At 39.9% G+C, this 222922-nt stretch overlaps 2 protein-coding genes across 4 annotated transcripts; one reads left to right on the forward strand and one right to left on the reverse strand.

Annotated features, from left to right (window-relative positions):
* Positions 1-77225: 77225 nt before the first annotated feature.
* Positions 77226-201727, forward strand: ralgapa2 (Ral GTPase activating protein catalytic subunit alpha 2). 3 transcript variants are annotated; one of them, XM_041812393.1, is made up of 41 exons: positions 77227-77745; positions 98600-98710; positions 99076-99125; positions 110908-110965; positions 112310-112353; positions 112546-112726; positions 112849-112964; positions 114895-115033; positions 115685-115893; positions 121576-121815; positions 122015-122197; positions 122646-122780; positions 122950-123098; positions 123246-123357; positions 124465-124702; positions 126528-126707; positions 133670-133792; positions 134179-134264; positions 134357-134447; positions 134645-134806; positions 137150-137317; positions 138309-138502; positions 138816-138914; positions 140566-140721; positions 144410-144538; positions 145851-145979; positions 146242-146300; positions 146650-146758; positions 151298-151408; positions 151676-151744; positions 152004-152141; positions 155308-155485; positions 159608-160442; positions 161051-161122; positions 161731-161854; positions 163662-163817; positions 166553-166711; positions 168903-169030; positions 191514-191635; positions 197254-197295; positions 199184-199320. In XM_041812393.1, the coding sequence occupies exons 1-40, from the start codon at positions 77640-77642 to the stop codon at positions 197256-197258; spliced, it is 5853 nt and encodes a 1950-aa protein (XP_041668327.1). In that variant the 5' UTR covers positions 77227-77639; the 3' UTR covers positions 197259-197295; positions 199184-199320. The 3 variants fall into 3 exon arrangements, with proteins under 3 accessions (XP_041668328.1, XP_041668327.1, XP_041668326.1); XM_041812392.1 differs by lacking the exon at positions 197254-197295 and having other exon boundaries at positions 199184-201727; XM_041812394.1 differs by lacking the exons at positions 161731-161854; positions 163662-163817; positions 166553-166711; ... (2 more) ...; positions 197254-197295; positions 199184-199320 and adding an exon at positions 161317-161701 and having other exon boundaries at positions 77226-77745.
* Positions 201728-205295: 3568 nt separating this feature from the next.
* insm1b (insulinoma-associated 1b) lies at positions 205296-207393 on the reverse strand. The gene has a single exon (XM_041813313.1). The coding sequence runs from the start codon at positions 207391-207393 to the stop codon at positions 205927-205929; it is 1467 nt and encodes a 488-aa protein (XP_041669247.1). The 3' UTR covers positions 205296-205926.
* Positions 207394-222922: the final 15529 nt, after the last annotated feature.

Raw genomic sequence — 222922 nt, forward strand, 5'->3', positions numbered from 1 at the left:
ACAGATTGTTCTTTGAAGTGAATTCTATTCTTGATGCGAATATCAAAATAATATGAGTATTATATTTAATTTACCCATGCTTATTAATAGTTGTTCAATGCAACTTCACTCATTTTGGATGCAATAATTAGTGCCTATAATGTGGTATTTAAGAGAACAGGAGCTGACATTTTTTAACAGAATTTAAAGGATTTTTTTTGTATTTTTCTTTCCCTCTCCCTCTCTCTCTCTCGCTCTTGAACAGGATGTCTGCAGCAACAGTTGTTTTGAGAGAGTTTTACTGCATCTGGTGAAATAAGGGTGCCGGTGTGCGGCGGTGTAATTTGCAGCCTTGCAGGAGGATCCCATTTTCTTGTGCATGGTCACTGGGCACTGGCTGCTGTTCATCAGCATGGAAGTCTATGAGGTGAGGAAAAATTGTAATGATGGACACTGAGCGCTGGGAATCAGCTGCTCAATAACCCCCCCTAATTGCTTAGCAACAGTGTTCCAGGGTCTCTCATTTGAGATCAAGAGTTTAGTGGACTGAAGACTCCGCTTTGGAGAAATAGAGCTTGTGCCATTCGATAAGGCGGAGGAGAAATGGGCTCTATCTTCTACTTCCTTTGTGCCCCCCTCCCATTCCTCCACCCCCCTCTTCTCTCTCTCTCCTCCTCTTTCTCTCTCTGTATCTCTCCCACTGACCCCCACCCCACCACCCCCCACCACCACACAACCCTTTTCTACCAGGATGATTATGTTACTTTCAACTGCATGATGTATTCAGTTCACTAGATTATTTTCTGTCATCTCAGTTAATTGAATTCTGTCCATCACATATAGATGTTTTCACATTTGCATAAAGGTTAGAGTGGTGAAGAGTGTCAAACTTCAATTTAGACAATGTCACTCAAATAAATATACTGGCCTCTTTCTACGTCTTTCCCCCTCTCCTGGATCTCCGGAGGTGGGTATTTACGGATTCTGTCTGAATTTAAATAGATCTGTATTCCTGGGATGCACTGCTTCTCATATACATGTAAATATGAATATGAAAATGACCGGATGGCTCTCTGATATGGCTTGCATGACTATGTGAGGCTGTGAATCTTTTCAATAATCTGCATGTTGGTGCATGCCTGATTTGACGTGTTTGTATCCGTCCACATGGTCACTCTTATGGCAGGTTTGTGACACAGACAGTATGTGGGCAACGCTCTCCTCTCCAGAGGCTCACAGTGAGCACTTACTCCTACTCCCCTACTCATTGTCAAGAGCCTCTAACATCCAACCTACAACTGTCATGTGAAAACGTAGGACAATGACGGGAGGATTTCAAAAGGACCTACCAGTGTGTAATGTCTGAATCTTACATATAAGCACATGTACATAAAAGCATGTGGTTAGGCACGCACATTCAGTTTACAAACACACTCCACAGAGATTTTAAAGTAGTTTCTCCGTGGCAAGCAATCTGTAAAATGGCTACGACTGACAGAGGGAAATGGAGCATAATAACATGTCACACAAGGAAACATAGCAAAGAGGGGGGAGAGAAGCAGACTCCTGTGACAGACAAGAAGACCAGCACCAATTCACATTTAATAAGTGTCCCGGAATATCCAATTATGTTTGCTTTTGAAAATTGATTCATGTGTCTTTAGCAGCAATTTTCATATTAGCCTCTTTCAAATAAACATCTATTAGGTTTATGTATCATATTGGCGTGTGGCGACAGCAGCAGCCAGAGCTAAAATAAGACTGTGTCAGTTAGTCAATAAATGGAAGACGACGGACAGATTAGAGTGCTTATCTCTTTTCATCAACTCTGAATGCTGACTGAATTGAAGGTCAATATCTGAGGATTCTCCAAGCCGTGCGAGCGTCTGGAGAGTATGGATTGGCTAGTGCTTGCAGCGCCTCTGTCTGTCTTTGTGGGCCAGCCAGGACCAATTTCAAATGTGTCACAGCCATATTAGAGCCAACAGTTACCTGGACAAAAACACTATACATTATCCTACATTCCTCCTCTTTCCCCCCACCGCTCTCCTCTCCATTCTTTTTTTTTTTTCTTCCTCAGAGTTCTCCTGGTGGTCTAGATATGTCATACTCCAGGCTTTGTCACGCTTTGTGACACATGGTGTGAGTTATCTATAGAGACTTGTAAAACGTCTGCTGAGAGACAAGCAAACGCAGGTTATAATTTATGATAACATGAAACACAATTGTGTGCTGGTATTGACTGAGAGATTAGCAATCTTTTTACAGGAACAGATGCTGCGAGCAAAGAAGAAACTTCTTTTTTATTGTAAACTAAAAAACACAAATGTCAGAAGGTGAAAAAATTTCTTTTCAATGTGCCATCTGTTTGCAGCTATTTTCAAGGTTGTCCATTATTGATTATATCGCTTTCTTTTTCCTAAGACAGTCAAAAACAGTGCAGGTAAAGAACTATTTAAAAACTTATTCAAGCAGTGTTCAACTGTATCTTGCTTCCTTTCTCCCCCCCCGGTTTGCAGTGAATGCAGAGGTTTTCTTCTTGGAAATGGACAGTGAAAGCCTGATAGGCCATGAACAGGGCAGATGGCGCTCTGCTCTCGCCTCCAGCTCCCAATGTTTGTGTTTGAGCTTAGCTCTAAAATCACACAAAAAACAGATAAAACAACATCGGCACTCATGCGGTGCCACACATGCGCATATGCAGAATGCGTGTGCGTGTTGTTAGTGTTGGTTATGAGGCTGTGGAGGTGGCGCTTGTATATTGAAGGGTCTTGTCCAGTGTGTCAGAGGGCCCTTTCGGCTACTCTCTTCTCAGACAAAGCTTTGGTGAAGGGGCTCACTCCAACAGGACATGGCTGCTGGGGGGAGAGAGCAGCAGCAGCACTCCAGACCTACTCGCCTGCAGGAGGAGGCTATCTCAGCCACCTCGTCCACTCCTCAGGCTGGCCAATCCCCACCACCACCACCACCACCCACAGGGAAGGCCATATCTGACCTTATCTCAGTATGCGCACAGATGTCTTGCAGCACACACTGGTGGACCCACAGAAACAACCTCTCTCTGAGAAATCATCAAATTGTCAGCACTTAAATATCTGCACGGCCTACCAGGCTTCAACAGAGTGAGAAAAGTGTAGAAGCCTATCATTCGTCAGAAAAGTCAGTACTTTCATTGAGCATGAACAAAAATTTTTTGAGGTTTTTTGTAAACTGAATTTATATAATTTGCTGCACTTAATAAGCAAAGTGCTACAAGGAGCTGAATGGCTGGCTTTATTTATGTACGCATCTGTAATGTTATTGTGGGCCTTTTCATTCATGAAAGCAAGTTGTGAGCTCACCCTTGGCTTTTATTTACATGGTAGTCTTTCGTCCGCTCGACGGGAGAGCCTAGCTAGCTGTAGATAGGTCTTTTCAGATTCTTACAAAGGGCGCTTCAGCTGCTTTTTGTTGCAGTAACTACCTCTTTCTTCCTCACATTTCAAATATCTTTGGTTCAAACCTGGTGGCCTTGATGAACAAGGTCTATGGAATCAATCAACTGCTTCTCTCAGAAGATCTTAACATGGTTTAATGTTGGCCTTGCCACATTGTCCTTTTGAGATATAAACCTCATCCAACTTACGCTTGAGATCCAAGTTTCTTTTCTGAGGGGTCTTTTTGTGTAGAGTGGATTTCAGAGAGGCCTCAGTATGAGGGAAAAAAAAACAACCAGAGAGAGACAAGCAAGGCTGAGGCATATTGTTATCACTAATAATGAATGACAGTATTTTTTGTGATGTGGTTTTTCACTACAGTCAAAAAAAACGACTTGAGACTAGTTGATTCATAATCGGGTTGCATGAAATCAGTACTCAAAATGTATGCTTTGCATACAATATTTTGTATATTGGGTCACAACAATTTGCAATTATTTTTGATGATTTTTTGGGGGCCTTGATTTGATAGGACAGCGAAAGAGAGACAGTAAATGTGAGGTGAGAGAAAAGGGAAGACATGCACCAAACATGCACAGAGACCGGGAATCGATCCCACAACCAGTGCGTCAAGAACTATAGCCTCTTGCTTATTGGCGCTCGACAGTTTCCAATCTTAATATGTCATAGACTTGGGGTTATCAAAGTGTGGGAGTTTGAGCCTCCTCTAGAACAGTGGTTCTCAACCTTGGGGTCGGGACCCCCTTGAGAGTCGCAAGACACTGAGAGGGGGTCACCAGATGCTTTTAAAAAAAACTAAGAATAGTATTTAAATTACACTGTTGCCACTTTACCCCTATTTTACCAAATGTCAACCCCTTTTCATCACTTTTTAACACCAATTTTGCCAATTTTAGAATTTTTTGCCACTTAAAACCCATTTTTGTCCACTTTAAACCCTCTCCATCACTTTTTTCAGCCTGTTTTTGCCACTTCTAAAACAATTCTTGCCACTTTCTGCCTATTGTTGCCTCTGTTGACCCATTGTTGCCACTTTTCACAACCCTTTTTTAACCATTTTAACCACAGTTAACCCATTTTTGACAGTTTATATCAAATTTTCATCCCATTCCACCCATTTTCCACCAATTTTTTGCACTTAAAAACCATTTTAGCCACTTTGTAATTCTCTCTTACCACTTTTGTGCCCATTTTTGCTACTTTAACCCAAATATATTCTTTAGAAATGTAATTTCACCACCTTTTAGCAATTTTAGCTGTTTTTAACCCATTTTAGTTATTTTCATTTTAAGAAGGTTATTTTCTACACAAATGAATGAATAAAGATATTTTTTTCTTTGATAAGAGAGGTTATTATTCAGGTCAAATATAATATGGTTTCACTTCTTGACTTGGTTGGGTCCCAGAGATCTCCACCTTTATCCTCCCTTATAGACAGCCTTGTCTGCACTGTTCTTGAATATGCATGGTTGTTTTCAGCCAACTCCAGGTAAAGTGGGGATCCCGGTCTCTGGCGCCTTTAGTTTGGGGGTCGCGGGCTGAAAAGTTTGAGAACCACTGCTCTAGAAGAACAAATTTATTTTGTGGCCCCCTACCCACATGAAATAATATGATTAAAAATATGCAGCAACACTATTTTCAGATATCTACTGTATGTCTCTTCTTTAAAGAATTAGTCAGATTTTTAATGTCTTTGTTGCATATTTATTTGAAGCATTCATTTTTCTGTCATTAGCTTGCACCTCTTAAAAAAATCACTCACTGTGGCTGTGGAGCATCTCCAATACAGGAAAATTTTAAACTTTGAATAACCATGGTCATACTTCCTGTATTCTGCTTGCTCCAGAATCTGTCTCCCCTCTCTTTAATTACAACAAATCTCTCAATTTTGCCCCATGCGTTACAAAGTTAACTGAACAAAATTACATTTTTTTTGGTTTATGGTTCCGTGCCTCCCCTTAAGTCCTCTGGCGCCCCCTAAAGGAGGCTCACCTCACTCTTTGAAAACCAAAGTCATAGATCATTTTATTTCTAGTGATTTTTTTTTTTATAATAAACAAGAAATACTTAAATGAAGGAGTAACTTACAATAGTATTTTCTGTATAGGGATCAATCTGTAAGTAACACAACCTGTTAGTTTTTTTTTTGTCAGATTCAGCAGGAAGTGTTGTAAGTGGAACAACACTTCCTGCTGACAGCAATTCATGCTGGACATATGTGCAAAGCACCATCAGTGTCTACAACCTCTCCCAGCTTCAGTAAAACAGCAACATCTGCCTACAGTTTTTATTGCTCACAACATATGTCCCTTCGTTGTGACAAAGCTGTGTAAGGCTCTCATGCTGTTCCTGTCCCCTAGTCCAAACATACATCTTTAGATACCTGTCAGCCTTTATTATTCTGTCCTCTGTTCCTGCAGATAAGGGAAGTTAAAGTTTAATGAAATGCAGCCCAGCTACAGAGGCCCAGCTTTTATAATTTGTCACAGGCTGGGTGCTGGGAGCCCACTGCTATGTAAACATGGAGGCAGTGGTCACGGCCATTACTTCTAAATGACGGAACATGGACGAAGTGGCAGAAAATGTCACTCTGCAACAGCCATTTTCCTGTTGTTGCCTTGCTGGGCTGTGCTCTCCCTATAAACCAAGATGGAGACATTAAAATCTGAAAAACACAAATTCTAATAAAGCCGGCTGTAATGTTTTCACAGCAAATTACCCACAGAAAGTATCCAAATGCAGTCATTTCCCGTCTGTATTTTCACATAAAATTGATAGCCAGCATGTTTCTCAGGCTGTGTTGTGGGTAGCCTCAGTAAGAACAAATGTGGTCGTAAGTGTGATGGCTGTCGAGGCCCTGCAGCAGTGCTCTCAGTGACTATGGCTCTCATACTGCACTTTACCCGGGGTAGGAAAAACAACCTCACACTATAGGGCTACAGCACTACTTACACTGCTTCCACCTACATAACCCTAATCATAATCAAAGATAGACTCAGGAAGCCTGCAGCTATGTTGGTCAAGGAGCTCTGATGCACTTTATATCACACAACTGAAGAGTCCTATGTGAGAAGAAATGTTTTCTGCCCATTCGGTTCTTAACGTGTTAGCTTCCTGAACCTAAATGATTACAGAAAAATAGACACCGTTTTTATTGTAATAACCCTTTATTTCAAATTAGTGGTTGTGCATTTCATTCACGCCCAGTGAGACTGAGAGACGAGGACCATCCCGCCTCACTGGTTTGTTCAGCACTAGAAGGAACTCTAGGAAACAGCTTATTCTGCCACTTCCATTTTGAGCTCTGTATTAGCCAGGTCTGCAGTCTAGCTGAGAGCACGGCTCCACACACTGGAGCACACACCGAGCACACACTCACAATTCAGCCACAGTTGATGTCTTAATACAGGCGGGATCTAATTTAGCTGATCCTCTGACATTTATCCTTTAGGTAAACTCTAGCCCTCCCCTCTTAGTCCCAATGGTACCCGTGCCAACAAAACCGGCGCAGGCATATTTTAGAGCATCCGCTTCAGACCTCAGAGTGCCCTCAGGGATACTCAGTGGCTCCTCTAGTGAAAAACTCCACATTTGATGTTATTTCTTGGAACCTTCATGATCAGGTAGGAAGTTAACCAGGAGCACACTTGATGAAAAGTGGGGGGCTTTTATTTACTCTTGGATGCAGCCATTTTCCGGTAGTGGGAGTACACAATAGCATATGCTCTCACTTATGGCAAGGCACACCAAACAGACATGCATAAATACGCATATGTAGGCTGTGCGTGTATGTGTGGATGTCTTTGTGTGTGTCCGGACCGGTAGGGGCTACAATCAGTAGCTCTGTGACAAGGGAGGGAGGTGGTGGCTAGCAGGAGGGACAGAGGGACAGGAGTGATAACAGATTGAGCGACTCTGATAAACTCTCCTCTAATGGTTCTGCCGGTCCCTCTCCCTCTCTTTCACTGGCGGCGGATTAGAAACCTGGATAAGGGGAAGCAAACACTGGCAGCTTCTCTGAGTAAGCAACAGAGAGAGAGGGGTGCAGAGGAAGATAGAGAGAATGAGGGAGAGAGATGGGAGGAGGAGAGACATGAGGAGAATGAAGGACAGAGGGAGAGAGGCAGAGTGGGAAGGGAGCCGGAGAGGATATTCAAGGAGTGGCACTTACCCGCGGCCATCCATCGTTTCTCCTTCCACCACTACACACCTTCCCCCCAATCCCCTTATAGCTTCCTGCTTTATTTTTGCCTTCTCGGCCCTCAACAATGCAGTTGCTGCTTATGGAGCACTGGAACTGCTCTTTGAGCCTGAAGTCAATGATGGGTTCAAGTGGCGGGATGCAGGAGGTGTCAAACACGGCCTAATTCTGTGTGGTTAACGGCTAGGCGTGACACGTGCAGGACAGTGTAAACATGGATTAGGTTGATGTCTCAATCACAGCATGGCAGACTGACAGACAGGCTGCTGACTGAGGTAGCAACATAGGCCAGCTGCATCCTGCTCATACAGTGCTATGTAGCATATATACAGTCCCCACTGAAACAATTTATCACCTCCTGATTTTAGTTTCTAGTTTTCAGCCTTAGTCCTTTGAATTCCTCTACTTGTATTTTAGGAAAGCTTAGACCCCCAGGAGCTTGATAAAGGAAAACAGATTGATTTCTGTTGGTAGGTTGTTTTTTATTTGAACTTTAGAGGTGTGTCTTTCAAATACTAATTAGTCTGAACTTTTTCCTCAATAAATTCTACTCCAAATGGAAAGTTCTTCAATGCTCGATAAATCTGCCATTTTAAAAATGGATTAAATTGAAGAAAAATTGCTGTACAGTGCCTTTATTTACCCCCTTGGATTTTTACCCATTTATTGATTGTATAAATCAAACATATGTCCATAGAATCTGGCTTTTTTTTTTTTTTTTTTTTACAAAATTTTAAAAACAGATTTCTACAATTTTATGTCAATTAAACAAAAATATGTAATGTAAAATAAGTGATTGCATAAATATTTACCCCCTTTAAAGTTACTGAGCTAACTCAACGGAGATCCAGCCAGTTGATGCTTGTAGTCTCTCAATTAGTGAAATGGGGATCACCTGCAGTGAATGTGTCTGAAGTGATTGTAGTATAAAGACACCTGTGTCTGGAAGGTCCAGTCACTGGTTAATCAGTATTCCTGGCTACCATAACACCATGAAGACAAAAGAACACTCCGAACAACTCAGAGAAAAGATTAGGGCACTTAAGTAAATCTGCCTAGATCAGGCCATCCTCACAAACTGAGTGACAGTGCAAGAAAGAGACTAGTGAGAGAGATCACCAAGACACCTATGATTATGCTGAGAAGCAAAGAGAAAGCCACTGTTGAAGAAAGCTCATATTTAATCTCAACTAAAGTTCACCAAAAGGCATTTTGGAGACTCCATGGTCAAGTGGAAGAAAGTTCTTTGGCCTGACGAGACCATCAGACAAGATGCTATGTTTGGCAGACACCAAACACTGCACATCACCACAAACAAAACATCCTCACTGTGAAGCATGGTGGTGGTAGCATCATACTGTGGGGATGCTGCTCGGCAGCCGGCCCTGGAAGGCTTGTAAATGTAGAAGGTAAAGTGAATGCGGCAAAATGTTGGAAGATCTTGTAGGACAATCTTATTTAGTCTGCAAGAGAATTACGGCTTGGGAGAACATTTATTTTCTGGCAAGATAATGACTCATTTAATACAGCAGAAGCTACACAGAAATGGTTCAAAGACAGCAAGGCGAATGTTCTTGAGTGGCTGAGTCAAAGCACAGACCTTAATCCAATAGAGAATGTGTTGCTGGATTTGAAAAGGGCTATTCATTCCAAATTTCCTTGCAACCTGACAGATCTTGAGCATTTTTGCAAAGAAGAACTGAGCAAAATTGCAGTGTCCAGATAAGCAAGCCTGACCTAAAGGTGCATCTACTAAATACTGACTTGAAGATTTTGAGTTAGATATTTCTATTTGATTGACATTACTTTGTCAAAATCTTTTTTCTTTATGATATTAAAGAGGTTTTGTTTGTACTTTTAGTCAAAATAGCCAAATTATATTGACCATGGTTTATTAATAAATTCAATAAAAGGGTAAAAAAAATCCAAGGGGGTGAATACTTCTTATAGGTACTGTATCTAAGGAGCAATATGGTTCATAACAGAAGTCCATACAGGCATACATAATACATGATAGAATATACACATACATACACATAGTACATTACTCATGGTGATAGACTGCAATGAGAATTGGGCTTAAATTTAAAAAAGAATGTTACCCGATAAAAGTTGAAAACTGAATCACCTTTTTGTCAACAATTACAAAAGTTATTCACAACATGTACGAGGTAGTTTCTATAATCCCATTTGCTGCACAGCCTTTAACCAGTCAGCCTTTTCAGCTGCCTTTTCACTCCAACTTTTAAATGAAGGACAAAAATCAGAAGATTAAATTAAATAAAATTTCTATTTCATAGAAAAGCCACTTCCCTGAATGTCCCTCCTAAATAAATGATTTATGGACCAAAGAAAGTGTTTAACAAAGTTTAAATGAAAGGACGGTGGCTTCTAGATTGACAGCAGTGACCACAGCAGTGACCACAGAGATCCACTGTAAATAACTAGATATTTATGAAGTAGATGCCGTGTTCATTGACTAGACTATGGGATGGCTAAAACCTCTTATTGGCTACCATTCAAGTAAGAGAGGGCTCAAAATAGAGAGGGATAATGTAACCATGCAAAGTGAAAAGCAAATAATTATATGCAGCTTTAAAGCCTCTATTAGAGCAATACTGTACGAACAAATGGAAAATTGCACACTTAGTAATTTGTCCATTTGATTATGGCTGCTGAGGATGTGTGATTAAAATAGTGTAATTATATCTACTATATTGCATTCATGCCCTGAGCAAGACATTGAAAATCTGACTACTGTATAACTGCAGCGATAGTGATTGACTCTAGACAATACCATATACTGCAGTAAATTACCAGACATTACATTTTCTAAATTGATCCATGAAAAGGATTCACCCAGAGGAGCTAAAAGTGCTAACTGCACACAGCTTTCACAGCGCAGCAGAGGTTAAACTATTTTAAAGACAACCATTGACTTCTACCTCAATGTACCTTTTCATATTGTACAAATGTGAAACAATAAAGCACCACTCCAGGTACAGTAGGCAAAACACAAGCTTTAGTGAAAGTCTTATTGCAATGTCAAAGAAGAAATAAAAAAAGTGCACTGGTGGCAATTATACTGAGTTGCATCGTCATCGACATGATCATCTCTCTGCACAGATGACAACGTCTCACTTCTGAGGGCCAGCAAACTTGACACAAGACGTGAGGTTTCCCTTTCTAGCATCAAGTGCTGCAAACAATATGCACTCACAGCAAGCACTGCTCAACGCTGGAGATGACGTGCTCCAATGATTGGGCCTTTGCCACAACTGACAAAGGCCTGTGTAACTCACCACTGGCTTTACCTCACGATCTGGTATCTTCGTATATCTCTGAGGAAGGGCAAACAAAGGAGCAGTAAATAACTCACTCACTCTGTCCCTGCAGGCTGTCAATCAAATGGACAAGTGTACACTATGCTGTGTTAGGAAGCTCAGGGCTGAACTAATCCAGTAAATACAACAAAAGCCCCAACCTGAAAAAAATCCTCTCTGAAGATCCAGTCTCAAACCACAGGAGGAAAGCTGTGAACACAGAAATCTAATGACTCCAAAGCAGGCATGAAGTGTGAAATCCCACTGTTTCCCAGGAACAGCTGAGCCTGCATGTGACACAAAGCTAGTAAAAATTGTTGCAATGATAGATAATCATATTTATTGATTCACTGAGTGGAGTCCTTAGCTAGTTAATAAGTTGCTAGTGGAAATATTAGCCATTATCATGGAAAGCCGCGTTTAAAGAACATCACTTGAAATTCATAACAGCCAAATTAATGTAACTATTGTTGGGTATTGAAGTCATTCAGTAGCTGTCTGCCATCACAACACTCATCATGCAATACAGTAAACAAAAGAGCTAAAGACTAATTATTGGGAGATCCACACAAACTGGTGAGCTAGCAAAATATTCTACACTAGCCAAATTCCCAATCTTACTCCATTAATTAAGCCATTTAATCATCCACCACACTAATTGTATAATTAAATCACTGCCTCCTGGGTGCTACTGATGTGCTCTGGGTAATCTGGTGCAAAAATACGGCTCATCAACAGCGTTGGTTGGTTGATAATAATAGTGGATTGATAGGAACACAGTAACTCACAGAAGCTTCTGTACACAGATCGTTATGGTCAGTTTTTAAATCCAGTATTGCAGAGAAAGTAAGGTGGAATATAAAACTAGCACAAAAAGTAATGAAATTTGTGTTTGGTTGATTATTTCTTTGGTGAAATTCTTCTTGGCAGTAAATCTTATACCTTTGGAAAGCCTGTTTATTCCCATTTTAAATGGTGCCCCATTTGTAAGGAACATGCATTTGTGGGATGAGGAGCAGAGGTGAGAATGTGGGTTGTACATATAAAAAAACTACCAATCTTCTCTGCCAATGCCAACAGCTAATTCTGCCATTGCTATTGTCTCTTAATTTAAGAGTCGTGTTGAAGCTTGTCATCATTGGAAGCAATCTCAATGCAGAGAGATGTTGAGATGAGATTCTGCAATCAGATGCAACCTCATATCTCCACAGCCTGAGACCAAACTCTGTCCTCCAAGATGACATTGCTCAGCCCCACAGAGCGGGGTTTATCAGAGACTACCTCAAGAATTTGGGATTGGAGAGGATGGAATGGCCTGCTAGCAGTCCTGACCTCAACCCCATTGAACACTTGTGCAGATCAGCTTAGTCCGTGCCAGAGTGACCAACACAGCCACATTGGCTGACATGTGACAAATGCTGGTTGAAGAATGGGATGCCATCCAGCAGTGTGTGGCCAGGCAGGTGACCAGCATTCGGAGGCGGTGCCGGGGTGTTGTGGATATGGTTGTGGATGATACTGTCAATTTAAAAATTTAGGGGCCAATCAGGAGCCAATCAGGAGCCAATCAGGAGCCTCAGTAGCATGTGGAAGAACCATACACAGCCACATCATGCTCCACTGTTGATGCACTATGGCAGAGTTTGCCTGTCAAGCTGCCGTTTTTCCTGGAGCTGCGCATGCGTGCAACCTAATCCTGTCTTGTCGCCCTGATTGGCCCGTTATGAATGTGGCAGACAGAACGTTTGTCCAATCACCTGCTGAGAATGTTTTTGAAAAGTCCTGCTTTTCCCAAACGTTCTCTATGGTAGCTGTCCCAGATGAATGTGAAATATGAATCAGTCTATTTGGCAGGTCAGGTTAGTCCAAATAATTACTTTTGAAAAGTTCAAAAAGTGCAGAGTTGCTTGTGGAATTCCTTTAGGTTTACAGGAAAATTCCCAGACAATAGTACTAAAATATCTGTGAAAATGCCCACAGAAACTGCCCTTTTACTTTGAGTATTAAAAAAAAAAAAGTTTACAGGGAAAATTATTTAAAGATTTCAGATAAAATCTGAGGAAAATTCCACAAGTTTTTTGGTTTCCTTTCAAAACTCATGCACTTCTTAATAGTTTTTTTCTGCCCACTTTCACAACCCACTGTAAACAGCTTCGTGACTCACTTTTGGGCCCTCACCCACCAGTTGAGAACCACTGGTCTAAAGTAAAATAAAAATTGTATTAGAAGAAATTCATTTCTACAAATAAAAGCAGCCAGATTCATTGGAAACCCATTAATACACAAAAGATACAGCCCCTTATCCAAATACAGCAGCATGCTGCAGCTCTCCAGTTTAGAACAATTGTGGTCAGTCGACATGAGTGTGACCAGCACAAACACCTTGTGTGTTGGCATCGGCGGGTCTGCTCGTCTCAGCACAAGACCCAGCAGCTCCAGCCAAGTGTTTAAATTCCTGAAGAGCCTCCAGAAGAAATTAGTATGTAATGGCTACACTCTGCAAGAAGAAAGACCCATTATGGCTTTCCACTGACTGTACTTGGCTTTCATTTGTGAGCTAAATGGATGCGCGTGAAGGTGAGAGTTCACTAGCCATTCAAGTATTTGGCTTTAACTGGCTCCAGCACTCTTGCTTTAATTCAAGCAGAAGGACAAGTATGAATAATCGGTCTGGATAAGACTCATCGTAACCACCGGCATGAACCCCCCCCCCCAGCACACACACACATACAAGCAATCACCACCAACCCCCTGCCCTCAAAATGGCTGCTGAAGCTTAATGACAAAATACCATTTACATCATGCCTTTTAATTTGCAATTTGCCAGCTTTTGTTGCTGCTATCTGATTTTGGTTTGTTAGCTTCACACTGTATTATTTTGATGCAAATTTCCACAGCTCATCTCAACTGGTTCTAATTTCATGTTTGTTTATCAGAGCTAGAGAAAATAGCTAGGGAGAAATGGGTAACTCTAATCAATGTAAAATAGAACACAAAATATCCAATGATTACAAATCTGAGAAGGCTGGCAGACTGTGCAGGGAACCAAGGCTGTAGGATGAATGTGGGACAAAGAGACCACACCCAGCTGACACTATGAGGATGAGTATAAAAAAATAAGGGTTTGAAAGAAAATGTCTGTCATCAGGCCTGTAACGAAGGAGTGACGGGTTTATTCAAATACACGAGAGTGTACAGCCAAAACTGCTAATATGAGGCCCCAAGGGTGTTCATCACATGTAATATATGCACAGGCTAATTTATTGCACCAGGACTAATTTCCATTGCTTGTGCTTGGAGTTGCCTTGCTAATTATGGAATGTTTTTTTCTTTTAACCATTTTTTCTCTGCCTGATTCATAATTGCACATGCACATTCAGGGGCAGTGTCTTTGCAAATGAGATGAGGCCTTGCCATTTGGCATTCATGGCCCCCCACACCCAGGTGAGCCCACAGCCCACACAGGGCACAGGCAACGCTCCATTTCCCTCCAAAAAAAAACACCCACCCTCCCAATCACCACGGCTTGGATCTTTGATGGGCTCTGCCCCCAGAACTGCTATGGCCATCTCACAAATATCAGATAGGCTGGTGTGTAATTAGACTTGGGACTTTAATTAGGAAAAGTTAACTGTTAGATGAAAGCTGTCACATCTGTGATACGTACTGCTGGTTCAGTGGAGGGATCCCAGGGGGTCTGCATCAAAAGGCCCTTCCCTGCTGAGCGGGCCCACTCTAGCATGTTCTCATGCGCCAAATCAGGCCCTCTGAGTGGCAGCGGATGTGAGGGGATAGAAAAACAGAGGCACAGAGACACAAGTTAACTGCAAAGGAGAGACGAAGAGGAGGAGGAAGAAAAAGGGATGAAGGAAAAAGAAAAGAATGACAGAGAAGAAAGGGAAAATATAGCGAGCTGCCTGGCTTTTTTCGTGTCTCGTTAAATGGTGAACACAGCACAGACACAAAGGGATCTGAGGGAAAACAATGTCGCTTAACAAGACATCACTGGCTCATCATTAGCAATTTGTTAAGGGCATAATTTTCCCCTGCCCCTTGCATAATAGGTGCCCTGGGATATTGCCGATGCTTTTGTGTGGCCTCATTTGGCTATTTATTTACTTGGCTCATGTCACAAAAGAGATCTGGCCACCTCGAGCTAGAGCCAAGCTAACACTGTTATGGCTCCACATCACAGCCCTATTAAGATGGAGCTCCTTTAATTGACTCCCTTAGCTCATTGCCTGACCTGGAGTCTCACTGATCCCACCCAACCAATAACAGGCCCGGTCTCACAAGGCAAAGCTCACAGCAGTGATATTTTTGTTGGCCTGGTTTGATTGATGTGTCAGATTGCCTTGTTATTGGGTCACTTGTTTGTTTTCATGCATCATGTTTTGAGTTAGGGTGCTCATGACTGTATTTGGTTGACTTTCTCTGCTTTCTTTCTTCATACAGGAAGAACACAACAGCTGCAAACTGCTATAGCAGCGTTAAATATGTTGAAACGGCTTGACGGATATCACTGCCATTCATCACAAAAGCAAGCGAGAGCGCTGTATAATTTCATTGTGTGCGTTTCCTGTTTACCCATCACCACAGATGGTACTGCCAGCGCTCCACAGAGAAGCTCTCGCACTGTTGTTCCATCGCCTCCGCTTTCTGTGGCCCCTTTTGTAACAGTGTAGACATTGAGTTGTCATTTACATTCATCAGACACGTACACTGGGAATAGATGGATGGTCCAATGGATAGATGACCAGAGTCATGGCAACAACGCAGCTATTTGGAAAAACAGTGCAGTTTTTCTGGAAATGGAAAGAAATTGATGATGCTAGCTTGGTGCAGCGCTGACAGATTGCAATGAGCATAATGATGTGCATACACAATCAGCGGACCTCCAGACTTCCTGTGACTTGCCCCTTTTTTCCAGCCATCCTTCTTTTTGAATGACAGCATTCATTTTAGTATAACTGTGACACGATTGTGTGTGCTGTTGAGGAAATGAAAATCAAGTATTTGACCTTGGAACTTACAAGTGGCTTTGTCTTGTGCCGTGGTGGCCCTCAGACTGTTGATGCAGTGGCACCCTCGAAAGAATTTCCTCTTTATCTTTTTCATAATTGTTAAGCCTTCACATCAAGACTAAACAGCTTTATTGTATTCTGTCCATAGCATAGCTGGAATTTGCATGAATTTATCAGGCTTTACTTCAGGCTGCCTGCTCTTAGTCCTTCATTGCAAGAAATGTACGCACATGCACACAGCAGACCCGTGTCTGCCGCTTTGACATAAAACTGTGCTTTGGCAAAGCCAATTGAGTAGATACTGAAATCGATTTCCACATTGTATTTCACACCCTTTCATCAGGCCCAGCCCTCGTGGCTGGAACGCCTGTGATTTCAAAAGCACTTAACATACGCCAGCCCCTTTGTTCAAGAAGCAAACTACTTCTGAAGCGACATCAATGCAAATAAAACCAACTAGCTGAGGGAAGAGAAACTCGAGCTGAAGAACAACCAAATTACCCGTAGTTAATACGTCTTCATTACAATTTCTCTCTCTCCTTCTCTCACTAGCATACCAAAGATTCTCAGTGCTAATGATTTTCTGGGTATTAAAGAGGCACCCACTGCTGTCACTCTGGATATGAAACAAGAAAACAGATTATTGTCGAGATCGACCGCTGTGAACACCCAAATGATACTTAAAAAATAATGATGTTCTTAACCATACTCATTAACAGCACAGTGCAGGAAAGAACAATACTCTCCTCCAGGAAAGCCAAACAGATTTCAAATTAGAGCATAAAGCAGAGAGGCAATCAGTTTGGAAAAAACACTGAGGATAGAAACAAAGCAGACGGTGTGGTGATATTCTGCTCCTACGCACAAGGATTTGTGTACACTAACTGTGGTTTAAAGTGACTGAACATTTGGGCTTGGTTATTGGTATGAATGCATCTTTTGTGTTTTTTAACCATAGTTAACACATGAAAGGTAATTATAAGAATAAGTTGTAACAAATGTTGAATACAATCTGTGAGAAGAGCCTGTTTCAGCTAAATCATATTGATAGTTAATGTTCCTCCACTGATCTTTACTTCAAACATTCACATCATATATTAATACACATCTGTTGTGTTTCCCTGCTAAAGTAATTGGCACCAAAATGTAGGGAAAACAGAAAAGAAGCTTTTCTTTTGAGTACAGGGTGGCATGTAGCTGAATTTTTTTTTTCATTTGGCTAATTTGAAACTGTAAGTTTAGTGCTCACAGCTTGACGGGAAGTCCATCTCAACAAGTTGCCAGTGAATACCCAGAGCCTCATTTCCATCACATAGGAGAACGATTCAAATGTTGGCCTATAAACAGACAGTAAAGGAAGTCCAATGTTCCATAACTCAACCCTTGTAATGGCGTACTTTCCTGAATAGGACAACTAGGGACACAGTGGGATTGTTCAGTTCTCGCCAAGCCAAAACGATTCTTTGTCAGCCAGGCATAAATAACATAGTGTTGATTGTTCTGTCAAAGTTAATCTGACAGCTCGGGGAAGCAGTCATTTATCTAATGACAGAGTTTCTATGACGACAATCGATCCTCCTGCAGACTTGGGTGTGCGTTTGTGTAAATGTGTGTGGAAGAGAGGATGGGTACGAAACACTTGGAATTGGCTGTTAGTGGAAGACAGTAAAACATGATGAGGAGCGAGAGACAGAGATTCCTCGTGGTGATGGGGAGCTTTGGCTGAAAAAAGTAATGTTTTAAAATATCCTTAAGCCACTACAAAGTTCCTGTTCACATTCGTTGTGCTAATTAAACAACAACAAAAAAAATCAATATTAGACAGGGCTGCAGAAGTTATACTTTTTCAATTGATGTCATAGCTTTTCACAATTTTGCCCTCTAATACTGAATTCTACCGGGTCACCTGGGGTTCATTAACTATTGTCTGTTTTTAGTAGTGAAAATATGCACTTTATACCAAGTAATGTAAGAGTAAGAATTTGCTTTGCACAGAAAATAGTAAAAGCATACTTTGAAATTATTTGTGACAACATTGACGGTTAAAATCTGAACAAAAAGGAGGAAAAAAACACATTTAGACATTTACAGAGTTCTAGTAATTTTTTACATTTACAAGTAATTTGATAACACATTTGTTAATAATCAAAATATTTAAAGTAATTAATTGTGTTTAAAGTAGGCTAATACTAAATAAATGATAATAAGTCCTGCATCCCTCCAAAGTCTTTTGCTTTTAAAGTGTAAGACTCCCAATGTGAAATAATTAGAGCTGTCATTGCCACCACATTAGTTATGGTGATTAAGGGCTAAGTTAGCATATTACATTTTTAAAATTACATTCATCACATGCTGTTTTATTGTTTAGCCACACCATGGTTAAGCTACTGTAGCCAACAGTAATAAAACACCACTGTGCCTTCAAATGTCTCATTTCAGTTTAAAAAATTCTCATGTGCAGTGGACGAGTCAATTGCAATCTGTACCTCATGGCCTCAAGCATTTCCGTCTTTTATTATGCCGTTAGCTATTTTCAGTTATTTTTCCACATTAGTATTATTGTTACTTCCAATCTATCAGAAGTTCTTTAATTTCTTTTAAAATAAAAGCAGGTCTTTTTCCAAACAGGAAGTAAAGTACCCTTTGCTATGTGCAGTACAAATTACAAAGTAAAAGTAGAAAAAAGAACTGTTCCTTCATAAATGGTGTTATCTTTATTTCTAACCTTAAAGGGGAAGTATTTTACCCTTTTAAGATAAGATTATATTGGTCTCAGAGGTCCCCGAAACATGCCTGTGAAGACTGTTGCTGAAAAACACTCCAGTATCAGATTTGTTATGTCTAAAAAAACCCTCTTTTTCAGCCCTACTCAGAACGAGCTGTTTCTGTGTCTGTGGCTTTAAATGTCACTGAGCTGTCTGACTCCGCCCCTCTCAGGAAATAGATGTGGCTCTCCTGAGCCTCCTCTGAGCTGGCAGCTGGGAGGAGGGCGGAAGTTTCTTCCATGTGGGGAGGGCCAAAGTGGGGGGGGCAAGGGAGGGTTCTGGTACTTGAGGGGTTTTGGGCAGGCCAGGGGCACATATTTTTGTTAGAAAAACCTGAAAAAAGTGATTTTGCATAATCAGTCCCCTTTTAAAAACAACTAGACTGGAATATCTGAAAAGTGCAACTGCTGTTTCATTAAAGAGGGGGTATTATACTTTTCCGATTTTTTAAACATAAATGTAAAGTCACAATGTTGGGTGTCCATACTTCATGTCTGCAAATTTTCAAACTGCAAGATAAATGTATGTGGCAGTAATCTTGGAATTAGAGTGTAAACTGATGAAAACTGTTCATGGGAATCTCTCCGAGATCTGTCCGAGATTTCGATGAGTGAACTGATGAGGTCATCGCAATAGGATCTCCTGACTGGTTCGTCCGTGCTGCCGGCAAAGCGGAACAGACCGCCCCCACAAGATGAACAGAGATGAATAAATACACCGCTAAGTGCAGCAAGGGAATAGTCCATCATTATTAAAAGCCATTTAGTAACACAGTAATTAAACACTTACCAAACAGATACATCCTGCTCTATCCTTCGCTGCTGCTGGTTTTCTTCCCCCTCTCTCCTCAAACTATCAGGGTCAGACTCCGGGTCTAACATGTACGGACGTATATCAAAATTCGCCATATTTTTCTCAGTCAGACCGGTTCATTCAAAGTTTACAAGTATTAGCGTAACAACATAGCCACATTGAAGGGGGCGGGCACAAAACATTGAGTCCTGCCGCCGGCCAGCCTCCGGAAAATCAGCGTTTCAGACGGAGGTTAAAATAAGGGTTTTTCAGGACGACAGTGTGAGAAACATGAGGAGTTTTTTGAGCTGTAAACCATGCTAAGCTACTACGTGGGTATCAGAGAGATGGTGTAAAGCTTTGAAAAAAAGCATAATACCCCCACATTAACCATGGCTAATGGACTCCAGTGAGTCATTTTGTACATGCACTCCTGCTTGAGCCTTTATATATTACAATGTTTAAACTGTATTTTCCAGAAAAAGCACTTAAAAATGCTGGCTCCTACCTTTAAGTCATGGTTTGGTTTGGTCATGATAAAAGAATCATTTCTTTGTGCTATTTGATTCTCAAATTAAAACTCTGGTAAGAATTACTTCACATTGTCAATAAAGACTTAGAAATTGTTTTTGTATGCAACATAATGTTATTCATATGTTTATAATCACTTGAAGATTCTGTGATTTATCCATGTATGTTTTTTTTATGTATGTTTTGTGTCAGTTTTATGTGGGACAACAGATGGAAATTAGCGACTCACAAATTCTGATGCAACCATGTTTTCATTTGCTTTGTAAGAATGATCAGTGTCATTGCACACTGTCCTTTGATAAATAAATTAACTAAACTAAGTTGGATTTGAAAAACGAAACATTTGAAAGCCCTTGGAATACAATAATCTTTGCAGTAGGACCCTTACCCATTTTGACTCTTCACTTGACTTTTTTAGTCATAACTAATGAACTTAAATCTTTCATTATGAATAAAGGACTGATAAGACAGAAATTATAGGTTTCATTTTGGTACTCAGAGAATATTGAGCAGCTCAGATCATGTCTGTACTTTGAGTCTGGAATACCTTGACACTTGGACTCTCAAAAGCACTTAGCTAGAATATAACCAGCACATTCTTGTTGCACCAAACAGGTCACTGCAATGGCGGTCGAGTGACCTTGATGAGCCCTAACAATGGTTGTGTAGTTGAAGATAGTTGAGAACCAGCAAGGAATTGACTGGAGTGTTCTTGGAAAGGTGTCCTTGGATGCCTCTTTTTATCGGAGTATTGCTGTGTAATTTGGTTCTTTTCTTTTCCTTCTTGGACTGGCTGCGTCCCTAGAGAGAATTAATGACAACTTAAGGAAGCACCTTTATGATGCTATACATCCCTCATAATGAAATGCATTAATATTGTGAGAATGCTGAACATTGTCAAATGTATTTGGGATTAAAACAGGTTGAAGGACATTGTGGAGCACTGAATGACCCACAAGCTCAGGGTGATAGCCAGCAGCAGAGAAATTAAAATATGTGGTTTGCAAAACTCTGGTCGCATCTGCTTAGCACTGTCAGTACTTTTAACATCCCATTATTCTAAAGAACATCCAATGCAGTGTCCATTTAAATACAGAAATTGCACTGTTGTTGCAACTTGTTTTGCTGCTTTATGAAATGAGAAATTATAAGGCAGACTTGCAATCTGTGTCTGCTTTAGCTAATGTCTAAGTGTTCTGACACCTTGACAGCACGTTTCAAATAGGCTACGTGCTAAAAGAGGAAGAGAGTTGGAAAAAAGACAAAGACTGAACCTTGACAAATATCATCCATAACATTAAAATGGCCCCTATTGTCATTACGGACAGAGAGATTAAATTCATCTCATCAGACGTAAGTATGACTGGTGCCTCAATAGGCTGATGCCAAGCAGCAAGCCAAGAAGATTAGCAGGGCACTGATATCATTATTTCCGCCTATCAGGGATTTAGCAGGGAGGCAATTGTAATTTCTAGGCTTATTAGTTCACACTCGGAGGAGAGAAAGCCCAGTGATAAAGCTGACTGTGACAGCCGGGCATTCCAGCAGCAAGTGCTGTCACTGTGACACTGACCAAATGCCAGTGTGCCTCTGTCCCTGTAATCCTGCCTAATGGAGGTTAACACACAATACAAAGAGGTTCTCATCAATGATCACAACAAGCCACACATTTGCATTTTTAAGTTATAAGAGCGGTCACAGAGAAAATAAAAATTAGGGAAGCTGTGACTGCTGAAAATGAAGAGGAGTCGTAAGGAGGGAGAGGGATTTGATTGGGCACACATAGAGATGCAAGCACGCACAGGCGCATGGAGTGTATTTTAAAGTTGTGTGGAGAAGTGGAGCAGCAATCTTGAGGGTGGCAGGCAGGCAGATCCTCTTGGCAATTTGAGACATCTGCCTCTTCTGCCTGGGCAGCCTGTGCCAACGCTGGCCCCCGGAGAGAGCCCTGTTCCCAGCACACTAAAGCCCAGAAGTGTTTGTCTAGCCTAATAAATATTGCACAGCGCTTCCGCTTAATCTCATTAATGTTTGTGCATGTCTGTTGGTGGCTGTAGATATAAACAAGGGATGAGCATTAAGCCCTTAAAAAAAAAAAAAACACGGCTGTCATCAACACCGCTAGCATCCTCCCTGGATATATAACTTTGGTCGGCTTCTTTTAAGCCAGCAAGGCTGAAAGACTTAAAACATACATTATTATCTGCTCCCTAACACCTGAGTTCATGCACGGTTCTATCAACGTCTGCAAATCCAGGCATAGGATTTGGGTGCTGTCATATTTAGGCCAGATGAAGATATCTGAGGCTCTGTTTGGCAACATGTCTCCTTAATTATGCCTAATTTGTAGACCAAATAGCAGCTTATCACTCGCACTGTCTGTGACAGCTTAATAATCTTCAACCTCAGTGTGTAAGAGAGAGCGTGACCAGGACCTTAATATGATTTGTGTATTTTGGTGTCATGGTTTAACAGTTTTATAAGGCAGCCTGGTGATAAGTATCATGTTATTAGGGAGTTACATATTTGACTTTATTTTCCACAAAGGAGGCCACATTCGTATTACAATAATGGCATTAATCAGGGTCTCTTGGGAGGAGCAGGGAGGTGATTTGCATTGCAGCAGCTGACTGTCTCTGTTATATGTTCATAGACTCCCAGTGTCTGAAAGGGTTGAGAAAGCAACCTAAAGAATTTCCTGAAGCCATTAAACGCCATTGTAGTGATTATTGATGACGAATAGTTGTAGGGGCTGGTGATTGCGTTTAAATCAGGGACTCTGTTTTTCCTCTCTTTATACATTCTTTTTCTCTCCACCGTTTCTAGTGTGAATGTGCGTGTCTGTGTTTGCGTGTGTAACATAAGGAGGGGGTATGGGAATGGAAGTAGAGGTGGGCGAGAGGGCCCTGATGGCCCTGCAATGAAATCTGCCTGAGCTTGCCTCTACCAGCTGCAATTATCATTAAGCCTCCAATGGAACGGGTCCACTCCAGAGACACCTAAAAGCCGTCGTAGACCCACACATAATATTGTATTAAATGGGACCAAAAAAATCAATACACAATGCAAATGAAAAGCAGGGGAGTAGGATCCACTCAGTATGCATATTTCCTGTCAAGTACACTTTCTGACCCGCTGAACGCCGTTCGTGCCGGAACTCAGTACTTTTGAAAATTACTGATGATCTCTTGTTATGAGCCCCTATCTGCCTGCCTGGCACTATTTGTGATACGCTTGTCTAGCCGCATGTGCTGAAAACCTGCTCGCTTCCTCGCTGAATTAAAAGAGTTTGTCCATGAACTGAGGAGAATGTGCTGCTTATGTCCTTTTTGTACACAGTAAATGGAAATGTTGATAAATACCTCCTCCCATGAAGCACTTGTTTTGTGGCGGCTCTATGCGGCGCACAACGGCACAAGAGAGCTAATTATGAGAAGGATGAGCCAGGGTGACAAGCGGGGTGGGCAGCTACTTATTTTGCTGCCTTTCTCCCCATTGTATGGAGATATTATTTCTGGGATGTAAACATTTGTGCTGTGTGTGTGTGTACATGTGTGCAGCACTGGAGGGTGCGTACAGTACATGGACGAGATGCTCCAGCAGGAAGGGAAGAAGCTTTCGAATGCACGTTAGTGCAAACAGATAAGTGCTTATCATATACCTGTAGCCAGGAGGTCATATCCAATATAGCCGAGCAATTCCTCCGAGCTCACTTCCCCAGGTTGAATATGCAATCCTAACTGGAAGGGTGGTCCCTTCTATTGTGAACAGGGCGCACACTGGGTTGTCAAACTATTCTCTCAGAGGCCCACATTCACTCTGCCCCACAGAAGCTATTTATTCTCTCCCTTTCTCTCTCTTATTCTCACACACACCTGCAGAAACACAACATATTGAAATTAATTTCAGATGTGATTTGAAATTTGTGAGATTTGTGTGTCTCCTAAATTTAACATCAGTTTTTCCTGTTCTTGACTTTATGCTGTCAGACTCACAAAACTCATACTAGCAGCCATAAATTGAAATTTGTTTGAAAATTGGTTAAAGAATCAGTATTTACTTTAAAAATTTTAACCTTTCATGAACAGCTGTGCAATTAATGTGTCAATGCTTATTTTGTTATCCAACTCAACTCAACTTAATTTGAATGACACCTTTCATACATAAAAACATTCAGCCCAAAGTGCCTCAGAAAGAACAGAGGCATAAAAAAATCAATAAATGCAGAAAAGACAGTTAGACGAGGTTAAGAAAAAGATAGAAAATCAATACAATAGAGAGACTAAATATAAAAAGTCATTAATATACATACAGTTAAAACCAATTTAAACCCAAATATAGAATAATGATAAAACAAAGGTAAAAATATTAAACAGGCCAAAGTGAAATCCAAAGTTTGGGGTAGGCTGTCAAGAATAATGGAGTTAATCATGATTAATTAAAATCCACAATTAGTACTCCAATTTTTTTTTCATCATGATTAACCTCATGCTTTATGGATCCTTTCAACCATGTCAGAGACTCCCTGCAGCCATAGTAAATGTAGTAAATTGTAGAGCTGTGAAAAAATATCGATACAGCAATATATCGCGATACTTTGACATCCGATACAATATCGATACTTCAACTCTTAATATCCATTTTTGGTAAAAAATAAAAATTCATATTTTAGCCGAGTTGTTAGTAAAATATGACTTGCTCACACGTTTGTGTGAGCACAAACAGCGAGTTAAAGAAAGGAAATGCCGTTTGCAAGCTCTGTCTTGCTGCCGTGAAATATAGCGGGAACACTACCAACGTATTGTGTGATTTACATATACATCATCTCTATATTTTTCTTAGTTAACTGTGTAGAATATCACAATATATCACAATATCATGATATATCGGGATACTATCGTATCGTGACCCAAGTATTGTGATGCGTATTGTATTGTGAGGTTCTTGCCAATATTCACCCCTAGTAAATTGTCAACCAATGCTCCTTAAAGTCCCTGTAAAGTGAAACCCAAACTTTGTGTCTTAACACTCTAGATATGTCTGAATAAGGTTCCTGTGAACATGTGAAAACACTGGGATCTATGTGCAACCTTAGAAAGTTTTTCACCTCTTGGCATTATCTGGGCAACACACAAATATCTGAGCCCAAGACATTACCAGTCTTGATGGGGAATGACCCCACCCTTAACGCTAAAATGATATACTGTAAAATCACTGAGCAGTTCATCCCAGTACAATCTGTTGTATGCCAGCTACACGCTGTTTTTTTGTTCCTTGTGAGGTAAGTCTCCCAAATCTATCAGCCACAATGGCATACATATTAATAAAAGGATCAAAACAGAGATATTTGTGCCAGAAAACAGTAAATTTAATCCAAAACTTCCATCTCTCTGCTCTAGCACAGAGCCAGGCAGCTGCCATCTGATCAGAAGCATTTTTTGTTCATTTTAAAGGATCATATTTCTTGTGAGAGGGCGTGGCTTCAGCTTATCCAACCCACACCATCCTTCAACAGATATTACTGCTTCATTTTTCATGATTTTGAAGCTTAATTTTATAAACTTAGAGATGTTTTCAATTATTGAAATTTGGCCTTTGGTTCATAACACAGTGGTCTGTCATACAACAAACCTAAAATACAAATTTTCCCCACGTTTTACCGGGACTTTCTTGTCTCATTTCACTTACAAAAATAACTCAGACAGCTCAGTGGACAAGTCAAAAATCCTCTCTACCCGAACCTTGTGTTATCAAACATTTGCCTTTGTTTTTTTTGTTTTTGTTTTTTTTTTTTTTTACTGCCCCTTTATTTCTTTTCAATCCATAACAAGTTCATTTTTCCATGGTTGAGTTCATGCCATAAAAGCCGGTCTGTATCCAAACAGGAAGTCAATTACCCTTAGTTTAAGACAACAGAAGAATCACAAACAACTGCTCACTGTGTTCATTTACTTTGATATGGTTGCTTTAACTATTTAGTTGTTGTTCTGTAAAGATGTTTTCTTCCACTATACCTTACAGTGAATAAAAATATACACACACACTTACACACACAGTGCCATTCACCAGTGGTGGAATGTAACAGAGTACAGATGGTCAAGTGCTGTCCTTAAGTTCAATTCGAGGTGCTTGTGCCATACTCCTGCCTTTTTTTTCTATGCTACTTTCTACATGAACACCTTCACAATACAAAGGGGACATTCTACTTTTACTGGTCTCTAGTACCTTTACAAATTAATGTGCCATTCAGAACTTACTAGAAGCTTTTCAATAGGGATGCACGATGTATGATTTCTGCTATTATCTGATATGTTGATATTTCCAAACTGCTTGTAGCTGATCTGATATACAGACACCTTTTGTTATCGTTGAAATCTCCTGGTGTCTCCAGTGCAAAGGGAGGCTGGGTCAGTCTGGTAGCTGTTTTACATTTGGGGCTAAATGCTCTGGGCTCATGATGGTCCTCCTTGAATGTAGCACCCCTTCCCTTGATGGTGCACTTGCATGGTTTGAGGCTGGTTTTATGCATTCTAAGCAACATATTATCAGCACTGGTAGAGGTTGCTTTGGCGAATTGGCCATCAGTAATAATTGATGCTACACACATTTACATGCCACCAGCACATTGAAATTTTACTGCAGGATCAGGGGATCAAACCTACAACCTTCCAATTACAAGATGACCCATGCTACCTCAGAGTCAAAAACTGGATAGATAGGCTGGTGGGAAATTTTCTGCCAATGTCTGCAGCCGATAGGAGAGAGTGCAGTAAGATGAACCAATCTAACTTGTGTAATTCTCAAGGTCAGGAAAAATGAGACAGAAATAGAATAAAAACATGAAACTTTATTTAAAAATCTTTTCTGTCAAATGAAATTATCAGCGTGAATTTATAACAAAGCTGTCTGAAAACATGACCTCCCAAATAAAAGTGCTACTGTGGCTTAACTTGCCCCAGTAAAGAGGTACAGTAAGTGGATCCGAATCATTCATCAGAGTAAGATGAACCGTCATGGGGGGAACTGAACACCTGAGTTTTAGCTTACACCTTAGCATCAATGCATGAAAGAATAGTTCATGCATTTATGATCAGGTTTAGATAGTTCAAACAGATTCAGCTTTGGTTAAATTAAAAATTAGATTTTTGGAAGTCATAGCCAAGAAATCCTTGGCACACAAAGCAGAAGACAGGTCAAACACCACTGCTGATTTTAGCTGCATAAAAAACTTAATGTCTGCATTATACTAGTAGTCAATATCCTATTTGTTTTGCTTCCAGATCTGATCAATCCAATCAAATAACGATTTAGAAAAAAAAATAGGAAAATACTTTCCATGTAGAGACAGAAATTTGTCTTTGATTTGCTTGGGGTAAAAACTCAGATTTTAGAAGTATATTTCTCTTATTCAAGAAAGAAAGACCTCAATACATGCAAGATATGCCACATACATTGGACAAGTCCAGATATGCTTCTAATTTCAAGATATAAATGCCTGATTTGTTCATAAAAAGTACAGAAATGCCTGCACATGTGCTGATAAAATGATTTACTTGTGAAGTGTATTAAATGACAAGACTGAGGCGCCAATTATTGCTATTAAATGCTTGAATGGGAGCTTCCTGGTATGTTTACCTTTTTCCTTTTTTTTCTTCTTTTTCTTTGATCGAGCACCCATTTACAAATGTGTGTGTTTTACCTGATTATTCTTCCAGTTCAGTGGATTGAAATTAGTGATCTGTACCTTTTCACTCTAAAGAGACGTATGGTGATGGCTCAGCTGACGCCATGGCCCTTTGGCTAACTCTGCCCCATAGCTGCCTTTTTGGAAAATAATGCCGAGTTCAACAATTCCGCCTAAACTCTAGCAGAGTGATTTACATGGGTGAGTTAGTGCGGTTTTCCCATCATACCCTTGGGCAGACTGTTTATTCTGTTTAATGGATGTTTTGGTGTTGGTTTTTGTACAGTGATCACTAGTGGGACTCCTTTGCTAATGTTTCTGGTGGATTAGTCACTTCCCACCTGTTGAGCTGTCCGTGAACTTTGTCCATGCCAGTGGACACCATACCTTGACACAGGTGCCAAAGTCAACAAAGTATGAAAAGTGCCATGTAACATCTTAATTATAAACGCCACAAATACTTGAATTAATGCTTGAACCAAAGGAACTGTTACATTATGGTGAACACTATTAAGAGAGTTAAAATAATACTTTCCACAGTGTAAATTGAATTCGGAACCTGTGAGAAAATTAAAACTCAAGGTTAGTCTTAAATTCAACAATATGGAAGTTAAATAAACCTTGACTTTTTTGCAGTGTTGGGTATTGCAGCCATCATCCTAAAGTTCAGGAGTAAAAGATGATATCAGCATCAAACAGCTGCAGAAAAGATGTTAAATTGGCAATGCAAGAAGATGAATTTCCTATTTAACATGCAACTCTTCAAATAATGCATATATGGTCACCTCTTTTGTGCATGAATGGTGATCATAAATGGATTAAGAAAAAAAAAACAAGGATTTTAAAAACAAAGGTCGACAAATATACTTGGGTGGCTGTAACTATATGACTGGAGTATCATCTAAATGTGAGTGACACTGTGTTTTTCAGTGAAACACATTAAGACAGCAGTTGGTGAATTCATCGTTTCTCACTTCAGTTACAGTGTTATTGGCAATGTGGTGGTGGTTAAGGTAAAAAGTTTTCCAGCATGAGGCATCACTATTTAGATCTACAAATCCACACTCAGCCTGTGGGACTCTTCTTGAGAGAAAGCCGTCACCATCCCTGTCCCTTTACAGAATTCAGACTGCAAAGGATCTCATACTTCAAAGTATTTCAACTTCACCTCACTGACCCAAAGTACTATAGAAGCATTCATATTGATAATAAACAGATAAAATCAGATCAAAAACCTGTTAAGGCCTAATTTAGTGACTGAGGGACACAAAGAGGTAAGAGTTTGTTGTTATGTTGTCAAGATTCTGGCAACAGGCCTGGGAAACAGCTTTACACTTTAATAATCTATTTTCAAGGACCATGGATGGTGCTGAAAAGTCTTTTTTTAAAATGGATCAACCCAGAAATGAAAAATATGTGTTTGCAATTTCAAAAATATTAAAGTGACTGAATCTGATCCAAATCTAGATAATTATGTACATAATTTTGTCTTTTATACATTTCGTGGATAATTAAATATTTATCCATTTCATTGTTTTATCTTTTTGAGTAGCATGAACACACATCATTAGATTTGGGAGACTTTGTTCACCCTTTTCTTTATGCTGAGTTAGGAGCCTAAATTTTTTGCTTTTGTAATTCCAAATAAAATTTGTAAGTTCCATTTTTAAAGCTGCTGTAGATTTTACATAATCTGTAAAATCTGAAATAAAAACAAAAACAGTGGGAGAATCATAATTTTCACAGTTTCTACTGCATTCAGTATAAAGCTCTGGAAAAAATATTGCCTCATTTTAGTGACCCATATTTCATAGCTATATGGTGTCTATACAGGGGAGTTGCTAAGGATTTTGGGCCCTCAGAAAGAATATTACACAGGGCCCTCCTTAACAGGCTAGCCAAGCAACAAATTTTGTGTCATTTTTACAAATATCTATGCATTTTAATGTATTTTTGAATTATAATTTCCCCATTTATAAATGACTACAAAAATATTCACTCTGTTCAAGTCAGTATTGAGTAGATCCACCTTTGGCTGCAGTCACAGCTCTGAGTCTTTGTGGAGGTCTCAATCAGGCTTGTAAATCTGGACTCTGCAATTTTGCTCCATTCTTGTTAGAAAAACTGCTCAAGCTCTGCTTGAATGACTATTGGGTGTGAACAGCCCTTTTCCATTCCAGCCACAAATTCTCCATCAGATTGAGATCTGAGCTTTGACTCGGCCACTGCAGAACATTCACCTTGATGTCTTTAAACCATTTCTGTGTAGCTTTTGCTTTATGCTTTGGGTTATTGTCTCATTGGAAAATAAATTTTCTCCAAAGCTGTAGTTCCTTACAGACTGCAAAAGATTGTCCTCCAGGATTTTCCTAGATTTTACAGCATTCATTTACCCTTTAGCCTTTAAAAGTCTTCAAGGGTAGACTGCTGAGAAGCATCCCCAAAGCATGATGCTGCCACCACCATGCTTCATGGTGGGGATGATGTGTTTGTGGTGATGTGCAGTGTTTGGTGTCTGCTAAATATAGTGTCTTGTCTGAAAGCCTAAAAGCACCATTTTGGTCTCATCAGACCAAATAACTTACTTCCACTTGAGCATGAAGTCTCCAACATGCCTTTTGGTGAACTCTAGTTAAGAATTAACAAGTTTTCTTCAACATGCCACTCTCCCATAAAGCTTTTACTGGTGAAGAACTCAGGCAGCAGTTGTTGTATGTAGTCTTACTCATCTCAGTTGCTGGAGATGGTAACTTCTCTTCAGAGTAGTCATAGATGTCTTGGCAGCCTCTCTCACTAGACTTGTCAGATTTACACATGTACCATATTCCTTCCACTGATCGATAATGGCTTCAGCTGAGCTCCCAGGGACATTCAATGGCTTGGAAATTGTTTTATATCTATCCCCTAATTTATACTTTTCAACAACTATTTGTTGCTTGGAGTGTTCTTTTGTCTTCATGGCGTTACGGTAGCCAGGAATAGTGATTAACCAATGACTGGACCTTCCAGACACAGGTGTCTTTTTGGACTACAATCACTTGTAGACAGACAAGTTGACACTCAGACCAGGAACATGGATAGTGTTTATCTAAAGACAGCTCACTAAAATCAAAGATACTGAATTATTTTGGGTTTCCTCAAACAGCAGATAGTCAGGAGTTGGACACGACTTGCGCAAGGTAAACACTACAGAAACACAAATCTTCACAAATCACCACCGTAAAAGCGGTGCTAATAGCGGCTTCAGGTAGCTCACTCATCCGTTCACTAAAGAAACACGCAAGTTTGTGCAGAAGTAAAGCAAAAAATCATTGTTACAAATTAAAGTGAAACCAAAATATTAAATGTAAAGAAGGAAAAACAACAGCAAAGGGAAAACAGAGGTGGACTTTTGAAGTTTAAAGTGTTAAATATTACTGTATTTGAATTTATGAACAGCGAAGTGATTATAAATTGATTGTTTTAATATACTTGGATCTCTGGGGATCTGAATTTGACTTTTTTAAATTATAAAAACCTTTACACTATACCTCTTCTGTTATCCTCTACAATAAAGAACCACTACTGTAGTGAATTCAGTGTAGGATATGTTTATTACATCATGCTAGGACCCCAAGTCAACGTGTATCGCAAGACGTTACATATTGTGAAGCTGGAAGAAATACCAAGCCCTACTTGAAACCCATTTTTGCCACATTTAAACAATTTTGGCTACTTTATCCCCCACTTTGCACCACCATTTCCATTCATTCTTACCAGATGTAACCACTTTTTACACATTTTTGTCAATTTGTAACACATTTTCACCACCTTTTAAGCCCAATTTGTCACTTTTAAACCATAATTGCCCCTTTTTGTCCATGTTGCCTCTTTCCACAGTTATGTAATTATTTTCCATTTAAGTTGTCTCAGTGTCCTCTAGTTTCTGCAGTTCTGACATTTGTGCATGTTATTACCTAGCTATGAATTATTTTCCTAATGGTTTAGTTCAGTACGCCCATCCACGTTGTTAACATAAAAATGTAATTCTGTTTAAAGTAAATGAATTTACATTTTGAAAATGGCTATGTTGTACAACAGCTTAAATTAATTAATTAATAAATGCTTTCTTGTTTTGATAAGATGGGGTTTTAATTAGGAAAAAAATAGATAGTTATCACAGCTAAACTTTACAATGGATCATGATTTTTGCTGTCCATGGGCTCCTGATTTGGCTTGGCCCCAGAAAACTCTGCCCTTTTGGGTGGCCTTGCCTTTTTGCAATATAAATTTTATTTGGACAGTTTGGAAAATGTACCATTAACTTTTACCCTGGACATTAGATTCTGAGACATTCCTTAAAACCAGTGGTTCTCAACTGGTCCACCCATAGGACCCACCACCACCACTTCTGTTATGTAAACTGCAACTCAATTTTTTTTTTTAAATTGCTATAATGAAAAATGTTGCCCTGTATTAAAAAACATATGACTGAACAAAGAGACAGGCCAAAACTTTAGGGTGACATGCAATCAAACATTTCATTTCAGTCTGTTGTGCTTTTATAATGTAGATGCTGGTGATTTTAATTCCTCAAAAATATATATATAATCATTATACATTATAAAAATCATATATTATATCATTATAAAATAAACTTTCTGGAAGATATTTTCATCCAAAATAACAAGATACTTAAGACAAGATCTCAACAGATCAACCAAAATGTACTTCCTGTCCAACCAAACAGACTAGAATAAAATAGGGACACATGCTGACCTAAGCATTGTAGATATTTTGGTTTTTATTTCCAGGAACCAGTTCATGACCCACTGAAAACAGCCCCGTGTCCCACTTTTGGGTCCTGACCCACCAGTTGAGCACCGCTGCTCAAAGCCATTTAATGAACTTTTCGTGAAACCCCAAGATACTAGTTATCTTATATTATCTGTTTGCAACCTACAAGGAATGAACCTGCACTGATTGTTGTTTATGATGTCAGGCACAATATCCTTGAATCTATTTACTGAGATTGAAGATGATATTTTCTGATCAGTATTTAGTCGTGAAATTGGCCTATATGAAGAACATTCTGTAGAATCTTTACCTTCTTTATGAATCACTGTTATTATAGATAAATTCAGTGTAGTTGGCCATGCACTTGTTTGTAATGCAAAGTTATACACCTGTTGAAGTAATGAAGTCAAATGTATAAATGCCTTATAGAATTCATCTAGATTTTAGCTTGAAGATTTTCAACTGAAAAACTAAAATTCTTCTGGACTTTGAGCTGTAATCTTTATAGAGTGAAAAAAGTACTGAAATAAAGAATCCAAATACCACTGGAGCCAACATTTGACTTGATTTGTAATGATTGACTTTATTGATAGTAATTGGTCAAAAACCAATAATTTTCAGCAAAAGGCTGCATTTGAAATACATTGTTCTTGAAGAATCTATGAAAATAATCCTCAAAAATATTTTTATACTTGTTTATAAATGCTATGATGATGAATTGCTCAAAGTACTCAGCAAAGAAAACAATGCAATGAATGTCAGCGTGATTATCACGTCCATTTTATCACTGCAGACCAGAGATGAGCTGTTATCTAAGTAGCCCCGAGCTAACAAGCTTTCAAAATAGAGCATAAGAAAAATGTATGTCCACTAACAGTTCTCTGTCTTTCAGTGACATGTCATCATTGGGGGAGATTTGTGAATTTGTCTTAGGTCAATGGTTTTAATGTGAACTCATTAAAGTAAAGGTCAGAGCCATACATAAATGTATACTAGGCTAGCGTGAGCATGGCCCATCTCAGAGAAGGATCTCAGGATACTTAAAGGACTTCGCCCCAGGAAGAGAGAAGGGCAGACCTCACAGGAGGTTCACAGGAGCCCACTGTCTGTCTCAACCAGGCAGCCAATCCCGTGCCTCACTTCACTCATTATGCACACTTTCCAGACCACAGTGGATATACTCCACAGGGAAAGAGGCAAAGAAGCACGGTTTTGTACGTCGTCGTGTCTAAATAATGATGCCGCAGCAATGAACAGGGGTGCCTGCTATTCCCCTTGGACTTTTGGTTCATGGCCTGTCGCCTCTCTGGTTAGGGCTCCTGTCTCTAATGACCCATGTCAAAGAATACCCTGCACTGCTATAATGATATATCATATCTCATCACTTAGAACCCACACTGACAATTATAATCATATATATAGCTTTTTGCTGCCGTATCAGGCCGCTATTATGACAAATTGATATGGTGATGAGAGACACGGCGGTAGAAGAAGGAGCAAGAGCAGGGGAATATGTCCAAGCACAGAGCCCAGCAATGACTGAAGACACCTAGTGAGGAATTGCAGTATCAGTGTTCCATTCTTAATACATGTTATTGTTCATTCACCCCCTCGCCCCTTAAAGAGTCATATCCTGCCCTGTTTGGCTAAAGAACACTCTCTGTCTGTATGGGCCCTGTCACTCCCCTCTTGTTTTGTACAATGGGGGGTTTTAAGCTGCCACACTAGATGTGTAAAACCCTTCCCTTCCTGATGAGGCGAGGGCAAGGACCACCAGCACACTTGGCCCCTCTGCCCCACGATGCACCCAAAACAAAAGTGCATTGAGAGCTTCCCCGGTTTTTGTTCCTCGACCTCGAGGTACCAACACCCACAAGGCACAGGACTCACTTCCTGTGCTGCACTTTGCTGTACATTTATCACTCTGTACCGCCAATAGCACATACTTCAAGCTCCAAGATGGATGTTTGCTGAATGAGTTAACCTTGTGTATATTTGACAGTGGCGATTGGTGGTCCCTTTTTTTGAGGCTGACTCGGCACAAAGAGACTATTTGTTCATGATTTTTCTGTGTCTTCCTTGTGTTCTTGCTGTTCTTTGTTTCCTGCTTCCCCATCCTATCCTTTAAAAAAAGAAGTACCCCTAAGGGCCAGGCTTTCAATTTTTTTTATTTCTTATGCAGTGCAAGGTCCACAATCTCTCCCTCCTAGCCCCTAGTTTTTCTGTCCTCAGCCCAGCCTCCCTGCCCAACCCTGCCTGTCCTGCAGCAGATTTAGCTTTTGTTGGCTAGTGTTAATAGGATTAAAATGGGTTACTAGCTCAATCACAGAGAGCTTCAAACCATCCCTAAATGTAAGTGTCTCATGGGGGTCGAGGGGCATTGTGGTTCTGTCTTTCCCCCCTCTGGCAACCCTCCTGATCGTAGGAGAAACCCCAGGCCTGATGGGGGTGGCAAAGGTTTGGCCTCCAGGAAAATCCGCAGGATTATGTCAGTACTCATTACAATGTACACAAAGACCACAGGATCAGTAGGAGCACAAACGGAGCAGTTAAGTCAAATAGGGTGGGCCAGGGGATTCTCTGCTTCCACCCTGACATTGATTAGCCTTTGTGCTCCATGACTTCCCAGATTCAGGCGCAGCCACAGGGTTAGTGATTGGCTAAATCTAAAGTTAGTGCTGCACAAGCTTTGCTTGAATCTGAATTTTGGAGCCCCCGGTCTTACATTGCAGAAAAAAAACATTATTGAGCCTGACGTTTCAGCCAAAGTCGCAGATTTTTAGCAGACAGAAACAGCCAGCCATGATAAAAATTAATTCAGCTTTGGCAAGGTAGATATTGTGGGTATAGTGCACCGTGCCCAGCACCCATACATAATTAGACAGGGGATGAGAATAGTAGGGGATCTATTGTGATAATGTGAGGTCACATCGCTCTTGAACATCCATGATAATGACCATATCCAATGAAGTTGTATCCATTAGGCATGCTGAAGTGTCCAGCACTGCATTCACACAACCCTGAGACTCACACATACACATGCATATACCTCATTTGCATAGCGCTTAAACACAAGTGAAAACACATAATTAAAAAAAATAAAGCGCAATAAACAGGCATACAGGATTAATATTCTGCTCCTCATTAAAACACTACAAATGCATCCCGGGTGTTGCATGTGCGTGACTACCACAGTGTCACTCTCCAAGGCTGTGAACATGAGGGGCTGGCCTGAGATGGATGTTTGTGTTCATCTGAATAGGCACTCAGGGCCAGCGTGTCCCACCCCTACGTTTAGCACGCATTTTCACATGCACAGACACACAATCAAACACTGATATTGTGTTTTTGCACACGGACAAAATGCTTTTGTCTATCAGTGTGGGCACTCGTGTTAAGCTATGCAAAACGGCCACATTCACTTGTGCTTTTGCATGCTAAAAAGGGCTGACATGTCAACAGTGTGTGGCCAACATGGAGGCAGTGATGCTACAAAACATGCACCGAGGCTTAATCTGCGAAGAACATGGATTCAGTTTACTGACCAGAAAATATAACACCATTCTCCCATGTTCAAGCCATTTCACAGATGTTGCATTTCCTTAACAACAGGAGGGGAATGAAGGGATTTTGTTTCCATTTCTGCTGCATCAGGTTAGAAAACAATGCACTTGGTTTGCACATAGAGTTCACAGTGATTTCTGTTAAAGTAGCTTCTCAGTGAGGTCCTTTAGGAATATTACAGCCATATGGGTTTTTCCTCCACACATATCTGTTTATTTATTTACCTAGATTAGATCATAAAATCATGAAATTACCCTAAAATTGCTTTTTTGAGGCTGCACACAGCATATATATTTATATATATATTTTTGCCCCTATCCCCTCCTGTCAGCGTATTCATAAATGTTGCTGGAAAATTTCTTATTCTAGCAATCCTCCAGATAGCCAGAGCCCATTTCCATAGCTTTAAATAATGTCAATCTGGGCAAACCCTGGATTGAAGCCCCTGAGCCGGAAGGCACAATTTCTCCTTTGCCTACAGTCTGATAATTTCGGAGCTATTGGCAACTTGGGAATTTTGCAGCCTTATCACTTGGGCTCAGCGAAGTTCACTGCCACTAATCGGTGCAGGGATCACTCATTCAAGGATTGCATGATCATGTTTTTTTTCCCGGGCAGTGACAGCTGTCTACACGGGGGGCATTAGCAATGCAAATGAAGCAGCCTAATAGGTTAATGCGTAACACACGAAAATTAGGTTTAATCCCCTGGCGAAATAATCTAACATTTTCAAATTCCTTGATGTGGGAATAGAGACATTGACTGTGACTCAATTAGGTGCAATGCAGATCAAAGCAAATTTACCTAGAGCATGTGCCCTGGATCCCCAGCACGCAGGCACAGTTGTTTGTGTGCATGTGACAGTGAGGGATATGGCAGCGTGCCTGTCCTCATAATGCTGCAGGCAAACCCAGGGCGGCAATAACATCATCATGACAGGACCTCTGCCTGCTTATTTATTCCCTTTACTTACCTCACTGCTCAAATAATGTCAATGCACACATGCACGCGGACATACAAACTCACACATTTGAAAATGAATAGCCTCAGCCGTGGAACCTGCAGAGCAGTGATAACTGAGACGGTGTGAGCAGCCTCCGTCACAGCGGCAGTGTTTTCAGCCTAATTGGAACTAAGTACCAGACACATGTGGGAACAAATATATGTGGCGATTCATATGCATGTGGTCAGGTTGGGATATATTTCTTATTCAAATCTAAATTGAATGGGGGTTGGCTGAATCTATTCCAAATGTAGCGCTAATGTTGGACTCTATCCTGCATCCTGCCCCATGATTACTATTAATAAGCTCCTGCCATGTGTACATCGGGAGACCCTATACAGTGCCCTGTAATAGAAATGAAACATCAGGGTTTATATGTGTGGCACATACGTGTGTATCATTAGCAGGGTGCAGCTGGCCATTAGGGTCCCAGGGTGGGTGTTGTTTTGCTCCTCTCCTGACTGGATTTGTGTCTGTTATTCTCTAATGTGTTACTCTGACCACCGGCACTTTGTTAAAGGACAAAACATTTCCTCATTGCTTCTCACACAAGAGTGTGTGAGTGAGGTCGAGACTGATTTCTCAAAGCAGGTAGCGAGTAATGAAAGACACACTCTAAGCCTTCACGAATTGGCAATCGAGAGAGGAGAGACGACTTCAGAAATAAGCACTGTTTGGGGTGGGAAGCGTCAAAACACACCAATTACCATCCCCAGACAGTTACCCCTCCAAAAAAAAAAAAAAAATGCACACAGTGAAATCAATGAGGACACAAACTGAACAATCAGCTGCAACTAGCTATCAACAATGGAGTGGAATATGCAAAAATGCCAATTAAATGTGTTAGCATACGCACAGGGTTTTTTTGTATGATATCCCAACATCTGTGGCATTAGCCATGCCTCTCTTTATGTAAAATAGAGACAGGGAAATGAATACGCAATCTACCACTGTGTTTTCATCATTAGTGCGCTCCAACTCACGGCTCTGCTGCCTCCCAAGCTGCCTGAGTGGGGAGCGAGAGGAACATTTGTGTGCCCTCGCTTGCCAAATTAATTCTTGTCTTGACATCTTAATTCTCAGTTCTTGTGTGTGGTCAAATCAGCCTACTATAGAAAAGCAATCAAGCAATTATTCCCAAATTATATTTGCCCAACACACACTGATTGGTTATTCTTTTCTTATTGAGTAAGCTCATTAATTCTGAGCAGCTTGCTTGTTATGCCTCTGCCATTACTCCTTTCCCCTCTCATCCCCTCTCTCTCTCCTTCTCGCTCAGGCTCTCTCACCCCCTGCTCTTCATCATGCACACTCACTCCCAGCTCTCACTCCCACTTCCCCCTCACACACTTTCCTTCTCTCTCCAACAGATGCACCCTATCTTCCAGCCCCAGCCTGCTGATGTTTTGGAGATGACATACACTATAAAAGCCCCATGATCTGTGGCATTGTCTAGTCGGCCAATTACTATTCCCATCTCTGATTAACTTTGATGTGGAACCTAATGAGATAAGGCAGCTTATCAAGGCAGCAGCTGATAGTGGTCTCATTTATTCCTGTGGCTGGCACTGCAGCAAGTGACAAAAACTAATGAGGAGGAGTTTGTATGTAAGCTCAGGTCTAAGAGAAGTGTGAAATTTTTCATCTGTAGTTCAACAGCTCCCGCCTGAAATGGCCTCGGCGTCGTCAGAGCGCAGCGCCAGGGCTCTCCACATAACAGCACAGTGGCTCGCACTAGAACAAGAGCCTCAGAGTTTCTCTGTTTTTAACCTACTCTCCCTCCTCCTCTTTCTCCAGCATCTTTCTCTTAACAGCTCATTTTCCCTTCTCCAGGCTCTAATGGTGCAGCTAATTGCTCAGGTTGTTTATTGTGAGAAGTGGAGGAGTGTTGGAGGCTGTTTTCTTTGCCTGATCTCCAAGAGAAAAACACTTAATTTTACACTTCTGCTGCCTGTGTGTATTTTTATTTTGCTTTTTTAGCCTATTTGTGTAAATTATTTTTTTCCATTTGGATTTTTTAATATAATTTATTCAACAAATAGGCTAGGCAGTTAATTTGATTTTATTTAAAATATTAATTTTGTAGGATTTTTTTTATTGATATGCATTCGGTTTAGATTAGTCATATATTTTTTTTAATTTCCAGGAATAGAAATATACATTTTAATGCTACTTAAATTGTATTGAATGTTATCAGTTGTCTTCATTCTAGTGTCTCCTGCTTCCTTACCAAGGCAGTGTAATAATTTCTTCTTTTAAGCATTTTTTAATAATTTTATATCAACAAAACCCCTACAGTATAACAAAACAGGGCTTTTAAATAATACTTTTACTGTGAAGCAGCACATTCTTATAATGCAGTTGACGAAGGAGGGGAAAAAAATACCCTGAAGTGAATTGAACTGTGAATTCTCCTGCACGGACTGTGTGTAGAGAGGCAGGAAGTGTGCGCCTTTTGATTTGAAGTATAAAAGTAAATAATATTTGTACATCTAACACATACTCGAAGTGAATGAGCAGCCCCTGAATGTGTTTCTATGAGCAAGTGGAGAGCTCTACAGACTTTAAAGCCGGAGCCCAATTAAGCCTCGCCTCATCGGGAGAGGGAGAGGAGCTGAAAGCTGAATACATAAGATAATGCAGCCGCACTAAAGCAGCCAGCGCGCTCAGTGTAAAATTAGAGAGGGAAGAAAAAATCTTGATAAAGAGAGAAGAAAAAGCAGGGACAGACAGTAGGGGGAAGGAGAGGAAAAGAAGTTCCTTTGGGCCAATTTCCTTTGAAACTGGTTAACCAAATACAGCTATTCATATTCAACACAATTAATAGTGTCTCTTTCTTGTTCAGACGGCACATCATAACGGGCAGAGGGGAAGAGAGAGAAGAGGATTTCTTTCTCCCTCCAAATTGTAGCCAATTTAAGGACAAAGCGCTACCCTCTAGTTCCCCAGAATAGGAGTCGCCCGCATAAAAGAAGACTGACATCCAAATCTCATTCAAGGACGCAATTTCCAAATGCTAATCATAATCTGCAGATGTTGGCCACTGATACATCCGTTTATTTATTTATTTTGGAAGCATGTCTGTGCCCATTTGGACGGCCTGTGAAATTTGAAACAAAGAGGGAAAATCCCTTCTTTTTGAGGCATGTTGAACAGTGTATGAGACCAGCCACAGTGTGGACATCTGCACCATCCTCAGATGGTGTGTGAGCAAACACACAAAAACAGCCATTCAAACACGCACAGATGCACAGAGGGAAACTCACAGACAACACTCGCTCACATACACACCCATCAGTTCCTCTTTTTTTTTTTTTTTTTTTTTACTCTTCTAGCTCTCCCTTTCTCTCCGGGTCGTTTTAGAGTACCTCAGATGTGTCATCAGACATTGGTTTCCATCTGAACCTGAGGGAAAAAAGAAATACTTGACAGAAAGGTATATAAAAAGAGGACACTCTGAATTTTTGACATTCTTTGCACAGCTGCTTCAAAATGAGGAGGATGGAGAGGCAAGGAAAAGCAACTCCAAGACGCGTTTTTGTTTATTTGCTGCCTTTTCTCCCTTCCCTCTTTCAGGGAGATGGAGGCTAGCACAAGGCCACAACTCACTCATCCTTGTATAGAGGGACTCAGTGCAGGGCCGTGAAAGAGAAATAGGCATGGCTAAATTAATTCTGGGATCTGTTCTATTCAGCCAGACTCAAAAAGGGTAACCCCTTTTTTCCATTTAGATACCAAGTGCAAGGTGAAACTCAGCTCAACTTGTCAGTTAGGTGGCATTAAATATGCTGCTTCTGTTGATAGGTAAATAGATACTGAAATAACTGCTGAGGCTGACAAGTAATTAGATTTATTCAAATTATAGCTTGACTTGAATCTGTTGTGTGTGTGGATGGTGAAGATTCAAAATCATATTCTTCGCATTTTTTAATTATTTTGTCATAATATGTTTTTTTTTTTGTTTTTGTAAATATGCTGACAAATGTCCTTGATAGATAATGTGTTAAAACACCTATTTTTATTAGTGATGCACGATTTGATAACCCATTAACCCATTAGAACTGATATTTTTTTAAGTGGTCAAATCTGACATTTCATTTAACTGAACAAGAATTCAGCTGATATGTCTGACCAGACAGGTTTCTCTATTCACAAACAGGTCATTTCAAGTAGAGTTTATTCCTTGATTAAAGATCAAGGAGCTAAAAGCATGCTGCAAATTACTTTACAGATAAAACACAGAAATTATATCAGACTGACATGATTAATAAATGTGGAGGTTTGCGGGACAGTTGGGTTATTTTTACTGCACAAGTCAGAACAAAAGAGGGCTGATGTTTTTCATAAAGATTCGAAACATGAACTGGAAAAAGTTGTTTCAGAGATAGGTAAAAAAAAAAAGTTAGGTACACCTTTAAACCAAAATACTGGTGTTGTCAGTGGTTAAACTTCTGTTCCTCATGTTTTTGATCAGATTGAATGAAACCACATCAAACAGAGCAGGCAGGGATGGATCAGGAGTCTGTGGGACTGATTTTGTCTTTAATAGATTTGTCTTTTTGGCTGTTTCTGGTCAGCTTTCTGCAGTTTCAAATGCCTGCTGAATCAGCACTCTGTCTGGCATGAGCCTTTGGCTTTGGCCTAATGCTAGCGGCTAATGCTAGCGGCTGCTGTCGCTTTGTGCTAACAGTACGGCGTTAAGGTGACAACTCTTAAAATGACTTATAAAATATGTTGTGTTAAAACTTGAAGACTGTTTTTTTTCCACTCTTAGGGTTCTTTGTGGGGCATGTTTTACAAATCCTGTCGCTGAGTAACCCCACAAGTCATGCTGTGTTATGGGCTCTATGCACAGCAGGGGGTGGCGTATTTCCAGGGGAAAATAAGACCGTTTCACAACTTCCGCCCAACAGTATATGCTAAGCCAAAACAGAATCTAAACCCTCCTATACTGCCTTAATTTGTCCGTTTTGTTGGGGTTTTTTTGTTTCGATTGTTGTTTGTGTTTACTCTATCATCATCACTTGGCATCCAAACATGCTAAAATGATGTTTCAAAACCAGGTTAAAAGCACTTCTGGACATCGTTGCTGCGTGCTGCAGTTTAAATCTTCAGCTAAATTTAATTCGTCATTGACAGTCAGCTCAGGTAACTCATGAAAACAGAAAGTAAACCGCAACGAATTTGCCATCATACGCCTTTCTCTTCTCCCGACTGGAAGTGTGGGAGCGGTCTAATGCCAAATGCGGAAGCAGTTCGTGCATAGAGCCCGTTGGATGTGCTGTAGCTCAGAGGCTTCTTCTTCTCTAGGCTTAATGATAGGTCACATACTGTGGCGCCACCTACTGTTTTGGAATGTGTAGTCTTGTGCAGTGTTAATTTTGACTGCTCTTTTGAGTTTTATTCTTAGTCTTTTGATCACGTCTTTTAGTTTTAGTCACATTTTAGTCATTTCTGCCTTGTTTTGTTTTAGTCTAGTTTTAGTCGACAAAAACTCAAAAACATTTTGGTCTAGTTTGAGTCCATATAAAGTCCTAAGATTTTAGTCTTTACTTTATTTCAAGTGTTTATTCTCCTGCCTAAATCTGGTACCAAATCATGGTAGTGTCTTCTGTGCACCCTGCAAAGCCTGGGGTCCCTGCTTTCTACCGCTAAGAGGAAGAAGAGAAACAGATGCATTGTTTTTTGACAGATTTACCTGAAAGTGGAGCAATATTATGTGTTTTGAATGTCCAACAAAAACTCAATTACATTTTAGTCAGTTTTTGTCATCACAGATCTGTCTTTGGCTAGTCTTAGTCTAGTTTTTGTCATGGAAAAAAATACTGTCAACAAACATTTTTAATCATAGTGTAAGTTGACGTAATTAACACCTGTCTTGTGAGAAAGAAAACAGACGTCTTTGGTATCAATGAATTTAATTATGATATTTCATTTCCAGAGTAATACAAATGTTTAAAATATATGCATTATCGACCGATAAATTATCAGTACCAATACTTATCGTGCACCTCTATTTTTATTGCCACGCACTATCATAAAGTTTTTGAGAAACCAGAAAACAAACATTGTGCACAAGTGCTCCAAGAGCACGGAGAACCTACGACCGCAGCCATGATTGATAACATCAGCTTATGTAATGATTAATATTCATACTGTCAGGCATGCGATCCTTCCTGAATCCATTCTGGCTCAGTGGGGTTAATACTTGACTACAAAAGCCATTGATTGAGGTGCCACTAGAGAGATGAGTATTCTGTTGCTATTTGTCATATTTCATGGGAGCTTGGACACACTGTATAGATGCTTGTTTCCTTTGAAGACTCTCCTGGACGTTTCCAGAGCCACCGTTGGCTCCTGGCTCCTTTTGTTGACTTTGTCCCGCCACCCTCCCCCAATAAACAATCCTCCCAGCTGATAGCATGCCAGGTTCTGTTCGAAACAATCAGTACTCATGCCCCTCTCAAGCATGCCAGGCCAATCAAAAGGCAGAAGAAGACAAACAGAGCTGTGCAGCTGTCCTCTGAACAAAATAAAGCACTTCCGGGCCAGCGAGGAGGACCGGGGATCTGGGTGCAGCCTAAATGAACCATTGTACTCTTCCTGAAAAACCTTTAGGATCAAACAGCACCCAATTGTGGACGACTGACACTCCTCCACACCCACCCACTCCCATCCTCATCTATAAATCACACATTTACCTTCACTGCCAGCTCAAATTTGTTTCTTCATTCACCGATCCCTTTCTCTCCTTGGTTTATTTTCAGGGAGAAAGAAGAGTCTTCCTGCTACAAATGACTCCCCACCCACCCTTTCTCTAGTCAGCAGCAGGCTCTGAGAGGCAGACACTGCATGTCCAGCCGCCAAAACACTCAACATGCCACAGCAGTCTGACTGGGTGCTGAAAGCACGTCTGCATTTTAATATTCAGTGCACCAATTCATTAACATTCTTGGAGCCTACAATAGAGACTGGAGAGGCTCTGACCCTGCAGTTCCCCGATCAAGGTCAGTAACTAAGAAAATAAAATCTGAATTGCATCCTGGCACACAATTGGATCCTCCAGCCCTGCCATATCCTCGCTTAAGAAAATAAAATTACCCCCCTCCCCCTTAAATACAAACGCATCAAACGCATTCACCATGCTCTCAATAGGGGCACTTTGGATTGAAAAGACTGTGCTTCAAAAGTAAAAATTGTTATTTTAATAATATAAATGGTAAATTCTTGTTCAGGACAAGCATTTGCAAGTACTCCTGTCATCACTATTACCCTTGCAAATTATGGATTTGTTAAGGGTGAAGTTTTGTGTTAGGCTTTTCACATAAATCCACACATAGACACATAAAAGCATGCGTTTTGTAGATCACCCCAGCAGTTTTACAAGCCATGCCAACTATGCAGTCTGTAAAAAGTCAGTCTTACTGTTTACATCCCTGCACATATGGACGTTGAGTCAAAAGAATAAATCTAGCCAATCAGTCGATTATGTCATTGGGTGTTTGACAAAGGGTGAGCATGTTGCTAACACGTTCCCTGTCAGTAGAGGGGCTATATGTGGGCAGACACAAAGCCTCATTAAAATACATACAGAGCCAGTGCTGCTCCAGTGGGTGGGAAAGATGCTCCATCAAGATGTCGTTACAACAAGGCTATCTCCACCCACTGGCATGTATCTCCCTCACACTGTCCTCCCCCATGCCTGGACAGCACAATGGCGGGCTCCTTTATAGCCGATGTGGGCCATTCCCTCCATTCCCTGTGAGGTCAGGGCCTAATCCTCAGGGAGTTCTCACATTGTGTTTTAGCGAACCGGGGTCAAACTGTTTGAAATGAGGGGGTTTAGTTAAACATCTATTAGGCAGGCCTAGTGTGTTGGGGTGCGCTTGATTTATGTGCAAAGCTGTTGTGTTCAGCTGTCGAGATACTCGGCAGCGTATTGGGCTGCATGTTTCACAAGTCCTGTATGTGTCACAGCAAACAAAAAAGTCCCACGGCATACGTCGCCTTAAATAAAACGCCCTGACCCGACGTTCACCTTAACACATGTCCACCTACATGCACAATGTAGATAGAGTAAATATGTTTTGGAATGTGTCTGTCATCTCCTTTGCCATAGAGAGGCGCTGTGCCGGGAGAAAAAGGAGAAAAAAATTAAAGAATAAAAGTTGAAAGTGTAGCTGTGTTGTCAGCAGTGCCGTGTAGGCCAACTGCCCTGTTAGTGAGGCTGACATTCAAAGAGAGTTGGGATGCCGACAACAATCCCACAACCTCCTGCTGCGAGAAGACATTTCGCATGGTGGCCGAGTGCTTTGATACAGCTCTTGTGATCCTCGTTGGCGTGGCTTTGAGAAAGCACATACACACAAACACAGCACAGAACCTAGGCCACCACCATTACATACCATTTGAACACGGTGCTTTTTATATATTCCAGATTTTTCCCTTATTATTGTCGTGAAATCACTCTCTCCCTGCTGGGCATTAAACATGTTTGTATGGAAATTTTGATTATCTGTTCCACTTTGTTGCTGCTTTCATTCAGTCAACTCTTTCTGAGATATATTACACTACAACTATATAGGAATATGGTAACACTCTGTGTTACTGGAGCACATTGAAAGCAGCCTCTTATCATAACCAAATAGAGAACAATTAAAACATAGCTCTGTCCTCATGCTGCCCACTAATAGCAAGGCTGTGTGGATAAAAGCAAAGGCAGTAATGCAGGTTAGTGAATATAGAACCCACTTTCAAGACTAAAGGCAAATAAGCTCCAATAATTACTATGGAGTCATTTTGTGAGCTGGGGTTACTGAATGGTTGCCTATTACTTCACTCTCCTTGCACCAAATGCTTAAGATAATGACCAGTTACTAATTGGTGCTTATACCTTGTATCAGTTTGTGCAGAATATAATTGCAGCTATTATGGCACTAAATAATCATCGAAATTAGCATCTTTTAGCAAAAACTGTGCTAAATAGAAGTATGGGGCATTTTCCAGGAAGAGGTCTTAGTGTCGATGCACCACCGGTTGATTCATCATTAACTAGAGGGTTCAGGGCAGAGCAAATGCCTTTCCAATCATTTTGTGATGTCAGTGAATCTTCTGCATCTGCTAATGGAGGCACTGATAGCAGATCCACATCTGTGTGTAGTCTTGTTTGTGAGCATCTTCCCAGGCATGTTTATGAGCATAACGCGCTTGTGCATGCTCAAAACGGATTGCATGAGCTAAAGGAAGGACGGGAGGTCTATATTCTATGCAGATCACGCTCCCCATGCTTCAGCAGCTCTTCCTTTGTGTTGGCCCTTCCGTCAGCTGTTGACTTCCTAAGTGTCTCAGACAGCCATGTTTCTGTCTGCGCCTCTGTCCACTGCCTTGTCCCGCTCACATTTCTGAAGTCCACTGACTGCTAATGGCCATGTCCAGACAAAGAGCCCACTCTGTGGCCACTCTTCGGAGGCCAGGCTGGGGGCCATGGACCACCAGGAGGGGGGGGTGAGGTGGGGGGGGTGCCTAGGGAGGAGGAGACACAGGGGGGCTAGGTTTGGGGAAAGGGAGGGTTAAAGCTGGAAGAGCACCCGGCACTGCCTGCCTCTCTACACTCATGTCACGCTTGTGTGACAACCACTCCTCTGTGCTTGTTTGAACTGTCCTTCCCAATTAGCACTAATAAGTCACTCTGTAAGGATGAGCAAGCATAGTGTGCCCAATCGCCTCCTAATTTACATACACATAAACAGATTTATACACAAAACACAAACACACATTCTCTCTGCCCCGCAAGCTTAGAAGCTCATGAAAATCCCAGGAGCCCAACCCCACTAATAGACAGAGAAAGCCCAAAAGGCATCTCGTTCCCTGCAAACAAGTGCCAGTAAAGAGGCAAATTAATGGCAAGTCGTTTGAAGGGTTTGCCTAAGAATAATTTTACTCTGGCGTCTCACCACCACTGAAGAATTGATTAGATCCCTGCTCAATCAAAGTGCCTGAATCAATAAAGAGCAGAGCGGGCATGCTCCAGTCCAATTTATTCTCAGCATCACTCTAACATAAGTGTCACGGAGATACAGAGAGAGGGGGACAGCATCACTGACAGGTGATAATGTCAAGGCCAAGCTAAAACTACAAGGCAGGTTTGCCTCAATTCATGTTGATGCTCATTACCCCGATTAGCAAAATGCAGCTTGTCTCACTAAGTCACCTAAAGTTAAGAAAGCCGTTGTAACCTTGAGGAAATAATTGTTGCTATTTAGTTAGAAGAGACAACATTCATTTATACGTGCAGACGTTCTGCACAGGGAAGAAAGAACTCAGGAGTAATGACTTCACTTGTGTTTTCTCAAAGTACAGACTGGAGGTCTTAGTCAAGCTCTGCTGTGCTCGCCTGTTTATTGTTGCCTGCTTGTTTATTGTCATGCAGAAAGCAGAGGAGGTATTAAAGGCAGATTCCGCCCTTATTTTAAAATGTGGTGCTGAAGATTAGAGCGCTTGCCAAACACTGTGGAAACACTTAATTGATTTCCTTTGGACTGTTTACCTCTACTGTGGCCCTCCTAGAGCCCAGCACTCGCTCGCATACATGCGCGCACAAACACACACACCAACGTAGAGTACAACCCTGGCCCCATTGACGCCAACACAGGCCTGCCAAGAGCCTCATTAGTATTCACAGCAGTGGCATTTGCCAGCCCGAGCGTTGCCGTGGTGATGCTGCCCACACAAGTGATGATAAATGGTGCTTTCAGCTTCTCTGCCTTCCATAGAGCAGAGCAGGGAGCTGAGGAGTTGCTGGCTAGGACCCAGCTACAGCCGCGGCTAGCAAGGCCTCATCCCCAACGCCGGGCAAACTGACGCATGACTACACAAGCCCGGGGCTGCTCTACGGCTTTGGGCTCAGGGGAGTGGTGGGTAAGAGGGGGACGGTGCCCAATGGGTGGTGTGCGTGGATATGGTGGAAGGAGATTTAAGTTCCCGCCAGTGTGAATGTGTGTGCTTGGGAAGGGGGAGGAGGAGGAAGCATGATGGGAAGAAGTGTGTGCTTGAACTTGTTATTGTTGGCTTAAAAAGTAATGTCAGCTGCAGTGCTTCTCAAGTCTGTTTGTACCCACTATTTCTCACTTCAAGTGATCATCTGAACTTAAGTGAGTGACATTAAAATCTATACAGGTGAAATAAAAATGTATATCGTTGGCGATACAGTGTAAAATAAAATATAGAAAAAAATAGTAGTTAGGCTACATTTACACATGTATGTATGCATATATGTATGCATGTGTATTAGTATGTATATGTATGTATTAGGCCTGTTAGAATATTTACAAAATTAATTGCAATTAACCTTACTTCTGTAGTTAATCGTGATTAATCACACCCTTTTTTGTTGCATTTTAAAATTCCAATATTTTGTGTCATTTCTGATTTTTCTTCTGCCTTGAACTTACGGTTATTAACTTCCTGTTTGGTACAGACCTACTTTAGAGGTAGATTGAAGACTTAAACTTAACTAATATAAATACTATTAATAAAAAAAGAAAAAAATAGATTTAAAAAAATTAGTCAAGTTAATCACATCACTATGCTGTGATTAATCATGATTAATCACAGCATTTTTTAAAAATAGTTTTGGTATTTTTTTATACATTTTATTTTTTTTTAACTTCCTTATTGTCAAGTGTTTTATTTTCATTCTCTTAATTCTATGTACAGCACTTTGAAAGTGCTTTATAAAAAACATTATTTTTTATAAATTATACCTATTAAATACCATCATTTACTTTGTATACTTTGTATACTTTGTAATTTTGTTTCAGATAAAAGATGTACAAGTATTGTGTTTGAATAAATAAATATTCAACAAAGTAAAGTTTTTAAACTTTAACATCTCAGCTTAGTTGTAGCTTAGTTGCAGACGAGCCCAGCAGACAAACACATCAGGTACAAAATAACTTCTGCTGTAAAGTGAATGATCAGGTGTGCTGTTACCCTGAGGTAGCTGTGTTTGCTGACTGATGTCTAGTGGTCTCCTGTTAGTATAATAAATGTAGCTCAGAGCCAGCTGCTCCACTTTCGCTGCCTTTTCGCTGCTGCACAGTCCACCGATTCTTGTAACTAGTTCTACTCGTTGGTGTTCTGTGGTAGGGGCCATCTAAGGCGATCTGGCGATCTCGAAGCTCCTTGTCGTCAACGATGTTGATGGTCTGCGGTCCAGCCACATAGCGATCGCAATAATTAGTTTAGACGTTGTTGTTTTGTGGACAAATCCAGGTCTGCTGGACTCCGCCGGTGAAGCTTGACTACCGTGGCTTGATCCTGTGTTGTTGTTAGCATCTTTGCTAACATTAGCAAAGATGCACTTCGCCCAAAGGTGATTCTTCAGACTCCTTGTGCTTCAGTGTAAAGACAGTTCATCACTGCAGTATGTACACACAGCTTTGCTTTTATCTCAACTTTTATTCACCGGAGTTAAAAAAAAAAAAAAAAAAAATTGCTGTTAAGCAGACCTGGGTCTGTCTCTTCACCCACCACTGCTGGCTGTCACCTCTTCACTCTCAGGCACGTAAACATCTGTGCTGGAAGACTACGGGAGGAAGTTGTGGTCAAACTTAGTCATATGATTAAAATGCGTTATTTTTTTTACGCGTTAAGTTTTCAAGATTAATCACAAGCATTAATGCATTTCCATGAACAGCCCTAATAAATATATATTTTTATATAATTAATACACTAAACCACGAAAAAAAAAATGTGCAGATGACTCCTGACTTGTCCACCAAGCTTTAAAGGACAATTATTGATATCAGGAGTTATTCAAATTTCCATGAACACTAAAAAGTTTTAGGCTAGACCAGCAGACCAGTGTCAGTTGAGGTCTTTTTTTTTTTTGTTAATCCTCATTCCTTAAACTTGAAAGTGTGTCTTAAGGACTTAAATTTGTTTCTTTGATCATCCTTTAACTTTAAAGTGTGTTTAAATAACTGAAGTTTTAGGTGTAAAAATTCAATTTACTTAAAATATCAGTACAGTACCAGTATTGATATTGGCTGAAATGCATCTGAAAATATCAGCATATCTGATATTGGCAAAAACCTAATATCATGCATTCCTAATTTAAATCAATGTAGTTACTGTACCTATTAAATATGCCTGTTATTTTTGGCTGGAACTACAATATGGAATATGGAACTGTGAGACCCCTATCTTTGTTTACCGCTCATTTGTCCCTTTTTTTTTTTTTTAATTTTCATCTTTTTTGGATTTTTCTTATATAACTTTCTTGGTATAATTTTTCACTCTTGAAAAAAAAATAAAGTATAGGAAATAAAAATAAATTAATAAAAAATGTTAAATAAATAAATAAATACATTTACACATATTCATAAGATTTGAGTATTTTTTCATGACTAAGCCATGGAGAAATCCACTTGTTCTGTGTAAAAGTGTTTTTAATTTACTCATGGCATTAAAATATAAATAATAGTGCTCCCAAAAAATTCAATTAAAAAATATCAAACACGCTTTCTCAATAAACAGACATATTTTATATTCAGAAATCATCTTTTGCAATTAATGTGCAAAAAACACAATCATCACATTAAAACTGCTTTAAAATAAAGGGTCCTATATATGAACTTTATTTGTATTAACTTGAATGACATTACTGTGTGATTTGAAAAACTGTTTTATTAGAGAATTACTGCAAAGAGTAATTTAGTCTAATCTTTGGATGGATGGAAACAACTTTCTCTCTAATACAGGTAAACTGTTTCTTTTGGCAGATAATGTGTTTGTCATCAACATGCACTATCGTTGTAAATCTGTGTGAATAATTGCTTGATAAACTAACTACTAAGTAGAACAAATTCAGCGACAAATGACTGCCAGAGCCACTACGGGCTGAGACGGTCCCCCTCCTGTTTGTTTTACAGCAGGTGTCGGTGTGAAGGCTGTTTGAGCCTTAAATCAGCGTAGACAAACAGAGGGTTAAGGTATCCAGCTACACTTGCCTTCCCCAGAGCCCACACATACAGATGTGTGAGCGATGAGGACGAGCAGGCTGGAATGAAATCCTCCTGATCCTAGTTAAACAGAGGAAGACGCTGTTATTCCCACATTATGGTGCAGCGATACAAAGCGCATTAAGGGCCCTGGTTGATTTGAAATCATTGGATCTTATTAGAAAAAATTTGACAACAGATATTTAGCGATGCTTTTATTTTATTATGTGTCTTTTTTATAGTAAGTATTTTTTTTCTGTGTTCTAAAATGAAAAGAGTTGATTTAAAAAATAGCATAGGCATACTTCCCTGAATAATGAAGAAATGTCGGCAGGAGTTTCAAAATTAATTAAATAATATTTGGAATACTTGCTGATCTAAATATCTCACAATGTCTCAATAACCCTGTCCAAGATGCTTTAATCATTTAGTCTGCCAGCATAGAGATGAATACAAAATAACAACTCCCATCATACAAACTTCTACAACCAAGATGCTTTCTGCATCGACATTTAGCAGCCTATCTGGATTCAGAAATTTGGCAGTGAACACTTCTGATGAAATTACAGTAATTCTCACACAGTCCATGAGCGCAGCCCTGCTTTTCTGGTCAAACTTGAGGATGACCGCCCCTTCAAAGATGGATTGACCCTTCCAAAATCAAGCCTGATTACCCATCTCTAGGACACTAAGAAGCGCCCAACTTCAAAAGGAGCAGAGACAATCACGGGTGGGAGGGGGTTGGCGGGTCAGGGCAGCGCTCAGAAACCTCAGCCCTGCGCGGTGGCAGTGTGGGCCAGACTGAACAGTCTCAACCAGGGGGCCGGGGCTATTAAAAGATAAATGTATTTCTCTCTTCCATTATTCATGATGCGAGGAGGTGGGGAGGGAGCAGGGAGCCAGAGGCTTAGCACAGCGGTGGATCCCCTCCTCGGCCTTGTCAGGGCCAAGGCCCCCTCTGCACCCGCTGCACCCACACCCTGATGCAAGAGAGGGTGAGTGGGGCGGGGGAGTGTGGGCGACAGCTGTGAGATGACAGAGGGAGATTGAGAGATAATGCAAAAGTAAATATTCCAGCACACATATTTAGAGACATAATTAAATATAATTCAGAACAAGATACGTTTCTTATACATTTGTCATCCAATGGCATCCACATCTTAGATTTCTGTTTAGAATATAATTGGTTTGTGCTGCTTTAACTTTATTTCACATGAATGTTGTGCATACACCAGAAACATGAAAGCAGCTTCTGCCTGAATAACCTCTCAGCCGCTGATTAAGTAAAGTGTTTGGGCAAATACTTCGACGACATCTTCTACTTGTACAACAGAGTGAATGGAAAAAGTGAGCTTTTGTCCTACACATCTCTGATCTGCAAGAAAAGCAGATTAAGATGACCTTTGTGTCACTCATTTGGAGATGAGTGTGTTCAGAAGAAGCCAAACACATGAAGAGAAAGTCAAACAGCAAAAACAGCTTAACTTGTTGCTTTTATATTTATGCTTCTATTCATGTTTTCTCTCTTGTCTAACCTTAGCAAAACAGTCTTTTGTAATTGTTACTGTGGAAAATATAATTTTTCCTCATTGACACGAGACAGAATACAGAAATGTTACTCCTAGTATTCTTTTTCAAGATATAAATCTTAACCTTATTCCATATTAGTGCAAAATATTGTTACCTAGTTATTTTTGAGATTAAGGGGGAAAATGGGTTTCATTGTGTTAAACAAAAACATCTATCTTGCATGCCTCATGATGGGAGAAACTACCTGTTCATGTTTTAATCAAATCCTTTCCAAATTGTTTCATAATTACCTATAATTGAACGCACACTGTGCAATTTTGCTGCTTCATGCCAGTGTCTATTTTCTTTACTTGGTAAAGTCATGCTGGCTTCAGAAATCAGCAATCACTGCTATCTCTGCTGTTCATTTTCAAGCATGCTTCCTCAAATAACTCACACATGAAACAGTAGATCTTGTATTTATTTATACAAAAGTTGACCAGTCAATTAAAATTTCATCTGTTGAAAAGAGGCGTTCACACTAGGTAGAACAATGTAGTTGTCATGTCCATTAAAAAGTGATTTTTCCCTCGGCACAAGTGGTCCCCTTTGCCTTTATTTACAAATTTGAGATACATTATACGGGCATAAAATGCACACCAGTGCTTGAGAGAAAAGACGGGCTCTATGACAGAGTGGAGGGTGGTCTTAGCACATCAGTACTCATGACTCCGTGCTGGGATCATTTGTTTGCAGACAAGAGGGCACAAGGGTGGGAAAAAAGAATATAAGGCAGCCAGGGAGATGTGGGAAGGGTGGTTAGGGGTGGGAGTTGGTGGTGTTTGTGTATTTGTGTGCACTTGGACAGATGAGTGTGTTTTATCTGTCTCTGTGTACTGTGTTAATGTGGATCACCATTCTTGCTTCGCCACTTTCTGGCTTGAATTAGACACAAGAGACAAAAGGCTTCATATTTGTGCTTGCATGTCAAGGATTACTTGTTCCATTGAATGTGTCCCCCTATTATCTGCTTATCACTCTCTGTGCTCTTTAATCTCTTTCTTGTCTCTGCTCAATGGCTTCCTCTCACTGTCTCCACATCACAAATGTAGCCTTTCTCCCCGTCTATTTTTTAACACTTACAAAACTGAAAAGGCCTGGCCTGGTCTGGGCCACCTGGAAGCACCAGTGAAGCTTTCTCCCAGGCCTGGCTCCCTGCCACTAGCCAGCTGTAGCATTGTGAGTGGCCCATCTCAATTAATTCCATGCATTGCAATTGTTGCCGGGCACTGTTTACAGCCACCTCCTACTCCGCCTGGGTAGCCTCTCCGATTGTCCCGGGGCCTCCCTTGTTTAATACTGTTTTGCAAGTTATTAAGCCCTGGAAGTCCATTAATCACAGTTCACGGGCTGTGTAAGCCCACACAAGGCAGGCAGAGGTGGGGGATGGGGAGGCACACTCGCTGCCCTCAATGGGCTTAGACGGTGGTCCATTCAGATCCCTAACGAGATCATTACCACTAACTAAATACAAACCTGACCCCATGACCCGCTGGGAAATTACGTAGGAGCTCCCTGGTGCAAGACATTAATATACACCCCCCTCTATCTCCACCCTTCCCGTTTTGCTGCAACAGTGCGTAAACGCCCACCCCCAAAGTCTCCCAATGCAACCTAACCCCACTCCCCCACCCTTCCCTCTTGTCCATTCTCACTTTCTTGCCAATGGACAGAAAACTAAACCTGTCATCAAAAGGGGCCTAATCACTGCTGTGGTTGTGGTAAACCAAGCCTGACAGACATTTCACTGAGGCCTCAATGGCCACATCAGTGCCACCTCCCTAGCCAGCCCCCCCTCTTTCTCTCGCTTTCTTTCGGTCCCTCGCTCTCTCTTTTACCAGGCCTCTGGCCAATGAGCAACAAACACCCGGGGCTTTTCAGATTACTTGACACACTGTGTCCACTTTTGGGAGGGAGACCACCTGGTAAGCTCATTTTAATACAAAACCAGTTCAGTCTTCTCTCCCTTTTTCCCCACTCCGCTAATTCCGCCTCTCAAGCCAAGCTACCACCATGAATTCTGTCTAATCCAGTGACCCCCACAGAACATTCCTGGTTTTACACTCCTCGGAAGAGGCTGGATTTGGGCGGATTACATGCTTCCAGTTCTGTTTGGAGGCACCTGTGACTGGAAGTGGAAGGAAGTACAGACGGTGATGGTGAAACATAGAAAGAGAAGACAGGAAGAGAAATTCCTCCTTTAGTCACAACTTTTTCAACTTTTATTTTTACTCTTTTTGAATCACAGGTTGTTCCATTTCAGTTATCTCTCCACTTTTCCAAAGAAAATGCAGGCTGGATGCTGAAGCATGCATACATGGTTAGTGTATAGGGATAAAAGGTTGGTGAAAGGGATGTCAGAGCATGGGTGAAGGATGTGGGTGGAAAGAGAGGTAGGTTCGGGGTTTGCACTGACTTTCACTTTAGCCCCTCAGCTTATGTTAAGATGTTGTCACTTTCACCATCTCAAGTGTTTCCACTTCAGATGCCGGAGCTTAGCTCTTGCAATGGGCCTGGGGGGAGATTGAGGAGGGAGCGAGGGCAAGAGGGAGGAAGTCTGGGAAGATTTCCATTTTAAACAAGCACAACTTTGTCACTCTGTCACCTGACTACCATGGCACCCACTTTGCAATGTTCCCCAGCTTCCTGTCTCGTCTTTGCTCCTTTTGCGCCTCCTTCTCTTCTGCTGCCTCCCTTCATCTTTCTCAAGAACTCTTTAAGACAGGGTTTCCGCCCTGAATTCCTCTGCCAATGTGATGAATTGTATCTCACAGCCTTTTGAGAATTTTGCGCCAGGCACTTAATTGTACCGCTCTTCCTTTTTTTTCACTATATCATGGCGGATGCTTAAGCTGTGCGTGCAGTTGTAGATGTGCATATTTTAAATTAGGTGTAATATCCCCCACTTTAATCCATGATAAGATCTCAATTGTTCCATGATGTGAAATGGAGATGCAGCGACAACCAGGGTCTGAATTAAATCGAAATCTTAATTTACCTGGATATTATCCTCCAGTGAAATATAATCACTGACTGAATAACCGGGCACATCAGCAAATTCTTAATTGACTCTTAATGAGTGTCATGGAACATATGCTTCAGTGCAGATGCAGAGATTAAGGAAAAGCAGTTCAGTAGGCTTAGCAAAAAGAGAAAATAGGAGCCTAAATATAAGCATGACCACATACAAACATACACACATAAAAACACTCATATTTTCAAATTATCCACTCTGGAAAGCACAACTATAAATATATAAATACAAAATTACCAACAAAGTCTCTCACCATAGGCTGGTTGTTGAGTGCCTACCTGGCGCTGCATTGATTGTCCCTCAACACTGACCAATTGTAAGCTCATAATGATGATCTCTGGCACAACAAGTGATTTTAACCTGCCTGTGGGCCGCCCCCGCAGCGAGTCACAGATCAGCTGCCCCACGTAAACAAAAACATTAGGAGAGCGTTCCACATTTAAGAGCATGCTAATTACAGTCATTCCCATCTGAAGTACTTTCTGCTGCAATTTGCTCAGATCACCAAACCTCCAATCCCTCTCATGTAAACAAATAAACTCTCACGCAACAAAGAGATAAAGCAAATAATAAAATAGACACTGGTGCTATCGTAACTCGCTGGGGGCACTGTGTTTGAAGTAGGCTTCAAATAGTATCATACTACTCTACAGTGTGGAGTCCTAGTGTTTTGCACATCCCCAGTGAGGAATAATTACAAGGGTTGTTGCTGATGTGCTCAGGAAAACAAATCATTTACTTTGTAATGGCAGGAATTATGAATGCAATCCAAATGGATGACAAATAATTTCATATTATAAAAGAAAAAGCAAAAACAAAAAATAACAGTATCGATACACTTTTAGTTGTCAGATACAGCACCTATATTAAGTTTTCACCTCCTTGGATGTTTTATTGGTTTTATAAAACAATCATGGTCAATATAATTTGGCTTTTTCTACAAAAAAAAGCAAAAACATCATTCAAAATATGTAATGTTATATAAGTGACTGCATAGATATTCAACCCCATCAAGTCAGTATTTAGCAGATGCACCTTTAGCTGTTATCGCAGCACTGAGTCTGTGTGGATAAGTATCAGTCAGGCTTGTACATCTAGACACTGAAATTTTACTCCATTTTTCTTTGCAAAACTGCTCAAGCTCTGGTAGGTTGCGTGGGGAATGGGCATGAACAGCCCTTTTCAACTCCGGCCACAAATTCTTGCTTGTTGTCTTTAAACCATTTCTGTGTATGCTTTGGGTCATTGTCTTGCTGGAGAGAAAATATTCCCCCAAACTGTAGTTCTCTTGTCCTATATTTTACTGCATTCATTTTACTCTCTGCCTTTACAAGCCTTCCAGCTGCTGAGAAGCAGCCCAACAGCATGATGCTGCCACCACTGTGCTTTACTGTGGGAATAGAGAGATAGAGAGATTGTGGTGATGTGCAGTTTTTGGTGTCCGCTAAACTTAGCGTCTAATGCCCAAAAAGCACCATCTTGGTATCAGTAGCCAAAAGAACTTTCTTCCACTTGACCATGGAGTCTCTCACATGCCTTTTGGCTTTGACTAGCAAAGAACCTGGGCGACAGTTGTTGTATGCAGAGTCTCTCTCATCTCAGCTGCTGAAGCTTGTAACTCCTTGAGAGTAGTCATAAGTGACTTGGTGGCCTCTCTCACTAGTCTCCTTCTTGCACGGTCACTCAGTTTGTGAGGACGGCCTGATCTAGGCAGATTTGCACATGTGACATATATCCTTCCATTTCTGAACTCTGGGCCATGTTCAGTGCCTTGGAAAGTGGGTTTTTTTTGTATCCATTTCCTGACTTCTACTTTTCAATAACCTCTTCTCTGAGTTGCTTGGAGTGTCCCTTTATCGTCATGTTGTAATGATAGCCAGGAATACTGATTAACCAGTGACTGGACCTTAAAGACACAGGTGTCTTTATACTACAATCACTTGAGATGTATTCACTGCACTCAGGTGATCCCCATTTCAGTAATTGTAGCACCAACTAGCTGGACCTCTGTTGAACTAGGTCAATCACTTGAAAGGGGGTGAATGCTTATTTTACATTATAGATTTTTATATAATTGTAATTACTTCTTGGAAATCTGTTCTCACTTTGACATGGAAGATTTTTTTGTCATGAAGCCAAATTATATTAACCATGGTTGATTTATAAAATCAATGAATGGGTAAAACATCCAAGGGGGTGAATATATAGGCACGGCACATTTTACACACTTCATAACCAGGCCATAAAACTACTGGTGTCTTCAAAGTGTTGGATTTAAGACTATTTAGTTCAGCTAACAGGTTCTTAATGGTTTAGTTTGCCAGTTCATTTTCTATTAAGCCACAATTACTAAATTAGCAGTTGCTTCCCCCAGCATCCCTTCATTCTTATTTGGTTGCAACTTCTCACCTAGGCCCATAGGCACCAGGGCTGTTCCATAGCAACAGATAGGGGAGTGAATGTCACTGCAGCCCTCTCAAACCCTCCAGGTAAGTGTGTTTCTCCAGTGGTGGAGGAAATGAAGCAAAAATGATGGAGTGTTTGTTTTCTGACATTTTGTCTCTCTGCGGCCTCATCAGGGCTGAGCCCCGCAGACGTCAAGTGTTAATTTAGGGTTCCTGCCGAGCGTGAGCCTGTCAGCGGTTGAGGCTTGGAGGAGGGAGGTGTGCTCTTGCAGAAAATGACCCTTCTGGTCTGATTGTCTTCTGGCCCGCAGACTGGCACTGAGAGGAAAAACAAAGACTCGGGGAGAGGGAGAGAGAGAGGTGGCTGAGTGCTAATGCACCTCGCAGCAATTAGAGAGGCTTACCTGACTGTGTGAGCACAGCACGCAAACACACACATCTAAAGGTACACTCAGTAAAGTAACCCTCCCTCTCCCTCTAAAAATACACAGACTGCACACTCAGGTAAAAACATAAACATCAGCTGATGTCAGCTTATGCACTGGCAAAATAGAAGATGGACTTCCTTTGAGGATATCTGCTAAACCAAACTCACACAAACACAAGTAGGCTCTCACTTTCACCATGGCTCATTCTCAGTGGATGGCTTCCTGCCATCTTAACACGTAGTGATTAATTGGCCTGAGTTTATGATAGTCCAACCCTTTATCCTGTGAAACTTAAACAAAAAAGGCAAGCCTCTCTAAAGATTACAGCAGCACATTAACCACAGAGTGAACCATGAAATTGCTTTTTCCCCTCCTGCAGTGTTGTGACTCTATAGTGGTCATTGCCAGTCAGGGGGAAGTTTCACGGGCATTAGTGTTACATCACTGAAAGAAAACAAAACAAGCTAAGCTGACCAATATAGATCACCTGACCAGCTTGGACCAATGAAAAAAAAAGGAAGGCAGAAAGGAAATCACCATTGTGGAGATGACAGGTAACACTATTTTATTCGTCAAGAGTCAAGTTTTTTCAGAGAGAGTCCAGTACATCAAATTCACTGTGATAAAGAGGGTTTAGGGGGCTGTCACATTGGAAGGAAAGGTTAATTCTGTAATTATTTCAGTGTGAAAAATAAATAATGTACACTTTGCTGCTTCCATCATTTCCTAATTCGCTTGGAAATTCATTTTCTTTTTCTTTTTTTTTCACTCCACCTAGCCCAATTCAATCACTTGAGTTCATCTGTCTGTGTTATGCAAATCTGAGCGGCTGAGATTGAACCCATTTGAATACCTGGTTCAACTCGTGAGCGGCAGGGCTGATAGAAAAGATGAATTCTTCCGTTTCAATGTGCCTCCCTTTTGCACCCAGTCGCGCAGTATCAAGGCTACCTTTTTACACGGTGCTCTCATTTATTTTAGCCCATTGCACAATGCTGCTCTGGCAGTCAAATGTATGAATAAGACGAGAGAGACAATCTCTCCCTCTCTCTTTCTCTTTCAGTCTAATCCTCTACACAGAGGGGTAGTCTGTATATAAGATCATGGACACTAGCTGTGTTTATTTTGGATTGCCCAGACATTCTACATATCAGGGTTTTTAAAGATACTTTTTCACATCCTTAAGAAGTGGTCAGGTTTTTGATTGACAGCCTGTCCTGGGCCTGAGGTTGGCTCAGGCTTGTGTCGTGGAGGCATGCAGACATAACACTATTATTCCAACTTATCCCTAGGAATAAGTCCAGGCATCCTGGCACACAGCTGGTGGTTAATAGACTAGCACAGAGGAGGCCCCCTGAAGCTAGATGCATTGTGTCAGGGCCTTGTCTACTTCACGCACATTAAGGATCACATGCCACAATTTCACAGTACAGCAGGGGGACCAGCCCCTACCACAGCCCCTGATTGGCCGGTGATGGATGGTGTTGACAGTTACAAGCCGAGTACCAAGTGGCGGAACACAAAGGTCAAGGTTGAAGCTGCCAGTGTGGTCTGGTTAACAATGGAAGGTCTCCATAGTAGAAAAAAGCTGTTTATACTAAACACTAGCTATGCTCTGTGTTGTATAGGCACAAAAGGCTTTAGCCATTTGAAGCCTTGGATGTTGTTTTAAAGTCGTATTAAACATTTATATATGCTGATCAGGAAAGTTTTATTTTGGAAGAAAATAACTCCTATTATATCAAACATTGCATTTGTATGACATCACTCTGAGTAGATGTGAATAAAACCGTTTTCCCCACTGCAGTGTCCTGCAGGAGTGAATTTTTTTCAATATAGCACTTCAGGTTGAAGACATTTCTCCGGTCATTTTCCTCCAGTACTTCAGTGTAATTCTTTTTTTTTTTTCTCTCCCCTCCATTTTTTCCCCGGCGACTGCAGTATGTGGCAGTCTGAATTGTGTGTTATTACCCAGCAGGAGACAATATCATTACCACATATTTGCTGTCAAGGGTCTGCAAAGAATGGTGCTGTCTTGGGCCTCAGTGATCTAACAACCTCACACAGGGCTCCAGAATTACCCACTCCTAGCTGGGGGAAGTCAAACACTACCAGTTAGAGAGGGGAGTGAACAAAAGAGAGGTACCTTCTCTCTCCCTCTCGCTCGCTCTCCCTCTCTCTCGTGAAGATAGAAGGAGACACACCTCCTCTGCGCCAAACGGAGGATGCTATTCTCCTGCGACTTGATAGAATATATGTTTGGTTCAAGTGCTGAATGATATGAGACTGCAAGGAAATGGAATGCATGTATGCCAGAAAAGGGACGTATTATGATCCTTGCGATATGCTATCATTGTTTGGCATAATTGCCAGCACTTTTATCAAGTTTTTGCTTGATATTATCTGAGAATTGTCCTCTGTGTATTAGGAAAGCATGTCAAACTGTGTACTGGAATAACAAGAGTTTTTGCATGTAAAAAAAGTCATGTTTCTCTTCTGCCTTCCTCTTAACATATCACATTGTGACAGCTTTTGAAAGGGTTCATGGGGATATGTCATATAATGTCTGACGAAAATAACTTCAGAATGGACAAACAATCCCTTTCATGAAAACTGCTATTCAGACTTTGTAACAATGTCTTTCTCATAAGACAAATAGAATTGCTATCATTTCTGTTGACAGCGTACAACAAACAGACCAACAGTTTATGCATACTGAGTGACAAAGCCATCTATTTTCTTTCCGGAAAAACAGGCAATACACACTCTGGCAATTGAACCACAAATGAGGAGTGAAAAATTCAAACTTCCTCTCCCATCCACCATCATTTATACAAGCCATAGAAATATTTGATTGCTCTTGCATATCTCCTCACGCTTAAGGAGGCAGCCAACAAATCCGCATCCCTGTAAACAAAGTCTGGGACTCTATATGAGCCTATCATTTAAGAATCCAAGCGAATCAAGCTTGGAAACAATCAGGAGGGAGCGGAAAAGAAACTCTGTGAGAGCTGCTTCTTTCACTGCTTTGTAGGTGTAAACAGAGACTCTTATTTAAGGTAAGATGTTGCTGTGCATCCTTGATACACCTCTACACTGAAACAAGGCAAGAGTCCTTGATTTTTTTTCACAACAATAGAGGTTCAGCTCTTGAGAAGACATTCATATTCATGTATTCAGGATCTATAGTGGTAAATTCGGAACGTACATCTCTGGCGCTCTTCTGTTTGAAACCAGCAAATCATGTTAGCAAAAACAGTAGAAATTCATGTTATTTCCCAAAAAATAATATATTTCTTATGTTTATTTCTAGAGAGAATGCTTTGGTTTCAGGATTTCTAATGAGTCAAATCTGATTAAATATAGTACCCTCAAGGAAAATTAAGATTAGAGAAATCAAGGCACAAGATAAACAAAGCAACAGACCAGGCTATGGACTGTCACAGTGGGTGGAGGGATTTTATCTGCAGTACTGTAACATCTATTTTGTTCAAAGGGGGACTACTTTGCTTTCTACAATTAAGAATTTAATCAAAGTCCCTGTAAAGTGAAATCCAAAATTTGTGTCTTAGCACACTAAATATTTTGGAGTAAGGTTGCTGTAAACACATGAAAACCGTGAGATCTATGTGTGACTGAATTTTGGATTGAGAACAGGGGTGTCAAACTCAGCCACAGCAGGGTCAGATTCTAACCTGAGAGCCTACCAGGGTCAACGCGTAACCATAAACTGTTAACCTAGTTTTCACCAGTAATGAATTATGGAAAAAACTTGAGGAAAAAATGATAAGTTTAAAGGCTCAAAATCTGACATAAATTGCCGTATTAAGTAGTTTAAAGGTCACAACACAAAATTGAAAGTCAAAATATTTTTTTTAAAAAGCAAATATATTAAATAAAAGTTGGAATTGTGAGTTTTGAGATAAAGTTTAAAATCATGAGTTTTGAAGGTCAAAATATGAGTTCAAAATTTAAATTGTGGGCTTAAAAATTCGACATATGTGATTAAAAATTAGAGTCAAAGTGTTGACAAGGTCAAAATGTGAGATAAAATTCAAAATCACGAGTTTAAAAGATCAAAATATGTCTTAAATTACAGTTGTGAATCCAAAAGGTCATTAACATGAGATGCACAATTGAAAATATGAGATAAAAACACAATTCCTGACTATTTTTCTGAACTCAATAAGATATCTTGGGTCATCATGGTTAAGTTTACATATGGACGAAATCTGCAGACCTCATACCAGAGGGCCAGTTATAATGAAAATCTGATGTGATCTATGCAGGTATAACTATAACAGGCTGGATTTGGCCTTGAGTTTGACACCTCTGATTTAGCACTGTTATAAAGTTATTTTCTTTCCTAGCTTGATTTAATTAAGGCAGGGCAAATATATGTCCCATGACATCACTAGTCTTGATAGGAAATTACCCCCCTAACACTACAAAGACATAAAATTACTAGAGCAGTTCATCTCAGTACAGTCTGTTGTTAGCTGATGTCACTGCCTTCATTGAAAGTTAACAGCCACTTACATGCTGTGTTTTTGTTCATTGTGAGGTAAATTTCCCAAATATATCAGCCACAGCGGCCCAGGGGTCATTAAAAGTATCATAGAAGAGAGATTTGTACCAGAAAACAGTAAGTGGGTGTGGCTTAAGCTCTTTCAACTGACACACCCACACCATCCTAGAGCAGATTTCCCTGCCTCATTTTTCATGATTTTGTAGTTTAGTTTTCTAAACGTAGAGAAAGTTTTTTATGACTGAAATTTGTCCCAGTGGTTCACAGCGGAGTGGCCTGTCATACAACAAACCTAAAATAAAGATTTTTTTAATCACTTTATAGGGACTTTAATGCGGTGTTCCTGCATTCGCTATGGTGGGCTGGAATGTTTGAAACTAGCAAATCATGTTAGTAAAAACATTAGGAAATCATGTAATTTCCCAAAAATAATTTCTAGAGTGAACGCTTTGGTTGGATGTCAAATGAATCAAATTGGATTAAATGCATCAGGTCAGGGTAAGTACTGTTGTATGACAGTCATTAGCCTGGAGGAATTCTGTTGTAGTGGGCGGAAGGATTTCATCTGCAGTATCGTAACATTTATTTTGTTCAAAGATGGACTACTTTGCTTCCCACAATTAAGAATTTAATTAATGCAGTCTTCCTGCGTTCACTATCCTGCAAGTGATATCCAAGATCATGCATCAGTCAGATACGATATCTGACATGATATTAAATTTGAACACCTACACCTTCCAAACAGAGAGCACTCAAAGACATCAGCTGATTGGACGACGTGATAGCATTTTGAAATTGTTGCCACTAAATTAACCTGATTCTAATAGGATTGGAGGTAGATAACACGGAAAATTACTGTTTTTCTTTTCAAGGCGATATACAAAATGGAAGCGCCACAAATTGATTCCCATTTCCTCCCTCGATGCCCTCCCCCCTACGCACATTTTCATAATTTGAGATGAGACGATACGGCATTAATATTCTCTATCTTATCTTGTCACATCCTGAAATTGTTGGAGAGGATATGATTAGCTGAACAATAGCATGAGAAATGCACTTTATGAAGGCTATCCAGGTTTTTATGACAAAGAGAGTGGAGAGGTGGAGAATGGGCCAGGAAGCAGACACGAGGCAGTCAAATGCCCTCATTTCTGGATCTTGAGTTGTCACAGCAGGCATTCAGAAGGGGTTCACTATACATGCGTGCCCACCGGTGTTGGCCATTCACAAATAATTAGCATTTTATTATTGTTTATAGGCCATTTAGGAAGCAGGAAGACAAGTCTGAGCCAATGGTGCAAGGAGGGCTCCAAAGCACAGTGTTTTGGACTGGTTAAATGCACCATTAAGCCTTTTAAAATGAGCTCCACCCGTCAGAGAGTAAAAACAAACGTGGCTTTCTGGCTATCAATGGGCACCACTTAGAGGAAACAATGCCCTGTTGAGGCCCAGCAGTTTCCTCATCAATGAACATCAAAGATGAATGAGCCCTGGCTGACAGCTTTGTTTTGACTCTGATACCCACAAAGCCCTGCTCAATATCATCCTGGTCCTGCTCCTCTGGGCTGCACTAACAGGTGCGACCGCTCCTCTCAATGCATCGTTTGACAAGACTGCGGATGGGCAGGGGTGGTTGGGGGGGCTTTGGTCCACATCCGCCTTAATCCATTCTACTATAAAAACACTTTGAAAAACAAACGTTTGTTTGGCCAAAGTCAAAGCCCTGGAGCCTGGGGGCTCATCCGTCTGTCTGCCCAGGCTTTCCCCCCTTTATTCCTGGTTTTGTCAGAGCTTCTACTCTGCCCTGCTCATTTGGACAGGACATTAAACGAGACCCGAGAGGATCTGATTCCTAGCCATTTCCCACAAGAGGAATACACACAGTTACAACAGCCAATTGTTTGGATTACGATAACAGCGCCACGAGAAAAGGTGGGGGCCGAACACTTTGTAAAGGAAAACAACCTCTAGCATCAAAAAACAGATCAAACCTGATTACCATTTAAGTTTCTCTTTAGATAGGAGCATTTTAAGCCGGTTAATTTCTCAGTTCCCCCTTTTCTGCAGAGAGAACTGAGCATTTTTCTGCCAGTGATAGGCTCCCACTACTTCATGGGGAGATTAGAGCTCCTCCACTCAGGGATATAGAAAGGCCTTCAGCCTGGCAGAGAGAGAGAGGGAGCGGGAGAGCCAATGTTGAGCATTTTAATCTAGAGTCACAAAGATAAGATGCAATGGCAGATCAATATGTGCTCTATGGTGGCAGCTCCCTGAGAACTTGTCTCTCTCTGGCTGTGTAGTGAGAAGCCTTTACCCTGTGTGCCCCATGGCTTCATTTCTCCAGAGACTGGCTATCTGTAGTAACTGTCTCGCAGTGACATCTCTCGCCAGGGCATAGTTAAACCCAGCCTCCACGCAAAGCAGAATGAATATCTAAATAGGATCGCCTGTGAAATTTGCCATGATAAATCTCTCCAGGAATCACCCAGTTTGAATATTCGATATCTCTCCTTGGCTTCCTCAGGGGGCGAGGCAGGTGTGATAAGGGATATTCAGAGGGCTGATTAGATAAAGGAAAGCTAAATTCTTTCTCTTTTGATTGTATGAGATGCATAGTAATGGTATTTGCACTTTGCCATGTCTGTGTGACTGAAGTAAAGTGTATAGGTGGCATTTCAGGATGCCATGTCTACTTAATTTGCTCTCCTCTGCATCAGTGCGGCATTCCATCATTGCAGCATCATCATCAGATGCCCTGTCAGTGCTGAGGCATCACACACCAGATAAAATAAAAATTCTTCTGTGCTCTGGAGGATCCTCACACTTAAAAATGAGACACCTTGAACTCCTTTAATTTTCAGCCAGATAAACCGCTCCCACAGCTTGTCATTATGTTTTAAGTAGACAAAAAAAATCACTCATACAGACGTCGTTAGCAAACACAAGTGGGTTATGACTTGTCTCTTTCATGTCAGTCTCCAGCAGCCCATATCCTCCTGTGTTTAACTCATCCTTCGCATTTCAGCAACCTGCCTCCGGTGATGATTTCGACATTGACTGTGTCCCAAACAGAAACAGATCATTAAAGGAGAAAAGGCAAGGTGTTGTCATGTTTGTTTGATTTAGCCTGGGCAACAGTTCAGATACAGAGAAGGCTCAGAGCCAAACTCTGCTCTGACAATTCAAACTGAATTGAACTGAATCTGCATTCGTGAGCACAATACATGCAAGTGTAAAAGACAACTGCAGTGCTTAAGGCGAAGGGTGGAAGTTGTTTGTGTGTGCGTTTTTTTTTTCAAAGAGGCACGTGCATGTGTGAGTGTTTGTAAGCCTGTGTGACAGCAGACCTCGCTGAGGAGGACTAGCAATCACTCCATTCAGCATCTGCTGCCACACAGCTCATATTGTCATTCCCCAGTTTAAAGGAACCTTGAGCGGCTTCAAAGATCTTTTCAAAGCCTTAATCCTAATAGGTCGCAGTTTGTTCTGTCACATCAAAAGGGGGAGAGAGGAGGTAGGGGGAATAATGCATCGGGGGCTGGCAGAGATTCTTAAGGGCGGAAGATTGGCAGAGGATTTGCTGTGCGGGGAGGACTGAAATCTGAAATATCGGACACAGAATGCCTGCTGTAATAGATATGAAATAGGTCTTCTCAAAAGCATGAAAGGCTGACATTTCTAGAAAGTTTGTCATAAGAAGGCCCTTTTATTCCCCTTCGTCTATCTGCGTTTGTACTGCCACCTTGTCCACAGTGGAAATACGCAAGTGTCACTCTAACAGGTTACAGAATAAGATTGGACATTTTAGATTTTTTTCTTAACCCAACTCTTCCCTTTTTTATTGAATGTTTAGAATTTCCAGTGAGAGACCAATTGAGTTCTGACTTCAGCACGACACTCAACTAAAGAAATTCTATATTCAGCACTTGTGTCCTGACCCTGTTATGGCCAGGTGGATGAGATCTCAATGTCAGACCTTTAGCTCTATATGAAATAAAAATATATGCTATCATTAGGGATATATTTGAGATTAAAGGTTGTGTTAGGTAAGCATTTATTGCCCTCAGTGTGAAATAAAGTTCAAATCATGGCTGCTGCGGCTATTGTGAGTGTGAGACATGCTCCGCTGTAAGTGTCACTTATGTGTTTACACTCCTCACCTCTCTGACACTTTATCAGCTCTGAAGGTGTCTTTCATGCATTTCACCTGATCGACTAGGCAGACAAAGAGATCCGGTCCGTGATTCAACAGTGCACAAGTGTCCAGCTAATTAGGTGCTCATGGGAAACTGGGTATTGATTTTCTGTCAGCAGGTCTACCCCCCAAAAAGAAACTGTGCTGTTTGTCTTTTCCTAATGATGCACCATGTCCCATTGATAACAGCGATAAAACAGAGCTGGGATGTCGCATAAGCAAACCTGGACACACTATACCCGTGGGAACCCATATATAACGCTGCTTTTAATTATACAGGCTTTTAGGAGATAGGTAGTGGGAAGTAAACAAAGTTTGTCTGGGATGGAAATAGACTAAGTTGTCTGACAAAAACATACCTTTTCAGCTCTGTAAAGGCGTGAAATCCCTCTTGTGCTTGTTATTTCACACTCCTGTGGCTCCAACTTGGGCCAGCAGTGTCACAGTAAACAAACAAACACATGTGAATTCACACAAACCACACACCCACACAGTGTGCTAAAGAGAGGGAATTTTGGCAGAGAAGTCACTAATGACCTCATGTTTTCAGGATCCTCACTCACACAGAATATGAATCCAAGAATCACGCACAACATTTCTGCAAATTATTCCAAAACATTGCATCTCTAGCATACATTTACTCTATTTTTCTAGAAGGGGATTGTGTACCCTCCATACTCTTTCTGTGAGGCTTTGCTGAGCGCAGAGAGCTATGTATAAATAATGGTTTCAGTATCAGGCTGGACAGTGTGCCAGCCACCTGCTGATCCAACCACACACAGGTAGAGCCAGCCGGGCTGACACAGGGCTGCAGACATGGGCATTCAATCTGCCAGCAAACTAATCAGTGAAAGGGATGAACTCCAAGCTTATCAGAGGGGGTCATGGATGTAGGTGGAGGAGGCTGGGAGGTTTTTGCACAGCCACAGCAGGGTGACACTGGACCTAGAATGGGAAAATTCAAAAACGAGGTGTAGGAGGTTGGGAGAGCACAACCCTCGAGGAGGTGAAGGCAGCTTTGCTGCCTACCACCCACACATTACCTGAACGTGTCAGACTCTGAACACCTTCAGCTTAACTATGATATCATGAATGCCTGCTTCACTTGAGTTGCAATGGATATCTAGCAGACACTGTATTATTGGCATTTTTGGTCTAAATACAGCGTCATGAGGAAGCACAATGTTAAATTTTGATGATAATGTTTTAACGGAATTGTTAGGAGATGCTTCAGATCCATTTAGAGTATGCTTAAGTACTGTATTGTCTCTTAAGCACTATCGTGTTAAAAACAAACCATTCATTTCACTGGATAAATGTCTGTCTTTGAAACAGAAGGCACCAGGTTGAACAGTTTTCCTTTAAACTCATGAATGTTCCTTTTGCCTCTGCAGAGTGATGCACCGCTGAAACGAGGCATTATTTCAGCTTCTTAACTGATCACTGCTGGAAACCACCCTGTATCAGCATTTAAAGGTACAAGACTGTAATTCAGGAGGTAATTTCACATCTTAACAGAATCCAATTAAAAGTGTGGACGTTTCAATTAAACGTCCCCCCGGCTGGTCGCTACAGTGTCACACCACAAGTGAAATTGAAATCAGATTACGGTGAGAACCTGAAGAAGTATTTTTCACTGCAATAAGGATCACGCATTCCAGATAGAGACCCCTGTCATGCATACTGCAGGGAAAAATAGCCTTTCTTTGCCAACATTAGTCATTTAATTCTCCCTCCTTATTAATTTCACAGCAGATTACCGAAGAAGATACAAAATGCTGTCAGCAAAGAGTTTTAATTAAGTGTGGGGTATATTGCTATGAGTACCTTATGTGAAACTGCTGCCTTATAATGCTCTTGTTTTAATTACTTCAGAGTGCCCCCTCATTAACCTGTATGGAGATGTGCTCCAAACTACAGTGTGCATTACAAACACAAGATTCCAAAATTGCTTATATCCATATGCATATTTGTAGAGCTAAGAAAAAAGGCATGGCAAGAATTGAGTGCAGGACCAATAACTGTATTTTTAATTATTTCACTTATTTTTCTTGATTTTATAAAATAAAACAAATAGGCTGCACAGCTGCTAATTCTGTGCTTTGAACTTGTTAATTGTGAGATAACCTTGGCGGTTAAGGGCACTATGACGACCCCTGGTGGGAGCTGTGATCTCAAATATAAGACCATTTTTGTGTCTGATTTTTTAAAAACCTCCCGTTAAAAAAAAAAATCCTCATCAGCCGTATTTCACTTCTATACTACAGTACAACAGTTAGCCTAAAATGTGTTATATTAATAAAACATATTTTTCTAAAATCTATCATTTTAAAGAATCCATAAATATAAAGGTACAATATGTGTACCAAAATTAAAAAATGGCGAGGTCTTCATATTATAAACTGTTTTTGTGAGCAGGTCTGACTCACACAAACTGGTTTTGTTTCATCATTTCATTTCTCCATGTCTGTGGGTGGTCTCACTGCCAGAAAATCAGCAACCACTGTGGACGTTTAGCTTTTGATCATTTTCATCCTGGAGTTTCTGAATGGTCAAAGACGGATTTAAAAAAAAATGCTCCAAAAGAGAGCTCCTATTCACAATACGAGGAAGGATAACTGAGCCACTGTCCAGTCCAACACCTTAATGTGGTTTAACAGGATGCATTAGCTTTTAATGGCACTTAATTGTACAAAAAGGAAATCCATAACCACATAAGGAGAAAAGTCAAGTATTTCCAAGCTCTTTATAAGAACAATTTAGAGCAGACAAGTGCTTTTCAAACCTTGGATTGGAATCAGACCGACAGCCTGGCCATGAGAAGGTGGTTTTTATTTCTAAGGCTACAGTGCCACCATTTGGCCAAGGGGAAATCTTCATTTAACTCCTAGGCTCATGCAATTCTAGGCCTGTATGAAAAAGAATAAATCATAATGGTTTATACTCCAGGATCCCATTTTGAAATAAATGATCTCATTCAGAAATATTGTCACAGTTGGTACTGTAATTGTCTAATTCAAACTATCTTTGAGGGAACAGTGTGTGGCTCTCCAGACAGACTATAAAGTTGAATTGTCTTAGCCTATGGTATATTTTTCAGAAAAAGCTGGACCCAAAATACCTCCAGGTGCAGGATTAGAGAGAGAGGAAAGCACCCAGTCCCATTGTTATTGTTGATAGATTATTGTGGGTCCATGCCATCTTAGATAATGAGCAATAACCTACACTTCAAGAACAGAGGAGGTTTGCCAAGAAGGAATGGTGATTACAATCAATTAAGACTGGTGACAAAGCACCAACAATAACCCCGTGTGTGTGTGTTGAGCCTGTGTTTTATTCACGCATCCTCCTAAACTACCCTGTTTTGTGTAATCAACATCTGTTGTGACAGGCAACCTCCTCCTTTCTTCGAATGGCCCACTTCAGATAATGAGTGTCATACCAAACTGCGGGGCAAAGGCTGATTTTACTCTTCTTTCTAATCCTCCTCCATGGCCACAGCTCTAACTAGCCTCTGTTCCCTCTCCTATCATTCTAGACATTCATTGTGGAGAACCTTGAAAAAGAGAGAGAGACTCTCAAATCATTGTCAGTGCTCAGTTTGTGTGGGTGGGAGATGAAATAAAAATGCAGTTTTGCCTTCTTTATTGAGAGTACAGGATCTTTCAAAGACAACTCTGAACACTTGTCAATGGCTTGGCGAATGCCTTTATTTAACTTTTAGAACTGAGTTACTGTGGCAAAAAAAACCATACTCTTTACGAGGCTCTTCTTTCGTTTTCTTTGGTCAAAGTTTCAGCTGCCTTTGACATATGGATAATTAATCTCCATTTTTGTAAGAATACTTTTGTATTTGCAGTCCATGTGTAGAGCATGTGTGATATTTATTTCCTGGAAACAAACAGAAACATGATTAGATGGGCAGCTTGCATTGGTATGGCATCACCTTAGATCACCAATGATTCAGGCGCCATCTACTGGTGAATTTAGTCACCCCAGAAATTTACTTGTGAAGTTGTTGTGAGTTTGAAGAATTGAAAATTTGTTTACATTTTAGTTGAGTTTACTTTATGTTATGTTATGTTATTAAATATGTAAATGAGAGGAGACAGCTGCTTAGTTATGTAAGCAATATCACATGAGAGAGAATGATAATGGAAGAGGATTAAATGTGATGCACTTTGAGATTACAAGAGGAATAATGACATAAAGTTGAAATGTTGAGAATAAATTTGAAATACAATTTTGAGGAAAAAGTCAACATTTTTAGATTAAAATCAAACATTATTAGACCATAACAAACAACCGTATATCAGTAAACTTGTGAAACTTCAGAATTTGATTAACAATAAAGAGATTATTTCTGTTTTTACTCATAAGAACAGCATAGTTGTTCAAGATCCATTCTTTTTCTTAGTCTTATATGGTTTACTTAATTGTCAAAACTTCAACTTTTCTCTTAAAATTGTATTTCAACTTTTTCCTCAACATTTTGACTTAAGTTTTAAAATGCAAAACATTATTCATCCCTCCCCTCTGGTCTTAATCTACTTCAATAGAATATTGGCACAGCTGTGATTCATTTATTGTTATAGAGTGTGGATATTCAGTACAGAATCACAACCTTAAATGTGATATTGCTTTTAAAGTCATTTCTACAAGCAGCATACAGTGAAGTAGTATTATGTGGTTACTTTATTCTGCATTTGGTTCCACTGATAGAACTTGCTCCAAAAGTTGACTAGACTTTTGCATGCAACACAAACATTTTTCCATTGCTACCTTATGTGTCTATCGGGGTCAGAGCTAGATGTGTTATCCTGGGCTAAGCCTAAACAAAGGATGGTCCAAGGGGGGAGTGCTTCTCTAGACATTTTTAGCTTATTGGATAGTTTTATGCATTATATTTTTAAGCAATTTTAAATAAAAGTGTAACTTTAAAATGACAACAAATCTTTGCATCACAGAGGCAAAAAGGATCCTGTTCAAACTGAAGAAATACTTGATGGCTAACATCATTTTTTTCTTAGTCTAACTGCGCTAAAAATGTCATTGTTATTCTAAAATCATAATACACCAATTTGAAGTTCAATAATTTTCCCTCCTGCTCCCTAAAAAAATAGGGTTGGGTATTGTTTTTTTTTTTTTGTTTTGTTTTTGTTTTTGTTGTTGTTGTTGTTGTTGTTGTTTTCCTGATACCGGTGCTAAATTGATACAGTTTTAAAGGTTCTGGTCCCTAAAGACAATAATAATAAAAACATTATTTGTCTAGCACCTTTGAAAACAGAGGTTTACAAAGTGCTTTGGCAATAAGCACAAACTCAAATAAGGCGAAGCATCATAACACAACACAAGCATAAGAAAACAAGAAAGACAAAATCCCAACAACAGAATAACCCATGAAAAATTCAGCCTGCATCGTAACCCAGATATCATCATAACCCAGCAGACTCATTATAAAAACCAGAAAAATCCAGAATGAAAATGAAAATAAAAATTACAAACCCAAAATAAAAACCCAGAATAACGAGACGAATTCAGGCAACTCAAAGAAAAAAGAGAAAGAGAATAAAAGTTCTTCAAAAGCTGTCTCTGTATCGTAAATGATCAAAAAATAAAATGCCAATAGAACATATAAGAAAAGGAAACAGGTTTAACGTCTTCACATTATGTGTTTTGTGCCTTATTTTTGAAGTGGTGGGCTGGCGAGGTACCAAAATGAAGCACCAAAATCTATCTTGTAATTCGGTATGGTTGGTATCAGATATGTTGGTACCAGTACTATGTTGATGCCAGATTTCAATAGTCCCCCCTACTAAAAATATTTGAAGTTTAATTTTTAAGTTAAATTGTATAGGTAGGGTAGGGATTTCATGAAAAAGTTTACATTTGAACCAATGCATTTTCAAACAAAAAACATAAAAGCAGCAATTAGGGTCAGAGATTTTGATTTATGCATGTATTTTTAGAACAATGTTTAATGTAATTTGTACACTGCAGTGAATGCATAAGTACAGAAGATGATTAGTGCCATTGGAAAAACAAAACATTTCATTTTGAGAAAAAAGTAAGAATTCTGAGTTTGAAGTTTGAATTCTGACTTTAGATCTCATAATTGTGACATTGAAAAAATGCAGGCCTATTTTTTTTTTCAGTGGCCCAAACCCTCTTCTGTACATAATTTCTGAAAGGTTAATAAAAGGTCTGATTTTTTAAAATTAAGTTTGGCTTTAAAAAATGAATTTCCATGTTGTGATCACTAACAGGCCCAAATGTTGCTTGCTTATTTCTGTTTTTGCATGTATTTATCATAACACTCATAAGCAACTCACTTATCACCAACTTTGAAGCTTCGGGGCTTTAAAGAAAACATTTGGGGCTGATGCCCAATAAGCCACCCCTTACTCCTCCTATGGTGTCTACAAATGAAAACAGATTGGCTAATTTGTTGCATTATATCATACATATTATCTGTACATTTTAATTTATAATGTGATCATGTTTTTGTGGCATGGGTGACTCTGCAACATTAGCCAAATCATTTCAAACAAAGATCCTCTCCTTCAATGTTAAATCAATTCATTCAGAACACCTGACAGATGCAGAATTATAAATATATGTTGAGTCTAGTTGTACTCTATATCACAACTCATGGGATGCCTCTCATGCCATCAGAATAAAAATATAGGCTATTTCTATGCTTTTATTAGTGGTCTAATTCCACAGCTACGTCTTAAAGGTTGCTCAGTCCATAACTCTAACTCCATTTAACTCTAGAATCTAAGCTCCTTCAGTAAGATGTGTCTAAATGTGTAAATAAAATAATTTCCCCAGCTTAGCCTCAAAATTAATTGCCTCCAAAATAAGACAGATAGGTTCAGACAAGCGAAAGTATGAGATTGCGCATACTGCTGGTTTATTGGGCCTGATTAACAAATGCATCCAATTCCTTCTAACTTGAGATACATCTTTGAATATAAACTGTTTTTTTTTCATCACAAAATGGAATTTGCCGTCTGCACAACCATGCAGAACAAATTATTTCAAGAATCCATTAAAGTCATGAGCACACTGAACTCTGTTCAATTTAGCATAGCTCTAAGTTTACTCCAACTGTGAGAGAGCTCTTCTATTTAAAAATTCCCTTGTATTTTTATATTCATTCATCACAGGCTCAAGTTGAAAGTGTCAAGTGGCAGCAGCTTGAATGAGTGGTGAAGCTCTTCTACCTTTTTTTCTTTGTAAGTGTCACTGTAGTGAGGTGTGAATATCAAAAACACGAGTTTCTTTCATCTGGAAGTTAGGTTCTCTGGATCATCATAACCACTGGGACAATGTAGTACACTGAAAACTAACGAGGAGACACTTGATATTTTAGATACGGCGGTAACTTCAGATTGTTATTGTGAAGGCAGAGACACTGCTGTGTATTTGTAAGGGATGACAAACCGTATAAAAACACTAGTTTTACATTCATACTTTGACTCTATAGAACACAGCAGACATTTTAACCCAATTTTACAATTCTTATATCAAGAAAAACATCTGTAACATAGCAATAACATAATATTGCAACAAAAACGACCCATCTATCAAATCTAGAGCCCTAAAACTGGAGAACTTAAATAGAATGCAACCATCATTAATGGTTTCTCATCACATCTACGCTTATCATGCTGTGACAAGTCCAGATGTATGCTGGGAAACCTGCCTGACTGGAGAGGAACCAAGCCAAACCAATTAGAAAGTGCACGAAGAATAGAAATGTCATGAACAAGTTCACTTTGGTGTTATTCGTATGCTGAATGTGGCGGCAGTGCATTTCACTGAAACATGCATTTCAGAATACATCCAATATTCAAAATTAGTCTGCCGTTAAGGTGTTCAGACATGCAATTATGGGCTGACGAATTCTGGGTCACTTAATCATTCATATAAAATAACCTTTACACTGGGTTTGACTAGTTTGCACTTTTTTCATTAAAGCCCTTCAATAATTAGGCAATTGATAGATGGTCAAATGACAGACGATAATTGGCAAAGGCTTGTTTGCAACTGTTTTAAGCTAGAATGACTGAAATAATCACTCCTTACTTCAATTAAAATTTGATTATTTGCTTATTTTTCAGTCTTGTGGTATGAAATTTAGGATTATATATATTTTTTCTGTTGATCTGACAAAACCACCAACTCGTGTAAATAATATTCAAATTGGCCCAAATGGAAAAAATGGAAAACTGAACAGTAAAAGTATGTTAAATATTGATTCGGGTTAACTTGGAAATACAAAATAGCTGTTTGAGCTCTGTTTTTCTGAGTTAATTGAATGTTCTTAATTTAAGTTAACAGTACTTGATCACTTAAAGCATTTTTCATCTTTGTGCTCAAATTATTTGACAAATATACAATACTGTGCAGAACTTCTAGGGATGTTTAAGCAAAAACTTGAGAGTGTGTTAAGGCATGTCATGGTGAGACTGAGGGCACCACTGAAGGAGGATTGACACAACCCTACCAGGGGCATGGGAAAATAATCTGTTGAAAAAATAACAAAGTCCACACCTTTGAGGCAAAGTAAGGAGTAGATGTGGTGAGGTAGTAGGGCTACCACAAGCCCCTGGTCATGCCATAGATTTCCAAAGGGTCCAAAAACTGCTGGTGGTCATGGGGAGTATCACCAGGGGTGAAAAGGCACGGACACAAGAGATGTCCGGGCCTGCCGTAAAGCAACCCACTCTATGCATCAGGCACATCAGGCCCAGTGATGAATCCTTAGTGCTCTACAACTTCACACATGACTTTATCTGCAGAATTTCCCCGCATGCCCTTGGGCATTGTGCTTTTGGACTAAAGGTCAAAGGAAACTATGTTGAAATGATGGTATGATGTTATGCAGTAATGACTATTGATATTCTTTTGCACATGTTCCTGGTATTAGAGTATTTTTTTGTGGTTAGACACTTTTGCACCATGAATGAAGTGACCCACTCACTTAGCAAGGTCCAGCCTGTGGACCATGGTGTGCTGAATTCAATGGAAGAGTATTTTGGCTCAGAGTGTGCCTTTCACTTGTTATGGAAATGCAAGTTAGCCACACTGAGTAGCATATGGGTGGAATAAACGTTCAACCATAATTATTTGAAACCACAAGTGACAATTATAGTTGATGTGAAACTTGTAGTTTACAAAATTATAAGTACTTTAGCACAGGGTTGGAATGTAACTATTCTAACAAGCAGCATTATTTAAGGTATATTATAATAATAAAGGCTTACAATATTCATTTTGCAGGCTATTTTATAGGAGAGATGTTGCATAAATGATCCAGACTGTGGTCCATTTTAAACCTTGTGTTTCAACTAATTTGTCCTGTATTCAACTATACAAACGTTTGTTGTGGTTCCTACAGGGGTGCCGTAAATCCCTAGGCCATTTCCTGCATTATGAGTGTCAGACTTTTGCAAGAATTTAGCATTTACTCTATGATCTCTTCAGTCTCTTTGTTTGACTACCTTGAACATGCAATGAGACATTGGTTCTAACAACATCTAGTGGATAAACCAGTTGCAGGGGAGAACCGCTTTCATATGACACTAAGTAAAACCATCCCAGCACAAACATTTGACAGCAGCTCTGACACAGGGGGGCCGGAGCCTGTATTTTTGGGGTCATGGAGCGTTTAGGTCTGCCTAAGATGATCAGTAAGAGCCCAAATATTAGATATTTAAACATCAGCCATAAAGGTCATACTCTGCGGGACACCTTTGAAAGTGGCTCTTCATTTACAAGTGCGTTGTATGAATAAATGATGTCAAAAATAAGACTTCAAATCATCTCTTTGTATTGTTGAGCCATTTCAAACACCAGAGGGCGCTTGGGGGCCATCATAACGATCAGACCCCAACCTCCTTTTATCACATCTAAATTGTATGGCAGCTGGCGACGTCGATGTTATTGACTGTTGATGAGAGTCAGCTGAACCTAAAGTTTACTGTAGGACACTGTGGTCAAGCTTGTCCTTTCCAAGTATCTGCATGGGGTTTGGGCAGGACTAAGAACCCTTTATGCAACGTGCAAAGCTTGCCTTTTGGAGAGCAGTAGAGGTATATTGATAGGCTAATTGATGCAGAAAAAAGAAATACACTAAAAACAACTGGGATGCACGATGTATCCATTCTGAACAAGGAGGCGTATTCTTGTTATTCAACCACTCCTCTCGGCCAGGCTTCGCTTCCGTGTTTACACACCCACCAAAAAAACAGGACACTAGCGGTCGTCGGATGAATGTTTACCGAGCAGGCATTGAGTGGTGGTGAGGGAAGTGACAGTCACACTGGAGTCTCGGTGTATGGTGAAACACAGGTGATTTCAGCCCTTACGGTTGCATTGTAAAGCGGAATGTTCACTCGCAGGGTGCATGGAGACGTCAAGAAATCTACACAGAAAGTTTTGGACCCAAAGAAGGATGTGCTGACCCGGCTCAAACACCTCCGGTCACTGTTAGGTGAGTGTAATGACACCGGGCTTTTGATGCTGCATCGCCGACGGTTAGCTAGCCAAGCTAGCACGCTAGCTGGCATCAGCCGACAGCTAACGTCAAACAACGCGTCAGGTTAGCTGGCTGTCACTGCGGTGACTAATGCAAGCTAGCTGACAGAGAAGATAAAATGAATAATGAAACGTCCAGTGCAATTTGAAATGTCTGACCTTTTCCTCCAGTTCTCTGTTATCATTTTAATTTGTCAGCGAAAGACAAGAGGCACTGTTTAGGCATGGATGCTAGCAAATTGGAGCTAGCTCCCCTGACGGCTAACTAGCTAGCCAATGCTAACTGATGCTGCCTTGTCAGATCATGAGTCGTTGTGAAGCAGCTGCAAATACGACGTTTTTCTTTCATTAAATCTCGTGTCAACCAGGTTGTTTTTTAATAAATATTATATACAACTCAGTAGCTCAACTTTTTGTAGTTAACACATGTCACCTTTTATTCAACTTTGAGTTAGAGAGAGGAAACATTTCATCCAGTTGTGAAGCTACTGCAAGTTACCCTGAAATAAATAATATGACAACCATGACAAAAGTAAATTTGACACACTGATTGAGTAACGTGTTTCCTTCATTGCACTAGGAAGTACAATATTTATGACACTCGTAAAACTGTTGTGAAGCTCTCCTTTCAGCCTTGCCTTCCTTAATAGAGGCATGAATGTGCTCTGCAGCAGCCTTACTTCTCTTGCACATATTTATGACAGGTAATAAGATCTGTTTCTATTCCATTTTTTTCATTGATTCATGGTAATTATACTTTAAGAACTTACAAAAAATTCCTTTAACCCCTCATTTTAAATGTAAAAACAAAGGGCAAACCAGCATAATCCCAAATACACTTTAATTCCACTCATACCTTATTTATTGCAGCCCACCTGCGTTGGCTCATTCTCTTATGACCAAAGTTACCTTTAAAGTACTGGGAGTTTATCCTACAAGTCTTTGCACCACAGAGAAAGCGTGTCAGTGTTAATGTATGCCTTGTGGGAAAGAAAAATGTGAAGATTGAATTCCAAAATGTAAAGATTAAGTGCATGGGCTGCATGATGTTTGCCTGTCTAGTGTTTTTGTCAAAGTAGGTCACTCCTGCTAAAGAATAATCTGAAGTTTGTTTATAGTAAGGAAGGATGTAAAGCTGTAATGTTAGGGATGCAGGGTACAGGTCCAATAAGCACATTTTCAAAGTCATTGTAGCCAAGACTGATATGCACATCATTTATCATAATAAACACTAGGGGCTTATTTTATGCCTGTAACATAGATCTTTGCACAGTACAGGTGCATTTCTTATTTTCCACCTGATGTAGCTGTCATTATTGTGCACACTGCTCCCTTTGTTTAAATAGCAAATAAACTTCCGCTCTTGTTACGCCCAGGGCTGTATTTGTTAAATGAGGAGTGGTCAGTTGCAAAGTTGATGCAAAGAAGATGCACACATTAGAAAGAGAGGCATTCACTGACTGAGCTTCTTCTAAATACATAGGATGCATACCTTCTTCACAGTTGTTCTTTCATGGGACAGAAGGCTAGGAGAGGGAAAACTCTGGCCTCTGTTTATTTACAAGCTGTCCTTTGCATTTGCCCACTCCTGTTGGCATCCTGTCTAATAAACGCAAATACACATGCCACCACACACTCTCATGGAACATAGTTTGATGGTTAAAAAAAAAAAAATCTATAACTATCACTCAAATATGAGTGCAACATACAAGATATCTCACATATATTAATACAAGGGGTGTAACAGTACACAGAGGTCACGGTTTGGTTGGTATCTTGGTTTTAGGGTCATGTTTCAGTATGGGTTTGCTTTATTGGAAAAGTTCATAAAGTACCGGATTTTTAATGTCGGGATTTCCTCATTTGTTGCCTTTAGCTGACTCTTGTGCAGCTTATGTTTGTTCCAGCTAGTGTTATTTAGAACTAGCTGTAACAGTTGATACAGCCTGCGGTGTACTAAACATGAGCCAAAAAAGGAAGCAAAGAAATGTGTCCTATTTCTGATCCATGAAGTGAACTATGACACAGTCACTTGGTTAATTGTAAATAGTCAGCGCAAATCCATGCACCGTGTACATTAGTCCAAGACCACAGACTGACTGGCTTATGTAAACAGGACGGGACGATGTAACGGAGCCTAAGGAGAGCACTTTAATACTTACTCGCAACCGATGTTCTCTACTTCTGTGTATTCGTGCATAGCCTTAAAAATGTATTAGTATCACTAATGTCTTCAACCTGCTCTGCTTTCATATCCAGAGGCTTTTTAAAAACAGCACAGAGAAGTTGAGGAGAGGGATAAGAAACTGCCAGGTCTCCTAACTTCACTGCTCATGCTACTGAAGCTTACTTTTCTTCTTTGTGTTTCTTTTGTGATCTCCTGGATGAGTAATTGATGCACTCTTTTGGTAGGCCAGCAACTCCTGGGAAAGTTTACCACTGTTCCAAGTTTTTTCCATTTGTGGATGATGGCTCTCACTAGAGTTGGCTAGAGTCCCAAAGTCTCAGAAATGGCTTTGTAACACTATCCATCTGATCTGTTCTTGAATTTCTTTAGATTGCAGTGCTATGTGTTGCTTTTTGAGATCTTTTTGCCTACTTCACTTTGTCAGACAGGCTCTATTTGAGTGATATTTTGATTCAACAGGTCTGACAGTAAACAGGCCCATGTGTGGCTAGTGAAATTGAAGTGTGTGTGTGTGTGTGGGGGGGGGGCGGCGGCTTATGCAGTGGCATATCTTTAACAGAGACTATCACCATACTAATTTTCAGAAGCATAAGAAAAACTAAAATTAATATGGATAGATGTTAATTCTGCATTCAGTGTCAAGAGTAGTTCAGCAAGAGTGAAGGTCAGTACACAGCTCTACAAGTCCTCCCTGTTTTTCTTTCCCTCATGTGCTTTTAGAGATAAGGCTGGTCTGTTTGTCCAGCAACTGATAGTATGTTCTTCATGTTGATGTCCCCCAACCAATCACCATGATTTAAACATGCTTTCAGCTAAGGAAGGATTTCCTCCTGGCACTCCTGGTTCCTGTGTGGACAGGAAGCAGTGATGAGAGACGAGGTGTTATGGCAGACAGCAGAGGGACTTTGGGGAGATTATTGTCGGCCCATTTCTCTGCAGTCAGCATTTAGTATTTTTATGAATCATGATATTTACTATACTTGCAAGCAGAGCCATTTTCCCTTGATAATAGAGAGCCTGTGGAGACAAATATCATGCAATGAGGATTTTCATATATCAACAGTAAAACTGTATTTAGTGCAGTTAGGTTATCTCATTACTATGTTTTTTTTTTCTTTGAAAAAGTAGTGATGCACAATAATATCACCATGGTATCAGTATCAGCAGATTATAAAACTTTTGCTGATATTTACAGCCAATATTGGCCATGCATATCAGCTGTACATATCACATATTGACCTCAAATATAGCTAAAACTCCAACTGTACCATCAGGTAAAGGTGGTTGCCTAGGGTGCTACACACTCAAGGAGGCCCACCGTGAACGGTAAACATTGTGATTGAAGACTCAAACATAAAACCGCTACCAGCCTATCTACATCTCAGCTCTGCTTGACTCAGCCTCTCTTTGCACAGAGGATACTTGGTGTTCTTTACAGTGATTAAAAAGATGTGTATATCCATATTTGCTTAAATAAGTTGGAAATATCTGCATATTGGATACTGGCAAAATTCAATATTGTACATTCCTAATACAAACAGAAGATGTTGGTAGAAGCATTTCTTTGTATCCTTGGATAATTGTAAAGACGTTGAGCTGACACCTTGTCAACCTTACCAAACACCAATCTAACCACCATCCAGCAAGTTTTAATTGCAGCAAAATATTTTGTAAACTTTGCATCATTGTCTCTGTGACTCTGCTATGGAAAACTGAAATGTTTAGATAAGATTACTTGATAAGCATAAATTTACTTTATTGTCCCCAGGAAGTGTGCCAAGGGTGCAGAGAACAGCTCAGTTCTACATAAGTACAAAAAAAACAATTGAAAACAAGAAATGTAACCATTAAAACACATCAAGTTACAAATAAAATAGCTGCCCATAGGCACTGACTAGTGCCTGGGTTGCAGCGTTAGTTTTGTTGACTAAAACTATGACTAAATGCTAAGTGACTGCCTTTTTTCCATGAGAAACTGGACTGAAATGTTTTTGAGTTTTCGTTGATTAAAACTAGACTAAAACTGTAGAGTTTATAAATGACTAAAATGTGAATAAAACCAATGATCAACTTATCTGTAAGACTAAGACTAAAATTAGAAATAGCTGTCAAAATGAACATGGCTAGGTGGGTAAGAGAGCAGTGCCACTGGAAGACACATTATAAAGCTTGTTGAATCTAGTAGTTGTACGAGTTGTAATGGAGCTGAAAGGACGATCTGTGGTCTGGGCTATTTTCAGAGTGGCCCTGTATTGGTTTTCTGCTCACTGAACAGATCTGTGGGATGGAGGTGAAAGCTGCTGCATGTTAATTTGTTGGTCATGCCTGGCTGGATTTGGCTGAGGTTGTTAATTACAGGAGCCCAACAAACCACCTGATCACTTCTCTCAGTGGAGAGACAAACAGCTATCGCACTGTTCCTGGCTGTAGCATTCGCTATTTTAACTACTGACAGTATGTTCTAAGACAGGACTGAAGTTGATTAACAAAATACAAGCAGTCTGCAGGAGGTTTGTCTGGGGGTATACCATTTTCTCCCCCAAGCAGATACCGCTTTTCTGTACTTTCTTTTAGAGGACAGAGTGCCAGGCAAGCTTAAGCTTAGTCAGCCCTGCTGGGTCAAGAGGTGATTCAGTGTCTAGCGCTAATGTCTTTCCCACTGGTAAGGGTTAGCATGGGCACTCTGGTGGAAGGACAAATAACAACATTGCCAAATTAGCTGAATAGAGCAAGCTTTATCTTAAGTGGTCATTGCCTGTCTCCTTTTTTCACTTTAACTGGTGTAAACAAGCTCATTCTGAAGCTGTTGTTAACCTGCCTGGGGACAACAATTCATGTGTGCAAGTGTTGATTGTGATAACAGGTGTTTTTGTTTGGTAGTGAGTTTTCACTGCAGCTAAATGATATATTTTTTTAAGGAAGCTCTTCACTCAGCTTCAGAAGAAATGAAATATAGCACCATTACAGTTACTTTTCTCTCTCTGTGCGCTCTAAGTGTTGCTGGAGTTGGGGTCAACTGAAAGTGCTGATGTTATAAGAGGAAATCACAAGGTGAAGCACCAAAGGAAACAATGAGCACAACACTGGAAGGGCTCTCAAGAAGGCCTTCTATGTGGCTGAAGTAAAGGCTGAGATCACTCGACTTCTGATTCTCCTCTTTTGTCAAACACTCAGCTTAGACTTGTGAATAACTTCAGGCTCTTATCATCTTTTATTCTACACTATGTAGACATGATATCTGCTCTCAAGTGTGGTGCAATATAACCATCATCGTAAGCAATCATAAAGGGGTTTTATTAACTTTTCAGGGTCTTGAAGCGATTTGTCTTTGGTTTCTTTTTACAGGCTGTGACACAGTGGAGTTGATTGACATTGAGTCTGTGTGCTATCGTGATGAAGGATAACAAAACATGTCTCCTGATTTTCATTGTTATGCAGTTATACATCATTTTAAATTCAATGTCTTTCCATTATAATGAAAACACAGTAACAGAAGGAAACCATGGATGAATTAAGCCTTTTCATTCATCCATGATATTTTTTAGACAAAAATGCATTTTTCTTAAAAAAATGAAGGTGAGTACAAACTTATCAAAATTCACAACTGACCGAAATGAGACAGTTCATATCACAAAATAAACCGTTTGAATTAGTGTTTGGCTTTCTAAAGAGATGTCAGGGACACCATTTATAGCTAATTGAGACCAGGTGATGGGGGTTGCCTGTTACAGTAATAGCTTCTGCTATTATGGCCCTGGTGTCTAGCCCTCACCATGCTATCTATGGGTCTTCTTAAGAAGCCGAAATGATTCCTGATCCACAGAATCAGCATTATTTAAAGGATCTAGTAATGTCAAATAGCATGGTTTTGGAATAGATTAAGAGCAAGACAAAACCCTTTAATATCTAAATCCAAATTAGTTTTGGTTAATGTTTTTTGAATTCCAAAGCAGTCCAAAGCATTACATGCTATAAATTATGTATGTTTTAATTGTTTGGGTGCTGTCATTGAAAAGATGAACAATAGGTTGGTGAGGAATGGACTTTAACAGTGCTTGCCTCATTGGCTTTGTTCCAGTTCTAATGATTGCACGGTATAAACTACTCACTAATACCGAGCTGCCTTTGCTGTATATGTTGCATCGCAGACCTCATTTTCCCAGCAATTAGGTCAACATTGCCATGTGCATTTCCCTCCAAGACGCTAAGCTCGTGAACCTGCTAAAAAAATTAGTTGTGGTTTGCATCAGAGTGGTGAGGAGGTCAATTGCTCAGTCGACATCTGATGAGCTTGGTACTGTAATGCAAAATAAATAAGGAGGCCTTCGTGAGTGCTCTTGCCGTTTTCAATATCTGTTGTAACTTTGTTAATCATACACACAGGAAGCTAAAGGTCACCAGTTAACATGGTCACACTTTTAAATTGTAACTTCTATTGGTATCTGCAGACAAACTGACAGTATTATGTTAAAAGAGAGACTAGCTTGTCAAAGTTGAGGTTCTAGTAACAAGGAGGACGAATTCCCTGGGTTTGAACTGGACAAAATTCTCTTGATCTTAAAGAGTTGTTGAACCAATCAATGTTGTTTATGTTTGCATTACGCTTTTCTGACAGGACAATAAGTAACATTAGCTCATTGCTGCTTTTATGCTAATTAATGCCCAAGCAAATGATTATTTTATTGTCAGTTGTGATCAAAATTGCCTTGTAGCTCTAATACCGTTACTCTTACTCCTTACACTACCAGGTACAGGAGACTGGTAAGAAAACCAGTTATTTGTTATTGTTGGGGTTGCTTTGTTTATTGTGCTCGCACTAACTAGAAAAAAAAAAGTGTTTCTGAACAACCTCTGCAACAAGTCCAGATGTGAAAGCACCTTAAAAGATAGTAGGGATGAATGATGTACCACTGCATCAGTCTAATGCACTGGTCTAACGTCACATTATTTGTCCAGCAGCAAATAATGTGACGCTATCAAAATTTCTGCAGATATTTACATCTGATATTTTGGCTGTGAATATCAGCACATATCGATGGTAAAATTTGGCCATATATACCAATAATTAGTGTAGTTTTAGGCTGCACCAACAGACCTATGTAAGTTGAGGTCTTTTTCTCTATTCATCCTCATTCTTTAAATTTTAAACTGTGTTTTAGGAAAAACAGTTGGTTTCTTCTTTCATCCTCAGACCTTAAATTGTGTTCAAAAGACTGAATTTTTAGTTATGTGAAAAATATTTAAATAACTGTATCGATATCGGTATCAGCTAAAATGAATCTGTGATTTATTTTATGGAGCCAATCTGTGTATTTTCTGCACCACTCCAGATCATATTTTGTGTCCTCATTCGTGTATTTAAATCTTTTTTAGTTTTCACCAGGCACACTTTTACACAGTGATATTTATTCTGAAACATTTTGACCATGAGCAGAATTCCCAAAGCTGCAGCTTGATAGAAGTTGCCTTGATTCATAGAAGTTTATATGACAGGTTTGTTTATAGACTGGTAAAAATGATAAAATGAACAAAGGAAAACACAGTGCAGAATAGGGTAAATTTCTTTTGGCACATGCAGTGAAGAAGTTAATTTATAATTGTTTTCTTATGTTATCTTGATTTGTATGCATAAAGGGGTCAGGAAAATGTTAAAGTGCACATAATTACATTTTCATCTGCTTGCTGTACGCTGAGAATGAGAGGAGAGCTGCAGGCTTAGATCACTTTGAGCAGCGTACATGTAAAACCGGGGGTGTCAAACTCTAGGCGCAGGGCCAAATCCGGCCCGTGGTGCAGTTTTTCCTGACCTGCAGAATCATATCATATTTTAATTAGAACTAGCCCACAGGTCTGAGGTCTGCAAATTTCCTCCAGTATAGACAGGGAAATTTAACCTTAAAGATTTAAAGTATCCTTTGTTAAGTCATAAAAATTTGAAACAGTAAAGAGTAAAAATAATGAGATAAAAGTAAGGAATGAGGGAGAGAAATTATTTGTGTTTTTATTCAATATTTTCAATTTTCATCTCAAAATTCTCACTTAAACTTAGCACTTTGACTTTTTATCTCATATTGTGAACTTTAAGATTCCAATTATAAATTTAAAGTCACTCAAGGTCACTTTACAGATTAAAACAAGTACAATAAACACAATATAAAATATAAAATAGGGCAAAGAAATTACGAAGAATAAGCAATCCTGAACAGGTGGGTTTTGAGTCTTGATTTGAAGAGAGGGAGAGAGTCAATGTTCTAGATGTCTGGTGGGAGTGAGTTCCAGAGTTGGGGAGCCGCACGGCTGAAAGCTCTGCTCCCCATGGTGCTGAGGCGGGCAGAGGGCACAGTGAGGTGGATGGAGGAGCCCTTTTAAACTCAGAAATTTAACTTTTAATCCCAATTTAGACCTTTTAAACTCACAATTTAGAATTTCATCTCATATTTCAACCTTTTAGATTCACTATCTTAAATTTTAAATTATATCTCTACCTTTTAAACTCAACATTTTGTTTTTTATCTCATACTGTGACCTTTTTTGACTCCTAGCTTTGATTTGTAATCCCATATTTCAACCTTTAAACTCATAATTTTGTATTTTATCTCATATTTTTACCTTTTAACTGATGATTTTTATTTTCTGTCTCATATATTTGCCTTTTGAAAACATTATTTTAACTTTTGAGTTTTTATCTCAGATTTTGTGCCTTAAATCATATCATTTTGACTTTTTTTTTTTTTTTTAATCTCAAAATCATTTATCACGCGTTTTTCCCCATTAATGCATTAACTGTGACAATAAGGTTGACAGTTTATGGTTAAATGTTGACCCTGCTGGGCCCTCAGGTTGAACCTAAATTCAGATTTCGGCTCCTGCTGTGGTTGAGTTTGACACCCCCGATGTCAAGAAATCCACTGAACACGTGTCCAAAACATTTTAACCTTGTATCAGTGTTGGCTTTTACCTCGTGCACATCGCTGGAGGGCAAGGCTTAACTGTAGGTCTGTAAATGTAAGTTTTTGGTCTGTTGTATTACTGTTGTGCTTTCATAGCTTCCTGGCTCCACAAAAGTCAAACACTGTGTGATATAAATCACATGGTGCGGTGTGGAGTGAAAGGTTCTGTTCTTTCAGCAACAGGCCTGATGGAAAGTGAGAGATAGGAGAACACTAGTGATCTGTGTTTTAAAGTGGATGATATCGGTGTGATTTAAGACAGCATGGGGAAAACCAGTTTGTCTGGTTGCACTGTTTACCTGTCTTGCTTTTGTAATAGACAAACCAAGCCTAGGACCTACAGCTTACTGTTGCACCACTTGTTATCAAGTGTTGGTCTCCAAGTGGATTTATGTGTAATGTTGCCTTCTGAATGCTGAAGCTCCCGCTAATCTGTAATGGATGTCCAGGTTTAAAGCCCAAGGAAAATAAACACTTATCTTTGGCTTACAGAATAAGCAGAACTGATAAAGAGCTGGCAGCAGTATCAACATACTAGATGACAATTTGGTGAAATAGAAAAAAAACCCTTCATTCACTTCGTATACTTACTTAGCACCAAAGTCTTCCATATTACTGTTCCCCTGTGTGAGCCCACAAATGATGAAAATTGAAGAAGTTAGGCATTATTAGATTTGTTTATTTATTTAGGCTATACCTCGACCAATAGAACTTAAATGGTTCTGTAATATTTGGTGTTTTAAGTTGACAAAAATATAAATTCCTTAAAAACGCAGAAAGAAAAGACCTCTAATGGGCTGAAATCTGGTGTTGATTATATCAATAAAATGGTTTAGTTCCCTGAGAATCCATCATTTTCTCCTACCCTCCATTAAGTGTGTTGTTAACTGTGTTTTCTTCACCTGAAGCATGTAGAAATAAAATGCTTGAGGCATGTTCACTGAAACCTATTTTTGTATGACAAGTTGAAATAAGCATAGCTGGTTTTGAAATCTTAATTTTTGATTCTTGATATTGTTGTTGTAGCATAAGTACAGTAAGACTCTGTGGCTTTCTGTTTGCATCATTATACTTATGCTGGAATAGAAGAAAGCCAGGGAACATTGTTCATTGTTTAATTTTGGCTCTGTCTTTTAATAGGTTTAGCCTTTGGTGTGATGGAACCTTTCCCTTAAATCTGGAATCTAAGGATAATAACTTTAGGCTTTCCTGATGAAGAAGAGTGAAAGTTGCCAGTTTAAGCGCTCCACAGTTCTAAGCTGTTGAGATAAGCCACACTCTCATGTGTGGGCTCAAACTGGGTTGAGGTCAGGCTGCCAGTTCTGCCATGACTCTTTCACACTGTGCTCTGCCTGGATGGATAGGCCCCAATCTGTTACACAGCTTGACCCTGACTCCAAGTTGAGAGACATTCATGCAGCATTTGGCACAGTGACATTTATAATGAAATTATATGCACCAAGTTGTTACAATTACAGGAAAGCCTTTTTCTGATGATTATTGTTCTTGAATATGTTTTCATGCATAAGAGTTTGTATTGAATATGGATCATAAGAGTTAAGATTCTTTACTTTTCCTGAGCTTCCTGTTCCTCCTTCAGATACATTGCAAGCCTGTTGACATATTAATGAAGACTAGAGCCGTGCGCGGGACTCTTTTCTTAATCTCGCCTGCTCCTACTGGGTTTCTGACCATTACTGCCATGCTGTTCACTCCTGCCCACTCCTGCTACAGGTGTATCAAATCCCGCTTACACCTGCACTGATTCTGACAATCCATGTTAAACATTCAGGACAACAGACAGTGCTTTTAATTAAAGGCAATATTGATATGCTCACTTAAGCACCACCCTGATTAATTTTCCTCTCTGGATGAAGGAAACCCTAAGAAAACAGCCACATGCTTGTTGTGTGTAATAGTGCTACACATGGATTAAAAAAAGCCGTTGGGAGTCACAGACTGATTTAACTCCTGGTTATGTCTTCATATAGCAGTGTCAAAGTAATATTTACCAACCTTATTTAAGTATAATTTATCGTCATGTATTCTTTATTCATACAGAAGTAAAATTGTTTCCTGATCTCTGGAAAGTTGTGCAAGCTTGTGCACCATAAAAACTGCAGCGTACTTCCATTAGCTCTCACAGACAGTAGGTTAATCTTTACTCTAGATATGCCTTGCTATTACTGTCCTCATTAATAGATGCTTAATGCAGTAAGGCCAATTTGCATGTATAGGGGTGTTTTTCACCAAATGACTGCATGATGGCTCAGCATCATTGCTTTAGCGTGGTTGTATGTTAATCATTCCCTGTGAACACATTGCTCATAGAGGATGATACATTGTGGGGCCAATCCAGTTATTCATGTATTCCTCTGACTAACTCCTCAAAGCTGCCCATTTAAAACTGTAAACTAAACCCTCCCATATAGGATGAAGCCACCAATAGGAAAAAAATGTTAACATATTTGGCTCCAGTTGAGCAGCTGATATAGAACATCTATTTGGCTTAGTCAGTACTAACTTACAGTTGACATCTTCACCACACCACCTCACCACACCAGAGAGTCATAGAGAGAGACGTGTGTCTGTGCGCGAGGCACACAGCTGAAGTCACAACTTGAGGACCTGCTCACCTCTCAAGGGCTTCAAACTTGATGCGCACGGACTCCAGATTTGATGAACTCCCGTTGTCTAAATGATGTTACATTCAAGTAACAGTTAGCTTAATAATTCCTCCCTCAGATACTGTAGTTCCCTTTGGTTGCTTAATGAGCCAATACGTGTCTGTATTAACGTAGCGGTCTGATATGATGTAGACAGACAGACAGCAATGTATGGAGGGAGATGAGGAGAGAACTGTTACAGTCAGGAGTAAAAACACAATGCAGCGTCAAACTGCATGCACTGTTACATGTGAGAGTAAAAAAGAATGTTTCTGTAACAGGTTTACTTTTAACCATTTAACTTTAATGTGACCTTCTTATTAAGTTACTATCACTCTGTGTTTGAGAGAACAGAAGGATTTCTTCATTTACATTCTAAACATCAGTTAGGATGTGATTATATACGTGGATGTGTCTTAAAATGTTGGAAATATCTGACTGTTACACTGGCTATATTTATTTTATATCAGGGTTATCCAAACAATGGCTCCTGGGCCAACTGTGGCCCTTTTGCAATAAATTTAAGGTTATTTCTATTTAATTAGTGAACATTATATTCATTTACATAAACAAAACACTTTTTTAGGGTAAAATTAGTGGAAATGTTAAAAAACAGAATTTCAAAAAAAAAATAAAAGGGATTTCATAGGGCCCTAGTTTAGCTTGCTACTTATTGCACTGTTACACTGCTGACTGCATCATGTGACAGACCTGTTCTTTTGGCTGGTTGCAGTAAATTTATGATTAAACTATGGTCAAATATCAACCTCCTCACCCAACAAAGGCTTTAAAAAGAACTGTCTGTGGCTCATATATCATTTTTTCTCCATATTATCATCCTTCAATCCTCTCTTTGACTAAATTGAATACTGTAACAGAAACCACATACTGTGTGTATATACTTATCAAGGGTGGCATTTGAAATGTGGTTTCTTTTCAAAAAAGGGGAGATTTTATATATTTGGATATCATGAAACGGTATGTTTCTGTGCCCTTCATTCTCTTCATTTCAAACAGTTATTTATTAAAAGCAAAATTTTTAGAAGCATTAAAGTAGTGTCTGTCTTTGTACCTTTGAAGTTTCTCTCATGCATATTCCCAGATGACTGAAAGTTCCAATAGTAAACTCCTGTGCAGCTTTTCAGCCTGCTCTGTTTCTTCTTCGTTTGCAGACCACTGTTTGGTAAAGGAACCCACATATATGGTGTTTCAGCTTCAACATTAGCTTCTACTCTCGCATCTCTTCCACCATGTGGTGCTACTCTCCAGGCACCTCTGCTGGGGCCCTTAAAGAATCCTCTGTGTCTGATCTGAGTGTTCTGCCAATGAAATGTATCAGTCGTTTCTCTCTTCTCATCTCCTTTCTGGCAGGAATGTAGTGCACCTGCAGTGTTAGCCAGCACAGGCCCAATGCAAATGAGTGTGTCTGATCAAAGGCCTGATTAGGCTGCTTTTGACTATGAGATGGCATACTAATGGATCTGCTTCAGGCACTATAAAAGCATACATTGTGTGTTCCCTAAAGATATAATGCATTTAACAGAATCTTTGAACTGTAATAAGAGAACTTGGAATGCACGTGTTGTGAGCTGATTAAGTTTGAGCAGTGAGCTGTTCACAGAGTCATCAGGAGTTTCAGTGTGTCAATATACTATATGCTTTAGCTAAGTGGATGACCTTCATCCATGGCTAACAAAGCCCTATGTGCACACTGCTGTGTGCACTCTCTGTACTTGCTGGGCAAATCCATTTAACATCACTTCATTAGAATAGCAAGCAATGGAAAAGTTGCTAATTAAACCTTTTGAGGGTAAAATTATGCTGCCTTGTCCAGCAAAGGGATGAGATGAGGTGCTTTCCTTCTTTCTATCATTACATTATGTAAAGCTGTTATTGATCAAAGCTTGTGAAAGAGTTATATAATACTGTGTGGGAATCAATCGTTCATTTGACCCTTTTCCCATTGCCCCCTGAGACAACCCTCAGTCATGTAAGGACAAATGAAATATTGGAATTTTATTTGCAAGATTTTGGAAAACAAGTGCTGTTTCTTTGAACTAATATTTGGGTGGATATTTTCCCCAAATTTCCTGTGGAAATGACTCTCAGTGAGAAATGTGAGTTTTTAATATCTGCCTCCACAGAGCCTCCACAGAAATAGATTTTTTCTGTCATTTTGACCTATAGCTCTGGCTGCACACTATTATTTTCCAGCTGGTTCTCACACGTAGTTGGAACATCTGCCTTTTCCTGACACCTCACAGGAAAGGTATCACAATGGAGAATCGTACAACGCAAACCTGTTAGGGTGGTCTGTATGGCATGTGTTCAATAATCCACTGGAGGAGATCTCTTTATGACTACTTTATCACAATCATGAGTATCCATGACTGTCCACAAACTTTTCAGTCAGTTAACTTTTTAACCCTCTTGTTAAAATAGTCAGTTTACTCTGGTTATTTTTTACTTTTTCAAAACTTGACCGGGTATCCCAGCACCTCTTTATCCCTTCCCTCTCTCCCTCCTCATAAGTTCTAAAGCAATCTTCCTTTTACAAGAAGTGCTTTTACATGTGAATTACATCATTTAGGCTTGGCATTGACTTTGCTTCCTCAAACAAGACAGTTAAAGCTCATTCAACCACAGTCATCAGTTTTACATTTTTCCTTCTACCATGTCAGTCCTGCATGATCAAAGCTCTCTAAAGCTGCTCTATAATGAAGACCATTTTACAAGCTATTAGAAGGGAGTCTTGCAGAAGAAGGGGTTATCTTGCTGCATTCATACATTGTCATCCCCTGCATTCTCAGGACCCGAAGAACAGGTTCTGTCTCTTTCTGCTGTTACCCGAGAAGTCAGAATAGGCTTTGAGTGAAGGGTCTTCACATTTCTAGACATTGTTCTTTAAAATGCACTTAAACAGAACCTGACCAAAAACTCAAAAAACAGACTTAGAAAAAGGCAGAGCACTTCCTGTAAATGATTGCAGGCACATAGAATTATGCATTAGTTATTACTGGCTGTAATTAATTAGTTACTGTTATAGTTACTTGCTTTTTAGTCAATAGATGACACTGGCTTCCAAAACATAATGTTAACTGATTGGTTCTCTCATGCATGAGGATTGATTCCCACCTTAAGACAGATACACCTTAGGGTTGGACCATTATGGCAAAAATAATAATCACAATTATTTTTGATTGATATTGAAATCACGATCAATAAACATGATTATTCATTGATTTCAAAACTTGAGTATTTATTGAACCACAACTTCAAAGAACAATGAAAAATACATTAATAACAAGTAAAATAATAATAATATATTAAATAATAGCAATAAAAAACAATAAATAAAATTAAATACCCAATTTACATGCACTCCTGTAAAACATGCAAAATTTGCAACATGCAAATTGTCCTACCATGTCCTACACTTCTTCTCAACCAAAGGCTGCTGTTCTGTCATGTTTTTAATTGCTTGTTTCTCGTATTATTAATCCACATACGTCACATGCTTGCTGCAGCTGCGCACGCAACACAGGTGCATTCACGGTGCCATTTCATCGTAGGAACTTAGGAACAAACACACCGCGCCGTGCGGCACATTATAATTTTTCTTCGATTATAATGTTTTTATAATCGTGAGAAGCCGTAATTGAAATCACGATCAAATTAATTGTCCAGCCCTAATACACCTTGAATTTTCGATTGTGACTGTCTATGTCTAGCCTTCGCTAGTGGAGGCTTAACACTGTCCTTTTCCAAGGTGGTTAGTGTCCACCTTGAACTGTTGCACCTTTTCAGAAGGCAGCTGATTTTTTACATTTTGGTTCCCCCCTTGCAAAATACACTTTTTCAGGCCTTTCTAGTAAAAATATGTGCCCCTGGCCTGTCCACAGTCCCCTGATAATCAGAAAAATCCATCCCCTTCCCTCTCTCTTTCTCCACCTTTCAGAAAATGTGCACTGAAACAAGCCGTTCTCAGGTTTTCCCCTCATGATGTCATGTGGGGAGATAGCAATTCCCCCAGGCTTGGTTGGCCTTTCCGCTTGGAAGAAAGTTCCGCCCTCCTCTCCTGATCCTTTTGCCACATCCATTTCCTGAGAGGGGTGTAGACAGGGTCGGAGTCAGACAGCTCATTAACATCTAAAGCCACAGACACAGAAACGGCCTGTTCTGAGCAGGGCTGAAACAGAGGAGGTTTTAGACATGCAAAAAATCCAATACTGGATTGTTTTGTTCAGCAACAAACTTCACAGGCATGTTTTGGAGACCTCTGAGACCAATATGAACTTGTCTTAAAGCAGTAAAATATTTGACTTTTGAATATCTTTTTCCATCCATCATGCTCCAGTGCTTGGTTGGGATATTTAAGCAGATGGGGGAGTGATAAGTCTGAATGCTTAAGTACACGAGATGATGGCCCTATGTGCAAAGTGCACCACATGCCATATGAAACTGGCCCAGCCCTGTCATGTTCTCACACACAAAAGATTTATTCAAATTAGAGTTGTTTGATTAGCATACATACTTCCTTCTGTATTCTCTCTCTCTGTTTTACAAATGCTCACAACTTAACCATCTGCAAAGGTTAAATCTGTTGAATGGAATGTTTTAATAATTAGAAAGACATTTCAAATGTTGATAGATAGAAAGATGTAAGTACTTGTTGAGTTTTGGAACATAGGCTAAAGCAATTACGGCTGCCAAGCTTAGTTGCATAATAAAAATTTAAAAAAGTAGATTAGCTGTCTCAATACAGGCATGTATAAACTGACATTCATTTCACTGATGTTTTTCATATCATCTGCCTTTATTTTATTCTGTTTACAAGAATTTAAGCATTTAAGGAACCTTCCCAAAAGAATAAACCGTGCAAACTGAATGATGTAATGGTCAATACTTGAGCATCCTCGGAATATTCTTTGGTATTCGGTAGATTAAAAAATATTGTAAAAACCAACATTGTGATGTTTTTTGAAGCGCAAACCTGCCGCTGTAACATGAACAACTGCAGCATTTACAGATCACATTTATGGCCCCAGCATTATAGTCCTTCAGGCAAATGTGCTGCTGATAGCAGGAATAAATTCACTTAGCATGCTCTGTGCATTGAGGCTCGTGTTTAGTACCTCTCTGCCTAGGGTAACATGCCAGTGTATCTATGATTGCAGCAGCACCCTCTGTAGCCTGCATGTTTTGACTTGTAGAGGACACAGAACCTGCATGCACAGTTGTCAGTTTCTTGATGGCAACATCGGACTGACTTTTGGTATGGATTATTCAAAGGACTAAGAAAACTACAGATTTTCGTTTCCATCAAACAACACTGAAATGGCAATATATGAAATGCTACAAGCCATGTGACTAAAATTGCATGTCTTGCAATATGACTGTTGCACATGTGCATATCATAATCACAATTGAACACCAATACATCATGCAGACCTGATGTTAATGGGGATGACATGAGTGATTTGTTAAAACAATGCATTATACCCTCTCATGATCTGTGAGATTAAGTCATCACATGTAAAATCAGTTCTCCCTACATGACATTTCTCAAGTTTCACTGTGATTATTAGGGTCAAAGTGGTGTGCATCAGTGTTTGTGTTTTGTTTATTAAGCAGTTGTGATTAATGCAAGTGGCACAAAGACTTTATTGAAATCTTTCTTTCTTCTGGAGATGTGGTTCAAGAAGTGGATATGATCTTTTGTGTGCAAGGCACAATAGAAACATTAGCTTGAAAATAAGATACCATTCCAGTTTTTAATGTGAGATTAATCTCTTTGCTGCCTGTGAGCAAAGATATGTTGACCACTGAAAATGTTCACCTGGAACCTGTAACTATGTAGGGATACATCAGTACAGTTGCACCCCAGTTTGATTCATACCTTGATTGTTTTGATCACGGTTTTCAGTTCAGATCTGTACTGATCGCCCAGCTGTCTGAGTGATTAAAACATCTTTCATAGCATAGTTTCTTGTACTTGACTAGTTTGCTATATACATCTATCTGCCATGTGGTGCACTGTCCTCTCAAATTTTATCACCTAACAAAAAATCCACCCACATTTTGCGCTTGGCTGAGGTGGGTTTCTGACCATAGATTGAATGTTAACTCATGTTGATGAGTTCCCTCATCCTGACGCATTCACTCACAGGCACACAAACAGAGACAGCTCTAAGAACTGTGTAATACATGGAAGGTAGTTGTATGCAAACTGCTACAACAACAACAAAAGGAGTTCACACAGTCATGTTAAACCGTGGGCGCTGTACTGAACAGTTCTATGATGAGAATTGTTGCTTTTCTAGTTGAACTAATGATGGATGGGTCGGGTTTCTCCTGCAGAAGGCTTGAAACTACTGACAGTCTTGCACTTACTTGATACTCCCATAAAAAATTTTACTTGTTTTTCCTCAAATCTTAGGGCAAAATAAGTCATGAGGGTATTTGATACACACAGCATCATTCCAGCACTCCCCATGAGCTGGACTGCCTTTGGGAGTCTTCCAATTTACCATGTGGTGGAGGCAAAAATTGCAACAGAAGGTGAACCTTAATTGCTGTTATTTTGCCAGGACTCCTCCTGGCCTATATTTGATTATTCAGTCCAGGCCCATCTCATTACCACAGCATTAGAGCTATGTCAAATAGTAGGAGTTTGTTAAATGTGGAATTTGGGGTTTTGCCAATGTGTTTGTATCTGTACAAGTCCTTATGATCTACAGTTGCTGCATCTCTTGGTCATCAGGGCACCTCAGCATGGCCTTGATCCAGACTGCCCTTTATCTTATCCAAATAACAAGGGATAATCCCCAATGCCATGCAATCTCAGAACAGTTCCAATTGCATGGTGGTCTTTGCTAAATTTGGAAGAGCATCTTGAAAGACTCCCCCCAAGTAAACCGTCATCAACACATTTTTCCACAGTATACAGGCCTGAAGCAAACGACAGAGTGATCTCTGCACAAGTGTTTAAAGTATGTTCAGTTGCACAATTGTTAACACTGGCTCTCAGTCAATTGTGTGTCTTTTCACAGAAGTGTTCAATCATGCTTCATGCTCACAATGTAAGAATTAAAAGAGTAATCATTTTGTACAACAGACAATGGATGTAAAAGGAAAACACAATACCCTTGAACAAATCTGTGATCTCTATATCCCCAGTATAGGATGGACATTTCAAAAGTTATGAGACAAAAGTCATTAGCAGTTCCTCCGCTCAGTTCAATTGAGTTTTAGACAAAGTTTATCAAAGCCCTTTTATCAGGAGATTTTGCAGCAGCAGTTTTGTTGATAGACTTTGTGCTTCTACGCCAGAACCCACAAGAGTATAATATAGCTTTTCCAGTGTGTTGACGTTGTTAAGGAAGCATTGGAGATGTGACGTGTACATAAACAGCCATGTTTTACTAACTTTATGACACACGCACGAACAGGTTTGCAGCATTATTTCATACTTCCAGCTGCTCTGTTTACACAGATGCAGATTGGCCTCAGTTACAACTTCTGATGTTGAATCAGCAATGCCATGACTTCACCCTATCTTTCTGGTCTGTGTTTTTTCAATTATTAAAAGCTATTGTTGATGTTCAGCACTCAACAGCACACCTATTAAGTGATCAGTCTGTATATCCAGTCACAGTGTTTATGGGTGAGGTGCCACTGTTGGCAGGAATATACACCCATAATCCACCTTGTACTACTCAGGGACTGCTCCCAGCTTTCAAGCTAGATTGCCTGTTATGGTAGCAAAGTAACAAAGGACTTTTTATCATACATTTGTTAAGGTTTACATGTTTCTTGTTGGTATGTTAATATTTTAGGGATGCATGGTATTATCAGCATGATATCAGAATTGGCAGATATTACCTTAAAAAGGTCATTATTATACCAGCAGGTATAAAAATTCTGCTTTTATTTAAAATCAATAAACTGGCTGTGAGCATCAAGCAACTGTAGGAATAAGAATTTTAGGCGGTACAAACACACTTCTGTCGGCTGAAGTTTTTTTCTTTATTTATATCTTTGCTTCACTTTAGTGTGTATAAAGGACTGAAGTTTTAGGTCTACACTACATTTTTTATCTTTGTGGAAATCGGTATCAGCTTAGATTAATTTGTAGATATCAGCAGATTGGAATTATGCAAAAATCCAATATCTTGCTAACTCTAAATATTTTGATATCTTTACAGAAAAAAGAATATAGCAATCTGTGCTATTAATTTTATTTGTATTTTTTCCTATATAAAAATTGCTGCAATGATTTCCAGTAATGTGTCAGTACTCCTTAAACATTTTCAGCAGATTGCAGCAGTAACACTGTGATAACTGTGATTGTTTAGGTCTCTATAATCACGATATGAAAGTTAAGTATCGACATCTGGATATTAATATCCAGATCTATGTTTTTGCAATGCCATAGTTTGTGGTTTGGGCTTGCATGGAGGAGAAAGCAATTTGCATTAACGTCACATATAAACTGCAAAATGGGAGTCAATTTGAAAGGGAGTTAATAAGTTAAACACTGTCATATGTGAATTAAAAAGACAAAGTCAATTTTTAGTTTTAAATAGAAGTCACAGGGCTGCTAAAATGCTTTCTCTATCTGTAAGATAGTTTTGCTCAACTTTATGTATACCAGCAAACTTTAACACATGGACTACCACGGTCATCTTGCCATAAATCCTAGGACACTGAAGTGTCACTGACAAAATAAAATGCATGGCAGAAATTCTAGAATGGGATAATTTTCTGCTTTGTTTATGGATAATAAACAGTTGGATCATGTATTATTTATGAGTGTAGTTAATTGTGTTGCCATTTTTGACAATTTTCCAAGATGATGATTGTTTCAAGTTATGTCTCTGTTTGCACTAATCTAGGTCTGATGCATATCCCAACAAAAAAAAGAGTTTACCTCCTCATGTTTGTAACTTTGATAAAAAAATTATCAATGTTTATGTCATTAAGTAAATTTCTCTTTTCCCACAGATATTATTGACAAGAGTGAACTGAAGGTTTTCTTCGAAAGCAACTGTTCTCAGATATATTTTATCTTCTATGAAAGTTTCGTTACACTGGAAAGCAACTTAAAACAAAAAGGTGAGTCAAAAGTGTTTTCTGCACTCTTAGTAGTTGACTGCTATCATCAGTGCTGGTTCAATAATTAACACTATCCCTGCTCTGTATGGATATTGTTACTTCTGGGGCTTCTATTACCTTCTGCCTCACATTTACAAAGAAGTAAGAATGAGCATACTGAGAATAATTTGTATACATGTCCAGGAAAACTCTGTGTTTAATAGTATTGAGGGCAGGGGATTAATCCCCACTGGAAATATGCTCCCATTGTAACAAATTTTTAGAAGAAGTGTTCAGCAAATGGCCTGTATTAATGCTGCATTATTGATGAGGCTAATGTATAATAGCTCCTAGTTATGTGTTTAAGTACTTTCCCTATCTTTCAGGGAACAAATCTCAAAGGGAGGAGCTGGACTCTATCCTCTTTATTTTTGAAGTAAGTCACTTGTATTTTTCTCTTTTCTCTGTTGCTGTCCTCATCTTGGATTTCCAGTCATGGCACCTACAGTCTCAACCTGTTTACTGTTAAACTCTTGGGTGGGACAATTGTTTCCATGGTGCCACAATAGCTCTCTGGCTATTTCCTGATTTATTACAATCATTCAGAGATTTTGCAGAGAAAATGTTGCTTTGATCCGAATTTTCCTAGCTAGGAAATGGTGTGGAATAAAACAGGTTTTGGGAAAACCTAAGCCATTTTGTATGTTTAGAACTCAGGTGTGGATGCAAATCAGGGGAGGCACGTCTTGTTTCCATGTGTGGGAGGTATTGTTGGTTTTGCAGCCCCTCCCTCTGTCTTTTCTGAACATTCTAATGTTGCACATGCAGGTTAAAGTCCCTTACCCTGTTTTCCCACCTGACTGCTGAGGCAGCTCCAGTTTCCAATACAAACAATTGGCTCTCCAGTTACATTTGCTCAGGGCAGGGCTGTAAGGATGGCAGCAGATCAAAAAAATGGAGGACAGTCTGTCTGTATTTGTGCAGTATGTCTCGTCCTATTTTTTCCGCTCACCTGAGAGTAGTCTGTGGAAGTGTTCGTTGTATCATGTCATATCAAAATTATTGTTGGTGGAGGGTTTTTTTTTTTTTTTTTACACTTTGGATTCAGGTGGAATGACTTATTTGTGTGACTGCATGTAACATTAGCATCAGCCTAGACTGTATGGATTCCTGATTCTTTATTAGATTGCTTCTTTGTCAGACATTTCTAACACTTTAAGACTTTTCTGGTATTATGAGGCCATATATTTTTATTTCGGGCTTAATGCATGCACTAAAATGTAGTCGGCAGTATTTACTATGTGGTGTTATCTGGTGTTCTTTACAATTTAAAAAAGGTGTGTATCAGCATTGCATCAGCTAAGATGATTCTGGAAACATCAGGATATCAGATATCGGCAAATGTCCGAAATTAGGTTTACCTTCAGTTCTCTCCACTCCTTCCTAATACACGTTCTCTGCCTGTTTGAACACTCCCAGTCATCTAACCTGTGAACAAAGCCTGGATTCATGCCTCCTACATATTTATGGAGTCATCTTTTCAAAAAGAACCAACATTGAAAGCAGCTTAACCCTCATTTGTCCCCTTTTAGCCCCTGCCTGTGACGTTGTGTGCTCTTACCCATGCACTGAGAAGATAAGCTCACTTTGAGTGCTGTGTACAGGGCAGATACACGGTTGCTTTGATCCTGAGCACTGCTACACTGTGCGGACATTACTTTATGCACTATTAGATTATTCATGCGGGATCATATGTGGCACAGAATAGGATATCAATGTATAAATTACACCCACAAACTTGCACAACCAATATTTATCATGGTATCATAGAGGTTATGTCATGTAAGCCAAGAGGAGGACAAATGTAGTTATAGATTAACTCGTACAATATGATGAGGTATCTGGATTTTGTGTCCAGTTCAATTTTCCTTCAGCAATATCTCAGCAGTGATTCAAAAGCCTTTGCCAAATTTAAATTTTTATAAATTTATCATAAATTCAATATCTCTGTGAAAGATTGGACTTTACGTTAGCACCTATTGTTTTAGTCATAAAACTCAATCAGAAAATAAGTCCTATCAGTAGGCCTAGAGTAGATTATGATTGGAGAAAAGGCAGGGCAAATGCATATATGTAGGTTAGAATAAAAACTGCACATTTCAAACTCTCCTTCTGATTCTGTGAGAGATATTTCCTTGTAAAACCACATCTCTCCCGGGACCTGGAAACCCTAGTCCCTCTCTCTCCCCATCACCTGACTCTCTCCCTGCTCTCAAATCTGTCCAGCCTATACAGTGCATGTTTCTAGTTAGTGTATTTGCTTTGAGTATGCTACGTGGGGATTACTTTTCTGTCACAATAAGGTATGTGACCCCTTTTTCCTGGGTAGCTGTGGGGTATAGATATCGAGAGGAGGTAATCTTTTGTCCCTCCCCCCTAAACTCTGCTGGAGCTCCCAACCCCCACTGCCACCAGCAGCCATTGCCATCCTCTTCCAAGATCTCTTTGTGTCGGCTGCCACCAAGGCATTCACCAAGCAGCGTGAGATTGTGCACCAGAGCTGGCAGGGAGAGAGAGAGACCTTATCTCTGTTAGAGGGCAACATTTATTGCTACCTTTGTTCCCCTCGTATGTACTTGTATCATCAAAGAAATGGGGTCATTCTCTTTTTTTCAATTTAAGGTCTCATTGGACTGAAAATTGACATGGGAAATTTCTGCATCGTATGACATTTCAACCACCTTCATTATGGCACACCTAAATCATCACTGCAGCTGCTAATTGTTTTAGAAGTTGAATAACAAGTTAATGGAGACCTGTGGGTAATCTAGGTGTGGCAAGTGGTTGTTAAAGAAAAACACTTTTACTTTACACTGCTTACTAACTTTTAATCTCGTGGGAAAGCTTACACATGAGAAAAGGAGCAGACTCAGCAGCAAAGACCATGAAAATGTTATAAAACATTGACAAGCTGGGTTTTATTCCTACGACTGGGTAAAGATCAGTCATAGAAAAAGGGAAAATATTGAGCTGCTATAACTTTGTCTAAGACACTGTTCTGAAACTGAACATCAGACTGAGTTTACATTTGTAAGAAAAAAATGACCAAATGGCAATAAGAAGAACTGAGTAAAGCATATCAAAAAGAACAAATGTTATGTAGTAAAGAGTGATATTGAAGCTTTTTTTTTTCAGTAAATGATATGGGCTTTATTTAGTAAAAGAAGACACAAGATGGAGCTGAACGCTCTGGGAAAATAATCGGATTGTGTTTTCTCCCCAAAATTTGCCATTACGATTAAATATGCAATTATCTGTAAATTTCTCATTCATTTTTGAAAAACACAATAATCATTCATTAGTGTAACCCACAAGGTTTCAAAGTGTGGGAGATGTGCCTCCCCTTAGAGAAAATAATTTATTCTGTGGACCCCACCATCCATATAAAAGATGTAAAAATGTAAACAACTATAATTTCATATTCTTCTGTCTCTTGAAACTTTTTTTATTATGACATCTTTATATTTTTCTTATTGCTGATACTACCTGATCATTATGCTCTAATTTAGTGGGAACTATGAATTCGCATGCAGTTTATGCAGGATTGCATAACTGAGGGCATTCTCTATCTTCAGCCTTGCCTGGTACTCACTTTTGATCATTGTTGGTGCCAAAAAACTGCACCAGTAGAGGCTGGCTTAGTGTTTACAGAGCTAAATGTCTCAGTTACCTCCAGTGACCAGTGTTCCTTTTACTTCCCATAAAAAAGTCCCCTAGTTTAGTCTCTAGACTTTGTCCTTTTGTCTCAATATGACCCCTCCTCTTTTCTGGTTAATAGTTCGCGCCTCCCCTGAAGTCCTGAGGTGCCCCCCAGGGGAGGCCCGCCTCACACATTGAAAACTGCTGGTGTAACCAATCCAATATTAAACATTAAACATAAACTGTTTTTCCTGTAGGTAAGGCCTACATGTTAGGTTGAAATTAGAATATGTATAATTCAATAAAAATTACAAATTTTTATTGATATACTTTAATCACAGTAGTAAATTGACTGATTAGTTCAACATCTAGCTTTGTAAGAAGTGAAAGTTTTTCTGACAGAGAAGATGTTTTTGCCCTTTTTCTGACCGGTCACAGCATTCTTTTTATCCATCAACAAGTTCCCCCATTGTAAACTATGACGTTGTCTTTCTGCCTAGCTCAAGTTGCTACTGCAGCTGAGCATGCCTACAACTTCACAACCTCAAATTTGATATGAATAGTTGAATTGAGAAAAAAAAAATACTAAAGTAAAGAAAACTTTAAAAAAAAATTAATGTTTTCTTTCAAAACTAGCATAGCCTCTCTGCTAAAAACAATAATCTAGTATTCTGAAGGTGAAATTCTGTTCCTTCTGCAATTTGAAAATTGCAGTTAGATATAATGTGATTTAATCTAAAGTTTGATGAACTGCCCAGTCTTGGTGCAAGAGAGCACGAGTTTGCACACAGGTGACCACAATCGAGAACTCTTTCTGTCCCAAAATAGATAATTTGGGTTTGGATTTCAACTGTTTGATGAGCTGGAGCCTAGTATAATCAGCTTATCCGTCTTATTTAGTTTTGGAGTTCCCCTTCAGTTTTTTGTCTCTAGGTTCATAACCAATGTTTCTGTAAGACAAAGTTGTTTTTTGTTTGACCAGTCTGTAGTCTTTTCTGCAGCCATTTCTATGTAATGTAACTTATTCACATGTGTTGCGTAATGCCAAAATCTAAATTCTCAGCGAAAAGGTACAGATGAGCACCTGTAAATCCACTCTTAAAATGAATGTGCTTCTTGAAATAAATCAAGTTGTGACCAATCTCCGTAATAGAAAACTTGTTGCCTTTTTTTTCCTATTTTGTGTCACAAGACTAGATCAAGCTTCTCAGGCCTTGCACGACCCCAGTTTGTTTACACTCTTGCATGACTGTAAGTGACCTCTCAGTGTCTGTAAGCAGCTCGATCCTGGTGCCACTGAGGTTGTGGGACAGGTTACTGGCAGCTTTGAGACCAACAAAGCTTGCAGGGAAGTCTGAGCGAAGCTACTTTCACTCCAGGATATGAACTCATGATGACCTGTTGTCCTTCATCCGGACCTGAATCAGCAGTTTGAATTCCCCTTGGCATCCTTGCTATAAAAACCCCTCGTTTAGACACGAGACTTTATCTTCTAAATCACCTTATATGGCTAATTCTTCTTATCAAACCTAGTTAACTCTATATTACATGAGTAGTTGTGCAAAATCTGCTGTCTTGTAGAAAACTGCAGAAAATAATAAGCTTGTGACTTTTTCACATTGTGTTTTATTAGAATGGAGCGAAATCTAAGAGGCTTGTTGGCAAAAATAATATGACCTGTAGATTCAGAAAAACACAGCAGTCACAAGAAACAGACAAAAAAAACAAAATCCCAATTTAGAGAGCAGTACTACAAAGCAGGAAAGGAAGCTTAAAGGCATGTAGTACTATTTTCTAACAGCTATTCTTTCCTACAGATGTATTTTCCTATTTAAGCCATTCATCTATGAAGACAAATTAATGGTGAACATTTAGCATGCTATTATTTACCTGCCATTGCTCATATCAAACATATGGTGTATTGAATACCACTCATAAAAGCACTGTTAAAGCATGATGTAAATAAAAGTCAGTGATTACTTAGAAGCTAATGAATAACAGCTTTGTTCTAGATGTTGTAAAGGCATCATATTCCTTCGGTTGCATCCTTGCAACTGTTTCCCACTTGTTTGACAGCATTTTGCTGAAAAAACACAGCAGGGCATTTAGCTAAATTGTTTATACCCATGCATCTTCCCTCTTTGGACAGGGAGATGCAGAAATTCTGAGAAGTGTTGCTGGGTCTGCCCACAGAGGAGGCGGAGTAAATGCATTTTGAATTGTAAGACTGTATTTTGGCCTTTAGAGCTAAACTACCCCAAACTTCTGACACACATTTTATACACAACTGTTTTCTGTATGCAAGAAATATAACTCATTGACACATTCATTTATTTTCTAAGTGTAATGTTTGTTCAATTTAATTGTTTGTGCAATATAGCTTTCAATTTAGCAATATTCTTCCAACCTACAACTGAAATATTCCGAATTTTCCTTGAGAACCTACTACAGCTTGACTCATAAGCTAAAAAGAACCTAAGGCTGAGGTCCGTGGCAGCTAGATGCATTTAAAGGAGTTTGATTGCTCTCTGCTGCTGCCACCCTCTGGCTACAGAGGAGAATGAAAATATCTTAGATCTGTTTAGGTTTATTTAATCATCAAAATAAAACAGAATTAGGCATCATGAGGCTTACATATTCTATTTTAGAGCATATGAGATATCTATTGTCAGCTTCTATTGGCCAAGACCTTTTTCTAACAAATACTGAGGGCAGGCTAGGAAATTTGTTTAGCATGTAAATGAGCACTGTGGCCTGAGCTCTACTTTCATTTACACTTCTATGTGCCAGACAGACCAGGTGTGTAGTAATATCTTATCTCAGAGGCTATAATGATGCCTACAAGTGACTTTAGAGTTAGTGTCTCATTTCCAGCAGGTAAGGGTACTTGTTAGAGGGTTTAGTTTTGGAGTGCAAAGATAATACTTATTGATGTTTTTATAATTTAATCTATTAATTATAACAAATATTACATATAAGTTTATGACATCAAGTTCAGAGTTAAATTACATGGAAAAGAATGGTAAAAAATAATTGTATAAAAGTTAGGGCTAGGCAATTAGGGCAACAACCAAAATCATGATAAATTGAACTTTTTACCTCAGTTAAGATGAATGAACAACTATCCCATAGTAGCTGTAATAGCTGTAAATTTTGTGTAATTAAAAAAATAAATAACTGAAATATTGTATATTTTATAGGGCTGTCAAGATTAATCACATTATTTGCAATTAATTAAAATCCACAATTAGTGCACAATTTTTTAAAATCCTGATTAATCTCTCTATCATCCCTTTCAGTAAACTGTGGTTGAACCACGTCAACATCTCCCTTTAGCTACAGTGATGTAAATAAGTCCACCACTGCTCCTTAATGTCTCATTTCACCAAAAACAACTCACAGACAGCTCAGTGGACATGTCAAAAGTCATCTTCACCTTGTGATAGCAAACATTTACCTTTCTAATGTCCCTGTTTCCTTTTCAATGCAAAACAGGCCCCTTTTTCCAAGTCCATGTCACAATCTTTGATCTACCTATAAAAGCAGTTCTGTATCCACGCAGGAAGTCAGTTACCTTTAGTCTAAACAGTAGAAAAATCCAAAATGGCACAAAACAGTTTTAAATGCAACATAGTGGAATTTTAAAATATGATATCGGGGATGTGATTAATCATGATTAACTACAGAAATTCTGAGATTAATCGCAATTTAGATTTTTAATTTTTTTTATAAATGGTAATTATTAACACTGTTCATCCTAATGTAGCTCATAAATAAATCAAATCATTGAAACAAAGAAGTTGGATGCAGCTTTATTCTCCCTGAATCCTGAAGGAAGATTGAACTAGAAAAGCACTCAGAGAGCACAGACCTCCGCCATTAGCCCTATCTCCCAGTAGTACAGAATCATTTAAAAAATTCCTGGGTCCAGACAGTGATCCGGATCACTCCCAATCTAATCAGTTCTTCCTTATGCCATTTCTGACATTTCCTGAAAATTTCATCAAAATCCGTACATAACTTTTTGAGTTATGTTGCTAACAAACAAACTAACTAACAAACCCTGCTGATCACATGACCTCCTTGGCGGAGGTAATTATCCAACAAATGACTAAAATCCATAACTACCCCAGTAAATGGGATTTGTGGGTACCAGCTGCTTTTTTGTATCTGATAATTATCAATACTGACTGATATGTCCTGATTATAGATCTGTTCCTATTATCACACACTCACATGTTGAGGTTTTATTATTTAAAATAAGAACCTTACGATATTATTGATTAAATTATGCATTAATTTATTCCACTACCCTGCTCTCGGGTGTGGGAGAGATAGAGATAATAACGGGACTTGCGTGTAGCCATGAGGGATGAGTAAACTTCATAATGAAAACAATATTAAAAAAAAAATAAAAACCTCAAAAATGCACTATTCCACATTATTATGCATAACAGAGTTTTAAAACATTTTATAGGTTGTAAAGAACTGAAAATGGTCATTTGTCAAATTTGCAGCATTAGGTCATATTTACTGAAGTCAAAACTATTTCAATCAAAAACATCTTAACAGGCCAAGTTCCATGTTAACATCGGACCCCTTCTTTGATATCACCTTCACAATTCTTGCATCCATTGAACTTGTGAGTTTTGGAAGAGTTTCTGCTTGAATTTCTTTACAAGATGTCAGAACAGCCTCCCAGAGCTGCTGTTTTGATGTGAACTGCCTCCCACCCTCATAGATCTTTAGCTTGAGGATGCTCCAGAGGTTCTCAATAGGGTTGAGGTCAGGGGAGGATGGGGGCCACACCATGAGTTTCTCTCCTTTTATGCCCACAGCAGCCAGTGACACAGAGGTATTCTTTGCAGCATGAGCTGGTACATTGTCATGCATGAAGATAATGCTGCTACGGAAAGCACAGTTCTTCTTTTTGTACCATGGAAGAAAGTGGTCAGTCAGAAATTCCATACACTTTGCCGAGGTCATTTTCACACCTTCAGGGACGCTAAAGGGGCCCACTAGCTCTCTCCACATGAATCCGGCCCAGAACATGACTCCACCACCTCCTTGCTGACGTCGCAACCTTGTTGAGACATGGTGGCTATCCACCAACCATCCACTACTCCATCCGTCTGGACCATCCAAGGGTTGCACGGCACTCATGAGTAAACAAGACTGTTTGAAAATGAGTCTTCATGTATTTCTGGGCCCACTGCAACTGTTTCTGCTTGTGAGCATTGGTTAGGGGTGGCTGAATAATAGGTTTATACACAACTGCAAGCCTCTGGAGGATCCTACACCTTGAGATTCGTGGGACTCCAGAGGCACCAGCAGCTTCAAATACCTGTTTGCTGCTTTGTAATGGCATTTTAGCAGCTGCTCTCTTAACCCCATGAATTTGTCAGGCAGAAACCTTCCTCATTATGCTTTTATTTGCACAAACCCATCTGTGCTCTGAATCAGTCACAGATATATTCACAGTACGATGATTACGATTAATTTTTCCAGAAATATCTAATGTTTTCTTTTCCTGTCCAAGGCATTACACTATTTGACACTTTTCGTCAGCAGAGAGATCCTTTTTCTTTTCCATATGGCTGAAACCTATGGCACTGTGCCATAGTCTAGGGAATAACTGGGAAACAATGAGCTGTGCATGTTGCACAGTCTGATCAGTGTTTGAGTTTTCCTACATGGCGCTTCTGTGTAGCAGACTGGATAGGGCAGTGTCATGTGACCACTCCTTCGTCATCTTCCCTTTTTGGGGGTTTTCTGGCAGGTTACATGCTTTGTGATACCTGGCTGCCTGTCACATGACTACACCGCCAGTCATGAGTTCTAAGGGGGGCTGCATCATTAGAGAGAGAATTACAAGGGGAAAAAGGAAATAACCAATACGGCAGGTTTACGTCGGTTAGAGGCTCTAAATGTTGGATTTAATTATTTTTCAATTAATTTCCCAGCACTAGTACAATTACAAGCACATATATACATGCATGTGTACACATAAGTCATTAATTTTGCCAAACCTCATCAACATCTAATTTCAGAAACTCCTGATTTTATTTCTCAATTCATCCCTTTTTGTTATGTGTGCTAGTTTTTTTGATAGCCACACATGAAAAGATTTTAAAGTTATTGCTAAATGCTTGGTTCTGTCACATTTTACATTCTTTAAGCAATTGTTCTTGTTTAAGAGACATACATTTGTAAATCCACTTTGATTCTTGTTGGTGGTGAAGTCTCTTGGGTAAAAACCTATAACACACAACTTCAGCAACAGGATCTTCAATTTTGTTATTTTATGACTCATAAAAAGATCCTCCCTCCAGAAGCATTTAACTACTTTATATCCCCATTAGACATTGGTTCCCAAACTGGGGTACAGTCTGCTCTGAGGTTGTCAAAATTTTACTTATACAGGGCCACAAAAACCATGATAAAATGTTTGCTAAGTATTAAATATAAATGTTATTTGTTAAGAACAGCACATATTTAGTTGAGTTTTATCATTGATGCTAATTTATAACGGCAGTGTATATACTTATTTGTGTGGGTCATCAGCTTTTCTCAGATAAAAGTGGCTGGGTTCTGGGGACAAAAAGGTTAAGCACCACTGTCATAAGCAGTGAAAAATGAACTTTTGGCATTGCTTTTGACGGAGTTTTAATTTAATCTCTACACTACCAGCTGTATTTTCAAATGTAATTTGTTGATGTACATTAGAAGGTTAGCATCTTAATTTCTCTCAATAGATTTTCTGTCCTCAGATGTTGTATTAATCTCTGAGCTTAATTTCAAACTTAACAATATGTAAATGACTACATTTTCTTCTGTAAGTCTGTTGCTGCTGTCAAAAGCCCTTGCAGACCACCTCTTGGGGAAGTGTATTCTGTGGCATGATCAGACTCTGCGACTAGAAACCTAAGTGCGGATCATGTAAATGTGTTAAGGCTGTAGTTGTACCACAGTAATGCCCCCATCTTTATGCTGGAGTATGGCTGCAGATTAGAGGGACGCCACCAACCCTCAGTCCATGTATTCGCCTCATATCAGCCAGTAAATTCCTCATTGTTGCAACCGCCATTCCAGCTCCACAGGGAGTCTTTCTGAGCTAGCTTCTCCATCTCGTTCCCACTCTTCCATCCTGGTGCTCTGTAAGGAGAGAGAAAGACAGTATTATTGTGTCTGCTCACACACACACACACATACAAGGAGAGGCTTATGCAGGACACCCTGCTGTGTTACCCCCTAGCATAATGTGTCTGCTGCCCCAAGGAGACTGAGTGAAGAAGGCCGGTACAGAGCCTGTGCGGAAATGTTATAATCCCATGTGGGATCAACAGCAAGGTGCAGCCGATGCTTGTACACGCAAATCATCACGTCTGTGGATCAGAGAGGAATTGAACAGCACCGATAGTCATCCAGTGCCCCCTTAAACTGATGTATGCCTTTCAATATCTCTGCTGCCACTGATAATGATAGAGATTTACTCTTAGAGGACAAGAATGGAAAGTTGATGGAGAATGACAAAGAAAGAAGGATGTTGTTGACAAACTCAGACACTCAAAATATGAAGATGCCTTCAGGGACATCATAGCTCTCTGTGTGATGTGGTGAAGTCACTTGTTATTAGAAGTTATTAAATGCCATCGTTTACAAACCAGGGGTGTTAATATGAAGTATTCACTTCAAAACTTATCACTTAAGAGCCTTTAAACGTGTGAAGTCTTTCCTGCCCTTTATTAGAGATTAAGTATCGAAATGTAACACATAATGTCTTTAACCCATTTTGGTGCTTTTACTCTCCCCAAGTTATAAATTCATTTGAACTGTTTACACTTACTCAAGAAATCCTTGAGAGTATAGTTCATCCTTTTTCTTTTATGCTTTTCAATAGTTCTCTTCAGCCTCTGAAGCTTTCTGCCATTATCATATTCTAAAGGATTTCATCTTTGTGGTTCTTTTATGCTCATTTTTTCAAACTTTGCATCCCGCATGCATCCATTTTCTAACTCTTAAAGGCAGATTAGCTTTTTTATCATGAAGGCCAGTGTTGGCTGTCTCAGAGCCTTGTACATCAAGCAGTAGAGGACAGACTTGACCTCTACATTGCAATCATGAAGTCTATGGGTAAGTGATTCAGTTCTGATGAGAAGTGAGCCACTGGGGCATCAGTTGCTAACAGTGCACTGCCTGTTATCTAATCATGTGTGCATGTGCACACACATCCGCCTGCCCCCAGCCTATATGCCATCCCTCCAAAGAGACTCATTTAACCTGTCACCACATTTTAAAAAAAATAATTAGCTGCTTACAGGTTGGAGTGTTCGAACTGAGTTTGAAATGGTTGTTGGTCTGCATTGTCCCATGGTAAAGAGATATGCAGACATCTTTATGCATGTCTGAAAGAGACCCTTCCCTAAAACTTTAATGCAAGCATATTGTCAGTGAAATGTGCCAGACTTATGAGTAATACATCTGATAGAAAATGTTTTTCCTTTTTGTCTTTTCCCCAGAAAATTCTACAACATCTGCCAGAGAAAATCTACAACCGATGGCAGTTTCACAGTATAGGTATGTAAATTGTTGACCATATGAAATATTTTGCACTTCCTTAATTGCTAAACTTTGTCTCTCTTTTGCACCTGATAGTTTGTTATATTCTGTGTATGTTTCTTTGCTCCTTATGGTTTTGTAACCTCTAAGATATACTTCAGGCCAAAAATGGCACCACTTCCTTGCCTAAGCCCTCCATAATGAAGAGAAAATAATTAGTCCTAGAAGAGGATGTAAATGAAAAATGCAAATGAGCACTTCATTTGAAATGCAAATAAGTAATTGAAATATACTGGCATGATTTCAGTCCTACACGAAAAGGAAAACCCTTGCATGTAGCGATAACCCCAATTATAACTGTTGTTTTTCAGCTATTGGCAGCAGCGACTCAGGTCTAGATCTCTGTTAGATTGGCCTTTACCTCAGGCTTCCAAATATCTCCATTGGGGCGGGATGCTCCAGACAACAACACCATTTTGTCAGTCTTTGGACAAGAAATCATGGCACCTTTGAGGTTTCTTCTTGGCCTTTTCTTGAACTCAGACAAGCTCTTCTACTGCCCTTATCAGTGCTTGTGCCATTGGTCAAGAGGCTGTGCCATCACCACGAAGAATACGGTGGTAGCTGGATGGCCTCTTGTCATATCTCAGGTCTAATTGAACTGCTCAGAAGCTTGATCTTTCTCAACATTGTCTCATTTTAAGTGACTTGCATTTTTTTTTTCTTTCTTTCTTTTTTTTTGAGTAGGATAGCATTAACAGTTTTGAGTGTCCTAGTTAAGAAGGTATTGGAAGGTAACAGACATTTGACACTAATTAAAAGTTTTGCACCTTTCATAAAACCTTAATTTTCCAAAATGAAAATAGAATAGATTAAATCTGTTGAAAGGAAAATATTTAAGTAACCACACACCCACTTACAAACTCAAACACTTACATCATGGATCTTTTCTAATCCTTAACTCAAAATCTCATAAGCACCAGCCAAAATTTCTTCACCACCCACAAGATTCACAGAGGAACAGTTCTGTCTGCAGGCTGTCAAGCATATTTCCTAATACACACACACGCATCTTCCACACAAGGTATTTAGCAATTAAAATAATTTCTCATGTGATTATAGCAGAACCACACTGCCTTTATGAATGCACCATGCTGTCAACTGCTGTTGATTTTCATCAGAAATATGGGAGGCCTTGCCATTCACTGCATTGATTTGTCAAAAATAACCATCAAGTTCAATTTTCTGTGGTACAGGTGACATGCAGACCCTGTCCTGTCAGCTTTGAACTTCATGTCGTGTCTCCTTTTGTTATGTTAAGTTGTTATTGTTATTGATATTTTTTTTATGTGTTTTTTTCAGGTTCTATTCTAAAAAAGCTTCTACACACTGGAAATTCATTCAAAGTAAGTGTAGTTTTCATTGACATAAAGTATGATAAATCATCAGAATCAAAACACATCATACCCTATGGCGCTAATGTAATCAACATCAGGAAACCCCAGGTCATATTAGCTCTAATGACAAGTTGCATATGTTTTTGGGTTGTTTAAGTTTTCATTAATACGTGTTAATTATGCCTTTCTCTTTTTGCCTAGATACGCTGTGAGGGAATCCGTCTTTTTCTGCTGTGGCTGCAGGCCCTGAGGGACAACTGTGCTGAGGAGCAGTTCCTTATCTTTGCATGTCTGGTGCCAGGATTCCCTGCTGTGCCCTCCTCTAGAGGGCCCTGCACCCTTGATACCATCATCTACAACCCATTCTCCAACCCCCCTGATGGTGACTATGGATGCTCTTCTTTTTAATGACAGTTTTATGTTGAGGTCTGAGAAGATGGTCATTATAATTGTGAAGGTTCATTTTTGGCAAAAGAGCTGTATCTGTTTTGTTGATTTTAACAGCAAAGGTTGTGCCTGAAGAGATTACCCCCCTGGTTCCAGCTGTGGTGGGAGAAAAGGTTGCAGATGACCAGACCTGTTACATCCTTGAAACCCTTCTCAAGTACATGGTCATCCAGGTAATAACTAATTAATCTAAGGAGAGGCTCCACATATATTTATCACAAAAGCCTCAGGGTGTCTTAAGCTCAAGGATAATTGAACTTGAGTTTAAGTTGTCAATATGTGGGAACTGCAGTGTCACTGGCTTTATTGTGGAGCAGGAAAACATGCAAGATGAAAGGATAAATGTAGAGATCTGTGATTAAAATTAGGGATGTGAAGATTAATTGATCAATCATGAAATGCTTTTTTAGCACATTTCTTCCTCATTCTGAGAAATTTAAGAATGAAAACTGAACGTCAGTTTTCTGTTTAATAAATACGTCTTATGAGATGCTGATTTACTGAACAGAGTCCTCAATTCAAAACAGGAAGTAAACACTGGAGATGGATGGAGCTGCGCTGGTCTGGGGTTATCATGTTATTCTTTTAGTTGAGAGCCTCCTTGTGGTGGAATTGTATCGGTGGGCATTTAAGTGTGCATTAATATCACAATAAATAATGCCCAGACAGCCTGCTTTGTGGGTTTGTTTACTGGGGTGAATGGAGGAAAAAAAATGTCCAAAGTCTGACTGAAGATAAAAAACACTTCATGGAGGTGGAGGCACCACTGTCTCTCTCCTCTTCTCTGCACTGCTTACTGTGACTGTCTGTTGGAGTTCAGAAACACAGACAAAAAAGAAAGGCCTACAGAGCGCTTAAGCCCTACCCTAATCAAATTTAAGAACAAAACACATTGGCTTTATGAATCAAAGAAAATCAAAGTGCAGTGACCTACCTTGGTCTGTCAGCTTAAGATTGTTGGAGTAGTATGCACTCTCTAGCTTTATTAATGTTTTTTTCTGCAATATAAAATAGATCTAACAGATGAAGTCAGGCCTTTTTAACAATTTTCCTCAAAACCTACTCATAATAAAACACTTCTGTCAAAATGGATTGTTGTTATATTTCCAAAAAGACAACAAAAAGTATCGATAAGAACTCAGTCGTTCAAAGTATGTGATATCAAAAAATGATCAAGGTAACAAAAACTTTGACAGCCTTTATGAATCTCCACTTTTTTTTAGATTTACAGCAGGTTATAACCACTGTACTGTGATAACTGTGATATAACGGGGATATTTTTGGTCATGGCTGAGATATACATTTTTAATATCATTACTTCTCTAAATTTGAAACTATTTTGTGCTTTCCTTTAAATTTTTGTTTAGGCTGCTATCATGGCAAGGTTTTCATTCTTTATAAGAATATCAGTGTTTTCATATGATAACTAGGTTAAATAATCATTGTGAGTTTATATTTAATTATATTGCTATGCCATTTAACACCACTATAAGGTACTGTAAAAACTTTGAAATGCATCTTAAAAATATATGAAAAGTGCATAAATTTGACCTGAGTTTGGACGTATCAACCCTGCAATTTATTTTTTGCAACTCTTTGATTCTTTGCATTGAAGGCTTTTATTGTCTCGTCCTTGTGTGCATAATTGGTGATACAAAAATTATTGAATATCGTATTTATTAACAGTTAGTTTCAGTCTTACTGAATGGGTTCTTCCTCCTAAACAAATTCCCATGAAAAGTTTTTTAAAACTAAAAACTATCTTCATTAATCACTGGTTATCAAGACAAAATAGCATCACCCACATAGCCAAAAAAAAAACAAAAAAACTCTCCTCCGTGTGTGTTTGTTTGTGCAGTGTGTTTTTTCACCAGTTTGTGTGCCAAGGTAAACTTTTTTCTTGCACAACAATAGGATAAAAAAACTGAATGCATCAGTTGTTAACTTCTTTGGAGTCTGTTATCTTGTGCATAGCTCTCTCTATGTAGTCTTTGTGCAGCCTTGAAACTATTGTGCTGTTTAACCGTCAGTGTTGGAGTGATCTTGGAACCATCTCCTCTCCCTGTAGCCTGACCTTGTCTGCCTTTGTGCTCTGTCTGCCAGGCATCCAGTCTAGAATGGAAGAACAAAGAAAACCAGGACACAGGCTTCAGGTTTCTCTTCAGCCTTTTCAAAAAGTACTACCTTCCACATCTGTTTCCCTCTTTCACCAAGCAAACAAATCTCTACAAGCCTTTATTAGGTAAGCTGACATAACAGTCTTGCAGTTTATTTTTGTCCTTCTGCTGAAGCCTTTTAAAACCTAGTTTTCTATTGTTGGTTTGTTGTACTTAGGTACACACACTGTACTTAAACTCAAGAGCTGCCACTTCTGCAGTGAAGACTCTTTTATTTCTAACATAGAAAACACAATATATTAAAAATGTGTTCATAACACTCAACACTAACAGCTTTTGCTGTGAGCAGAATAAGTGTTGCCTTGCTAAATGGTTTAAAGTATTGCTTTCTATTCTGTTGGCAAGAACTTTGGAAGAAGTAACCTTCATGATTGCTGTAGTTTGAAGTGGGACCTCAAGTTACTTTTCTATGTAACATTAATTTGTGATATGTACTTAAACTCAGGGTTCTTGTACCAAATGAAAACCTTTCATCTAGATAAACAATCACAATTCAGTTGCAGGTTTCCAGAAATGCATGGGACTCTTAAAACCCACACTGCAAGACTTATCATATACCAAGCAAGCAGTTCAATCACATTCAGAAACATTTATCAGTACTGCTTGTTCAGTTTCCTTCACTGCTCAAGTGATCAGAAATTGTCTTCATTTGTCATTCTTTTAGTTTTCTTTCCCTAAACCTCTCTACTCCTTGTTCCATTATTTTATTCATTTAGACTTACCCCACCACAGACCAAAACCCTTGTATGTGCCAGTAACACGGAACAATGAAAGCACCTTCTGCACCAGGGACCAGTACCTGGCACCTCGTGTGGCCTTCATCACCTGGCTGGTCACCTTCTTCCTGGAGAAGAAGTATGTCAGCAGTACTGCCATGGCGCAGAGCGCCAAGAACGGCACTGAGGTCATTCCCAAACTCATCCAGGTGAGCATGATGCATTGATATGATGTATGACTGTTAATGAGAACGGTAGAAGTGGGGCTTTCAAGAAAGGTTTTTGTACACCTCTGAGGAAAAATATTTTCAAATATATGCATCTATTTTAAATTCTTTAAACTACAAAAATACAAAATACAAGCTGAAAAGATTTTTCTTATTTGGGTTTATTTTTAGATTCCACACATAGGCAGAGGATAAGGAGTAGAGGAGGGAGCTCATATCTTTACAGACTTAAGAATGAACTTTTAGCTTATTATTGTGTAATACGGTACATGTATTTGTACTGTACCGATTGGGTACGGGCCTCTCGGTATGGTACAGACATGTACCAAACAGAAACATGTGGAATGAAGTTCATACACAGACAGAAAACCAGAGCACAACTCATACTGTCCTGGCAACCACACAACCACAGCAAACGACAGCAACAGCCTGAATATTCCCAGATAACAGTGTCGTGTTTAGGAAGACTTTGTTTCCCAGTAAAATAAAACAGTGGACAAAGACAAAAAAAGTAGCACTGACATTATTATTTAGCAGGTGTGTCGCTGACAGCACGCCATCCAGCTGATCAGTCAAAGCATTTGAAAAGGCTCCCGTCAAACAAGAACGTCACTGTAATGAGGAGGAACAATAAAAAGTCTCACCAGCTGGTTATGAACTTCTCATGATTTAAAATCTTTTCATTATAACAAAGGTGCTCTGGTTTTGAGAATGATAGTTCTAAACATGGTACCTTCAACTGTTAGCCTCGGAGGAGGGGGAGCGGGGACTCCATCATGTCTGCAGCTGTGTAATAGGTAAAGTTTCCCTCAGATTTCACACGGCTCTAACCTCTTTATCTGCCAGGATGGGCTGTGAAAAGTTCTGCTAAATTTTGTACTAGGTCCCATTGGTTAAAACACTAATACAGTGCTGAAGTCTGTGTTGAAATCAGCAGGATAGTCAATAAGTAGCATACTTAACAAGCTAACTTACGGTAATATGATGATGCATTCAAGCTGGCTGGGAAATTTTAGTGTTTAAAGAACAAATATAAATGTGTCAATTTATAAATTAAAATAACCTAGTAATTCAAAAATGTATTTATTTAGTAATATTTTTATTCATTGAAGACCTTTTGGAAGGAGATTGCAGCATCATTATTAATTTAAACGTAATTTACACAGCCTATTTATTTTAATACAATTTAATAAAACAAAAACAAAAAAAATAAATTCTGTCATTTATTCTCTTTAATTACCGTACTGAACCGTGACTTCAAAACCGAGGTACATACCGAATCAAAATATTTCTGTACCCCTACACCCCTGATTTTTACCTTTATTCAAAGTCATGTTTAGTCAGCTTGACCAGCCTCAGGAGTGTAACTTATGTTTAAGAAAAAGCTCACAGTTTCAAGATGCTGTGGCTGTCACACACTGCAGTTGTAAAATCAATAATTGGCACGTCTGTGCCGTTAATGGTTCGTCTATTAATGAGCACCAAGATGAGATGCTGCTGACAGCAGAATTACGCTCACTTAGGATCTGCCTTGCTTACCTGAATATTTCCACCCAGTGTCATGCCAGTGTATTGGTGGCAGCCTCAGTGTCACTTATAGCCTAACATTTTAACATGCAGTAGACACACAGACTCTGCATGTACAATGCTCTGTCTTCTTGCAGTTTTGATTTGCATCAAACAACACAGAATTCAGTTCAGTGTAATCTATATAGCACATTTTATACAAATGTAAACTCAATTTGCTTTGAAGATGCAAAACAAACAGACAGAAACAGAGATACAAAAATGAGTCAAGATAAACATGAAAATTCCTTGCACTAATCTGTACACCAGGGTTCCCCAATTAGTTTTTTCTGGGGGCCAAAATTTTTCAAGGACAGAAAGCCGAGGCCCAGACATGATTTCCACGGCTGCCCTATTATTATCCATGGATTTTCAAATTTACTGATTTACAAAAAAACTGAAAAAATAGTAAAGCACATTATTATTTCTTGATTGATATGTCAAATTATAGTTATTTACTTGAATTCATGAACAGAAAAATTAGTTTTACTGGTTGAATGTTATGCTTGATTATTTTCTGACTTCTCAGAGAATCCCAGTGAGCCGGCTGAAATTTGGGTATAGATAGGTGAATTCAGTTTGAAATTCCTCATTCCTGTTCAAAATGGTAAAACGTGGACAGCTCACTGAAAACGAAAGTGTCTGCATTAAAGCATTGCATGATGTTGGATGGTCTCTGATACAAATATGACAGGTGGTCTAATAAATTCGTTAAGCACTGTATATATATATATATATATATATACACACACACACACACACACACACACTAGTCTGCAGTCTTCCCCATGATTGTGTAGCCTACTGACCCAGACTGAGAGACCATTTAAAGGCTCAGGAAACCTTTGCAGGGGTTTTGAGTTAATTAGCTGATTAGGTTTTGACACCATGACTTTCCAATATTAACTTTTTTACAATATTCTAATTTTCTGAGTCACTGAAGTTTGGGTTTTCATTATCTGTAAGCCATAATATCAAAATTTCAAGAAGTGAAGGCTAGAAATATTTCACTCTGTGTGTAATGAGTCTATATATATGGGTTTCACTTTCACAAACGAGTGACAAGAAATATTGAACTCTTCATGATATTCTAATTTTTTGAGATGTGCTAGTATATATATATATATATACTTACACACAGAGTATGGCTTAATTAGCTACTTTAGACAGGATTTATTTGCAAGTAATCTAAACAGGTAAGTCATAAATATGCTGTCTTTGTATCAGGTGGCAATTTTTTCACATTTTTAACGTTTTTAAGACCCACTGATGCTAAATTTACAAGACTGGAATATCTGTTATAAACATTCATTCAGCATGATCATTTATTGCTTTAAAATGGCAACCTGTTGTCCACAATATCTAATCAGACCCTGAGATTATTTTACCTGAGTCCAGAAAGAGAGTGAGAGGAGGAGATGTTTCCCTGACTGCTGCGCTATTGCTGCTCAGAAAGCTATAAATCCTCACCTACTGAGTGAAAACTTGACTGATAAGTACATGTCTGAGCCACAACAGTCGTTCTTATGCATGTCCGTTCTCTCTGAGTCCCCCCGATTTACCTGCGCGCATCATGAAGTGGCCCATCTCCGTGCGTAATTATGTCTGTGAGCGCTGCCCCAAGACCAAAAATGCCGATCTCTCATGTCGTAGGACAGCGTGTCCAGGTTAGGAATACATTTTCAGATATAAACAATTGTTTTATTGTTATGAGAGTAATTTTTACCATATTTTGACGTGACCAGGAGTCAAATATGCGTAGGATTTATAAACGATGTCCCGTTTAAACGTTAATGATCAAGACCATAATTGCACGTCTTGTTGATGTAAAATTAAATTGTAAGTAAATAGATGTAGTTGATATTAGTTTGGCATTACAGATTCTTTATAACGAGAGATTAAATAAGACTGACATTGAACTGAATCACCAAAGCGAGATATATGTCTGCGTTTGGGGCTGACAGACTTTTACGCAGGGAAAGTGTTTGCTGTCCTGAGAGCAGCTGTTTTAATCCCCCCGCAGGGATAGAAGTTTGGTTTTACAAGGCAAAAACCTCTGACATTTGCTAAGGTCTGAGATGCAGAAAACTAGTCAGAGATGCAGAAAGGGCTGGACTCAATGAGAGTCCGTGTAGCTGCGCAAGGTGGTTAAATTCTTCATCTTCAACAAAATAATCAATATTAAATTAGACAATAAATACTTCTTCATTCTTAAAAGTCATGCAGTCTGTGTCACGCTCTTTTTGGGTGGCATGTTTGCAGAGTTGAGGTGATGAAGCAGTCTGCCGATGCTCCTCCCTGCTCTAAAGAGAGTTCAACGTCTAACGCATTTATTGCATAGTATTACGACCTTTCCTTGCTATAATTATAGAAAGATCATGGTAAATGAGTGAAAATTTGTATTTTAAACACCTAGAGGGTAAAAATTAAAAATTAATATATATTTTTTTAATTTCCATCTTTTTTCCCAAATGTATCGCGGGCCAGATGACACCTGCTGGCGGGCCGGAAGTGGCCCACGGGCCGCCATTTGGGGATTGCTGCTGTACACCATTTACTTTCGTATACTAATGTTAGAGTTTCCTGCAAAGTAGCATACTCCATTCACAATTCTCTGCACTAAACTCCCAGGCAAAGGCTTGAGAGAAAAGCAGTGTTTTAAGGCCACTTTCTAGCCAAGAACTAGGTGTTTCAACAGTCTTCAGGTCAGCAGGCAGCGTTTTCCAGAAGGACTGCACCATAGTGACTAAACGCACTTTAGTCAGACTTAGTTTTAAATTTAGGTACATTCAGGAGGCCCATGCCTGATGATCTCAGGGGTCTGGTTAGATGGTAGTCAGCAAGAAGGTCAGAAAGATATTGGGGTGCCATACACAGTAAAAACTGGAGTGTTGAAATTTTTTAGTGTTCAGAGTTGATCAGTGTCAGTGTTGATCTATTCATTGTTAGTCTAACTCTGTAAGGAGTCTTTTAATCTACAGGAATTTCAAATCTGGGAGTTGGAGTTTTCCCATCATGCTCTTGAGCAGATTGTTTAGATGTGTTTTAGGTGTATTTTTATGGGTTTAGGTGCATTAAGATGTGTTTAGATGTTGCCTTTTGAACAGTAATCACTGTTGGTATCACTATACTCATGTTTCTGGTGGATTATTGTTGTTTATTATGTTAGACATCCTGCACCATGAGTGAAGATATCAACTGAGTTGGTTGCTTGCTGCCAGTGACAAAGGCTTGTTTTCAAAAAAGATGTAAAGCTGAGTTTAATCAAAGAGTGCATCCTAGCTCTGAATGTGTATTTTTTTGCTCCATGCCAGGAGACACCTGGTTTTGCCACAGCTTGCAGGGGCAAGGCCGCAATCTTGTATCTCCATTTTTCATCATTTAAATTATTTAAATCGACTATTGTTTTGTTTTGGGGGTTTTTTGTAACAATTTTTAAACCAATAAAAATGTCAGAAAGATGTCAACTATGACCATTTAATTACCTCTTAAAAAAAACTCAGCTGTATTAATTTTTTTCATTCCCTGGTAAGTAGCGATTTGGGATATATGAGGTTTTGATCTGACAGCAATAAACTATTAAATACAAGGTGGTAATACTTAAATACTTTAACTTACAAACAAAATGAAAGGGATTAAGATACTGTTGTGTTAGAAGTCCACTTTAATGTATAAAATAACACTGTAAATGTTAGATATTAACATTATAAGAGAGTTAAAATATCCACACTTTCTAAAGTGTGAATTCAACCTGAAACTGTTGAAAATTCTAAAACTCTGAAAGTGTTAAATTTAGCACTATGGGAGTTGAAATAACACTAGTTATGTTGCTGTTAACCATTCAGAGCTTTATTGACAACATGTAATATACTGAAATCAATTCTGTACTAAACAGGAAGTCATGAAGATTTTTCAGTACAGGTGTAATTTTCAATTTTGATTGCTCCTGAAGTGGCAGAATGGCATGCTTCAGGTCATGTGACTATCATTGAATGTCCTGTGATGTGATTATTGCACACATCACCCTCACAGTTGTAAAACATTTTTTTGTCCAGCTCTAATGCATGCTAACATCATTACACTTTCTTTGTTGCCCAGACTGTCACTGCAGGCAGTAGCAGCCAGGAAAAGGATAAGACATCAGATGGGGATCCAAATGGACCAGCAGGGGAGCCTGAGAAGAACCACTCCAACAGCAGCACACTGTCAGACCGACGGCCAAGTGATTCCAGTTTGTGTAGCATCGAAGAGGAGCATCGCTATGTCTATGACATGGTGCATGCCATCCTATTGTCCACTAGGGATAATGTGAATTTTGTCAACGAAGTCTTCCACCAGGTACATTGAGGTCACCAAGCAATATTTTTTTTTTCAAACTGAAAATATTTTTTACATTTTAAATCATGACAATACACACTGGATTCTGACACTGTGATGGGATGTACTGTGCTGCCCTCTGCTGGCCACTTGTTCACACTACTTACTGAAACTTCTCCTATTAGTCCTGAATTAAAGTCTGTTTTCTCCCCATTTTAAGGCCTTCTTGCTGCCTTCCTGCGAGGCATCAGCAACCAGGAAGGTGATCAAAGTCTACAGGAAGTGGATCCTTCTGGAGAAGCCCAGCTTCATGATGGAGCCGGACAAAAAAACCCAGATAGATGAAGTGGACGAGAGTTCTGGGCACACACTTGGCACAGAGACTAACAGCATGCATGCACAGGTAAAATGATCAGATCGCAAAAAACAAATGTGCTTTTCCTTTTAAGTAAAAGGTCCAAAAGGTTTGACAGTACAGCTCTGACACTTTTAGATTAGATTTTTGTGCACACTGACAGAGAATATTTATTCTTTATGTAGAAATTACACAGACACACTATACAAGAGGATGTCTTTTTGTTTTACAGGTAAAATATAAGTCTCAAAAGTTGTTTTTTTACCTTTTTTATTCAGTATTTATGTTTTAGTAATTTGTGACTCAAAGGTCTCTTCAAAACATGCCAATAAATCACATGCTATGTTCTGTAGAGACTAAAAACAACATGGATTGCCAGCTTACCACAACAATTTTTTAACAAAAATTCAAACTTTATTCTATATTAATATCTTATTTTGTAAAATATTTGCTTATGTATTCAGGCTTAATGACTCACCTGTCTTTTGTCAACCAGACAATAGAGGGTCATGGCCACAAGCGGTCCTCCAGCTGGGGGCGAACGTACTCGTTCAGCAGCGCCATCAGTCGGGGCTTTCTCACTGAGGAGCAGAACAGGGATGTCAAGGCTGGTGTTCAGCCCACACTACAGGTCTGTCTCAGTGTTTAGAGGTGTGTTTGTATCCTCTGACTACAGCAGTTGTGATAACAGTTTAACCGTACACACGGTATACCTGACACTAATGCAAATACGTGTTGTTTCCTTTATCTTTGTCTTCCTCTTTGCTTATATTACTATGTTCATACACCTGAATTTGTAGGTATTCCTGACCAACTCATCCAATGTGTTTCTGTTGGAGCCCTGCCAGGATGTACCTAAACTACTGGACAACCAGGTTGAAGTGTGCAAGGGTGTTCTCAGCATCTACAGGCACATGATCATGGAGCACACAATGAACACACAGACATGGTCAGTAAGATAACCATAAACAATGAAGATTTTTCCAGTCATTCCTCCATTTATCTCTAATCTAATCAGGTTCAATATGATCATTCTCTATCACTATCTACTTTTTCTTGGTTGACACTGTTCTAATTTCCTGTCTGTGTTCTGAAGGGAGCAGTTGCTACAGGTACTGTTGAGGATCACAGAAGCAGTGATGAAGAGGCCACAGGAAAACCAAAGAAAAGACAGCTTTGCTGAAAGTTTAGCCTCGATACTCTTTAGGGTATGTCTAGTTTACACATCAACTGATTTGATGGATCGATGATGTTTGATGGTTTATCATAATAAATACTTACAGGACTTGGAGTATTTATATTTGATTACAGAACATTTATAAATGTTTCTGGACAAGTTACCACCAGTTTATTCCCAGTGCTGTTTCAAGGCGTAATATTTATGCCACTGTGAAGTTTCACCTTCAGTATGAATGTCACAGACTAGTCAAGGGGGATTGAAGTGATCCCCCTCTGTGCTGGCTTCAGACGTAGTAACAGAAGCATTACAGCGCTGAAACTGGATCAGTGGAGCAAGCAGGGGAGCACAGCACTAGGTCTCTTTGTTTGTCTAAAGGCCAACTCAAAATACACAAATTTAGATGGATTTTGGCAACGTTTTGCAACGTTGCAGTTCATCATCAAACCTCAGGCCCAATTATGACCATTGGTAACCACAAATGGAATTGTAGTGTGACATAATTAACAATGCATCCAAGACGCCTCATGACCACGAATCAAAAAGACTAGCATGTCATAATTTTTCTTGCATCATCGTCTTGTTTGACACCCTGACCTGGCGTCAATGACATGATACCTGATGCCCACCAGCAGAAGAACATTTGCTCCTTATCTTTGCATCATCATTTACCAGAGTAACATTATACAAGTCCCCACTTTTCTCCCTCTGGGGATTTATGTGTACATACAGGGATTTTCTTGACATGTTATCACAGCCATAGCTCAAGTTCTATATATACACTTGTGTGGCCAGGCTGTCAACCAAGATGGGTCAAGATTATAGTTGCATAGCATGACATGGTGCCGTTGTGAACAATCAAAAAAAATTGTTTTGTCAGAGCCGGCCTTATGTGTGTGTTCCTGGGGAAGCTCCCACTGTGCTGTGCTCTCTTGCACTTCCATAATAAGCTGTAGTGGAATCAATATGAGTCTTAAGGCATAGTGACGGTGGAGTTTTGTTATGGCACCATGGCAGAAATGTGTTGTGAAAAAGGCTTGTGTGTCCATGACATAAATGCAAAGACACACTACACAAATGTGATGCATCAGCATGAGAATTAGGTAATACATTTTTCCCTGTCTCATTTTGCATGCAGACCATTATTGTGGCATGGGTGCGGGCCAACCTGTGTGTATTTATCTCCCGGGAGCTGTGGGACGAGCTGCTGGCAGTGCTGTCCTCTCTTACCTGCTGGGAGGAGCTGGTGACAGAGTGGGCCAGCATCATGGACTCACTGACAGCTGTGCTGGCACGCTCCGTTTATGGTCTGGACATGGCCAACCTGCCTCTGGACAAACTCAGCGAACAGAAGGAGAAGAAGCAGAGAGGACGTGGTGAGAGGAAGAAATGGGGGAAGAACCTAAGATGTTTAAATTGGGTGAAAAAAAAAGTTTGAGTGCTGGAAAGAGCATAATAAACGAACAGTTTAGTTGTTACACTGCTGATCAGCATCTGCATTTTCTAAAAATTCAAAAAGGCACCTATCTAAATAATTTGCTCAGGTTACCATGCATGAAGCTTCTTGAAGGTCTATTCATTAATTGTATATAACTTGAATAGATTACCACCCCCAATAAAACCTGGTTAAAAGTTTTGATTGTTTGATAATCAAAATGCATACAGTTACATCTTAAGAACTTAGTATATCATGGAAAAAGTTCACCTTTTTCCTGTGGTTTAATGCAACAAGTGAAACTTCAGTATTTTTTAGATTTATCTTAGCAAAGTGAAAAATGTCAAGACTTTCTTTGTTATTATCTTGATGATTACTGCTTTCGGCTCATGAAAATCAAAAAGTCCACTATCTCAAAATGTTAGAATATTGTAGAAATGTATAATTTGCAAAGATTTCCTGAGCCCTCATTCTCTCATTCTGGTTCAGTAAACACAACTGCAATAATGGGACTGTTTACATCAGTGTTACTCAACCAGAGAGCCAAATAGTTAGAAAGTGCCTCTGCGGGAGCCACAATCTAAGCGGTGAAGCAAAAACAGCTTGAAGTGGCAATGACAATAAAGACTGCTGGAAGGGGAAGTTCTCTAGAAGACAATCACTGACACCCTTCACAAGGAGGGAAAACCACAGAAGGTCATCACTGACAGAGCAGGCTGTTCTCAGAGGCTGTATCAAAGCATATTCATGGAAAGTTAACTGAAAGAAAGTGTGTACAAGCAACAGGGATGAGCTCAGCCTCCAAAGGATTGTTAGACAAAGCAGATCCCAGAACAAAGGGGAGTTTCAGAAGGAGTGGACTGAGGCTGGAGTCAGTGGATCAAGAGCCACCATAAAGATGTGTCCAGGATATGACCCACAAGTGTTGTGTTCTTGCTGTCGAGCCAATACTGAACCACAGCGGTCCAAAGTCCTGTTTTCAGTGAAAGTAAATTTTTCATTTTATTTGGAAACCAAGGTCCCAGAGTCTGGAGGAAGGTCAAAGAGGCACAGAATCCAAGGTGCTTTATGTAAAGTGTTTACAGTTTGCATTGTCAGTAATGGTTTGAGGTGCCATGTCATCTGCTGCTGTTGGTTGACTGTGCTTTATCACATCCAGTGTCACTGTGTCCGCCACCTACTAGGAGATTTTAAAGCACTTCATGCTTCCATCTGCTGAGAAGCTTTAAGGAGATTCTGAGTCCCTTTTTAGCAAGACTTGGCACCTGCCCACAATGAAGCCAAAACTACCAGAAACTGGTTTGCTGACTGTGGTATTCCTGTGCTTGATTGGCCAGCCATCTGGCCTGACCTGAACCCCAAAGAGAATGTCAAGTAAATGTCAAGAGTAAGATAAGGGACACCAGACTCAATCTAGATGAGCTGAAGGCTGCTATCAGAGCAACCTGGGCATCACAACACCCCAAGTGTGTCACAGATTGATTTGCTCCATGCCATGTTGCATAGATGCAGTTATGTGTGCAAAAGGAAGTCCAACTAATTACTGAGTGTGAGCATAATTTTCCAGAAGGTCAATATTTCTGTATTTTAAATCCTTTTTTGGACTGTTGTTTTGTGATATTCTATTTTTAGATGGTGGAATTTTTGAGTTTCATGAGCTGCAATTGTCTCGCATATTGCAAGTTAGTGGATCTAAACCCAAAACTGATACTTAGCACAAAATGCATGCTAAAACACTGGTAATCACAGTGTCTTTTTGCTTTCAGGAGTGATTCAGGACTCCCAAAAGGCAGCAGCAGTAGCACGTTCCTTCTCACTAAGTTGGCGGAACCAAGGTGAGCAGAGCGGACCAGCAGTTCAGGAGCCCATGAGGACTCGCTCCGCCACCACATCAGGAGCTCCTGGTGTAGAAAAAGCACGTAACAATGTCCGACAGAAAGCCTCTGGTAAGTTCTTGTTATAATACTGATAACAGTATTACTGCTGTAAGTTTCCATACCAAAAATAAAACACAAAGGGGTGGCTTTTATAAGACATTACGCATGTACATAAAATTCTATACCCATGCTGTGTTAATCTTCTTGCTTTGTGTGAGCCAACAACACAGTGCTGATAAGCCTCAGGAGCACAGCCTCAGACCACAGGGTTTATCAGATGTATTGACTGTGTGTGTAAGCCTTCAAACAGGTCCATGTGTACGCTAGCCCAGGTGTCATTGAAAGGCCCAACACCAAAGACAAAGAGGCTACAGATGGCCCCCATTGTTCCCCTCACATGTCACTGGCCAATGTCAACATGTTTCTATGTCATCTCAGTTACAGGCATACAGCACAATCCCCCAGACGACATGTCAAAGGCCAGCTTTGGACACTCATTGTCATTAGCTCAATTTCAACACCGCAAACACCCCTTATCTGATGGCAATGTGGCAGGCTAATTATAAGTTGAGCTGGAAGGCAGTTGAGAGGTAACTAGCTGCAGTGCCTGTCTTGCTCGTCTTAATTTTGTCTAGACAGAATCTTAATGTGGAGGATAAAAGACAGAGATGAACCCTCTGCGTTTCCTGCCCTTCCGCCCCTCCAATTACCACCAACGTACAAAAATGACGAGCTTGTTGAGCTAGGAGCAGATGTGTTTGTGCCTCAAGAATGAATTCTTAGAAGGGATTTTGGTGTGTGTGTGTGGCTGTGCTGGCACATCTATTATGTGTCTTGTGTGCATGTTAATGCACCTATTCTGTTAGTCTGTTTATTTGTATCTGTGTGCAAGCAAAGATGGACATTAAACACTACCGCTTCAAATTCCCTTCCCTTTCTTTGGCCTAATTGGATTTCTCCCGCATTGATCTTCAAAGGCCCGGCAACCCTCCTCCCTACTCCTCAAGAAAAGCCCACACATCAATTGCACGGCAGTTTTTGATAGTTTCATTAAGAGTGTAATTAATGCTCATTAATATGCATAAATGGGAAGCAGTGGCGGGCTGTTGCAGAGACGATGTATCTCCCTGAAAGGCATAATTAAAGTGTGCTGAAAACAGAGAATAGAACTGTCCTCTTTCATTGCTCTCTTTGAGATCAAGTCTGAAGTGCCAGCCAGATACAATGGCACTGCCTCAGCATTGACAACTGTCAAAACTTGGCTGTACTTGTGCATGCAAATAAAAACTAATATTGATGTGAGCTCTTGTCTAAAAAAGAGGCTGGTATCTTATTATGGTACTCATTAAGGTTCTCCAACTTCAGAGAGCCATTTGAGTCATCTTTCACTCAGCCGCTGAGTTGTTGTAATCTTCTATAACTTTACAAGTTAACGTCTATGGTGTGTGATGATAAGATTTGGAAGGAAATGAGATCAAATGTAGGTTTGCCCTGTACAAGGTTTGTTATTTTTTATTATTATTTAATTCATAAATTGAAAGGATTCTATTGAAAAGACCACATTATCCAAAAATACTCCCAATAACACCATCCATCAAACAGTGAATGTAAAGTGAATTTAAACAGAAATCTCAATTAATTAAATACATTCTTCTAGATTTGTTCAGTTTTGCAAAGAGGGCTGCATGAATAATCGGGAGAAAAATCAAGGACTTGATGTATCTGCACATGCAATCTCATTTCTGAATGGTTGCAATTTTCTTGTTCTTAATTCTCTTTGCAGTCATGTGTTTATTTTTCCTCTTTAGAAAAATTAAAATTCCTTTATCAGTCACACAGTTTAAAGCAAAACACACATTTAACTTATTAGTCAGGCAAATAAGGGTAAAGAGAGTAAGGAAGACATGAACCAAACACGCGCCAGGATCAAGATTTAATCCCACAACCAGATCATTGAGGATCGACCCCTTGTGTATAGGTAACTGATCCACCAACTGAGTTAAACCGGCGCCTTGAGCTGCAGTTTTCACAGGAACGAAAAAAATAAGGGACACTGAGGGAAAAAGTAAAGAAATGATGCTACACTGGTATCACATAGAGGGACACATTTTGAAGTTTGGAGGTTTACAACCTGCCAATGATGTACAAGTTGCAATTTGCAAGTTATGCTTTGGCATTGTGACAATGCAGCAAGGTAATACCCTAAATGTCATAACCACCTGAAACATCGCCACCAAATCCAGTAAGAGTTAAAAACAAAGAACAAGGTAACCACTATACAAACTCCCAGCTGCCAAACCACCCAAACCTCAAGCAGTGTACAGTACCTTTAAGTACAGTACTCAATGTATTATAAAGCTTTGCATTATCTATTATTAATGTTATTCACTTCAAGTGTTCCAAAAAACAAAAGAGAGAAGAGACAATGACCCTCATTTATCAAACCTGTGTACTCTGTCGGTGTACGATCATGTCCACTCACAGACAGAAATCGGCATTTAGCAGTCTGGATGTAAGCACAAGAGTTCCTCAAATACCATGCCAGCTTTCAGCTCATGTACGCACAATTTTAAGTCAGTGTGGACTTACTGTGCAGTGTAAATCTGGCAGGGTTAGATTTAGGTTTAGAATTTTTGAAAGGCGTTAAGAAGCACGCATTTCAGTTTATTTCTTAGTTGTTTGTTAGAGTTGATGAACAAACATTTCTTTCTTGATTTACTTTAAAAAAGAGAGAGAGAAAAGCTGCTTTCCATAATTAATAAGTTCTTGTAATAAGTGTTTGTACTTTTGTAAGGTGACCTTGAGTGTCATGAAAGGCGCCCTTAAATAAAATGTGTTGTTATTATTATTATTACTTCCAGTATACACAGTAACATCACTCTGGGAAATATAATATTGATATTCAGAAAATGATGAAACTCGAGAGTAAGTGAATTAAACGTTAGGTTCTTAAATAGGAAATACGTTTTAAACTGCTGTGGCTGAATGAAGTTTTTAACTGAAAGAGGAGTATTTTACATTATTTTAACAAATTAACTGTATAAACCTGGAGTGTGTGTTTCAGAGCTGACCATTCAAGAACACAAAACATTCGTTTAGATTGGATGATAATCAATCAGTATGTCTGTAGACTTAAATCATCAATCTAATCCACTACTGTGTGTTAACTGCGTGAACACACAACTATAGCCTTTAAGACAGAGACAGGATCTCTTCCAGTGCTCTAAACTGTAAAAAATTAGAACTGATTTGTTTCTTAAAGGAAAGACTTTAAAACTAACACTTAATTTGTGTGTGTGGCCTACTGGACATTTCAGGCTTTCTTAAGTCTCTTTTCAACTCTCATGAATAGTTATAAGAGGGAAGTCTATTGCCGCCGTATATCAGCATATCACTGCCCGTCACTTATAATAACATGAATGATAATACTTGAAAGTGACGTATCCTAGCCACTCTCTTCTCAGGCTGGGGTCCATTTGGCCTCTTTTTGTCTGGGTTTATTTATTTGTTTAAAGGATCCCCATTAGTTGCTACAGGGTTGCAACTAGTATTCCTGGGGTCTGTCAAAATCAACATTTTATATGATATTACATTAGATATTCAAATTGAATCCGACATTTAGTTCTCATGCAGTCATGGTCTCCCACAGTCAAAACCCACAACCCATTCAGAGGCTAATATCGACACTTGCAGCGACATTACCTACTACAGTATATTCAATATGAGGAAAACAGAGAAAACGGTGAAGTAAATATGATCTTTTCCTATGTAAGAATGTCTCACTGGTAATACTTTCCATTCAGCAGTTAGTTAATGACATTGGTTTATGACATAAAAAAACTGTAGAAACAGACAAGTAACAATCAGCGGTGAATCACCTATTTTTAGAGTTCATGTTCATTTTATACAAATATATTTCTTAAGTTCATTTTTAAAGTGCATTTTTGTGTTAGATCTTTTCAAAGTACATGGTAATTTATTCCACAGAGTGGAAGCCCTGTACATAACGGTTTTCTGCTTAGCACAGGTTCTTGAAACAGGAACAACAACATGACCGTGTGTGGCCTGCCTTATGTTATGGCTGTGTGCTATTGATGTATGAGATCCTGCTATAAAGGCTTTTTGGCTTTGTTGTAGTGATTATCCAATGAAAAAAGACTAAGAGATTCATGGATAATCTATCCTCAACTTTTAGCCAGGACAGAGCTTCATGCATAGTATCGGTGCTCGTCCTAAAAGAATAGTGACGTGCTGAACAAGCAGCTTTGTTTTGCATAAGTTGGAGTTTGTGCAGGTCTTTCCTAAATGCACATGACCAGATGACAGAATAAAAATCAAGATGAGACAACACTAATGATTGAATAACTTGGCTGACTGTAGTATCTGTCATAAAATATGCACACTTTCTTATGCTGGACAGAGCTCTTCCCATTTTAGTTAAAATACTGCTATTATGATGGGACCAATTTAGCTGTTCATCTATGGTTACACCAAGAAGATGGTTGAGTGGTTTAAGGCACTACTCGTGTGCACGGGTGGCCCGGGTTCGAATCCGGCCTGTGGCCCTGTACCGCATGTCTCTCCCCACTATCTTCCCTGTTTCTGAGTCTGTCCACTGTCCTTCCTCTATCAAGTAAAGGCATAAAAATGCCCAAAAAATAAATCTTAAAAAAAAAAAGTACACTGAGATCTATTAGTTAAGTAACTCTCTATCCACCTAACTGCCTCTGCCTTGAACCCATAAGCTGTGATTTTTTTCAATAGAAGTGTGTGATCAATTACATCAAAAGCAGCACTAAAATCTAACAGTACAGCACCTACAACACTCCTGTTATCTATTTGGTACAGCCAGTCATTGGTCATGTGTGTTAATGCAGTGCAAGTTGAGTGTCCAGCTTTGTAGGCATGTTGAAACTGAACATAATTTATTAACAGAAAAATAGTTTGAAATCTGAGAAGATACAAGTTTTTCCATGATTTTGCTGGAAGAATACTAATAGGTCTCCTGTTTTTTACCAGTGAAAGTTTTTCTGTTGGGTGCTGCTTCTTTTAATAGATACAACATACTGTTTTGTTGCCATCTTAAGGACTGTCAAGATTTTTCACCCCACGATGTAGTTGTGATTGTCTTATAATCTGAATATAAGGAATTAATATAATATATACAAGTTATGTATCGGGAGTAAATAAATTACATATTCTGATATCAGCAGGAGTCTGGTTGTCTGCTACAATGCTGTTCACCTCAGCAGTGATTTCCCTCCACATGAGATGTCTGTGATTCACTTTAAGGCTGAGAAACAGTATTTTTAATTTTATGACCTGGACATTGAAACCACAATAGAGGGATTGGTCTTAGGCCGGATTATGTACATCCATTTCATAAACTTTGAGGGTGTGGCCGGCTGAACCGTGTTATTTAAATGACAGTTGTTCAAACGTGGTCCTTGTTGTAAGGGGATTTCTACACCCAAATCTACGCAGTTTTCTCTGATAGCTGGGGGCTGTTGTATTCACAAAAGACTGATGAGTTTAAGTTTAGCACTTACAAATTATTTCATTTAAAGCCCAAGAGAGCAGGCATTTTTATTAGAGGGGTTTTTTTTTTGTTGAAAAACTAAGAATCCATTTGAGAGAACCCTGATCTAAATTCTTTGGGGAGAAAACTATGATTCACATTTCATCAAATACATGCCGCCCTAATTGTAAAGCAATAAAGTTTACTCCATTTACTGCGTAACAGTTTTTTCGTGTTTGTTTCATTTTAATTTTGTATTTATTTGAACTGGAAATAGACTAAGAAGGCAGAGCGGTTCTATTTTTGAGCCTGCAGATTAATCCGATTGCTATATGAATTCACTGACCAGTATAGCCAATGTAAGCAATATGTAACTAGATTCAGGTTCCCAGAATATGCTACCGTCATCCAGTTTTTGATGAATAAAGTCCATCTATCTCCTGTCTGCCTGTCTACCTAGCTTTTTTCAACTTTTGTTGATTAATTTAGTTTCAGCTGTACAATGTGTCACAATTGTTTGTTAGTTCTAACTTCATACTAAACATTTTCTTTGTTTTGCCTTTCTTTTTTTTTCTTTGACTGCTTTGTAAACTGGTTCATTATGTTGAATATAAATGATGTTTATGTTGTTTTTCCTTTCGTAAACACAACAGCTCAGGTTTTGCTTTTAGTCCAAACAAGTTTCCATTCAAGCACATATACAGCTTCAGTTATTTTAATCTAGGTTTGAAACAATGTTTCTTCTGGGTTTAATCTATTCTTAAGGGCCATGGTAGTATTTGGGGGGGGTTGTCTGTCATACATATCTGATCTGACTACCACACTGAACTTGTTAATGTTGATTCTGGTTCTGCTTTGCTGTGCTCTGGACTTTGCTGTTATTGAATACTGTCATCTTCCCTTTACCTCTTTTCTGTTTCCACCTCTTTGTTCTCTTTTTCTCTGATGGAAGCTAAGCGAAGCCAGTCAATCAGCAACTGTGTCCATCTATACGAGGCTTTGCCCACTACTAAAAGCGTTCCTATGCTGCTCCACACTGTGAGCTCTTTCTTGCCTGGTATCTCTTCTGGTAACTCTGCTTGCTCTCACAGACTCTCAGGTAAAGTGTATTCTGAGAGTTGCATGTGTATTTTTGACCTCCGTCCTTCTTTTTCATTCATTCGTCACTATGTGTTTCACAATTTTCTGTCTGTTGTGTTGGATTTGGATCTGAGCGGTCTATTTTTAACTGGAACAAGCCTTTCTTCTGGTTACTTACTGGGAAATGTACAATTTCTAAGGCAGCCCTGTACTGGGTAGTTAAACCGTCTGTAACAACAGTGTCTGCATCATAACTGCATGTGTCCATGTCATACTCTCCCATGTTATAACAAATGTTCCAATGCCCACATGTTGCACTGTTTTCAGGTCCATAAATATAACAAATGATTCATCTCTCTTTCCTTTTTTTTTTTTTTTTTTGCTCATTCTTGTGACTTTGCCTTACCCTGTCTTCCTTTCTCCTGTCTGTCAGATGTCGAGGAGTGTCAGCTGTCAGAATGTGGGGGAGAAGAGGAGCTTGGAGGTGCAGAAAGCCCTCTGCCACGTAGCAGCAGCACCTCAGACATCACCCAACAAGTGTCTGAAACTTTACCAGGTAGAACCTGAGGCAGTCCACACAGCTTTATATACAAAATGAGACAGTTAAATAGCTCTACACATACCGGTATCCATGACTTGGGGTGCTTATCATTTTGTTCTTTCAAAGGGTAAAGGGGAACCAGACCACAGAGGTGTATTCTTTTGATCTGTTTTTTACCCTTTTTTATAAGGTTATTTGACAGGGTGAGTGCTCCTTAATGAACCAAAACAACTCGAAATAAGCTAGAATGTGCCTTGAACAATATTTTTTGTCTATTGCCCTTAGCCAGATGTTAAAAAAGAAACCAATTATGTTTGTCAAAATTGCTTTTAGTAGGAGCTGCTCTTAATTACTTAATTTTGGTTTCTCTGCCTTTTTGTGCTGTCTGTTATTGCCCACAGCCCACAAAAGAGAGTACTCTCCTACTTCCTGTGGCTCTGATAGCAGGACATCTGACGGGAGGAGGGAGAGTATCGAACCACCAGTGGTGAGGAAAATATAATTTGCTATAATAAAAGAATAGACCAAGACTTCCAAATGCAAGTATCTTTGCTGTAATATTTGTTCCTGTCTTCACAGATCCTTATTCGGCGGAGCAGCAGTCCACCTGACACAGAGTGCAATTCTGAGGGACACACAAACTACACCCGACCCAAACTCAGAGAGAAAAGTAAAGCTTTATTCAGTGTTTCAGAAAGGAACCACTGCTTTTACATTTAGATAAAATTGGTTCAGTCAATCTATAAGGTATCACATAAAATCTACTCTTAGTATGATTTATGTTTTTCCAGTATGGAAAATATTTCTGTGTTCAACACCTCTCAGTTTTCATGTTGTTTAATCATCCCATTCACCCAACCTGTGTAGGTGAGAGTATAAGCAGTGAGACATCCAACGGCTACCTCAATGAAGCTGAGGCTGATGAAGAAGAGGTTGATAATCAGTCCACACAGTCAGCCCACATGGATGTGACAGCTGATCCCCAGAGCCAGGGGAGTTTGCTTCTCAGCCACAACGAGGCTCTTGCAGGTAACAGAACTGTTAAAGTTACCCTGAGCATTCACGCAGCTATTCTGCTCTAACTCTGTTTTTATTCTAGATTTAAAAAGCACCACACAGTCAATAGTACAGTAATAACAACAATTTGTAAACAAGTGTATTCATTTGAAATGAAATAAGTTGACTCAAATCATAGAACACTAAAAATTAACAAACATTGACATGAAAAAAATGTACATATATTTCATTGCATGTGTTAAATGTGCTAATATATGTTCATATCACTGTTGGTTAGTTTCCTGTCAGTGTTTTTTTTTTTTTTTTGTGATCTCAAAGTTATGGGTTTCTAACTATAATTATAGGAATAGTGGTTCCCAACCTTTTTTTACTAAGCCTCCTCCACTCATATGTTAGAAAAGCTTTAATTGTTTTCACTGACAACATCCCGACATAATAGATCCAACTTACTTAGATCTGTATAAAAACTATCCATTATCATAACAGTCTAATAGAGTCGCTCTTAAAGAACAAGAGTGTTTCTAAGTTTAAATGTACATTTTGGAGAAAAACACTTTAATTTTTCTACTTTAGAAGTCATAAATTTACATAAACAATACCTTGGAATTTTTGGAATAAGAAAGTCCAAAATCATTCAGTGTATGGAAGAAAATTCTTTTTTCTTGTACAAGTACATCAGTTAAGAGCCTTGTTGATATTATACTTCATACTGGCACTGATCAACAAGGCAATACTTACGGTTTTAACACAGAATCATCAATTTTTCTTCAACATTTGAACTGAGGTATTTCTGTTATGGTTGTAATGGTTTCTCTCAAATTTGAGACTTACAATGTAATTTTCTGACTTGAAAACCTCAAACTTTTGAGTTGGTGATGAAAAAATGTACAACTTTTTAAGCCTGGAAATTTTTAAGTTTGGTTTTCGATTTAAAAACAGTACAACTTTATAATCTAAAAACAATTACAGTTTTTCTGGAATAAATAAATAAATAAAATAAAATAAAATAAAATAAAATAAAATAAAATAAAATAAAATAAAGAATGAAAAGATTCTCTGTATGTTTTAACTTCATGGGTGGCCCTAATATGCCGCCATACATTATACTTGTATTTTTGCCTCTGCCAAGGAGGTTATGTGATCAGGAGGGTTTGTTCGTTTGTTTGCTAGTCTGTTTGTTAGCAACAGAACTCAAAAAGTTGAGGATGAATTTTGATGAAATTTTCAGGAGATGTCAGAAATGGCATAAGGAAGAACTGATTAGATTTTGGGAGTGATTCGGATCACCATCTGGACCCAGGAATTTTTAAAGTATTCTGTACTATGGGGAGATAGGGCTAATGGCGGAAGTCTGCACTCTCCAAGTGCTTTTCTAGTTTATTATTATGAACATCTAATTTTGACAACATCAGAGCAGGCAGCGCTCCACGCCCCAAAGTGAGGGTCAGGGTGAGGGTCACCTTCTTAGAAGGTCATTTATCATTTCAAATTGTATATTTTACCCATTATTGTAAAAATATATGCATCAAATTAGTTGAATGTAAGATAAAAACATGGTCATTTGGTGAGATTTGTGTTGAAACCAAAGCAATTGAAATAAAACATCTTGGAAACCACTGCTCTAGAGCACCTTCATCACCTCTTAGACCAACACTAAGAAGTAGATCTAGTGAACTGCAGTCAGGCGCAGGATTATTACATGTGTAATGACAGGTCAGTGGAATTCAGTCCTGTTAGCCAATTAAAGGTAAAATAAAAGTCTTTCTCCATTTTGTTTTTAACTTTTTGTGTAAGTGAAATGATTGCATCCACTAACCACATTATATATATTGTCTTATCTACAGAGGAATCACTTGTTTACTTTCAGCATTAGGAAAAAAGAAATGAAAGAAATCAGCTATCCTTCCTGTTTATATTAGCTATATATCATCCACCTGAATTATAGTGCCCTTCATAAACTTGCTCTTGATGGATTACTTACAGAGGTAGACTATCCCATTAAGGAAATTTGACTTGCCAGTGTTTAATACAGTACCTTCCTTGCTTAGCACTTTCATCCTGCTAAGGTCTTTGTTGTCCACTCACTTATAATGTTTTTGAAGAGTAAGTGGCCTGAGTCTCCAATTTGATCTCATAGAATATTTGTAAGCTAATAATTAAGATATTTTGTCTTATCAGACATAATTTCTGACTTCTCATTTTTACCCCCAAGCCCCTGCTCTGTCATATTACTCTCCCCAGCTTTCAATGTAAACTTTCCGTGTTTCTCACGTTTGATCATCGTGAAGTTGTCACTCTTCACCATGCTTATTTCCTCATACCCAACTTTGTGCCTTTCACCCTGTTGTTTTTTAGGTCCTGAGTATCCCCATCCTCCCCACTCTGCACCCCCGTCCTACCACAACCACTACCACTACCACTATCCCCAGAACCCACCTGCCTCACCAGCCCTGCTGGTGCACCCAGAGTGCCCCCTGGATGACAACATGCATCAGTCTGTCTTACACATGCCACACCACTTGGGTATTGCTCCCCAGCTGCCACTCATCATATGAATCATAGAGTCCTCATTTCCATGACCTTTCCATGTTTTTCAGCTCAGCCTCTAACCTCTTTAAGTCATTTTTCCATGCATTTGTATCTTTTCTATTTATTTCCATTTTCTCATATGAGCTTATTCACTTAAGCCTGGCACACACTAAAAGATTATTAGAATCTTAGCTGATTTTGAAAATGGGAGAGACCCCACACATGATGACAGATCAAGATGTTATGGTTTTATTCTTTTTGGGTGCTATGCAACAAGATGGCAAAAACATCACATCACAGACTTAAAGGATTACGCACCAACAGACACAGTCTTCTCCCTCTAAACTGGAAACCAAGCACAATCATGATTAGAACCATAAGATAGTCAGGCCTTGGCTGACTTTGGTCGCAGCTGGGAAATCTGACCCAAAAATATGCAAGATCATCTTGTAGTGTGTACCCTGCCTTACTTTAATGGTTACATTAAGTGGTCTTAACTTACTCTTCTTAAAACCACCTTTAAATTTGTCTCAAAAACTGAAAAACATACCCCTTCTGATCTACTAAACATGCAATCTCTTCTTTTGCCTTCACTCCCTGTCTTTCTTCTGTTGCCCACTAGATGGCAGTGTCATTCCACATTTCAACCTGAGTTGGCTGATGCATGTGAGATGCTTTACTCCAAAGGTGGTCCAGTGCATCACAAAGTTCTGTTGTACAAAGATTGTGCTTGGACACATTTGGAAGAAGGCACAGGCTTTATAGGAATTGGTCAACAATTGCTCCAACAATATGTTTTTTTTTTTCTAATATTTTCTGCGTCAAATATATATCCCAACATTGAAGTTCTTCTGCATTTGTTGACTGAATTCTGTATCCTTGATGATCTTTCCCCCCAATTTTAAAAGATTCAGATTAATTTTGGGTACCTTGTAAGTATTTTCTCTAACCTAGACCTCTCCAAACTCTGTTGCTGACCTTGCAGACAGCAGTGAGTGTCTTGCTGATGATGTCAGCATCATTGCGGGAGGGACCCTGACTGGCTGGCATGCTGACTCTGCCTTTGTCCTGTGGAGGAGGATTTTGGGTATCCTTGGAGATGTGAATACCATCCATTGCCCCAAAATCCATGCCAAGGTCTTTTCTTATCTGTATGAGCTCTGGCACAAGCTGGCAAAGGTAGGGCTTAGAATAAAAACACTGCCCTTGTCTGAGTTGTATCATAAATGAAAAAAATATACCCCCACTCTTACAAAGAGGTAGTTTGCATGTAATCACATTGTGCAGCAACTTGAATTTTCGATTCAGTTGAGTGCCCCCTTTTTTTAAACAGGTGGGATTTATTTTAGCAAACAGTATCTCTGTAAATTAAAATACAATTTTTAAAGAGAAGCCTTTATACAGTTTCATTCGTTGTCCTTTCTCTCATAGATGCTTATTAAGATTATGTATGTTAATTATGGTAATTGCCTCTATAAACATGTGCTTACAGATCCGGGACAATCTTGGGATCAGTGTGGACAACCAGTCATCTCCTCCCCAGCCTGCCTTCATCCCTCCTCTTCGAATGCTGGCATCTTGGCTTTTCAGGGTATCAAAAACACAGACACAACAGTCAGCAATCAGAAAATAACAATCACAATCATATAATACTTTTTAGATATGAATAGTAGTGTGAAACAAGTCAACCCAGGTTATGACGGTAGATTTTTAAGTAATGTAATGTTAAGTTTGCACACAGCATGCTAAATATATTATATTTCTTTTCAAAAATATTTTTGAAAAACGTAGTATTGTTACTTTACTTATTCATATTAATGCACATGCGTAAAAAGCATACAACTTTTGTACTCAAGTAAAAGCACAGTTAGACTGAAATTTACTTGAGTAGAACTAAAAGTACTGGTCTATAAATCTGTTAAGTAGAGTAAAAAGTATTTAATTTAAACTTTACTTTAAGAACTAAGTAGCTACTGAGGAGTTGCACTGTAAAAATAAGATATTTCCTTACTGGCAAGAACAACAACAGCACAGATCTCCTATCTAGTTGTTAAGTTAAAGTTACATCTCTATAATAAAGTAAAATACACAGCAAAATTGACAGTGACAAAGTTCAGTTTTAGCTCTTCAAAGGTGTCTGTATTGATCGAAACCACACAAAGATAAACTACACTTTTAAAAGTGTTAATTTTTACAGTATGACAGAGCTGCTGTAACTCTTGAAAGTCTGTGGCAAGGTGAGTCTCCTCTGGCACAAACAAAGCAGAGATTCAACCTCAGATGTACCTCACTTTGGACAAAAGCGTCTGCTGAATAACAATGTTACACTGTTATGTATTAAGACGCATCACAATTTGCCTCTAAATTATTTGCATTTTTGTGTTGTTTAATAACGTTGCCCTTGATGCGAAAAGGTATGAAGTCGTTGGATAACTTCACTCATGATGTAAATGTGTCTCACATCAAAAACAGCAATCCACCAGAAACATGACCTAAAGACTCCCAGGAGGGATCACTGTACAACAGGCAACCACCCAAACACAACTAAACACATAAAAACACTGTAGGAGATCAGTTGATTGTTCTGAGTTAAACTAACACTGGGTGATAAACACTGTCAAATAACTCCAACACTAAAGACCATTTCACTCAGAATGTGGTTAAAATCAACTAAAACATATTAACCTTATAATATCAACACTCCCATTTTACTGTTTTGGGATGTGATGTGATGAGAAAAGGTGGAAAAAGTACAAGAGTATGGTACTCAAGTAAAAGTACAGTTACTCTGGCTCAAACTTGAGTAGAAGTAGCACTGATTTTAAAATGCACTCAAAAAAGTATACTTACCCCAAAAACCTACTTAATTACAGTAATTTGAGTAAATGTAATAAGTTACTTTCCACCCCTGCTATCATGTCAGTATCTTTGCCCTAAACATGTTATTTCCTTGTGAGAGTCTCCCTTCACTCAGGAGGAACTCTGATTACAGCTACTTAGGACTTAATGAATAAATCGGGCATATCAAATTTGAACTAATGAATTCTTAATAAGATTCTTGTTGGTGATCCTGCTTACCTCAACATCCAGAGGTGACAAATCCTCACCACAGAAAAATAAAACTCCCGACTTCTTTCACCATCCTCCCAATATGAGAATAAAGATGTTTGATATGTCAAAGTATCAGAACTTTTCATTATGTAACTGAATTTAGCGTCTCTCACTCTCTCTCCCCACCTTAGGCCACTATGCTGCCTGCTGAGTACAAGGCGGGTAAGCTGCAGGCCTACAAGCTGATCTGTGAGATGATGACCAGGCATCAGGACGTTCTCCCCAACAGCGATTTCTTGGTGCATCTCTACCACATCATACACAAGGGCATTACCAGCGATGATCAGGTACAGCCAGAAGGGGGCACCTTAATGATAGCTGCCAGTAGTTTTCTTTTTTTTCACCACTAGATGGTACACTAGACAAACTCTTATGATGTACATGCATTAGCCCTGTTTGGATAAAATGGAATGGCTTGTGGTTAAAATTTGCAATCTACTTTTTCCTGTTTGACTTGGCAGACTTATTCCTAAGTAACTGTTTTTCTAGGGTAGCATAAGCTTTACTCTTATCTTTTTATTACAAGCTTAATGGTTCCAGTACTGATTTTTGTTTGTTGAAAATTGGTGGAATTTCAGAGTTCATAATTATGCTTGCAGTGTAGTTATTTTGCTGATTTTGAAATCTGTGTGCCAACCAATGGTGATGAAGAATGCTTGTGTCTTGGCATCTTCCACCTTCTTCTGCCACACCCTTCCTTGTATTTAAATACAACTAGGCTGAGTGAAGATGAATGGAGTCCCCAAAAACAAAGGATGAGGATAAATGTGTGTGTGGTTGGGGGTTGTTTTGGATGCAAGTGTGTGTTTTGTGTGTATGTATATGCCCTCCTGGCTTGGTTTCTATTGCGCTTTGGCAGTGCGACAAGCTTATTAGAATGTTTTCCATGTCGTTAAATAATGTTTTGAGCCCCTGCCGCGTATACGTGATTAATTAAGGATTGACGTCTGTCGCGCTCTGTTAGACTGACACGTCGGCCAGGGGCCCAGAGCAGGCTGGCCGGCCTGCCTGCCTGCCTGTGCTTATGCAAGTGTGTGAAGGAGCGGGAGGGGAGACTAGGGAACATAGTGTAGAGTAGAGCAATGAGGGGGGCACATTGAGGGACGAGGCAACATTCTCCAGCTTTTGTTGTGGCTCTGTATAATGCGTCGGGGGGCCAGAGCCAGGCTGGCCACTGAAGCATGCTCAAATTGGCCGGAGAAAAGAGTCCTCACGCCACACAATAGAGGACAGCCGCACGCCTGCTTAACATAAGAAAGTGGCTCTTACACTCCCCCTCCTCCTTCCTCTCTGCTTTTACCCACAGCCCCTAACTGGGCAAAAAATTACTTTTATGAATCCAGCAAATAAATACATGTGCATATTTATTAACAAACACATATATTTTGTTGTACTTATTTTTGTACCCTATTTTTAAGTAATGAGTGAAAAATGTAACAAGCACTATAGAAGAAACTCTTTAGATTTGTTAATGCAAATTATTTTTTTAAACTTAGGGTTAATGATAAATGCTGACTTTAACAGGAAGCTTCTTTATTTATATCTTTGTGTATTCCTACTGGTTGATAAATGTCTTTGAACTAGCTGTTTCTGGAGTCATAAAATCTGCCTGAACCAGTTTTGTTTCGTAGACAACAAGGGGAATCCCAGTGTTAACCCTCACCACTAAATTCAACTTAGCTTTGGGGAAAATGACAGTTCCTTTGGAGGGATTCTCCTTATAACTGACAGAGTGCCAAGGTCAGGGCTATTGTCCTGATTGTTCCCTGGTCACTGGTCTCACAAAGGCATGACCACAGCACAATAGCAGTAATCTATCTAATAGGTCTACTGTCTACACTCCCGTATTAACAGCATATTTTGAAAGCATCGTGCACATAAAAAAAGCTTTTTAAAATTCATATCTGTTTTGCAGAGGCATATACAAACATACAGTGTATCAGCCATATGTTCTAACACTTACAAATCCTGCATGTATGAACATAAAATGCTCAGACAGATATTCTCAGTCGTGCTTTCAGAGCACATCTAGCTTCTCCTTGACTTACTTCATCTAGTAATTGTAGAGGACATGCGCTCCATAATTTAAATACTGCCAGATTAAATTGTGACAGTTGACCCCCAAATCACAAATGTGGCTGTTGATTAAATCCCCACCCTCATAGTTATGCAGGTGGGTTTGATCCTTTCATAACTGCCTGTGAAGGGAAAACCCCTGATACTCATAGTGATAACGGTGGTGTTTTACTGCAGCAGAAAATCTTTCCAACACTAAACAGCAAACACTTTAATTCAGTAAAAAGAAAAAAAAAAACAATTGCAATTGTGCAGAGTGATGTCATATGGGACCGAACCCTGTCACCCCAGGGACAAGCAGGTGGGCAGTGTGTGCTTTCCTGGAGATGAGGCCAAATGAAAAGGCTGAGGTGGTTCTATTCAGAGTTACGTTAATGCACCTTTTGTTGATGCAGGGACCATTCGTACTGCCAACACAGAGCCACACGCCGGGCTCAATTCCCATCTCTATACACACAACTCAAATCAGGTTCCCTCTACTTACACATAAAATGGAAAATGCTTTGTGTTCTACATTTGTGGCTTCCTCTAAAATGCTCACTTCAGGCAATCAAGCAACAGTTTGTTGCATGCTAATTACCTCTGACTGCACTGCAAATTATGTTTCAGAGGTCAATTACCAACAAAAGGAGGATAAAATGGGCCCTCAATCCTAAAGCTTTTTCCCACAATTTTCTACATGCTGTGCACCATGTTTGTTTGATTTCTTATTGTTGCGTTGCCTGTTTTTTGTCCTTTCTTGTTCACCTGCATTCTTTGTTTACCAAAGCTTTGGGTGAATAATGTCACAGATAGGTAGATTGGACAGTGTATGTGTGTAACTGTGCATGCATGTGTTTGCGTGTGCGACAATGAGAAAGACATTTTGTGCATGTGTGTTTGCTGATGTTTGAACAGTCTAATTTACACAAGTTTATAGCCAAGACGACAGGTGTTTTCGGCTTGGACCTTGTCTTTGCACACAAATGTACACACGTATGTCTCAGATAAGAGAAAACAATTTATCTTGTTACTGAGCAACTGCATTCTCATATATATAAAGGACTAAAAGAAACCAGTTAGTTCTGTGAGCACAGAATATAGTTGTAGTTTGTTTTCTTTTTTTCCCCAGATCATCAATTTTTTTTCTAGTCAACCAAAATTATTCTTGCATTTATGTTTTAGTTATTTATCTAGTTTTAATTGATAACCTTGATTTGACTTTAAACCTATATTGATGTTAGACTTCCAGTGATCTGTGTCTTGGCTTTTGTTGATTTATCATCCATTAATAAACCATTCTTTGGTATAAATTTGCCTCTTCAGTGCAGCTTGCTTTACCAAATGAGTGTAGCATGTTGAAAGCTTTCCATGCTCTCATCTAGCATGGAATTGCACTGTACATACTTGAGCAGTTTGTGCAGAGCCCTCTGCAGTACAGCATATGTCAGTGTTGAAAGAGCACCCATCTGCCACTGAGCCGCCTGTACCTCAGCAAAACAATACCTTGTCTCTGGCTTTAATTACAGGTTTGCTTGTGTGTGTATGAACATGTGACTCACGAAAGTTGGGGTCTTTTGTTCTGCCTGTTATTCTCTGTGAACAATCCATCTGCTGCTCCTCTCTCTCTATCTCATCTGTCTTTCGTTCTCATCCATTCTTTTTTTTTTCTGTCATTTTGTCACATGTAAGGTCGCTGTACTCTCTTGAGGTTACTTAGGCTACCTGTTGGAGATAAAGCTTTCTCCCTGCAGTGTCTCTCATTAGGTGGCTAATTTAATGAACATTTCAGCTTCAAAGTAATAATCATTTATGTACCATAGCAAATTGGTTGCTGATGGCTTATAAGATCAATATAAATATGTTAATATGTTTCTGTGTTTGTTTGTACCCATGCACTTGTTGGATTGTTGTCATCAGGATGTGTTGAACACCATGGTTCGTTCCTGCTCTCCTCGTTTCTTCTTCCTCGGCCTGCCAGGCTTCACTATGCTCATTGGAGATTTCATCACTGCTGCTGCCTGCGTTCTCAGCTCCGGCTCATCAGAGGTATACCTACACTTGTTACACTCAGATGATAAAGATGAGAGATATTATAAATCTATCCAATTTTCAGTAATTCCTCTGCATCTTTGTGGATGTGAAAAAAGAATATGAGAAACTAAAGCAAATAGCAAAAAAAAAAAAAAAAAAATCAGAAATCCCCTTGATATCATTTGATCTGAAATCACTGTCACATTGTTCCACCCACTCACTACTGATCTTTGTACCAATAAACAACGTGCCTTTTTAAGTGGTGTTTTGTAGCCTCTATCATTGAAAGTTTTGTCTTCTTGTAGTGAATAATGAAGTTTTGTTGCAGCTTTTTACCCGTATTTGTTTTAATTGCATTTTGTTAATGATTGTGCAACAGTGGCTTAAAAGTTGCATCAAATATTTTTGTTCGGTTTTGTGATGCAAATTTTTTTTGATTATTTCTCAGTGTTTGGAAACTAAACGAGTTTGTTGCCCAGTTGACATTCATTTATCCAGATTTCCCCTTGTGCTGTTCCAGCTCGATAAAATATGGTTTAAATGTTTAACTCAGAATGTCTGCATTATTATTGGAGATGTATTGTGCAGTCAATTGCAGATGAAACAACTGAGTGTGATAATTCAGGCATATAAACAGGGACAGGTTTTATTAAATGCACAGCATCAAATTTAATGCAAGTGTGAGAGATTTGGTGTCAGTATTGGCAACCCCTCGAAAAGGTGCTCTCTCTTTTGTCTTTGCTTAAGTCTTATTCTTAACCAACTAAAAAATTCCTACAGGAGATTGGATGACAAATATACTTGTTTGTTTCTTGCTGCTTCATCGTTTAATCCAAATATATTCTGTACATTTTTATTCATATGAATGCAGGATTGAGGTGCAAACATTTTGCATGGTTCTGGCTGGACTTGAAAAGTAGACAAGTGGGTTTTAAGTGTCTTAAACTTCAGACTAAATTTTGTGAGAAAAACCCGTACTAGGGGTACTTGTACATGTTGTTTCTATTTGTTTGGGTGCCAGATATTCTCACATCCCTTAGCACTGACCTTTTATTCTCATCACAATAACTGCTCAGCATATGACAGGATGAACATTCTTGTTAGCATGGGCCCTGAAGACATTTTAATCAGTCTTTTTGTTGTCCAGGGCCTTCCATATTTTTAAAGATTGTACTAAACATTAACAAATAATGAGTAAAGACAATCATATCCCTTTAATCCGTTTTCCCAAGATGGGGACTCTTCTGTTTCCAAGTTTTGAGTTTTGTTGATGTAGCTTTAGGGAATTGACAATAGTGGTTGTTCTTTTCCCTCTCATTTCTCTCAGGCTCCAAGGATGGAGGCTCAGACAATCCTGGGCTCACTGGTGTGTTTCCCCAACCTTTACCTCCAGATTCCTATACTGCAGCGCGTGCCTGGCTCTGATGAAGTTATTGTTGGCAATGAGGATATCAAGGTAGACAGTCACATGCCACTCACAGATCTATGCGGTCATGTTATTTTGAAAATAGATGCAGTTCTTTGTGTTGTGGATTTGTAACCTTTAGCTAGATAAAAACTAGTCCTATTGAAAAAAATATCGAAGAATAATTCATCATAGTAGCCTTTATTATTCTTTATAATTGTTAAATGCCTTTAAATAAACAATGGTCTACATTACCAATTTAAAGCAAGTTTCAAACCTTTTTTGTTTTGTTTTGTTTTGTTTTGTTTTTTAGGATTATCTGGTCAACATCCTGATAGAAACTGCAACAAAGGAACACTGTGAAGGGGCCAGGTCTGATTCCAGCTTTGGTTTTAAGTGATATTTCTCAATTTCTTAATTACAAATTTTGTCTCTCATTTTGCTAAATTTTGATTTTATTTATTTATTAATTCATTTATATTTATTTATTTCTCACAAAATGTGTAGTGGATCTCTACATAATGTACCCAAGATACAAGGAACGTCCATTTCCATTTGATTTGAATCTGTTTCTAAATACTTGTCCATATAAAAAATGACCACAATTAAAACTCTGTGAGAAGCATTTGTCTATTTCTTGGGATATTTCTTTACAACTCCAGAATCAGGAGTCTTAAATGTAATTATTGTGTAATAATGTAATTATTTTAATGTTTTTTAGATGCATTGCTGTGTGCAGTCTGGGTCTGTGGGTGTGTGAGGAGCTGATGCAAAAAAACATCCATAACCAGGTTAAAGATGCCATCAATGTTCTGGGAGTGACACTAAAGGTCAGTGACCCTTTGAGAATGGAAACTTAAGTATAGCAGTCGCATTTACAGTTTGAGATCTTCTAGCTTACACATCAAACTTGAATGATAAAACATTAATGCTGTTTCTAAAACCCTTACATTATGGTTTGTGTTGGCCATCGGGATCCCAGTTAAACCAGGGCTGAAAACAGCACTGAGCAGGGCCTTGCACCTTTGCACACATAGGGGTCCCATGCACATCAGGGCCCCAGCAATACTGTAAATTGGCCATTGGACATGGAAAGGATTACCACATATGAGCTGCCATGTCTTTTACAGAAAAACATGAAGTAAGATCACACAGTGTCAATACCAGAGTAACCAACCGAATCATACAGCTGGCTATAATGGGTCTTAACAGTAGGTGACAGATATTTAATGGTAGCATACAGATATGTTGAGAATTGGTCTGGAATCACAGATTTCACCCTTTATCTTTGAGTAACAGTAACTTCCTTTTATGTGATTATTATCAGAGAGGTACTAAGCTAATTGAAAGTAGAGTTTATTAAATATCTGGGTGTGATGTACACAGCTCCACGGTAAGTGACTCCATATTCGTGCAATGCAACGAATTGTTATAAACCATATGAAACCTGTAATTTATCAGCTGTCCTTGTATCCACCAAAATTCATGGCAGTACAGGTGTTTTATGCCAAACTACTTCCTTTTTTTCAGGGTGAATAATGGGTCACCAAGGCAACAGCTTTAGTGTCAAACCTGTGAGCTTCAACTGATCACATGGGAACACTCTCAGTGTATTTTTACACCACTTTTGTGGCAGATTCCATCAACGTTGCAGGATCTGCTTATTTATTATAGAAAAAGACAGATTTGGTCACATTATAGGAAATCAAAGTTTAATAGGCCGCTGTGGCCCCAAGTTTTTTCATAAACTGAACAACTTTTTCTCACAAAGGTCTCCTCTAGCCCACAACCATTTTTTAAGGCAACTGGATGAATGCTTTCAGAGGAGTAAATCCTAGGAAAAATAAAACACTAGAAATTACTACATCAACCATTTTTTAACCAAAAATTTAAAACTGCAAACTTCTGTTGATGTGGTGATATGGTTCCAAGAGGCTTTTTTGTAGGTCCTGGCATGATGCATATGTTCTGTTTCATAAAAGGTACTCTTGCCATAGCAGATTTTATCTGCAAAGCTTGGGAGAAAAGGCAGAGTTTATTGTTTACTACTGAGCTGAGAAAAGATCACGCAACTTCGTAATTGTTATGATTTATTTTATTTTATTTTGTAAAACACTGCAATTGTATTTTTTGGGTGTTTTTTTGTTTTTTTGTTTTGTTTGTTTGTTTGTTTGTTTGTTTGTTTGTTTTTTTGTTTTTTTGTTTTTCAGTAGGGGCACAAGTAAGCCAATTAGCCACATCTACCAACAAAGTCTTAAACATATATCTCAGTTTCTTACAGAGCATTTTTACAGTCTAATTGCTGTACAAGTATGTTAGGCATCTGAAAAAACTACTTCCTGTTTCATGGCAAATAAAAGTTGCCATGACCACGCCTTTTCACACAGACTTTTGATCTTCAAATATGTGTAAGGTTGATGTCTTGGGATGTGCTATAATGATGGCCTTTCACTAGAGGACTTTGATAAAACTTAAAGAAAAAAAATAACATCCCTCTCAGACAATATATCAGCAACTCGCTGAGTTTTTAGTCACAGTGAAACTTGTGCTTAGCTGACATTTTGAGCAGAGCTTACATTGCATGAAAGTAATGGTAGAGAGGGAGGCAGAGAAGAAGATGGAGATTGCATTTGAGTTGTTTTGGTCAAACTGGACCATGTGCAGCTTAGTAACAAGCAGTTTCCTTTAAAAAAACAAGTGCAAATTTGAGGGCTCTCCATGGCCATCATCATCCTTTTTATTATTAAGGTCTCTATTATGGGTAACCTGAATTTGAGCTTAATTGGATGAACTCTCTTGGACGAATTAATCCTCAATGAACCTCTGAAAATGAGCAAAAATACCCTAATACTGACTAATTTATTCAAAGTGACAAATTTCCTGTTGGAGCTTGGGTTTTGCTCCAAGAGGCTTTTTTTGTTGATCGTGTCAAGCCAAATCTACCCACCAAATTTCATAATTCTCAGAAAAAAGAAAGAGGGGGCTTTATCTTTAAAAATGTTAGGGACACTTTTGAGGCAGTCTGGTTGTTCATACTGAAACCCCACAAAATATTGCAGATTATGCAAGTCCTGATGCATCTGTAAATTGTAATGACTTTTTGAGAAAGTTGAGCCCCTAAAAAGTCAATAAAAGATGAAGATTATCAATAACCCTTTGACTTTGGAATTACAATTAGGTCCTCACACCACTCGGTACTCGGGCCCTGAAAAATCCTGGATAAAAAAAAAATCCCTTCTGGCCAAATTCTTTCCTATTCTTTCAGAGAAGCTTGGATTTGAGCGGCCTTGTTGTTTTACTTTACAAACCCTTTAGTGTTTGCCGGTCACAAACATGAAAGTTCATCTCATATAAGGACTGCAGAACAATTTCAACACAGTGTGCAGAAAAAAGTGTGAGAATAAAACAGGTCCAGTGATGTGACTCACTCGAAAGAGCCTACTCCCTCTCCCTGAGTGAAGAGATGCAGAGAGTCAGTGGAGGCTGTTTTTTTATTTCATGGAAAAGGGTTATGGGCGGTGGCGTAATTTTCAGGCTACTCGCAGTAGATGTGGGCCAATTTAAGCAGCTACATCTCCCAGCTTCCTGCTCGAGTAACCCCCCCACCACCACCACCACCACCACCACCACTCCCTCCTCCTCTAATGGAGCAGTAATCACTCCCCTGTACAACTTGACACACAGACAGCCAGTCCAAAAATAGAGGGTATAGGCTGGGTGGGGGAACTAGGGGGAAGAGTGCCACTGAGAGTCTCTTTTCTAAAAGCAGGTGCTGAACTCTCAGGGCCCCTTTTTGTGTTGGGCCATTTCTGCACTCCCCACATTGTCTGCCCTTGTTACATGTTGAGAGGCATTCATCTGGAAGAAATGGGAATTTCTATTTCTCCACAAAGAATTTCAAATCACTGAAGAAATCCACATTTGAAGAAAATTGTCAACAGCTCAATTCTGTCCTCCAATGAGCCTGGAGAAAATGAGCCATGGTTTCAAGTGGAAATGAAATTATGCTGATTATATGCGCATTACATAAAATTACCCAGAATTCTCCCATAGTCATTCTAAACTTTTTTTTGTGTCTTCAACAAGATCAGTCTTTTCTAGCATTGTGTATTTGAAGACCACAGATCCCCTTTTTAGGTGTTCCTTAGGAGGATTTCTGAAAGATACCAAAATAGTTGAGCTTGGGATTTTAAAATAAATAATTTTCTATCTGCTGAACATACAGCACAGTCAAGACATATTAGGTTTTAATCAGTGTTTTTTGTGGTAATGTGCATTTTCAGTATTATGTAAATTCAAAATAAGTTCTAAAGAAAGACAGCAACAGTATAACACCATCAACACTAGTTGTCATGCAAATGGCTTTTTTTTTCAAACTTTTAAAGTTACTACTTAGAGCCAGCATTACAAACATACATTTATCAAGTGCCTCCTCCAGTGTTCCTGCAGATCTTTGAGAAGTGTTTAATAGTCTTATATTGCACATTTGAAATTAAGGCCATTAAAAAATCTGGAAAATCTGATTTTTACTAGTAAGAGGTCTTAAAATGTCAGCAGGCAGTTTGGATAAGATATGACCTTATCCAATCTTTGTTTCTAGCCAACCTTACACAGTTTTAATAATTCCTACAAACTGTTGCATAAATTATTTTCCATAACTGAAGGAGTTTAGTGTTGGATGTTCTAATTTCCTGGAGGAAGAAACCAGACCCCTCTGTGATTTTCTCTGACTCACTGTAAATAAATACACTCTGCATTACCAAGTTGCCCACTTAAAAAATTCTTGCAACCCACCCCTTTTTTAACAGGTCATCCATAACAAAAAAGTATTATTCTGATTTTTAAGAATTAAACTGTTTAGAAGCAGCTCAGCACACCTTCCACACCAAAAATGTGACGATTAATATCAATACACTGTATATTAATAGAACAGAAGTATGAAATGGGCCAGTAATCATCAAATTTGGGCTTTTTTGACCTCCCAAATAAATCTTTTCCTTTTACCATTTGACATTTCGTAAACACTTCATTAAATCTGAAACTTCAGTTCTGGTCCCGTTCACCGAGAAATCTCATGCCTCTCATTTTTGTCTGTTAACGGTGCAAAAATTTGTATTCATTTTTCTTAGTTCATGTCTTAAAAAGTGCTTAATATGGTATGTTTTCAGACAGTAATCATTAAAAAAACTACATATGACGTGCATTTTAATAAGGTTCAGTCTGAAAGTGGGTGGCTATAATGCTTAATGAAATATTGGTTTAACATCTAAATATTTCCCTTCTTGAATGCTTTTTCTTTAAAGGGAGAATAAATTTTGCATCTTTGTTTTGTCATATTGCTTCATCTGCTTGTTTGCTCCTTTTTGCAGTTTGGGAACAAAGCAGTTGCTCAGGTAGCCTGCGATGTGTTTCAGCTGCTCATCTCTCACTGGGAACATCTCCAGAGGTTGGAGTCCTCTCTACCCAAGAAGATTATTGAGGTAATTCACACAAACATGTGCGTTCAAACTGTCTTAAATTATCTGTGCCCATTAGGGAAGTGGGAGAACAAAATACAGGAAGATGAAATAAAATTCCCAACATGCCACTCTGGTTCTTAAATGTAGTTCTTTCATGAACTATTGCTCATGCACATGCATGCTCTCATTTTAGTGGTATCACATCCATTTTAGCACAGGGCTGTGACTCAGCTGATGAATAGAAGTGTGTCATCCAATTATCTTTCACCTTGTTTTGTCCCAACACAGATCTTTGTGGCCACAATAGCCTTTTTGCTGCCGAGCGCAGAGCACTCAACAGTGGAAGCAGAAAAAAAGGTACATATTCGAAGGGAGGGTGAGGGGGCATGAAATAGCTGACATCTAAAGGTCCATCTTCTATCGTGTTGGAATTGTGCATTTGCAGAGGAATGTTCCTACTGACATTATTTTCTCTTTTCCCTTTTTCCACTATTTTTGTCTGTACTGCTTTCATTTATTACAGTATTTTCTCTAGATAATAAATAAACATTTTTTAACTCAAACTTGACAAAGCAAACAGTTAAAACACAGTCATTCTGTCTTTGCATTTTGACAGTTGATGGTGTCCCTGCTGCTTTGCCTGCTGGACTGGTGCATGGCTGTCCCACTAAGTTTGCTCCTTGAACCCATCACCATGCCTTTTCTGGAGGACCGCATGTCCCACAAAGCTCCTCTTCTGGATTATATCTACAGGGTGAGTGGCCTTACTGGCAGCTCAGTGGTGGGAAAAACTTAAATGTTTCTGTTGCAACATTTTGCAAACTTAGTCAAGTCAAACTTTATTCCTATAGCACATTTCATACACATGGCAAAACAATGTGCTTCACAACCACTGGCAAACTGATTGCAACACATATTGCATATTAAAAGCATGATAGAAAAGTTCAGAGCAGAAATGCAAGCAAGATATCAAAACACATACAACACAACCACACAGAATAAAAAACGCAAGCACACAGAGACCTAACCATAAACTGATGCAAAAAGTAGAAATTTTAACCTGCTTTTAAAATTATTCATCTGTGGAGCCCCTCTCAGGTCTTCAGCCTGGGAGTTCCATTTACTTTGGGTACAAAAACTGACAGTAGCCTCCTCTGCTTTGGAATTTATACGTGGAATGGTCAAAAAGCTGCTGCCTATGGATCTGAATTTTCTGAAGTTTCTAGTTGGTGTATAACTTTAAAGCTTTGTACACAAGAAGCAGAATCTTAAAATCAATCCTAGTTTGAACCAGGAGCCAATGAAGGGACTTGAGGTCTGGTGTGATGTGCTCAAACTTAATTGTTCTGGTAAGGACACTTACTGCTGCATTTAAATCGTAACTACTGAAGAGATGACTTTGGGATTCCAGTGAATAAATAATTACAGTATTCCGGTCTGCTGGTTATAGATGTATTGGCTTCTCTGCATCGGATGCTGACGGAGTTTCTTATTTTTAAAGTCTTTTTAGGGGTAAAATGAGGATTTTTGTGATGTGATTAATATGACTTTTGAAACTTAATAGCTTGCTTCTTACCAAATTACTCTTAAGACATTCTTTTTACTCTTTGCCCACAGACACAATAACTTCAGCCTTGACACCTTCACCCCCAACCCAACCCCTCCAAATGGGCTGGCCACTTTAATTAGACTCACCTCCATCATGGTCTCATGAATATGCCTCTTTCAACATTATAGTGGTACAGCTATCCATAGTTGACTCATTCTTGTGGCATTTTATCAAATGCAGGAATATTTAAAAATTTGTTAGAGGTTGCATAGACATCATTTGTAAAATACTCAGGATTCAAGCTATTTCTCTGTGTCTCCAACCCCTTATTTTATGGCCTGACCCTGAGGATGAGGGCCAAGCTTCAGGCACAAATGAATGAGGTATTATTCATTCCCTCCTGTCTGGGCAGATGCGGTCAACGGCAGATCTTTGTAAGGATGTCACCCCTGATAAGAAATGGTCCAATTATTCAAACAGAACCCTTTGTCCACTTGATAAGCTTTGGCTATAAATGGTTGTCCTAAACATTTGAATGGAATATGTCTTAATATGAGAGCAACTGCAGCTGCTATGAAAGAAAAGACAATTAGGGATGATTGGTTGTCTATCAGCACACAAAAGGCATGCCCCCTCTGGGTTTCATTAGGAAAAATATATGGAGCAAGGCATCATAAGGTGTGACAAAATTAATGCTATATCAAGCTCAAAATCTTCCATAGACCCACTGCTTGCTAATCATAGTTGCACTAAGAGAAACCATCTCCTTTTTACTTTTGCACTGGCATAGCCCTTTTAGTTATCATGTATCATTTTGTTCTGTTTAGGTTTATTTAATCTCAGACCTTTAAACATTAGTACAAAAATATTCCCAGCTACTGAAAGTAGATCATGCCATCCATTCTAAGGAGAAAGAGTTGTTTTGAAGTCCAACAGCATGCAGATGATATAAAGAGCAACATTACACCAGACCTTATTGGTTCAGTGGAGTTCTGTTCAAGCTTCTCCATCTGCTTTCTCCGCCTGTCTTAGCAGCCAGCTGCACCACTCTTGTGTGTGTGCATGTGTGTTGTGTGCAAGAGAAGCAGAGATGATAGGTACAGTTGTGCATGTGTGCACCTGCATTATTCTGTTTGCATTTTTCTTTATTTGTCTTGAATGTGTACATAGGCAGACTCATTTATCTATATGGTCTGTGCTGGGTTTAGTACAGTGCGCCTGTTTCGCTGTGCGTTACAATACAGGAACTGTTGCTATGCGAAGTGCAGTCACTTAGTTGTCAAGCACAGCTTTGGGGTTTCCCCCTCCCTTTCTGTCTCACCACCTCTCCACAGAGGAACCTCTTCGGTGCTTTGGTGTAGCAGCTGTTTGGTGCAGGTCTTTTCAGCAACAAGCTTCCAATCCCTCCCCCATGCACCCAGAGGTCTGCTCAGTGGAATCATCCACATACTGTCTACATTGCCACACACAATACTGTTTCAGATGGCAGGGCCAGCATGCCTCTCTGAGCGTCTCTTAGCCAAGTATGAGCGTATGTGAGTACTGAATGGGATTAGCCTTTGCATGGCTTTACCCAAGTTGCGCTACTCTGAATGAGAGGCCCCCGCATTTACATACATTAGTCATATGTTTTACCCAGTCGTATGTGGCACCTAAACTCCACTCAGATTGTACGGTATACAGGTGTGTTTTTGATTGTGTGTGCATGTTTGTGGTGGGAGCTGAGCACAAGGATAAAGTCTTAATTAAATCAAACTGTGTAAACCTGTCCAATGGCTGTAATCAACTGCCCCAGTGCGCCTTATCTAGCCCTGCCAACGGATGCTCTGCCATCTGTTATGTAGATCGATACACTCACACATCACAGGAGAAATGGATTAGTGGCAATAAAGACCCTCCTTTCTCTCCTTTTCTCTCCCCCTTCTTCACTGTTCTGATTTAAATAGACGGTATACTCCTTTCATGCGCTCCTGGATAATGTCAATCTCAAACAGGCCAGAAGGAGTGTCACGTTGCATTTTCTCACCAGACACATTATATCCAACAGGACAGCCATGTTCCCCATTACAGTACAAGTCATGTAATCAAAAAGATCCACCAAGGTACTGGATATGAGCACTAATGGTGCTCTCTCACATTACTAAAACATTTGGGGTGTGAGCTGTATGTGTGACTCAAACAGCAGAACTTTTTACTCCAACTTCAGCTTACATAAACTTTAGGCACATAACCAGTACAATCTGCTTCATTTTACCATTTGCTGTTCATCAGTATGTTGTTAGCATTAATTTAAGGGTCAGAATTTTCAACATTTTCAGGAGTGCATGTGTAAAAGTGGCTCAAGTCACACCTCTTTTCTGCTCTTTCTCAGGTGCTGCACTGCTGTGTGGCTGGCTCCAACCTGCACACCCAACAGAGCCACTACCTCCTCAGCCTGTCAGACTTGTCAACTGACTATGACCTCATGTTGGGTCAGGTTAAGAGCTTTGAGCCGCCACCCTCTCAGATAACAAGCACTGACTTCGGGAACCTACTCACTGTAGCTGAGGGTAAGAAATGAAGCCAGTCTGTACTTTTACATGCAAGTTGAAAATTTTAATTTAATCTGTATGCCTGATAAAAAAAAATAAAAAAAACTGAAGCAAATTTCTGAAAGTCAAATTTACACGCCTAGATAATGCATAACTGTTTTATGTATACACCTCAGTCAAACCCAAACTGGACCAGTCCTTGTGGGCATGCTCCACAGCCTCCACGTCGGGCTTTGACCCTAGAGTTAAATAGTAAAATGCCAAGCACAACATACAGTTGCCTTGTTGTCTGCCATTACTTCCATCAGCAAATTGAATTTCCCATGGCGCTTGTACACTCAGACAATGACAGTAGTCAAAAACTATAGTTCAACTTAACTGTACATGTAAATGTATTGGTTCCCATCTTCCATTTTTCTATCTGCTATGTTGAAGGACTAACCTGACATGCCAGAAAGATTGTTTCAAATATATAATATTGCATATTGTTTTTTCACATCATCGGGGAAACCTCCCATTGACAGTGTTAAGGAAAGACAGGGTTTTCAAAAAGTTCTTGGAGGTTGATTGAACAAACATCCTGTCTTTCACATTCATTATGCTCCAATCAGAGCATCGACACATACACTGCACTCCAAATTATGGAAATTATATTTTACTGATTTTCCCAAAAATCGATGTAAATGACAGTCGGTATAATTTTCAAGTCATCAACTGTTAGAGCTTAATTCAAATGTTATTGAACAAACCTCCTAATGATTTTTTTTTTTTTTTTTTTTTTTTTTTTTTTCAAAAAAAAAAAAAAAACAAAACTCAAAATGCACTGTTTCAAATTATTATGCATAACAGAGTTCCAAAACATTTTATAGGTTGTAAAGAACTGAAAATGGTCATTTGTTGAATTTGCAGCATTGGAAGGTCATCTTTACTGATATCAAAAGCTATTTCAATCAAAAACATCTTAACAGGCCAAGTTCCATGTCAACACAGGACCTCTTCTTTGATATCACCTTCACAATTCTTGCATCCATTGAATTTGTGAGTTTTTGTGGAGAGTTTCTGCTTGGATTTCGTTGCAAGATGTCAGAACAGCCTCCCAGAGCTGCTGTTTTGATGTGAACTGCCTCCCACCCTCATAGATCTTTAGCTTGAGGATGCTCCAAAGGTTCTCAATAGGGTTGAGGTCAGGGGAGGATGGGGGGCCACATCATGAGTTTCTCTCCTTTTATGCCCATAGCAGCCAATGACACAGAGGTATTCTTTGCAACATGAGATGGTGCATTGTTATGCATGAAGATAATTTTCAGATGGAAGGCACTGTTCTTCTTTTTGTACTATGGAAGAAAGTGGTCAGTCAGAAACTCTATATACCCTGCCAAGGTCATTTTCACACCTTCAGGGACCCTATAGGGGCTTACTAGCTCTCTCCCCATGATTCCAGCCCAGAACATGACACTGCGACCTCCTTGCTGACGTCGCAACCTCGTTGAGACATGGTGGCCATCCTCCAACATCCACTACTCCATCCAGCTGGACCATCCAGGGTTGCACGGCACTCATCAGTAAACAAGACTGTTTGAAAATGAGTCTTCATGTATTTCTGGGCCCACTGCAACCGTTTCTGCTTGTGATCATTGGTTGGGGTAGGCCGAATAGTAGGTTTATGCACGACTGCAAACCTCTGGAGGATCCTACACATTAAGGTTTGTGGGACTCCAGAGGCACTAGCAGCTTCAAATACCTGTTTGCTGCTTTGTAATGGCATTTTAGCAACTGCTCTCTTAATCTGATGAAAGCAGAAACCTTCCTCATTATGCCTTTATCTGCACAACTTGTCTGAGCTCAAATGTATTCACAGTATGATGACCACACTCAAGTTTTCGTGAAATATCTAATGTTTTAATACCTTGTCAAGTCATTGCTCTATTTGAGGCTTTTCAGCAGTAGAGAGATCCTTTTTCTTTCCCATATTGCTGAAACCTGTGGCCTGCTTAGTAATGTGGAACGTCCTTCTTAAGTAGTTTTCCTTTAGTTGGGCTCACCTGGCAAACTAATTATCACAGATGTCTGAGATTGATTTCGGTAATCCAAAGAGCCTTGGGACACAATACCATCTATGAGTCTAATTGAAAAACAAATAGATTGAATGTTTATGACACTAAAATCCAATTTGCATAATAATTTGGAATGCAGTGTATTGATGTAGTGGGCAGCCACAGTTATACAGCTTGGTTGACCTATTCTGTTGTTCTTGAAAGGTGGAGCCAGTTGGTGAATCAAACTAAAGCAGAGGCCAGTCTGGAGAAGAAAGAAACCCTATTTTTTGCCAAGAAAGGCTTTCAGTGTGGTTCTTTGCTCATCATTCATTAAAGAAATGTTGTCCAGTTCTGATAAAAACTGCTGCTGATGGTACATAAAAGCTATCGCTTCGATAGCAGCAGTCATTGTTGCCAGTGAAGCAGCTTGCAATACAACTAAACCATACTTGTAAATCTTGAGAAAGTCATGCCAAGGCTGATCAGGAGACGAGCAAAATCACCCTGTCTGACTCGAAAAGCTTTCAGTGAAAATCTTTGCACTTCTTTATTAAAGAGATTTACAGTTCTTGTAAAGCTACTGCAGTGGCTTTAACCAAGCTAATTGCTTCAGTGTTTGCTATCAAGAGCGACTGGGAGAACGACTTAACCCCACCTGTAGCTACCACTGCTGCACTGATTACACTGATTGGTCCAGTCCAGTCCTTTCTCAGACCAGGCACAATTTTTTTTAGATAAGAGCTTTGCCGGATGGATCTACCTAATGATGGACATGGAATCTGGCCAGTCCATCTGCTTTGTAAAGCTATTGAAGGATCTGCCTTGCTGGCATATACAGATTTGCTGGATTTATTCAATGCAATTTTGTGTCCATGTCACAATGTCTAGGCACACATGTGTGACAGAGTAAAAACTCAGTTCATGGTTTGCTATCAGCTGTCACTGGTGAATAACTCTGATCAGACTTTGACACAGAGCTGTATTTCAGCTCCATACTACACTTCTAAGGGATCACAGAGACATATATTTATCCCCAAAAAGGATTAAGGAAAAAGCAAACTCAGTGTAGTCCATCCATTTGGAGACTCACCATTAAATGTCAATATCTTATTAAAAGTATGAAAAGAAAATCAACCATTGCAGGGAATGGAATGTTCGCATTAGTACTCAGCCCTAGAGAGAAGAGCCATTATGGGGTTTGATAAAAATGTGATTTTTTTTCTTCCTTCTTTGCGACCTTGTGATTCCATTAGTCAATGTATTCCTCTTCCCCTTATGTGCTCAACTTCTAAAAAGTCTTTTTAATTCAAATACAGAGAACACATGTCTACTGAAACAATGTTAGAAATCTGAACAGAAGGCTTTGCCTTGAAAATTTCACCACACCTCTTTTTGTGCACAGCTGCACAGAGTCTTGGTAGAAATAACAAAATACTATCAAAAGGGCAAACCAAAGAGTGCCGGCCCAGTTACATTCATGCCCCCTCCTCATATTGATCAAGTCACATCAAAGGGCCAGAGCATCTCTAATGCAGCTTGGCCTGCTTTCTAAAGAGCTTTCTCCACTTTGATGGGGGATGATGGTATTGATAGCACTGTCACAATGCAAGAGTGCATCTTCTTGTTTTCCCCCACATTACTGCAGAATAAAGCAAGGCATGTCTTTCACTTGGTAGTAAAAACCTGCACATTTACATAAATGCAATTCAATAAGTAGAGCCCTATTAAGCAGCCTGTAAAATAGGTGGTTCTCATTAGCACTTAGCCAGTCCTTACACTTGTCCATTGTAAGAAGACTCAATGGGCTTTTCAGAGTTGTCTGTTATGATTAGATGCTATCTACTCACCAAGCTTTTGTGTGAAATGAATAAAGTTCCTCTATTAGTAGTCATAAATGAGATTTGGCTTTGTAGGAAGAGCTAACAGAGAAGATAGCATGCTGACACACATATGCAGGGCTTTTGAAATTTTGTCAGCTACATCTGCACTGGACATGTGATAAAAGAGTGTCACGTGCTGTTTTGTGATCTTATTTTATTTTTTTCTGACATGTATTTACTTTAGAGGTGCAGATTTAGTATTCATCCTCATGTTTTTCCATTAGAAAAACGACGTCGGAACATGGAGCTGATACCTCTGACAGCACGGATGGTCATGACACACTTGGTGAACCATCTGGGCCATCATCCACTGAGCGGTGGCCCTGCGCTTCTCCATAGTCTAGTCAGCGAAAATCATGACAATCCATACGTGGAGTCGTCAGAGCTGTCATCTGAGGTCTTCAAAAGTCCCAACCTGCAGCTGTTTGTCTTCAATGACAGCACGTTGGTGTCCTACCTGCAGATTCCTTCTGAGACCCCCACTGTTGGACAGCCCCCTCAACCTTCCTCCCAAGTGCGTGTCATTGTCCGGGACATCTCAGGCAAATATTCCTGGGATGGCTCAATCCTTTACTGCACCACCCAGGATGACTCTGATGACATTGGAGTTTTTAGTGCAGTTGATCAACCTCTATCTACCACAACAACTGTCACTCACAGCAAAAAACAGCCGAGCTCTCCAACAAAGGGGCTGTACAAAAGTAAATCCTCAGTCTCAGACTCCCTGTCTGACTGCTGTGAGGAAGAAGACGTAGATATTTTGGATAGGCTTTTGGATGACCTTGGCCAAAGCAGCCCAGAATGTCTGCCTCAGCCACAACTTAGGCTCAATCAGCCTGCCCCCTTACCCCATGGCATGAGCCTAGAGCAAGAGAGTGCCATCCTGGATGCCATTCTACGTCAAACTCAGCAGGAGGAAGAGCAAGTGACGAGGTGGGATGCTGATGTAAGCTTTCGAGCTGCCTGCCAGAAGGAACCATCCCATCAGGAACCAAAAGCTCCTTTTTACTTCTGCCGGCTGCTGCTTAATGACCTTGGCATGAACTCTTGGGATCGCAGGTACCCTGTCAGCTGATATTGCATAAGATTTTTTAGCTGCATTATTTGCATTGTACTGGGGGAGGGAAAAGATATTTGTGAGAGTGAGAAGTCATTTGACCCTCTTATCATTTAAAAAAGCACATTTTAATTGTAGCCAGAGGAGAAATGAGAAAGACATGTTACACATAGGTCATTGTAATTTTTAACCTGAGTTACTTGCTCCGTTTCCCAAGTATCACAGCTGTTTTCTCGTTACTGAGAGAGACAAAACTTAAAAGCACACTGGTGTCTGCAGTGTCTTAATCTCCTCTCCACAGGGTAAAGGTGCCCAGCTGTTTTCACTAAGGTCTACCATGCAGAGCTACATCTTTGCTGTGCTTCCCTGTAAATTAAAAGCTTACACCTCTTAATGGTGGTGGTGCATCATGCACACAACTAGTAGGAGATTGCTTTTTGCACCTGTGCCCATTTTCCTTTGTTAATCTTTACTTCAAAACAAAAATTTGTTTGACATTTTGCTTGCAGATAATGATAGTTTTTCAAATAGCTCTTTACTGCTGCCACAATAGCAGTTTCCTCAATTGTATTTCGTTTACAGAATTGGTAAAATACTGTCTCTCAAACAGGAAAAGTTTCCATTTGTTGAAGAAAAACTCCAAACTCCTACGGGAACTGAAGAACCTGGATTCCAGACAGTGGTAATGATGAATATAATTTTATGTTGAACATGATGTGTCCTCTGTCTGTCTCTTTATAAGTGTTTTTCTGATCAAAGTGCTGAAAGTCCACAGTATCTTTTCTGCTGCCCCTTTGATTTATCATCTCTTGAAGTCTAATCCATATGTACTCCACATATTGCTAATGACAAGAGCTTATTAAAGAATTTCTCCAGGAATGGACCTTATTTTCTCAGATGGCCTGAATTGGTTGGGCAATAACAACCTGTGCGCAAGCATGCAAAGTGCCCTCGATCTACCCCACTATGATGTACTGCCATGGCAACAGGGAAAGCAGAGGGGGTCTGCTGCCTTTTTAGAAAGTCATATTGAAGCTGGAGAGATGATTGAAAAATTAAGCTAAGTTGTATTTGTCGCTTTCTGTTCTCCTGATTTTATTCATCTCAATTACCCTCGCATACAAAATAACCATGATAAGTAAGGTACAGAGATTTAAATATATGCATTCTCATTTCTAAGCATTTTTTAATCTATTGCTAGTAGAAGCTTTTCACTTTGTCGTGGGTTTAAAAAATTATCTACTGCTCTGTTTTTCTTTAACATATATTACTTTGTGTTTTTTTCTGCAGTCGGGAGACACACAAGATTGCAGTGTTCTACATTGGAGAGGGCCAAGAGGACAAGTGCTCCATCTTGTCAAACAGCGCAGGCAGCCAGGCTTATGAAGACTTTGTGTCTGGACTGGGATGGGAGGTGAGGTTAATCGCACCCGTAAGTGCAGCCAGACTAGGGATGGGTATCGAAACCCGGATCTGTAAAGGCATGATTCTGAATTTTCAAATACTCAAATGTCAATAACGTTTTAGTTTATCAATACTGCTATCAAGTCTGACCGGCTCTGTGACGTAGTGTCACTTTATGATACCACTGATCCAAAAGCATGCATTGGTTCTTGCAAGGAGAACATAAGTTAGAAGCACACCAGCATTGTGCGTCTGTGTAAGCAAAATGTGGTACCTTTACCTTTCAGCTGAAAGAAAAAAGGCATTGCCTGCCCATAACTTGCGATCATATCCACCTGCTCTGGAAGCAACATGCAATCATATCTCTGACATTAGCTGCTCCAGGACAATTTATCCCCCCATCTACTCACAAACATGCTGAAAAGTAATCCTTAACTTTAGCAAGCAGCAAGTCCCATTAGTTAAAAATAATAACCAAGTGTAGAAATCCATGGTAGAATTGGCAACATTTAAGTTAATTAGCAAACTTAAAGCAAGCTGAAAGATGGTGATGTATGATGTGTTCGGGTAACCTCAGTAAATTAGGAACTGTACCCTAGATGTCATATGTTTAAATGTCACACAAAAAAGAAACATTTTGTTTTTGCAGAGGTGGGAAAAAGTACATGACTATTGTACCCAAGTAAAAGTACAGTTACTCTAGTTAGAGTTTACTTAAGTAGAGGAAAACGTACTGGTCTATAAATCTACTCAAGTAAAAGTAAAAAGTATCTAATATAAACTCAAAACACTGAGTACTGAGTAGCTACTGAGGAGTTGTACAGTTCAATCTTATCTTTCTTTATACACAACAACAAGAGAATAGATCTCAAACCACCCCATGATAAAGTGTTAATTAAAATCCTAGAGTTAAATTTAAACACTTTAAATGTGTCTGTATTAGTCAACACGACATACAGTTAAGCTAAAACTCTAGAAAGAGATAATCAATAATTTGACAGAGCAGCAGTAAGTCTTAAAAATCTGTGGTAAGATGGGTCTACCCCGTTGTGGAACAATCGCTTTCACACAGAACGGCGTTGCGGAACGAAGGCGTAACAGACACGGAAAAGAGAGGCAGTGTGAAAGTAGCTAAAGATGAAGAATTGTCACTATGCATGCCTTAGGGACACCTAAAGTCACAAGTGGAATGTATAACTCAGGGGATAACTTCAAATGTTTTCTCACATCAAAAACAACAACAATCCACCAGAAACATGAACAAAAAAACAGCATTCATCAGCTGTTTTGGGTTCTGATGTGGAATCATTCCAGTAAAAGTAAAGTTACTCTGTTTAAAACTTGCTCAAGTAGAAATAAAAGCAGTGATTTCATATTTACTTGAAAAAATTACAAGTACCCCTAAAAACCTACTTGGTTACAGTAAATATAATGAGTTCCTTTCCACCCCTGAGTTTTTAAGGAGAAACTTCAATAAATACAGTTGTGACTATGAAGACTTTGTATGAGGGTGATATGAAATACTAGTAGACATGACGGACTGAATCATCACTTTTTAACTCAGTCTACTCAGCTCAGACCACTTCTGTTGTAAATATTTGTTAACCTTTCTGTCTTTCCACCAAAGAATAAAAAAGTCTCAACAGTGGTTTAGATAAGGACTCAGACCAATGAGGAGTATCAATAAGGGTATCAATATCAATACAAATTTACGATCTCCATCTGTAGGCCAGAAAAGCATTTATATCCATTGATACATATGAACCCAGTTGTACAGGCACAAGCAGAACACCCAAAATTGTACCTGTATTCCTCAGGTGGACCTGGCAACACACTGTGGCTTTATGGGTGGCCTACAGAGGAATGGCAGCACAGGTTTAACGGCTCCTTATTATGCTACCTCCACCGTGGAAGCCATCTTCCATGTTTCTACTCGCATGCCATCGGATTCTGATGATTGCCTCACCAAAAAGGTAAGAAGTCCTATTTTTAATTATCTTTTAATCCTCTGAAACGATAGTCAGTCAAATGCTGCCTGCCCATGTCATTTCACTTAAAGCAAGATGTATTGAACAATTGCCACCACATGAGATCAGAATATCAAGGTAATGGAGGCATTACCGCTTTTCCTGATTGTTGCAGTGAAATGGCTACACAGTCCTACCTGACCATAGCAGTATGTTGTTGTAGCCTTCAGCTTTGTGTTAAGCTGTGATCAGGAGGTGTGACTCCAGAGTGCGGGCATTGATTAGTGACCCCAGCCAGGCAGGCCTGAAGAGTAGAGAGTCGTAGGCGCGTGAGTGAAGAGAGGGCATGTGCCGTGGTGGTAATGACTGTGATTCTGCTAGCCCATGCACCCCTCCCTGTGTGCTGTGACCAGGGCCTGGATTCAGCCATTAGCTCTCCCTGCTAGGGCAGGCGCCGGCCGGATGCCGGCAAGGATCCTTTTATCCAATTCCTGCTGCCGCCACAGGAGCGATCGATTGGGTACTGCAGTGAGATTCTGAGCTGTAGTGCACCAGTGGCAGTTAGCACAAAAAAAATGAGCCGCTAGGCCCCTGCCCGTGCTGCCAATCTTCTCATGCAGTACCCTGCTGAGAAGGGAAATTCATCAGGCGTTCATCATATCCAGCCCCCTCCAATCCTCCACACATCTCCCTGTCTCTGTCTCATAAATAGACCCCTACTCCCTTAAAACCTGTCTCAAACCTCTGCATAGAGACTGTAAAATTAGTTAGACTGGATAAAGATTTGAATTCAGTTGTCCAGATTGAGTAGCTGGAGGGGCTGCCATGCCTAAAGTGGAGTGTGCTGCAACTCCGCTTCTGTTCATTTCACCAGGAACTTCTGTCATTTTTGATGCTCACCTTGCAGAAATCCACACACGAGCCACAGGCAGCAAAGAAATTGGCAGGCTGACTGCATGCATGGATACTTCAGAAAAAAGATTTTAGGGTAGACAGAAGAGAAAGTGGTACAAAGAATTGGAATGTGAAACTGGCTTTGTCTGTAGGATGTTTCCCTGTCGATTTAAAAATAACACTTTTAGTCCAGCAGTCACCACTTTGTGGCCTGTACCCAAGGAGGCAATACTGTGGGGGTGCAGTGGATGGGGCAATTCTTTCTGGGCAGATTGCCTGTTTGTAGACAATTGAGGGGGAAAAGCTAAACCAAAAAGAAAAGATGGAAAACCATGGATTTCTCAATCCAATTGTGGGTTTTAGGGCAGTGCAGGCTGTAGCAGTAGCAGCTGGCTTCAGTAATGTGGTTATAGAAGTGACCTGCAGGGTCGGGGTCAGGCTGTGTGGACTGCATACATGTGTATGTGCATCTGAGAAAAAGACAAGGAGATGAATAAATGCCTTAGCTATCCCATTCACCTCCTGGCAACAAAGCTTAACAGAGCTGCTTAAAGTTGTTTTTCTAAGATGCCTCTTGTGTTCTGAGGTCTTCTGATCTGCTGTCTTTATGTATGTGAAGCCTGTTGAGTGGGTGGGAGGTCAAAGACAGCTAATTGGACAAGAGCCTTTGACTTGAAACAAATCTTATTAAAGAATTCTCAAATGTGGATGTTGGTAACAAAATAGATTGGTGCAGGAGATGATTGACTCGAGCATAAGCATCCTCATTAAACTCTAAGATCATGCAAATGCTAATATCTTAACCCAAATTAACATGTTTATTGTCCAGTGCAAATGCATATTCAACATTTTATTTGAAATTGTCCCAGTGACTGACCTGTTTGGTACCTGCTGATCCTTGGACAGACAAACTGCACTGGCAGGCTTCAGTAATCAGCATGCCGTGGATTTGTTTAAGATTACCGTATTACCATAATTAAGGGCTTATAATAGAATGTGCTAATTGCATTTTTGGTGGCGAGGGCATGCTTCTTAATGGCTCATTAGGCCCACAGTACATTGGCAGATGTTTGCTTCTGAGTAGAGGCTCACTTTTCAGTGTCCATGATACCCCAGAAAGCATCACTGAACTACAAGCTAACAAGTGAAGGATTATGTAGCTGTGTCCCTTCATTTATCCTTGGTAGGAGGAAAGCTGTTTACCTATTTCAAACTAGCGTAGGTCAATTTCCTGTCATTAAAGGGTTTTTTCCTGCCCTGCCCAGTTTCATTTGTGTGTGTGAATAGTGGGAATTGGAGGCAATTTAATCTCTGATGGGTAAAGTTAATTGGATTTGAATTATTTGGTTTTGAAATGCTCAATTTTGTGCATTTTGGGTTTGCAATTTGAATTTGTAATGAAAAGCTATAAAAATAGTCAAAACCAGAGCACAGACCCCCATTTAAACCATTGTTTTCCAACAAGGTGTGTCATTTTGATTTAAATTACAAGCTCAGCTTGCCCCTGTACCTGCTGCATCTGTGTTTCATCTTTAGAATACACTAACAGCACCAGCAACAAAAGAAACACAAATGAAATGTGTATTTATTTGTCTATTGACAGATAACAAAGTATTTTAATACACTTAATAGTAATTTGTTTATTAGTTTTTTTATTTCATAAATATCATTTAACTCTTCTACAGTAGGGACATCAGTTCTCTCAGGGGTTGGTGTGGGCTGAAGGATTTGGCCAAGAAACATGTCCTAGTTTCACTAAATTTGTGTTCCTGTCCATATCACCATAGCAATGAAAATTACCTGCACTTTCCAGGCACTTTATTAGGCTGATTTTGTTTGTTTGGCAGCTGCGTCACCTGGGAAATGATGAGGTACACATAGTGTGGTCAGAGCACACCAGGGACTATCGACGAGGAATCATCCCAACGGACTTTGGTGACGTGCTGATTGTCATCTACCCAATGAAGAACCACATGTATTTCATCCAAATTATGAAGAAGCCACAGGTAAATTATAATAGTCAGTAAGTGTTGCTAAAGCCCTTGTCAAACATAGGATTAAAAGAGGGGTACTTTATCATCAGTCATTTTAATTGCATGTGAACATTATTTGATTATTTGTTTTAAATGTTTTTTTTTTTTAGACAGCAGTGTCTAATTTCCGAGAAGTAATGAAAAAATCTATGAACCACTTACCAGCACTGCAGTTATTTCTCTATTTAAGAGTCAAAGCAATCCTTAACTCTTACTTCCTTTTCACATTTTGCTGTGCATATTATTGTTTTGCTTTTTGTTTTTTGTTTTTTTTCTGTTGTGGTTTTAGTCTAAGTGATCTGAGGTTCCCTCTACTCCAGCATCAACAGTGTATTATTACCCACACTGAGTTCGTGCTCTCAGAGCTATCAGTGTTTAACCTGACACACCAGATAGACTATTTCATACATCCGTTGCATGGATATATGTCACATTCATCTGTGAAAGCTCCCATAGGCAGTGTTTGGAAAGGGCAGGACTTTTCAAAAAATACTTGGAAAGTGATCTGTCCCATTCATAACAAGCTGATCAGAGCAAAATGAAATTACAAGCATGCAGAGCACTGGTGAGAACCTGTGTTCAGCAGACAAATTCAGTTGTCGTTTGTTAGCAGTGGGGCTTGATGTGGATAAAACTCAGGCTGAGGCCAGTCAGGAGAAGAGCAAAAACATCTCTACCAAGAGAAGCTTTCAGTTTGGCACTTTGCTTTTGTTTAGATAAAGAAAAGTGGCACATTTCTGTAAAACTGCTGCTGAACTATAGCTACATCCAAGCTACATCTTGCTAGGGGTTGAGCGATTGTTGTCCTGGCCAATTATTGAGGCCATTACCTAGCATTTGGATGATTATCTGTATCTGCACTTTATTTTACTGATAATAGATAAAATTTCACAGATGAAAAGGGCATTACTTTGGTTCCACTTTGTTCCTTTGCACAACACAATCTGATTGGCTAGATGTCAGAAGTCACTGGCCAATCAACACTTAAGCCTGGGCGCCAATGACACAATCCTGTTTTCCTGCAGCTACTGTGTTGCTCTGTTCTGTTTCTAATGTTGATAGCACTAGGGCAACATTTTTTTATTTTGTGTGTCATAATAATGCCATATCAGTTCCAAATATTGGTTATCAGTTTCATGAATTACTTATAATTGATATTGGCCCCAAAAAACACAATAACGACCGACCCCTACTAGTTGCTACACCAGGGGCCATTAATCGAAATGGAAACAATGGGCCCAAGGCTGTGTTCTGTTCTTTCAATTCACTGTTTCACTGGCCTGTTTGGTCTCTGGTTCTACCTCTTGTGTCGACTCAGCTGCTGAACTACTCTGGCCTACCATTCTGTCTCTGTTCATTTGACATTGAAGATAAGGGGTAACTGTGGCACAGCAGAGCTGCCTTCAAAAGGCAACGTCAACGGGGCTTGGTGCTTCCCATGTGTGGTCTTCTAGGTAGTGAAGTATCCTGTCTAGGAATGAACCACTTCATATGTCAAGATAGGTCTACATCACTTTCTGTATGACTATCATCTAGGTTGCTCAGCATTTATTATTTTCAGTATCTCCCAAGGCCAGTAGCACAGTTGGGAAATGCTGCCACTGCACGGTCTTTTGGTCAGTTTTGGTTAAAATCCATATGGTGTGATTTGACAGGTTATTATTCAAACCGGACTGCCAAGTTGTAGACAGCAGGACCTTTTGGAGAGACTTTGACATTCACGTCAACTTCCAGGTCAACGACCATTGAGCCGCAGTGATTAAGGGCCCCCTTCCAATATGCATGAACAGACGCGTGTACCCACACACAATCGCATGCTGCTGCTAAAATGCATATTGCCCCTTTGTATTTGTTTAGTAGCTCAATATGAGAGCATTGTTTAGTATTGATTGTCATTTTAATTTCATTTACCTAACATTGATTCGCATTAGATATGTTTGGTTGTCATGCAAAGTTAGGTAAAAATCCAATTTCAACTTGAACCCTTGCCCTAAACAGATGGATAAATGGTGAAAAAAACAACAACAACAAAAAAAAAAAAGATTCCACATCAACAACTTGCAAAGACAATGAAAAGACCCTGAAGAAAATAAGTGTGGATTTTTAGTTTTTGTGTGCTGTTCTTACTTTTTCTCTATTCTTTCTGTTTGTTGTACCACCCCAGGTTCCTTTCTTTGGGCCTCTCTTTAATGGCGCCATCATAACTGGGATGCTGCTTCCAAGCTTGGTGCGGGCGACCTGTATCAATGCCAGCAGAGCTGTCAAGTCGCGACTCACACTCTACCAGAGCTTGTATCCTTTACTCACATGCCTTGTGCATTGAAAATATATTTTTAAAAATCAACCACTTATTACAAACACAGAGATCATTAAGGCTGTGAACATGTTTCAAGAACTACTTCTAAACAGCTTCATTAAATGTTCAACACAACTGATCTTTTATTTCAGCACCACCAGTGGCTTATTTGGGTAAATTCACTGAGACATGTGGCGTGGTTGTCACGTCGGCCAACGTACACAGCTGAGTGCTGACACTGATCTTTATGGGCTGGCTGATTTACATACAGCTATTAGGCTGGGGCTGTTTCACAGCCTGGAGCATCATGGGAGGTTATGTGAGGCTGTTTTGAGCAGGAGCACTGATAATGTGTCATCATCTATCACTACTGTTTTATGGAGCACAAGGAGAGCCAAAATAAGAGCACCCTCTACAAATACAAGTGCATACAGACACAAGCACACAAACATACATGCATTCTCATCTTTCCATCCCTCCACCCAACCATCCAACAGTGTGCCGTTAAGAGCTTGACTCCAGCTGTAGTTGTCAGTTGGTTTAAAGGGAGTGTAATCACCAATGGAGATGAATTAGCATGTGAATGCCGGCAGCTCAGAGTTGAGGGGTAAGGCGGCGGGGGGGGGGGGTGCAGAGTCAGGATGGCCCCTGGGGGGGACTGATATCCCTTAACACTCTACTCCTCCTCGGACAGCATGTACAGCACTGCCTCAAAAGAACCACGCTGTCCTTCTAGTGAATGCTATAGAAACCTCCCCCAAGGAGCTTTTATATAGTTGGAAGATTAATATCTATTGTAAGGAATGGACATATTTTTAAACTCATATTACAGTCTTTTACTGTAAATAATTTTGGAGAAGTGTACCTTGTTTACAGTTGTATGTGTGTCAGTATGTATCTGCCTGTATGCTTTCACATCCTCTGGCCCCCCCACCATGTATCAGGCCTTGTCTCTAGGTCCCTGGGGGCATCCTGAGTGACAGATGTCTGTTACCCGACGCCAAGTGAATTAGCCCAGTGTGACTCTCAGTGCCAGAGGGGGGCAGCCACAGGCCTGCCCGTCTCTGTGAGCCTCAGGGGGTGGGGGGTGAATTGGAAGGTTCTGGGCCTGTGGTGGGCCACAAAAGCCTTACCTGGCATTCCTTAGCAGAGGAGCAGAAAGCACAAAGGCATGATCTATGAGAGGAGATAAGCACTGCCTCTGGAGTCCTGGCACTGATTGGCTGCCAGGCCTCACACACTCCAAGAGAAGAGATGACTGAATGTGCCAAGCCAAATGTGCTCCCAGAATTAGTAACTGAGTGTGTGTTTTTTTTTTTTGGCGTATCAAGAAGAGAGGTTGTAAGGACAGAATAAATACATAAAATACAGTTAAAAATCAGACCCAGTCATTCAAGAAAAGAGAATATGTATAGAAAAAGGTATTTGTCATGGGTTGCAGCAGTGACCCAGTTTTCTGTGTAATGATTTTTCATGCTTCATGAAAATCCTCATCCTTACTTTGCCCCTTCATGATGCTTTAACAATCCACAGTCTGCTCTCTGCCTGTGAGGCCACTCTCCGGAGTAATTAGTTGAATATTTCTTCAGAGAAGTCTATATGACCCCTGTGTGGCTCCCTCTCCTGCTCTGTCACATGGTTCGAGAGGACTCCAGCAGCCTGCTGCAGCGCTCACAGGAACTCTCTGACTAATAGGATTTGATATTGAAAAATGACTGCCATGAAAATTTTCAGAAATACAGGCACAGAAAGGCTGACTGCTTTACAAATGAATTCCCCTCAGCCCCCTTCTCACTTGTTTTCTTCATCACATACTTTATCTATTTCCCCTCTCTATTCTTTTCCTCTGGAACTGATTTGTGGAAGCAGTTGTTTTTTATTTCTTTTTTTTTGTTTGTTTGCCTTTTTGTTTATACAGTCTCCATCTCTCATTGTCGGTTATAATTTGCGTCAGTTCACTCTGTCAAAAAGTATCCATGGCCTCATGGCCACCACAGCAAGAGCCTTTCACAGACGACTCATAATGTATCATCTATTATTTATATGCCTGATGGAAAAAGCAGCTGGTCAGGCTTTGTGTGTTCTAAGTGTATTGTCTGCAACTAGTCGACCCCATTTTAAATTTTGACCACAAAATATTCAATTTAAAGCATCTTAAGATTTTCCACTAAACCACCACTCTAATTATTGACTCATCAGCAGTCAAATGGAATAACTGAACATTATTTTCTCTGTTAATGGTACTAACCACTGTATGAGGAAGAAGGTTTGTAACATAGTGGTTTAAAGAACAAAATGAGTTTGTGTCATCTGAACCTAGACCGTCACTGGATTAGGGTTGCACTATGATTAATGTCAAAGTTTCTTCATATTGTGGTGTAATACCTTCATCCTGAAGCTGGGATCCTCCTCTCTCCTCATAAGCACTTGAGTTTGATTTGGCTTCCTTCACTCTTTGTGATAGGGATATTTTTGAGGAGGAAAACCGGTGTGCAAGTGTTTTGGAGGGGTTGCAAGTTTCTAATAAGTGTGATAGTGCGGAACTGACCTTGATTTAGAGACACAGCCTCCCTACTGGATTGAATCAATAGTTTTTGCACACTGCCCTCAGTCCCCATCTTCTGTGCTGACACACACACAGACAGATCCATCTCCAGGCAACGATCAATAACCATAATCTGTTTCTGCCCATCGCCAGTCATGCGAGCCAGGCTTTTAGGGTGTGTGTGTGTGTGTGTGTGTGTATGTGTTTAATAGCAAAAAAAGAGGGAGCCTTGATCCTTTCAGGGGAACCCAGAGAGCTGTTGAAGTCTGTCATGTTTTGATGCTTATGTGAGCATCTCTAAAGTCTGCTAGTTCCTCTGTTTGCCAAAAGAAGATGTACATAATTTCAATGAAAGTCAAATGAACATGATCTATACAGCGCATTCAGAAAGTTTTCAGACCCCCCCCCCTTCTCCTCTTTAAATTTCTTATGTTGCAGCCTGATGTTATGGTCGTTTTATTAGTTTTTTCCTCATTATTCTACTCTGAGTACCCCATCATGACAAAGAATTTTAGATTTTTTTGCAAATGTATTAAGAAAAAACTAAAATATCACATTGGCATAAGTATTCAGACCCTTTGCAACAACACTTAAAACTCAGGTGACTCCCATGTCTACACCATGATTGGAGTCTACCTGTGGTAAATTTAATTGATTTGAGATGATTTGGCAAGACACACAGCTCTCTATAGAAGGCCTCACAGCTGACAAGGTATATCAGAGTAAAAACTAAGCCATTAGGTCAAAGGAACCTCCTGCAGACCTCAGATACAGGATTATTACGATTCTGCTGCCCTGGAGGTTCCCAAGAGCGAAGTGGCCTCCATAATTCCTATGTGGAAAGGGTCTTCCAAGAGCTGGTAGCCCAACCAAACTGAGTGATTGGGAGAGAGGGACCTTAGTAAGAGAGGAGACCAAGAATCCAATGGTCACTCTGTCTGAGCTCCAGAGATCCTGATGGGACAAAGTTCCAGATAAACAAACATTACTGCAGCCCTCCACTAATGTGGGCTTTATGGCAGAGTGGCTAGATGGGAACCACTCCTCAGTGCAAAAAACTGCCTGCTTGGAGTTAACAAAAACGTACCTGGAGGACTCTCAGACTGTGAAAAACAAGACTGAACTGTTTGGCCTCAGTTCTCAATGTTATGTCTCTGGAGGAAGCCAGGCACCACTCATCACCTGCCCAATACCATCCCTACAGTGAGGCATGGTGGTGGCAGCATCATGCTGTGGGGCTGTTTTTCAGCAGCAGGGAAAGGGAGACCGGTCAGAGTTGAGAGAAAGCTGTATGGAGCAAAGTACAGCAATTTCCTCAATGAAAACCTGTTTCACTGTACTCATGACCTCAGATGGGGTTGAAGGTTCACCCTCCAGCATGACACTACCCCTAATTACACAGCAAAGACAACACAGGAGTGGCTTCAAGGCATTTCTGTGAATGTCCTAGAGTGGCCCACCTAGAGCTGACTTGAACCCTACTGAACATCTCCGGAGAGACTGGAAATGGCTGTCCACTAGTGGTCCCCGTCCAACCTGACTGAGCTTAAGAGGACTTGCAAAGAAGAATGGCAGAAAATCTCCCAGTCCAGGTTTGCAAAGCTTGTTGCCTCATATTCAAAAATACTCAGGGGCTGTAATTTCTGCTAAAGGTGATTCAACTAAGTGAAGAATCTGAATACTTATATTAATCTGATATTTCAGGGTTTTCTTTTTTATAGATGTGCAAAAAATTCTAAAATTCTGTTTATACTTTTTCATGAAGAGGTAATGTGTGTAAATTAATGAGAGAAATATATATCTGTATGACATCCTGTATGCACTCCTTTGTGTGCCGTTTCTACACCAACTCCCCCAGACACCATCATCATTATTATAGCCATTGCATTTACAATGACACTTTCTCACACCCCTTCTGAGCAACTTATTGTCTACCCTCAATGTGTCTCCGTCCTGCAGCAGCGTGTTCTTTATTGTACTGTAAGATTTCTCACCTAGCAGAGATGAAAGTGCGCCTGTATGCATGATGGGATGTCATGAATAGGATCTGCCATGTTAGTGTTGTCTCACATGAATTATTTAGCATCACTGATAGGTCTAATTTGCCAGCTGTTGTGTCATAACTGTCAGCAGTCTCATAGATAATACTCAGCAGTCTATATCACTGTGGAACACAGTGCTTGACTGGGCACAGTGAGACGCCAAGCTTGTCATTATGTGCTGGATTCATGAAATGGTTTGAGCTGATATGGGTTTAACTAGCCAACTTCCTGTTTATGGAAAACATGGGTGACCAGTGAAACACTCTGATTAGGATAGTTCATCAGTGTACAGTGAATGTCTTCAAAAACCACTGACTTGTTGCGTAAAAGTGAAGTTTTATTATAATTATATCCAGTTGGAGGTGGTTAAGGCTGAGTTTCGGAGGGGGATCATTTCTGATTTTCTGCTTGGAGTTGGCCAGTCTTTTGGGTGAAGGCTGGCATTGGCTTTATTAGAGCTGTTGTGAGTTTATGCAGTATTTGTGAGGCTACACAGAGAGAAGGGGTCTCTCCCCCCTGAATGTTTTAACCTAATCCCATTATCAGTGTAGCGCACTGCCTCCCATCTTTTTCCCCTCCTTATCCCAACCCCCTCCCACCCTTCTCTCCAGCTGACCAGCTGTTCCTACTGGGATTCACGACAATGTCCGATGTGTTCAGATCACTGAGTACCCCCCCTCAAAAACGCATACGAATCCACGTAGCGCAGTCCATGCACAACCAAGGCAATTGCTTATCCAATAGCTGGTGCTCAGGAAGGCCTAGGGGAGGAGGGTGTTAGTTAGAGAAGAAGGGGGTTGCTTTGGGGGTGAGGAGGGGGCAAGCACAGGCCTGTCAAACCAAGAGCTCTGACTCAGGAGGCTGTCCAGCTCGGATGGCATATGGCGTCTAGCTTCATACAACATGCAAAAGTATTCTCTCCCTTCAACCCCCCCATTCCCCCCTCTCCCTGTCTCCCTCCCCTGCTGCTCTTGCAGAGTGACTCATAGCATTACTCATTTTTTTTTCATCCATCCCCCACCCCCCCAACATCAGTTCCTCCTCCTCCTTGCCACCCAGCCTGTAACAAAAGGCGTCCGCTGCATGGCACCCACACCCTGAAAGCCCTGGGGGCCCAGCCCATCCCTGCCTGCACTCTGAGGTCTGAGCTTCATGGGGGCCACCCCTTTTAAACACAGGTAGAGCAGGCGTGGAACCAGACGGCCAACAGCAGGGTCCCAAAGCCCCGCCTAGGGAAGCGTACAGACACTGCTGGTGTGAAACTGTTGTGCCTGTTGGTACATTTGTGTTTGTGTACAGAAGCTGCCTTCATTCTGAAGTGTTGGGGTTTTTTGGGCATACTAAAACCTTTATGAAAAATGGTCATTGTTTTGTTTTTGTTTTTTTTTTGTTTTGCTAAATTTACTCATTAACAGATGTAATTCCTTCAAGTATAGTATAGTTTTATTTATTCAACTATTAATTTCATGTCATGTTGACTGTGAGTTTAAGTAACATGTTGACTGGGATTAATGATAAACAAAGATTTTTTCTACTACGCTTAGAAACTGCATAGCTAAGTGCAACCCAAAGAATGTCATGCTCTGTGTATTTATAAACTTGAACCCCCATCTCCATGCCCCCCCCCCCTTCTCTCGCCGTCTGTTATGCATTCGTGTCTGACATCTGTTTGTTTGTTAGCACAAGCAGCAAAGTGAAAGCAAGCAAGACTGTTGTTTTTTTTAAGTCCCGCTCACTGCCCCAAGCACATCTTAGACTTACAGGGAAAATGACATGGAAAGGTTGCAATTTATCCTCAGAGTACATTAAAAATTCAAGTGCAGGTGCTTTATTCTGAGACCAGTTTCTTTTTTTGTTGGCACAAAGTTATATCTCAGACAGTATAGATTTACACAACTCGTTACTCCTCATGCATATAAAATATGCATCACATATTCTTTAAACATTCAGACATTTAATGAGAAAATAACACTTATCGTATTTTCACCTTTTCTAACTTTAAATTTAAAAATGTTTTAAGCCATGCATAATGCTGCCACTTCACAGAGATCTCCCACTTCCCATTAAAGCTCTGAATTGATTGCTACAGATTTAAAAGGCAGCAAGGACTTTAATTACATTTATAATATATTTAATATCAGGGATGCACAATATTATCGGTCTGATATCGGTATCGGCAGATATTAAAATTTCCGCTGATATTTTTAGCTGATATTTTGTCTGTTTGTTTCAGCTTATATCAACTGTAAATTTTGTCCATATATACTAATAAGTTAGTGGAATTTTAGGCTGAACTAACAGACCTGTGTCAGTATAGGTCTATTTTTTTTAATTACCCTCATTCTTTAAACTTTCAAGTGTTTTTAAGGCCTAAAATTTGTTTTCTTGGTCATCCTCAAACTCTAAAGTGTGTCCAAAGGACTGAAATTTCTTGTCTGAAGAGCATATTTAAATATCAATATCGATATCGGTATTGGCTAAAATGAATCTGTAAATATCGGCATATCAGATATCGGCAAAAAATCCAATATCGTGCATCCCTATTTAATATACATGAATAGGTCGTCCTGCTTGTATAAGATAATCCAAAATAGGCTTGTAAATATAAGTAAAGAATGACTAAGGTTGTTGTGATTGTTTCTTTTTTTTAATCATCAGGAACCTCGCCTGTATTAACTGTACAAATGTTCCAGTTTTGTCTTGCTAAGTTTCTTTCTTGCTAATTGATCATTTCTAAACTGACCTTAGTGTCACCACTGGACTAGTACCAACTGAATTGCAGACATTGTGATTGATGTGTGGTGGCGCTGCTTGTAGCATGGGGGTAAAAACCTGTCTGTCTGCTTTAAGTGATAAGCATCCAGCTAGCCATTCCATCTGTTCCCCCCTGGTCCTGTTTAATTAATGAACTTTCTTTCTCCGCCCCATAGCCAACCAGCTTAAAACTAAGGCAAAAGCTATTAGCCCTCTCAGGTTATCCAAATGAATGTGTGTTCTTGCCCCCCCCTTGATGGGTGCGTTCTCATTGATTAGTTATGTTATTTCTCCTCTTTTGTCTCAGGGTTTTTGAAGGGAGGGTTAATGAGTTTTCCTGGCAGGCTGGAGCACTTGGAATTCAGTGATAAATGAGAATTTTTTGTTTGTTTGTTTGTTTGTTTTGGTGTTGTTGTTGTGATGGACTTGGCAGAGATGTGAAGCCTCATGCCATCATGTGCGTCTGTGCGTGTGAGTGTGGACATCAATGACAATATGTGTTTGTTTGGATGTGAATGAATTGCTTTGAGGTGGGGTATATTGCATTTCATCCCTGCTGGTCTATTATTCCTCTTCAGAAGCAGGGAATCTGGAACACTCTTTAACCGTCGCCTCTGTCACTATTCATCTTTCAGCCATCTCAGCAAAACTCTTGTCCTGCCCTTCTTTAAACACCAAGTACTCTCTCACTTCCTTTATGTCCCCTCTTCCTTCCATGTCTCTTGTTACAAGGCAGTGGACAGGCCTTTGTCCGGCTGAGGCTGCCCTCTTTTGTTTGTGCGGCCTTTTTTATCCTTGTGCTAATCGCCATGGTCGTGTGCCTGAGTTAGACCCCATATTTCATGCTCAGCTCTCCTTTGTTTGACACACCGCCCCTGATAAGAATCCCAATTCTAGGGCCCCTCTGATATTGAAATCCAACAGCGGCGTAGAGAGAGCCTTCAATCATCCATTATCTGTGCTCCAGTGATTACCATTCAATCTCCCAGGGTCCATGCTCCTCATCACCAGCCCCAGAGCTGAGGCCATCCCCTGAAAGAGCCTGCATCCCTTAACGCCAGTGTCACATGCAAGCATATCCATAGATATTTCTGACACCGTCTTGAGACAGCCCCGCATTGAATGCTGCTGGGAAATGTCACTGAAATGTCACTCATCATTCACCACCGGAATCTCTTGGTCTCTGATGTGGCCTTGAGTTTTTCTGGACTCTTGTGCGAACATCTTCTGACATTATGGGTCTCTTTGTCCTTTTGGCTGTTGAATTCTCAATTCTTTCTTTTTTATTTTAGGAGAATAGGATTGCTCTTTTTTCTTCATAAGACTGCTTTGCTTCCACTGTCATAGACTTAATAGGCTGTTTTAAGAAGGTATTAGTTGATTATTTATAAGTTGAACATTAATGCCTCTTTAAATGGTTCAAAGGCAGTGTCTCCTCTTCTATTGGCCTGTGTCCATTGTTCTCTTTTAAAGGATGTCCTTGTGCCTTGCAGCATTTGCATTTTTGCATTAAATGGAATTTTTTGCATTGACAAACAAGGTGAGGCAAACAAAGGCCTAAAAAAATAAAACATTTAAGTATGCATCTCTGTGCATCGTCTGCCTCTTCTTACAGCGAGCAGCCTTTGATGTGTTAATACACGTAGTCTGTTTTATTTTCAAGTGGTGGTTCTAGCTAGATGAGATGTACTGAGAAATGGCGGACAAATCTTCCTGTCTCTCTCCTCTGTTACAGGCCATATATTACTGAGTTTGATGTCACAGAAGAGTGATTCACTCCGTGGACAGAGAGAAAACACTGAAATATTACCCTTGTGTCTTAAAATCTGGAGGCTTCTTTTATCATACGTTATAAGCATTATAGTTTGGATTGGTTCAACACATTATTTAATGTTAGTGTTAATAGAATTCATGCTGTTTATTCTTATTGTGGTTGTGCCACACACAATAGCCCTCAGACCCTTTGTTTAATGTAGTGTACACATCTTCATTAGTTATGTATAGCTTCTAATTACTATTGATGAGACTCTGGCTGATTTTGGGTACAAATCTATAGCTTTTGTTATTCTAATGAGTGTTATTTATCCTCAGATCTTCAAGCCAGGGGGCTTTGGAATGGGGCTTTGTGCAGACGGATATAGCTAGGCCTCTCTAGCTACACCCACTTGTTTTTGTATCTGCCTTTGCTGACAAAATCCAGTTTGCCTCCCCCACATCATCACCAGTCTGCATGGATGTATAGCACTTCCCGCTCCTCCATCTGTTTTTGTCCACCCATGAAAAGGTCCATTATAATCTGCAGGATGCACAGTTGACGTGCCGCTAGCTCCGTTTGAGCCAATCAAGGCAGCATACTGAACTTCGACTACAAATCCAAGGGGCCTAACCCCCTCCCCCAAACTCGCTTAAATTATCCAAGCTCTCTGTCAGAGATCTTGTGTTCAACAAGTTTTTATAACAGCATTGTCTCTATCACTCCTTTTTCACTATAAAAGCGTCCAGTCTGAATAGGGCTCTGTGCATGCCCACTGGATGATGGCAGGCTCCTTATTAACCCTGGAGTGACTAGCTAATGTCATTGAAGGAGGGCCACCTGGCTGTGAGACTGTACAGTCAGCTGTCACTGAAGGGCCAGAATAGGAGACGACCAGGTGTTGGGCTCTAGCCCCCCTAATTGTTGCCATGTAATAGCCTGCTTGACTGCACAATATAGCCCAGGGGCGAGGATTACGAAAAAGCTGTTGCCAACACAGGAGTCCATTCTCTTCATATCTTTCAAATCTGTGTGTGTATACGTTTATATGTATAAGCATATATGTGTGTGTGGGTGGGTGTGTGTGTGTGTGTGGGTGTGTGTGTGGAGATAAAGAGAGACACAGACAGACTGATATACATGTAGTTATATATAGATGTCAGGGCTGTCAAGATTAATTGCAACTAACTACTATTCGCAATTAGTGCACATATTTTTTTAACTTTGATCAATCTCATCCTTTATTTTCACTTTCAATCAAGATGGTTAATGCAGTTTGTGTCTCCCTGCAGCCACAGTGATGTAAAATAAGTCTTCTTGTGCATCTTAATGTATAATTTTAGTTTAAAAAACTCACAGACAGCTCAGTGGACATGACTGAACCATGCGTTATCAAACATTTACCTTTTTCTTTTTCAGTACATAAAAAGTTCTTTTTTTCTGTGATTAGGTTCATGTTAAAATCTTCAGTCAACTTACAAAAGCAGGTCTGTACCGAAATTAATTACCCTTAGTTTTAGAGAGTAGAAAACTCCAAAATGATAAAAAAACAGTTTCAATGCAAAATAGTGGAATTTTAGAATGCAATAAAAAAGTGCAGTTAATCACCATTAACTACAGAAATCCTGAGATTAATCAGGATCAAAAAGCTTTTGACAGCCCTGATAGCTACACACACACATATATATACATATATATATATATATATATACACACACACACATATAGAAACATTGATAGATATTGCGGCTGTACAGCTCAGTTGTTTCCACTTTGGTGCCCAAAATGCAAACAAGAGGGCAAATTAAGTCACTCTGGCCCTTAGTTACTAACCCTCTCTGCTCTCTACCTCCACCACAGCTGTGATCATATGTAGCCTAGCACTAATCATTATCATTCTCTCTAAATGCCTGGCATTTTGCATAAGGCCAGGCAGCCTAATTGGCCCAATGAACCTTTCATAGAGAGGGCAATAAAGGAACAAGAGACTAGATGTGCAGCATGTCTCTGGAGAAGCAGACTGAGACGCTTGGCGTTAAGGCATCACAGTTATTCTGTTGCACATGCCACAAACATCATTAAAATTGCAAAAGCCTCCGTTGGTTTTGTTTTAATATTTCATCAGTGCCTGTCTGAACCGTGTTAACGTATAGTTAAAATCAGAGCCATTTGGCAGGACTCAGAGTTGACATGCTCCTTGTGTAACTGAAGTGTCGGACCATTTTTATGGTAAATGATTGTGTCAAATAGATTGTAGAACATCAGGGTACTGTGATTGTTGTGCTTATTTGAAGTGGGAACAGGTGGGCAGAAGCTGAGGTAAGTAAAGTTTGTAGTGTGGTAATAATTATCAGGGTGTAAATTTCATCATGAAACTTTGTAGAAAGGTGAAATGCCTCAAAAGTAATCAGATGGATTTTGATCACAGTCCAGATTCAGTGTGCCCTTTTCTTTTTCATCGTTGACTTTTTATTAAAAGTTCAAGTTGAGATCAGATATCCCTGTCTCGATTCTGAACAATTCAAATATCAGGATCTGAAGAAAAATATGACGCGTATTCACCTCAGATAGCTCATAAGATGCACACCTTTGTCCTGACCTAATAATGTTTCCAGAAGACTGAGGCATTCATGTCACCCTGGCTATCATCACTGACAAAGGAGACCTTTAGAGAGAACTCTCACCCAATGACAAAACTGTATCTGTTAATCTTCTTCCCTATGAGCCTTTTTGCTCATCTTATTATGACTTTCTGTTAATGCACAGTGGAGGCCTGTGTGACTGTCTGGCTATAATGGGCCTGTGTTTGATTAATCATGTCGATCCATTGTGTTTCACATCTAAGGCTGCTGCATTACGACTCATCAATGGAGGGTAGAGTCTTTTGAAAGAGAGATTGGTAACAGACTCAGCTCATCCAAATACACAGGCCCAGCAAGCTTTGATGGTTGTGTTGTGTTGAACAAACCATGCCATGACAAATTATGATGTCACCAGGTAGCTTGTGGCTCTGCTGTTTCTCCATGTTGCAAGGATAACTTGTTGCTTTATCATTTATATGCTTTGAAGCCCCTACAATCAGGAGGTCCGAGCAGAGTTTAGAGGTCAATACTGACTTGGTTGCAGGTGCTTGTCTTATGATTTGTTGTGGAGTAGGAATCGATTTTAAGTGTCCCCAAGAGGAACGGAGGGTTTCCAGAGGTTTGAGAAAATGGGCGACCACTTCTTCCAGTCAGCTCATAAATAACCGTCTTATGCCAGCTATTAGGCATCAGATTTTGTCTGCAGTAGTGGCAAACCTGTGTGAAATCACTGATGGGCAGTGATGATGTCACAGGTTAGGAGTGATGTCAGAGCCATAATTCTCATGCTGCTGTCTGAATGCCAGATGGACGGTAGAGAGGTGTGGAGGTTGGAGCTTAGAAAGCTCTCGCTGTGGGAAACTCACCCCTCAGGAGGTGTCATTAACCTGGGCTTACTGTTTGACCCAACTCCTTTGGGGGGATTCTGAGCTCCTATTTCCTGGACCTGATCCTAATTAGGCTACTTGTTAAGACTCTCCGAAAGCAGCTATTTCTCTAGAGTATGTGATGTTGTGTATGTCTATGCACACCCAGAAAATGGACACACAAACACCTCCACTCATCATAATGCATCTGTGACACATTCAGACATTGTCTGTCCTGCTGCTGTGTCTACAGCAAAAAGCTCTTTAATGAGACACGGAGGTTTGAGTAGCTGTATAAGATGGGAATGGGAGACACACACAAACATGATACAATCACACCACTGGCAGGTTTCTGTCATACAGACTCTCACTTTATCCTTCTCAATCTGTTGTTCCTTCCCACTCTGCCATTATTCCAGCAGCCAGGTTTATTGCCACATTCACTCTCTGTCTCTATCTTTCCCTCTCTCTCTGTCTCTCCATCTAAATGTCTGTCTTCTTCCCCCTTTTCCCATAATCACCTCACACCTCTAAGGGCCTCTGCTGAGACGAGCTTCACACCTCAGCTCACGCTGTGACAACAGGTACCGCTGGCACTCACCGCCTGGCCTCTCTCCAATCAACACCTGCTCGGCTGTATCCCTCTTTCTTCCCATCCACTTTTCCATCCACCCCTCCGTCTTTTCCATCCCCACCTTCTTTCTCCATAGCTCCATCCCTTGTTTTTGTTACAGTTGATCTATATGCAGTCCAGCTCATTTTTCTATACCAATGCCTCCTGGAGATGGCACTTCGATCCCCTTTCAATTTGCTGCCATTACCTCCCGTGGGTAGCTAATGTAATGACTGGCAACAGCAACCTGCATGCAAGTCATTAAATGGTCTGCCTGGTCCATCCCAGCCACCAATTATTTTCATCTTAAACACTTTTCCCCCATATTTCATTACTGATACAAGATACATATCCCTTTATTGTATTTATGGATAAACAGTACTCGTGGTATCTAGTAACATGCAATGAGTGTAAATATGGTTGCAACTAAAATAATGAAAAAGCATGATGACCTCTTTTTTTACCCTACTCACACTGGCTACCCTACACAACCAAGCACCCCACCATCCCTTCCTCTTAACGGTCCAATTATGTGACTGCTTGGAGTCAATGGTGCTGTGAGCTACTCCTGAGCTCCTCTCCTCATCAAGGTCAAGCTGATTGGCCCAGGTTAATAGGCAGATGTGAGGCTAAGAGAGGAGGAGGGGGGTCAAGCACCTAAAGGCACCCTCCACCTCATTTCTAAACTGTCCCTCTTCACTACAAGAGCCCCTTTTACCAGTAGTGCTTCTACAAACAGGATTAACCTTGGCTGCTGTCAGGAAGGCCCGAGGAGAGCAGGATTGGTTCCTCCCCTTGCATGGAGAAGGGATTTTTGTGTTTCATTTTCATAAAAGTCTGTATTAGACTTTAGTCAGAATTTCACAACAACCAGTATTAATCAAGATAGCTGGAATGATCATTATACTGGAAAGGACTGTTTTGTAGTTGTCTTGCATAACAAGGAAAAGTATTCTCTAAAAATAAAGGTCTAAACTGCATTACATCAGACAATTTATATTATATCAGCGAAATCCTGTGTGGGGGGGGGGGGTTGTGTTTTTTTTTTTTTTTTAAGGACTTTGTTTACTTCTTTCCTTGAAGTCCATCACCAGCAACACCTTCAGCTTGACTGCACACATCTTAAAAGACTGGGAAGCATATAAGCAATATCATTCTCTCCAAGATTAAGTTCAAAATTGTTGGTTTCTGTGTGTCCCGGACCCAAAAACAAGTCTGTTTTTTGAAGGGATGTACATTATTGGTAGCCTGGCACGCCAGATGGATTTGTTTCGCACATTCATCTGGTAAACCACTCATAGACAGCTTTTTGGAAAGGGCCTTTAAAAACACTCGGAGGGTGATTGAATTAGCATTCCGTCTTTCACATCTTTACGGGCCAATCAGAGCAACAAAACACGTGACATAGCTGCTACCGAGCTGTGCCCCTACCGAAGGAGTAAACTCCATAGAGAACTGCATAACGCAAACCATGGCGACTGTAGACATGTCAGTACATGACTTTTGTCATTTTTGAAAAGAAAACAACTCACTGCCGTTCTTTGTTCTTCTTTCAACGAAGAACTGTCGTCAAGTTCTGATAAAACTGGCGCTTTAGCAGTATCCATGCTAATGTCTTCTGCCATAATTGCACCTGCCTCTTGTTGCTGCTTACGTCAACTTTAGTCCTCAAAACATACTTTAAAATGTAAAGAATGATGATGGAGAAAAAGACTTCAACTGATATTGGTCTGTTGGGCTAGCCTTGTTCACACAGAGGCAGAAAACAATGTATTTCTGTTTTGTTTTGAAAAAGTTATCTCTGGACAAGAAATGTCTGTTTAAGCACAAAGCCATTCAGAATGACTGATAACGCTGTAGTATATGTGCCAGGTATGTAAGTAGCACTGTAACGCTGCTGCTAAAGTACGCCAGAGACAGAGAGGAAGATTATGGAGCAAGCCTACCTAAAACTTTTTTCTTACCTAAAACTTTCTTCTGGCTGCTGTTCTGGTTGCACTCTGCAATAGATCTAATAACGTGGCGTTTGCTGTTCTCCATGGCCACCTGTTTTTCTCAGTGGTAGTTTAGGAGCAGAAGACACAATCCTGTAAATTTGCCATTATTATTGTTGGCTGGGCTCATGCATGCAAGTTAAGTGGGCTGTTTGACCTAATTGTGTCAGGAAAGATGCACTTGGTTGTAGACCCTTAGACTGCATATACAGAGTTGTTCAATCTAGGTTCAAAAAGTAGCTTTATTTTGGTTCCCAAATTGCCAGTGCCATGTGAATGCAATGCTGATACGATAAAATTCTTTTGCGGATACTCCTAAACTCGTCTTCGCTCATAAGGCTCCTCAATCTCCACTAACGTATACGTATAAATGGCCAAAATTTGCCATCAATCTGTGCTGATATTCACAGCCAAAATATCAGATGGAAATAGCTGACATTTTGATATGTGTGGACACCGATATTTATCCCACCTACTCTAGGTGGGCCACAAAAGGTCTTCACAAAATCATCAAAGAAATTATAAAACATGTAAATAACATCTCAAATGATCATAAAATACTTTATTATTATCATTTTCATATTTCTTATGTATACAACTAATGTCACAGTTTAAATGATATTTGATTGACTAGTGAAACGCCATTGAACATTTTACTATTCCACTCGCTTCCAAGTTTTAAGAATTTTTCAGTGTGTCCTGAGACATCAATGCTACTTGGGAAGAGTTTTCTCAGCCACGTAGTACATTTATAGAGATGAAAATGAAGGTGACCTTGCAGATGCCTGATTAAAAGAAATGACAGTGGTTCATTAAATGTACCTTTGACCTCACAAGCACTTTGCAAGTAATGTAAATGTGAAAACCGAGCATTTGCATTTCAATTACCTGTTTGTGAAACAAAAATATGACAAATAACAGGTTTATACTTGACTCTCATGTCACAGTTGTATTATGGTTTTTTTTTGGTGGCCCCCAATGTATTAAGATCTCAAACTGTGCCTCAGATTTCTTAAGTTTGGTAAAGGTTGGCATAGAATATTTCATGGCTTCTCACTATGCATGATGGATCCCTGCTTGTGTTGTTTTTTTCCTGTTTCTGTTTTTTAGTTTTATATGTCTTAGAGTATGACAGATATTGCACAGATGTAAAAGCCAGCTGTTGATATTGGGCCTCATGAATGGATTTTACTTCACTTACCTCACGACTCACCTCTTTTTTTAATAGATATATGTAAGCTTCACACACATAAGTCAAAATAATGTGACTAGAGGAAAAGTAGCAGGCATCCTTTTGTGAATTTAGAGTTCATATCATAGATCTTAAGTAGGGAAATGTCATTTTGGGACTGACTAAGACCCACACTAATGCTCCCTCGCCTAACTAGACCTTCACCCTTTACTCTGCCTCATCAGCAGTTTATCCATGAGTGTGAACTCTAACTAGTCTGCCTTTTTTGCTCTCTTTATCCGTTTAATAGCGACAAAAGTTTAAGATGACTAAAAAAATACATCACTTATTTAAAAAATATAATCAGCTGACAGCCAGCTGATTAGCTCTTCACATGCTGTTGGCTAATTGTACTCACACTGCCATATTTAAACTTGCTCTAGCCTTTTTATGCTTTGCTTCTCCCTCTGCAAGCTGCTTTTTGCAACCTTCCTCCACCCCAGTTCCTCCTTTGTGCTATATCTGACTTAATCAGTGTCGTTCTGTTGTCATTGATGCCCACTCTGCTCTGGTTTTATTGCTGCTTCTCTCCCTGCCTCAGGATTTCCTTTGTAGGCACAGGTAGAGCAGGAACATGTGCTGCTCCTGTTTGATGCTTTCCACATAGGCTTGTGGAAGAGCAGGGGGATCCCAGAGCCCCCACATGGCCAAATATGAATAACAGCAATAAGAGCAAATTAATTAATAAAAGATGAAAATTTATAACCACAAATCATTTTTGTTTCTTGACAAAGTGGCCTTGACTGAAATTATAATAGTACTTAACAGTGTCTTGCTCTATCGTTCTACTTTTGACCAGTGTTGACCTTTCCTGTCATGCCCCTGACATCCATGAATTTCCATTTTTAAGCTCCAGATGGCTTGTCACGCAGGGTCATTGGGTTCTTAAACAATTTTGATAAGGTCTGTAATCCTGATCTTAAAACAGTTCTGGTCCAGATTTAAGCACTTTTAATGTCATGGTTTTAATTTTACTACATTAATAGATTAGCAACACTTAAAATATCCTTTTTCCTAACTGTGGCTAATGAAGGTATTTCTTCAAAGTTTTGTTGCCATATCAAATGAGTGCAACAATTTTGTGTAATTTCAAACTACATGTGCCTAAAGAAGAATATTTATCATGCTGTTAAAATGTTAGTCTTGGTGCGTGGCTTTAAGTAAAACAATCTGACTGAAGCCATGAATGTGCCTGTCAGCTGTGTGTGTTTAGATGATGTCAAGTGTGTGTCAGAGGCCAGCAGTGGCGTGAGGCCTATTGTCAGTAGGGAGACTGAGGAGCACAAAGACAGAGGCTGGATGGTACTGATGCTGCTCTTCAGAAAGACACTAGTTCAGAGGTCAATATAGGCTCTTTTGAGGAACTGTGTGGGTGTGGGGGGTTTGTGTCTATTTATGCACAAGTGCCTATGTGTGAGCATGTGTATGTGTCTAGGTTGTGGGTGGGGTTACCCGGGGGGCTCAAATGAATCCCAGTGGACAGGCGTTTTCAGGAAAGGTCCCTGTGGATGGAGAGAAGAAGGGAAAGAGATGATGATGAGGGTTGGTGGCGGTTGGCCGATGGGGTCCAGCAGGGATGGAGCAGCCTGCTAATGAAGAGCCATCTGAGGCCTCCATTCACCTTGAACATGGGCCACTGCAGCTGCCCTGACCTTGGCTTTGATCCATAAAGATGCTTGACCCCCACCATTCCCCCAGAGCTACTCCCCCACCACCACCACCATCTGGACAGCAGACATGCATATGTATACATACGTGCACACATGCACAGTTACTTATGCATGTACAGACAGGCTGACTCATGCACAAATGCTGTTTGATTTTGTGTCAGGTGAGGTCTGCTTTGCCACATATAACGTGTGTTTTTTTTTTTGTTTGTTTGTTTTGACAAGGGGCATGCATTAAGTACATTTCTGCATAGCTGAGCTGCAAATATGCTGAGTACATAAATGCACAACAACACTTAGACACCACACGCAACAATCATGAGTTCTGTCTTTGTCATAACTAGTGTCAAAAGGAAGAGAGTGCAAGTAAATAATAATAATAATGGTTACCATTAAAAATATATTATCCCAAATAAGTAAATGTTTTGTTAGTATACACTGAGTCTGGGCTTCTCTCTTTGAAGCCAAGACTCCCTCTACAGCCTCCATGTCTCCACATACATGCTAACCAAAGTTATTTTACATCAACTTAACTCTTTTTTTTTTTTTTTTCTCATTACTATCCCAGTGGTCGCCACGCTCCATAGACATTGCATTGCTTTCCCTCTTTTCTCTAATAAGAATTCAGCAGCTTGGAACGTGGGGATTCCTTGGAAATTCCCAAAGTGGCACAGCACACTTTCCTCCCACACACTGGCTTCTTGTACTTGTCTGCCTAGTTTAGCTGTAAATGACAGTTATGTCACGGGTGACTTAAGTTGCTGTCCATCTGTAGCAGGTAGAGCTGCCTACATTTTCTGTTTTGTTTATTCCATTTCTAGCTTTATGAGAATTTGTATGGCTCCAAATATAGTGAGGCTTTGTGCAGTACAATATGACTGTTTATCAGGAAGATTTTTATAATGTGTGAAATGTTGTATTATGTGGGCCATTTCTTAGCAGAAGTGTGACCAAAAACAAACCCTCTTTGAAGCATAAGCTTCAATTTATTTTTTCCCCGAAGTAGGTCAGTGTCAGCAGGTTTGGTGTCCATGACATGGACATGATCTTTGCGTCACTGATGTGGACGTGTCCCTTGATTAAGTTACTGCACAGAGGCAGCAGCATCTGTGCATATGCAGGGGAACAAGCTGTGCCCATGGCTTAGTAATTAGAGACAAGCAGAAAGATGAGGGAGTGTGTGAAGGAGAGCGAATACGAAATTACCCTTCAGTGTGTGTCAGGCCTGATCCATGTGCAGCAATTTTTTTACCCACAGATAGCACCGTACATTTACTTAAGTGAGCTGATTATGTCTCTCGATTTCTCTCATCTCCAAAATATCTTCTTTTAGACCAACTACCCCACAGGCTGTCCTATATTTTTCCTCATCTCTTGATAATTCTGAATCATCTCCCTGCATTTTATTTTTCAAAGTTTTTTCCCCTCACCCACTGTAATCCATTTGTCTTACTTGGACAGAGGGCAGCGGAAGGAAGTAGTGGAGGAGAGGCGTGTGTCAGAGTCAGAGAGAGCGTCTGCTCCAGCTGGAGTCAATATTTGCTTTAGGAATCTCAATAACAGGCCTCCAGTCATCTGCATCTCTGATAATGGACAGCCATATGGCTCTGTTGACCCACGCTGTGCCGAGGCTCTCTTTCTCTCTCCTCATCCTTCTTTGTCTTTCATTGTCACCTTCTTTCTCACCTCTTTCATTTCTTTTCATTAAGTCTTATACTATATTTTGTCTTCCATTTATTACCTATTTGGGCACATGTTGTTCTTTTACAAACATGCCTCCTCTCTGTCTGTCATCCATAAAAGCCTGGATATGACCCACCACACAGAGCTGTGACCCAAGTTACCATGGCAGCAGAGACTAGGATGCCCACTCTTTGTCCAGTACTGTTTCCAGCAAGTGACAGGAAACAGTGACGTTGCATGTCTGACAGACGAGAGGACAGATGTAGAGATTATGAGATAGTGCTTTTATTTCCTCCACTCTGCATCCTAAAGATGGAGATGTATGTCATAGATCATGATGTTTTGTAAGAAATGGTGTGTTGGTTAACATTTTTGTTTTCTCTGAAAAGTTTTCTCTTTTTTTATTGAAGAGTAGAGTTGTTCTGATTCTGATACCAGTATCAGAAATATGGCAAGTACTGCTTAAAATGCAGGTATTGGTATCAGCGAGTATGTGTGTTTATTCACCGATACCGTTGGGTCTAACTTTGTATTTTAAGCATTATAAACTGGAAAACAATTCTTCTTTGCTGCCAGAAACCACTGCATGCACAAGCCACCGTTTTCAATGTAGCATAGAAAAACCAAAGGACCCACTGCACTAGCCAAGTTTGAAGGCTGCATGACAATTGTTCTCTCTACGTTTGTTAAAAAAAACTTCCAGACCAGCATTGTTGTGACACAGTTTAATAAAAGTTGAATAACTTTTGAACCATAAATCATAGCTTTGTACTTGATTTGCCCTTGAAGCTAGCCGTTATGCTGTCCAGTTGATGCTATCCCTGCCTTTGAATCCCTTACGGCAGTTTTTCTTGAGAGCCTGGAACTTGGGTGACTTTTGGGGACTTGTATGCACACCAGTAAATCTGATATTGAACTTCCTTTTAACCTTTTAATCAATTTTCAATCTTTTATTACAGCTAGTTTGAATACTTACCATCATATTGTTTTCCCTTTGTGAGCATCTGTCAACCAATGGGAGGCTGTTCCAACATCACAACATGCTGCCTGAATAGAGCATAGTGGAGAGAAAGAAAGAGAGATCCTGGGATTCTGCCCTCTGTCTTGTTGTTTTAATATTTAGCAGTAAAATTCACCCTTATAAGCAGGAAAACAACTTTAAGGGTCACAGAGAGAGTTGGTCCAGATAATTTACACCAGAGTGTTATTCAAATGCTAAAAAGTAAAGATCCCACCTGATTTAGGCTCAGTTAAAGTCTACTATCTTTCTTTGAGCCACACTTGTTAATGTTTTAAAAATATTGCTTGCCATGTTGATAATAATAATACTTGAAAATAATCTCTACATGCTGAAATCAGAGTAAATACCTGTAAAAGCTAGGTATGTTGGGCGTGTGTAACACAAACATGCTGCCATTTATAAAAGTAAATGGTAGTCCATCTCACATCCTATTCTCCTATATTTTCTTTGTCTTCTTCTGCCCTCGGTCCATCTCTGTCTGTCCCAGTGAGCAGCTTGGCCATGGTACCCCTCGGAGCCTCCCGGCTCAGGTGCCCGTCACCCTAGCTTTGCCACGGTTCCCTCAAAGCCATTGGTCATGGCTGCCTTGGCCCCGGCTGTGGCGGCATGTGCCCACAGCAGGCCCCCTGCCCAGTCACTGTCTCGTCCTATCTATCTAACCCAGACCACAGCCTTTCGGCCCAGTCCAGCCTATCTCGGCTCAGCCTGGTTCAGCCTTGGCGGCGGCAGCAGACCAGTGCCACTCCACCCTGGCAGTCATAATGAGACGGGGGGGGGGAGGGGGCCTCTGTGCTGAGAGACTAGAGTTGTCTATGTGAGAGTGACAATACTTGTTTGTCAAGCAATTTGCTGGGTGTTGTCTATCAAGGAAAATGGCCACAACAGATGTTGTTTGAATAATCCGGCTCATTGTCACACACACACACACATACAGTTAAATGTCAAATGAGCCTTGTATCATTATGCCATCACATAGACCATTTTACACCGATAGCATCCTGCGTCATATTTCATCCTGCACTTGTCTCCATTCCACAACAGACTTTGCACAATATACTTGTGATAATGATATGATAATAGCCATCAAAATGTTTTCTACCATCAGCCATTTTGCAGTTTTATTTATTTATTTATTAATTTGAGCATTCCCCATTTCAAATCCAGCCATCCATCCTACATGCTGGCTGCCCAGGCTCCAGTCGCTTCTTGTCACTCTGAATTTCAAATGGCTCCAATTTTCCCCCTGATGGCACGGAGAAGTGGCAGGCAGCACATCGGGGAGGGTGGTCCTAGACATGCTGCCTGCAGCAGGGGTTCTATTAGAGAGAAGAGAGGGCTGAGAGGGGGGACAGGAGAGGTTTGGAGCATCACGCCAGTAGTCATGTATTCTCTCTCTCTTTTTTATGATTATTTTGGAGAATGCTTTCTCATTTGGGGATGTGTGGCATGGCTGAATGTTCCATCTCTACTTCTGGCTGGGTTGCTGATGATGGCTCTGCCCTGCCTGCCAAAGCTGCTTCTTACTCTCAGCTCACTCGCAACATGCACATATACATAGTGCAGCTTTGAAAAGACTACAGATTTGTAACTTTTGCTTTGATTTAGTCCTAACTGACAAATTGGGCTGTTACGGAGTTTAATCACACATAAAAGCTCATAAATTGTGCTGCCTTGTTTTTTTTCCCTCCAACATGCCATTACATTTTGTTCTTAACAAGAGCTTTCCAGCTATGAAGAGCGAGCACTCTACTTAGAGGCCATTGTTCAGAACCACAGAGAGGTCATGACCTTTGAAGACTTTGCCTCGCAGGTTTTTTCCCCCTCTCCCGGCTATCCAGTGAGTGGAACAGGTGAGAAATGAATCACGTTGCACCTTTGTCATCCAATTTTTTTTTCTCCCATTCCATCTCTTTAGCGCACCTTCTCTTTCTCTCTGTTGCTCACATGAGTATTTTTCCTCCCATGCATCCTTTAGCCCTTCCTGGTCATCTCCTGTCTTGCCTCCCCCTCATCAACAATACACCTGTTTTCTCCCCTTGCCTATTCAGCCCCTCATTCTCATCACTCTTCTTCCACGCCTTCTGATGAATATCAAACGATTTGCCTGGCTCTTCACGCCATCTGACCAACTTCAAACACACTGCTTTCTCTTCTTCCTCAAGCCCCACTCATGCTACTTTATTCATCTCTTCTTGTTTCAAACTCCATCTTTCCATGCAATTACTTTCCTATGAATATAAGCAGCCCTGTTAAATAGCGGCTGCAGAGTGCATTTGTGTCTGTTAGCGAGTGCAAGGGTGTGTGCATGTCTCCATGAGCTCAGTCACCAACACTTAAGTGGTCCGACCGACAAACAGCATCTCACGGATGTCAGCACAGCACTCTTATCAGTCCATGATGAATAGAATGGAAAACGTGTCTTATCTTGTTCTTCCTACTTGTAGCAGCTCTGATCGATCTGCAACAGCAGTGAAATCAATACAGGATTGCACTTTTCCACTCTATTGGATCCCGGCACACGTTCTGTTTTGACATGGAAAGCACTTCACAAAACCACGCCATCCTGTCATTTTCAAAACTGTCAGTGCGTTGTGTTTGGAGGGTGCTTTATAATGAATGTAATATTTTCACCCTGTATGATGGCATGTGTGAATTAAATGTCTGAATTTGCTAGACTGTGAATGTAGATTGACAGCAGGAGTGATATTCAGGCTGTTGAAGGCAGACAAGAGATGGTCAGAGACATTGCTATACTATTTTCTTTCTCTCCTGCGCATGTGTAAAATCTCCCCAGGCTGACCTTAAGTCACCCCCTTTCTTTCTCAGCATCATACCAGCCCAAACAGAGAGTAAGGACAGGAATAAGGGGAGCTGGTGGGGGAGAGAGGAGGTAAACGTGATTGTTGTTGACAATTTAAACTATACAGAGAGGCTATCTAAGCCTAAGAACTACAGGACTTGTTCACTAATTATTCTTAAGAACACTAGAGAGGAATCTTACACACATGTGAGTCACACTATGACAGGGTAAAATGATTAATTATGCACTTATCAGCAATCAAATATGTTAAAGTAAGAAAGACATGCTGGCATTTTTAGATTAGATTTTACTGCATTTTAATCAGTTTAGAATGTTTATATTAGATATTAACATGCACATATACATGATTTGAAAATACTCAGCTTTTTACTTAACCATGCAATATTTGATTATAACAATGGAAATTTGCCATTATGCTAAAATGAGGTTCCATCATTTAACAGTATGAGTTTTTTAGAAATGTAGGCATTCATTTTGAAATGACCGTCCCTTTACTGACATCTTGCTGCTTCGTATCTCCTGAGTGTCTTCTGTCTTTGTACAATGCACACCGTTGTATGGGTATAAAAGCATTTTTTCTATACTCCTTAGCACTACTTATGTAAAAGCTCACATACACATGGTATTTTTTCAATTTTAAGAACTAAGGAATTGTAAAAAAAAAAAAAAAAAAAAACATTTAACAGTTGAAAAGCAAGTCATGAGACGTGTGTTGTTTTTATTTTTAACTTTGTGAAGAACAGATTTTTAAAAATCCTTTTCAGATATTGGTGAATGAGCCTTTTTTCCACAGAATGCCTCTGTGCTTGGATGGTAAAGAAGGCCATCCCACCTGGTCTCTGTCTATATGTTTAATTTTTTTTTTGTTTCTGCTCTTTTAACAGTATTCATCAGCTGTATGTTTTATAAAGACGTTCAAATAACATAATAACATTGCTCGTCTTTTAAATGCATCACTTAATATTCTGTTATCATTGCAGGTAGGCTGGGTGTGTGAAGGTTTATTGTTGATAAGGGAGTGTATGACAACCATCATCCTCAGGTGCAGGAGTACAGGATATCATCGGCAGCAGGGAGCTGGAGAGAGGTCTGGCTGCAGACTATATATCTCTGACACTATCACAGACTGTTCATCAGAGACACCATGTATCTCAGAAAGTTTTTTTTTTCAAAGTTTCTTCAGGAAGTAACTACATTGCAAACATTACAGACAAAGAAAAATGTCACAAACAAAACAGAGGGGAAGAAAGATTAAATTATGTATAGACCTGGTTTATGAGTAGTTACACAAACAGAAAGCCAATGTAGCTAAGGTAACTTAAGTAACATGAGCTTCAGTAAACATAGCTAAAACTATGATAGCTGCACTAGCTACATTTTTAACGATACTACTTAGATAATATAGCGAACCTAGCTTAAGCAACATGAGCTTTAGCAAACATAGCTAAAGCTAACATAGCTACACAGATATTGTATCTACATAGCTTACATAGCTCCTTTGGGATTTTATCTTCAGCTTTATAGCTCTGTTTACTTTGTAGCCCTGTTATCGATAGCTACTTTAGATTTAGCAACATGAGCTTTGGCAAGCGTAGCTTATGGGAATGTAGCTATGTAGCTACATTATCTATGCAGCTTATGCAGCTGATAGAGCCATTAAAGCTACTCTTGCTGCGTTACAATGTTTGTATAAAGGATGAGCTTTTTTCCTGTAAGCAGACTGTTTACTTGGCTTTATTAATCATTTTGTAATTAGGTTTTACAGGTCAGGTTTTTTACTTTTTTAACTTTTGGTATCCTAACCCTTACCTTCACCCTAACCCTAAATGGAATTTTAATCATATTTTATTTCAAAGGTTTTAGTGTTTATTTCTCTTCTGAAATATATGGCGTCTCAGATGAACGCGAGAGATGAATGGTCTGCCACCAGTCTGTCTTGGAGGAAGCTGCAGATAAATGTTAAACAACAGTATATAATGCTTATTTTTTATTTAAGATATTGCATCTCAATCATTGCAGCCACTGGAGGGATGTACTAGAGGAGGTGTTTCTTGCAGACAATATTTGATTTTTCTTTATTTTGTTTTTGTAGAAAACATTGGCAGCAGATATACTTGGGTGAATTTGCCCCCCAAGTATTGTCAATATGTGGGAAAGACTGATGAGACCTAATGTTCTTAATAATCAGGCATGTGATGTGTCAATGTGGCTTATGACATAATGAAATCTGTAAGGCAGTAAGGTAAACCTTGACTGCTTTGGAAAGTTATGCTTAACATTTGTATTCTTTAAAATCTATGCATATATCGTAGGTAAACTTGATTGATTTGAGTATTTATTTTAGGAGTGGGTAGTAATACCATATCTCATGCTATTAAAAAATAGCTGCAGTATTGCTTTAATTAACATCTTGAAAACAGTGTAATGAGTGCATGTGTATAACACATGCCTCAAGAAAGTGGGTCTGATTCTAGCAGCACCACCGTCTGTGTGTTAAGATGCTAATAGTGATGACAGAACTCTTGTTTATGTTGTCAAACAAGTGTCTAGGAATGAAAGAACGTCAAAGTGCTACAGTTTTCTTTACAGGCGAACTGGAAAACTCACACTGCTAGTTGTAATGTTATACACAGAGACAGTCAAGTGCCAATCAGGCATCTGATTGTCAGCACCTGGGGATTCAGAAGCTCAAAACAAGAGCCAATAGCAACAGCAACAGCTGTTTGGCATGAGTAGAGAGGATTTGGCACATTTTCATGAGCACAACCCACTCACTCAGCTCTGCTGCTCATCCCACAAATGCATGTTCCTTACAAACACCATTTTAAATGGAAATAAACAGGCTTTCCAGTTGTCTAAGACTTATTGCCAAGAAGCATTGTTACTGCAAAGATATAATCTACCAGACACATATTTCCCTGCTTTTGGTGCTACTTTTAAATGCAGTAGATCAGTACTTGGTTATTTTGTGCAATTAGTCTGTCATCTTTGTATAAGCTTCTCATAGGCCACAGTGAACTGATACATATAGCCTCTCTTTATCTGTTTAAAAACATTGGAATCGTTACTTCACATTTCCTAGATCTTTTAGAGGTAATATAAGAAATAAGTCAAAATTAAAGAGAGCATGCATGCCACTAACACAGAAATAGAGAGAGAAAGAAAAGTCCTGATGTAGCTCAGTTCACCTGTGAAGTGTGAATATAATGCTGCAGCTCCAAATCTCACTCCTGTAACGTGCCTTCTTATTGTTTCTTTTAGACTCGAATCTTCTTGTGAAAGGGGTGAATGTAGTGTTAGTAGCTGTACACTCTGATGTGCTCGCGTGTACATGCCAGCAAGTGCTTGGTCGACCTGTATAACGTGGTTTTAAAGCGAGAAAATAGCAGTAAACCATGGGTATGATGTATGTGATGCACACAGCCACTTAAGCAATGTGGATAAATAATGTGTCACTCATGCTCCATCTCTAAGTACAATCATTAGCTTCAATGCAATGATGCCTGGCTGACATAGCTCCTCATCCCCCTTCCTGCAAAGAGCTACTGCACCTCCCTGCCTTTTGTACCTGAGAGTGTGTGTGTGAGGTGGGTTTGGGGGTGTATGCAGGTTTGTCCATCCGTATGTCTGTACCTTTCACCATGCTCCGGCTCTCATTGCTGCCACTAACAAGTCATCCATGCTCCATGACAGCGTGCAGGCGTTGGCCGGGGATGGTTTGGGACATGGAGTACCCCTGGGCCAAACTGGACTGTAAGACTCTGCCTGCTTTTTCCACACTAGGCATGACGCCCAGCCATAGCCCACCAGCATCATCCATCCATCCGCTCATCCAGTTACCTCAGGGTTGCACTTCATTTAGAGTTTTTGTACAAGAAAAGATAGATTCAAATGCACATTCTGCATGCATTTTTGTGAACAGAGAGCTCCTATAGTTTTACACTACTTTGCAGGTACGCACATAATCTCATTTTTCTAGTTTATTGACCAACTTTTAACCTTTTTGCCTTATCAGTTTGATCCATGGTTTTGTCCTCTGTGATCCTGAATGTAACCTCACTCTTAAGCAGTCAAAGCTTCCTGCATGAGCCAGTCCATTTGTCAAACTATTACATCCTCAGATCTCTGCCTTTTTTGTGTTCCACCTGCCCAGCTTTTCTCATTTTTTATTTTCTGTTATTTTAAGTTCATTCCCTCAGCCTTTAAAAATGAGTAAGTGGACACAAGTTAAACATCTCTCATTAAAAAGAAAAACTTCTGACCCTCTGAGAACATCAGCATATTTCTTACCTTTACCCTCTCCCGCAGTAACACACTTACATGTTATTCAGCCTGTTGTTGACATGTGATCTGTCCACCTTTCCAGGTTTTGATTTCAAAAGTCTTACTTTTGAAATCTCAATTTTGACAGGTTATCATCTCCAGAAAAATCAACTTGTTGATTTACTCACCAACCAAATCAGTTAACCTTGCCTGAATGTTTGAACCCTCTAACCTTGACACCACACAAGCTGTTTGAATATCCCTCCACTCCAACCCTCCAAATGTGGACTTTTCAGCAGCATTGTGTTGTGTTGTGCTACAATGTGGTATGGTGTGTGTCCACTGGTCTCTCACATGATGCTTTACTCTGTTTTTCCCTTTTAGATTAAAAATATCTTAAAGGTCCAAATACTGTTTATGGCGAAGGTAAGCCCCGAGTCAGACCGGAAGCTTGATTCCGTCCAGCGGACTACCTACCCTTCACTCAATCACTCATCCTGGCTGTTTTCCCTACTTCTCCTTTTCTTCATACAGCACTAACCATGCTTTATTTACTGAGTGCTCTGAAAAGAAAAGGGGACAGAGAAACCAGGCTGTTTATTTGGGGGGTGTCCTAATGTTTAGCCTGAGCTGGTAATTGAAAGTGATGCACGGTGGGAACAATTAGCACCTGACTAAGTATCAGCATGAACAATGCGGCTACACTTCTGGCCCTCGCTTCTGCATGTGGCGCGCCTTTATCTCTTCTCCCTGCAAACACTTTTCTCTTTTCTTTCTTTGCTTTTTCCCCCAATCCCTCCACCCCTCTCATTTCCTCCTGTTGGAGTGTGCCTGTTTGCCTGGGGCAGACTCTGAGACTAACACCTGCCGCACTGGAAGACGTCTTTGTCATCCTAAGCCTTGTTTGAACTGCTGCAGAGGGGGCCAATGGGATGGCAGGGCCATTTAAAGAGTCTTTGTTTTCTTTCTCTCAATCTCCACCTTCTTTTTCCTTCTGAAATTAACCTCAGCACTGAGGTGTGAGCTGGGTTATGCGCCACAATGCTTGGATAATAATGATGTTTTAGCCTTTTGTGGATTTATATTTTTACTCCGGTACTATGAAGATTAAATCCTTCACAAACCTCATTTAGAAACCTATGGAGCCACAGTCATTAAGAGTCACAGTGGGAGTAATGACTGGTGCTACAGAAAGAAAAGGAAAGTCTGTTGGAAGATGCAATTGTCTTATCCTGATTCTCTTTACAGCTTAGTAAGTTTATTCAACAAAGCATTACAGCAATTTTACTGAAGGAATGAGTAGAAAAATACGGGAATGCAGGATTTCTTCTGTCCATAAGGCCAGTCCATGTTTGAGCCAAGCCCTTCCCTTTTTTTATATTCATATGCAGATTTGAGAATGCGTGTTCGGACCCCCTCGACTCCCTTCAAGCCTTTCACAATACACACCCCAAATGTGTCATCTATAGCCCAGCCCTCCTTTCCAGGCGAGCCACAGCCCTGGATGCTGCCGGTGTCCACTGTGCTGCTGAGTGTCTGTTACTCAAGCCATCTGCCATTCCTTTTAGCTGCTGCAACTTGAGATGCTTCAGAAAAATGGCAGGAAATAAAAGGACAGGAAAGAAAATAGGCAACCAGATGCCACCTCGACAAAGCAGAAAAGTTGTTTAAACTGGGGGCATTGGGCGAGTGGGGGGGAGTTGCTGCTGGTCGGGGGCACACTGAGGAAGTCAGGGCCACATTCACAATACTTGATTGTCCTCGCCAGCATTTGATGCCCACCTCCCAGCTTATTACTATTTGCTATCCGGTAATCATTGATGTGAAGTTTTTGAAAAGCGCAATGTTTGACAATGGGAATGTTCCACATGTTCACAACAAGAGCATAATGTGTAATTTTATTTTCATTCAAAGCATTATTCTGTCACACAGTGAAGTGAATACTTTTTTATGCCCTCAGCTACAAAGGTTACTACTCATTTTTATGTCCTTAAAGCATCTGGGAAACTGTACTTGGGAGAGAGGTAGCTTCTCTTTGACTGAGCTCTGCTTTCTACAGCATGTGAATAAGGCATGTTTGATTCCTCACATCTTTATTCTAATCATTTAAGGGGTAGAACAAACTGAAATCCTAATTTTCCCTTTTTTACAGTCTTCTTTGAAAGATCTGTGAATGTTGGTGGAAGTCCTAAGATGTGGGAATCTTGGGGATATGCATGACAAAGCATGCTGGGATAAACAGCCATCACATAAGAGACCCAGTCATGTTGGACCCTCTTTCACTCTTTTCATTATTTTTAAATGTCTCTCCCAGGCTCCTTCACTAGCAGCACGAGCACTGAAGCTGGAAACACCACAGGAACGATGGACTCTGTCGACCAGGTGTCTCCCACGATGCCCCGTGCCACAAAGAACCGAGTTTCAGGAAAACTCCGCCGATCAGCCAGCGCTATAAGCAAATCCTCCAACTGAGCTCTTCAACCTGTCCCCCTTATTCCTCAACGCAGCCTTTAATCTTTTCTCAAAGAACCTCACACACCCAGCCGTGACTGCAAGAGTTGGCTTTTTTATGTCTGTTTTGCGTCTTTGTTTGATTCTATGTCATGTTAACATGTAACTGGAGCATATTGCAATTTTTAATTTAAGTGGCAATCATTGATTTTGTTGATACATTTCCATTTTTTGTGTTTAACTACTTAATCAAGATGAATATGTGACTAAGCTATTTATGTTCATCTGGTGGTTTCAGCTTAAAAATCAGCAGCATAGGAAGACTTGATTGACAAGTTGTTTTTATTCTAATTTTCTAGCACAGCTGTGATACACTAGAGAAAAATAATCTGACTTAATGGGATGGGGAGACTGCTTTACTTTGTTTCTACATTGCATCTATCTCAACACTTATGTGAGGAAGCACTGAATGACACAGCTGTGAAGGCATCATGCAAAAGCTGCACAAGATTGGTATCCACTTATAAACGTGTCTGCCTTTTTACCTTCTTCTGCACCTGCCACAACCTTTCTGTGTCAAAAACACTGCTCAGTTAGTGACGAGACGATGACGTCCTGCTCAGTAGCAACAGTTTGGACCTTGTCTGGGACCATCTCCTTTCAGGAGAATAAACTAATGCATGGGGAAATTCCCCACAATGATTTGTACTCACTGCACTACTACTCAGACTTCCTGTGCACCACATCCATGTGAGTTTTTTTTAATTGTTTTGAACCTGGAGTGGACAATCAATGATGTCTATCGAACTTGTTTTCTTTTTTTATCTCTATTTTTCTTTTTTAAATGAATTCCGATGGATTGTGTCATGATCTGATTTATGCAACCTTGCTGGAATGAGAAAAAACTGCGTTTGTAATTGTTTTCTGATGTTGTTAACATGGGCTTAGGTCCGGTAATTGAATGAGTTCCTCCCGTCTCTTTCCTCTGCTATCAGTTTCCCTGTCCTCTGTAGCTGAGACATCGACATTCCAACGTTTCTAGCCAACATTTTGCACTCGCTGTCATTGATTAACTAGCATCGAATGTTTTTCTTTGTTCTCGGATGTACATTTGCTTTAAGTTTTATTCTCTGATGATGTATATAGAAAGGACTATTTGATGAATTACTTCTCTCTTTTATGTAATTATGTGCTGTTTAGAGGGAAAATACCGCCAGAGCCTCAGGTGAATCTTAACTCCATGCACTGGTGTTTGTGTGTTTGTATGTGTGAGCTCCTAAGGGAGCTTCTTTCTCGCAGTGCCTGTGAAATGTTTGTTCTCTAAGATGCTGTCCAACTCCACCTCTAGTCCCTATATTTTAGTTTATCTTCTACATGGCCACCCTGCATCACATCTTGATTTTAGCAGTCTAAAACAAACCCTTCTCCTCTGTGCATCTCTTAATATCTGCATCACATGCTTCCTAAGACAAAAAGGATCAATGACTGTTCGGTCTTTATATGTGGTGTGCTGCTCTGTTTTTATCTGTGAATGGAATCAAGTGGCAATGCTCCTCTTTCCCATGATCCTCTCTTTTCCCATGTCACCTCCTAAAGCCTCCAGGAGGGGTGCTAAGGGTGAGAGTTTGGGTGGCATGCCTGAGCTGAACTCTTAAGAGCCCTCCTAGCAACAACCAAGCCAACGCTCACTCCTTCAACCTGCCTGCTCATGCTGTCATGGTAGCCAGGTGTTCTCCACATACACCCTCTGAGGGCTCCACCCAAGCTGCAACACTATCCCCATCTGTTGCACTACTATGCCTTACTTTCCCCATGCTTTCCTGTCATTTCAACTCACATCTTGCCTCCTTTTGTTTGTTAGAAAATCCAAACAGAGAAGATTGACAGATCCTTTTTTCTTGTGCTTTTGTTTGTTTGAAGAATGTATAGATTTATACGTCTGGATCACATCTATGGTTTTTATTTTCCCCAAAGCCACTTAAAGGAACCTTCCTGGATGCTGATCTAAAGATTGTAGGTTATAGATGATGTCTGTTGAAGGGGTCTGACTCTGTGCTCCCCCTATGGTGGCTTAGTTGCTGGAGGTGTTAGTTTCGGACCAAGATAAGGATTGTGTCTTATATATGTGAAGAAATGAGCTAGTGTTAGTTCTAGTATGTTTTTTCTTCTCTTCTCATTTTAGAAATCCTTGTACATTGTGTCAAATTTGAGGGCTTCAGCAACCTCCTAATATAAATATATGAATTTATGCCTGTAATATAATCTTTGTATAAGAGAAAGAGGAAAAAAAGCTTGAAGATTTCACCCTTACCTGTCAACATATCAAACTGTTTTTAATGAACGAAGTCCTGCTATCTTTATTAGAAATGTGAAAATTTAAACATTTCATTAAATCAATTTGAAGTTCTGTGTCTTTGGTGTTTTTCTGCCTCAACAGCACATCGACTTACTGGGAAACCACAGATCTTGTAGAGTCGTGGATGTGGGCTTTGTGTATGTGTGTAGACATGATGGTGCCGTTACCATGGGCTTCCTGACCCTGGCCTGGCACTGCTAGTAGCAGCAGGGGTAACCTGACCCTCCTCCCATCTGTCTCCCCTGCTGCTCAGCCCTGCTTCGAGGAGGCAAGCTTAATGGAACCTCAACAGGAGGTACAGGTGCAATGGTTACAGCACCTACCAGTGAACCGTCTAGCCTAGGTCACATAAAGGCAAAAGGAAAGCACTTGACTGTAATTGGAGCCTTAAAAGTGTGTGTGAGAAAGGGGCCTAATGTTGCCTCATTTTCACTGCCTCAGCATTGGCTGAGAGCTAGTTTACAGCAGAACAGTGAGGAGCTGGGTGTCCCAGCTTCTCTGAGGCTAGTAATCTCTGTCATTACTCAGATTGTATTATTATAGGACTCGCACTGTTGGCTGTAGTCTGTCTTCACATTTACCATGGCCTTCTATCTTTATGTATTGTTACTGATGTGAATTTTAAAAATTTGAGACAGTCTTTATAGCAGTGATCATCAACTGGTGGCCCGAGGGCCATGTTAAGTCCCCAAAATCTCCCCACCCAGCTCCCAAAAATGATGACATTCAGGAAATGTGTGGAGTAAAAAAGGTGATGTGGTTTCGAGGATGTATTTTATTTTCAAATGGGATCAAATTAACTCCAAAAAGACCAAGACTGTAACTGTTTTATCAGGAATAACTTCATTTTTGATTTGAAGAACTCCATCTGTTAGCTATTATTAATAAATGCATGATAAACATGTACTCAACAGTAATGCTGACTATAAGGGGGGATAAAGGGGAGAGCTTTCTGAGACCCAGCCAACTGGGGGGGCCTGTGGGGGTGAGGAAAATTATGGTCCATTGTAAGGTTAATCTTTGATACCCATATTTTAAATTTAACCTGAACAATAATCATGCTTATCAAAGAAACACAAAATAATTGTAATTATTTATGCTATAGTAAAATAGACACTTTTTTCCAAAAAGTAAACCTCTTAAAACAGAATTACCTCTGTTTTAGTAAAGTTCACAATGTGTGTGGGCATATGACTTGAAAAGTAATGTCAGACTTTATGATTTAACAATGATGTGCACAAATGTCAGGAACCAAAGAAAAACTAGAGGGAACTTAAGTAACTTAAAAGTAAACGGAATAAATAATTGCAAAAAGAGGCAAAAATTGTAAGAATTGTTAAGAATAGCTTAGATGTGGGGAAAAAAGACAAAAAAAAACTTTTTTTTTTTTTGAAAAAGTGGTGATACAGTGGCCAAGATGGGTTAAAAGGGAAATAAAAGCTTAAAAATGGGCAGAAAAATGGTGAAAAGCAGTTAAAATGGCAAGAACTGGTTAATTATGTCAAAAATGGGTGGAAAATAAGGATGAAATGTTGAGGAAAATGGTTGAACAGTGATTTAAAGAGGGTTAAAAGTGGCCAGAGTGAGTTATCAGAACATCAGAATCCGATAATGTATGGGTCCTGGGGAGGCCCCATTCACCTGTTTTTCGGGGGCCCAGCCAATTCTGTAGGCAGGCCTGCTTAACAGTCCTGTCATAAATAAATGTACAGTTTTTTTGTCTCAACTTTCCACTTTAACTTCTTGGAAAGTGTGATTTTCCTGCCTGAGAATCAAATCAAAAGATCTGTTGCCTCCATTTGTTTTCCACCATCCAGGATGCAGCATATTAGTTTAGTTTTATGGACAGCAAAGAATCAAAGAATTACAGTATGTCACTAAAACACAGGGACTTATACCAGCTTAAAATTTACTTCACTTTGAAATAAACTACTAATAAACATGTTGTTTGGACCCAAGCATTTATTTTATTTTAGCTAATTTGAAAGTCTGGCCTCTGAAGTGCCTGTTATGATCAAATCTGGCCCTTGTAAAAATGTGGTTGATGACCCCTGCTTTATAGCATTGGGCAGGTGCTGAGTGTTAATGGCAGGGGGAAACTACAACAGCTAAAGAAAAAGTACTGGTAAATGTGTTATATGGTTTAAGTTACTCTTAGCGACTAAGTCTAAAGTGACAGTTCTCCGCTAAGTTACAGCTGACCTCATGCTTTTCATGCTGTAGAGGTCATATGTGAAGCCAGCTGAGCCCTGCTGTGTCCTTAATCATTACAAAACCAGCAAAAATCGAACAGTACAAGTGTTGTAAAGCAGGCAGATGTTTTACTGCTTCAGAGGTGAGCTCTTTGTCCTCCTGTCGGCTCCTGACACAGTATTAAGGAGGGAATTTATGATTAGGCCCTAAGTGCCCGTCTATGGCAGCCAAGCGGCGTCTACTGAGCCACTGTAGCAATGATTTATTACCGATAAGTCTGATAAATGAGGAATCGAATACAAGTTTGGTCGATGGGCTTTTGAGTCTTTTTTCCCTGTGTTGCTCTGTTAGACGAATCTTAACTTTTTTGCTGTGTGATAGTCTGTGGGGAGAAGGAACGCTTTTCTGCTGACTTTTAAAAGTCTGGGAACTTTTCTTTCTCTAGTTTGGCGCCCTTAAAAACCCAAAGTCCGCTTTGAAGCACCGACATAGACAATGAAGTCAAGTTAAAACCTCAAAAAAAAAACTCTGTGGAACAGGGAGAAGATTTTAATTAAATTATTTTATATCTTTCAGGTTCTGTTCTCCTAAATGGAGGGGGTTTAAGTTTATTTTAAACGGCCTGTTGATAGATAAAACGTTTAACATAACTTAACGGAAACGTTAATGCAGGAGGTCTGTGCATTAATTTAAAAGTCGCGAGAAATAAAATTAGCCCATTTCCGTTGAATTAAACGACACTATCAGAAGTCTTTTTCAAACTCATAGCAAAACTTATCGTGTAAATATGCGATACACTTTTTCAAATATACGTCATTCTGGCTACGCACAATTTACCGGAAATATATCTCTGAAAGGAAACGGAAAGGGAATCAAACCTGCAAAACTTCAGCAAAGTAAAATAAAAGTTTTTTAAAAACCAACTTTCTCCTCATGTTGAAACACATTTATAATCAAGTATTGTCGCTTTTCACACTCAGTAAGAAACAGTGAAACTACCTTGAGACGTCCATCCTTTTGAAAATATTTTATTTCGATAGACAACAACGATATACACATACAATCAAAGCGCTATAAAAGCCAACATTTAAGAAAAATAACTTGTCCTTAAAAAAGATTGCATCTAAGGTAAGAGCTTTACGTTTTTTTTTCTTTTACAAGAGCTGTGGAGATTAAAGATTAAACCCGACCCACGACATTTATCACAACTCAGACTGTAAATTTGACCCAAAAACATTTTGGCTATACGACATGTAAACTGCCAGAACGATTCACAGAAAAAAAAAAATCACAACAAACACAACAATAAGTTACATAAAATAATTAGAATAAATAAATAAATATGATGAAAAATATTGCAACAATCTTCAATAATAATAATAATAATAATAAAATATGTGCCAGCTTTCAAAATTAAACAGTCTATGTTGACTTTTTTAAGGCAGTTATACAGCAGGATTTGGATGTGTATGTAGGCTATCTCGGACTAGGCTTTATTGTATACTAAAGGCATTTGTGGTTCTACTAAAGAGGGAATGTTTCATTCACTCGTTTTCCCCATCAGTACAAAGTTGGTACGTTTAGTCATTCACAAACTAGCATAAAGCTACAGTGACAGAGCAATCACGGTCGGTGAATCGAGAAGGCTTTAATGGGAAAAAGGATTTCTGAGGATTTAAAGACATTTCTTAGGTCTAGAAGCTATCATTGAACACATGTGCTGTCCTAGAAAAATACCCTTTAACAGTCAAACTAACGCTTTGTACTCTTTTTTTTTTCTTGATAAACTAATTTGAGAAAGAAAATCTCAAAATAGGCCTATATGTAAGTCAAATATAGAGAGAAGCATTCAACAATCACTGATTGGCATGGAAAAGACACCTCATGAAACACCACTTAAACATCAAACCGCCCTGCCCTTCATTGGCCTAAAGTTATGGCAGTGAGTATCACAAACTCTCTTTTCTCTTTTTTTCTTTTTTTTTCACCCCCAAAGCCATTTTTTCTTCTTTCTTTCTTTTTTTTCTTCTCCCCCGTTAAAGGCACAAGTTAAGTTTTCAGCAGGCAGGGCGCACCGGCATTTGGAGCAGGATCACCTGCCGGTTCTCCGAGGGGTGGCACTTGTTAATGTGCCTGGTGAGCCCCGGCGAGCTGTAAAGGGTGGCGGGGCAGTATTTGCACGGGTAGATCTGGGAGGAGTGCATGAGGCGCAGGTGTCTCTCCTGGCCGGCTCTGCTGGTGAAACTCTCTCCGCACACCGGGCACAGCAGGCAGTCCACAGGGCTCAGATTGAGTGGGCTTTGGTTCGAGGCTTCCTCTGAGGATGATGATGATGATGCTGAGGAGGAGGAGGAGGAGGAGGAGGAGAAAGAGGATGGGACCTGGGGCTGCTCTGCCGCGCGGTCGCTGGTTTGAAACCCGTGCTCCTCCAGCACTTTCTTTTGCAGGGCCTGGTGTCCCATGATGTGTTTTCTTAGGTATGCCTGTCGTTTAAACCTCTTCCCGCAGAACTGGCAGTCATAGGAACCGTCTTCAGAGCCCGACTCGGACAGACCTGGACTCGGGGTGTCTCTGTCACTCATGTCTTTGGCTTCGTCGGAGACTGACTTGATACCCAGCGGAGGCATTTTGGCCATTTCAGCTTTGATGCCCTGTGCGGGGCACATCGCCGGTGCGCCGGTGTTCCTCGGTTTGTGCCAGCGGCGGTGAGAGGCGAGGTTTGCCGGGCAGCTGAACATCTTGTCGCACTCGGGGCACCGGTACTCCACCCTGACGATACGGGAGCACTTGTGCTGAGCCAGAGAGAAAGGATCCGCGTACGCCTCTTTGCACAGCTGACACACAAACTCCCCTAAAGGCTTGTTCCCCCCTGAGGACTGCGCCCTCGGCTTCATCTCCACTGGCCCCTCTTTGATTTTGAGACCAAGCACCGGAGAAGTCGTCACCTCGTCTTCAAAGTTGAGTTTTCTGATGGCTTTGGGTTTCTTGGGTGCAGGTTTAGATTTGCGTTCTGCGCCGTCGGCTGCGGGTCTTTTGGTACCGACCCGGTTGCTCGGTGCCGGGAGACTGCTGCTGGTGGTCCCGCTGCGGCTGCTGTTGCTGGTGCCTATTTTCAGGTCGACCGGAGCGTACAGGAGATGGTCCAGGCCGGAGAGGGAGGCAGGTGTAGGGAATGACTCTGCAGAAATGGGAGAGCCCAGATTGAAACTTCGCTCAAAATATCCCCTGTCGTGCTCCTTGCTGATGGGCCGGGTGGGGCTGTAGAGGGCTTGGCACACCGCTTCTGGGTTGCCGAACTGCGCCGGCTTCTCTAGTCTTGGCACCGGAGCCTCGGCTGCTGTGAAATCCGGTGATGCTGCGGCGCGGTCCGGACTGGACGCCACGGACATCGGCGGGGAGGGGTCCGTGTGACTCGGCAAGGCAGCTGGGGTGGGATGCTCCTGATGGTCATCTTCGTCTGTCCGAGTCCTGTAGGATACATGTGCAGATTTCTTGTTTCTTTTTACTAGGAATCCTTTGGGCATCTTGGCGAGTTTCGGTGGAAAGGCACTTCGGGGAGGTGGGTCAAGTCTCGAGTATCCAGGTTTGTTAAAAATATGGCAACTCTTGAAGCTTGTGGGACTTTATCTCCCCAGTATATCGATCCTTCTGTTGCTGAAATGTTTTCGTCTCCAAGGCATAGCTCCACTCTTTTTATGCCGGAATGATGCTATTGTTCTCGCCCCCCCTGTTGCAGCATCTCCGACCAATCAGATGAAAGCAAGATCCCAGAGGATTTGATTGTGGGAGGGCTTAGAGCCTGGGTTTGGTGGATTTCGTTGGAGGATGTGCAGATAGCTTAGCAGATGCACTGGCGGTTTATTACATTAATGTGTGCGCTCAGCCCCTCCCTGACAGAGGCACACGCCGGGACCCTCCTCTTTTTACGGTCTGATGGGCCCCTATACAACTGCACACGTGCCACGGCTTTGTGGCTCTCCTCTGGGGGGCCCCGACACTGCCAATAGGAAATGTCCGTCACTGCCACAGTCCTCACAATTCAGAATTAAGACGGGTTGAAAAATGAAAACAAAAATAGGTGTTAGCCTATATTAAGGTTCTGCTGCGCTGCTGTTTAAAGGCGCAATCCACTCAAAACAGAAATAAAACTACATGCTTTTATTTCAGGGTTTAAATATTTCCCTCTATACACCGGTCTTTTTTAAATCCAGACTCCAGTCACTTTTACGCACGACCTTTACGCGCATGGCACTCTCCAATAAACCAACCAACTTTTATGGAGCTTTATTTTATTATGCCTTAAATAAACACTATACAGGCAGTGCTTCTTTATTTTAGGGCACGTGTCTGTCTCGGTAGTTTAACTCGACATATAAATCAGACATCTCGCTGCATACATAAGTAATAAGAAGGCCCTCTGGTCTTTGTGCACAATAGCCACGTCTGCCCGTGCCTGGATATCCCTGTCTTTTTTTTTTTTTTTTTTTTTTTTTTTTTTCGTTTGAAAGGCAAATTGACCTCTTAACTGTGAAACGGGACTCACGGCCAATCTGGCCCACAGCTAGACGCGTGCTGGGCGGAATCAGTGCTCCAGACAAAGAAGGCCGCGTTCCGGGCTTGAGTTGTAAAATGCTGTTAATGCATACAAAGCTCAAATGACGCTGCTGCTGTTGCCAGTGTCTGCCTGGAACTTTTTGATTGTGCAAATTGTTATTTCCCTTTGCGCATTCAACTTTAAAGATCTCGGTTTGTGTTTATTCTACTGCTAATTCTTTAAGTTTAGATGCTGTGTGGTTTGTACTGTCTTCATTATTCCTCCAATACTTTAGGAGTCTCTCTTCTTTCTTGCACACAAAGACATTTTTTACAACACAAATGTGGCCCATTTCTTTACCAGCCCCCTGTGGTTTTCTGTGCATACCTCGTATATTGTGTATTTGCCCTTTTTTTCGTTCTAATGGTTAAATGTGGGCTGCAGTGCGCCACTTGGCAGAGTGCATTCTTTTTTCCTTTCAGTCGGCAGACCAGGGAGGAATTAATCTCCATCGTCGTACATTGTTCCCCTCATTTGCATAAAGCTGCAGTATGACCAAGTCAAATAATTACACAATCGGAGCTGAGCCGCAGGCCTGCGCCTTCCTTTCAATAGGCCTCTGTGTCCCCGTGCCTTCTCACCTGCCTGAAAGCACACCGTTATTTTGCTAAGACAGGGTTCAGTGACACATTTGATCAACCAAATTATTTTTCAGTCGCTCTTCAAAAGAAAAGATTGAAACTGGGGAAAAAAACTTTTATGTTTAAAGTGATTAAAGTTTTATTTTGAAAGTACGCCAGTTTGGTGAAAACCGCGTTTCCTGAACGTTCTTACGCAAGCACGTCCTGAGTCGTTGTTGATGTTTTAACGCATTTTTACGCGTAGCCTCCCTGATTTGCTTTCAAATAAAACTTTATTTAAACTTCCTCTTACAGCGTGCCGCCTTGTCTCTGACTTGTTGTCTTTCAGTCTGCATCTATTAGTCGTGGTTTGTTGGGGCTACAAGCTTTGATGGCATTTTAACGAGTTCCTCTTTCCCCCGTGATAATTTCTGTGGAGCGCGTGGGTCGGGTTGCTTGTGTTTGCTGTGAGGACGCATGCGCGTGTTTGATCAGTGGCGCGTGCTGCCCTGGCGGACTGGAAGCATAGGCGCCTCATTAACATACAGCTGCAGCTGCTTTAAGGCTGGATCAACTCTCCTCCTAAACCTTATCACATGCTATGGGGTTTTAAATGTTCTCTCATTTTCTTACTCACCAGAAAACATGCTTTAATTGAGTTTCCAGATGAAAATATAAAAATAACATTTAAAAAAGTGAGTTAAAAGCGTATTTGTCAGCCTAAGTATGTGGATATTTCCTCAGATAGTCTCTTTAATGAAGCTTTGGCTGATTTCTTTCTGATGTTTTAGCTGTAAGGCCGAGAAGATTACAGCCTCTGAGCTCCTTGCTGGACACTTACTTCATTGCACCACCTACAGGATGAAGATTTAACCCTTAAACAGAACAAGTTTACCCCTCCACTATTACCTGCACAGTATGCATTCAAACAGGCTGTTTCTGCCTCACTTCTCTCATATCAGCCTGAGAGCTGTAGGATTATTTTACAAAAATCACATTACCTTTATTCTCCCCACACATGTAGAGAAACCTCCTTTACTTCCCACGTGAATGATTGGCTCCATGTGCTTTGCCAACCTGAGCCAATTTGAAAGAGCGATAGGACATGACTGTAATTGGTGCTCACTACATGGCCACCTTCAATGCATTGTCAATCAATTATTGTAATGGATTAGCTGAGGTCCTATTCTGGCTGGGTGTAATCTGATAGAGGGGTCTTTCAGCACCATGGAGAGAGCCAGCAAGGGACCCAGATTTAATCAGGCCGGCTGTGGACACAGCACAGCCTCCGCTTTAGCCTTTGTCCCTGAAACTGAGAGCAGGCATGCACCAAAAAGAGAACAATGAGGACCGAAACAAAAGTGCCAGATTTTAATGAAGTGATTGGTTTTTAAATGTAGTTCTATATGGGCAGGTTAAAACACATCTGAACTGAAAGGACAGAGCTCAGCCTCCGTCCTGATCATGATATACATTACTGCCGGGTTTTCATGGGAGAGATTTGTTTTGATTTGACACCATATGAATTAAAATGATTCATCAATGCGTGGAGTGACGGTGACAAAATAAAACACTATCTTCAGTGTCATATAAAATGAAAGGCAAGATTTCAGTGCAGAGTCAAAAAGAGTGGATTAAAACACTGGTGTAATTAACTTTTCTGCTTTGTGAATGAATTCTCTTCTCCCATCTGTGACACATTGCCAGAGACAGTACTTCATAGAAACCATCAGTTGAAAATCTCAGTGACAACAAAACTGCTGTTTGGCTGCACTTGTAAAGAGCAACAGAGAAAAAAAGGTTTGTTTGAGCCTCTAGTCAGTATGAAGCTTGCAGCAGACGAATGGGGAAATTGCTTGTTTGGCCATGAGAGTAACATAGTGGTCACTGTCTAGACTTTAAGTGTACTTTAGAAGGATGCCCATGAGAGCAGGTTACACTGAAAAGCCCCGTAAAGTGGTATGGCTCAGAGCTTAAGCCTAATGGACCTCGGTGTTGACTGGGAATGTCCCTGATGACATCTGTACTTTGACAATGATGCTGATGACCCTGTGCAGACCAGGACAATCACGGTTGTGCTTTTAATGGAGTTTCTGAAAACATTTAGTAGAACTGGCTACTCAAATGATATTTTTTTGCAAACTTAATGTGAATATGGTTGAAGTATTTACCCATTTGGATGTTTTAACCTTTAATTGATTTTAGAACTCAATCGTGGTCAATATAATGTGGCTTTAAAACAACTCTTTAATTTCAAAGTGAAAACTGATATCCACAAAGTAATGTCAATAAAAAATATGTTGTAACATATGAGTAAATTGAGTCTGTCTGAAGTGATTGTTGTATAAGGACACCTGTGTCTGGAAGGTCCGGTCACAGGTTTATTAGAATTCCTGGCTGCCGTTACACCATGAAGACAAAAGAACACACCAAACTGAGAAAAAAAGGTTATTGAAAAGCATAATTAAGGGGATGGATACAAAGACATTCCAAGGCACTGAACATCCCCCGGAGTTCAGTCAAATCCATCATCAAGAAATAGATGGAATAGGGCACATGTGTAAATCTGCCTAGATCAGGCTGTCCTCACAAACTGAGTTACTGTGCAAGAAAGAGACTAGTGAGAGAGACCACCAAGACACCTATGACTACTCTGAAGGAGTTACAGCTGAGATGGGAGACTCTGCAGACAACAGCTGTTGCCCAGGATCCTTGCCAGTCAAAGCTGTAAGGGATAGTGGCAAAGAGAAAGCCACTGTTGAAGAAAACTCCTATTAAATCTTGACTAGAGTTCTCCAAAAGGCATGTGGGAGACTCCACGATCAAGTGGATTAAAGTTCTTTGGTCTGATGAGACTAAAATGATGCTTTTTGGCCATGAGGTAAGACGCAATGTCTGGCAGTCACCACTGTGCTGCACATCACCACTAACACACCACGCCTGCTGTGAAGCACAGTGTTGGCAGCATCATGCTGTGGGGATGCTTCTCGGCAGCCGGCCCTGGAAGGCTTGTAAAGGTAGAGGGAAAAATAAACTGCAAAATATAGGAAAATCCTGGAGGAAAATGTTTTTCAGTCTGCAAAAGAACTACCATTTGGGAGAAGATTTATTTTAAAATTTTCAAATTTATTTCCAACCGGACAATGACCTGAAACATACAGCGAAAGCCGCACAGAAATGGTTTAAAGACAACAAGGTGAATGTTGTGTAGTAGCCGAGTCAAAGCCAAGACCTCAATCCAAGAGAGAATTTGTGGCTGGACTTGGAAAAGGGCTGTTCATGTGGAGTAAAATTAGAGTGTCCAGATGTGCAAGCCTGATTGAGACCTATCCACACAGACTCAGTGCTGTGATTAAGGATGCATCTACTAAATACTGACTTGAAGGGGCTGAATATCTATGTAGTCACTTATATAACATTACATATTTTTATTTAAATGACATTACTTTGTAGAAATCTGTTTCCACTTTGACATTAAATAGTTTTTTGTAACTTTTTTTGTCAAAAAAGCCAAACTATACTGACCATGACTAATTTAGAAAATCAGTTAAAGGGGGTGAAAACTTCCCAGGCACTGTAAATGTGATATCCGGCACTGACAGAGGATGTTTATGACTTCAGGGAAAACCATAGGTTCTAACTACTGTTGCTTATGCACAGACATATGAACAACGGCTTGAAAGAGGGAAACAGATTTTATTTCCTTGTAAGGAGGCTCTTATTTAGAGGAGGCCTTCCTGCATATCAGGCATATCACTTGTTGGCGTCCCAGGGGCATGTTTAGCCATAATTTACTCATCAAAAACATCAGAGCGTCTCTCGATAATCGCCACAGTCCATTGGTTGTTTGGGGTAGAGTCCCCTGGCAGAAAGCATGCCCTGGAATGTTAAACACTAATTCACCTCTGAGCTGTGGAGGTGGATAAAGTGATTGTTCTATCTGGTAGCTGATTAAAACAGCTCTGGCCTGTTTCTCCCCTCTGCGTTCACCTCTGACGTCCACCACATTCATTTCTGTATTCATGAGCGGATGAGAAAGAGCAGGCAGAGCGGCTGTCGTATTACAGATAATAAGGCCAGCGGGCACCACATTCGCTGCCACAGGTTTCCCCCTGCCCTGGCTCATTCAATTACTTCACAAGAGTCCTCTGAGGCACAGCTGCACTATGGGGGTGAAGAGGAGTAAATTGAGGTACATTCATGTAGACACACACACACACCTCAATGACACAAAGAAGTGGAAGAGGCACACATGCTGAAGCAGGAGAAGCCAGCATAGAAAGGATCTCACAGACAGGCATTTGGGTTAGTAGTCAATAGGTTTCTCACACTAGTAAACAACGGGGAGAAAAAAGGTCCACCCTGTGTTGCTCACTAGCTCCCTGAAGATTGTAATGATACTGATAATGACTCCATGTAAGAAAAATGAAATCAAGGCCATTGCTCACAGACTGCTTATATGAGGTCACCATTATCTTGATGAACGTGTAGACAGCAGCTGTATCATTGAGGAGCATGAAGGATGGACTCTGGCAGAGCTAATGGGCCATATCCTTAATCTATTGACATATGGAGCTACACGTTCCTCATCCTCCTCATAGACTTTTCATCTCTTAACTAGAGTAGAAATCTCTTATTATACATGAATGTCCTCTATATCACATTACTATGCACAATGCTTGAATGTAAACCAGATCTGTGCAAGTTTTCCACTGGTGTCGTCTTTCTGGAATAACATGGTTGCTGTCCATGGTTCTGAAAAACTAAGCGGCAGCTGTCCCTAACTGATCCAGACTATTTACACACAGGGCCATAGAGAAATATTGACTTAATAGAAATATTTGTCCAGAAAATCTCATTGAGATTAAAAATCTCTTTTTCAAGTGTCCTGGTCAAGACAGGAGCTAAGAAATGAAGGAAGAAGACAGAATAGCCTTGATAAAAATGTGCCAGTGTTTTAGTGTAGACAAAGACGACCATCAAATATGATCATGCAACAAACAGTGATGGATGAGAGCTTTTAAATTAGTGATAACCCTTATAGCCCTGTTTACACTGTGTCTAGAGAATTGGATCTCAACTGGTGGGTTGTGACCCAAAATTGGGCCGTTGAACCCTTTACATGGGTCACAATTGACTGCCTGGAAAGAAGATTTGCACCAGAAACTTTTTGAAAACACGCTTGTTTTGTTCCTCTTTCTTTGGTTTGTCACGTTTTCATACTGTCAGTGGTCCAGACAGTCCATGATGACAACACCGGCCACCACAGAGTTAGGTTTATCCAGACCACCTCAAGAATTTGGGAGTGGTCCTGATCTTAACCCCATTGAACATTTGCTGGATCAGCTTGGGCGTGCTGTTCATGCCAGAGTGACCAAAACAACCACGTTGGCTGATGCCATCCCACAGCAGAGTGTGACCAGACTGGTGACCACCATGAGGAGGCTTCCTGGGAAATCTAACCATCCAACCCAAAATCCTTAACAATGATTGGTTGTTTTTTGTCTTTGTCAGAGTTAAGAGTCATGCAAAAACTATTTTGGCTGCTGGAAGCTTTCAGTGCTCTTGCACTCATTTCATTTCGTCAGTACTTTAATTATTCTAATTCTTAATGAACACACAAACTTCATGCTGCCTGCAAAAATCAGTGCACCATTTGGCCTGAAACATTTTTTCCCTGCTATTCAAGATAAAGCCTGGCACATTGGCCCATTTAATTACATTTTGGGGTTTCAACAGTTCCAAAATACAATTTTAAGACTTTTCACAATTTGTGAAAAAGCTCATTGGCTGATGTCACATTTGAAAAGAACCATGGGATCTTGCTGACCATAAACTGGGCTCATCAGTTTCTAATCCCATCATGTATTAGATTACCACTCAGGCCTGCCACAGAATTGGCAGGGCCCCTGAAAAACCCAGTAATTGGGCTCCACCCAGCTGTGATTTATAGATGGTATCAATGTATGGATATATGGATGAATGGACCCCCCCCCCCCCTTAAAAAATTAAATAATCGATCAGACAATGCATTTTGTATTTACTTGGGTTGTCTTTGTGAAATATAAAAATTGGTTTGATGATCTGAAACATTTAAGAGTGATAAACGTGCAAAAACACCAGGAATCAGAAAGGGGGCAAATACCTTTTCATGGCACTGTATGTGTGTTGGGTCATCCTGTCTAACATTAACCTCATTTAGAAGTGGAGAAGCATGTAAAGTTATTGGGTTCTGATTATTTATACATGCCACTTTTGATGGTATCACTTTTACATGCTGTTAATCACTATTTTTTCCTATTTTGCTACGTGTGCTTCCACATTAAAACCCTTTCTTGCCACTTTTAGCCAATTTTTGTGATTTTTAACCATTTCACTACTTAAGCGGTCCATTTTTACCACTTTGGTCCATTTGTGGCACTTTTAACTTCTTATCTCTATTTTAATCAACAATTTTTCCCACTTTTGACTGTTTTTTGCCACTTTCATCTGCTTTTGACATTTTGTCAACCCATTTTTCCCACTTTTGAACTTCTTTTTACTACAACTATTTTTGCTGTTTTTAACCACTTTTACTACTTTTTAACTGATTTTCACCATTTTTGCTGCCCATTTTTGCCACTTTAGACTAAATCTTAGCCACTTTTACCTACTTTTCACCATTTTTGCCACGAGTTTGTCACTTTATGCCGTGTTTTACCACTTTTACCAGCTTTTAACCATTTGTACCTCACACTTTTCAACTTTTAGCCAATTTTGCCAGTTACTACTATCTTAATCTGTACTTGCTGCTTATCCCTTTTTTGCCTCTTTTTAAACGTCTCTACACCAGTTTTCAACCCATTTTTGCCACTTCTTAACTGCTTTTCACCATTTTTACTTCCCAGTTTTGCCACTTTTGATTGCTTTTTACCACTTTTATCTGTTTTTACCATTTTTGCTACCCATTTTTGCTAACTCTTGCTAACTGCTTCTACCAATTTTGCCACTATTTTGTCACTTTATGCCATTTTTGCCACATTTACCTGCTTTTAACGATTTGTATCCACCATTTTTCAACTTTTAGCCAATTTTAGCCACTTTTCCCCGTCTTAATCCATACTTGCTGCTTATCCTTTTTTGCCTTTTTTAACCTTTACACCAACTTTAGACTAATGTTTGCCACTTTTTAACTGTTTTTCACCATTTCAACTTCCCATTGTTGCCACTACAACCCAATTTTTTTGCCACTTTAGACCCATTTTTGCAGTCTTTCACCACTTTTCTCCAATTATTTCTGCCCATTTTCCCCACTTTTTGCACATCTTCTCCATTGTTCTGGGATAGTTTAATAATTTTTTCCCTCAAAGTTATTTCAGTTCCTTCTACTTTACTCTCTGGTATCCTGACGTTTGTGCACATCATTGCTGAGGTATAAAGTCTGACATTATTTTCTAAATGGTTTAGTCAAAGTGCCTATACACATTGATAACATCACAAATAAAAGGTAATTCTGTTTTAACATAGTGGGTTTACATTTTTAAAGGTTCTATATCGTACTGCAGCATAAATAAAGGAAAACATTTTTATGTTTCTTGATAGAAGTGCTTACTATCAGGTTGAATCTAAAATATGGTTATCACAGATTAACTTTATAATGGATCATGATTATCCTGACCTCTATGGGCCAACTACTTGGCTGGGCCCTAGAAAGCTCTCCTCTTTATTCCTCCTTGCGGGCGGCCTTGTTAGCATTGCAATAATTCTTGCTAAGGAGTTTGTTATTGTATATCCAAAATGTCCAAACATTTCATTTAGGCTTGACTATCACGGGCTAAGCTTATTTCATTCATTTCTTCTTGTTTATGTTGTGAAGTAAATACAGAAAGCCTTAAATGAGTCTGAAAAATGTTAGAAAAATTCAGGGCTCAAGTATTTAAGTGCATCATTGACATGTATACAGCTCTAGAAGAACCTTTCGTTGACCTTTGACTTCAGAATGCCACATTTTCCCAACCAAGAATTCCCAGGGCTGGCACACTCTTCATTAGATGGCATGATTTGCATTCTCTTATAATTGTGCTGCTTCCTTGATTATTAAATGATCACCCTAATTAGGGAGAATAATAGGGTTAATCAGGCTCTGCTCATCACACTTATTATTATTCCTGCTAAAAATGAAGGAAAAAGATACAGTACTTGATTAATTATATCAGCCTTTTCATCAGCTGGGCTACCATTCCCCCCTCTGAAATTAATATCATGTTGTAAATGGAAGGAAGGAGCTGGCCGGACACAGACAGATGAAAGATTTCACTCAAATTAATTAAGCACTAATTATGCGGTGGGAGTTGGGAGCAGTTTGCATAATGAGCTCTATCAAAAGAGATCAGTCATGGAGAGGGTCTGTAGAGTTTCTATACAGCCTTCAGATGATACACAGACGCCACAGTACGGCATAAAGAGGGATAATAGAGAAGTGGGAAGAGGGTTAAAACACTTGGTGGATTGAGTCGTGATGTTGAGGAGTGTTTTGTTTGGTTTGTCAACACACTGTGATTCAGAATCTTTCTTGCCCTGCATGTTTTTGTGATTTTAGTTTAGAGATGTTACATTTGTCCTGAAGCTATCTGTGCCTATTTTTGTCTCTTAAGCATGAGATAATGAATTCCCTTTTTCAGCAAGAGGGAAAAAGAACAGAATGTCCCTTTAAATTTGAGCTACAACCTGCATCCATGCTTCAGGGAGCTTTAAAGACACTAATCACCCCTCATTTTGAATCTTGTGGTGCTCAGTTATTGTTGACCAAGGACTAAATTGTCTTAGACAATGGCTAGAGGGATTTAACGGGCAGAAACTCTTTGTCTTAATCGCCTGTTTAATCACAGCCACTGTGTGGTGTATGGAGTTGAGTTACTTGAACTGATTTGTGCCACAGCAGCAGCAATCATACATAGGCTAATCAGGGTGCACAGCCCGATACTGCCCTTCAAGGTCTCCGAGTGGAATTACAAAGACTATGATTAGTTAATCAAATGAAGAACCCAATGTCCTTTCTTTATTTGTGTATACACCTTGTCTAAATGGAAATTGTACAGCAAATGCACTTCCACAAGGACACATCTACATGTGAATGATCCTCTTTAAGCCCTTGGCAATGAATAGAGAATAAGATCTTTCAAACACAATCATCATGTTATGGCATCATGCAGGCTTTGACATATCTGAATGATATTTGTTGTCAATGCTCATGTGAATGATGCAATCACTCAGTCTGTTGTGAAGTGAATGAGGGAGCACCTAGACACTAACTCTCCTGATGAACAAGATGGTGTGAGGCAGAATGTCAAGACTTTTATTTAGAGTATGGAGAAGCAGGGGGGCAGGGAATGTAAGACAACATATGGTGAAGAAATTAATACAATGAATGCACCAGAATCTTATGGCTCTTAATCTCCTTTGCACTTATGTTTTAGTCCTTGATTGTTCGACTCAATTTTCATTTATTTACTTCACAGAAATTATTTTAAACATAAATGTCACCCAAAGTAGTCCGACTTCAGTCACTGCAATAGTAATGACTTGGTGTATATTAAAGGACTCTGATCTGCATACCATCACTGATGGTGAACCCTGGGAGCTGTCTAATTGAGTGGGTAACTTCACTCATGGTGCAAAAGTGTCTAATACCCAACAGCATTCTGGGAAACTCTGCGGATTAAGGTATGTCTTCTGTCAAATAGGCCGTTGTCGAATTGGCCTACTGCATACTCCTGCCAAACGCAGTATGCAGTATGTATTACGCACTGTGTACTGTGTTCGACAGTAGTATGTGGTATGACTGCCAGTCAGACGTTATTGTGTAGTATGCTTGGCCCGGTTTAGCTGGTTTCCGGTATACAGAAGTACGTCATACCCTGGTCAATTGCAGATGACGCTACTGTGTTTTCCATCCATTTACGTACAGAAAAAATCTGGAAAGTGTTTTTATTTGATTTTTCGGGATATTTATAGCCGTTGTTTTTAGCTAGACATGTATAGTGCAGTGAGAGGACACACTTGACAGCACCTTTCCGGCCGTTACGAGCTGTAACAGCAAAACAAAAACATCAGTGACCTTATTACAACTTATTTTGCTATAGTTCATGTTAAAAAGGTAAAGATAAAAGGTAATGGCACTTTTTGTAATCGTCAGCCGCTCCGGTGAAAGTTTTGCCACTCTCCACCATTACGAACTCGGATCCAGTGCTTTGCATTGTGGGTAACGGTAGGCGAAGCAGACTGGTCTGATGCATACTGTGAAATTTTCCCGAATCAGTACATCATCAAGGTATTTATAGCATACTGCAACTTTCCCATTTGTTTGCATACTGCATACTGCGTACTACATTTTGGGCAAATCACTACGCGCTGCTTGTATAGAAAGCGAATTCAAAGATGGCCATAAATTGTGTACAATGACAAAAAATGTATTGATCGAGAACTCCCAGAAGGAAACAAATCATGAGTCAGAAATTGCAGGCCAACATCAGTAGTAAGACAACAACAAATTCTTCCTGGAAATATTTTGCTCACTATTTCACCTTCTGGCCAGACATGAACTTGCTATTTCACCTTGTGCTTACGTATACATTTAGCTGGTTCATGCTACTGGAGGATACCTCTAGAGAGCACAACAGAGAGCTCTGGCCGTAAACAACTACCTGATGTATGGGATGTAAACAACCAGGGTTGGGAAGAGTACTCAAGTAAAAGTACATTTACTTCAATTAAAATGTACTAGAAATTGAGAATACAGCATACAGCAAGTTCAGACTGGCCATGGAGTCAAGTGGTGCCATACTTGAGATCAGCTGCTTAGCCAGCTGATTCACTTCTATTCATGCTATTGGCTAATGAAACTCATGCTGCCATATTTAAACTGCGCTGGCTTGGCTATGCTTTGCTGCTCCTTCAGTGCTTTTTGCAACTCTCCTCCAACCCCAGTTCTCCTTTATTCTGCTTCTGACTCAGTCAATGTCATTCTGTTGTCACTGATGCCTGCTCAGCTCCCTTAGACCTTCTTTGTATGCACAGGAAGGCAAGGACATGTGCTGTGCATGTGGATATCAGAGTTAACAAATGACTTCTAAGGAAGGCCCATTTACAGGACCTTTCAGGAGCCAACTGGTCGGGCCTGCCCCTGCCCCTCTTTTTCCAATGCTCCCATGGTCCTTGACGTTACAAAGGCTTCTAGAAAAACTTGCCCATGCGAAATGGAACGGCCCTTCAAGTTCCTGATGTGCCATCGGTAGTCAACAACATTTACTTAAACAGACAAAACAACAATACTGTACATTTCTACCATGAGAAGTATTGTTTAAATGCTTGTTTGAAATCAAACATTATCCATTTGAAGGGCTATATACCCCCAACACTTCTCTCTACCCCTCTATTCCAGAAAAATTGGGACACCCTACCCCAGAGAACTGTCTGAAGTTTAATTCTTAAGTTACATCACATAGGCAGGGTAGAAATTTGATGAAAAGGTTTACAATAGAAAGTAAGCATTTTCAAACAAAGAAGCAACAATTAGGGTCAAAGATATTAATTTATTCACAAAAATGCTGAAAATTGTATTTCTACAACAATGTTAAAAGTCTTTTTTCTACTGCAGTGAGTGCATGAGCGCTTAAGTAGTGTCAGCACCTTGGGTTAGCAAATACTGCTACATAGGCACTGCTCTATAACACCAGTCCACACATAAAAGATTATTTTTTCTTTAAGTTCAGCATTGAGCCATTCAAATGGTTCATATGGTTTGATAAACACCTGAACATTTAGTAAATAACACGTTACAGTAAACTCTGCTGTTCTGACCAGTTTACCTCATAAGCATACATAACAGCACATTCATTTTATAACATTCACCAACACTTGAAAATTATATTGTCATTTTTTTGCATCATAGCAAACCTTTCACTCACACACCACCTTCTGTCAGACATGCTGTTAGACATTGTGACTGTTGTTCCTAAGCAGAAAAGAATTTCCCTCCATTGCTTTGTGATAACTTCCTTCCAGGGGTGGCAGACTTGACCCGCTCACTCCTCTGAGAATCACCTCTATTATTCGTCTGTGACAGCAGCCCTTTCGAGGGTGGGGGGCTCACTGAAAGTTACCGGGTCGTGGATGTCCCAATCCATCTCTGTCTGCACGGCGATTGATTGTGATTTAGCGCGTGGGGCAGGAGATGGTGGGCTTCCATTCTGATGAGCGATATGTGGAGACCCTTTGACTCCCAGCACATGGCAAGCAGAGGCAGGGCTATGATGAGGGGTCAGAGGCAGCTGGTGGGGGTAACTAGCATGGATTTGGGGGTTGGATGGATCACAAGATAGAAGGTGTCAAAGATCCAGGACAAGGCCACCCAACCAACTGCCCGAGTCTATCACGTAGCCCATCCATCACCCGTTGGCTTTGTGGTTAGCATAACAGTTGTGAGCTAATCTTTTAATCATCAGAGATAGTGGAATGACAGTGACACAGCAAACTCAGGAGAGTTACATTTTTGGTGTTTCTTATGCTCTGGATTGCTTCAAATCACACAAGATATACTCTCCTGGATGTGACACTGAAAATGTTATTTATCACACTCCACATACTAAATGCGTTAAAACAAACAAAAAAATGCATCTTTATTTTAGCAATATTTCCATTTTAGTGATTATTCCATATTTACACCTTACTGTGTTAATATGATGATAACACTGATGGTTGAAAAGAGAGTGAGAGTAATTTCTAACACTACGAAGAAGTGTTGAGATACACAGCAGGAACTGGAGTTTAGATTTTTTGTTGTTAAACATTTCAGAGTTGATTTTAGATTTAAAAATGTAATTTTAACACCATTCTGAGTGAAATGGTTTTCAGTGGAGTTATTTGACAGTGTTGATCCATCAGTGTTAGTCCAACTCCTTAGAGAGTCAATTGTTCTAAGCTCCATCCACTGCCATTTCAAATCTGGGGGGTATTTAGGTGGAGTTTTCCCATCATGCCCTTTAGCAGAGTGTTTAGACTTGTTTTATATGACTTAATGAGTGTTTACATGTGTTACGACGTTGCCTGTATTACAGTAATCACTGCTGGGATTCCTTTGCTTCTGTCTCTGGTGGATTATTGTTCCTTTCTATGTTAGACACTTTTGCACCATGAATGAAGTTATCCACTCTGATAGGGAGTTCCAACCTGTGAAAATGTTTTAAGCAAAGCTATATGTGAGAGGTTGTCCTTAACTGAGTAAGTACCCATTCAGCATGTCCTTGTGGGCCCCACATGAACTATATGTGGGCTACAGTATGGGTCCCATGTGGGTTTGTCCATTGGTTCCATGGTGGCCCCACCTGTGATTGCCCATGTGAACTGCAAATGTGGATCAGTCCCATATAGGCCCCACCTAAAGACCCAAGATAGATCCTACTTTTAGTAAGCATGGGCAATTGCACGAATCTCTGGATGGGGCCTATATGGGTCAGTGTCAATATTAACTCTGACAGTGTTAAATTGACTACATAGATTTTACTGTGTTCCAGCAGCTTATGCTTTATGCATTTATGCTGCTTTATGCCAGCAGTGTGAAATGAGCGGAGATTTCCTTTCCAGGACATCTGATGAAAATAAAAATGATTCTAGTATCTCAGATCAAACCATAAAGGTTTACATTTTGGTAATATAACATATATGTTGGAACATCGGTTAATGGTTACATCTCAGCTAACCCTTTTTGATATGGCGACTGCCACTGACAGTATCCAAATGTGACCAGTTAGGGTTTGTCCATGTTTATACAGTCTATGAGTTACACACATATGAACAATAAAGCTGACAGGATGCTTTGAAATGTTCAGAGGATTTTACATTCTGAAGAAAACAAATGGGACA

Source organism: Cheilinus undulatus, linkage group 18 (assembly GCF_018320785.1).
Source record: "Cheilinus undulatus linkage group 18, ASM1832078v1, whole genome shotgun sequence".
Classification (NCBI taxonomy): domain Eukaryota; kingdom Metazoa; phylum Chordata; class Actinopteri; order Labriformes; family Labridae; genus Cheilinus; species Cheilinus undulatus.

What these genes read in the sequence shown, in the direction of transcription:
- ralgapa2 (XM_041812392.1), top strand. Translation starts at nt 77,640, where the DNA reads ATGTTCACTCGCAGGGTGCATGGAGACGTCAAGAAATCTACACAGAAA. An exon ending in AAGCAACTTAAAACAAAAAG is followed by an intron (nt 98,711 to 99,075) that starts GTGAGTCAAAAG and finishes CCTATCTTTCAG; the next exon opens with GGAACAAATCTCAAAGGGAG. An exon ending in CTATCCAGTGAGTGGAACAG is followed by an intron (nt 191,636 to 199,183) that starts GTGAGAAATGAA and finishes TGTCTCTCCCAG; the next exon opens with GCTCCTTCACTAGCAGCACG.
- insm1b (XM_041813313.1), bottom strand. Translation starts at nt 207,393, where the DNA reads ATGCCCAAAGGATTCCTAGTAAAAAGAAACAAGAAATCTGCACATGTA.